The 288,358-nt window shown below is 39.9% G+C and overlaps 1 protein-coding gene, 2 long non-coding RNA genes and 1 gene segment (V, D, J or C); 3 read left to right on the forward strand and 1 right to left on the reverse strand.

Annotated features, from left to right (window-relative positions):
- Positions 1–23,817: 23,817 nt before the first annotated feature.
- LOC111756565 (immunoglobulin kappa variable 2-29-like) lies at positions 23,818–184,797 on the reverse strand. The segment is given in 4 exon segments: positions 23,818–24,351; positions 28,410–28,447; positions 184,033–184,342; positions 184,734–184,797. Coding segments are annotated over 4 exon segments (720 nt in total).
- LOC134471326 (uncharacterized) lies at positions 44,775–68,782 on the forward strand. 2 transcript variants are annotated; one of them, XR_010040713.1, is made up of 2 exons: positions 44,775–49,213; positions 62,646–68,782. It is a non-coding gene; the product is annotated as an uncharacterized LOC134471326 (long non-coding RNA). The 2 variants fall into 2 exon arrangements; XR_010040712.1 differs by lacking the exon at positions 44,775–49,213 and adding an exon at positions 52,872–58,291.
- LOC111756544 (small ubiquitin-related modifier 3-like) lies at positions 137,237–137,557 on the forward strand (the record flags this gene model as incomplete). The annotated part of the gene is made up of 1 exon (XM_063230419.1): positions 137,237–137,557. A coding segment is annotated over one exon (321 nt), but the record flags the coding sequence as incomplete, so codon positions are not given.
- A 1,988-nt stretch (positions 184,798–186,785) lies between the features above and the next one.
- Positions 186,786–231,545, forward strand: LOC111756564 (uncharacterized). 4 transcript variants are annotated; one of them, XR_010040715.1, is made up of 5 exons: positions 186,786–190,444; positions 191,937–192,035; positions 193,810–193,948; positions 195,174–195,298; positions 196,877–203,764. It is a non-coding gene; the product is annotated as an uncharacterized LOC111756564 (long non-coding RNA). The 4 variants fall into 4 exon arrangements; XR_010040717.1 differs by lacking the exon at positions 196,877–203,764 and adding an exon at positions 229,868–231,545 and having other exon boundaries at positions 186,787–192,035; XR_010040716.1 differs by having other exon boundaries at positions 186,787–192,035; positions 195,849–203,764.
- Positions 231,546–288,358: the final 56,813 nt, after the last annotated feature.

The following is a 288,358-nucleotide window of genomic DNA, read 5'->3' on the forward strand; positions in this document are numbered from 1 at the left end:
TGGTTTTCCTGGTCAAATACTTACAGGCCCTCAGGAGGCCCAGGAAGTTGGTCTGGGAGCCAGGAGGCTCCGATAGGGGAGAATGGGTTAAACTCTAAGTGCTGAGTGTGGCAAAGCTGCAGTGGGGATTAGATATGGGAGGCAGCTGCAGCCAGGCAGGGAGAGCTGTGGGCGGCCACTAGGGCCCCACAGTGAGCGCTGCCAGCCTGTTGCTTGTGCAGAAACTCTGGGTAAGAACACTGGCCTGGGATCCAGCCAGGCCTTGCCACCCTCAAGCTTTGCTCTCCATGTCGGGGTGTGTGTGTGTGTGTGTGTGTGTGTGTGTGTGTGTGTGTGTGTGTACTGTTGGGAAATCAAGGGAAATTTCATGTACCTCTTTGTAGTTTGGCTATTGCAGACAGCCCTCTCCTGCACTTAGCTGAGTCTACTTTTATTTGTGTGGCCTTTTCCCCCACCATGAGTATAACATTCTGTACATCTGTGTGTTTTTTTGGCTTGGAAAATGAGTGAAAACCATGGAAAGGAAAAGATTGCTCTGTTGAGCAAAATTATTATTGTTTTTCAGCGTTCAGTTGACACCAACAAAACATAATTCTTAAGGCTAAAGAGAACCGTGAATGCAGTTTTAGCTGTGAAAAACAAACATGTTTCACCAAAGAGACCATTTAAGATGTGCAAAGCTGTCTCTGATAAATGTTACCTTGGGGTCATGATACTTGCAAATGGTGATGTTGGAAATTCTCAGGCACTTTGCAGAGCTGAGGATTGTACTTTCTGGACCGAGGTCCAAAGGACATCAGCTGCTTCCTCTTAAGAAGAGTTTTCTTAGGTTTGGGTTAGTGAATTCTTATTTTTACTGAGATATAATCTCCATACAGTAAAATGCATTATAATGCAGTTATTCCTAAACTAGGTTTCTGCTGTATCTGTTTTATAAGATATATGTGGACGTGAAATTTTATACTTATATTTAAAAGTTTTGAGGAGAAAGGGACATTTCTCTAAGAAGCCTTGTAGATTTTGTCTAAAATTGCATGAATGAAACAATTAATCATTAATTATAAATTCTGCCTATGAGCAAAAGATATTTTCTGTCCTTTTTATAGGAGACCTCCTAGATAATTTTTAATCTTGAGTTTGTATCTGAGTGTAAATGATGGTAATGAGATGATCTAAAATATTTATCCAAATACAAAGTTGCACTCTAGAGCTTATTTTTTTGAATAATTTTCTGTGATTACAATAATTACTAAGCTGGGCATGGTGGCATATGTCTGTAACACTGGCATTGGGGATGCTAAGACAGGAGGACCTCCAATTTGAGTCCAGCCTGGACTACATAGCAAGTTTAAGGCCAGCCTGGACAGTATAGTAAGACTGTTTTTAAAAAAAAACAAAAATGAAAACAAACAAACAGAAAAAACCCACCCCACAAACCCCAAGCCAATCTAGACCAAACTAAGCAAAAATAATTATTGCTTTTATAATTTATTTTTATAGGTAAGGATTATCCTAAACAAATTCTGAATATTTTGGTTTTGAAATGCTCAAGAGATATTTTGTTCTACAAGAAGAATTTATGCAACTTGTGTTCCTAAAACTCAGTTCTTTTTGTTTTATTTTTATTTATTTACTTTTGAGGCAGGATTTTACTATATAGTTCGAGATAGCTTTCAACTCACTATGTAGCCCAAGCTGGCCTTGAACTTGTGGTGATCCTCCTGCCTCAGCCTCTCAAGTCATGGGATTACATGGTTGTACCACCATGCCCGGCTTAAAACTCAATTCTTGTTATCCCTTTTCTAACATACCAGTTTTGGAGTTAAATATATTTACTAAACACTTTAGAGCTAAAATATTTTATTAAAAACTTCTTATCCTGGAGAATGTGGAATGGTAGAGAAAATACCTTCCCATGGTTACTCTTTTGTACTGTTGGGTGTTTTATCAAGCACATGTACTGCATTACCTTTGCAAAAATTAAATGGAGAAGTTTTCAGTAAGCAAGTCCGTGAAGTATTTGAATGTTTTTAGTTTTTTATTTAATTTATATGGGACTTTTTGGATACTCTCAAGAGCTGAATTAGACAAATGTAAGTGAAAAATTAGGTGATCTAATTGACTAACACATTATCCTCAGACATAGCCTTATTAATTTATGCTAGACAGTTCTCTAAGTGTATTTTCAGTTCTCAATCCAAAATGGTAAAATTACTTTAGTGCTTTATGTGTCACTTCACGATGAAAGGTGCTTTGTGATTCTGAGAAATATTTACTGTGCACGGTGACGTTTTACAGGCCTTTTCCCCACCGTTTACTCCACATGGTTAGGAAGCCAGGAGCTCCCGAGCGTCTGGTTAAGTACCAGTGTTCTATCCTAGGGACTGGAGCTTGGTTGCTGTGCTGTGAGATGAACTGCTAGGACCTGGCACTGGAGAGACAGACTTCAGCTTGAAAATGAGACAGGGATTCATGAATTCCTCCATGAAGTTGTTCGACCTCTTTACTTGTTCCTAAATATTCTTTACTGTAAAAATAATATTCTAACAGCAAACACACTGAAGGAAGAAAATTCACGGTTTTGTGCTCCTGTGCAATAAGACTGTGTTCTTTTTTTCAGTTGCTATTCCTAAGGAGTCTGACTGTAAGGCATAGAGAAGCCCACACCGCACAAAGGTCTCATTAACTTACAGCTTTCTTTGCTGTCGGCATATTCTGGAAGCTTCTTCTCACTTGACTGTGAGTTAGTCCAGTGAGCTGACTTCCCAGTATTTCCTAAACCATTTCTCCTGTTATTGATCATTTAGAGGTTTTTAGATGATTTAGTATTTTGGAGGTGCTGGGGGGATTGAATTCAGGGCCTGGAGCATGTTAGGTAATCATTGTGCCATACTGTATAACACCCTCAGCCCTCCAATATTTGATTTTTAGATTTCTCAAATCTTTAAATGTTAAGTTAAAGGGAATGGAATTTGATGTGACTGAATTGCTTTTCAAGCGATTATTCTGACTTCCAATGCCAATTAAATATTTTTTTCTAATGAAATATTTTACAAGCATTATTTTCCTGGTGTCTGAAGATTATTTTGTAGTTTATTTTTACATGTCTGTTTCTCTCCTCTCCAAAGGAGTGGGGTGGGGTGGGGTGGGGTGAGGGGAAGTGTCTGGGGGTGAAGGAGGACGTGGACATTTGCCCACGCGTGTTTGTGTTTACGTGAGATACTGGATTCTACAGATATTCTGCCACCGAGAAATGCAAAAATGATGGATTTGGTTTCACGTTTCAAATGCACAGTTCCTATCTGAAAGCTTGATTCTGTAAGTTTAGATCTAAACCTTGAACGGTAAAGTGGAAACTTTGAGTTTCTGTTTCTGTGCTGACAGGTGTCTCTGCAGAAGGGGGAGCTGAGGCAAATTGCTCCTGGTGTTCCAATTACACCACACGGTATGCAGCCTGCAGTCACTGAGGAGACACGGGAGAATTGTGCTGTGTCACTCTGCTGGCTGGAACAGGAAGGCCCGCCATGTTCCTTTCATGAAATGAATTCTGCCGCTAGGCCTGTGCACCTTTGATCAGAAGGCCACAAGCAATTAGACTGCAAAGAAGTTTCCTGAATATTGTTTGTTTGGCCATTACTCAGTGTGTATGAAAGGTAGGCAGGTGTTTTTAGCCCATTTTATATTAAGACTTATGTTAGATTGGGTAAATGACTCAGTCAAACCATATCATAGAGGCCGAACCAGAACCTCTATCTTTCTTCTTTCCTTCCTTTCTTCCTTTCTTCCTTCCTTCCTTTCTTCCTTCCTTCCTTCCTTCCTTCCTTCCTTCCTTCCTTCCTTCCTTCCTTCCTTTCTTCTTGAGACAGGGTCTTACTATGTAGTTCTGGCTGGCCTTAAATTCACTTTGTAGCCTAAACTGGCCTCAAACTTGCAGAAGTCCTCCTGCCTCAGCTTCTCACTTCGATTTTAGGTATGCACTGCCATACCCAGCTACAAGTCTACCTTCAATGCCAGTATAGTTTTTTGAAATTTTTTTTTTCCCGTGTTAGGCGACTTGAGTATTTTAAAACATGCCATCTGAGGATCTAAGGGTAGATCTTTCAGTATCCACAGTACAGATAAAGGGAAAAACAGATCAATTGTTTTGTCATTTCCATTCAGCGTTGACACTTGAGCTAAAATACTCACCTGGGTGTGGTGCGCATGCCTGAAATCCCAGCACTCAGGAGGGTGAGAAAGGATCACTACGAGTTCGAGGCCTGCCTGGGCCACATGGTAAATTCAAGGCCAGTTAGAGGTATATCGCAAAACTCTGTCTCAAAACACCAAATAAAGAAAAAAAAAAAGATACTCCAAGATTTCTAGCCTCACTGTGTTTCCTTCCAAGCACATTATTGAGGTAATCTGGATCACCTCCCAGCATTCTCTTGGCTTACCTAGGTGCAAGTCAGCATCTGTGCAGCTGAGCAGGAGTTTCAGGCTGTAAGTTCCTGAGACAGCCTGAGCTGCGCCCGGTGGGCCTGTCTATCTTTGTTATTTTAATTTCTCTTTGGCCATTCATCTTCCTTAGGGCAGTGATTCTTTAAATGTTTTTTTCATCTGCTGAACCTTAAAATGTCTGCTCCAAAAGGAAGACTACACAGCCTCTTTCCACATTACAGATAGCAAATCATGCTCCAAGATGGGGCCTTCAAAATTCTTCGTATTGCCATATAGAGATCATAGTGTTTTCCACGTGGAATGGGCTTTCTCAGTCACCCAGTACCAGCCCCTCATGTTATACTATAGACAGGGAAGCTAAGGCCCAGGAAGTTGCCCGTGATTACCAAGGGGATTGTACAGGAGAGACACCGGTCCATCTACCTGACTGCATTATCCAACATTTGTTCCTGTTATACAGACAAGGAGCAGAGCTGTGACAGAAAAAAAAAAAAATCCTCTGCTTCAGAAATAAATATAACCACAGGAACCCTTACAAGTTTGGAGTCTCTTGTAGTTTATACACTCTTCAACCCAGAAATATGGATGTGTGTAAAATAAGATGTATTCAATGTCTTATGAAATAGAGAATTAATTCTTTGACATTTTTGCTCCTTTATAAAACTACAAGTTTTGTGTATGTGTGTGTGTGTGTGTGTGTGTGTGTAAGAGAGACAGAGACAGAGAAAAGAAAGAGAGAGATTTTGATGTGATTTCTGAATTATCAAAGGAAGAAAATTATTAAGGAAAGGGAATTGTTGCTAAGTAAATTGTTTTACTTTGGTCATGGCCTTTATAAATCTATTCAGTGTATGCGGCTTTTGTGTCTTTTCACAGTATCTCACCCTATACTGTATGGTGTAATTTTTTAAGCACCTGTTTAAAATTTTCCCCCTTTTCTAGTTTTACTTGGCCCAAACTTACTCCCACAGAGACTTTTATCCTAACTTTAATAAATGTGAAAATTTGCCACCCTTAAAAAATTCTATTCAATTTATCTAAACTGGAACAATGTATTTCTTGGTAGATAACATGGAACTTTCTGAGGTTACATAGTAAATTTTGGTAATTTCTCTAGTCCTGAATTGAGGTGGTTTGTTAAAAAGTAGTGTTTGGATTTTCTCTGATGGGACCTTTTGTTACTTGGTTAGCCTGGCTAGTTTCTCCCTTTGTAAAGTTTAGGACTTGTTTTTGGTGATCTCAGCTTTGATACTTTGTGTTCATGCTGCTGTTTCAGGTTCAGATTTTGGAATTCCCCATCTTCCAGTTGTTTGAGGTCCCATCAACATTATTGTAGCACAGAGTGTGGGGACCCTCAGGGTTCTGGATAAAGCACTTCATGCCGCCATCTTGATGTCCCGTTTGCACTGACCCAGCAATCTTCCTTGGAGAAGCTGATTAGCAGCACTTAAAGCTTGAACCAGACTTGGTGTGTGTGCTTAGGACTACAGAGTGTACTAGATGATTGAATTCAATATCTGGGAAAATTATTTCCATGAAAGTTGAACTTTAAGAGATTGATATTTATTAAAATATATTAATTCCCTATGAAAAAGATATTATTAATTTACACAGGAGTTTGAGACCCAAGATTTAATAATAATAATAACAATAACAACAGCAACAACAACAAAAGATTTTAAATGGTAAGAGTTGATAGATCAGGGAGGACTAATGAGATGATTTAAACTAAAATTTACAAAATCCTTCAAATTACAGTGGCAGATTCTTGGAAGGAGGAGGATGCTACACAGATTCCTTAAGTCTTTGATGGCACTGACGATGAGATTTATTGCACACAGAATAAGGAAGCATCTTATTTGAGCTTTGGAGATTGTCTAGCAATGTTCATATGTAGGTTGATAAAAATAACAGAGACAGGAACCTTTCCCTAGGTTCTGTCCTAGGTGTTGTCATCATCCTACTAACCACCTCCTGTTGTTACTCTGTTACTGTGTTAAGAGGTTATCGATGAAGAAACTGAGGCTTAGGGAGTGTTAGTAATTTGCTCAAGGCCAGCCCACCAAGTTGTGGCAGAACCAGGTTCCCAGTCCGGTCTGCTTATTGCTACAGCTTGTAATCTTTCCATTGCACTTTGTCATTACACCGAAGAAGCTATGATTGACACCTTCTTTTGCTTTCCTTAACAATTTATCCCAATAACTAAACATTTCCTTCTTCTGGCCAATGCTGAGTGGGTCCCTCCTTGTAAGCTGTGGCTGGGCCGCAGCTCTTCTACCTGCTGAATCTGCACACAATGGGACTACGCATGAGCCAGGGTAGTAAACATTCCCTAACTCTGACTTTGCCTTCCCCTTCCCTTTGAGGCTGTGGGAACAGTGTCTGGAGTAAATGAATTGGGAATCTCAGTAGGGAAGGCTCCCTGACCCCATGGGGGTGCACATTAGAAACATTTGACTTCTCTATTGTCCCTAAGCAACCTGTGAGCTGGACCTGTACAGCAGCCCCATAGTGAGAGAAGTCTGTTTTCATTTCTTCTTTTGCCAAGCCCATCTGCACAGAGCAGGTGCAGGGCTGGGCTCTTAAAATAGAAGCCTTTGTTCCGTGTGATGTGGCACTATGGAAACCCCCTTTTTTCTTCACCTCATGTTCAGATTAATGAAATAATTATGATATGTCCCCTCATCGTGGCATTTTCCTGACTCTGGTGGGAACTTTCATTATGGTTGACCTTGCTAGTTTCTCCCTTTGTAAAGTTTAGGACTTGTTTTTGGTGGTCTCAGCTTTGATACTCTGAGTTCATGCTGATGTTTCAGGTTCAGATTTCGGAATTCCCTATCTTCATGCTATTTGAGGTCCCATCAACATTATTGTAGCACAGAGTGTGGGGACCCTCATGGTTCTGGATAAAGCACTTCATGCCACCATCTTGATGTCCCATTTGCTCTGACCCAGCAATCTTCCTTGGAGAAGCTGATTAGCAGCACTTAAAGCTTGAATCAGACTTGATGTGTGTGCTTAGGACCATAGAGTGTACTAGACAATTGAATTCAATATCTGGGAAAATTATTTCCATGAATGTTGAACTTTAAGAGATTGATATTTATTAAAATGTATTAATTCCCCATGAAAAAGGTATTATTATTAATTCACACAGGAGTTTGACACCCAACATTTAATAATAATAATAACAACAGCAACAACAATAGCAACTTCTGCATGGGGTTGTTGTGGGAATTAAATATGTCTGAAATATATTAAGCATAGGGAAAATGTTCACTTAGGGTCAAATAATAAATTCCATTTTATCTGATCATGGACACTGGGCAGTAGGCAAATCTTCACAAAGATAGTCTTGGAGTCTGTTTTCAGGGACAGTTGAGTGGCAGCATAGCTGATTGTCCTAACAAAAAGTCAAGACCGAGAGTTGGAGGTTCCAAGAATGGAAAAAAGACTAAATAAATGGTGTACTGTTTGTAATAGAAAAGGCTGTATACTATCCCAAACAACCAATATGATACCTAAGTAGAAAAAAAAATACTGTGAAATAACAGTAGGTAAAAAGAGTTGAATACAAATTGTAATACTGTGATTTATCCTCTGGCTAATATACACATAAATACAGAAAAGACCCTGAAGTGAGAAAACAATAGATGCTAAGGTTATGGATTTATGGATGAATTTCAAAAACACTGTGTTTATTAGGCTTTCATTTTAATAATTACAGTGGGAATTGAATAATATACCAGTGCCCAGGTGAAGAAGGCTTCCACCTTCTCTGGGGTAGAACTTCCTCCATGGTATTTACTGTGATCTCTGCATCGAGTGGGTGTTTTTTCTTTCTTTCTTTTTTTTAAAAGAGAAAAAGAAAACAAATCCAGTAGGTGACCGTCTTCTCTGCTCCATTTCTGTTTGCCAGGGTCTTCCAGCTTCTTTTTTTAAATTTTATTTAAAAGGAAAAAGAGAAAAAACAAAACAAAACAAAGTGGTGTAAGGGTACAAGTAATACAGAACTACAAAAAAAAAAAAAAAACAGTAAGAAATCACCAGTTAATAGATTACACATTATCATCTTAGAGATAGTTGCTCGTCACAGTATCAAAGCATACAAAGTGAACATTCAAACAGAGAGACTGCAAACAGTTGTGTTCAATGATCCAACCAAAAATAATATGGTCAGCTATTTAACACCCCTAAACACACTTACAGTTGTATCCTTTAGAGCACTTTTTTTCCCTCTTTTTTACAACAAAATTTACATATTTTGGGTTTTATTACTCCTTAGTTCTTATTACCTTTTTTTTTGGAAGAGAATAAAGTCAAATATGGCAAAACAAAGCTGTCAGTCAAAACCAAGGATAGACATAGTACATGATGTAAAAACAGAGTACAAGGTTATCAACAATGGTTACCATAATGCCTCTTGTTTCCTTAAAAGGGTCTTCCTTCTTTAGTTCCCAACAGCCTGGTATTGAATCCACAGGAAGAGAGAGGCCTCAGGAATCCTGAAAATTGACCGTACAAACTCCCGTTACTTCTTTAGAAAATGTCCATTTTTCCCAAGTGGTGCAAATCCTTCAAAAACAAAGCAGTACAGTTGACTGTCAACTCAGTAAATAGATGATTCAAGAGTGGATTTACATTTTACTTTTATAGATGGAGGCTTCATATTCAAAAGAATTCCTTATGAGCCTCCCATAAGCATTTGACTTCTGAGGAGCATGCTGGTTCCATGAAGTGACTTCTCTCTGTAGGCAAAAATGAGTATTTCTCTAGGTGGACCTTCCATTGTTTCACTGTGGGAAAGACCTGAGGAGGCCTTTAGTGGTCTTCCAGCTGTCATTTAGATTCTCAGGTCACATCAACTCAACCCCATGCAAGCCAATATGATGAAAACAGTTCCACTGAATGGGTCCAATGAGTGTATGGGCTTTGGTGCTAGTGAGTCTAATGGACAAATCATTCCTACTTGAATGAGATGTCAGTAAATCAGGATGGGTCCTTTGGTCTTTGATGCCACCATAGGGAGGCCTGGCCTCTTTCTTGTGCCATATGCCTCAAGGTCTTCTGGTCTCAATTTGAGAGAATGACTCTCTTGAGAATGGAAAGAAGGGAAAATGGACAGAGAGCCTGAGACCTGCTTCTGGTCTTGTTTCAGCTTCAACTACAGAGTCACGTAAGTGGATCAGCTGTGTCCAGGCTCAGCGTCCTTATGTTTTAAAATAAGGAGAGTCGCCTGGCTTTTCTGGCCACTTCTCTCTGGTTTATCTTCAGGTCCCTCATCCAGTTTCTCTATTATTTCTAATCTAGCTCCAATTGCCTTATTTCTTTTAGTTAGTTCTTCCTAGGGCTTACTGCTAATTGGTACTATAGTATATTTTTTCTTTTTAATACTCTTCCATTTTTTTGCAGGACTTTGCTTCACAGAAACTCCTCACGTAGAGGTGCTGTGACATCCATGTGCTTGTATATCTTCATTACAACCTGCACTCTTGGAGTTCTTGTCAAAATAACATGTTTCTCAGAGTCTTATCTTTTTGTTTTAGATGCTCTATTGTACCCATAAAAGAGTTATATATTAAGAGTAAAGTTTTAAATAAATCCTGGAATTTTTAGTAATCCATATATCTGTAAGGAATAAATTGGAAATGATTTCACAAAAGGTTTAAGACATGAAAAAGGTTTTTTGAGGGTAAGGGGGTGAGGAGCAGGATCTCACTTTATATTGCACAAGCTGGCCTTGAACTGGTAGTGATCCTTTCGCCTCAGCCTCCTGAGTACTGGAATTACAGGTGTGTACCCTCACTCCAAACCAAAAAGGTTTTCTTTTAAAAAAAAAGATTTATTCTTATAGCTAAATGAAGTTGTTGAGAAATTTGAACACACACATACATATGTACACATACACCATACACACATACACATATTCTTCTTTATTTGTGAAACTGCAGGAATTCTAAATCACTCAAGGTGATTAAGCAGTTCTTTCCTGGACAACTCAGTGACCTCTTCCCTTCGCTCAAATCACTCTACAAAAGTGGGCATGCTCTCCTGACGTGAGCTGTAAGTGCCTGCTGCATGCATGGCAATGGTGGAAGTGGCCATAGCGCTGGGTGGAGGGTAGCAGCGGTGCAAGTGGGCTAGGTTATCTAGGATCCTGGGAAGTGAGAACCTATTTCAAGCTCCAGAAGGTGCAAGCTCATGTCTTTAACTGCAATGCTCTTTGGAGCTCAAGACAACACAGAACATGGGTGCTGTGTAAGCAGCTAGGAGAATAGCCAATGAGTCCCTGAGGTCCCAGCCTGAGAGTGACTGCAGGGGAAGCAGAGCTTTTCTGGGAGGTTCCCACCTTCATCTCCAGTGGTGTTATTCCAGGCCGCTGGCTGTGTGGAAGAAAAGGGTTTGACCTCAGAGGGCAGGTTTCTGAGAGGTAACTTTGCCACTTGGGGAAGTACCTCCATCCCTCTGGTGTTGCTTCTTCATTTGTAAATTGAAGGTAATAATGTCACACTCTGTGAGTCAACATATCAAGAAAAACAAACAAATCCACCCACATGCTGAGAAAAACAACCCCTCAGCCTTCTACACACACCGTAAACAATTCATTTGCTTACCCACTGGCTTATTTATTTAATGTATCCTTGGATGATCAAAGTGCTATGCTTTGTGTTCAGCTGTGATATTACAAATAAGGTGCAAAAATTCTACTCCAGCTTTTTAGTAAGTGGTGCGTGAATCATAAATTGAAGCTCAGAAATAAAGAATAATCTCTATGGATTTTCTTTGCTGCAATTGTGTTCTTAAAATGCTTTGGTGCACAGTTTCCAAGAAAACCAATGCCAGTTTCTAGATAATGAATAAGTGGCTGTGTCTCTTAAGAGCTTATATATAAGTTAGAAATACTCAAAACTTAACACAAATCAAACCCATCAATGGTGGATGTTATGCAATAACTATGAGGATGTGGGGAATTGAAGACAGGGTAAACTCAGAGTGAAGTTGGGATATTTTCATTATTCACAGATGATCTCATTGGGAAATGGAATTCCCTTTGGTCAGATGGAAATAGAAGCAAACTTTTTTATTTGTGTTTCAGTATTTGGGGATACATCATGCACCATAACATGAATCTGAAACTTACCTCAAGCAGGCCTAGAGAAAATAAGATTTAGAAACTCATTTAATGTCACTTGTCAACTCCCACTGCAGAATATAATACTGGAAAGAAGAACCTTCCTTTGTCTTACATTAATAGTTAGGGATTGCTATATTTGGAACAGCAATGTGTATTAGAAAACCGAGTTGAAGTTGCTAATGGGCTAGTTGCAAGGATGAGACAGTTTACACAGAGGCATGTACCTGTGTGTGTGTGTGTGTGTGTGTGTGTGTGTGTGTGTGTTTGTGCATGCCTCTATGCACATGTATGTGTTTGCATTGAATGAGATGTTGTAAGTGTTGGACTATGTCATTTTTCACATACTGACTTCCATTTTGAGAACTTTGATTTTTAAAAGATCAGTTCCCCACATCCTCATATTCACTGCATACCATCCACCCATCCTTTTAAGGTTGGAAATGCTTGAGGGCACAGAGGTGGAGGAAAGAGCCCAAAGACGTGCTAAGGTAAGGGCTTGAGCACCAGACCTTGCTAGCCCTTTACTGGAGTAGCTCTTGTCACTATTGTAACCCAAGGAAAACTGTCAATCTCTGAACGGGCTGCTCTTTGTGGAAAGTTTAAAGTTGTGTTGTTGTGAAGTAAACCCCTGATGCAATGAGTGGCAGACCAGCCGATGAGTGTCTCAATGCACCACCGTTCTCAGAAGCCCACAGTTTAGGACAAGGTATGCACCTTCTCGACCTCTAGCATGTCAAGTGCCCCGCTGTTGAGCTGCTATACATTCTACCCACCGCCATTCCATTGCTCTCACACTGCAATGTTTAGCTAACTTCTCCCCACCTAACTTGGGAGCACTTTGAAATTCAGATCTGTGTCTTGTCCATTATCATCTGCAGAACAAATACACCAGGCATGCAGAGAGGCTAATAATTGTCCCTGTAGTGACTGAAGGTGGGCATTCGTTCTTCAACGCACACCAAAGTGTCTCTATAGTTGTTTGTTGTGGAAGGGCAGTCAGATTGCACCACAGTATAATCCTTAATGGTCATTAATGATCCACAGTTGGGTTAATGACTATGTGGATGGTTCTATATATCCATGGAAAGGGTGTATGGTAAAAGAGAGTGTTTCTGGGTGTCATGGGTGCTAGGAAATTTGCTGAATTATATTCTGAAATGAGGGCTTAGTTTATCCTGTCCTTTCCAGTCTCTCACCCTTGAGATGGCCAAACTGATCAACAAAAACTATGTCTTGCTGCTCTCAGGTCCTTCCAGGGCCTCTCTGGGCCTCCCAAAACACTTATTTGCTCACAACTTCTTTTTCATATGATTCAAGTCTGTGTGAGCCAGGTTAGCACATCAGACCTTTTCAAGGACCTGGACTATTCCAGGATGACCTTTTCCAGCTGGGAGAGCTCTAGGATTGCAGGTGGGGCATTGGGTTTAGATGGAATGATAGCAAAGATGTAAGGGTTGGGGTTATTTCCACCCTAAGCCTGCTGGACACAGCTGGGCAGGTGCTGCGGGGTCTCAGGTGCCCAGAGCTTTGGGAACTTCCGAAAGGGTGTGAGCGCACCACCCAGCCTGTTGCAGGAGGATGGGAGTGAAAGCAACAGATGTGCTCAAGGTTCTGTTTTCAGTTCCCTAAAGGGTCTTCTCCTTGACCAAAGCAGTGTGACCGTTGCTATGGCAGTTACTATCTTGGTCTTTGGGACTCGCCCCATAGGTAGCATTACTTTTTTTTTTAACCTTCTCAGGCCAGTCACCATGAAACTTGGTAATCATCAGTTTGGGGTGGGGATGGTTGTGGACATGGTTATGGCCTGAGTGCTGTGATGAGATGCTGGATGATGTTGGCTTGCCAAGAGGGACCTTTGGCTAAGGAGTTATTTTTTCAAGCTAGACTAATATTCCTGATTGTCTTAGGTTTGGCTAACTCTCCATTTTTGTGGTGATGCATGGATTCCTGCCCAGAGATGTCTACAAATCATTCCTTGTTGCAACTAGTGAACACATAATAAGTAGAAATAATACTGGTCTCAAATCTCTGATATGTCTCTAGATGATAAGATCGTAGTATGATTCATTCTCTCCTTTTGCTTTTCCTTACTGGTTAAGTGACACACTTTGATTTCTGAGTCCTCCTTGATTCTAAGATGTGCTGATCTTTTGCCCCTGAGACTGGCATCTGTGACTAGCAGTGATGGAAAGACTGACACTATATTTCAGAGTTAGGGCTCTTGAACACACTAGTTGAGTTTGAATCCTGATTTTGAGACATGTTGATAATGTGACATTGCACATGACATTCTGTCTAAATCTTGGCATCCTTAGCTTATCTATAAAAAGAGGTAATACAAGCTAATCTGGGGTGGAGGGCTGCTGCAAGATTCTATGACATGGTGCTTATCAGTATTGAAACACTACATCTATTGCTATTATAGAATAAATCCTGATTACAAGCTGGCATTGTCCCAAGCCACTAGGAATATCACAAGAGGTCTTCTCTGGGCTTATTTTTTTCCTCACATTTATCATTAAATTTTTATTGCTGTGTCATAGATTGAGGGCTCTTTCTCATTTTTTTCTTAAACACATAGTGAAACAAAAGCTTTTGTATTTTCAGCTTTTCTCTATCTTTCCCTCCTTCTCCCTCTCCCTTTCTCTCCTCCTCTTCTCCCCTACCCCTCCATCTTCTTCTTCTTCTTCTTCTTCTTCCTCCTCCTCCTTTTCCTCTTTTTCTTTTTCTTCTTCTTCTTCTTCTTCTTCTTCTTCTTCTTCTTCTTCTTCTTCTTCTTCTTCTTCTTCTTCTTCTTCTTCTTCTTCTTCTGGTGCTGGGAATTAATTGAGCATGGCCATCACAATAGACTAGACAAGTGTTTTACCATTAAGTTATATCCACAGGTCTTTTTATTTTGGCACAAGTGTCAGTAAGTTGCCCATTCTAGCCTTGAACTCTCAATCTTCCTGCCTTAGCTTCTTGAGTAGCTGGGATTACAGGTGTGTACCACCATGTCCAGCTATGATCCCACCTCTTATTGCTAAGCTCTGTAATGCTAAGCACACTATAAAAACTTCCTTAGCCTTCATATTTCATCTATGCAGTAAGGGTACTAAAAAAGACCTCAGTGTATGAGATGAGAATCAAAGGCAGTCACACAGGGGACGTGCTAGTGAATGTCACCCTCTCTTCTCTTCTCTCTTCCCCATTCCATTGACCCCTCTTCTCTGTCATTTCTTTTTTTCCCACTATGTGGAGGACCTTGTAGCCTTAGGAATACAACAGATTCTAGTCAAGATTGGGAGATGGAATATCTCATAAAAATTCCCAGCCACATAGTAGGAGTCATGAGGGCTGCACATCCCTGAAAAGAGCTTGGGAGGTAGATGAAGTAAGAAGGGTAAGAGGAACTGGAGAGAAAAGCAGGAGGAAGGAGGCGGATAGGGAGAGAGAAGGGAGGACATCTGCAAATGGCAAGAGGACTAGGAAAAAGGACAGAGAGGTGGCCGGTGTGGGGAGAAATTAGAAAAACAAGTCTTCTTGTGGGGATGTGTTTGGAGGATCTTATAAGAAACAGGCAGCCAGTGGAGCCAAAGAGAAACCACCTGGAACATGGTAAGGAGATTCTTTTGTGAGATCTTTCTTCTTCCCCATCTTCTCTTAGCATCATTCTGCCTAGTCTTTATTTGTTTAAACCAATCTACAGACCTTCCAAATGTCTACGTTTACAAAATCAAAGTCCACATGTTCATTCGTGAAGCCGTGAACAGTTTGCAGCACAGCTGTAAGCATCTATGCCCCTGTGCCCGGGACACTCCCTTCTCTTCTGTCATCATGGTGAAGTGTCCTTGTCTAGCAAAGGGCAACACCTGAACCTGTGCCTTCCTCCATGCCCAGGGACAGCGCTCTAGCAATTTTCTTTTCTTTCTCCTGCATTCTCCCTTTTTACTGGATTATTCTCATCAGCATCCAAAAATACTGTCTTTTCTCTCAGCTTAAAATATACTTTCCATAGACCCAGTTATTGACACCCTCTGACATTCCTCTATACTTTTCCAGATGAAAGAACTCTTCATCCACACCATCTCCAATTTGTTTGTGCCCATTTTCTTTTAAACACTCTCATCAGATTTTTGCCTCTGCCATTCTACAAAACAGCTCTCATCTAGTTCATTAATAATCACTCCATTGCTTAGTCCAGTGGTCCACTTTCATTTCTTTTCTTGGCTGATCTGTTGCCATCAGCTGACAATGGAACAATTGTCCTCTTTGCAATATTTCTTCTCTTGGAGTCCCAGGGCAACATCAGTCTCTTTGTTCTCTGCCTGATCCTTTCCAGACTCTTCATCTTTCCCACTCATTGATATCAGTGTCTCCCAGCTCAATGCTTGCATTTCTCCATCTGTGCATCCTTGCTAGGGTCTCTTTCCCAGTCTGATGGCTTTTAACCCCGTCTGTATGGTGATGACATTTTTGTATACAACACTCACCCCTCTCCTGAATTTTAGACTTTGTATATCCAACTGGTCACCTGACCCATTCACTTGGTTTTCTATCAGGAATCTCAGACTCAGTGTGCTCAAGACAGAGTTCTTGAAGCTGAGTTAATCATGACAGCATGCACTGGCCTGAGGATAGTCAGGTAGCTCAGTGGAATGATGCAGTGGGCTTAGATATGTCAGTAGAACTTATAATGCCAATATGTTTTCTACGAAAGTGCCAAAGCAAAATGATGATGGAAAAGAACATCTTTGGAACAAATGGTGTTAGAGCAGCTGCATATCCATACAGAAAAGAAAGAACCTTAATTCTTCACTCATACTATTCACAAAAATCCTGGACTTTTCATCCAAACCCATGCCTTCCACAGGCTTTTTCACTGAAGTGAAAGAAATTTGATCCTTCTAATTCCTCAAGCCAAAAACCTTGGGTTGGTGCTTGAATTCTTTCTCTCTTTCCTCATGTTCACCCTGTAGTGGGTCATAGCCGGCTGACTTTCATAGCGGTGTCATCTATTGCTTGGAGCCCTCTCCTATTTACTCCTGAACATTTATTTTTATCAAAGAATCCAGAGAAGCTTGTTCTACATAAGTGAGGTAAGACTATATTACTCAAAACTACCAACCCTCATCTCATTCAGAGTCAAAAGAAATTCTTTGTGTGACCCTATTTGACCTGCCCCTCATCCCTGCAGCAAGGAGTTGTGAACACTGGATGCAGATCCACCTTTATAAGTTTGCTCTACCTCAGCATCCAAGACACCATCCATCTAAGACAGTGCCTGAAACATTTTGGACATCCAGTCAACACTGACCAAATGACAGAATGCATTGGAATTCAGGTTCCTAGATTAGTGGTCATGATGGTTCCCATTTCCTGATGCCAATCATGGATCTAATGTTATTGTTTTATGAGACTGTTTTACTTTCTTTATGTATCACTTGACTATTTAATTAGATTGTAAGAGCATTAATGGCAGGAACTGTGATCCCGTCTCACACTGCTTTATATTTCCACTATCACTCACGTGTGTGGGGCACATTGCAATGCTTTACCTTCTTCCCGTTTCCTACATCATAGTTCATGTTATGTAAATATGTGTTTATAAATATATAAGGCCTACTTCCTTCTATCTGTATAAAATACTTCATATCTTATAAAAATTTGAGTCCAAGTGTATTTATGTTCCTCTGCGATTATGTAACTAAGACTGCCATTGTCCTAATTGATGTCTCCACACTCATAAGCAAAAGGAGCGAGGTCATTTATGGAGACAGAGCGGTAACAAGGGTTAGCTGAACTGTCAGGTTACACAAGCTTCACCTTTTGGAGCTGGATAGTCTGATACAAGGGTCCCTCTGCCTGTTTCTCATCTGCACAATGAAGGCAGTGGCACTAGAACAAGTCCTCTCATGAATATTTATTCTAATCCCTGCTCAAGTGCTGGGTGTGAATTCAGGGAAAATTTTCCTTATTTCTCCATAGCATGTTGTCTAACTTAAAGAGTGTGAGACAGTAATCATTCCAAAAGAAAAAAGGCAGGTCTATGCCCATGGCACAGAGTTGGATATCGATTATAAAGCAGTAAAAATATCTTGACAGATGACATAGAGTTCACCACACAGTATGAAAATTTACAGATTCCTGAGGGTGGGCAACAGGGTTAGAAAAACAGTTAATGTTAATGTCACAAAACTGAGGCAGTTCAACTGCTCTCCTCCTCTTGCCACTCCCCTTGGTCACCCACATATCGCCAGGTAACTCCAGGCACATGATTTCCCCTCTCTGTCAGTAAGACCCAGAGTGGCATTTGCGACCTTGAAGTCCTCTTCTAGCTCTAATATCTAGACTTCAGAGTAAGATCCTCTGGCTTCCAGCGAGCTGTAGCTTTCCATTTACTCTCTGACAAGTCCTTGGGCAAGTCAGTAAGCTGAAGATATTCATTTGGAGAAGATGAAAGGAAGGGGACAGGATGATGGAAGCTGAGAAGTGAGAGGAGATAGAAGAGGGAAAAGGGGAAACAATGGACAACTGATGGAGTATAGGAAATGACACAAGAAAGGAAGGAGGAAGCCACAGAGGTGTTCATTTGTTTGACTTTATATTGTGCACTGGGCACTGAGAACTGCAAGCCCTAACGTTTCAGTTTTTTTTGGTCTAACAACTCTCTTAGCTCTGTCTTGCAACTGACTTCAAGAGAGCCCATGTCACATCAGGCCTTTTCATCTTCCCGTATCAGGGGGCAGTTGAGCCAGTGCCTGTGTTGGGGAAGGAGGAAGAGGCTTTTATGCAAGTTAGCAAGGGAGACCCAAACATTCTTATCATGCTGTTGGTTGGAATGGCTGTGGAAAGACCTAAGGCAAAGTCACTAGGATACAGGCCAGAGACTGTGCACTCTCCCATCACAGGCTGTGCACAAGGTGGTCACCACCAGGAGTCAAGCAAACTTTTATCCTGAGCCTGGAGAGAAGTGGAGAGTAAATGTTGGCCACCCTTCCCACAGCATTTGTGACTTTGTGTCGAGGACCTGGCCAAGACCCCCAATCTTCCAAATGAGTGTACAGAGAAGACTTAAATAAATAAGACAAGGGCTATGATTTTAGGGCTTCAGGAGGATCAAAACCCTCTAGCAGAGTTCAAGACTCTGGGGTCTGAGGCAAAGAGCTTCTCTGGGCAGCTCATATTTATCAGGTTTTTCAAACAAAGAGAGAGGATACTGAGGAAAGTGTGGGAACTGAGCAGGACCTTGGGAGTCACTTCAAAGACTTCTCCAACTAGTGAATTATGCCAATTTAAGAGAACCGTCTTATCTCTGTGATGACATCTATGGTGAGAGTGAGACAGCGGAGTGAGAGACCCACAGCTGCGGTCTCTATCTACTTAATTGGGGTTGGAGTTAAGTGTCTTCTGCTGTGTCCTCATCTTGCCCTTTGAGGTATCTCTGGCCTCACAGGCCACTACAGGCCTCAGCCAGGACCTGTGATTCATAGAAGTTCACTTACTATGTATGAATCAGCTCCCATTGCCAGGCAAGGGGCCGAGGCCTAGGACAGACTCACAGATAAACGTAGAAAGCCACTTAACTTTAAATCCTGCTCAGAGCCACTTTGTAGTGGTTGCCATTAAGTTTGCACATCAGAATAACAAAATACTTGATTTTTGTGCCTCAGTTTAACTCATCTTTTTAAAATTTTTTTTTCTTTTCAGGGAAATCAATGTACTAAAAATTTATCATCTCAACCTCATAATTTTCTTTTTCTATTATATCCTCATCCACATACATCAGGTTTTTCATCTTAAAGGAAAGAGTATTTTATTAGATGGTTGTGAGAAATAAATTGAAATATGAGGTGATTAAAATATACAGTGATTTTAAATTTTAAAAATGTATTACAATAATACATATTGCCATTAATCATCTTAAAATATTTCCCTTCATTTCAAACATAGTTATCCTATCACTATTGCCACTTCCTGAACCAGTTCTGAAGCCTTCTTCATGGCTCTACAGGGTGCAATCAAAAATGAAATGAGTGCCAGGTGTGGTGCTGCATACCTGTAATCCCAGCATGAAGGAGGCTGAGGCTGGAGGATTTCTGAGAGTTTGAGCCCATCCTGGGTTACATTGTGAGTTCAAAGTCAGCCAGCATTGCATAGTAAACCATGTCTTTAAAAAAATCAATGCAATGAATGCTGCTGCCAAGGGTCACCCCACAGAAAGGCAGCCTCTTAATCATAACTCTGTGTCCTCATCCACTTTATTCACCAGACCTGGCACTGTCCAACTTCTAGCTCTTCCCCACAGTCAAAATGACCATGAAAGCTGAGCCAGTTCAGGATGTTAAGGTGACCGTGATATCACAATTAAATATATTCACAAGGGAGGATTCCCAGAACTGCTTCAGAAAACTGTAAGAACAATGGGATAAATGTGTTAGAAATGAGAAGTATTTTGAGGGTTATTCATGGCAATATGTCTTCTACTGTAAACTTTTTTTAAATTTATACACCTAGCTTGCTGTATCTTTACAATGTTTTTGGTCTCTCCTCTTTGTCTGTTTTTCTGTTGAATTTCTTCTCTTTTCCTTTTCTTTCTGTTTCATCTCTTTCCTCATTCCTGTCTTAAATCTACCACAGGACTTACAGGTTTGGAACTAAAGTTAGCACACTGAGGATCAGTGGAAGTAGTGTATTCATTCAATATCCGCCCCTCACTGAACTTAGAATAGGAACCCACGGCACATCTTTGCATTTGTTCTTCTTTATAATTTGATTTCTTTAACCCATCAAATTATTGCCATCATTATCTGCACCTTACAGGTGAAAAAGTGAGGCCTACACAGGTTCAGGGACTTGCTCACTGCCCCCACGGGACCCAACATGCTCTCCACGGCAGGTGAGGGCTTTCTGATTCCATGGTTCATGTTTAGAGTCAAGGAGTGGCTGCTTCTCAAGAGATGCAGCCTGGACCTCTTGCCCAGTTGTGTTTAATTCATGTTGACCTGAACTTTCTGGATTTGAAAACCTTGCAGAGCTGCGGAGTGGCCAGCCGTCTCAGAGGGGATGAAAGCTATGAGGCCCACGCATCGGTGGAGAAGGAAGTGCTGTTTCCTGCAGTCTGCCTTGTATTAATTTCTGCCTTAACACAATACCACAAATTGGGGCTTCCAACAGCAGAAGTTTGTTCTGTCATAGCACTGGAGAGAAGGTGATACCAGAGTTGAAATCAAAGTATGACAGGTGTGTTTTCTTCTCTGGAGGCTCTAAGGGATAAGCCATGGCACATCTTTCCCCAGCTTCTGGTGGCTCCAACAAGTCCCTAGCGTTCACTGGCTGTCATCTGTGTCACTCCAGTCACTACATTCAAGGACACATGACCTCGTATCTCCAATCTCCTTCCTCACATGAGAAAACCAGACATTGGATTTAGCAGTCACCCTAATCCAATGTGACCTCACCTTCCTTTTCAACTTTGAGTTTTGGAGTATTATAATCTTAGATGCATGGAAAACTGCAAAAGTGGAACATAGAACAGAGAGGTATGGTGTGACCTCCACCCAGTTTCTCCTAAATTGAGACCCTAATGTTGGTACAATATGTGTGTATAGTCTACATCATTTTTATCACATATTTAGATGCATGCGATTAAGATACAGAATTATTCCACGACTTCAAAGGTCTCCCATGAGCTCATTTATAGTCATATTCACTCTCCTTTCTCCACTATTCCCACCCCTGGGGACCAGTAATCTGTCTTCGCTCTCTATAATTTTCATTTCAAAATATCCATAGAAGCAAGCACAGGGTGTATGATCCTGCGAGGTTGGATTTTTTCACTGAGTACAATACCCAAGACAATTATCTGAAAGGTTGCATGAATCCTTACTTCATTCTTGAATACTGCTTCACAGATTCCATGTTATGCACATATCACAAATTTGTTTGACCAGCTACGTATGGAGGGACATGTTCTTGTCTCCTTTCTTTTTAGCTATGAAAATAGAGCTGCTGAAACAATCATGTATAGGTTTTTGTATGGACATAAATTTTCATTTGTTGGGGCTACATGGCTACAAGTGCAGTTTCTAGGACTTTTGGCAGATATATTTTAATTTTTCTAGCAATAAACCATGTATTCTCAAGAGCTGTATTATCATTTCACATTCCCACCATCAAGGCACGAGCAATCCAATTTCACTGCCTCCTTCCCAGCACTTCAGTATGATCCCACTTTGACTTAATTAAACCCACAAAGACCCATTTTCTACATAAGGTCATATTTTTGGAGAACCTGGAGTTAGGAGCTGAACATGTCCTTTTGAAAGACACTGTTCAACCTTTGCTTGGGCCCTAGTGGATCTAGCTTCAGAGTCTCACTTCGCAAGAGGCTTGCTTCAGATTTATAGCCAGATTGGAGATGCCTTTGGCGTTCCATTTGGCACGCAAAGATGGGTGAACAAGTTCATCTCATTTGAAGGGACATTACTGAGACTTTGTAAACTCTTCAGACTTCCAAAGTTTTGATAATAACAAATATTCCTGAGATTCAGGAAGGCAGCCTGCCTCCCTATCCAGTTTTTCAGTGAATTTCCCCCTCAGTGCTCCAGTACTGACAAAACAAAAAAGAAAAGAGTAGGAAAACTGGATTATAAATTAACAAGGGGAGTTGTTTCTGCATGTCCTTCAGAGTATAGGCTGAGAAAGGTGTGTGGTAAGTGTGTGTTGGGTGCATGAGTGGAACAGGCCACCCCAGGGGCCCACACAGAAGAGAGGAGGAGACTTGGTGTTAAACATGCCTCACCCCAATTCCCAAATATTATCTGTCACACAGTGGTTTCCACTGCCTGGACAAGGTTACTTCTGTCCTTTTTCTCTTTGCTGAAGGGATGCTCCATTCTATTTTTATATATGTGCCTAACTAGGAGGATGGAGAAGGAGACCCCAGGGAGGCAGCAGGCTTTCTGATCCTCATTTTGTGCTGCACCTGGAGCTTTAGAAGGCAGAACGTATAAGGCTCAAAGTGGAGGTTGGGTCCGGGGGACCCACTTATCAGTCACCTGGCCTTGACCTTTGACTCTTTCTTCTCTATAAACTGGGTATAACACACTTTTATATGAACTCATTTGGAAGTAGTATAAGACACATACAGACATGTACAGAAAAGTGCACAGATGCTAATTGTACAACTGAAGTTGTTTTCGCAGAGTGACATGTCCCTCACCGAAGGACAGTGTTATCAAAACACGAGATGCCCTGTCTGGTCCCCTCCCAGGGCTAACTCACCCCATCATCCCCACCATACCTCACCTCCTTCCCTATCTCTGATTTTACTTTTGCCTTCTGTTTAACTTTATATGAATGAAAACATAAGAATTTTTCTTTTGTGTGTTTCTTTGCTTATGTTTATGGGAGTCACTTCTGCCATTAGAGGTACTTGTAGTTTGTAATTCTCCTTGCTAAAAAGTAGCTCAGTTGTAAATATACCATAATTTAAAGACCTCTCCTGCTATTAATAAACACTTTGGTATTTCCAGTTTTCAGCTTTATAAGTGAACACTCTTGAACATTATTGCATATTTTTTCTTTTGAGAACAGGGACACTTAGTCACTTAGGAGTGGGGTTTATGGGTGTAAAAAATGTACATCTTTTAGCTTTATAGCTTTTACTGCCCAACGTTTTAGTGAATATATTTAACCTTACAGTTTAGTGAGAATGAAAATAGATTGTAGAAAACACTTGGTATCATCTTTGTCAGATAAGAATCATTCCTCAATGCACGTTTAAAAATATAATGAAGGCACAATATTCCATCAGGTCCAGTACTGTGCTGGACTTAGACAATTCCCTATTGCATGTCCATGGATTGTTTTCATTGTTCTGTTATTGTATATCATATTGCAATGAGTGACTCTCCTAGCTGATTTCTTCTTTTGAAAAATTTGCTGTGTTAGGTTCTCAGGGTAGGCTGAATTGGATCAAAGGACATGTGACTGTCACTGTTAAAAACTGTGAAGTATCCTAAGGAAGGGAAAACAAGGAAGAAAGCCTTTCCTACTATGGCCCAGGGGAGGGATATGTCAGTAGGTGGCGGGTGGTGTCGAAGAGGAGTGTCTTGTGGCAGTAGGGTAGGGTAGAATGGAGAATGATTTCTATAAATAGTGCTGCATTTTAAGACAAATAAATGTATCTAATCCCTTAGATAAGAAATGAGGTAATAGTAAAAGCAATGCATAACCTTAAAAAATGAATCAGGAGAAGGTTCTCAGGTGCAAAGATTCACTTTATTGATTGTTTCCCCCAAGAATCAGCATGATTAAAGCCAAGGGGGAGGGGAGGGCGAGTGGAGAGCAGGCTGGAGGAGGACTGTGAGGGGTGGGTCTCTCTGGAAAAGGGCTGGGGATCTGAGGAGGAAGCTCCAGGCTGGGTGGGCCTGAGGGGCAGGCAGTGGTGCTGCTGTGGGACCTCTGGTTCTAGCACTCGCTCCTGTTGATGGTCTTGGCAGCGGGTGAGGTCAGGCCAGCGTGGGAGACCTCGCAGGTGTACCTCTCATGCTGATTGTACTCTGAAGCCGTCAGCGCCAGGGTGCTACTGAGGCTGTAGGTGTTGTCCTTGCTGTCCTGATCTGTGTAACTGTTCAGGATGCCTTGTGAGCGTTCAGAGCCATCCACCTTCCACTTGACGGTGATGTCTCTTGGATAGAAGCTATTAATGAAGCACACAACTGAGGCACTTCCAGCTGTCACCTCCTCAGATGATGGAGGGAAGAGGGAGATAGTTGGCTTCTGCACACTCCCTGAGGAAGGAAGCACAGGGGGTAGGTTGAAATAACCATGTAGGCATCCTCTTGGCTGGTTGGAGACAGACACACAGAACAGGACACTTATCATGCACAGCAGCACAGCAAGGCTAGGAAGCACATGGAGTTCTTTCCTAATTCCTCTCCCCCTAAAAGTTCTAAATTGTGCTTGTACTCTTTGTAGTCATTTTGAGACCTCCTGGCCTGCTTTTCTGAAGTCACTTTTCTTTCCCGCCATCTGTGATGGCTCACTGCTTCAGGCAAAGAAAACAGGCTCTCTAGAGCTTAGTCATCAACACAGGTCCTGACTCTTCTATACAAGAGAAGATAAGGCAGCAGAAGGTGGGGTATCCTTCCTATTCCTCCCCCAGTGTCTGTGCTGTAAAGTCAGGCTCCCCTGGGCTCCTCCTGGCATAGTGGGGACAGCTCCAATCTCTGCATCTGTGCCTGGTGGGCGTCAGCCCCTTTCTCTCTGGAGAGACAGACCTCTGGTCTCTAGGCCAGCAGCTCTCCTGCTGCTCATAAGGTCCTGAAAGCAAGTCTCAGCTCGGCCTGATTGCCTGTGACCACAGGGGGAAATTTTTAGCCAGGCCAGAAGGGTCAACTGTAACCTCAGCCACCTGTCTGGGGGGAACTGGCTAGCTTCACTTCTGACCTTGAGCAGCTGCCAGCTGGCCTCCTAGAAATTCCCCTCTGCGAGGAAGCAATCCCTCAGGTGGGAGAACAGTAATTAAAATAAAAAATCAAGCATCCTTTGTTGGGAGAAGTCAATAGTACACGAATAAGTTTTAAAAAATAAACCCAACCTCAGGCTTAAACTAGAAGCTCAACATAATATACTACATTTTTGTCTTTGACATTTTTGTTCTCTTTAAACCTGTGTCACCAATTTTTCCTAAATAATTATATAAATTAAGCATTACACTAAAATTATGTGAACTCTGGAAAAAAAGCAGAGAAAAACATTCTCTGAAGTTCCTCCTGTGTGGGCGAATTCTTGATAGCTTTGAATTTTCCATCTGGAAATTATGGAAATTATTTCAAGCTATCTCATTAGCTTTTAAGAGTTTAAGATTCTTTAAAGGAATTTTTAAAAGACCCTGAAATAGTTTTAAAGTAACATAAAACAGTTAAATAGTTCTAAAAATGGTTTCACAAGAATTTTAGAAGGTCCTAAAATAGTATTGGCAAGTTGTTTAGACCAAAATAATCCTTCTCAAGTATCAGTTTTGAAACCAAGGAGAGGTAAGAAACCTCCTACAACAGAAACAAATTATTAAGCTAGTTAAGATATATGCAGTTAAATAACAAGATTATACATTTTCTCATAGAATTAGAGTATTAAAAAATATATTTATATTGTTTTCATTAACCACATTTATATATGATTAGATATTCTTTAGAATTAAACATAATCCTTCCCAAACCATTAAATTTTTGAAGATTAAAAAACATGTTACTTTTTCTCAGTTACTATGCCATAGTGCTATTTGATATGAATTTCTAAATGGATTGACCAAAACCTGAGTGGCTGTTACTGGCATAAAATTCAATTTCTGCTGGTATAAATTTTATCTTAAAGAGTTAGAGATAGTACATTTCTTTCTTTTACTATCGAAATTTTATTATTTAGGTGAACTTGATAAAATGATGTTATGTCACTAAAATTAATTTTCTGTTATTTATCGTCCCTTATTGGAAATTTTCCTCAAAGGGTATAATAAAAATGTGAATTTGATTTCTGAAATCTTTAATAAATAAGTTTCGTCCTGGTTTTCCCCTGCTGGCACAGGGGCTGCCACGGGCCTATTCTCTTTGCGTTAGTGGCATTGTTTGTATCACTGTGTACGCGGACAGTCAGCCGCTGCACCGTTACGCAGGCTAAGGCGGGTTTGCCATGGCCTTTAGCGGCCAGGCGACTGTCACAGAGGCGCGGTGGCACTGCCAGCAGCGTCACTGAGTCATGGCAAAGACTGCCATGTGGTCAACGGACCGCGCTAGCGGTGCCGCAGCCTTCTTGGCGGTATAAAAAATCATAACTAATAACTGGGCTAAGTACAAGAACATCATCTTTAACATTCTTTCCTACAAGCCTGCAAGCCCTCTAAAAATATAACTATGTACTTTCTTTTATCAAAAACAAGTTTCTTGGAAATCAAGCTTTTCCTGTGAAAGACTTTACCTTATCGTAGAAATTAGATTTTTAAAAAGAACTTATCTATGAACACCCTATTCTTACAGAATCTCTCCTTTTGACCATTTATCACTCATTTTAGATTCTAAAAACGACATGGCCGCTGAGCATTAGTAAGCCATCTCTTTTATATGGCAAAGAGCTACACTTTTCTCACTTTTTACTGATTTTTTTTTAGAGCCTGCTGTTACTTTTAAACATTGTCTTATAAAATGACCAGGCAAAAGAGAAAACAGGCTAACAAACACATCTCTCAACTTTTCTGTATCATTTAAAATAAATGAAATCAACACATTTTTGGTAAAACTCAATAAAAATGAATTTACTTTTGTCTTTGCAGTTCCAAGTTCCCTTTTCTTCTACCCCATGTAGATATATTTTTCTAATCATTCAGTTTAACTCAGTTTAATCTTTTTGTCTCCAAATTCATTTTTGGGGCTGAGTCTAACTTTTGGCCTTGATAACAAACTGAAGTGCCTTTATTTACCCATCTCCATAAAACTTCTACTTAAGACTCTAAAAGTCAGTACGCCTGGCAATTTAGACCTAAATTTCAGAATACAACACAGAAAAGTTACCTACCTTTTGGCTCCAGCCTTGCCGTACTGCTGAAGGGGAGCCACAGTACCAACTGCCTTTCCCCTCAAAGCTCTTTTCCTTTGCTAATCTCACTTCACTGATAAACAGAGGAAATCTGGCAACTGAGATGCCCCCTTCTACTGACTGATACTTTTCTCTCCTTTGTGATGAGCAGATTCTTCAGCCCTTCTATCTATCTCATTTGATTTTTGGGAAAAAACCCCTTCTCTCCAGAATTGACCTTAACTCACACCCTAAACATAAAATCCTCCAAATTTTATAACTCCGTAAGAAAAAGGATGAAGAAAATGCACTTACGTTTGATTTCCAAGCGGGTCCCTCCTCCGAACGTGAGTCACAGTGATCCCTCTAACATTTGCCCCTCAACAAAAACCTTTCCTTGTGGCTGGTCAGGCCAGGCAGGTCAATTCAGATAAAAACAGCCATTTCTTTCCCAGGCTCCCCACACCTCTTATTCTCCTCACAAACTTAACACTCTTTTTGTTCAGATTTTAAACTGGTTATTTTCTGGCATTCTACTTATTGTTGGGTCACCAGGAATGGTTCATTTGACCAAAAATAACCACTAACTCACACAGATGGCTCAACAGGATTAAAAACTCACATAATTGAGTAAAAAGTGTACTTACGTTTGATTTCCAGCTTGGTCCCTCCGCCAAAAGTGAATCACAGTGATTCCTTCTAATGTCTCCCTTTACAAAAAACCTCCCTAGGATACCACAAGCCTCCTTCTCCAACTTAGTAATTTTGCTTTAAAAATCACAAGAACTGGCCACAGGTAGCCGCCTGTGGAGCCATTTCCCCCCTCCCAGTATCTAATCTGGGAATGAAATTTGTAATATCCCTGATATCAAACTAACATCAACCTAACCAGGAAACACAAAAAAGCAATGAAAATCAAATCAATCTGACAGAAACAGTAAAGAATCAGTTGGAAAAGATACTTACGTTTGATTTCCAGCTTGGTCCCTCCACCAAAAGTGTTTCACAGTGATTCCTTCTAATGTCTCCCTTTACAAAAAACCTCCCTAGGAGGCCACAAGCCTCCTTCTCCAACTTAGTAATTTTGCTTTAAAAATCACAAGAACTGGCCACAGGCAGCCTCCTGTGGAGCCATTTCCCCCCTCCCAGTATCTAATCTGGGAATGAAATATCCCTGATATCAAACTAACATCAACCTAACCAAGAAACACAAAAAAAGCAATGAAAATCAAATCAATCCGACAGAAACAGTAAAGAATCAGTTGGAAAAGATACTTACGTTTGATTTCCAGCTTGGTCCCTGCGCCGAACGTGTACACACAGTGGTTCCTCTTACCTCCCTCCCATACAAAAACTGACTTTCCCTTCCTACCACTGAACAAGGCTGTGCTTGCAGCCTGCCAGTGGGCTCCCAGGAAACTTTTCAAACTAGTACTTAGAAAAGTTATTTGCACTAAATGACTGAATCTTGCTCTTTATAGAAAACATTCACTCAATTCTCAAAGCTTGTTTACAGACCTCCTCTTTTCCTGTGCTACTGAGGATGTCAGAACCTGGTTTAAGAGTCACTTAAGAAATCTTTTCACAGACACAGAGACCATGAGACACAGACAAAGAAAGAAGAGTTAGGGTTCCACTTACGTTTGATTTCCAGCTTGGTCCCAGCGCCGAACGTCCACCACAGTGATAGCTCTGCATTAACAGGCTGTACAAAATCCCCTCTCACTGAGAGGAACAGATGCTTGGCTCAGCTGCTACAGCGTAACCCCTCTCTAGAACAGCTGTGGCAGGCTCCGGACGTCTCTGACAGTGACTGTTTGTTTGCTTAGATGAGATCTAAAATTCTATAAAACGATAGTTGGTACGGATGATGGTCCCTTTCTTCAGCAACCTACCACATCTAGACTGCTTGCTACTTATTCACTTAAACTTAGGTTGAATTTAAGTTATAAAGGCAACAAGGCAAATTTAAAAAAATATTTCTTTATTCTCTCTTAGGGTGAGGGGTACAGGACTTTCACATATGATAAACTTTATTCAGTTATGATTATGAAAGTCACTAGCTTCTCTCAGATAATGTCTTTCTTCTCCTATGTGATGAATTGTTTCAAAAGGGGCAGATTAAGTATATATCAAATCATCACTCATATCTTTGCAGTGGATTTTGCAGTTGAGTTATGGGTTACATGTGGAGCAAGAAGAAGAAAGACAGAGGATAAAAGTGGACTTTACTTGGAGGATTGGCCTATTGTCACAGGACAAGTAGCACTGAGGTCTCACTGAGCTGAACAGGGTATGCAGTGTCTTTGGAGATACCAAGGAATCATGGCGTGCCCTGGCCTGCCTATAGTAACTTCATCAGAGTACTGAAGATCTTGTTTTGCTGTGAGTCCAGCTTCACTGGTTCCCTCTTAACCTTCAGTTCCACCCCTTTCCACACACTTCCCACAGTTCTACCCTGGCCTCCAGCTTTAACAAAACATTTCTGTGCTTGGAAACATTTTTGTTCACCTGGGTTAAATTATAATCAGCTAACTGCGCTTCAAGTTACAACTCAAGAGAGATTTTCTCTAGATTGTCCTCAAGCAGGTGAGTTGACTTTGAAGAGTACAAAGACAAGGTCAGTCAGTCTAGAGCACTCAGTTGCTCTCACCTGTTGTCAGAGTGTGTCTTCCTTACTGGTCTGTAAGCTGTTTTCTATTTTGCCTTTTATTTGAGAGGTGCAATCTGGTATCTTCACTTGACAAATGTGCAATAGACATTTGCAGAATAAATGAAAAAATGAATAATTGAAAATCAAAATAGACCAGATATGATAAATTATAATAGACTAAAGATTAATAGTGACCATTACATGGTAAGTTTTACAAGAGAAATTATAAATGTAATTATAAAGATTCAGAGTAGGTATGCTTATTCTGTCCCTAGGAGCTTTGCTAGTTTGCTTGAATAGAAGAATGAGTGGTGGATATCACCCGAAGATGAGGAAAAAAAGGAGGTAGGATGAGATAGAAGAGAGAAATTGGCAAGTGGAAATTAAATGTGCAAAATAACTGATGAAGCCCACAGTCGACATGGATCCTAAAAATTATTTTTCTCTTCAGAGATGTAAGCAATATCAATCATAAAAGTTGACATTTACTGAGCACTTACAAAATGCCAGATATTATATAGATTACCACGTTTAATCATTGCCAAGAGTCTGTGAATTAGAAACTAATATTTTCCTCTACTGTGTAATGAGAAAACTTGTGTGCACAGAGTTAAGATAACTGACTTATGACAATAAATGGCAGAGCTGGGATCTGAACTCAGAGCTCATGTATTTAGCAGGACGTCAGATTAGACATTGGGACTAAAGTCCCTTATCCTTGAGTTAAGAGAACACTGGGTGGGGAAATGCTCCTTACAGCATCCTGGAGTTGGAGATGAGTGTGTAAATGTGCCCAGATGTATGTATAAGGGTTCTGTTTAAAGTTCTGTTTAAAAAGTAAAAAATGTGAAAATAAAAAATGTTTATCAGTAGGAGTTTGGGTATGTGATATTTTGATAAAGCTTTATAATGACGCACAGAGCAGTCGAGGAGAAGTAGGTTTCTGCACAGTGACAGGAAAGAGTGAAAATGTAGGTCACTGAGCAGAATATCAAGTGTAATATCATGATCCAATTGAGATCAATTATATGTATATATAAATACAGACTCTTAAAACCTACTTAAACTGTGCTTAGCAATTATTTCCTAGGATTTCAGAGAATCAACAACACTTCCTCTTTCTATTGTGTGTTTAGTGTAGATTATTTGATTTTTAAAAATCATATGGATCCATTCATTTTAGGGTTTTCAGAAAAAATGTGTACTATTGAAAAACAATAAATTCCACCATTGATAACATTCACAATATCCACTTGCAATGTATAAATATAACTTTAAAATGAAACACACACATTTATGACAAGTCTTTTTATAAACTTTTTTTTCATCAAACAGAATGCAACAAAAGTAAGAAGATCTCTGGTTCTGTGTAGGAGGTAACCTTTTACACCTGGGGCTGGAGCATGTGTGTGGGAAAGGTGAGCTGGCTGTGGGAGGGACAAGTGAGTAAACTGGAGTTCTGAAATGAACAATCCAAGCAGATGACAATTGTAGAGCAGTCTTAGGCTGCACACAGTAATGACCGATAGGAATGGGGTTGTGATGCTGTACCATAAAATGGATTGCTGAGAACTGGTTGAAATCCTTAAGTTATTCCAGTCCCAGGAAGGCAAAAGATGTCTCAGAAGTATTTGTAAAGCTCTGCTAGGGTCAATGATTGCATAAAATGTTCACGATGGACATTGATAAGATTGGTTTTTCATGTTATTATTGGTTCAAAGTGTCAACAAGACAGTCTCGGGGGTTCTTAGATTCAATTCATGAGAAGATGGACTAAACTTGTGGGGAGCATCCCAAAAAACTCATCCCTGAAGTGGCTTCCAATCTGAACCGTCCTCCCTGCCCCCGTCAGGTTCTCAGAATAAATTCTACACTGCTTGTGGAGGGGGAGAGAAAGCCTAAGCACACATCTAAATCATACTGAGCACAGTATGATTAGCAGTGTTCCTCAGTGTTCCTCTAACAGTTCCAGAAACACTATTTTGACTTTTATTTGCCATAATTAGTCACCCTTTTTAAAGGTGAGGGGGGTGAGTTTGCTCTCATAGTAGTAACATACCAGGAATCACCCATTCCAGAAACAAAAGAGCACAATTTTGTTTTCTGCATGATATGAGGGATGGCGTCTTCCCTACCTGGCTTGGAAGGCTTTGTGTCCGATATCCATCTTGAAGTTGTAGTCTAATACTCTCTTTCCAGCCTGCCAGTCAAGGGGAGTCCAAAGTGACTCTGCTTCAGCTGAGCTTCTTGGACTGTGACATTGTCATTTCTACTGTATCTCATCTGATATTTCACGAGGACAGGAGAAAACTGTAGTCCACATCCAGCAATGCTGAGAATCAGGTCAGCTATCATTCTTCCAGATGGAGTGTCATAAAGCAGTATCTCTCCTGGGTCCCCAAGGAGTAAGGCTGGCCCCATTGCTCAGGAAGATAAAAGAGATCAGTTGAGAAAGAGCCGGTTCTTTACGTGCTCATGACTGTCTCCACTTATCCTTGAAGAAAAGTGTGCTAGTAGAAGCAAAGCCCTTTTTCAGCCATGTGCAAATGCATGTGCCATAAACATGGCTTGAGATTCTGTCCCACTCTGAAAGAAGCAGGTGCTCTGTGTTAAAGCTGCAGATATTTTTCTGCTTCCTTGAAAGAAGGAGACAACAGCCATTGAGTCAGTGTTGACTACACTTGAAGATTTACATACTTGGTGCTGTGGTTTCTGGCTCATGAGAGACCAGTGAAGCCCTTCAAGCTCTGCTGTTGAGCTCCTGCCCTCCTCCATTTTCCTGTGACATATTGTGTTGTTACTGCCATCCTAGTTTTGCTCCCTGGTTGATGTGAGGTGGAGTATATGTCTTAGATAGACTCATTGGATAGAATATTGGATGGGACTGTGGTGGGCAAGGTAGTCTGGCTTGGGGGTGCTATGTGTGAGCCCACGAAACCATTGTATTGGCAGTGTTGCAGTTTGTTTTATTACTATTTGCATTGCTATGGGTTGTTCTTTTTTGGTAAGACTAGCTAAGGATTTGTTTATTCTTTTGAATAGCTAGCTTTTTCTTTTTCTTTTTCTTTTTTTTTCTTTCTCTCTTTCTTCTTCTTCTTTTGTTTTTTGGTCTTTTTGAGACAGGGTCTTGCTATGCAGTTCAGGCTGGCCTTGGTCTCACTTTGTAACCCACGCTGATATCGAACTTGCAATGATCCACCTGCCTCAGCCTCCTGAGTGTCGGGATTACAGGAATGCACCACTATACCTGGCCAAATAACCAGCTTTTTGATTCGTTGATATTGGTATTGTTTTTTAGTCTCAATTTCATTAATGTCTGCTCTGACATTGTTAATCTACATCCTTGTACAGTATTAGCTTTAAATTTGGATTGTTATTGTTTTTCTAAGACCTGGAAGTACATTAGTAAATTATTTACTTCAGCTCTCTCTCTCTTTCACTCTCTCTCTCTTAATGTGGACATTCACAGTTATAAACTTCCTTCTTAGGACTGCTTTCATTGTGTCTCATAGGTTTTGGTATCTTGTACTGGTATTATTGTTGGGTTCTAGAAACTGTCTAATTTCTTTCTTGATTTCTTCTATGACTCATTGATCATTCAAGAATATATTATATAATTTCCATGTGTTTGCATAATTTTCATAGTTTTTTTGTCATTGACTTCTAGTTTCATTGCACTATGATTTGATAGTATGCGTGGGATAATTTTGATTCTTTTTACATTTATTTAAGCATGTCACATGGGCTAGTAGCTGGTTTCTTTTGGAGAAAGTCCTATGTGCTGCTGAGCAGAATGTATGTTTTGCTATTGTTGGATAGAACACTCGGTAGATACCTATTGAGTGCATTTGTTCAAAGAATGGCTCAACAGTATTTTTTGTTGACTTTTTATCTAGTTAATTTGTCTATTTGTAGTACTGTGATATCCTGATCTTGTACTATAACTGTGTTGATGCTAATTTGATCTTTTGTGTTCAGTAGTGTTTGTTTTATGAAGTCGGGAGTACCAGTATTTAGTGCATAAATATTAATAATTGTTATCTTTTTGTTGAATTATTCCTTTATCAGTATTGTTGTGGTTGATTTAAATATCCCCCCAAAGCCTCATTCAGTCATGGAGGTGACTGAATCTAGCTTTGTGATTGGTTCATTGTCTAGCACTGGGATTGGTTGTGTGAGTGTTTCACCTGCCCAGGGATGGAGGCAGTGTAAAGTCAAGAAGAAGGTGGGTCCCTCTCTTTTGCTTTTGCTTGCAGCCCTGAACTGCCACCTGCTATGCCACCCTGCTGCTTGGAGCCAGCAAAGTATGGCCCGAAACCTCCAATCTGTAAGAAATAAACCTTTCTTCCCTAACTTTGGGCATCAGGTATTTTGTCTCAACAACGAGTAAAAAGTAACCAAGACAAATATGTTGGGACTTTCTTTGTCTCTTTTGATAAGTTTTAGTTTGACATCTACTTTGTTTGAAAATATGATAGCTACTCCTACTTTTTTGGGGTGTCTTGTTGCATGGAATACATTTTTCTATCATTTGATATTTAATTTATGAGTTTCTTTCTGGATTAAATGTGTTTCTTGTGTATATCATATAATTCTTTTTTTCTTTTTATCTAACCTGTCAGTTTGGGTCTTGGGTATAGGTAATTGACACCATTCAGAGTGAGAATTATTACAGAATGAGAGTTATTACAGGATTATTACGTATTCCTGTCATGGCATAGTTTTCCTGCTGCCTGCTTTCTGCCTAGATGCTTACCTTACTTGGTATATTAATTTCATTAGACTTTTCTGCATTGTTGGCTTCATTGTCTCCTTCCAAGAGGAAGCTTTTGCAATGCTGCTTTGGTGGTCATAAATTTTTTAAGGTGCTCCATCAATTTTGAAAAGTAGTTGGCTGGATATATTAGTTTGGGTTGGAAGTTCTTTTCTTTTAGGGCTTGAAACAGTTCACTCCAAGTTCTACTGTTGTTTAGGATTTGTGTTGAGAAGTCTGTAGTAATTCTGGTGGGTTCACCCTTATAAGTGATTTGTTGCTTTTCTCTAACAGCTTTTCAGCTCTATTCTTGTAGGCAGAGCTTGAGATTCTGGCTATTATGTGCCATGGAGAAGTTCTTTTCTGATCACAACTATGTTGGAATTCTATATGACTCACATATCTATATTTTAAATTCTTTTACATATTTGACAAATTTTCTGATAATAATTTCTGTCAACAGATTTTTTATGCCATTCATGCTATCTTCTGATTTGTCATTCATTCCAGATCATCACCGATTACTCTTTGCATCATGTAGCAGCTGTTAAAACCATTTTTCACATTCTCATGTTGTTTTAAGGTGTCTCTGAGTATATGGTCACATGCATCAGCTCTGTCTTTGCATTCTGATACTGTCCTCATGTTGGTTATTTCTCCTGATCCAAATACTAACAGACCTGACCCTGCTTAGCTTCTGAGATCAGACAAGATCAGGTGCATTCAGGGTAGCACGAGTGTGGGTTATTTCTGCTGCCTATAATTTCAACAGAATTTTTTATTTGCTGATTTTCTCTTTGGTACCATTTCATGGACTCTCAATTGTTTGCTAAACAAGTAATTTACCTTTTGGATCATTTTTCTTAGTTTGCAACTTTTTGGAGGCACTTTTTGCAAGCTCACTGGTCATTTTATTAAATCCACTGTCTGTTTAACTACATTCTCCTTGAGCTCACCCCAAGAGTGATCAGGTTACTTTTGCTCTTATTTTATCATTTCATGTAATTCAGCTGCTTGGCTTATCATGTCCTCCCCATTTGATGTCCTATGGATCAGCTTCAGAGGAGCTGAAGGTTTTTGGTTATTAGGGGAAAAAGTCATGTTGTCAAAATCAGTAACAAGGAGGAGAGTGAATCAGTGGAGAAGTTAAGTGAAAGTTTTGTCCAATGATGTCAAGTTTGTTTACAACTGCTAAGCTAATTAATGCAATTAGCAGGCTGTGTGATGTTGTGTTAGTTCATATTATTGATTTGTTAGATAATCAGGTGGTAGGGATAAGTATGATTGTAGGAATAAAAATTTTTAACATTGTAGTAAGTTTAAGTTTTGTGCATAATCAATTCCATAAGTATTTGGAATTATGACTAATAGTGAAAGCCCTAGCAGAAAATACTAATATGATAATGGGAATAGCGAAAGATATTAAATAGTGGAAACATAATAGTGTTGATGTTATATGAGATAAATATATTATTGTGCCTAGAAATGATACAGTATAAGCTATAATTAGGTTGAAGTGAATTGATGACATCTTGGTAATTATGTATTAAAGCATAGTCTAATGAGTTGAAATCATTTGTTTTTGTAGTTAAACTAATTACTATATTTGGGCCACTCTGAGCCTTTTTGGGTCCACTCATAAGCTAGTCCTAGTGTTAGGATTAGTATTAATATTAGTGTGACTAATAATATGAGGTTAAGGTTGTTGATTTGGGATGCTCATGGTAATGGAAGTAAAAGGGCAATTTCTAAGTCAAACAATTAGTAATAGCAATTAGGAAGAATTTTATTGAAAATGGTAGGTGTGCAGATTCTGTTGCATCAAACCTGCATTCATAGAGACTGTTTTTTCCTGTATTGGTGTTAATTTGGGTAAGTCAGAATGCAATTGTGACTAATAGAAGGGTTAGGGAGTAGTTGATTAATAGGGAGATTAACAGGGAGATTATAATGTTTATTGCTTTCTCTGAGGTATGTTCTGAGGCCTACTGATTGGAAGTCAGCAATCGTTGGTCACATTAAGAAAGCATGAACCTCATTAGTAAATGGAAACATAGTCATACCACATCAACAGAGTGTCAGTATCAGGCAGCTGCTTCAAAGCCAAAATGGTGTTTTGATGTAAACTGATAATGTAATTGACAAAAAAGACATACAGTTAAGAATATAGATCCAATAATTACATGTAAACTGTAGAATTCTATGGCAGCGATAAAGGTGGATCCATAGACTCCATCAGATAGAAAATGAGGTTTCATAATATTCTGAGGCTTGAAGGAGGGTAAAATAGATGCTGAAAATAATTGTAATGGTTAAGGCTTGAATTATTTATTTTCAATTGCTTTCTATTAGGCTGTGGTATGATCAAGTGATAGATATACCTGATGCTAGGAGGACTGATGTATTAAGGAGGGGCACTTCTATGGGGTTTAGGGGTTTAGTACCTGTGGGTTGTTAGAACCCACCTAGTTCTGGGGTTGGGGCCAGGCTGGAGTGGTAAAATGCTCAGAAGAAACCTGAGAAGAAAAATACTTCAGAGATAATAGACTATTCCGTATCCCAATCCCTTTTGTACAATTGTTGTATGGTGATCTTGGTATGTTCCTTCTTGTACAATGTCTCGTCACCATTGATATATAGTGAGAGCACTGGCTAGGAAACAGTATCAATAGTGTTTTGGAATTAAAGTGAAATCATATAATCAAGCCCGAGGTTAATAAAAGAGCGGATAGTGCTCCCGTGAGTGGTCAGGGGCTTGGGTTGACTATGTAATAGGCATGTGTTTGGTGGGTCATTAGGACTTGTCATGTAGATGTAGGCTTACTAATAATGTAAATACATGGGCTTGGATTATTGCTACGGCAAATTCTAGGGTTGTTTATAGCAGCAGGATAATAAATGTAACTAAAGCTGTTAAAGGGCTGATTGAGGCTAGTGTTAATGTAGCTCCTTCAATCAGATGTATGAGTAGGTGTCAAGCAGTAATGTTGGCGGTTAATCGAACTGGTAGGGCTATTGGTTGAATGAGTAGGCTAATTGTTTCAATTACTACAAGTATTGGTATAAGTAGGATTGGTGTTCCTAGAGGGAGAAAGCATGCCCATGATGAACCCCAAAATTACTGTTGCTGCTCATAGTGGAATAGCCATGCCTTGGTTTATTGATAATTGTGTTGTAGGGGTAAAGGAGTGGGGTAGGAAGCCTAGAGATTAGTAGATTAGTAGAACCAATAAATAGAATAAGAGAAATTAGTATTAATGATCAAGTCCATCCTTTGATATTATGTATTATCATAATTTGTTTTAAAATTAATTTAACTACTCATTGTTGAATTGTAATAAAATGATTATTGATTAGGCAATTAGGGGAAGGAAATAGAACGATTGGAAATATAATGATAATAATAGGCATTCCTGTTAGCGTAGGTGTAATGAAAGAGGCAAGCAGATTTTCCTTCATTTGTTTTCTCAAGGTCATTTCTATTTTGTATTTTCCAGATAGATTTCTTAGGCTCTGAGTAAAATAAGTGAGGTAAAATTTTTAGTTGGAAAAGTAGGAATAAGGAAATAATTATTGACAGAGTAATTATAAATCATGTGGATGTATCTAGTTGTGGCATTTCATTATGGAGGAAACATTCCTCTGATCTTTAACTTAAAAGGTTAATGCTGGAAATAGCTTCATAATGCTGTAGTATTGAACATGATCAGTTTTCAAATTCTTTTAGTGGCACTATTTCAAGGAGATGGGTATAAAACTGTGATTTGAGCCATAGATCTCTGAACATTGGCCATGGTACAGCTCTGGGTGTGATGATGTTAGAGTTGCCTGGTTAAGATGCCCTGGAATTGTGTCTGTTTTTAGTCCCAGGGTACTGCTCATGGATGGAGCACATCTTCTGATGTGATTAATGTGCAGATTGGTATTTCTATGGGAAGAACATCTCAATTGTCTACTTCAAGCAGTCAAAGCTCTCCGGGCTTTAGGTAGATTGTAGGTACTATATAAGAATCAAAATTGAGTTCTTTGTAATCTGTGTACTCATAGCTTCAATATCATTGATGTCCTGCTGTTTTGATGGTAAGTGATGGGCTATTAATTTTGTCTATTATATACAAGATTCAAAGAGAAAGGAGAACAATAAGGATAAGAATAATGGCGGGCAAAATAGTTCAGATTGTCTCAATTTTTTGGGCATCTATAGTACTTCTATGGGTAAGTTTTGTAGTGAGTATGAGGGAGATAAGATATAGAATTAGCGTGCTGATTAGGAATACAATTATTAGTGTGTGATCATGAAAATGTAGTAGCTCTTCTATAATAGGGGAAGCAGCATCTTGGCAACCTAATTCATGTGACAGGCCATAAAGATATACAGGGCTTTAATCAATAATTTAACTTTGACAAAGATTGTAATATTTTTACTAATATCTTTCTAATTAAGAAAGTCATAGGGGTTATGGGGCTGGCTTGAAACCAGCTTTAGGAGGTTCAATTCCTTCCTTTCTTGTCCCTAAGACTTAATATATGTAGGCTCCTCAAATGTGTGATATGGTGGGGGGCAGCCGTGGAGTCATTCTAGGTTTACTGGGGTTAATTCAATATCTATGACTTCTCATTTTGATGCAAATGCTTCTCAAACTATGAAAATTATTACTATTACAGCTGTTAGGGAGATAAAAGAGCCTATGAAACAGTATTTCACAGTGTGCATGCATCTGGGTAATCAGAATATCGGTGAGGCATACTGGAAAGGCCTAAGAAATGTTGAGGGAAAAAGGTTAGGTTTACCCCTATGAATATTATGAAAAAATGAATTTTTGCCCATGTACAGTTTAGAGTGTAGACTGAAAATAGTGAGAATCAATGAGTAAATCCTCCTATAATTGCGAATACAGCTCCTATGGACAGGACGTGGTGGAAATGTGTGACTACGTAGTAGGTGTCATGTAAGACAGTAAGAAATTAGCTAGTACAATACCCGTCAACCCCCCAACAGGAAATAGGAAAATAAACCGTAAGGCCCATAGTATTGCTGGAGATAATTTAATGTTCCCTCCATGCAGTGTTGCTAATCAGCTGAATACTTTTACCCCTTTAGGGGTTTCAATAATCATTGTAGCAGATGTAAAGTATGCTCATGTGTCTACGTCTATACCAACAGTAAATATGTGATGAGCTCATACAATAAACCCTAAAACCCAGTAGATATATAGCTCATACTATGTCTATATAGCCAAAGGTTTTTTTTTTTTTTAACCAGAATAATATGGAAGGATGTGTGAGATCATACCAAAACCTGGTAAAATAAGAATATAGACTTCAGGATACCCGAAGAATCAGAATAAGTGTTGGTATAGGATGGGGTCTCCTCCTCCAGCAGGGTCAAAAAAGGTTGTATTTAAGTTTCCGTCTGTAAGTAGTATTGTAATGCCCGCAGCTAGTACAGGTAGGGATAGGAGTAGGAGGATGGCAGTAATTGAAACAGATCAAATGAATAAGGGGGTTTGATATTGCGTTATTGCAGGGGTTTTTATGTTAATGATTATTGTAATGAAATTAATTGCTCCTAAAATTGAGGATACTCCTGCTAAGTGAAATGAAAAAATGTTTAAGTGAAAGTGAAAGTGAATGTAAGTCTATGGAGTTTAAGTGAAAAAATGGTTAAGTCTATGGAGGCTCCAGCATGTGCTAGGTTGCCTGCTAGGGGAGAATATACTGTTCATCATCCCTGCTCTGGCTTCAACCCCTGATGATGAGAGTAAGAGGAGAAATGATGGAAGCAGAAGTCAGAAACTTATGCTGTTTATTCGAGGGAAGGCTGTGTCTGGGGCACTAATTATTAATGGAACTAGTCAGTTCCCAAATCCTCCAGTTATAATGAGTGTAACTATAAAGAAGATTATTACGAAGGCATGGGAAGTAACAATGACGTTGTAGATTTGGTCATGTCCTAGTAATGTTCCTGGTTGGCCTAGTTCTGCTCGAATTAGTAGGCTGAGGGCAGTTTCTACTATTCCAGCTTAGGCACCAAATAGAAGGTATAGTGTGCAGATATCTTTGTGATTTGTAGAGAATAGTCAGTGATTAATTAACATAAGTAGGTAAAATGGCTGAGTAGACATTAGACTATAAATCTAATCACAGAGGTTTAGCCCTCTTTTTGCCATTAGGTCTGAGATGATTATTCATATTGAATTGCAGATTCAAAGGAGCAGCTTTAATACTGCCGGGGCTTCTCCTATCCCCACCCTCCCTTTTTTTTAAAGGGCAGGAGAAGTAGATTGAAGCCAGTTGATTAGGGTATTTAGCTGTTAACTAAAGTTTTGTGGGGTTAGGGCCCATCAATCTAGTTAGGGCTTAGCTTAATTAAAGTGTCTGATTTGCATTCAGTCAATGCAAGATGAAAGCTTGCAGTCTTTATACAGGAGATAAATAATGTTTGATATTTACTTAAACCTTTGAAGGCTCTTGGTCTGTTTAACCTAATCCTCTAGCGTAGAATATTGGTTATGGTATGAGGGGTAGGAGGAAAATGGACAGAGTGGTGATGGTAGGTAGAAGTAAAGCTTGCCTTGTAGTTTGGAAGTGTCATTTGTTTTTTATGTTGCTTTTTGAAGAAAATAAGGTTAGGGATGTGGAGTAGACTAGTCATATGCAGAAGTAAAGGTTGAGCAGGGCTATGATCACTATTAGGGTAGGTATAATGACATTATTTTTTTTACTATTTCTTGGATGATTAACCATTTAGGGGTAAATTCGGGTAAAGGAGGTGTCTTAGTTACTTTTTACTTGTTGCTGAGACAAAATACTTGAAGCCCAAAGTTGGGAAAGGAAAGGTTTATTTCTTACAGTTTTTGGAGGTTTCAGTCTATACTCAGTTGGCTCCAGGGCATGGCTGGGCCGCAGTTCATGGCGGCTGCAAACAACATACAGGGACAGGCAAAGAGCAAGACACACCTTCCTCCTGCCATTACATCACATCCTGGCTCCACTCCTATGTGGGTGGAGCACTGACATCATCAATCCAAGCACTAGACAATGAACCAATCACAAATACACAATGCAAACTCATGAGGCCTGGGGGACACAGACATGAACCATGACAGGGGGTAAGCCACCTAGGGACAGCAGAGTAATTATTAGAGTAGTTATCAGTGGAAAGATGTTTCAGGTGTGGCTTACAGTAGATGTGGTTATACTGTTATACATGAGGAATATAGAGAATATGGAGGCTGTGAGGAGGATGTAAATAATGTACTTCAGTAATATAATTGATGGGTTATAAATTAGAATAGCTGCTACTCAGTCTATGTGGGCAATTGATGAGTATGATTTTTCATAGTTGTGTTTGGTTTAACCCCCCTCATTTATCCAGTAAAATGGATATAAAACAGAAGTAAGGATTAAGGGTTGATTGATTAGGGGGAATGATTGAAAGAGGATAGCTAGAGGGGCAATTTTTTGTCATGTTAACAAAATAAGTTCTGGTAGTATGGGCTGCCTTGGGAGATTTCAGATACTCAGAAGTGGGAAGGTGTTAAGCCTAGTTTTATCATTAGGGATAGGGTTAACAGAAGTGAGGTTACTTGATTTTGGTGGTGAAAAATGGTTCACTGTCTTGAATATGCTATGGTTAGAATGACTGAAAATAGGATTATTGATGTTGATGCTTGGGTAAGGAAATATTTGGTTGCAGCTTCTGTGGATTGGGGGTTTGGTTTGGTTATTATAATTGGGATTATAGATAGTATGCTTCTTTCTAGGCCAATTCATATAAGTAGTCAGTGTGAGCTGAGTAGGGTGATTAGGGTGCCTATAATGAGTTGTATAAATGATAGGGATTGATAAAAAGTTGATTAGTATGGGAAGGGTATAAACCTACATTTTCGGGGAATGGGCCCAATAACTTATTTAGCTGACCTTACTGTTAGAATGTAGTGTAATGGTAGCACAGAGAAATTTGAGTTCTTTAGAGTAGGTTTGAGTCCTAGGATTCTAGATATAATGGAATTTAAACCCCTATAGTTTACTCTATCAAAGTAACTCTTCTGTCAAACATATTTCTAGGTCATTTCGAGTGGGATGCCTGGTGATAAGATTGGCAGGGAGATATGCCATATGCATAGGGTTAGTGTGAGAGGGAGGACATTTTTTCATAGCAGGTGTATAAGTTGATCATATCAAAAGAGAGGGTATGAGGCTCGAATCCATAAGAATAAGACCATTAGGCCAAGGGTTTTTAGTATAAAGTTTGTTGTATAAATCTCAGGGGAGCTAATTACTGGTTCAGTATTAAAGAAGATAATAGTTGAGAGAGCATTTATTATAATGATATTTATACATTTTGCTATGAAGAGTAGAGCAAAGGGGCCTGCAGCATATTCTACATTGAATCCTGATACCAATTCTGATTCACTTTCTGTTATATCAAATGGTGCTCGATTTGTTTCTACTAGGGTTGAGATAAATCATATTATTGCTAGAGGTCATGTGCAGAGAAATAGGTATTTTTTTTTTTTTTTTTTAGTTTCTGTTAGGTTGGCTAGTGAGAATGATCTGTTTAGGAGTAGAACTGAGAGGAAAATAATTGCTAGGGTGACCTCATAGGAGATGGTTTGGGCCACTGCTCAGAGTGCCCCGATTAATGCATAATTGGAATTGGATGCTCATCCTGATCATAAGGTAGCATGTACGGTGAGGTTTGATGTTGCGAGAACAAATAGTACTCCTAGATTTATGTTGATTAGTGGAAAGGTATAGGGATTGGGATTCATATTGAAAGGGCTAGTGTGAGGGCTAAGGTTGGGGCTAGGATAAAGAGAAATACTGAGAAAGTGGATGGGCGAAGAGGTTCTTTAGTAAACAGTTTTAGGGCATCTGTGATTCATTGTAGAATCCCATAAGGGCCTACAATGTTTGGTCCTTTGTGTAGTTGCCTACAGCCAAGAATTTTTCATTCTGTTAAAGTGAGGAATGCTATGGCTAGAAGAACTGGGATAATTAATAGAAAGAAATTGATTATGAACATAAGTGTTAAGGAGAGGAGTTGAACCTCTGAGTGTAAAGTTTTAAGTTTTATGCAATTGCCGGACTCTGCCACCTTAACAACCCTTTCCTTGGGTTTTGAGTTAAGATAATAACAAGATTTATATGATATTGTCTTTTGATTATCAGGGCATGACTGATTTATTGGCCCTACTTCTCTTGTCCTTTTGTACTGGGAGAGGTCATTAATAGATAGAAACCGACCTGGATTACTTGGATTACTCCGGTCTGAACTCACCTCACGTAAGACTGTTAATCATTGAACAAACAAACCTTTAATGGCGGCTGCAACATTAGGATGCCCTGATCCAACATCGAGGTCGTAAACCCTATCGTTGATATGGACTCTAAAATAGGATTGAGTTGTTATCCCTAGGGTAACTTGGTTTGTTGATCAAAGGTTTTTGGGTCAAATGGTGATAGGAACTTTGACTTGTAATGTTTAGGTTAATATCATTCGGAGGTTTTGTTATTCTGCGAGATCACCCCCAACCAAAATTATTAATTTAGGTCTATGTGTTTTGTGCCCTTGTGGGCTTGAGATGGGCAGAGTAAATAAATAAATTAAAGCTCCATAGGGTCTTCTCATCTTATTAAATTATCCCTGCCTCTTCACAGGAAAGTCAGTTTCACTGACATAAAGCAAGAGACAGTTAAATCCTCATCTAGCTGTTCATACCAGTCCTTATTTAAAGAACAATGATATGATACCTTTGCACGGTCAGGATACCGAGGCTGTTGAACTGATGTCACTGGGCAGACAGTGCCTCTCATACTGGGAACGCTAGAGGTGATGTTTTTGGTAAATAGGCGGGATTTGTGTTTGCAGAGTTCCGTTTTGCTTTTTTTTGTCTTTCCTGAATAGCACGCCTGTGTTGGGTTAAATATCGGTTTAATAAGAGTATTAATAAAGAGTCTTATCTTATTAAATTGTTAATAATCAAATGCATATTTGCTTTAAGCTCGTGCAAGGAGAATAACTTCTTGTTACTAATATTAACATTATTTCTTCTGTATAGCTATAGACTAATCCAATTGTTAATCAGGGGTTTATTTAATTTTATTGGGATTGGGGACTATTTAATTTGTTGAGCTAGAATGCTTTCTTAATTGATGGCTGCTTTTAGGCCAACTATGGTAGTTATGTTTATTTACCCACTGTTGAAGGTTGTTCCCTTGTTTTAAAGAACTGTCCCTCTTTAAAATAAGTTTTAAGTTTTCATTAGATTTGAGAGTATTTTAGGAAAACTTAAAGTTGAACTAAAATTCTTATTTGGATAACCAGCTATCACCAAACTCGGTTGGCTTTTCACCTCTACTTCAAAATATTTTTTGTTACATAGCCGAGTTTGCTCTGCTAGGTGTTTGGAAGTAGCTTGTTTGGTTTCAGGGTGGTTGACTTCAGTTCACTTTGCCAAACTGATTCTGGTAAACTCATTATACAAAAGGTAGTAGGGATAATCTATGATTTTTTTTATTGTTTATTTTTATTTTTCATCTATACTTTTTTTTTGTCTTTTTTGAGGTGGAGTCTCACTATGCAGTTCAGGCTGGACTTGAGCTCACTTTGTAGCCCAGGCTGGTCTCGAACTTGCAATGATCCTCCCACCTCAGCCTCCTGAGTGCTGGGATCACAGGGGTGAGGCACCATGCCTGGCTATCTCCTATACTTTTTAAGGTAAATGTTTTGTTTTATAACTTATATGGTAGTTGTGATCAGCAGGTTTTGGGCTAGAATGGGTTCGAAGTGGTCACTGATAGTTGAAATCTTCTGGGTGTAGGCCGGGTGCTTTGTTTTAAGCTACACTTTGTTTCCAAGCACACTTTCCAGTATGCTTACCTTGTTACAACTTATTTCCTCTTATATGTATTAATTTTGGGGTTTAAAATTTTTTGGATGCTTGAGGAGGGTGACGGAAGGTATATACGTGCTTCATGGCCTAGTTCAATCAAGCTCCCCATTCTTGATTTACTGCTAAATCCTCCTTAGATGCATTTGTTATTCTTTAGTAGGGAAATGTGGCCCATTTCTTTCCACTTCATTGGCTACACCTTGACCTAACGTTTTTATGTAGCATACTTATGATTACTCTGCTTCCATGATTGGGTTTGCTGAAGATGGCAATATACAGGCTGTATCATCAAGAAGTGTTGAGGTGTATCAGAGTTCATTGATTATAGAACAGGTCCTCTAGGTGGAGCACCGCCAAGTCCTTTGAGTTTTAAGCTATTGCTAGTAGTTCTCAGGTGAAAATTCTTGTTACATAAATTTTTATGTTTATGGCTAAGCATAGTGGGGTATCTAATCCCAGTTTGGGTCTTAGCTTTCATGTATTCAGATATATTAAGATTACTTTCGTTTCTGGTTTATATTTTATCTGGAGTGTTTTACGACTTAGATAAAATTTAGTCTTATTTTTTAATATTTCTTTTTTTTGAATTTTTTAAAATTTTATTTAAGGAGGGAAAAAAAAGCAGAGAAAGGGTACAAGTTATACATATTTACAGAAAAAAATAAACAGTAGGAAATCACTAGTTAATGGATTACATATTATCATCCTAGAAATAATTGTTCAAGTCACAAAATTAAAGCTTGTAAAGTGGACATTCGAACAGTGAGACTGCAAACAGTTCCGTTCAATGATCCAATAAAACTCAGTGATATCATTTTCTATCTTATACACTTAAATATACATGCAGTTATATCGTTTAGAGCAATTTCTTTTCCTCTCTTAATATTTCTAAAACACTTTTTACGCCGGGAGTTTATTAGTTTGGGTTAATTGTATGACCGTGGTGGCTGGCATGAAAGTCACTTAGTCAGACTTTCATTTATTGCTTAATTTATATTACTACTGTCTCCCTGGGGGTGTGGCAAAGTAAGGTGTTATGAGCTACTTTGTAGTGTGCTTGATACTTGCTCCTTTTAGCCTTAATGTGGTTTAGGAGGGCATTCTCACCGGTGTGATGATTCTTGCATGTGTAACTCTGCAAACAACTAAGAAAAAAGCTAGGACCAAATCTGTTGTTCATGGAGGCAGAAGCTCACCTAGGCATTTTCAGTGCCTTGCTTTGTATATAAACTACATCACCTTTACGGATAAAGCATAATATTAAACATTACATAGTTCGTAGAATGGGTGCCTTCTTTGTACTTCCACCCTATGAATGTGATGGGTTTTGTATTTTAACAGTACAGTGGGAAGAGGTTATTATACTATTTAGATGTAGATTAGTTCTTGTTTTGGGGGTTTGGCAAGAGTGAGTATATATTGTATGGCGCGTAGTCTGTAAAGGAGATAGTATTTTAACGAGGGGTAGGGGGGTTTGTTAATAGGTACTTGTTGCTATAAATCACACATATGCACACACACGTATGCACATGTAAACATACACGTGTACGTACATGTGTATATACATATGTACATACACACGTATGCACACACAGTACACTCATAGATTATATCCTCCAACCATTAAAAGAAATTTCACTGATCTCTTTTTGTGTGGAACAAGGATACTTCATTCATAAGTCCAGCTACAATTGAATTGAATGGAGCCATGCCTTCGACGGCGATGGTGAGTCACAACATCGCCGAAAATAAAAAGATACCAAATGCATGAAATTGTAGTTATGTTGATCATGGGCCAGTCTGGTCATTGGTCCATCGAGATGTCTCATTTAAGGGGACCGAATGAGCGGTTTTAGGGTTATGGCCCTGAAGTAAGAACCAGATGTCTTTTAAAGATCATTGTTAGAAACCCCCACGTGTTATGGGCCCCGGGCGAGCAGAGGGATCCCTGTCTGGTGGGTTGCTGGTTTCATGGAGGAGGTTGATTAGGAGGAAGAGGATAGTCATATTGATGAGGATGAATATGACTTAATGGGGTATGTCTAATGATGGGCTAAATGTCTTATGTAAGATAGAATCATGGTATTTTGGTAATGAATGGACGTGTTGTTACAGGTTTTATAGGAATATGGTTATTAATGGTTTATGTACATCTATAGTTTAATATAATTGCTTGATATCCATAGGGACAATAGTTTAACGTTGATTATACATATAATGGTTCATGTCTTATCCTACATGTTATGTACTGGTACATTTACTTAATGGGATGTGCATTAGTGCACGAAGTATAAAGCATGGGGCGAGAGTATGTGAGTGTCCGTAGGCGATAACACCGTATGAATAGGTGTCTATGTTATTAAGGAATAGTTTAATAAGAATTTCAGTTTTGGGTACTGGTGGTGTGGCTTTTTTTTTTCTTGAGTTAGTGTCCTGGGGAAAGATTTGTTTCCATTTTCGGTTTTTAAAACCAGAGTAATTGTTTATAATACCAGGACTCTTCACTTTAGGATTTTGTTCTCTATTATACTTATTAGTGGAAAAAGGACTAGAATGATGAGGAAGTAGGTGATGGATGCTAGCTGACCAATGGTGATGTAGGGACATTCAACTGGTTGTCCTCCAATTCATGTGAAATGAGTAGATTGGCTACTAGTAGTAGTCGAAGGAGGCATTGGCTGAGGGGGCAGAATGTTATGCTGCATTGCTTTGATAGGTGTAGCATTGGAATAAGGCTAAGATTAGGATAGAGAATACAAGGGCTAGAACTCCTCCTAGTTTGTTGGGAATGGAGCAGGGAATTGCATATTCGAATGGGAAATATCACACTGGTTTGATATCTGGGGGTGTGTTTAGGGGACTAGCAGGGGTATAGTTGTCTGGGTCTCCCAGGAGACCGGCTGTAAAGAGGACCAGGGATAAGAGTATATAAGAATCCTGTGATATCTTTGATTGTGTAGCAAGGGTGAAATGGGATTTTATCGCAGTCAGAATTGAGTCCCGAGGGGTTGTTTGATCCTGTTTCGTGAAGGAATAGTAGGTATACTATAGCTAGGGCTGCGATGATAAAGGGTAGGAGAAAGTGAAGGCAAAGAATCCTGTCAGGGGAGCTTTAACTACTGAGAATCTGCCTGAGAGTTTTTGGAGGCATTTTTTGCCTTGTTTTTTTGTCTTTCTAGTGTATGTGTATGTGTGTGTCTGAGTGTGTGTTCTGAAGGTTGTGGGTCAATTATAATATTGGGAAAACTTTATTATTAGTTTGGGGATCTTTTTTAGTTGGTGTCAGTTTTTTAGTGATGCAAGCCGAGCCTGGCTAATTATGGATTTTTACCTCTGATGCAAGATCAAATCAGCTGTTAATTTGGGAGGAGAAGGTGCATTGTAATTTGTATAGCACCCAGTTCTCTGGAAATAAATCACAGCATTGTTGATGACAGAAAGACAAACCAGGTATTTGTATACAACAAATACCAATTAGTAGCAACAAATATGCTCTCCTGGCAATAACAACTGTCATGGTTTATGTTGGTGGCCCCCAGCCCTCATGCCTTTGCATTATGCTTTTGTGATTGGTTCATTGTCTAGCGCTTGGATTGGGGGAGTGAGTGCTACACTGGCCTAGGGGTGGAGCCAGGATGTGATGTTATGGCAGGAAGAAGGTATGTCTCTCTCTCTTGCCGGTTTCTGCCTTGCTGTTTGCAGCCGCCATGAACTGCCGCCTGCCATGCCATCCTGTCCTGGAGCCAACTGAGAATGGACTGAAACCTCCAAAAACTGTAAGAAATAAACCTTTCCTTTTCCAACTTTGGGCATCAGGTATTTTGTCTCAGCAATTAGTAAAAAGTAACTAAGACAACAACAAAATCATCAACAATGATAAAGTCAAAAACAAATTGGATACTGAGACACATAAAAACTAATAAAAGCTACCATTATATTAGATTTAATAATAGATTTGTAATTATAGTATAGACATAAAGAAAAGCAAATATTGACTTACAGTAACTATGTAACCAATTGTACTACTATTACGAATAGAAAATAATTCACAGAGTCAACTAAATAACTAAAGATTAATAAAGCTTAATTGTAATGCTAGTAAAGATGGAAGGGTGGGAAAGAGGAAATAAAGTAAAATTTGAAGGATAGAGAAAAGAAAAATAATAAGGGGAGAGAAAAATGAGATAAAAGATTCTATTAAGGAGTAAAACAAAATATAATTAGATAAACGTAGATAAACAAACAAGAAAAAAGAAAAAAGACGAAAATAATAAATAGAAAAAAGGAAAAAAACCCTTGACTCTTCAAAAAAAAAAATCAAAAAACAAAACAAACAACCCTCCAAAGATAATAATAATAAAATAAATGAGTCTACCCTGAAAAAATCATCTGTGTTTTTGAATAGTGGTTTCTTTCCAGGGTCTGCAGTATTGGAATCCACCTGATATGAAAGAGAGATAGTGAGCCGCTGCTAAGACTTATGCTGTTTCCACACTGAGGTTTTGGTGTGTGAATGCTCAGTCCTGCCCTGCCTTTCCTGCTGGGTGTGGCTGGTCAGAGGTGTCTATCCTATCTATTTTAGCACCTCCCACTTTTCCTGTCCCTTTGTGTACTTCAAGTCTTGGCTTTCTCTGCCTAGCTTTAAGGTTCTTGGGTTTGTGAGGTGCTCCCCCTGCTGCTAAAACTCCTCTATACATTCTAGGTTGTGGACTGTCCAATCTGAGGTATAGTCTTCATTATGTTGGCAGATGAGGAAAACAAACATCAGGGAGCTCTTTGTAGGATTTAGGCAATGAGGTATCAGGGGAAGAATGTCAGTCCACTGGATTTAAGTCAACACTTTTGGACCCAGCCCCTTCTGAATGCCACATATGACCTGTGTGATTTCTCAGCTTAGAGACTGGGTCCTTCTGTTCTTCATGGCCTGAGTTTAAATTTCTCAGGGAGTCTCAGTCTAGTCCAGGTCTTCTGCATGACTGTCATTTGTGGGTACTTCCCACTGAGTCACTGTGGTAGGATGATAGGGACGATATAAGGACCTCCACATAATCCAAATAATAAAGGGGAAATATTGTAATTCTCAATATACTAGATATTCAATATGCTGAGTTCATGTTCACCAAAACTGAAGAATTAATTCTAAGGAACAGTGATGGTTGTGAGTAGGAAGTATTTTTAGAGGGAAAGGTACTTTCTGTTTAAGAGACAAAGGGTATCCTGAGTGAGTGGCTGGGGACCCCACTTCTCAAGAAAATTTTATAGAGCAAAATCATAGGGTGAGTACAAAATCATGAGGTGGGATAAAACTATAGTCAACCAATAAGGTTACAAGTATAGTTGCTAGGTAATATTGATCTAATGGGGAATCAAGTGTACATAGGATGAACAAGGACTTTTTCTGGAAGGGATGGGCCAGGGAAGTTTTGGTTCCTCATCCACAATGATTGATGTTTATTTAGGATATTAATCATAGTTACTCATTTCCCGGGGAAGTTGTAGGTATAGTTATTGTCTTTATCCCCAGGCCTGACCTTTAATGAAGGCAGCTCCAGCCACAGTTGTAATGTGTTCTCACCTTCTGCACTGACTTCACTGAGGACTTAGCCTTTTCTGCCTGCCTATAATATTTCTAACAAACTTAGCTCTATAATACCAGGAACCCCGAAGTGCATTTATTTTGCAGTTGTGCTGTAGCTCAGTCTTAAACAATTAATTCCTCCCTAAAATGGCTCCTGATAAAACACTCTCCAATATGGCAGGTACTACACTGGATTTCTTCTCCAACACCTTCTGTTCTGCCATAGGGAAGGAGCCATTTTTGGACTGAAGTTCCACATTGTTTTTTTGCAGTTTACAATCACTGTGGGCTTTTCTTGGAGTTAGCACTTCTAGCTCCATCTGTTGTTTCTCCTTAGAGCTGAAGAACCTCTCTGTGCTTACTTTCTATTAATGGAAACAGGTTTCCCTCATTGGGAGCAGTCTGGTTTCCAGACTGCTTTGCTTTTTCTCTGTATTCTGCTTCATTTCTCCAGCTTCTCTGTAGTTTCAAGCTTTTCCCTCAGCTCCCTCCTAAACCTCAGAGATCTACTCTTTTCTTTATCACGTTGTTTTCCAGGCATCTGGACACAGGTTCCCAGACAGGCTGTATTTTGCTGCTGGTCTTTAATCTACTATTTTTTTTTGTCTTTTTCCTTTTTATCGATACTGGGGATTGAACTCATGACTGCCTGCTTGCCAGGCAGGCATTATGCCGCTGAGCTAAATCCCCAGCCCCTAATCTACTGTTTTTAACGTCTTGGAACAAAATATTTTGTTGCTTAGAGAAAGGTGCTGCGTGAAGAAATACAGTAGTTCAGGATCACCTGAAGGCAACTGCCATTTCCAGAGAAACTCTCTGCAGAGGTGCATGTGCAGGGGTGTGTGTGTGTGTGTGTGTGTGTGTGTGTGTGTGTGTGTGTGTGTGTTGGAGCATGTTACTTCCTTGCTGCTACTTCCCTACCCTGCCCTCTAGTGGCCAGTGGCTGAGCTCTGGTTGCTAAATTACTTTTTTTTTTTTTTTTTTTTTTTTTTTTAAAGATAGTAAAATTCAAAAACACAAGACAGAACAAAGTCAATCAAGACAATGCAGCAAAATTGGTACAGTACTTCAGGGCAGGATCCCAGGGAAACAGTAATAGCTACTGTAATATATCTTGTTATCTTCCTTAATAGTTCTCCATTCAATCAGGTATAGCAAAATTGAACCCAAAATAGAGCACTATAAAACCAATCAAAACAGAATATTGAATAAAGCAAAAATAATTAATCAGAACAAAGCAAAACAGTGAAAACAATATTGGACTTCAAAGAAAAGATAGAAGGGAATCCCCCATATTTGCTATATTGCATATTGTCATCCTTCCAAGAGACGCTCAGACTGCTGGCCCCAGGCCTTCAAAATCAACCAAACAATATAAGCATTTAGTTGCTTTGTGTACCTTAGTTGCTATCAACTCAGGCAGCAGAACCATCTTGCTTATGGGGTAGGGGTGGAGGATAAAAAGTGTTTGATTCTCAGCCCCTCACAGGTAGGCTCATAGGTGGTGCTGACTTTTCTTTCCCTGGAACTTGCATGGCTTGTGAAGCTAACCAGGAAGGCTGCCTGGCTGAATTCTTGGTTGGTACCCCAAGTCCTAGCAGGGCTGGTTCTCAGGAGATGCTGACTTTTTATTTTTTCTTAAAAAAAAAGTTACCTTTCCTAGAGAGTGCAGTTCTGCCTTTTATAGTCAGGTCCCAAGTTCGTGCACACTAAACATAAGACGCCTTGCACTTTTATTATATGAGTAATAATATGTATACCTTTATGAAAAATCCTAACTAATCAATTTCCTCACTGATTAACCGAACTGTTTTTTTTTTTTTTTTTTTTTTTTTTTTTTTTTTTTTTGAGGCAGGATTCAGCCTGCTCTTGAACTTGCTACGTAGCCTAGGCTGGCTCCAAACTTGAGATCTACCTACTTCAACCTCCTGAGTGCTAGGATTGTTTGAGTCACTAAGTCCAGTATATTTTTGAAACTTTAACAAACATTTAAGGAGACTTTGCTTCCTGAAAGAGGAGGAAGTTTTTCATGCTTTTTCCATTAGGAAACATTGTATGTAAAACAAATACAGGAGGCCTCTGAAAGTTGGTAGGCAAAGGGGCCAGTTAGGACTCTGGGTAGGACACACTAGGAAAGTCTCTCTCTCTCTCTCTCTCTCTCTCTCTCTCTCTCTCTCTCTCTCTCTCTCTCTCTCTCTCTCTCTCTCTCTCTCTCTCTCTCTTTTTTTGTTTGCTCGAGGAATTGGTAAGTTTAGAAACACAGGCATAACAAATAAATGAATAAACAAAGTTGTGTCTTTGTAGTCTTTCTAATCATGGCCCAGGAAAGAGGAAGCCCAGTAGAACAGAAAACTTTTAAATAACTGTTCTACTTCAGTCAAACACACTGGACTTCTACCTCTGTGTGTTCCTCTCAGAGACCTGTGGGGTGCCTAGATTTTGCTCCTCCCTGAAGAGCTCATCACTGCTGCTGGGTGGCACAGGGAGGGTGAGGAGGGAGGCTGGGATTCCTCTCTTGCCTGGAAGGAAGGCTTTTGCTCTCCCTGCCATGTCAGCATGGACAATGTGGGTGGCCTGGGCTTGTACCCCAACCCTGTGGTATTAAGATGCCTCTCTCTCTTGCTGTGGGTGTGGTGAGAAGGCCTAAGGGAGGTCAGGACCCCTCCCTGTCCACCAGTTATGAGTGAATGGGAGCCATATGGGAAGTGGCAGAACATGCTTGCTTCTCCCACCTCGGAGCCATGGGCAGAAGCCTAGTAGGATCTGGAATTCCCACCTTCATCCAGCAGTAATGAGAAGCCTCTCCATATCTAGGAAGCCATGTTGAGTATTTGGCTTTCTAGCGCTACTTGGGAAAAGTTAGAAGTCCCCAAACTCCTGCCAGAGTCGTATAAGAGGAAACCTGCTAACACAGGGTTAAATAAATTCATCACCTTGTAATATCCCAAACATCAAGGCAAGACAGGCAGCAGTGCTGTAGTACATCCCCAAGGCTGCAGCATGATGGCTGCCCTATATCTACTGGCCAGTATGCAGTGGACAACTCCAAGCTGTCCATGGACCTGGAGTATGAACTCTGTCTCCTTACTCAGCCTCAGGCAGGCTCAGGTCCAGGAATGAGTGGGCCACTAAGTGATTCTAGGGCTCCCATGACATTGAGCCCTACATGCCCACCATCAAGAAACCCTGTGACTCCTTTGGTGGCTGTGATGCCATGTTCTCAGGTTCAGAGGAAGATACCATTGTGCCCCCAGCTGGCAAAGGTCCTGTTGTGGCCAGATGCTCCCCTGTCCCTGAGGCTGGGGCTGCACTGAGAACAAGGTCCCTGGGGAGCCATTCTCTAGGAAGGTTCCAGAAGCTGAGGAGGGTTCCCTGAGGGAATTTAAAGAGATATCTGTGCAGTATGACATAGGAGACTTTGGGCAGTGCTGGAAGAGACTGGACATGGCACCCTCGGCCAAGGCTGGCTCCCCAGCTAGGGCCTCGCACGATGCAGGTGGTTCAAGGAGGACAACCCAAGAAGAAGAATGTATTCCACTCACTTCCAGTCACAAGGACAAGTCCTGGAAGGAAACAAGTTGGAGAACTGGGGCTGATGTAGGGCTGGAATTGATCTGGGTCATGTAAGAGAAGCTGGCAACCCAGCAGCCCACAGCACAAGGAGAGTCTGTGCAGGACCAAGAAAAATCTGTCTTCAGCCACCTAGTGGCTAACTCAGGGAAACAGAGGATTGCCCACAGCTAGAGAAACTTGCTTCTGCCATGTGCCCAACCTTCACCTAGCCACAGCCCCACAAGTGCCAAGAGTACCTTCTTGGCCAGCAGCTGCCAAGCATCCCATGGACCCAAACCCAGAAGCCAATGCTGAGACCTGCACACCATCGGAGATGGCATCCAAGACCACCATCACCTAAGTGCGTGGCACAGTGCAGCTACAGGGTTTAAAGAAACCCATTATTACAAAAGAGTTTGGGGGGCAAAGTCCCCACTGTTACTCACCAGTGCTGTTTTACCCTGTTCATTGAGTGGCCTCTGGTTCTGGCCAGCCAACCAGGAGGTCATCCAGAAGGTGCCAAATGAGAAGGTAGCCTGCTACCACAGCCCCAGCAAGAACATCTATCTGGATGTAACTATGAACACATGAAGCTGGAGGATCTCATCTCTAGTGCTGTATTCAGCCTCAGCAGACCCAATGGTAGGAGGACTGGGTCCTAGATGGGTGCTGCGGGCAAGACGGCATCAAGACCCACTTGATCAGCTGGCCCAGCAGCCGCCAGGTGGCAGAGCAGAAGGGGGCCACCCTACACAGCAACCTCAGGGACACCTGCTTAGCCAGAAGCAACTCAGGAAGGACAGCCACCCCTTCTCCTATCCTGAGAGGCCAGATGGTACTGTCACTCACATCTGAAAAGAGCCCCAAAGACCCCTCCTGTAGAATCTGCTGCCACAACATGTGCAGGATAGGCAGAGGGCTTCATGAGGATCTTTGAGAAGGAACTTGGGGTCCTCACAGGGATCTATGCCCCTGTACTCACACAGGGATCTATGACCTCAACTGAGAGATGTGTTATATTACAGAGCTAGCTTGTGTTATGGTGAACATGGAAAGACATACAAGTGATATATGGCACCTTTGTCAAGCCTGGGAATGAGACTGTGGACTATAACACCAGGTTCTCCAGGATGGTGGAAGATGACCTCGTGGACATGAGCTTCATATTGCAGGATGTGCAGCCCATCCTGCTGAATATGGTAAGGGCCAAAATTGCTTTTATCAGGCATAACTTGGAGAGACCTACTGGCTTTGAGTGTCATCCATAGCACACGGTGGACATGGCTGTGCTGTTCCTATACCACCTAGGCCATCCCTGCAGGTACTCTTTCTGAAACTTCATACCTGACTGCCACAGACAGGATATTTGGATGAGTGCTTTTGCAGTGAAGATGTCAGCACCTGTATGTACCTGGTAATCTGGAATATCCAGGAGGATGCCAAGACTAAGTCATGATATGCTCTGCCCAGGCTACTTGCAAAACAGGGCAATAACTCTGAAAGCTAATCCTGTGCACTTAGGGAAACAAAGCACAGGTGGGCCAGACCCTGAGGCCAGCCTGAATCTCACCCCTGCTGTGACCCTCCCTCTTTCCCCCTTTTCCAGCCTCTGCTTCCCTGTCTATGTGTGGGGCAGTGTTGTGTCTTGGTCTTGTTTGAGACAGGGGCTGTATTTTTCTTTCATATTGTTATTTTTTATTGTTATTGCTTTTTATTTAAATCTGTTGGCTTGTTCAGTTACCATCTCTGCCCAAGAAGCACAACTCTGGCACTGTTTTCCTCCTTGGGAACCAGCGTGGGTGTGAGCCAGTTTCAAGCAGAGGCTACAGTGACCAAGCCCTGAGAGATGCCCCTCAAGCTTCTTCTCCCAGGTTCTCAAGAAGCCCTTCAGCATCTCCTTCTGGCCATCTTACACATGATTCAGCAGCAGATTTTGCAGGAGGCATTCTCTGGCCTCACAGGTTGCCTCAGAATGGCAACTTCCAAAGTTACCTCTCTAGTTCACCCTGACTTCTTATGTGATTTCCAAGAAGCAGCCAGCCCTGGCTGAGGGTGTTGCCTTTTGTAGGCCCCCTTGGCTTATGGTCTCTGGGACAGTCTTTTCACCAGAGCCACCCCTCTACCCCCATTCCAGAGGTTCTATGTAGGTCCCTCTCATCCACTGCCCCTGGGAAGGGATACATTAAATGTTTATATGGATGAGAGAGAGAGAGAGAGAGAGAGAGAGAGAGAGAGAGAGAGAGAGAGAGTAAAAAAGAAAGCTTTAGTGTGCCCTGCTCATTCAGGGACACAGAGGAAAATGTGTTTCCCTGAGTTTAGTCATCTATTAATGCAGAGGGCACTGCAGCCAAGATCCAAGGGGACCTGCTACTGAGCAGGCTAACACAAGACCTTAGCATCATCTAGATGGTGCTGGTTTTAAAGGCATGTAGAGTTTAGAAGTTAAGAGGTTGTGGAGTTTTCTACTCATATTTCACAAGGCTTGGGAGGCCAGGCAATGTGTCCCTAAGAGAGCAGTGACTAAAGTTTTGAGGGTAAAGTTGAGAGTTCAGTGGAGACTCCAGGCAGCTAGAGAAACCAGGAATGTGGAATATCTGCTGAGAAAAAAACACAGGCAGTGAGCGGAGCCACCCCAAGAAATAGGCCACAAAAGATGCAACTGTCAGTGCTGTAAGTGCAGGGCTGCCCAAGCCCCTGGGGGAGCACATTTCACCTGCAACTTGCCTGGGTGCTGGACATGGAACCACAGGGCCTAATGTTTTCCCTGTGAGGTTTCAGTCTTACTTTGGTTCTATTCCCCTATTCTCCCTTTCAGAATGGGAATGTTTACCCTGTGCCATTGTATGTTGGCAGTGTTTAACTTTCTTTCTGAGTTTTGCAGGGGCTCACAGCTGTGCATTAGCTTGGAGACTCAGAGGAGACTTTGGACTTAGACTTTTCAGCAGTGCTGGGACCCTTAGGACTGGTGACTTTTAGAAATGGACTAACTGCATTTTCACAATGAGATGAACATGACTTTGGGGGTCCAGGTAAAGAATGTTATGGTTTAGATCTAGAGTGTCCCCCATAAGATTCAGGTGTTCAGAGAAAGGGCTTTTGGAAGGTGATTCAGTCACAGAAGTGCTATTCTCATTGGTGGATTAATCTGTGAATGAGTTCAAAGTTAACTGTGCTATTAGAGTTAGGGACTGGTAGTAAGAGGCAGGTCAGTAGGGGTCTGGGCATGGTGGGTTTATCTGTCTCCCTGGCTCCTCTCTTTGTTCTTTGCTTCCTGGCTGCTATGAGATAAATGCCCTTCCTCCACCATGGCCCTCTGCCATATTGTTCCTGCCGTGGAGCTAATTGACAAAGGACTGAAACTATGAACCAAATAAGCTTCTCCTCTTTTAAATTATTAGCTTTGGGTATTGTCTTAACCCCCAGAAAAGTAATTTAGGGAATTAATGGTAATGTAATTTTGCTGTAATTAATGTTTGAGAATTTAAACATTTACTAGAGTTTTTGATCATGGTTGGTAAATCAACATTTCTGGAATACACCGACAACAAACACCTGTGAAATATATACCGAGACTGTATTTTACTTGGCACCACAACAAACCTCAGCAAGTTTCAGAGGATCAAAACGAGGTACAGTGTATTCTCTGACCACCTGGAGCCAGACTGTATATCCAAAACAGAAACAATTTTAAAAATTTCAAGCCTCTTCAAATTTCAAATCTAAGGTAAGTTTGGAATAAATGAAAAACTGTATACTGAATGGAATAAAGTAAAAAATACAGACTACCACAGCTAATGCCCAGAGATAGAAATAAAAACTTATGTCCACACAAAACATGTACACAATAATTTATAATAGTTTTGTTTGTATTAACAAAGAAGTGGAAGCAGTAAAAATGCCCTACAATGGATAGATGGTAGACACAATTGTGGTATTCAAGCCATGGAATGTCAATCAGGATTGAAAAATAATGAACTGTTTGTTGATACTCACAACTTTGCTATGACAAGGTACAACATTATAAAGTCAATAAAATTACACAGAAGTATAGCCAGAAATTTTGTGTTGAGAGGACCAGAGAAATGGGTGTGTCTGTAACTCCTAGTTTGTTTCTCTTGTTCACTGAATTGGGCTCACACAGTTAACAGCAATGTAAGAATACACATTCCAGCTAAACTGTCCATCAGTGTCCATTATTGGATGTGCCTTATGTATAGACTCACCAGTGTCTCTTTACTGTATACAGAATATAAAGAGAACTTCATTTAAGGGTGCATGCACTTTAAAATTTATAAATTGGACTCAAATTGGTGTACCAGTTTAAATTCCCACATACTCAGAGGTGTGTCCTTTATGGAGTTTTCTTTCTGTATGTCCTCTCCAAATATTTTTGAGCCTTGCCATTTTTTTTTGCCAGTGAAGTGAATAATACATTATATTTCACTTCTGGTTTAAAATGCCTTTTTGCATTTCCTGATCACTAATTCCTATTGACATTGAGGCCTCATCTGTAGAGAATTACCTGTGTTACAGATGGGTATTGTGTCTTGAGATGTCCTAGGTCCCTCAAGACACAATACCCAATACCCAAAATTCTAAGGATTAAAGGTTTGTTTTAATTTGCAGTTTGTAGAGGTTTCAGCCCATAGTTGGCTGAGTTAGGGCCAGGGAAGCATGTAGAGGAGGAACGGCTTATGGCATGGTGGTGAAAAGAGAAAGTGGAATGGATAGGGAAGAGATAACCCTTGTAGACCAAGCCCTAGGCGATCACCTCTTCAGTGATGACCTTTCAGAAGAGTTCATCTATAACCTTGTCAGTGAGGAATCCATCGACGAGTATCATGCTCCTGTTGTTCAGTCATCTCCCCACAACCCCATCTATGAGCACGTGGGTCTTTGTCCTTTGCTCTCAGTGACCCCAGACAGGTCAAAAGCGATCTGGGAAGGTTTTCAGACAGTCTTGATGAGTATGTTGAGGTTTTTTAGAGACTTGCTCAGATCTATGAACTGGACTTGAAATATACAATGTGGCCTTTAGGTCAAACATTGACTTCTAGTGAGAAATAAGTGGCATTACAGGCTGCTATTCCATTTGGAGATGAATATCATCTAGTTCATTTTAAAAGTCCAGAAGGGAGACAAGGGGACAGCCAATCCCTACTGGAGTTCAGGTATTCCCGATACAAAATTTTCACAGGTGTAAAAGTTTTTTCCCCTTCTGATCCTTATTAAAATTGATTTGTGTTAACTGATGACCTATAAGAAAATTTCTGACTAGTCTATTTATAGTTACAAACCTAAAAATTGTATAAGTTATTGTGATTGAACATGGCGAAATACATCTGAGCATGTACTCTGATTTAAATGTAATTGTTGTAGTCAGAGGTTGTGAGGGGAACAATTAGAATCAGGACACAGAATTTATAATATTGTTTTATGATGCTCACCCAGAGTTAAACACAAAAGAGTTCAGGAAATCTGTACACAACACTAAAGACATAGAATATTCAGTCAATGGCCTGGATCCCACAGCAGTGTCCTGCATGAGTCCAGATGAAAGCCTAGAGCCCATGACAGTGCCTCCCATGAGTCCAACTGGAGGTTTGGAGCCCACGAGAAGGACTCATGCCAGTCTGTTTTATGGATCTGTGCTGAGAAGGCCCAAAGGTCAGCAGTGGAAGCTAGAAAGCCTATGCCAGTGGTGTGAAGGAGCTGTGCTGGTAGGTTGAGGGTTCTATACTGGAACCAAGAAATCACGCTCAAAACAAGGACCAGGGCTTCCCTGAAAAGCAGCACAGCCATCCTCAGTGATATGGTGGTCCCAAGCTCTTCCAATGATAAGAACAGTTGAGTATATGCCAGAAAGCTGACGTGATGAGTTTGTCCTGGAGATTAAACAGCACAAGTCTTCCCCTCTGGGGAAGTGATGCTTGATATAAGGACCCGAACTCCCCCAAAGTGAACCACAGCCACTCTCATCAACAAGGTCCCGAGCTCCTCCAATGACAGTGGTCGAACTCACACTGGGGAAGCCAGTCATGATGAGCTTCCCCAGGAGGACCCAGAATGCCTTTCCTTTCTTTTTCTCCACATTTCTATTTATGCTGGCAGCTTTCCTCAGGTGGGCCATCTATACTTAGCACCATGCCGATTTAATTCAGCTGGTATTAAGTTGACCACCAGTTTTTAATTCATAACAGTAATCATCTTGTGTATGCTTGCCCATCTGTCTCTTTAATGTGTGTTGATAACTGCTTAAAACAACTGCACTTGCTTCATTTAAGAAAAAAAATTTGAGCTAAAAATTTTTTATTTTTGGTTCTTTTTGAGATTTCCATGGAAAGAAAGTTGACTTTTAGATAGCCAAATTTACCTAAAACACTAACATATGAGAACTGATAGTCTCAAGGCTAACACAAGACCTACAAATGAGAGACTTAAAGTCTGATAACATGAGAGTCCTATATGATTGGGTTACTGTATGTTTCTGTATGTCAATTTTAAGGTATATGTTCCATTTTGGTTGATATATAGATAAATAGATACTCATGATATGCCCAAATACCTTTGTTCACAGGGTTAACAGTGAGTTAATGAGATAAAAATAAAGATGTCTTTAAAGTTGGTAACATATTTCCATTCAGCTTGTTAGTTAACCAAGATGGTATCAAAAGATTGGTTTCGTAAATGCAGTGTGTGTAGTTTGTCTATATTAACTGAAGAGTTTTTCCTTGGTTAAAGATAATATGCATAGTTTAAAGTGTTTAAATGTTATGATTTGGTTCTCATGAGTCATCAAAGCAATTGTTAAGATGTATTTAATTTGGTTATAATTAAAAGGTTAAGCTTTCTATGTCTAAAAGCAATAAGGTTTTCTTATTATATTGAAATGCTCTTGGATAAATTTATAAACTACATTTAAAGCAAAAGTTTCTATATTTTATTTAGCTAAGTTTCTAGTATTCTCATTGTTAGGCTTTTGATTACTAAAAAGTGAGCTTTAAGAGTTAAAGAGTCTTTAAATGTTGACTTACTGTTTTCAATAATCAGTTTATGATTGGTTCAATAAATAATTATCTTAGTTCATGACATAACATATATTTGGACACACATATAAGTGTATTCATCTAAATCAAGGGTATGCTGTAAGCTAAGCTTTAAAGTTCAGTTTATAGAGTAAAGACTGTGTAAATCTGATACATATGAATTGACTAATAAGTGCTACATTATACAGTGTATGTTTAGCCCTTAAACATATAAAATGATCAAAATTTGACATCTCTTTAAATTTGGTTCTGACATTTAAACTTAATTTACATCTATTGGTTCTGATTAGACAAGCATTTTGTTATTGAATAAGTGAGACATGATTGTGTATCAGGTAATAAGCCTACTTTTGATCATGTACACTGTTTCCTAAACTTATCAGAGCTGAGATGATGTTGCTAATTTTTGTTCATAAAGTATTGTTAACCTTGTGGTATACTAAGTGACACATTTGTGTTTCTGAAGCATATAAGCCTTCAGAGATGTAAAACTGAAAATACCATTGAATGACTTCCAGGTTAAGATGTTTATGGTGGTAAACTTTTCGGGCTCAAACATCTGGCATTGCTTTATTTATGTTCCAGCCATTTGTGACAAAAACTACATGCTGATCCAACATGGGATAGCCATCCATCTGATGTGGCTACACTTTCAAGCTTTTACATGTGTGATTATTATGTAATTGTGTTATAAAAAGTACCCTAAACACTGTGCAGTCCAGACAATGTCATTCTAATGATAAGAGATTAGACAGAATAACTTGTGAAGTACATTTATAAACATGTACATTCTACTTACACATTATTCTGACAATAAAAGATAGTTAAAAGATAACAAATTAAGTAAAAGTTTCTTTATGTCATTTAGTATCTTATACTTGGGTGAAGATAATTGACTAAAAGGGTATTCTATACTAACATGGACATTTAAATGTGCTTCAGGAATAGTAATGTCATTGTAATTGTCATGCTAAAATCCTATGTAGCCTTTGATCTCAATTTTTTTCTGTAAAATTTTGTAACATTCTGCAGAGATTCAACTTCTAAAAGAATGATGATTGATAAAGACATAAGAGTTCATCAGTCGAGATGCTAGAATTTAACACTATGGAGAAAACCAGATGAAAGGAGAGGGATTATCATGACTCAGGAAGAAAATAAAGAAAAAAAAAAGAAAAATATGGACAGAAGGCTGGAGCCAGACACACTCTTACTGGAGCTGGTCCCACACTGTCCCGGGCACCTTGGAGTCCGATGACTTGTGGTTATGCTGAAGTCCGGGGTTGGTGAGCCCAAGGACCTCAGTTGGAGAACATGTCACAACAGAGAATGGAGCCAGTGTGGAGATCTGCATGACTAGCCTGCAGTGAGTGCTTGGAACTTGGTCCTTCCACAGGAGGGGGTGATCAGATGGGTGACATATTAGAATCACACAGGATGAGCCTGAACCTGGAACCATAGTGACTTCAGTTGGCTGCTCCTGGAGCAGATTGGTGGGAACACCTTAGACTGGTTCATGTCCCTGAATGGGAAGAAGCCAGGGACGAAGTTGCCCCTGAAACTGTCCTGAACCAGTTCCGTCTGCATGGCACACACTAACATGATGAAGACCCTCAGTGCTTGTCTGGTTTGGAGGGGAGGGGCCAGCCTGTACCACTCCTGCTTATACCTCAGTGATCAACAACAAACTGCAGAGGGCAGCAATCCCTAGCCAGCATGCTTCAGAGCAATCATAACCAATACAGAAAGGGACCTCCACTATACACTTTTCTGGAAGAAACCAGAAACATGACAAGAGAAAGAAACAAAAACAATCCTCCAGCCACCAACCCATGGAATTTAGGTCCAGGAGAGGTAAACACAGAAGAGATTGAGGCCAGCAAATGTGCAATATTGGAAACAGCATCAGCTTACATAAAGAAATATCTTTGTGATATTATAGAAGCACTCAAAACAGAAATACTAATACAAGTAAAGCAAGATATAAGAAGATTAATAAAAGAACTGCTAAGCACCTCTCAAGAAGACACAGATGGAAGAATAGTGGAACACAGACAAAGGAGAGACACCTTTAATGAAGAATATAAAAAAATCTAGAATACATGAAACAGATTCAAAAAGATTACCAGGATATTAAAAACTTCATGAAAGCTGGCAAAATTGCTTGAAAGAAACTAAAGGTAGACTACCATACTTTGAAGACAATGTGTGATCTCAAAAGGAAAGATCTCTTAAAAATTAACAAGGAACCAGGAAGTAACAATACAAAGGCTAGAAGATGACAAAAGTATCTATAACTTTAAGAATGAAAAATGTGAGTGAAGAATCAGGGGTAAGTACAAATGAAATACAAAGGCTATTTGTATTTTCCTTAACTATTTACAGAAATAGTTAAGGAAAACTTCCCAAGCATAAGAAAAGGAAATGATATTCAGATATATGAGGCATACAGAACTCCAGCCAGCTGCAACCAAAACAGACCTACACCCAGACAAATAATAATCAAGATCCCAGAAATTCATCACAAGAACAGAATATTAAAAACTGTCAGAGAAAAAAAAAAACAGATAACCTATAAAGGAAAACCAATCAAAATCACAACAGACTTTTGATCAAACCATCAAATCAAGAAGAGATTGGATTCTGGGAAAACATGGCGGACAGATAGCAGCAGCTACGGAGGCTCTCTGAAACACCCACCTTAGAATTCAGGAATGGTGCAGAGTAAGGAATCATAAGCAAGTGGAGATATGCCCTGCTGACTCAAGAATGAACTGGGCTGAGAGAAACCAACTGGGAATGCAGTCCTGGTGCGATAACAGGAACAGATAAAGCCTCAGCGTGAAAGCTGGAGCCCGCACCATTGGAAGCCGCAATTTGGGTTTCCCACCGCAAGGCGGCTGCGTCTACATCAGCTCAGCAGGGAGAGAGACACGCGGAAGCTCTGAGAATGGGAATCGGCGAACGGAGTTGAAAACAGGACGGGCGGGGAGCTGTGCATTGACTTGCGGTGAGGTGAGTGAGAGATACTGACACTCTTCCACAGTTTAGGAGACTCCAGCGGAGGACATTCTGGGACTGGGCAAACTTGTGGGAGTGGGGCACTACAGCGACTTCAGCCACATATCCCCCTCTCAAGTGGGATTAGTGAGAAGTGCCTAGCCTACGTGACGCTGCTGGCTGAGACCCAGTAGGCTAGCACAGCCCAGATCCCAGTGCCTGAGGGTGACCTGGAGGGGCGGGCCCCGTGTAGGCTGCCTGGTCTGCAACTTCCTGGTGTTGCTGCAGTGGGTGGGAACACTTAGCTGGCACAATTCGATCTGGCTGTGGCTGACAGGGAGGGAAGCTGGGCCTCCTATATATGCTTGCATATATAAGGAACAAAGAATATGGGAAGAGGGAGCAACAAGAAAAGCCCTTCAGCCCCCAATCCTGAGAAACAGGCAATAGCAGACATCGCACCAATAGACATAAAGCGCCATCTAGAGAGCCTCATAGATGAGTTCAGGAATGAAGTTATTAATGACCTGAAGCTAGAAATAAGCAGAATAGTTAGAGAAATGCTAAGCACCACCCAAGAAAAAACAGATAGTGGAATGGAAGAACAGAAAAAGAGGGGAGAATTGTTTGATGGAGAAAATAGAGAAAGCATAGAATACGTGAAGCAGGTTCAAAGAGACTACCAGGAGACTAAAAACTCCATTGAAAACTGGCATAACAGCTTGAAAGAAACAAAGGACAGACTATCTGAACTGGAGGGCAGATTTGTAATATGGGAGAATGAAATGAAAAACTTCTTAAAAGTAACAAAGAAACAAACAGCAATAATACAAAGACTAGAAGATGATAAGAGGATCCATAACTTAAGAATTAAGAACATACCAGAAGAGGCAGGGACACAAACCAAATGAACTACAAAAGCTACTCATAGAAATAATCCAGGAGAATTTTCCTAATTTAGCAAAAGGTAAAGATACTCAGTTGTATGAAGCATACAGGAACCCAGTCATCTACAACCCAAACAGAGCAACACCCAGGCACATAATAATTAAAATTCCAGAAATTCAATAAAAGAACAGAATATTAAAAGCTGCCAGAGACAAGAAACAGACCACTTACAAGGGAACACCCATCAGAATTACAGCAGATTTCTCTGCACAAACCATCAAATCACGAAAAGCGTGGGGGGAAATAATTCAAGCTTTGAAAGATAATAATCTCCAGCCAAGATTGATATATCTTGCACAACTATCCCTGGAAATTGATGGAAAAACAAGGTGCTTCCAGGATAAAGAGGAACTAGGGGAATATGCAACCACCAATTCAACTCTACAGAGAGTACTACAGGATATTCTAAAAAAGAAAAATATGAAGAATCCAGAAATAGTGGCAGAGAGGCCACAATGAATGGAGCAGAAAACAAAATGAAGAAGACAAACTGAGAACTAATGACAGAAAAAGAGCTCAACAGAAATGAGGCAGAGAAGATTGGATGATAGGAACAGCTATTTTGGAGAAAATGACATCTTAATAGGTAATACTGATTTAGTATCATCTTGTTTTGAAGTCTCATCAAGCTTTTGTTCTTCTGTCTCCATTGGTCTAAACAGGTTGTACCTTATTGGATTTTATTATGTATGATAGTATAAACAAAAACTTTTATAGACAAGGAGATTATACAGAAACCATTGTTTATTTTCTGTTAGTTGATTCTAAATACCCTGTAATACTGTCATTCTCTTAAACGGTTTTACATTGTTTTGATATATTTGATGCTACAGTATACGAAGTTATACTCAAAGGTTTCAAGGAAAGAGACAACATGGTAACTACTTTTATGTCGGGATTATCTTGTGGTGAAACACTATTTTGCTTAAATGGTTATGTTTTGATCTGCGCTGTTTTGCTCTTATGCCCTCTTTTATCTCAATCTCCACTTTATTATTTACTTTTTTATTTTTATCCTTTTAATTAAGGGAAAAATAAATAAAAAATAGCAGGATATATTATAGTAACCCACTTTGACTTTCCAATATCTTGATTCAAAGCCCTGTATTGCTCTCACCATCTTGTTTTGACTGATGTCCCTCTATTCTGTTTTGCTTGATAGTACCAGGTTCAAAAGTTTAGGCAACAGCTGTGAAGATAGTGGGATTCATTATGACGCCCATTCTGGTTGACTATTATCTACTTTTGAAGATCTATAATGTCTCCAATGTTTTGGTTTTGTCGGTTTTGTTCTTTACTGTTTTGTTCAATTTTATTATAACTGATTATATAGGCAATTCTATTAGAGATAGTGGGAGGCATTAGGGTAACCATTACTGATCACCTTGTATTATGATTTTACATTATCTATTATGTCCACCCTTTTGATTTGACTGACTGTGTTCTGTTACGTCACATTTGGTTCTACCCTCTTCCAAAAAAGTAATAAGAACTGTGGGAGCAACAAAACCCAAAATGTGTAATTGTCATTGTATAAAGGAGAGGAAAACAAAGTGCTCTAAATGATATAACTGCATGAATATTTAAGTGTATAAGATAAATAATGATATCACTGAGTTTTGTTGGATCATTGAACAGAACTGTTTGAAGTCTCACTGTTGGAATGTCCACTTTACAAGCTTTAATTTTGTGACTTGAACAATTATTTCTAAGATGATAATATGTAATCCATTAACTTGTGATTTCCTACTGTTTATTTTTTTCTGTAAATCTGTATAACTTGTACCCTTTCTCTGCTTTTTTTTCTCCTTAAATAAAATTTAAAAAAAAGAAGAGATTGGAATGAAGTATTCCAAGCCCTGAAAGAAAATAACCACCAGCCCAGGTTGATGTACCCTACAAAACTATCTCTCAAAATTAATGGGGAAACAAGATGCTTCCATGACAAAGAGGAACAAGGGGAGTTTGTGACCACCAATCCAACCCTACAAAAAATGCTGAAGGACATTTTAGAGAGAGGTAAAAAAAAAACACACCAAGGTTTCAGGAACAGTGGCAGAGAGGCCTTAATGAATGGGCCAGACAGTGGATTGAAGGGGAAAAGTTGACAACCAATAGCAGAAAAATAGCATAGTGCCGACGAGGCAGAGAAGGTTGGCTATAATCTGTAACACAGATGGCCTTGATACACTAACAAAAAGAAACACAGGCAGAATAGATCAGGGGATAGGGTCCATCAAGATGCTCTGTATAGGAAATACAATCAACCTGAAAGAGGGTTTATGGTCTAAAAGTCAAAGATGAGAAAATAATGCTCTATGTGACAGGGAACCAGAGAGAAATAGGGGCAGCTTGCCCAGCAGCTACAGATAGGTTGGAAAGACATGACCTTTTTGTGCAGTGGAGTGCTACTCAGCTTTAAGGAAGGAAAACCTTGAGGCTGTTGCTCAGGAATAAAAAGGTTCAGAACTACTTAGGTACATGGTGGGTTGCCCCACCAATCTAAAAATTAAAGAAGTTAGTGGGACCCAAAATGTACAATGTACCCTGTGAAAGTGAAAGGGGAGGAACTGTCTAAAAAAGGAAGGCAGAGGCCATTGTTAATATTGTATCAGGATTTAAACCCACGTTATTCTCATCACTCTGTTTAATTTGATTATTTTCTGTTCTAGTCTGTCCACTTGTACTAGATCTGAGGGTATAAACAGCTATTCCAAAAATAGCAGGATATACTACGGTAACCATCCGTAGTTTCCTATTAACTTAATCTGAAGTCCTGTATTACTTACACTGTCTTATTATTACTGACCTTATTTGAATCTTGTTTGTTAGATCACTGTCTTGCCTTGACTGATTTAATTCAAACTTGTTATGCTTGATAATATCAGATCTGAGAGTATAAGCAACTACTCTGAAGATGACAAGAGTCACTAGGATGCCCATTCTGGCTTAACTATTACCTGCTTTTGAAGTCCTGTAATGTATCCAATGTTTTGTTTTTATTGAGATTGTTATGTACTGCTATGTTCAATTTTACTGTGCCTGATGATAGAGACAATTCTATAGAAGATAACAAGAGACATCATAGTAACCATTGTAGATCATCTTATATTTGATTTTAATCTTGTGTTATGTCCATCCTTTTGTTTTGAATGACCCTGTTTCATGTTCTTTGTCATTTGGTTTTGTTCTTTTTAAAATAAAATACATTAAGAAAAGTTCATCAGCCATGCTATGTAGTTCACAGTGCTCGGTATTTAAATAAAACCAAAGTTAAACCTACTACTTCTATTATAATTCTGATGGAACCAATCTCATCTTCTGGGTTTTCAACCACTGAGGTTGGGAGACCAAAACTATAATGATAACTGGGTTAAGAATGAAACTAGTATTTTGGCCCCAGTTGTCTAAGATCAACAGGGACCCAGGACATGAAGAAACTTTTTCTACAGGATCCTACAACTTTGGTGAGTCACTCAACCTCATGAGTAGGGACATTGGTGGCCTCCAGAGGACAGGAGGCAACCCATGCACAGTGTGCCAAAAAGGAGGGTGACCAAAGAGAGATGTCCATGCTTCTTCGGAAAGCCCCTTGACTTGTCTAGGCAACTGACACTGACAGAGGAGTTCAGAGACTCCATGAATTAGTCCAAAAGTAACAGCTGAGGAAAATTAACTGATCTTGATAAGATAACAAGAGGTTAATTTTGTTTGACAAAAGTCTCACTTTAAGTTGGTCTTAAACACCCAGAAAATCATAACCAAGAAGTGTGTAAATGTAATACTATAGTAATGAAGGATAGATACAGAAAAGGGACTCCAATAACTGACCCCTGCTAGCAGCTTTCAGCTACACCTGTAGCTGACCACGTTATAGTTTAATGAGGCTAGAAAGCAACCATCATACTTCTAGAAGCTCAACAAGTGTCTTTAAATTCCTTTGAATTCCTTAAATGTCCTTTGAAACAATCTCTTGCAGCTAAAACTGGAGCAACTTGTGACAAAAGAAAAATTAGATTTATAGATAACTTTGATCAGTGGAGAGGTCTAGCTGATTACAGACATTATTCCAACCCCTTGGGAGCAGTGTATAGACATGGCTCTTTTCCTCAGTTTGCCTTTCCATTCTAGTGCTTATGATTTGACTGTATGTACTTTAATATTTTGGGGAAATTAGTTTATTTTTGCTTAGAGGCTGCCAAACTCCAAGTGATTGTACAAATGGAACCAGTGACAAATGTGCCAGACTCCATATACTGGGATCCACTAGATCAACACTGTAAAAAGTTCTTAACTTCTAAGCTGCAATATGACTTCTGTCCAAGGACCCTTAGAACTCTCTGGAGAAGGCCATGATTGTCTCTCTTACACTGACTTATCTTAGCTTGAAGCAGCTAGACTGAAATTTCACCAATTCTTCCTTAACTATTATAGGGATAGCTCTCCAGAGTGGGTAATGTTACAGGCAGCTAAGTTAGGAATTAATTGAGAGTCAGAGTAGGCCCTTGTAGGAATCAGTGTAGAAGCTAAGAACACATAGCAACTGTGGCTGGAGCTGCATCTGTTGAAGGCCAGGGATCAAGATAAAGATGCAGTGACCAAGCTACATACCTCCCTCAGGGATAAACAATAACTTGAGATGCGATTTTTTTATCATCTGATCTAGTGAAGTCTTGGTAGACATCAGTCACCCAGGTGGGTGACCAAAGCGTCTTGACCCAGTGCATGGATCACTGTCCTATTAGATCAATATTAGTTAAGTGGTTATATATACTTATAGTCCTATAGGTTGATTGTAGTTTGGCCTACATTGTACCCACAATGTGACTTTGCTATATAAATTACCCTTGACAAAGGGCCTCAGGGGTAACCCACGTCCAGGCCCCCTCCTGTCTCCCAGGAGCTATCTCCCAGTAAACTTTGCTACTCTTCATTTCCTTTATCTTTTGGAATTCATTCTTTGATTTCAGGGGATGTGAAATCAGCATGTCTGACATCTAGTAGGTCAGGAGTTGTATTTTTGCAGGATTTAAGAGATAGGAGAGACAAATGGGGAAAAACAAGAGGACTTTATTTTTAGGTGTACACTGGCTCAGCTGAGAAATCCAGAATGGTTGAGCAAAGGACAAAGGACAGGTTTCAGTTTTTATAAATTTGGTCAAGGGGTTGGTCTTCGGCATGGAACTTGTGGGCAGGTAGAGGAATAAGGCAGTTTTGTGAAGGTGTGACAGTTTTGTATCTTGGTGGCCCTGCTGGGACATAACAGGATGTTGCAGGAACAGGAAGTTATAAAATTTAACTTACGGGGACAAAAGTTACAGCTTCAATATTATTCTTATATCCATACTACTGATAAATTTAGGTATAATTAGGATACTTTTAGAATTTGAATGATAGGGGTTGTGGGCTGGATATCTCTCTAAACGGTTCCCTTGTATGAAAGGTTTGGTAGTTGGTGGACATTTGGGAGTGATTTGGAGAATTCTGAAATATTGTCAGACCTCAGGCTGGCCGTGTCCTTAAGGCAGACTCATGTGGGATTCTGAAGACCAGGAAAACACCTGAGCTATGAGGGGAAAGTTTGAGGTAGGACATGAGATCTCCAGGGAAAGAGTTTTAACAGATGAAGGCAGTCTGGAGCCCAGAACTAACCCAGTGTATAAAGGCTCAGCTACCAAGACAAATGGAACCAAGAAATTGAGGATGTTCCAGGGCCAAGGCAGTATTTTAAGAATGGCTTCTTAGGGATTCTGGAAGAACATGGCAGATAGATAGCAGCAGCCTCTGAGGCTCTCGTAGAAACTGCACTTGAAATCTAGGAATGGTGCTGGACAGGTGGTCCCAAGCAAGGGGGAATATTCTTTGCCGACCCAGGAACGAACTAAGTTAAGAGAAACCATCTGGAAACGCAATCCTGGTGAGACAGCAGGCACAGATAAGGTCTCAGCATGGAAGCTGGATCCACGCCACTGGAAACTGTGATTTGAATTATCTGCAGCCACTGTTGCATCCCGGTCAGCACAGCAGGGAGAGAGGCGCAAAAGCTCAGAGAGTGGGAAGCGTTGAAAGGAGTTGGGAGCAGGACTGGCTGGGTGGCCTGCATGGACCTGCGGTGAGTGAGCGAATCGGTACCCTTACATAGGGAAGGAGGCTTCAGCAGAGGACATACTCAGACCGGGCAGACTTCCCGGAACGAGAAGCTGCAGTGACTTCTGTCACATATTCCCCTTTCAAGTGGGATAGGTGGGGAGTGCCTGGCCTGTGAGACGCCACTGGCTGAGACCCAATAGGCTGGGACCCAACTCAGGTCCCAGCGCCTGAAGATGCACCCTAGAGGTGAAGCCTTCGGTAGGTTGACCTGGAGGGGCGGGCCCAGCATAGGCTGCCCAGGTCTGTGTCTCCCTAGTACATTGCAGTGGGCGGGAACACCTAGCTGGCGCAATTCAAACAGACTGTGGCCAACAGGGAAGGAAGCTGGGCCTCCTATACACACTTAAATATAAGGAACAAAGAATATGGAAAGAGGGAGCAACAAGAAAGGGTCCTCGGACCCCAATCCTGAGAAACACGCAATAGCAGACACGGCACCAGTAGATATAAAGCGCTATCTCGAGAGCCTCATAGATGAGTTCAGGAATGAAGTTATCAATGACCTGAAGCAAGACATAAGCAAAATAGTTAGAGAAATGCTAAGCACTGCCCAAGAAAAAACAGATGGTGGAATGAAAGAACAGAAAAAAAGGGGAGAATTGTTTGATGGAGAAGATAGAGAAAACATAGAATACATGAAGCAGGTTCAAAGAGATTACCAGGAAACTAAAAACTCTATCGAAAACTGGCATAACAGCTTGAAAGAAACTAAGGACAGATTATCTGAACTGGAGGGCAGATTTGTAATATGGGAGCATGAAATGAAAAACTTCTTTAAAATAACAAAAAAACAAACAGCAACAATACAAAAACTAGAAGATGATAAGAGGATCTATAACTTAAGAATTAAGAACATAAGAGAAGAAGTGGGGACACAAACAAATGGACTACAAAAGCTATTCACGGAAATAATCCAAGAGATTTGGCAAATGGTAAAGATACTCAGATACATGAGGCATACAGGACACCAGCCACCTACAACCCAAACAGAGCTACACCCAGGCATATAATAATCAAAATTCCAGAAATCCAATATAAGAACAGAATATTAAAAGCCATCAGAGACAAGAAACAGATCACTTACAAAGGAACACACATCAGAATTACAGCAGACTTCTCGGCACAAACCATCAAATCACGAAGAGTGTGGGGGGAAATAATTCAAGCTTTGAAAGATAATAACCTCCAGCCAAGATTGATATATCCTGCACAACTGTCCCTAGCAATTGATGGAAAAACAAGATGCTTCCAGGATAAACAGGAACTAGGGGAACTTGTAACCACTAATTCAACTCTACAGAGAATACTGCAGGATAGTCTAAAAAAAGAAAATACCAAGATTCCAGAAATAATGGCAGAGAGGCCACAATGAATGGAGCAGAAAATGAAATGAAGAATGACAGACAACAAATGACAGAAAAAGAGCTCAACAGAAATGAGGCAGAGAAGATCGGAAGGTAGGAACAGCAATTTTGGAGAAAACAAGACATCATAATAGCTAGTACTGATTTAGTATCATCTTGTTTTGAAGTCCTATCAAATGTGTATTCTTTAGTCTCCATTGGTCTTATAAGGTTGTATCTTATTGGATTTTATTATATATGATAATATAAGCAAAAACTTTTATAGACAAGGAGTTTATATAGAAACCATTGTTCATTTTCTGTCAATTGGTTCTAAATACTCTGTAATAATGTCATTCTCTTGAATGGTTTTATAGTGTCTTGATATGTTTGGTGCTACAGTATAAAAAGTTATACTCAAAGATTTCAAGGAAAGAGACACTATGGTAATTATTTTTATGTCAGGATATCTTGTGGTGAAACACTGTTTTGCTTAAATGGTTATGATTTGACCTGCGCTGTTCTGTTGTTATGCCCTCTTTTATCTCAATCCCCCCCTTTTTAATTATTTACTTTTTTCTTTTTCTTTTTTTAATTAAGAGAAAAATAAATAAAAAATAGCAGGATACATTATAGTAACCTACTTTGATTTCCTATTAACTTGATTTGAAATCCTGTATTGCCCTCACCATCTTGTTTTGACTGATTTTCCTCTATTCTGCTTTGCTTGATAGTACCAAGATCGAAAGTATAGGCATAACTGTGAAGACAATAAGAATCATTATGACGCCCATTCCGATTGACTATTATTTTCTTTTAAAATCCTGTAATGTCTCCAATGCTTTGGTTTTATTCTTTCCTGTTTAGTTCAATTTTATTATAACTGCCAATTCTTCTTAAAATAGCAAGAGACAGTATGATAACCATTGTTGATCACCTTATATTTTGTTTTTACAGTGTCTATTATGTCCATCCTTTTGATTTGACTGACTCTGTTCTGATATGTCGCATTTGGTTTTACTCTCTTCAAAAAAAGTAATAAGAACTGTGGGAGTAATAAAACCCAAAATGTGTAATTGTTATTCTACAAAAAAGAAAAGAAAAGAAAAGAAAGTGCTCTAAAGGTTATAACTGCATATATGTTTAAGTGTATAAGATAGATAACCATATTACTGAGTGTTTTTTGGATCATTGAACAAAACTGTTTTCACTCTCACTGTTTGAAAGTCTTCTTTATGTGCTTCAATTTTGTAACTTGAACAACTATTTCTAAGATGAGAATATGTAATTATTAGGTAGTGATTTCTTACTGTTTGTTTTTTAAATTTTATACTACTTGTACCTTTTTTCTGTTTTTTTCCTTTTTCTCCTTAAATAAATAAAAAAAAGAATGGCTTCTTAGTGTTCAGATGTAGACTTAAAATACTAAATGAAAAGGAAATATTCTTTTAGGACTGATTTTTTAAAAATGAAATGACCCAAACATTGTTTCACACATAGCATCACAGCTCACCCTGGTCAGGCGGGAGATTTGGAAGGTTGGTTTACTCAGAAGTGGGCATTTTCTGCCTTCTGCTGGTCAAACTCATGTACTGCAAGTTTCAAGAAAAGATTATTCATTAGTCTTGCTCTTTTATTTTTTTAATGTTCATTGCAACTAATCATCTCACTAATGATTACCATCAAAATTGTCTCTAGGTATTTTGCTATTAGCAGATCTTTCAATATATCTTGAAATCTTTTGCCTCCCACTTGTGGCCTTGTTCAATGTCTGCATTACAATATCTCAGAGTTTTAAACAGCAAGTATTGACTTTATCTGCCCCATTCTTTCCTTTTCTTTCTTTCTTTCTTTCTTTCTTTTTTTTTTTTTTTTTTTTTTTTTGGTGCTGGGGATTGAACTCATGACCTCACAGTATCCAGGTAGGTGCTTATGGCGCTGAGCTAAATCCCTGGCTCTCCTGCCCTATTATTTTCAATTTATGAATTGGAACATTGTTGTGAGAGGCCATTTGCTTAGTTCATCGCGCTTCATTCTCAGCTATCTTGGCATCATTTGAATCTACCTTACCACACCGTACTCAACCAAGTACAACACAAAGCCATCCTTCATGGTACAGTAACTGTAGTGTACACTGTTTTACTCTCATGATCTTGCATTGCAGGCTTATAGTACTGCTCTCAACTTGCCCCCCAATTGCATCTAGTGGGAGCATCAAAGCAAAATACAGAATTGAGTAATTTTGCAAATACCGTGTTTCCACAATATCAAACAGTCCTTGCTAACATTTGTTTGTTCACATGGTAGATTTGTTTTACTTAAAATTTTGGTTTTTTAAAATGAGGTGGTCTTTGTAATACTTTTGGATTTTTAAACATTGCTTTTAAAATTATTCATATGAATGAGCAAATTGTGGGCAACTCCTTAAATTTTACCCCTAAGCCAAACATTTCATTCAGCTCACCCTGGTCTGGCCTAAGTACCATGGACACAGAGGGCAGGAATTATTTTTACATATCTGAGATTTTCTTATTCGTGGTAAAGAGGAGACTGACTCTGTGAACAGTAAAATCCATATGTGAGGATACTTCCAGTTAGGGGGAAGCTTTTCATCTTTAAACTCCTCCCCCTCCAAGCCTCAGATTCCTGATGGGAAAGAACACCTGAGTCTCAGGCCATGGCCAGGGTCATCATGCAAAGGAACTCAAGCTTGATTAGCTAGGGTGATGGTCCTGTGGCAGAGTAATGAGTCTTGAGAACTTGAAGCAGAGAAGAACTCAGTAAATTCCAGAAAGAGGCCCATGGTGTGGATGGAGGGGAGGAGAGGAGGCCAGTAAGGAACACAGATAGTGGGAAAGAGAGCGGATCTCACTGAATCCACTTGGAGAGCTCAAGTAAATCCCAATTCTGGGGCTGCAGGGGGAGCTCAGTGGTATAGTTTCACTAGCAAGCAAGGGTGCTGGGTTCAATCCTGAACACAGCAATTAAAAAACAAAGAAGAAGAAAAGAACACTCCTTTTTCATCCCAACCAGACCAGTCTCTTCTGACCCTCTGGACATGGACTCAGACATCTCTACTAGAGTCCAAACACAGCAGCCAAGGATGGGTGAGCAGGAAGAAGGGATGCAAATTCAACAGTCTACGCAGGTTTATTGCTACACCTGCGAAGGCCCTCTCTGTGGGAGCAGAACAGAGAAGCTGTCTCTTCCAGGTTGAGGCTTTTTTTACAGTGTTTTTTGGTGGGCTTCTGAGAAAGTGGATCAGTGAAATGGTGGCTTGTGGCTTGCGGAGGTATCTTGTGTGACATACTCATATGCACTCTGTGACCTGCTCTTGTCCTCGGGCCACTGCTTGTTACCTGCTGACGTCTTCCATGACCTATTGACACATCTCTGGGGACTGCTCACGGCCTATGTAAAATGAAGGCTATATTTCCCTATAATGACAAGTGGGCTCATTCGAACTGGCCATGTCCTCCTGGGCTGTGTCCATGGGAACCATACAAGGAGACCTGAGAACCAGGACAGCAAATTTCCAAGGAAAATGAAAACCTTTGAATTGCTAAAATAGGGGATTGACTTGAGTTTCTTTTGTTTATTTTTTGATGGGGGAGAAGAGGGAGTTTGTTTTATTTTTCCGAGATTTTGGTTTGTTGTGGATTATTCAGGCTACTGTGCGAATAGAACACAGAAAGGAACATAGAAAAGCCATTGTTCATCAGAAGCTCGTGTGTAAATTTGCTTCCTGTATACCTGGATGTAACCAGAAAAAAACTTGTATATATTAAGAATATATATCACACCTAGGTTTTGCTAAGTAATTAATATATGAATTTTATTAACTCATTGCAGCAACTTTATAAGAGAGACATTTCTACATGCAGAATGAAGAATCAGAGGCTTGGGAAAAATTAGCTAATTTACCTAGTGCAGAGTCAGCGTTGCAGTCCCTTCTCTGAGCTGATCTTTCATGAAGCCCACAATCCCTTTACAATCCTTCCTTTACAAGGAAGAAACGAGGATGGCTAAGTTTTTTTCGTTGCAAATGAGATTTTCAGCTTTTGCTGGACTCCAGTCAGCTCTCACATAATATCAGGACTTCCATAAGCACCCAAGGCTAAGGTGAGGCAGCAAATCTGTCTTTTTTGTTTTGTTTTTGAGACAGGGTCTCTCTCTGCAGTTCAGGCTGGACTTGAACTCACTTTGCAGACCAGGCTGGCCTCGAATTTGCAGAGATCCTTCTACCTTAGCCTCCCAACTACTGGGATTACAGGTGTGTACCACCTTACCTAGCAAGACAGCAAATCTGGAGGCAAAACTAAACCCTATTTGGCCACTGGGTGGATTGTTCATTTGTACTCAGGTCACACACCAACCTCGTCATTAAATGCTATGTACACACAGTCAGCAGTTATACAAGAGAGAGTCATATGAATTCTTTTTGTATTTTCTATGGAATTATTATTTATAATATTACCCAACTCACTATACAGTTCTTTCAGATAGCAATTGTTCTCAGCTTTTGCATTTGGAAAATTATTAACCACTATTAGCTATTACATTGGCCATGATTAAAAGGTCAAGTTCTCTATGTGTAAAACAATGAAGTTTTCTTAAAATATTAAAATGCTTGTGGTTAAACATACAAAACTCAATTTAAGAACAAGATTCATACACTGTTTTTAGCTTTTATGTTTTTCCGTAGTTAAATTTTCAGTTATTAAAAGTGAGTTTTGAAAGTTATATCAGGGGGCTGGGGATTTAGCTCAGTGGCATAAGCACCTGCCTTGCAAGCAGGCAGTTATGAGTTTGATCCCTGGTACCGGTTTAAAAAAAAAAAAAAAGAAAGAAAGAAAGTTAAATCCAAGTTGGCTTATAAAAACATTTTCTTTTTAAATTTTTTAAAGAGAACAAAACAAAACAAAACAAAAAACAGAATAAAGGAAACCAGAACAGAGCAATGCAAGTAACACATTACTTCACAAGACAACAGTACATCAACAGTGGCTACTATAATGTCTCTTTTCTTTGAAATAGTTGACCATACCTTCATGCACAATAATATCAAACATAACAAAATAATATAAAACAATCAAAAGAATGAAAAGCATTACAGGACTTCAAAACAAGATGATAGGAAATCAGCAGTGGCTACCATAAAGTCTTGTTTTCTTCAAAATAACTGTTCATACCATCACACATAATAAAATCAAACAAAACAAAACAGAATAAAACCAAATAAACAAACAAATGAAACCATTGTAAGACTTCAAAATAATGTAATAGGAAACCAATCATGATCACCATAATACATCCCATTATGTTCAAAGTAGCTGCCTATATCATCAGACAAAGTAAAATCTAACAAAACAAGACACAACAAAGCCAAACCTAAACAATACGAGAGTTCAAGCCAAGACAATAAGAAATTAACAGTACTTACCACCTTTCCCTCCCAGATGTTTCCTCCCCTATCACTCTTACAATAACTATTTTGCTTTTAGATTCCATTAACTCCTTCTGTTTCTAATATCAGGGTTCACACGAATGAGCTCAAACTGTTTCGCCCATGAACATCATCTCCAGTTGCATCCATTTATCTACAAAAGTCTCAAGATTATTCTGCTTTATAGCTGGGTAGCTTTCCACTGCATGAAAATATCTTTCTTATGCATTCTGTGGTTGATGGGCAAGTTACTCTTGCTTTTTTTCCTGGTCTCCTGTCACATGGAACAATTGTTTTCTCTTTTTTGATTTTCAGTCTATGAATTTTCTTTCCAGTTAAATGTGTTTCCTGTATACAGTGTATCAATGGATCTTGTTACTTGATCCACTCTCCCTGTGTTACTTTTTATTGGTGAGCTGATGCCATCTCCATTAACGGTTACAATCAGCATACACTGGTTTGTCTATGCCATGCTACCCTCCTGTTGTTGGCCCTCCACTTTTCCCCTCCATTCAAGTGCCTGTCTTGTTTGGCGATCCTCCTCAGCTGCTGTTCCTGGAACAATGGTCACCTTTATCTCTATAGAATATCCTTTAGCATTCTCTGTAGGGTTGGTTTGATAGTCATGAATTCCTTCAGTTGTGCTTTATCATGGAAGTACCTCATTTTTCCATCAATTTTGAAAGACAGTTTTGCAGAATAGATCAGTCTGGGTTGGAATTTGTTTTCTTTCAGGGTTTGAAACACTTCAAACTCTTCTTGACTTGATGGTTTGTGTTGGTAAGTTTGCTGTGATTCTGATTGGTTTTCTTTTATAAGCGACCTGTCTCTTTTCTCTAACAGCTTTTAATATTTTATTCTTGTGGTGCTGAATTTCTGGGATCTTGATTATTATATGTCTGGATGTAGATTTACTTTGGTTATGGCTAGTTAGAGTCCTATATGCCTCAATTACTGCATGCCCGATCCATTTCCCATGTTTGGAAAGTTTTCTTCTTTTACTTCTGTGAATATCTTTCTATTTTCATATATATAGTGCTATAATGTCATGTTTAGGGGAGGGATGTACACACTGCCATGCCACACCATAGGTCTGCTGGAACATACAGCTACTGGGGTCTTGCTGGGATTGCAAACTGTCCCTTTGTGATGGACAAGTGTGGAGGGAGTCCTATACAAAGATAATTTAAGATTGGCTCCCTCTCCCATCATTGACCTGGAACTGTGGCAACTTGTGGAAGCGAGTCTCAGGCTGGCTCCTGCTTCCTCTGTTGATGGGAGTCAGGGACTGGAAACCCATGGGAACATCAGCAGCACAGTAGGAACCTGGCTGGTGCTCACGTGATGGATAAGATGGGGCTAGTGGTGCTGAAAAGTTTAAGGCAATAGCAACAATGTGAGCCAGCAAGTGGTAAGTTGGATGAACCAGCCTTGTGCTTGGGACAAAGACACACAGAAGTGGATGGGCAGGGCCACCCCCTTTTCTTTTCTTTCATTTACTTTCTTTTCCTTCCCTTCTTTAATTTTTTTCTTTTTTCTTCTTTTACTTTTTTCTTTTTTAGTTTTCTGTGGCTGGGGAAATCTCCAGCCACAGAAAACTAATTCTATCCCCCAAATCCAGAAACAGAGATCAGACCCACACCCAGCAGAAATTCACCTGCAATCTTGGCTACAGTACACATTCTGGGGTCAGGTTCGGACCGACCACAGAACTAGAGGAATCTCACGATTTTTATTTTTCTTTGTCAGATGAGTTTTCTTTTAGTATTCAGCTGGGTTAGTGGTTTTTATTTCTTTCTTGTTTTATTATTTTTTATTTTCTGTTGCTTTTTTTGTCCTTTCATTTCTTTTTTCCTCTCTGTTCTGTTTTGTTTTTCTTTCTATACATTTGTTGTTTTTTTCTGTGTGTGTGGCTATTTTTGTTTCCTGTTTTTCTTTTCCCTTTTTCTCTTTTTCTTTCTCTTTTCTACCTTCTTGTCTCTCTTGTTCACAATTTAGCTCTCTAAACTTACTTTTTGTTTTGTTCTACTCAACCTCTTCCTCTTTTTCATCAACTATCTCACTTGATTTTATAATACTTTCATGTGAGTAAACATTGTCTTTTTTCTATCTGATTCACTTTAGTACTCGTAGGCTTTCTTTTCCAACTTTTTCCTCTTACGTCCTACAATTACCCCAAACTTGGATGATCGTACTGTGCCCTCAAGCCTTGCTCCTACTATATTTAACCTCGTTTACCTCTCCATTCTACCTCCTATCCCTCTTAACCACTCCCTCCCCCACAATGGGGTAAAATCACTCTACTGAGGGGGAAAATGTTGCAGACACATTACTGGCATAAGTTGGGTTGTAGTATAAAATTGTAGAACTTGGTCCTATGGTTAAAGGTACCAATAGTTACCACAGTTGTCAGTAGCCAGGCTGTACTTGAGTCTGTTGTCATTTCTAACTGTACTACTTTTGCCAGGATGTCATACCCGTTATAATCACTTTTTCTCCCCTATATGACAAAACCATGTATGACTGTGGAGGTCATAACCAACACTATAGTCCAGTATCAGAGGAATGAGCCTTGAGTCAAATAGATGGCAACTCCACATTCTTAATACATTGGGAAGGTGAGTTCTTGGGATAGACATAGAGACCAAGAGCCACCTACATCTAGAAGACATTCTTGGGAACAGACATCTCCTAGGAAACCCTCAACACCAGGGATAAAGCCATCTAACATAAAAATATACAAGCATCAATAAAGAAAACAAAATAAAACAAAAAATAGAAGATAGAAAATGACAAGAGGAAGAAGCAAAATAACCTCAAAACACCCAGCCTACCCGGGACAAACCCAGAGCACAAAGAGATGGAGGAAATCAGAACCTGACCACTGGAACTTTCTGAAATAATAGCACTAGAAGTGAAAAATCAAGTGAAAGAGGAAGACATATCATAATATCTAAGGTGTAAAAAGAAATTATGATCAAAATGAAAGACATTAAAGCAGACACAGATTTAAAAAAACAGAAGCTTAGGAAAATGATGGAAACCATGAATGTCCAACATAAGGAAGAAATAGACTCAATGAAACAGATACAAACAGAAATCCAAGAGATTAAAAACTTCATTGAAAATATATGCAAAAGGGCTGGGGATTTAGCTCAGTGGCTCAAGTGCTTGCCTGCTAAGCACAAGTCCATGAGTTTGATCCCTGGTACTAATAAAAAGAAACACCCAGTCTACCCAAAAGATTGAATGAAGGTAAATCAAATGAAGAAGTTAAATTATGATTATTTACAGATGACATGTACTATACAGAGAATACCCCAAAAACTCAACCAAAAGGCTTATAGATTTAATTAATTAATTAATTAATTGATTAGGTACCCGGGATCAAACTCATGGCTTTGTGCTTGCCAAACAGGCACTTACACCACAAAGCTAAATCCCTGACCCCCAAGACTTATAGATTTAATAACCTAATTCAATAGTGTAACCAAATACAGTCAATACTCAAAAATCAATGGCATTATTGTACACCACAGGAACTCATGGAGAGAGAAATTAGAGAAAGCACACCCTTTATGGTAGCATCCAAAAAATGAAATATTTAGGAATCAACTAACAAAAGAAGAAAAAGATCAATACATTGAAAACTACAGTACTCTGAATGAGGAGATAAAAGAGGATATCAGAAAATGGAAATATATCCCTGGCTCATGGATAGGAAGGACCAACATAGTGAAAATGGCCCTACTCCCAAAGCTGTTAAACAGATTTATTGAAAACCCAATCAAAATATCATTAGCATACCTCACAGATCTAGAGAAAACATTCCTAAAATTCATTTGGAAACGGGAGACCTAGATTAGCAAAGGCAATCCTGGGAAACATAAGCAAGGCAGGAAGCATCACAATCCCTGACCTGAAATTCTACTATAAAGCTACTGTGATAAAATCAACATGATGTTGGCAAAAAAAAAAAAAAAAAAAAAAAAAAAAAAAAAAAAAAAAAAACCAGACTTGAGGATCAGTGAAACAGATTAGAAGATGCAGACACAACTCCAAACATACTTAGCTGCCTTATATTTGACAAAGAAGCCAAATATGTTCAATAGAAGAAAGATAGCCTCTTTAAATGGTGCTGGAAAAACTGGCTCTCTCCATGCTAAAGATTAAAACTAGACCCATGTCTATAATCACAGAGTAAAGTCAAAATGGATCCAAGATCTTAATATTAAAATAGAAACACTAAATTTACTGGAAGAGAAAATAGGCAGAAATCTTGGTAACATAGGTGTTGGCAGAGAGTTCATGAATATAACCCAGACTTTATGGGAAATACTACAAAGAATCAACAAATGGGATCTCACCTTATTAAAAAGCTTTTGCACAGCAAGAGAAACCACCAACAGAGTGAAGAAACAACCCACAACATGGGAGAAAATGTTTGCCAGCTGTACCTCAGATAAAGGATTACGATTGAGAACATATAAAGAAGTCAAAAACTCAGTTTTCCCAGATTTAAAGATGCAATCCAAAAATGAGCATCTGAGATGAGTGCACACTTCTCAGATGAAGAAATACAAACAGCAAATAAATATGTGAAAAAATGGTCAACACCACTGGTCATTCGAGAGATGCAAATTAAAGTGACACTGAGATTTCACTTCACTACAGAAATAATGGTTATTATCAAGAAATCAAGCAATAACAAACACTGGTGGGGCTGTGTGGAAAAAGAACTCTCCTCTATTGTTCGTAGGAGTGTAGACTAATACAACCATTGTGGAAATCAGCATGGAGATTCCTCAAAAAATTAGGATTGTAGTTCCATTTGACTTAGCTGTTCCCCTTTTTGGTATCTTCCCAAAAGAATTAAAAACATCACATTACAGCTATATGCTTGCACTTATGTTTATAGCATCACAATTTGTAATTACTATATCATGGAAAAAGCCCTAATTCACTTCAACTGAGAAATGGATAAAAAAGATGTTATTTTTAATATACTAGAGTACTACTGAGCCAGAAATAAGGATAAACTGGGGACTTCTATAGGTAAATGGTTGCAACTGGAGACCATATTCATAAGTGAAATAAATCAGACCCATATATATGTATTGTTTTACAGTATATGACCCATATATACTGTATTGTATCACTAGTGTGAGAATCTGTGTAAATAAGATACAAAATGTTAAACAGATACTGTGGACTGGGAAAAACATTTAGAAGAAAAGACAAACTGTGTTGGGGGAAAGAAGAAAGAAAGAAAGGGAAATTTATATATATATATATATATATATATATATATATATATATATATACACACAAGACAGTTAAGATACTTATATAGCTAGTTGCTCTTAATTCATTGAAAAGAAAGGTTTGTGTAATATTGTTTGGACAAGATATCATGCCTATATCTGATACTCTGAATAGCTACCACAAAGATACTGATACACAATAATGTATTAATTATTATAACTTTCCTACGAACCTATTTTTTTGTCTTTTTGAGATAGGGTCTTACTATGCAATTCAGACTGGCTTTGAGCTCACTTTGTAGCTCAGGCTGGTCTCGAACTCACAATGATCCTCCTGCCTCAGCCTCCTGAGTGCTGGGATTATAGGCATGCACCATCATGCCTGTTTTGAAACTGTTTTATTATTATTAGTTTTTTCTGCTTAAAACAAAAAAAGAACTTGTTAGAAACTGACTTGGGCACATTAGTGAGCTTTCATATTCTTGACCTTAGAAGTTAGGAAGTTTCTGAAACCACAGACAGCTTGGCTGTGTATATATTTTTTAATTAATTAATTAATTAATTGGTACTGGAAAACAAACTCATATGACCTCACACTTGCCAGGCAGGCGCTGGGCTACTGAGCTATATTCCCAGTCCTTTGGCTGTGAATATTAAAATTTGAATGAGATTTTAAGAATTTAAGATCCTTTATACATGTTTTTACTTAAAGAGAAAAAAACCCAGAACAAAGCAGTAAAAGGGTACAAGTGATACAGAATTTCAAGAAAAAAAATATACAGTAAGAAATCACTAGTTAATAGATTGCATATTGTCATCTTAGAAACAGTTGTCCAAACTACAAAATTAAAGCATACAAAGTGGACATTCATACAGTGAGATTGCAGACAGTTCTGTTCAATGATCCAATGAAAACTCAGTAATATGGTTTTCTATCCTACACACTTAAATATACATGCAGTTATATCCTTTAGATCACTTTCTTTTCCTCTCTTTTTTACCATAACAATTATACTTTCTGGGTTATATTACTCCTACAGTTCTGATAACTTTTTTTGAAGAGGAAAAAAAAAAACAACCAAATGTGACAAAGCAAAACAGAATCAGAACAGAAGGATGGACATAGTACATGATGCAAAAACAGAATACCAGGCGATCAACAGTGGTTACCATTATGTCACTTGCTATCTTAAAAAGAGTTGCCTATGTCATCAGATATAATAGAATTGAACAAAACAGTACAGAACAAGACTAATAAAACCCACATTGGAGACCTTACAGGACTTCAAAAGAAGATAATACTCAAACCATAATGGGCATCATAGTAAATATTATTGCCTTCAAAGTGGTTGCCTATACCCTCAAACTTGATACTATCAAACAAAACAGAATAGAGTAAAATGAGTCAGAACAAGATGGGGAGAGCAATACAGGGTTCAAATAACGTTAACAGGAAAACAAAAAAGTTACTATAATATATCCTGCTATTTTTTAATTTAGTTTTCCCTTAATTAAAAAAAAAGAAAAAATAAATTAATTAAAAAAAAGGAAAAAAGTGGGAGATTGAGATAAAAGAGGACATAGCAGCAGAATAACACAGGTCAGAACCAAACAATTTAAGCATCATTGTGTTTCACCACCAGATCACCTGACATAATAGTAGTCACCATAGTGTCTCTTTCCTTGAAATATTTGAGTATAACTTTGTATACTGTGGCTTCAAACATATCAAGACAGTGTGAAGCCAGAATGAAAGTATTACAGGGTATTTAGGACTAGCTAACAGAAAATGAACAACAGTTTCTATAATATTATCTCTTTGCCTATAAAAAATTTTGTTTATACTATCACATATAGTAAAATATAATAAGATACAACATGTTAAAACCAATGGAAACAGACGGACAACAGCTTGATGGGACTTCAAAACAAGATGATATTAAATCAGCACTAGCTATTATGATATCTTGTTTTCTTGAAAATAGCTATTTGTACTATCACAGACAATAAAATCGAACAACCCAGATTAAAACCATTCCAATTAATGAGTGAAAACATTATATAGCTTCAAACCAATATGATTGGGAATCATGATTACCACATACTTTTTTGTATTCTTATCATTTCTTACACTAGGGAAACTATTTGTATTTATACATGTGAGTTTGATTTATTTCACTTATGATTATGGTCTCAAGCTGCGTCCATTTATTTATAAATATCTTAATGTGGTCATTCTTTACAGCTGAGTAGTACTCCATTGTATAAAAGTACCACAACTTTTTTTATCCATTCCTCAGTTAATGGACACTTAGGTTGTTTCCAAGATCTGGCAATTACAAATTGTGCTGCTATAAACATGTGTGTACATATACTACTGTGGTATGATGCTTTCAGTTCTTCTGGGAATATGCCTAGAAGTGGAATAGCTGGGTCAAATGGGGCTTCCAATCCCAGCTTTCTGAGAAATCTCCAGACTGAACTCCACAATGGTGCACCAGTCTACACTCCCACCAACAGTGCAGGAGTGTTCCTTTTCCCCCACAGCCTCTCCAGCATTTGTTGTTGGTGGTTTTCTTGATCTTGACCATTCTTTCAGAAGTGAGATGAAATCTCAGTGTGATTTTAATTTGCATTTCTCTAATGACTAATGATGATGAACATTTTTTCATGTATTTATTTGCCATTTGTATTTCTTCATCTGAGAATTGTGTATTCATCTCAGATGCCCATTTTTGGATTGGGTCTTTGAATTTTGGGGGTCTGATTTTTTTTAATTCTTTATATATTTTAGACAAAAGTCCTTTGTCTGAGGGACAGTTCACTAAGATTTTTTCCCAGTTTGTGGGTTTTCTTTTCACTATGCTGGAGATTTCTTTTGACATTCAGAAACTTTTTAATAAGATGTGGTCCCAGTTATTGACTCTGGGAAATATTTCCTGTGAGGTTTGAGTCCTGTTCATGAATTCTCTACCTACTCCTATGTCTTCAAGGTTTTTACCCAATTTGTCTTCCAATAGATTTAGTATTTCTGTTTTAATATTTAGATATTTGATCCATTTAGATTTCATTTTAGTACATGGTGATAGGCATGGGTCTAGTTTTAGTTTTTGGCAAATGGAGAGCCAGTTTTTCCAACACCATTTATTAAAGAGACTGTCGTTCTTCCAGTGAACATGTTTGGCCCCTTTATCAAAGATAATGTGGTTGAGTGTGTTTGCAGTTGTGGTTGTATCTTCTAATCTATTCCACTGATCTTTGGCTCTGTTTTGGTTCCATTACCATGTTGATTTTACTACAGCTGCTTTGTAGTATAACTTCAAGTCAGGGATTGTGATGCCTCCTGCCTTGCCTTTGCTGCTTAGAACTGTCCTTGCTATTCTAGGTCTCTTCTCGCTCCCGATGAATTTTAGGAGTGATTTCTCTAGATCTATGAGGTATGTTCATGGTATTTTGTTCAGAATTGCATTGAATCTGTATAACAGTTTTGGGAGAATGGCCATTTTCACAATATTTATTCTTCCTATCCATGATCAAGGGATGTCCTTCCATTTTCTGAGATCATCTTCAATTTCTTTTTCAGTGTATTATAATTTTCCTTGTATAGGTCTTTCACTTCTTTCGTGAGAGTAATTCCTAAATATTTCATTTTTTTGGTTGGTAGTGTGAAGGGTGTGGCTTCTGTTATTTTTCTCTCTGTGATTTTGTTGCTACTGTATAGGAAAGCTATTGATTTTGTATCCAGCCCCATTGCTGAATTTATTTATTATATCTAGGAGTCTTTCAATGGAGTTTTGTGGGTCTTCTATGTAGAGTATTATGTCATCTGCAAATAATGATAATTTAACTTCTTCTTTTCATATCTTTATGCCTTTTATTTCTCTCTCTTGTCTAATTGCTCTGGCTAGTATTTCCAGTACTATGTTAAATAGGAGTGGTGATAAGGGACATCCTTGTCTTGTGCCTGACTTTAAAGTAAAGGCCTTCAATTTTTGGCCATTTGGTATGATACTGGCTGTTGGTTTGTCATAGACAGCCTTTATTATATTGAAGTAAAGACCATCTATTCCAACTTTCTGCAAGGCTCTTATCATAAATGAATATTGGACCTTATCAAAAGCTTTTTGTGCATGATCATGTGATTCTTACTTTTGCCTCTATTGATATGGTGGATTATATTTATTGATTTATGTATGTTGAACCATCCCTGCATGCCTGGGATGAATCCCACTTGGTCATGGTGTATGAGCTTCTTGATGATTTTCTGAATCCTGTTTGCCAATATTTTATTGAGGACTTTTGCATCTGTGTTCATTAGGGAGATTAGTCTGTAGTTCTCTTTTTCAGTTGGGTCCTCTAAGGTTTTGGTACTAGAGTAATATTTGCTTCTAGGAACAATTTAGGAAGGATTGCTTCCCTTTCAATTGCATTGAAGAGTTTGAGGAGTGTTGGCATTAGAATTCTGCAGTGAATCCATCTGGCCCTGGGCTCTTCTTTGTAGGTAAGGACTTAATTACATTTTCAATTTCATTAATAGAAATTGGGTTATCCAGAAGTTTTACATCTTCTTGACCTAGCTTTGGTCTTCATATGCTTCTAGGAATCTGTCTATTTCTTCTGTGTTATCAAACTTTTGAGAGTAGAGGTTTTTGAAATAGGTGTTGATGATCTTCTGTATTTCTATAGGGTCTGTAGTGATTTCGCCTTTTTCATTCCTTATTGCATGAATTTGAGCTTTTTCTTCCCTTTTTAAAATAAGGTTGGCTAGGGGCATATCAATTTTATTTATTCTTTCAAAGAACCAACTCTTTGATTCATTGATTTTTTGGATTGTTTTCTTAGTCTCCATTGCATTGATTTCTGCTCTGATTTTTATAATTTCCTCTCTTCTTTTGGCTTTGGGCTTGACTTGCTCTTCTTTTTCTAGATGTTTGAGGTGTACCATCAGGTTATTTATTTGTATTTGTTTTGTTTTCCTGATGTGGGAACTCAGTGCAATAAATTTTCCCCTGAGGACAGCTTTCATTGCATTCCACAGAGTCCGATAAGTTGTATTGGTGTTTTCATTTGTTTGTAGGTATTGTTTAATTTCTTCTTTAATTTCCTCTGTACCCACTGATTACTCAAGAGTGTGTTATTCAGTTTCCATGTGTCTGTGGGATTTTTGCAGTATCTTTTAGCATTAATTTCTAATTTCATAGTGCTATGATCTGATAACCTGCAAGGGATAATTTCAACTCTTTTGCATTTATTTAAATATGTTCTGTGAGTTAATATATGGTCTATTTTAGAGAATGACCCATGTACTGCTGAGAAGAATGTGTATTCTGTTGTTGTTGGGTGGAACATTCTGTATATGTCTATCAATTCCATTTGTTCACAGGTGTGATTCAGTTGTTTTATTTCTTTGCTGATTTTCTGTCTGGTTGATCTGTCCATTGGTGTCAATGATATGTTAAGATCTGTTATAATTGTATTACTGCTAATTTGGTTTTTCATTTCTGTTAACACTTGTTTTATATAACTGGATGCTCTGGAATTTGGTCCATATATATTTAAGATAGTTATCTCTTCCTCTTGAAGTTTTCCCCTAACCAGTATGTAGTGACCTTCTTATCTCTTCTGATCATTATTGGTTTGAAGTTCACATTGTCTGCAGACAGAATAGCTACCCCCGCTTTTTTTGTTGTTGTTGTTCCTGTTGCATGAAGTATTGTTTTCCATCCTTTGACTTTCAGTCTGTGAGCATCCTTTTGGGTTTGATGGGTTTCTCGTAGATAGCATATGGTTGGATTTTGTTTTTTGATCCATTCTGCCAGTCTGTTTCTTTTAATCAGTGCATTGAGACCATTTACATTAATGGTTATAACTGTTATATATTGGTTTATTGTTGACATGTTATCTTTCTGCTGTTGCATCTTTAACTTTCTGTTCTGTTTAATTGTCTGCTTTGCTTAGTGTTTTTTTCCTAAGTGTATCTAAACTGTCTTTCAGTATTCTTTGCAGGGTTGGCTTGGTGATCATGAAGTTCTTCAGCTGTTGTTTGTCATGGAAGTATCTTATTTCTCCATTGATTTTGAAGGACAGTTTTGCAGGGTACATCAGTCTAGGTTGGTTATTTTCCTTTAGGATCTAAAATACTTCACTCCATCCTCTTCTTGACTTTACTGTTTATGCTGAGAAGTCTGCTGTGATTCTGATAGGTTTTCCTTTATAGGTGATCTGTCTTTTCTCTCTGACAGCTTTTAATATTCTATTCTTTTGTTCGATTTCTGGAATGGTGATTTTTATATGTCTGGGTGTAGTTTTATTTTGGTTATGGCTATTTGGAGTTCTATATGCTTCATTGATCTTGATATCAGTTTCCAATTCCATGTTTGGGAAATTTTCAGCTGTTGCTTCTCTAAATATCCTCTTGACATCCTTTATGATGTCCTCTTCTTTTTCATTTATCCCTATCAACCTTATGTTGTTTTTATTTGCATCATCTTGCAGGTTTTGAATTGTTATTTCCTGATTTCTTGTTATTTTTAAAAGATCTTTCCTTTCCTGTTCACTGGCTGCGATATTGTCTTTGAGGTCTGAAATTCTGACTTCACATTCATTGAGGTGGGTTTTATAACTTTCAGTGATTTCCTGTATATCTCTTTGCATCTGCTTTATATATTCTTTTTGTTTCTTATATTGTTCATCCAGGGATTCTATCTTTTTGTTTAGTTCCTCCAATTTTTTAACTGTGTCTTCTATAGATATGTTCAGCATCTCCTTCATTTCTTTTATCATTTCTTCTTTTACCTGAGAGATTATTTCTAGTTTGAATTCCTTTAAGGCTTCCTGGAATTGCTTCTTTATTTTGGTTACTATTATTTCAGGTATTTCAGGCATATGGCGTGTATTTTCTTCTATTTATATGGCTCCTAGGCTTTCTTGTGATGGGCTGAATATTTGAGATTGCATTTTGTTCTTTCATTTTGTCACTTTCCTATATTTCCATGCTTCAAGTGTTGTTCCAAAGCTTCCCCTGGGCTTGTTGGAAATTGTCTCTAATGTTCTGGACTCCTGGGACTCTTCTGGTAGTGTTGCTCCCTCCTTGGGCAGAGAAGCCCCTGGATTAAAAGAAGATTGCCAGGCTCCTCTCAGGTAGACCTAAAGCCTCCTCAAGCTACACAGCTCCCCACTCTGGCAGCAAAGCTCCCCTGAGGGAAAGAAGGCCACCTGATGTGGTCCGAATCTTGCTAAGCACAATCTAGTGTGGCTGCAAGCCCAGCAGGCCCCCCAACCCCCTAAAGCAAGGATCTCATACTCTCCCAGGGATTGGGTGTTGTGTAACCATCCAGCTCCTTGGATGGCAAAGCTCCCCAGGCTGATAGAGGGTTCCCCTATGGCCTAGGTAGGCCTCAAACCTCCTCAGCAGGGCTGCTCCCTCCTCCAGGCAGTGGCAGTAGTGCTGGTGCTCTCCAGGCCAAAAGAAGGTTGCAGGCAAGGTTGGAGCAGTTTCCCGCAGCTTGGCCCAGTTCCCCCCTTCAGGTAGGGCAGCTGCCATGTGCCCTCCTGGTGAGAGAGGGCGGTCAGCAAGGCCAGAACAGGGTCCCCCGGCTTGGCCCAGCTCACTCCTCCCGGCAGGCAGCTGCTGTGTGCCCTTCAGGGGAGAGAGGGCGGTGGGCAAGCCCTTTATACATTTGTAATAGGTAAAAAATCAACCAATTTGCAAATCTTTTTAAAAATCTTCAACCATGTACCAAGTTTTTGATAAAAAATTTATAGAGTAGTTTAAGTTGCATTCTATAAACAATGTGACTTTTTGCACAGTTATATTGAAACAAAATTTTAAAAAGGGAAAAACTATCATAGCACATTACCTACTAAAATATAATTAAGATCATGTTAATGAAATAAAAGATTAAAACACATTTCATCCATATATGTGGCTTGATAATGAAGTTTCCAGGACAGATGAACAATTTGCATTGGATGTAAAAAATATAGCAAAGTCAGTTTTATATAGTTACGCAATTATATGTTAATTTTTTAGTTTCTTGAACTTTCTGCATAATGTCAAGTTTATGATTTATTTCTTTGATGTGTTTTCACAACTCCTAAATCTAAAGTCTGGCTAGAGCCCTTTGCTCTCTGTTATTTTCATTGTTTCCGTCTATCCTTAAATTATCTGCTTTTGAAGACTCTTTGAGTTGGCTGTGGACCATTCTGTGCGGCCTTCAAAAATTATTTGTAAGGTTTCTTGAGGTTAACATTGTCCTACTCCGGAGAGGTTCTCATTTGGGCACCTCATCAATAAGGCTATCCTTAACGCCTTTCAAGGTTGGTAGTTCTAAAGCTCTCTGAAGCAGGCATTTTGGAATAAATGTCTTTGGTATTGTTGGTCAGTAGCCATTACTCTCAAATTCATTCCCAATTTCCTTAGTGCTGCAACCTATGTGGCTCAAGGTTCTTGGGGTGAAGAACTGCAAGAGGATGAGAAAATAAAGAAGAGACAAAGCTGGGGTCAGGTGGAGCCCTTATCCCCCTGATGGGAGGAAAGGAACTGGCCCCTCATTGCAGGGGGTTTATTCACACCTTTTAGCAACTGAATGTCACATATCCTGTTGTCCTAGCACTGTTCAGATTGTCTTGGGACCAGGTGTTCTCTGGGCTGACTTCTTCATGTACTTTGCCCCAGGTGCTCTTTGATCTTAGGATGGCCATGTCCCAGCCCTGCACATGGGATCAATTTCCAGCTTCAATGGCTCCCCATACTTAAAAGTTTTTTTTTTATCAGTTTCTTGTAGATGTGGAAAGAAGAGTTTCTAGTATTTCTTTGTTTTTTTATTTTGTTTAGTTAGTTTTTTCCTTGCCCCCAGCTGAAATAGGGTCCGCCAATGTTCTGCACAGAGCAAGTTCTGGTTCTGTCTTCTGTCTTTCTGGCCAGGCAAAGGGTGGGATCTGAGGCTCAAGTGTTTGCTGTGTTATTTAACAGCTTCAAGAACAGAAGTGGTGTAGAAACTTAGAAAAATAACATGTTCTGTTGGTATTGTCCCATTTCCTCTGCTTCTTGCAAATCTCTCCCTCTCTTCTTTTTTTCCCTTTGTATTTGTTATTCTGTTAAGATTCTTTTTTCAATATTGTTTTCCCTGGATGTTGTACAGTTTCACCAGGCTTGTTGATTGATGTAGCTCAGCTAGCATTTCTTTAAATGTAAACTCATTTAGATACACATTTGCTTTATAACCAATGCCCTTCTGTACATCATCTAATGGTTTATCATTTGTGAGTTTTAATTTGACCTCAGAGCTTCTAAAGTAACTTCAGTATCTTTTTTTCCTTATAAGCACGTGGTCTGTAATGATGTTGTTGGTGCTGGATTTCTATCAAGTGCTTTCCCAATTTAGTGCTCATGCTGTTAGCTTCCCTATTTGCTGGTTCCTTTGCATAGGACCCTCCAGGTGCAGTCCACCTGCCCTAATTCTATAAATGAGGCTTTGCCACGACAACTGAGCTGCAGTAGGCAGGGAGAGGTAGCGAGATGGCATCATAGACCTAGGTCCTCATCACTTGTTGTTCTTGGTGTCTGGTGAGACACAAGTGGTGCATTGCTTACAGAGTTGAACCACGAACTTTAAGGTGCAGTGAGTAATAATTATGTTCTCTATGAATCCTGTTGTGTGCTGATGGCATAGCATTAGAGAGATCATTACCTCCTTTCAAGGTTTATATGATTAAGTATTTGTGTGTGTGTTCATACATTCTCTCATTTGTGGGGACACTGTGGCCCAGTCTTTAGGCTCCCTGGCCATACCTGCTGGAGAGAGGATCATCATCATCTCCATGTCCAGCCACACTCTTTTATGGAGCAATGGAAATAAGAGCTACATAGCCTGGTAAGAGCAGAAACAGGGTCAGCTCCAAACGGCTCACCTCTTGGGCATCTAACCAGGCATCTGGGGTCACTTAATGATTCTGGGTATTGGGCCTGGGTCAGCCTTTACTCTCACCATGAGCCACCTCCAGGCTGAAGATGTTGCAGATTATTGGTCTCAGCAGTATGGACCATCCTCCTACCATGACCCAGCTAGGAGCACGAAACTCCTCTAAGCCTCACATCAGCTGGCTGCTGGCCAGGTAGCCCTGGACTTAAGCACTCAGCCTATTGAGACTTACCAACCAACATGAGGAGGAATGGGGGTTGAGGTACATCCTTAATCCTGGAAGTGTTAGGTCTGTACTTCTTATTTGCCTGCAAAAAGCTTAGAAAGAAAGATTGTTGTGGAGAATCTAACTCCATACATCTTTGTAAGTAACAGTGGCAAACATCTTAGGCACAAATCCCATGTTCAGTTGCTATTAAAATGCTGGGAGAAATTTTCTGAGAATTTTTCTGCTCCCATTGCCCGGTAGCTATATTTCTGCATATCACCGAAAGACACTTTTAACTTCTCAGGTCATGCCCAGTATGTGAGGTAAACTCACAATTTCTACGCTCACTTTTGCTTGCCACATTGATCAAAAACACATGACATGACTGAAGTTTTCTTTTGGCCAGGATCTTTACTCATCATGGTGTCAGTATGCACCTTCATGATGCACCACTTCCCCATGACCCATGAAGTGGCACCTGGCCCAGCTCACAAGCTCAGAAGTGATCTCTTCAACTCTGCCCTTATGAGATGGGAAGAGCTCTCCAGGAGTGACAGGCAAGCCAAGAGGACAATGCATGGTCACCTTATCTCCACTGGATTGTGACATAGTTAGAGGGAAGGGCAAGATAAAGTACCAACCATACAAGCTGTTTCTGCATTATTAATCATTTTAGGCTAAATTTCTTTTTGTGTGTTTCATTTGACTTTATTAAGTTTCATAAAAGGAGAGAAGTTTCAAGACCTCAAAGGAATCTGTAAAAGTCAGTCACATCTTTTTGCTTTGCATCAGTGTCCTCAGCAGAGCACAGGTCCTTGCTGCTCTGCGGTCTTCCTCACTCTCAGTCCTGGGCAGAGACCTCAGCTGCAACTTGTTCTGATTCTTCAATCTTTGCTTCTCACACACAGCAGGCTGCGCTGTGCTGCTCCCCAGACATCAGTACAGGAGGGAAGCTGAGCCTCCCCAGGCAGGGAGGTTTGTGTTTGGGGCTGTAGCATTGTGGGAGCAGCATGTGTACCTCAATAACAGAAATAAACTCCAGTGTCCTCAGCCTCCAGTCTGCTGATTGTGAGTGTGAAATCTGTTCCTGACCCACTGTGACAGAACCTGTCTGAGATGCCTGAAAACCAATTGGAAACCCCATAAATCATGCCCCTTGGAGCCTGGCCTGGCTTGTACACAACCCAACTCAAATAGGTGTTTCCATCACTATGCAGGAGGCTCAACTGGCCCTGCAGGAGATGGAGGTCGGCTTTCCAGGGGTGACGGACAGAGCGAGTGGGGTCTGTGTCATCACAACATCTCCCATGGATCCCAAAATGATGAAGGAGAACTGCAAGATCACATACAAAGATCATGAGCCATTTTTATTGTTTTCCCTTTTTCATATCTATCAGTCTAAATTATTTTTGTCATTCTGATTTGTGTACAAAAGCATTCAGTTTGAAGAACGGGTCCCTAAACTAGCAGCCACAAGGGAGCCCATGGGGTTCACCTGCACCATCTTTGTCTTTTTTGTGTAAAATCATCAGCTTGGACAGAGGTCCTAGTTCCCTAGGAATTCTCCTCACTCTGAAGGCCAGATCCTCCCTTCTTCATGTTTCAAACTAGGCCACTATGTTCTAAGTACTTCTGGGCATCAGCGGGCATGCAGAGCCTACTGTTCACTCCATCTCCCACTAACCTTCTTGTGTCCTTACCAGGCAGGCAGAGCATCAGCAGCCCCACGAGCTGAGCAGGGAGCCTCATGTTGAGAAGCTGGACTGCGGAGTCCTGATCACTCAAGGTGAGGTGACAGGGGAGCTCTTATCTCAGACTGGTATGAGCAGTTTCTCTCTGAGGAACAAGATGCAAATTCCCTGGTGGGTGCAGTGGTGTGGAACAAGTGAAGGGTGTGGCAGAGCCTCTCCTGTGAGCTGGGTGATAGAAACTCTCCTCTGTGTTTGGAGGGAACCGATAGAATTAAAATCCCCGCTGCCTGTAGCCGTGGGCTCGAGGACCCCATTGTGAAAGTCTATACGTGCAAGAGGAACATGAGTCCCATGTCCCTGTCGCTCAAGGCAGGGCCCGGACACTGGGACATGTGCATGTGTGTTCAGATCAGTCTCCGGTGATATATAATTGCACACTGTCATCCCCAAATCATTCACCCAAAGTGCAATACATCTGCTCAGAATTGTCCGAAAACCTATCCTGCTTGGCCTCTGCCCTAGCTCTGAAGGAAAATGCACCCTAAAAACAGTGATATTCAGAGATTTCCTCCATAGCAGCATGGAGTGGGGCTGGTGAAGACTCTGGCCACTGCTGTTTCCATGTAAACCTTAAGGGTATAAGAAGCGTGTTAGAAATAGTTTTTCTTTCCTGACTCTAAAGATTAATCTTGCTAAAACACTCAAGTTGCAAGAAGTTGTGTGTTTCTTTTGAATGAATACCCTATAATGTGGATATCAAGTGGTAATGTTGTAAAAGTAATTTCTTATATAATGAATATAAAATTCTTGGGATGTATGCTTTAAAAATTTGTGAATGATGTATTATATTTATGGCCATAAAGATTTGTTTATCAAATTATATACATTTATCAATTATAACTTACAATTATATACATATATCAATATATGTATCCATGCATAACTGTGTAAATGTCTATATAGATATGCATACAGATCAGATCAATAAAGATCTGCCTTAAAGGAAAAATTCTCCTGGTGTCTTGCATAGAATGAAGGAGGTATAATTTTATACTACTTTTTAAAATGATTATAAAAATATCCTTGCCATGTTTTTTATTGTCCTAGGCATTGTGTAGCTACAGTGCTTAGTTTATTTTTATTTTCAAGTGCATTTTATTTCAAGGAAAAACAAGAAGAAAACACTAAAACAAGATTTCAAAATACATCAATCAGGTGGCAGCAATGATATATACATTACACACTGTCATCCCCAAATCATTCACCAAAAGTGCAATACATCTGCTTACAATTGTCCGAACAATACCAGCACAAAATTTTCTCTTCATTAAACTCAGAAATCAGTAATATAACTATCTTAACTATTTTTTAATATACATATATGTATACATATACATATGTTGTTACTTTCAGCTTCTCAAACTGAGATAATATGCTGTTTACACATGCTTGTCTGATTTATTTCACTAATGAGTATGGTCTTAAGTTGCATCCATTTACCTATAAAAGTCCCCAGTTTATCCTTCTTTATGGCTGAGTAGTACTCTATTGTGTAAAAATACCACATCTTTTTTTATCCATTCCTCAGCCAATGGTCATTAAGTTGTTTCCAAGATCTGGATATCATAAATTGTGCTGCTGTAAACATGGATGCACATGTGTCACTGTGGTATGATGTTTTTAATTCTTTTGGGAAGATACTCAGAAGGAGATTAGTTGGGTTGAAAGGCACCTGTAGTCCTAGTTTTTTGAGGAATCTCCACACTAATTTCCACAGTCGTTACACCAGTCTGCATTCCCACCAACAATGGAGAAGGGTTCCTTTTTCCCCAAAGTCCCTCCAGAATTTGTTATTGGTTGATTTCTGGATGATAGTCATTGTTTCTGGAGTGAGGTGGAATTTCAGTGTTGTTTTCATTGGCATCTCTCAAATGACCAGTGATGTTGAACATTTTTTCTTATATTATTTACTGTTTGCATCTGAGAAGTGTGCATTCATCTCAGATGCCCATGTTTGCTTTGGGTCTTTAAATCTGGGAGGACTTATATTTTTGAGTTCTTTATATGTTCTTGATAGTAATCCTTTGTCTGAGGTACAGCTGGCAAATATTTTTCTTCCACATTGTGCATTGTCTCTTTACTCTGTTGGTGGTTTCTCTTGCTGTATAAGCTTTTCAGTGGGGTAAGATCCTAGTTGTTGGTTCTTTGTGATAGTTCTTGGGCAATCGGGGTTTTGTTCATAAAATCTTTGCGTACACCAATGTCTTCAAGAATTTTACCTACTCTATCTCACAGCAGATTTAATATTTCTGTTTTAATAGTTCCTTTTTTGGGATGCTTTTGTGAAAGGTATTGTTTCTCTAATATCTCTCTTAGTGAGTTTGTTATTTGTGTTAAAGAAGGTATTGATTTTTGAGTGTAGACTTAGTATCTAGTTAATGAATTTGGTTATTAAATCTAGAAGTATTTTGGTGAAGTTTCAGGGAACTTCGATATAGATTATCATGTCCTCCAACAATAATGATAATTTAATTTCTTCCTTTCCTCTTACTATTATTCATTTTGTTTCTCTTGTCTAATTGCTCTGGCTAGAAAGTCCAGAACTGTAGTGAATAACGGTGGTGATAGTGGATGTCTGTGTTATTCTTGATTTCGGAGTGACAGCTTTCATTTTTCATGCATTCAGTGTGATGTTTGCTCATGATTTATTTTAGATAATTTTAATAGATTGAGATAAACACAATCTATTCCAGTTTTCTGTAGGTTTTTAAAATGAATGGGTGTTGGATTTTGCCAAATGCTTTTTCTGCATCATGATGATCATGGTTTTTGCCCTTAGCTCTGTTGTTAATATGGTACACTACATTTATGGATTTTCATGTTGTATCCCTGTATCTCTGGGATGAACCCTACTTGGCCATAGTGTATAATATGTTGGATGACTAGCTATTTTCCATTTACCAGTATTGTACTGAGAATTTTTGCATCTGTGTTCATTAAGGAGATTGGCCTGTACCTCACTTTCTTGGCTGGTTCCTCCTCTGGTTTTGCTATGAGGGTAATGCTTGCTTTCATGAATGAACTAAGGAGCATTATTTCTGTTTCAATTTCATTGAAGAGATTGACAAGTAATAGCATCAAGTGTTCTCTAAATTTCTTATAGAATTCACCAGTTAAGATATCAGGGCTTGGGCTTTTATTTATTTAGGTAGAAATAATACATATGTTCAGAGAAAAAAATAAACAGTAAGAAATCGCTAGTTGATGTTTACATATTGTCGTTTTACAAATAGTTGTTAAAAATACAAAAATAGAACATGTAAAGTGGGAATTCAAACAGTGAGACTGCAAACAGTTCTGTTCAACTGTCCAATAAAAACTTAGTAAGATGGCTGTCAATCCTATACACTTAAACATACATGCAGTTATCCATATCCTCATTTATGTTTAGATTAAACAAACTAAAGCAGGTTAAAATCATTCTGAACAAAGAATAATAGTATTTCTGGATTTCACATCATGACACTCCATGATCAGCACTGAGTACTATAGTGTCTTTTTTTTGAAATTTAGAGAAAGACTAAACAAAACAGAAAATGGGTAGAAATAATACATAATTTCAAAGAAAAAAATAAACAGTAAGAAATCACCTGTTGATGATTACAGATTATCTTCTTACAAATAGTTATTCAAGATCCTAAAGTGGAGCATATAAAGTGGGGATTCACCCAGTGAGATGGCAACCAGTTCTGTTCAACTATCCAACAAAAACTTAGAAATATGGTTATCAATCCTATACACTTAAACATACATGCAGTTATCGATCTTTTCAATTATGTTGAGATTGAACAAACCCAAGCAGGCTAATATCACTCTGAACAAAGAATAATACTATTGCTGGTTCTCGCATTATGACACTCCAGTATCAGCACTGGGTATTTTAGTGACTCGTTTTCTTCAAAGTATCTGTTCATTTAATCATGTGTCATAAGATCAGTTCTCATAAACTGTTTATAGATTCTACACATGCATGAGTCTTAACATGTATTTCTATCTTTTCTATATTAGAGAGAGAAACAAAACAAAGCAAGACAAAACAAAACATATTCCTATAAATGCATGAAACAAAAAAAAAAAAAGAACCATATAAGACCCTTGTACAAAGAGTTCTACCATGGTTCCTGTGTTGTCTTTTGTTATCTCCAATAGAATTGGCTATATCATCAGACACAGTATTATTGAATATATCAGTACATAACAGTATTAATAAAAATACAACTTTGAATATAGTATATAGAAACTTGAAAAACTGGCAGTTATCAAACCAGAATGTGTATCGTAGAGTCTTGTCATCTTCAGTGTAGTTGCCTATACTCTCAGACTTGATACTATCAATCATATCAGTTTTGAATAAAATCTTCTCTGCCTCATTTCTGTTATGCTCCTTTTTTTGTCATCAGTTGTCTGCTTATCTTCTTTATTCTGTTTTCTGCCCCATGCATTGAGGCCTCTCTGCCACTGTTCCTGAAATCCTAGCACTTTTCTCTCTCTAGAATGCCCTGCGGTATTCTCTGTAGAGTTGGATTGGTGATTGCGAATTTCCCAAGTTCCTCTTTGTCTTGGAAGAATCTTGTTTCTCCATTAATTTCTAGAGACAGTTTAGCAGTGTATATCAATCTGGGATGGAGGTTATTTTCTTTCAGGACTTGGAATATTTCACTCCAGGCTCTTCTTGACTTGATGGTTTGTGTCGAGACGTCTGCCGTTATTCTGATGGGCCTTCCTTTATAGGTTATCTGTTTCTTATCTCGAATAGCTTTTAATATTCTGTTCTTATATTGAATTTCTGGGATCTTGATTATTATATGCCTGGGTGTAGCTCTGTTTTGGGTGTAGTTGGCTGGAGTTCTGTATGCCTCATATATCAGAATATCATTTCCTTTTCCTATGTTTGGGAAGATTTCCTTAATTATTTCTGTGAATAGCCTCTGTAGTTCCTTTGTTTGTACCCCTGCTTCTCCATTCACATTCTTTATTCTCAAGTTATAGATCCTCTTGTCACCTTCTAGCCTATTGTTACTGCTTGCTTCCTTGTTATTTTTAAAAAGTCTTCCCTTTCCTAATGCCACATTGCAAAATTGTCCTCCAGTTTGGATAATCTATTCTTAGTTTCTTTCAAGCTGATTTGCCATCTTCCCATAGAATTTTTAATTTCCTGGTAATCTCTTTGAGTCTGCTTCATGTATTCTATATTTTCTTTATCAAATGGTTCTCTCCTTTGTTTGAGTTCCTCCCTTCTTCCATCTGTGTTTGCTTGAGGGGTGCTTAGTATCTCTTTTATTAATCTTCTTATATCTTGCTTTATTTGGCTAAATAATTCACTTTTGAACTTGTCTATGAGGTCCCGAATATATCTTTTTGTCCACTGACGCCATGTCTGATATTGCATGTTTGCTGTTCTCATTCTCCTTTGTATTTACCTGTATTCTCGGAGTTGGGACCTGGGGACTTTTTGTTGTTGCTTCCTCTGCCCATCTTTCTTGCTTCTTCCAGGAGACCCCAGTTTCTTTCCTTATTGGTTACAATTCTTGTGAAGTGTGCTTGCTAGATGACCCTTCCCACTGCCGTGTGCTAGTGAGTTCCAGACAGGGACAGCATATACTGGCCTCTCCCCTCTGGGTCAGTCAAGCTGCTGTGGCCTGCACTGTATTACTGTGCACTGCCTCCCCTCCAGGTCAGTCAAGCTGCTGTAGCCTGCACTGTATTACTTTGTGCTGCCTCCGCCTAGGTCAGTCAAGCTGCTGTGGCCTGAACTGCATATTACTTTGTGCCACCTCCCCTCTGGGTCAGTCAAACTTCTGAGGCTTCACTGGGTTAGTGTGGTTAGTGTGCGTTACTGCTGTAGGGACTTGATTTTGGATAACCTATTGGGTCTTAGCCAGGTGCTATGAACCCAGGCCTAGTTCACTCCACCAATTCCCTTTGGGAAGGGAAGACCGGACTGAAGTCACTCCTGCCCTTGTACTTGCCAGTCCTGCCTGGTCCCAGAATGTTATCTGCCAGAGTCCCCCTTTCTGTGGAATGGCTCCACTCCTGTCACTCACCACAGGTCGATGCAGGCACCCCACCAACTCAGCTCTTCGTTTAGCTCACCGACCCCCAAACTTGATGTAACTGCACCTCCAGTGAGTCGAAGCGCGGGACCTTGGGTGGCTCAGCAAGTCATGGCGGGACCTTGAATGGTCTGCAAGTTGCCTGCTGTGGCAGGAACGCTGAACCTTTAATATTATTATTGGAACGCTGTTCCAATAATAGCACTGGGACTGTATGTTTGGTTGGTTCTTCTCACCTTAATTTCTCCTTGGGACGAGAGAATTCATCTCTGTTTGGGGCTCCCCACTCTGTATTATGTTGAATTCTAAGTTGACTATCTCAGGGAGCCTCTGTAGCCAGTTGTTACCTATCCGCCATCTTTGCTCCTCCTTGGGCTTTCCTTTATTGGTAGGTTTTTAATTATATCTTCAATTTCATTCATTGATATTTTTTCATAGAGAATTTTATATTTTCTTTTAAAAATTTTTTATATTTTCTTGATTCATCTTTCATAATTCATGTGTATCATTCATATTCATATGTGGAAGTATATCCTTTTTTGCATTTTCTATCTTAATGGGCATAGAAGTTTTTGAATAGGTACAGATGGTCATCTGGGTTTCTTTTCATTCTTGTTTGGATGGATTTGAAACTTTTATTTATTTTTAAATAAAGTTGGCTAGAGATTTGTTCATTTTATTTAATCATTCAGAAAACCAACTCTGTGGTTCGTTTCTTTGTATTGTTCATTTCCTTGTATTATATTGTTTAATGATTGTTGCATTAATTTATGCTCTGATTTGCATTTTCCTCCCTCATATGAACTTTGGGCTTGATCTGACCTTCTTTTTCTAGAAGGATGAAGTTCAACAGTAAGTTTTTTGTTTGAGTTTGCTAAGTTTTCTTGATATGGGTTTTTAGCATTCTGTATTTTCTCATAGAACTACTTTCATTTTTAAAAAGTTCGTTGAATACAAAATGGTACTAAAACTTGGTGCTGTGTTTTACAGTTCTCTCCTAAAGAGCAAATCACTAATTTTAATCAAAATACTTTGAGAACCCTGCCCCTCAAATGAATCCTACCATGCATTTCATGTGTTCTCCCAGTAAAGAAACTTAACTCAGGGGAAAGTAATATGATATATTTGTTTTCTGCCAATGCATTCAAAATTGTTGTTATATTTTGGGCTTCCGAGTATAGTACATAAACTGGGAGGCAAAAGTATAGATGATAAGGTTTGGAAAGAAACAAGTACAGTGAAGACATTTTACTTAAAAGGCAACTTTATTTTCTCATATTTTAAATAGTAAGAAAAATCATATACATTCGGTTCACAGGGAACAAAGGAATGTTTTTACCAGTTTAGTTGACAAGCAATTGCATCATGATGATTTAAGTCAAATCATAAACAACTCTGTCAACAGCAACAAAACACTCAGTATTCTCTATTATGGACTGTCAGAATCAAGTATTATATCTAAATATATGACAAAAAGATATTAAATTTAGCCTCCAAAAATTGTGAAATGGCTCATTGAATCTAGATTGGTAACAAGCTTTTGTGTGCTTTAAATGGCAACATAAGCAGAACGCACAATTGGAAAATGAGGATCAGACCAATTCTTCACCATCGAAAGAGGATTGATACCCTCAGAACCTGCAAGATCACATGCATCACTCTTCCTCACAATGTCTTTGCCATTTGTAGTGAGCTGGACAGGTCCATTAGTAAACTGAGGGTCAATGTTATCCAGTGATAAAGTTGGTTTAAAACAAGGTGCGAGCTGCTTTTGCTCCATCACGTCCCAGTCACCATCCTGAAAGAATGGATGGTCCCAAATGCCTGAAAATCCTGTTGGAGCATGACAACCCAGTCATTCCCCTGGGTCCTAGTCCAGAAAACTCTGCAGGAGACTTGTGCAGACAGACAATGAAGGCAGACAATGAAGTGTGTGAACTTTTCTTTCAGCAATGAGTTGCAGGAGATAAGTGACTGACTTGTAATCAGGGCTGTCAGAGTTCTGCACAATATGAAATAGAGACTCTTCCATCATCTTATTGAATGTCTTTCGAGAGTTCACCAGTGCACTCTGAACACATAATCTTCTTCTCTCATAATGTCAGGCATGAGGTAAGTAGCCATGCCATGCAGAGTGTTGGTCACATCTCCTGGCCCCTGCGCAAAAGTTTGCCTTTCTGTTTGTTTACAGTGAAATTTGATCCTCTCTTTTCTGAGAACGTTTATTGCAAAAATTCAATCTGTTTTTTTGTAGTTGAACAAAGAATAGTTCTGCATGGCTTCTCGTGTTATGGATTAAGGGCTGGGGGTCAACTTAATGCCAGCTGCATTACATTAGCATGGTTGTGAGCTTAGATGTCCTACCTGAGGAAAGTTTCCAGCATAAATAGAGATGTGGAGAAGAAGAAGCTATTTCTTTGAAGCTTTGCATTGAGGTGTTGAGGTGTTACGTGTTCTCCTAAGAGTTGCTGTTTGAGCCTTTGGTTCTCCTGGAGAAGCTCTGGTCCTCACATGGAGCATTGCTTCCTGGCTCCAGAAGGGAAGACCTGTGTTGTTTGGTTTCCAGGATGAACTCCCCACACTGGCTTCCTGGCATGTATTCAGCTGTGCTTGTTGTCAGAGAAGCTTGGGGCCTCCATGTTGCTGAGGATGTCTGTGGTGCTTTTCAGGACAGCCCTGGTCTTTGGTATGAGTATGACTTCTCGGCTCCAGCATAGAACTTTCAACGCACCAGCACAGGTCCTTCACCCTGCTGGCATAGACTTTCTGGCTTCCATCACTGACCTTTGGGCCTTCCCAGCATGTATCCATAAAAGAGACTGGCGTGAGTCATCCTTGTGGGATCTAGACCTCCATTTGGATTGGTGGGAGGCATTGTCATGAGCTGTGGGTTTTCATCTGGACTCATGTGAGACATTGCTGTGGGATTTAGTCCCTTGACTAAATATTCTATGTCTTTGGTGTTGTGGATGGATTTCCTGCATTTTCTTGTGTTAACTCCCAGTGACCACCATAAATAACATTATGAACTCCATGTCCTCATTCTAATTGTTCTCTGCATAACCCCTGACTACAACGTGTCCCTATTATTCTTAGCAAATTAAAGTCCTGAAGATCTAACCTAGCTGACGCTTTCCCCTTTCCCCGGTATTCTTTACCTCCTGGTCTTCAGCAGCTTGTTCTACACTGTGCTGACATGAGGGACAGATGGGTTTCCTGTCTGCGCAGGATCCAGAGCCCTGTATGGTTCCATCAACAGCATCACCAGTTCCAGTGGCAAAGATTGCTGCCCTCTTTTAAGAGTGACAAGTGTGTGACACTTCTTATGCACTGTTTAAAGTCCATGTACTTGCATACCTGGCATGCAGTCCCCCTAGACAGTCTGTTCAGAGGGCACAGTGACTTGCCTGCTGAAATTTCTGGCTGGAAACTTAGGCCACTGGCATGAGAAAACTTTCTCCAGAGGCTGCAGCTCTGCAGGGTGGGATGCATCTTCTAGATGAGCTGTTTTAGGGTGTTCTGATGCACGAGGCAATGACCTGGATTAATCTCCACCTCCACCTCAAACACAGCTTCTACTTCCAGCTGAGCTTACACATGGTTCCCTTGCTCCTCGGTTCATTGTGTGGTGAAAAGCTGTTTATTATCCAAAACCCACACATGTTGAACTTCAACACAGAGCCCCTCACAGGAAGTGAAAGTCCCTGAACTCAGTCTTGTGATGGCTCTGCCTATCATCAGGGCCTGTTGCATGGAGGTGTGATTTATGAAGGTGCTCAGGAGGAAGGGACCATAGTAGGGTTTGCAGCCCAAGAAACCTGGCACAAATGGCTTGGGAAGCAAATGTGGCCTGATTGCCTGCACTGACCACATTGGAGTTTGGCACAGCTCCCTACAAAGTGGTTTCCATTAGTGACTGGGTCAGGATAAAAGGACCCTAGGTTCCTCATTGTTTCTCAGGGCCTGATGACTGTGACTTCATGGAACAGCTTGGGCTTCTTTGATTTTCTAGGGTTTTTGTGCTGGCTCTGGGGAGACCTGTCCAGAGCTAGTGGGAGTCTCTCGGCCTGGTGAAACCTCCTCTGGGATCTTTCGCTTTGTGGTGCTGTTGTTATTTGGTCTTTGGGAGACTTCACAGGGATATACTAGATTTTCGTCATCAGTCATGGTCACTCCTGGAGACACATTCCCTTGCATGTCCTGGAGGGTTGAGTTACCCTTGCATGGTAGCTTGTGGCATCTGGATGGAGCAAACTGTCACCTCAGGCTTTTACATAGTTCCCCTTCCTGGGGTCCTGAGGCCACGGCCTCATTATTTGGTGAAGCAGCTCATTCTGCTCACTACTGAGCATCTCTGGCCAAGTGGGCTCAGGAGCTTCTTGTGACTACATTGTGATGCCTGGTATTGAGTGATCCAAGTTCTGTTTGATTGGGTTCTAAGTGAAGTCCTGTCTTAAGTTTCCATGCCCTGACCCCTCACTCCAGTCTCACCTCTCCCATGGTCCATCTTTGTCTTCATACTAAATAAATATACTTGACACCAAGGTTCAGTATCCATTATAGTGACACACTGTATTTCTGAAAATAAGACCTAACTGCAATGAGCTAAAGGGATCCTGCCCAAGCTGATTATTACCATGGTGATGGCCGGTGTCAGACAGAAGTTGATGCCTCACAGTTTTGAGGCTGATTGCTGTTCTATAATGGCAAATGAAGCAGCAATAGGCAGATTGGGAATGTCAGCTTGTGTGTGTGTGTGTGTGTGTGTGTGTGTGTGTGTGTGCGCGTGTGTGTGTGCGTGTGCGTGTGTGTGTGTGTGTGTGTGTGTGTATTCTGCTTAGTTCCAATTTTCAGCAAGAGGTAGAGAGAGTCAGGACAGCATGTGATGACTGTAGGGCAGATATTATTTGAAATGTCTGGAAGCCATAAGATCAAGGATGATAAAGAACACACATCAATACACTTGAAACCTTCCTGTGACCACTTGGAATCCCTTCCTGTCTGCTTCTCCTTATCAACCGATGTGCTTTGTGTTCCATGTGGTTATTTGTAATGTTTAGATGTCAGGAAGGTGTAACCATTCTACACAGAATCATTTCTTTGTTGCAAGAGTGAATCCAGTCAGGGTAACCATGTCATGTCCATGATAGGGAAGGGACACAAAGTGGCGCCTCAACCCTCACCATGTGAGAGAGTGGACCTGTGCTGCCATCAGGAATGTGTAACTTGAAACTCCCAGCTGAACTGAGTCCTTGTGGCTCTGAGTGTGGCAGACCCACCTGAGGATTGCTGTCAGTAGAATCAAAGGAGAACTGGAGGGGAGGATGGTGCTGTTGATTCTCCTGGAGAAGCTTCTCATGCTGCATTTCCTGATATGAACTCAACTGTCCTCTTTGTCAGAGGAACTCCTGTCCTCTCTGTCACTGAGGACAGCTGAGGTTCTTTTCAAGGGAACTTGTTCCTTCTCCTCACCTGTGCAGAGCTCTTACCCAGCTGGTACTGATCATTCACCTTCCAGGAAAGTCTTTCTTGTTTCCTCCACTGACCTTTGGGCCATTGAGTACAGATTCTTGATGCAGACTTACATGGGGTATTGTCATGTCCTCAAAGCATTACCTGTACATGTGGGGGACACTGTCATGAGCTCTAGGTGTGTAACTGGACTGGTGGAGAATATTGCTGTGAAATCCAGACCTTAGCTGGGTTTTCTGCATGTGTAGTGTGTGGATGGAACACCCGCATAATTTTGTATTTGACTCTTTGGGTGAATATTATAAATGAACCCTATAAATTATGTATAATACCAACTTGTCTATGTAAAAACCTAAAGCAAGCTGATTCAGTATCACATGCCTGCACTTCCATTTGAGTTTGTGGCCAACTTGGAGAAATTAGGAAGATTATCTTAAAAACTATTGGAAAACATTGAGGCTGTCAATCATGGTGAGTACATTTCCCTGAGCTTACCAGAGGGTCTGGATTCCATGCCCACTACCACCAAAATATTTGTCAAGCCACATCTCTCACCATGGTCACTCAGCTGGCAGATTACTAGCCTCACAGTGTAATAATATGGGCATCATCAGACACTTCATCAACATTTTGATATTTTTCAGTCACTTAATTGAATCCAAAAACCCTTTGAATCCATTTTAATGAAAGCCAAACACCTGACATCATAAATGCCATTTAAATTCAGTTAAGCTCTTCCACTCTAAAATGATCAAGTTTACAATGAAGGTTCATCTATAATTGTCTTGCTTTTTTAATAAAAATGAAAATTATTTTACAAAGTTAAAATGTGAAGTACAAATTTCTTTTGGAATTTTCTACTGATGCACATTATGATAACTACCACCTCCATCCAAAGATTTTAGTACTCAAAATGAAAATTCTAGTTGTTTACACAACATTTTTTTTGTAATTCATTGCTTTAGTTGGTTTTTCCAAATCCCTATTCTGCTTAGAGCGTGTTGCTCTGTGTATTTTTTACTGTTTTCATTCATACTTGAATTAAGGATTTTTTGGTTCTTTGTTGATACAAAGTTTTGCTGTGCAGTTCAAGTCGGCCTGGAGCTCACTTTGTAGCCCAGGCTGACTTAGAACTTGCAGTGACCCTACTGCCTCAGCCTCTCTAATGCTCTTTTATATGCAATTGACACCATGTCTGGCTCAGTTTTTGAATATATAAAATTTCTGACTTTGTGGTCTTTGGCCCTTAAAGTACTATTTGAAACTATTTACATTGTGAGTTACTACTTAAAGATACTGGCGAGTACCTATCATTGCATCCTTTTTGTGTTACTGATTTATTTTTTTCATTTTGATTAACTTCTCAGTATTTTTATAGCTGGTTTGCTGGTGAAGAATTCCCTAAATGATTTTTGTCATGGAATTTCTTTATTTCTTCCTAAATTTGGAAATTTTGGTGGAATATTATAATGTGAATTGAAATTGTTTTTGAGTGCGATGACTCCTCCAAGGACTCCTTGCCTTCAAACTCCTGTTAAGAAATCTTCTGTTGTGTTTGGCTTGTCTTTGGACACTGCTTAATATTTCTCTCTAATAACTTTAGTGTTCTTTCTTGTTCTGATTTTCTTTGATTTTTCTATAATGTTTTGTGGAGAGATTGTTTTGTGGATCTATCTCCTTGGGCTTTTAAATGCCTCATTATTTGGATGTTCATTTCAATGGCTAGATTTGAAAATTTTCTGCAATAATTTTGGGTAATAGTGTATTTAGAACTTTACTTTGTTTCTCTTGCCTTTCCTTGACTTGTATACTGCTCATGTTGTGTCTTTAGGGTCACTGATGAACTCAAAGATCAATATTTCATGATTTCTTTTGTTACAAGGAGAATCCCTGAGTCATCTACTCCACCCTTCTTGTCCTGTAGTTCTGGTATTTTCTCTTCTGATTGGCCATGTGTTCTGGCATGGTGCTCAGCTGTGCTTTTCAATTCCAGAAACTGTGCTTTCTTCATTTTTATAACCATCAGTTATTCCCTAGGTCGTTCATTTATATCCTGAATTGTGTTGTGGCGTTCAGCCAGCTGTCTGTGTCTTTTTGAAGGCTGCTGGACATCTTATTAATTAAAATGTTCAGCTTCTTTGCCTCCTCTTTGAGCTCAGTGAACATGGTATGCATTTTCTTCTTTGACCTCTTCAAACATTTAACCATTTTGTTTCTGAGTTGTTTTCAGCTCACTCTTTCCACTGTTATTAACTGCCAGATAGCTTTTGGGGAGTTATACGCTTTTGAGGCATCTTATTGACTTATTTTTCTTAAAGTCTGTGTTTTTGGTCTCAGTGTTGTAAATCAGTTGGGCTAGAAACTTCTACTCCTAGGCATAACTAACACTGAAATGTAAAGAGAGGACAGTTTCTGGTAATATCTCCTTGAAAAGATCATTAAAGAGTTTGAGAAGCAGTGGCATTAGGTCTTCTCTACGTTTCTTACAGAATTCAGCTGTGAACCATCAGGGCTTGGAGTTTTGTTTGTTTGTAGGTCTTTAATGACATCTTCAATTATATCAACTGAAATTGGTTTATTGTAATTTTTATATCTTGTTGATTCAGGTTTGGTAATAGATATATTTTAAGACATCTGTGTATTTCTACTCCATTTTTCATCTTACTGGGGAGTAAGCTGTTGAAGTAGATGTTGGTAATCTTTCAGCCTTCTGTAGGATCTGTTGCCATTTCACCACTTTGGTTCCTAACAGCATGGATCTGAATCTTTCCTTTCATTCCTTTGATTGCACTGGCTATGGAATTTTCCACCCTATTTCATCTTTCAGAGAGCCAGTTTTTCATTCACTAATTCTTTTATTGTTTTCTTAGTCTCCATTGCATTAATTTCTCTTCTGATTTATAATTTCCTCCTTCATATGATCTTTAAGCCTGATGCGCTGTTCTTTTTCCATAAACTTGAGGTTCAGCATTATGTTGTCTGTTTGAGCTTGCTCTGTTTTCCTGATGTGGGTTTTCACTGCTATAAATTTTCCTCTTAAGACTGCTCTCCCTGTGTCCTATAAGTTCTGATAAGTTGTATAACCATTATCATTTAATTGTAGAAACTAATTTCCTTTTTAGTTCCATCTTTGACTCACTGGTTGTTCAGGGTGATGTCATTTAATTTCCATGTGTGTATGAAGTTCTTGAGATTTCTTTTTTTTCTTTTGTACCTGGAACTGAACTCAGGACCTTGTATTTGCCAGGGAGGTTCTTATGCTCCTGAGCTATATCCCTGACTCAATTGTTTTGGTTTCTTTTGCCATTGATATTCAATTTCATTGCTCTGTGATCTGATAATATCCATGGGATAATTTCAGTTTGTTTACAAATATGTAAATTTGTTGTATGAGAAGTATGTTTTCCATTTTAGAGATGCTGGAAAAAAGTGATGCTGTAAGGTGGAACACCCTGTGTACATTTTCTGTGTTTATTTGTTCATGATTTGGTTCAGTTCTAATATTTATTTTTTGATTGTTTGTCTAGTTGATCTGTCTATTTGTGTCAGTGGCTTATTGAGCTCTCCTAAGTAACTATGTTAGTGTTTATGTGATTTTTCAGGTTCTTTATTATTTGTTATCTACAATTGGCTGCAGTGGTGTTTTTTGCATATATTTTGTGCTTCTTATGCTTTCCTGTTGAATTATTCCATTTCCAAGGATGTAGGGACCTTATTTGTCTCTCTGAATTGGTCTTGGCTTGAAATCCACTTTGTCTGCAAGACACAATAGCTATGCATGGTTTTTCAGGTTCCTGTCGCATGGAGCACTGGTTTCCGCCCTTTGACTCTCGGTCTATGAGTTTCTATTGGAATTAAATATATTTCTTGTGTGCATCATATTGTTGTTTCTTACTTCATGACCCATTGTGCCGATGTGTTTCCTTTGACTGGTGAACTGAGATGAAGGCCACTGATGGTTATAATGGGTGTGTATTAACTTGTCCTTGCCATGTTATTTTCCAATGTTGGTTCTCTTAATCCCCTGAATTTTTCTACTTGCGCTGCCTGGCAGATTCATTCTGTTTGATTTGACAGAGTTGTAGTTTTTATTTATTCTTTCTAGACTGTCCTTCAGAACATCCAGAGTTCTAACTCTGTGATCATGTATTTCATCAGTTGTTCTTTGTCAAGGAAGTATCTTATTTCCCCATTAATTTTGAAAGATAGTTTTGTAGAGACTATTAGCTTGGAATGAAAATTTTTTGGGGTGAGCTGCTTGATGTCCTTCACTCCAAGGTGCCCTAGATTTGAGGATTTGTGTCGAGAAGTCTGTTGTGATTATGATGGGTTTCGTTTATAGGTACTTTTTCCTTTTCCCTGGTAGCTTTTAATATTTTATTCTTGAATTGAATTTCTTGAATCCTGACCCTCTTGTGCCTTGCTATAGATTTGTTGGTCATAACTAATTAGAGTTCTACATGGCTGACTCATAGATATGCCATATTCTTTTTCCTTGGCAGGACAGTTTTCTGTCATGGTGTCTCTGAGCAGTAATTTTTTTATTTGTGCTATCTCCTGCTTTTCCCACTAACTGTAATCATTCTTATTTTGTTCTTCTTCACTTGATTCAGCAGCATCTGGATGGACATGCTGTTCCTTGCTATTTTACAGAAATCTGTCTTTTCATGATTACTAACCACAAGCCTGTCTTCTATATTTGACACTCTGTTCTCACATTGGCTTATTCTGCTGCTTATACTTTCAATGGCAGTTTCAATCTCCTGAATATCTCCTTGAATCTCTTTTACGAATTCCATTATATATCTATGTTGGTCTTTATGGCTTCTCTCATTTTCCTATGTTCCTCTATTTTAAATCTGTATGTGCTGTGGGGTAACTAGGGATGTTTTTCATTATGGTCACTATATGTTGGTTATCTGTGAATTTATTTCTGATTTGATTTGATCTAGATTCTGGTTGATTTGCTTCGTTGTTACCACTTCAGACAGTCAAGAGAGGTGGCTTTTGCATGGTCCCACCCCATTTCCCCCTTGGCTTGCCTTTGTTTCACTGATTATCTGGAGTTGCACCTTGTGGAATTGTCTTCTCACTGTCTATTTTTATTTTTCTCAGCTTAATTCTTGGGTTGATGCTTATAAATCACCTATGGTGGATATCCTGACTGCTATTATTTAGAACCCTTAGGAAATGACTACTCAGAAGTGTCTTCTAGGTGTAGACAGCTTTTGCATTGTGAGTGTGTTGTAAGATCCTGCCTATTCAATTAATGGGGTTAGTAGTTTCTGCCTATTTAACCCATTTCCTGGTCCCTTGACACTGGTCCACAATGTTTTCAGTGCCCCTTATGCAATCTCAGTCCTGGTTTTCCAGGGAGAACAGCTGGTTAACACAATTATGTCACCTTGGCTAAAGTGGTATATTCACAATTTACAGTAGTGTCAGACAAAGTCTAGAAAAATGTCAACTTGAGGTAACCGCAAACTTGACACCTTTACTTGTGTGAGCTTGATTTTTGGCTATATTACAAAATCTTAAACGAATAGAAAAATGTATGCAGTGTATAAACTCTAAATATATTAATGTAAATTTCAGAGGAGAAAATGTAAGAGCAGTTAGTAGAAAAAATAGAGAAACAGATGGAAAGGAAGAGAGTAGAAGCAGGGCTGGTAGACAAAGGAGAATCTCTCCAATTTTCAGAATGTGGTGCAAAAGATAGGAAGGAAAGAGCAGAAATTAGAGAATGAAAAGAACAGAACCTCCACCCAAAGAAAACTGGAAACCATGTTTACATTCATATAAAAAATCAAAAAATAAAGGAAAAAAAAGTCATGGTAGATAGAGAGATGAAAACTCTAACCCCAGTTGCGTCTCTGCTGTCACTAGTAGAGAATATGTAGAGACAGAGTCCAGATCCATGTTGATTTATCCCAGCAAGCCAGCAGTCACTTTATGCTGAGGTGGTGTATAGCCTCAATGAGCCTCAACTTTATTTTCCCTGAAGCTCAGACTGATTTCTGACCTTGGGGCTGATACCAGACTTGTTCAGCCTGCAGCAGTCGGTAACATTTCTGTTGGCTTGAAATTAGGTGGGAGCCAGTACATGGAGGCAGCAGTTTTTCTCAGTCAGGAGCTCAGTTGCCTCCTCTCCAAAATGGCTCCTTCCCAAACACAGATGACCGAATCTGTACCACTCACCAGGCAGTGCAATCCACAGTCTACTGCACTTTTGTGTGTCTCTGAAGGTCTCTGGGGTTGCCACCAATCACCCTGTATTTTCATGTTAGAAGTTTTACTTCCCCAGGGTGAGTCCTGACACAGTGACAAGGCACTGCCCATCACTCCCAGTCTCCTCTTTATGAGCTCTGTAAAATCATCCCTGTGCTTTGAGCTCCTGATCCCTGGGCCAGATTAGTGTGTGGGTCACGCAGCATTTATCTTAATGCAAAATTGAAGGAAGGGTGCCAGTTTTCCTTGGATCGTCTGACTAGCATCTTGATTGAAGAATAAATAATAACAAAATTAATATAACAACTTCAATATAAAAAAACAGATTTCACACAAGAGAGCAACGTTTCAGATAAAGTAAAATATTGATTTTTTAAATTTCAGTATAATTTGCTTAGTAACTGCAGTTATAGCTATTTTACACTGTGGCTATGTAGTATTTGAGGAACGATCTGATTGTGTGTGTTTGTGTATGAGTTTCTCTCTCTGGGTGTGTGCTTGTGTGTGTTTTGTCAGCAGTTGTATTCAGAGGTCAGAATATTCAGTGACAGCAGAATCCCAGGCCTATAATGTCAGAGCACAGACAGCAGAGCTTCGGTGCGTGTGCTCTAATAGTCTGAGGATGAAGTGGGTAGGAGGTGCCATTCAAATGATGGGAAGAGCCCTGGGGATCCAGCGCAATGAAGAAAGCAAATGGTCTTGCACACTATGTTCCTTCTGAGGCTGTTTCCGACAGATGAAATAGGAATAACTGTACACTCGAGTCATCCAGTGACTCAGAGGTCCAATGTTGTGAGATAATCAATCTCTTCTGTAGTCTGGTAACAGGATGGTGAATAAAATATTTCAGTATGTTTGAAAGAAGAAATCTGAGAAAAGATCTTCCTAGGAATTTGCAGTGCATGAGAATGACCAGGAGGGGGCAGCACACGCACATTTCTTTGTAAAGTGAAAAGCTTCCACTTGCCTGGGAAAAAATCTGATCCCAAGGAAGAAAGAGGAACAGCTGGGGCTCTATAGTAGTTTACACTGGTGCCCTACAGTATTTGCACAAGTGTTTGCTTTGGGGGGCGGGTACAGAAATTAAACTCAAGACCTTGAACCCCCGCTCTCATGCACCTTTCTTGTAGATTTTTTTTAACCTTACATAACATGTAACCATTGCTTTATAAAAGTTATTTTAAGAATCTTCCAACTACATGAGGAAAATCTCTGATTCTGGGGGGAGAAAAGCATCAACGAGTGCTCCATTGTATTTATATCACCTCTCATCAATATTTGCACAACTAGGATGTGAACTTGCACATTATATTCTAAGGAAACAATGCTACACACGAGGCGTCGGCCTCTTCACAGCTTCAGTGCTCTGGGATACTGCAAAGGGATCTGCGCTTTTTAAAGCAGAGTGCAGGGGAGCAGAAACAGGCCCCCTGCAAGCCAGTGTCCTTGAATTTCTGTTTGTTGTTCAGATCCTGCTACAGTTCCTGTTACTTCAGTTTCTTAGAAAAGGCAGGTCACTGTGAGGCATAGCTGGTCACTGGGATACATATTGCAAGAACCAAGCAAAGACAGCCATGTGCTCTACCTCTGTATTTCCCCTTGGTAACCTCATAAAAATCTTTCTCCCTAAGCCTTTGTGGCTGACATTGTTACAAGGATTGACTCCTTGTCATTGACAATAAGTGCAAATAAATCTGCATCTGAATCTTGTGTGTTCATTTGGTTTTTCTATTTGCCATAGCAACAGCTTGGTAGAAACAAATTGAAGAGACTATAAAGAGGAATGTTAACAATTTTATGGGAAACTTGTCCTTCAAGAGCTGACTAACAGGTGGCAGCAAAGAGCTATGTGTTTTAAAAATAATTTGGGAAATCTTGCCATTCCCAGAAAGAGTTGTGATTTTCTAAGTGACACAATGGTTCGGCCATTTATAACAACCTGCGCTGAAGGACATTTCTAAATTCAATCAACACTTTAATCATACATTTGTGAAAGAAAAAGAGATTCTTAAAACACTATCTTGACTCTAGGGTCTCAATTTCTCACCCTTCCTATGTGTCTCCCTGTCTCAGTCTCACTCTGTCTCTCTGCTTCTGTCCCTGTCTCTGTCCATTTTCCCCCCTCTCTCTCTCCTTCCCACAGGTGACTCCTACTCCACAGCCTTCAATGTGGGTTTCTCCTTGTGTTCTGACTTTTGAGAATTGGTCTGCCTTTTAAGGACCAGTCTGCCCTCATCTACTTCCCCTCATTTCCTGGTGACCTCACCTCTGTCACTATACTTGCATCTCCAGTTCACATCACTTCCCAGAGCTCCAGAATCCCACGTATGCAAGTGTTGAGTGGAGGTCTGGGGCCGTCTCAGTATTGGAAACGTGTTACACTGCAAGGCCTTACTTCCCCTTGTCTCCCAGTGTTGCTTTTTCTGCCTTCCCATCGAAGGAGGCTTCATAGCAAGTTATAAGGCAGTGTTTGATTTTATTTTTCTGTGTCAGTTCATGTCCAGGATGACATCAAATCTATTTCTTGTTACTTTAAAATATTACCAGAATGTGCCCATGTTTCAAAAAATCTAGTAAGGACGGGGAAATAAAATCACATGATGACTCGGAATATGGCATTAGAGGAACTTTTTAGTGTCTACTTTGTAAGCTGTCTGGAAGACCATGAGGAGCAAACAGGCGTCAACACTTCCTAGTATCAGTCTTCATTTGTCTCATGTTAAATATAAGTTTGAGGATAGCAGTTGTCTTGGAGGACTTTCACAGAAAGGAAGAAGTGGAGCCTATTGAGATTTACCAGGCTTCATGAGGATGAGGGGAGGTGTGAGGTACCTGCCTTTATCCTGGAAGTATTAGTTCTCCATGTTTTGTTTGCCTATAAAAATGTTGGAAACAAAGATCCTTGTGGAGATTAAAATTGCACATGTGTTGGTGATGGGGAACAGAGGCCAAAATTGACCATAAAATGCAAGACAAATTGCTATTAATTTCTGTGAGAAATTTTCTGAGGATTTGTTTGACCACCGATTGGTAGCTGTATTCCTGGATATCACGAAATAAGGATCCTTCATCCCCAGGTTACGATGAGGCAGAATCACAATTTAGTTGCTCAAGTTTGTCATGCTACATTGATGAGAGAGATGTCACAGGACTGCCGTTTCTTCAGGCCAGGATCTTTACTCACCATGGACTCGTAAGACCAAGAGCCATGAATGAGCATCACTTCCCAGTGATCCATAGAGTCATACAATATCTATCATTGCAATAACGGAAGTGATCCCTTTAATTCTGTCATCCTGAAATGGGCACAGTATCCTGGGAATCCCAGATTGGCTGAAGGGACAGTGCATGGTGATTGTATTCCACTGGATTATCACATGATACGAGAAAGTGCAAGAGAAATTACCTACCTTAGAATCTATTTCTACCTTGTTATTATTTTTAGCTAAATTCATGGCTAATTCGGTTTAGTTTTTTTTTTTTTTTTTCAGTTTCATAGAACACCGAATGTTTAAGCCACTAAAATCCTCTGGAATTTAGCTCCATCCTTCTCTCTGTGTGTCAGGGCCCTCAGCAGAGCACAGGTGCTGGCTGCTCTGCTGTTTTCCTCACTCTCAGGCCCAGCCAGAGGCATCAGCTGCAACTTGCTGTTCTGATTCTTCAACCTCTTCCTCTCACACAGAGCAGGCTGTGCTGTTCTTCTCCCCAGACAGCAGTGCAGGAGGGCAGCTGGGCCTCCCCAGGCAGGGAGGTTTGTGTTCAGGGCTGTAGCACAGTGCGAGGAGCATGTGTACCTTGATAACAGTAATAAATTCCAGAATCCTCTGGTTCCACTTTGCTGATTTTGAGTGTGAAATCTGTCCCTGACCCACTGCCACTGAATCTCTCTGGAGTCCCAGATTCCCGATTGGAAACCCAATAAATCATTCCTCGTGGAGCCTGGCCTGGTTTGTGGACAACCCAATGCAAATAGGTGTTTCCATCACTCTGCAGGAGGCTCTGACTGGACTTGCAGGAGATGGAGGCCGGCTCTCCAGGTGTGATAGACAGAGAGAGTGGGGTCTGGGACAACAAAACATCTCCCGTGGATCCTAAAATTATAAAGGAGAAATGAAACATCACATACAAACATGATGCATTTTATTCTTTTCTCTCTTTTGTAAATATCAAGCTTAATTTTTTGTATTTTAATATACAATGAACATTTCAATTTTGTGATAACTCCAAGATCTAATAACAAGAATCCCTCTAGAATTCATCTCCTTATCCATATCTTTCTTTGTGATTATATTTATCAGTTGACTATTCCTGATGCTTTAGAAATTTTCTTAATTCCCTTATGGAAATTCTCACAGCCCTGCTTCAAGTCCGCGTTGCACATCTCGTGTATGAACAGAACTCACCCAGGGAGCGGTGGGATCCAGAAATTCACCCTCTCGTGCCCTGCCCCTCCACATCTCCCGGTATCCTTACCAGTGACCCAGAGCAGTAGCAGCCCCAGGAGCTGAAGTGGTAGCTTCATTTTAAGAAACTGAACTGAAGAGTCCTGATCAGTCAAGGCACAGCTAGAGCCAGCTTTTATCTGAGACTTGCCTGTGTGGGTCCTCCCTGGGTCAAAATGCAAATTCCCTGGTGGGTGCAGTGGTGCAGAAAGAGTGCAGAGCATGGGGGGAGGCTTCTCATGTGAGCCCAGTGGTATAAAATGCCCTCTGTATGTGGAGGAAACAATAGAGCTACAGTCCATGCTGTGTGCAGCAGTGGGTACCAGGATCCCTCGGAAAATCTGCATCTGCAGCAAGGACACAGTGCTCAGGGCTCTGTCCACCCAGACAGTACTGCAGACCCCAGGATATGAGGGGTTTACAGATCAGTCTCTGGGAAGGATAGTCTCATGCTCCTTACCCTCCTTGAAGGGAAAGAAGCAATTCTTTCTTCATAAAAACTCATTTTTAGATTTTCTATGATTAATATCAAGTAGCAGAGCTATGAAGCCCTTCTAGCCAGGTAAATGCTCATCATCTGGAAAAAAGATGTGAAACAATCTTTGTCTTCACCTAGAAATTAAATAGCATAAGAGCACTAAATCGAACAGAATGTGTACGGAGAAAAAATATCTGTCTTCCAGTTAGCAACCAGTAACTCTGTTGAAGGCAAGACTAATAGGAAAAAAAATATGCCTTACATAGTGCACATAAAATTCTTCATAAGTAGATTTGGAAATTAGTAAATATCTAGTCATGTTTCTTTCTGTGTGTATATATATATATATATATATATATATATATATTATGATATCTATCTATCTGTCTAATTTATTAAATCTTCTTTTTTAAATTTTATTTAAAGAAAGACTAAACAAAACAGAAAATAGGTAGAAATAATACATACGTTCAGAGGAAAAAATAAACAGCAAGAAATTACTTTTTGATGTTTACATATTGTCATGTTACAAATAGTTGTTCAAGATACAAAAATGGAACATGTAAAGTGGGAATTCAAATAGCGATACTGAAAACAGTTCTGTTCAATGTCCAACAAGAGCTTAGTAACATGGTGGTCAGTCCTATACACTTAAACATACATGCAGTTATCCATATCTTCATTTATGCTTAGAGTAAACAAAATAAAGCAGGTTAATGCCATTCTGAATAAAGAATAATAGTTTGCTGGATTTCACATCATGATACTCCGTGACCAGCACGGTTCTCTAGTGTCTTTTTTAAAATTTAATTTAAAGAAAGACTAAACAAAACAGAAAATGGGTGAAAATAATGTATAATTTCATAGAAAAAATAAAAGAGTAAGAAATCACTAGTTGATGATTATAGATTGTGCCTTACAAATACTTCTTTAAGATACTAAAGTAGAGCATATAAAGCGGGAATTCAAACAGTGAGATTGAAGCATTTCTGTTCAACTATCAAACAAAAACTTAGAAACATGTTTAATTAGTCATATACACTCACATGCAGTTAGACATATCTTCAATTATGTTGAGATTGAATAAAACCAAACAGGCTAATATCACTCTGAACAAAAGATAATATTATTGCTGAGTCTCGCATTATGACACTCCAGGATCAGCACTGAGAAATTTTGTGTCTCTTTTTCTTCAAAATATCTGTTCATTTCATCATGTGTCATAAGATCAGTTCACATAAACTGTTTATAGATTCTACACATCCATGAGTCTTAACATGTATTTCTATCTTTTCTATATTAGAGGGAGAAACAAAACAAAGCAATTCAAAACATACATATTCCTATAAACACATGAAATGAAAAAAACATATAAGACCATTGTACAAAGAGTTCTACCATGGTTCCTGTGTTGCCTCTTGCTGTCTCCAATAGAGTTGGCTATATCATTAGACATAGTATAATTGTATGTATCAGTACATAACAGTGTTAGTAAAAACATAACTTTGTATATAGTATAGAACTTCAAAAAGTGGCATTTATCAATCCAGAATGCGTATCGTAGAGTCTTGTCATCTTCAGTGTAGTTGCTTAGACTCCCAGAGTTGATATTATCAATCATATCAGCTTTGAATAAAATCTTCTCTGCCTCATTTCTGTTATGCTCTTTTTTTGCCATCAGTTGTCTGCTTATCTTCTTCCTTTTGTTTTCTGCTCCATTCATTGAGGCCTCTCTTCCATTATTCCTGGAATCCTAGTACTTTTCTCTCTCTGTAGAATGCCCTTCACTATTCTCTATAGAGTTGGATTGGTGTTTGTGAATTTCCCGAGTTTCTCTTTGTCTGGGAAGCATCGTGTTTCTCCATTAATTTCTAGAGACAGTTTAGAAGGATGTATCAATCTGGGATGGAGGTTATTTTCTTTCAGGACTTGGAATATTTTGCTCCATGCTCTCCTTAACTTGATGTTTCATGTCAAGAAGTCTGCCATTGTTCTGATGGGCCTTCCTTTATACGTTATCTGTTTCTTGTCTCTAACAGCTTTTAATATTCTGTTCTTATATTGAATTTCTGGGATCTTGATTATTATATGCCTGGGTCTAGCTCTGTTTTGGGTGTAGTTGGCTGGAGTTCTGTATGCCTCATATATAAGAATATCATTTCATTTTCCTGTGTTTGGGAAGTTTTCCTGAATTATTTCTGTGAATAGCCTCTGTAGTTCCTTTGTTTGTACCCCTGCTTCTTCATTCACATTCTTTATTCTCAAGTTATAGATCCTCTTGTCACCTTCTAGCCTATTGTTACTGCTTGCTTCCTTGTTATTTTTAAAAAGTCTTCCCTTTTCTAATGCCACATTGCAAAATTGTCCTCCAGTTTGGATAATCTATTCTTACTTTCTTTCAAGCTGATTTTCCATCTTTACATGGAGTTTTTAATTTCCTGGTAATCTCTTTGAATCTGCTTCATGTATTCTATATTTTCATCATGAAATGGTTCTCTCCTTTGTTTGAGTTCCTCCCTTCTTCCATCTGTGTCTGCTTGAGGGGTGCTTAGTATCTCTTTTATTAATCTTCTTATATCTTGCTTTATTTGGCTAAATAATTCACTTTTGAACTTGTCTATGAGGTCCCGAATATATCTTTTTGTCCACTGCTGCCATGTCTGATATTGCATGTTTGCTGTTCTCATTCTCCTTTGTATTTACCTGTCCTGGGTCAATGTTCTCAGGATTGGGCCCTGGGGACTTTTTGTTGTTGCTTCCTCTGCCCATCTTTCTTGCTTCTTCCAGGAGGCCTCAGTTTCTTTCCTTATTGGTTACAATTCTTGTGAAGTGTGCTTGCTAGATGACCCTTCCCACTGCTGTGTGCTAGTGAGTTCCAGACAAGGACAGCATATACTGGCCCCTCCCCTCTGGATCAGTCAAGCTGCTGTGGCCTGCACTGTATTACTGTGCACTGCCTCCCCTGTGGGTCAGTCAAACTTCTGAGGCCTCACTGGGTTAGTGTGGTTAGTGTGCGCCACCACTGTAGGGACTTGATTTTGGATAACCTATTGGGTCTTAGCCAGGTGCTATGACCAAGGCCTAGTTCAGTCCACCAATTCCCTTTGGGAAGGGAACACCTGACTGAAGTCACTGCTGCCCCTTGTACTTGCCAGTCCTGCCCAGTCCCAGAATGTTATCTGCCGGAGCCCCCCTTTCTGTGGAATGGCTCCACTCCTGTCACTCACCACAGGTCGATGCAGGCACCCCACCAACTCAGTTCTTTGTTTGGCTCACCGACCCCAAACTCAATGTAACTGCACCTCCAGTGAGTTGAAGCGCGGGACTTTGGATGGCTCAGCAAGTCACAGCGGGACCTTGGATGGTCTGCAAGTTGCTTGCTGTGGCGGGAACGCTGAACCTTTAGCTGTTCCAATAATAGCACTGGGACTGTATTTTGGTTGGTTCTTCTCACCTTAATTTCTTCTTGGGATGAGAGAATTCATCTCTGTTTGGGGCTCCCCACTCTGTATTATGTTGAATTCTAAGTTGACTATCTCAGGGAGCCTCTGTAGCCAGCTGTTATCTATCCACCATCTTTGCTCCTCCCTGGGCTTTCCTTTATTGATAGGTTTTTAATTATATCTTCAATTTCATTGATTGATATTTTTTCATAGAGAATTTTATATTTTCTTTTAAAATTTTTTTATATTTTCTTGATTCATCTTTCATAATTCATGTGTATCATTCATATTCATATGTGGAAGTATATCCTTTTTTTGCATTTTCTATCTTAATGGGCATAGAAGTTTTTGAATAGGTACAGATGGTCATCTGGGTTTCTTTTCATTCTTGTTTGGATGGATTTGAAACTTTTATTTATTTTTAAATAAAGTTGGCTAGAGATTTGTTCATTTTATTTAATCATTCAGAAAACCAACTCTGTGGTTCGTTTCTTTGTATTGTTCATTTACTTGTATTGTATTGTTTAATGATTATTGCATTAATTTATGCTCTTTTGCATTTTCCTCCCTCATATGAACTTTGGGCTTGATCTGACCTTCTTTTTCTAGAAGGATGAAGTTCAACAGTAAGTTTTTTGTTTGAGTTTGCTGTTTTCTTGATATGGGTTTTTAGCATTCTGTATTTTCTCATAGAAATACTTTCATTGTGTCCCAAGGCTGCAGTGTGTTATGTTGGCATTAATATTTTATTATAGAAACTGTCTTAATTTTCTTTAATTTTATCTGTGACCATTGGTTGTTCAGGAGGGTATGATTTAATTTCGATGTGATTATGAAGATCTTGTCATCTCCTTTGTCACTGATTTCCAGTTTCATTGCACCATGGTCTGAGAATAGACATGGGATAAAGTTTCAGTTTCGTTTACTTATGCATTAGCTGAGTATGTTTGTTATTTGGGAGAACATCCCATGTGCAGCTAAGAAGAACATGTCTTCAGATGCCACGAGGTGAAATACTCTGTAGGCATGAGCTTTTTCCATTTATTGAAACGTTTGGTTCAATTGTAATATTTTGTTGGTGATTTTTTTGTCTAGTTGATCTATTTGTGACATTGGGGTACTGAGATAGATATTAAGACCGCAATATATCTTATTAGTGCTTTCTTGTTTGTTAATATTTGTTTGGATGCACTGGTGTTTGTTGAATATTTATTTATGATTGTTATCTTCTGCTCTTTGATTGTTCCCTTTGAAAGATGTAGTGACCTTTGTCTCTCGTAATAATTGATCTTGGGTTCAAATCCACTTTGTCTGGAAATAGAAGCACTAATCCTGGTTTTTGCCACATGTCTGTCACATGAAGTATTTTATTACATCCTTTAATTCTCAGTATCTGAGCTTTTTTGGGATGAAATGTGGTTTTTTTGGTATACATCACATTTTTGGTTCTTGTGTCTTGATCTATCCTGCAAATCTATTTCTTTTGATTGGTGAATTGAGACCATTGCCACTGATGGCTAAAACTGATCTGTATTAACTTATTCTGCTCATGTTATTTTTCTTTGGCTCCCCCCTCTGTTTAATTGCTTTCCCTGCCTGTAGAGTTTTTCTAATGTGTTTCATGGAGTTGTAGTTATTGTTATGCTTCAAGAATGTCCTTCAGAACATTTTGGAGTGCTGGTTTGGTGCTCATGAATTTCCTCAGATGTTCTTTGTCATGAATGTATCTTATTTCTCAATCAAATTTGAAAGAAAATTTGTAGAGTATATCCATCTTGGTCAAATGTTGGTTTCTTTTTCTTTTTTTCTTTAGGGCTTTTCATACTTCACTCCAAGCTGTCTTTGATTTGAGGGTGTGTGTTGAGAAGTCAACTGTGATTCTAATTGGTTTTTCTATAGGTAAGTTGTTTATTTTTGTAACAGCTTCTAATATCATGTTTTTGAGTTGGATTTCTAGAATCTTGACTCTTACATGCCTTGAGGTAGGATTTTTTGATCGTGGGTAATTTAGTTCTATGTGGCTCATCTGTCAGCATGTCAGTTTCTTTTTGCTTGGCAGAGAAATTTTTTGTTGTGATATCTGAGATGAGGTTTTTTAAAAAATGTCATTTGTGCTATCTCCTGGTTTTTCAGTATGTCCAATTAATCAGATATTATTCTTCTTTGCACCATCTAGCAGTTGCTGGATTGCTTTCTCATGGCCCTTTGTTATTTTATTTTATTTTTTGGCTACTTGCAATTTTAAAGAAATCTTTCTTTTCATGATTGCTGGCCCCAAGCCTGTCTTGTATATCTGAGATTCTCTCTTCACATTACTTATCCTGCTTCAGGTAATTTCAGTGGAACTTTTATTCTCCTGGATATCTGCCTGACTCTGTTTTATGGATTCCATTTCTTTCCTATGTTGGGCATTCATGTTTACATCACTGTACTAAGCTTCTTTATTGTTTTTATGGGTATTTGCTATGCAGTAACTAAGGATATCGCACATTGTGGTCACTGTCTCTTAGTTGTCTAAGAAATTATTTCTGGTTTGATTTTTTTCTAGTTCCTCCTCCATTTGCTTTGTTGTTACCACTTAATAGAGTCCAAGTCGGGGGCTTTTAGATTGTCCCACGTTGTTGCCCCTGAATTTGCTTTTGTTAAACTGGATGTGTGGGGTTGCATTGTGTTTAAGTGTCTTCTTTTCTGTTTTTTAAAAATTGAATTTCTCCTCTGCCTGCTGAGCACTACTCCCAGAAGGCCCTTATCTCTGCGTGCCCGGCATGGGCTAAGAGTACCAGGAGATCTGTCTCTGCCTGCCCCTTCTTCCATGTGCTCAGTGCGGGTCAAGGGAGACAGAGAGATTCAACTCTGCCTGCTGTGCACTGCCACCAAAATGCCATGTCCTGCACGTGGCCAGTGTGGGCAGAGAGAACCAGCAGATCTGCCTTCACCTTCAGGGAGCTGCCACCAGAAGGCTCCTTCCTGCAGGCAGCCAGCAGGAGCAGGGACACATAGCCAGGTAAGCCCTGGGCATCTACAGGCCACCACTGGAGGCCCTTGGTTTCCTCAGGCAGCCATCATCACTAGCAGAATCAGACTGACACACCCCTGTGTGTCTGCCACCATTGTGGGAGTCCCAGTGTAGACTCACAGGCTGAGAGAAGCAACTCCACCTCCATAAATCCCTCATCAGCAGCAAAGCCACAGTGTAGCTGCGTAGGTCTAGAGAAGCCTGCTACATGCCCTGCAACATCCTGTAAATTTGGAATTAGAGGAACCCAGGTGCCTGTCCCATCCGCCTACACTGCCTAGGGACAGCCAACACAGGAAGTGCCTGAGGCCCCATAACCAGCTTGTTGGGAAGAACCCAGGAGAATGTCAAGATGAAAGAGTAATAAGCAAACTCAGACCTCTAGCCCACACACAATAAGTCTGGGAGATATAGTGATGAAAGAAAATGGAAGTCACACAAATGAAATCTCTGAGAGGATAGAAACTGAAGTAAGGAAACAACTTTATGAGATTGTAAAAGCAGTCAAATTAGAAATAATGTCCCAGGTAAAAGAAGAAATCACAGCTTACAGAAAGAAAGTCTAAAGAATACACAGACAAAAAAAGGAGCATAGGAAAATGATGGAAACCTTGAATGAATGTGGAAAGGAACTACAATGCATGAAACAGATTAAAAAAGAGATGCAGGAAATAAAAAATTCAATCACAAGTTGGAAAAACCACTTGAAGGAGACTTTTAAACCTTGAAGACAGGATTGCAGTTAGTGATTGTGAAAGGAAAGATCACTTAAGAATAAATGGAATCAGGAAATAACAACCCAATGGTTACAAGATGATGCAAAGAAGCATAACTTAAGAGTGATAGGTGTAGGTGATGAAACAGGGGTCAACACAAAGGAAATTAAAAGTATATTCACAGAAGTAACAGCAGAAAACTTCCCAAATATGGGAAATGGATCTGGCATGCAGATAAGGGAGGCATATAGGACTCCAATTAGCCATAACCAAAGTAAATCTATACCCACACATATAATAATCAAGATTCCAGAAATTCAGCACAAGAAGAGAAGAATTAAAAATAAAAAAATAGAAAAATAGAATTAAAAGCTGTTAGAGAAAAGAGACAGTTCACTTATAAAGGAAAAGCAATCAGAATCACAGCAGACTTGTCAACACAAACCATCAAGTCAAGAAGAGTTTGGAGTGAAGTGTTTCAAACTCTGAAAGAAAATAACTTCCAACCCACATTGATCTATCCAGCAAAACTATCTTTCAAAATAAGATACTTCCATGATAAAGAACAACTGAAGGAATTCATGACTGCCAAATCAACCCTAAAGGGAGTGCTAAAGAGTATTCTAGAGAGAGAGAAAAATGACCATGGTTCCAGGAACAGCAGCAGAGGAGGATTGCCATACAAGACAAGCAACTAAATGAAGGGGATAAGTGGAGGGCCAACTACAGGGGGATTGCGTGGCAGAGACAAACCAGTGTATGCTGGTTATGACTGTTAATGTAAATAGTCTTAGGTTCTGTTCTTTCATTTCTTCCTTCTTCATCATCTGGAAAAAAGATGTGAAACAATCTTTGTTTCACAGGGAGAGTGCATCAAGAAACAAGATCCACTGATATACACTGTACACAAGAAACACATTTAACTGGATAGGAAATTCATAAACTGAAAATCAAAGCAGAGAAAACAATTGTTTCTTTTTTTTTTTTTATTTAAGAGGAAAAAGAGAAAAACACAAAACAAACCAAAGCGGCGTAAGGGTACACGCAATACAGAACTACAAAACAAAACAAAACAAAACAAAACAAAACAAAAAACCATAACAGTAAGAAATTACCTGCTAGTAGATTGCACACTATTTTCTTGAAAATAGTTCCTCAAATCACAGTATCAAAGAACACAAGGTGGACATTCAAACAGGGAGACTGCAAGCAGCTGTGTTCAATGTTCCAAAAACATTGATAAAGTCAGCTATTTAACACCCCCAAACACACTTGCTGTTATATCCGTTAGAGCTCCTTTTCTTTTTTTTTTTTCCCTCTCTTTTTTACAACAAAATTTACACATCTTGGATTTTATTACTCCTTAGTGCTTATTACTTTCTTTGGGGGGGGGGGAAGAATACAGTCAAATATGGCAAAACAAAGCTGTCAGTCAATACCAAGGATAGACGTAGCACATGGTGTAGAACAGAGTACAAGTTTATCAACAATGGTTATCAACGTTGTCCCTTGTTTCCTTAAAAAGAATTGTCTATCTTATTAGATATTATAAAGTTGGACAAAACAGTAGAGAACAAGACCAATAAAACTTAGGCGTTGTAAACATTACAGGACTTCCAAAGAAGACAATAGTCAAACCAGAATGGGTATCTTAGTGAATCTTATTGTCTTCAAAGTAGTTGCCTATGTCTTCAAACTTGATACTATCATATAGAATGGAACAGAGTCTAATCAGTCAAAACAAGATCGTGGGAGTACTACAGGACTTCAAAACAAGTTAATAGGAAATCGAAAAGAGTTACTATTTATATATCCTAATTTTTTTGAATTTTTTCTTTAATTAAGACAAACATAAGAAATGACTAAATAATTTTTTTTGAAACAATAAGGGGGAGATTGAGATAAAACAGGACATAACAATATAACAATAGAGGTCACAACATGACTGTTTCAATAACCTAGTACTTCACCACCTTATAACCTGACTTAATAGTAGTTACCATAGTGTCTTTTTCCTTGAAATATTTGGGTAAAACTTCATATACTCTAGCTTCAAATATTTTCATATCAAGAAGCCCAGAATAAAGCCTTTCTAATTAATGAGTGAAAACTTTATAAGGCTTCAAGGCCACCTAATGGGGAATCATGATTACCACATATTTTTATATATTTGAATCATTACTTACATTAGGGAAACTATTCGGTATTCACACATGCGAGATTGATTTATTTCACTTATGAGTATGGTCTCAAGCTGTGCCCATTTATTGATAAATATCTCAATGTGATCCTTCTTTATAGCTGAATAATACTCCATTGTATAGAAATACCACAACTTTTTTATCCATTCCTCAGTTGATGGGCACTTGGGTTGTTTCCAAGATCTGGTGATTACAAATTGTGCTGCTATAAACATAGGTGCACATATATCACTGTGGTATGATGCTTTCAGTTCTTCTGGGAATATGCCTAGAAGTGGAATAGCTGGAATAAATGGGATTTCCAGTCCCAACTTTTTGAGAAATCTCCAGACAGATCTCCACAAAGGCTGTACCAGTCTACACTCCCACCAGCAGTGCAGGAGAGTTCCTTTTTCCCCACAGCCTCTCCAGCATTTGTTGTCGGTTTTCTTGATCCTGGCCATTCTTTCAGGAGTGAGATGGTATCTCAGTGTGGTTTTAATTTGCATTTCTCTAATGACCAATGATGATGAGCATTTTTTCATGTATTTATTTGCCATTTGCATTTCTTCATCTGAGAATTGCATATTCATCTCAGATGCCCATTTTTGGATTGGATCTTTGAATTTCGGAGGTCTGAGTTTCTTTAATTCTTTATATGTTTTAGACAAGAGGCCCTTGTCTGAGAGAGAGTTCACTAAAATCTTTTCCCAGTTTGTGGGTTTTCTTTTCACTATGCTGGAGATTTCTTTTGACATGCAGAAACTTTTTAATAAGAAGTGGTCCCAGTTATTGATTCTGGGAAGTATTTCCCATGCGGTTTGAGTCCTGTTCATGAATTCTTTACCTACTCCTATGTCTCCAAGGTTTCTACCTATTTTGTCTTCCAATAGATTTAGTGTTTCTGTTTTAATATTCAGATCTTTGACCCATTTAGATTTTAATTTAGTACATGGTGATAGACATGGGTCTAGCTTTAGTTTTCGGCAAATGGAGAGCCAGTTTTTCCAGCACCATTTATTAAAGAGACTGTCGTTCTTCCAGTGAACCTGCTTGGCTCCTTTATCAAAAATAAGGTGGTTGAGTGTGTTCGTAGTTGTGGTTGTATCTTCTAATCTATTCCACTGATCTTCAGCTCTGTTTTGATTCCAATACCATGTTGATTTTACTACTGTTGCTTTGTAGTATAACTTCAAGTCAGGGATTGTGATGCCTCCTGCTTTGTCTTTGCTGCTTAGAATTGCCTTTGCGATTCTAGGTCTCTTCTGGTTCCAGATGAAATTTAGGAGTGATTTCTCTAGATCTATAAGGTATGTTGATGGTATTTCTATTGGGATTGCATTGAATCTGTATAACAGTTTTGGGAGAATGGCCATTTTCACAATGTTTGTTCTTCCTATCCATGAGCAAGGGATGTCTTTCCATTTTCTGAGATCATCTTCAATTTCCTTTTTCAGTGTATTATAATTTTCACTGTATAAGTCTTTCACTTCTTTCGTAAGAGTAATTCCTAAATATTTCACTTTTTTGCTTGCTAATGTGAATAGTCCAGTTTCTCTTATTTCCCTCTCTGTAATTTTGTTGTTCGTGTATAGGAATGCTATTGATTTCTGAGTATTGATTTTGTATCCAGCCACATTACTGAATTTATTTATTGTATCTAAGAGTATTTCAATGGAGTTTAGGGGGTCTTCTATGTAGAGTATCATGTCATCTGCAAACAATGATAATTTAACTTCTTCTTTTCCTATCTTTACCCCTTTTATTTCTCTTTCTTGCCTAATTGCTCTGGCTAGTACTTCCAGTACTATATTAAATAGGAGTGGTGATAAAGGACATCCTTGTCTTGTACCCGATTTTAAAGTAAAGGCTTTCAATTTTTGGCCATTTAGTATGATGCTGGCTGTTGGTTTGTCATAAATGGCCTTTATTATATTGAGGTAAAGACCATTTATTCCAATTTTCTGTAAAGTTCTTATCATGAATAAGTGTTGGACCTTATCGAAGGCTTTTTCTGCATCTATAGAGATGATCATGTGATTCTTATTTTTGGCTTTATTGATATGGTGGATTACATTTATTGATTTGCGTATGTTGAACCATCCTTGCATTCCTGGGATGAATCCCACCTGGTCATGGTGTATAATCTTCTTGATGATTTGCTGGATCCTATTTGCCAATATTTTATTGAGGATTTTTGCATCTGTGTTCATTAGGGAGATCGGTCTATAGTTCTCTTTTATAGTTGGGTCTTTCTCAGGTTTTGGTACTAGAGTAATATTTGCTTCCAGGAATGACTTAGGAAGGATTGCTTCCCTTTCAATTTCATTGAATAGTTTGAGGAGTGTCGGCATTAGGTCTTCTTTATATTTCTTGTAGAATTCTGCAGTGAATCCATCTGGGCCTGGGCTCTTCTTGGTGGGCAAGGACCCAATTACATTCTCAATTTCATTAGCAGAGATTGGGTTATTCAACAGTTTTATATCCTCTTGATCTAGCTTTGGTACTTCATATGCTTCTAAGAATCTATTTCTTCTGTGTTATCAAACTTTTGAGAGTAGAGGTTTTCGAAATAGGTGTTGATGATCCTCTGTATTTCTATTGGGTCTGTAGTGATTTCTCCTTTTTCATTTCTTATTGCATGAATTTGAGCTTTTTCTTTCCTTTTTTTAATAAGGTTGGCTAGGGGCTTATCGATTTTATTTATTCTTTCAAAGAACCAACTCTTTGATTCGTTGATTCTTTGGATTGTTTTCTTAGTCTCTATTGCATTGATTTCTGCTCTGATTCTTATAATTTCCTCTCTTCTTTTGGCTTTGGGCTTGACTTGCTCTTCTTTTTCTAGCTGTTTGAGGTGTAGCATCAAGTTATTTACTTGTATTCGTTCTGTTTTCCTGATGTGGGAACTCAGTGCAATAAATTTTCCTCTCAGAACGGCTTTCATTGCATCCCACAGATTCCGGTAAGTTGTATCTGCATTTTCATTTTCTTTTAGGTCTTGTTTAATTTCTTCTTTAATTTCTTCTGTGACCCACTGATTACTCAAGAGTGTGTTATTTAGTTTCCATGTGTTTGCGGAATTTTTGCAGTATCCTTTGTCATTAATTTCTAATTTCAGAGCGCTATGATCCGATAATATGCAAGGGATGATTTCAACTCTTTTGCATTTGCTTAAATATGTTCTGTGAGCTAATATATGGTCTATTTTAGAAAATGATCCATGTACTGCTGAGAAGAATGTGTGTTCTGATGTTGTTGGGTGGAACATTCTGTATATGTCTATCAAACCCATTTGTTCACAGGTGTGATTCAGTTCTGTTATTTCTTTGCTCATTTTCTGTCTGGTTGATCTGTCCCTTGGTGTCAGTGGTGTATTAAGGTCTCCTGTTACAATTGTGTTACAGATAATTTGAGTTTTCATTTCTGTTAATAATTGTTTTATATAACTGGGTGCTCTGGAGTTTGGTGTGTATATATTTAAGATAGTTATCTCTTCCTCTTGGAGTTTTCCCCTTACGAGTATGTAGTGACCTTCTTTGTCCTTTATGGTCATTGTTGGTTTAAAGTTCACGTTGTCTGCAAACAGAATGGCTACTCCTGCCTTTTTTTCGATTCCTGCTGCATGAAGAATTGTTTTCCATCCTTTGACTTTCAGTCTGTGAGTATCTTTCTGGGTTAGATGGGTTTCCTGTAAATAGCATATGGTTGGATTTTGTTTCTTGATCCATTCTGCTAGTCTGTTTCTTTTGATTGGTGCATTGAGACCATTTACATTAATGGTTATTACTGTTAAATGCTGGTTAATTGTAGGAATGTTATCTCTCTGCTGTTGCATCTTTATCTTTCGGTTCTGTTTAATTATTTGCTTTGCTTAGTGGTTTTTTCCTTTGTGTATCTAAACTGTCTTTCAATATTTTTTGCAGGGTTGGTTTGGTGTTCATGAAGTTCTTCAGCTGTTCTTTGTCATGGAAGTATCGTATTGCACCATCTATTTTGAATGATAGTTTTGCAGGATATATCAGTCTTGGTTGGAAATCATTTTGCTTTAGGATCTGGAATACTTCACTCCATGCTCTTCTTGACTTTATTGTTTGTGCTGAGAAGTCTGCTGTGATTCTGATAGGTTTTCCTTTATAAGTGATTTGTCTTTTCTCTCTGACAGCTTTTAATAATCTATTCTTGTGTTGGATTTCTGGGATGGTGACTATTATATGTCTGGGTGTAGTTTTATTTTGGTTATGACTGTTTGGAGTTCTATATGCTTCACTGATCCTGATGTCAGTTTCTGATCTCATGCTTGGGAAATTTTCAGCTATTACTTCTCTAAATATCCTCCTGACATCCTTCATGTTGTCTTCCTCTCTTTCATTAATCCCTATCATTCTTATGTTATTCTTCTTTGCATCGTCTTGCAGTTGTTGAATTGTTGTTTCCTGGTTCCTTGTTATTTTCAAAAGATCTTTCCTTTCCTGTTCACTAGCTGCAATCCTGTCTTCAAGGTCTGAAATTCTATCTTCACTTTCATTAAGGCGGTTTTTACAACTTTCAGTGGAGTTTTTTATTTCCTGTATATCTCTGTGCATCTGCATTATGTATTCTGTTTGTTTCTTATATTGCTCGTCTAGGGATTCTATCTTTTTGTTTAGTTCCTCCAATTTTTTATCTGTGTTTTCTTTAGATATATTTAGAATCTCTTTCATTTCTTTTATCATTTCTTCTTTTATCTGGGAGATTATTTCGAGTTTGAATTTCTTTAAAGCTTCCTGGAGTTCCTTGTCAATTTCAGTGGCTATTGTGTCCGATATATGAGGTGGATGGGATATATTTTCTTCTATATACATCGCTCCTAGGGTTTCTTGAGATGGGCTGGAGGTTTGAGGTTGTAATTTGGTCTTTCGTTTTGTCATTTTCCTATATTTCTGTGTTTCAAGTGTTACTTGAAAGCTTCCTCAGGATCTGTTGAAAATCCCCTTCTATGTTTGGAGCTACTGGGACTCTGGCGCCACGCTACTCCAAGCCATTAGGCCTACAGAACCAGTGGCCCTCCTCTGCCTGCTCAGAACTCCGCAGTTCCAGACAAGCTGGGCCTCAGGGACACTGTGCGCCCACCTGCCCCTTGGAAGCTCCACAGTTCTTCAATCGCAGCCGGGTTAGGGTACTCACCACAGGCCGCAGTGCTTCAGGAACCTGTGGACCCTCCCTGGTTGCAGAGATATCCGCAGTCCTCCAGACACGCAGAGAGGCCAGTGAGGGCACCCCAGATCTGCCCAGCTCCTCCTCTGCAGACCTGTGGCCAGGCGCGGCAGCTAAACAGGCTGGGCTAGGCTGGTAGTGTGGGCCAGCCCACGTATTGGGAGCTCAGCAGGTCTCCAAATGAAGCCGGGAATGGGGAGGCTGATGTGGATGCCTTAAACCCACCTCTCTCCTTCACTGCACCTGGAAGCCTGAGGGAACTCCAGCAGTCTGGGCGCAGAAATCCAGAGTCCTCCAGACACGCAGAGAGGCCAGGGAGGGCACCCCAGATCTGCCCAGCTCCTCCTCTGCAGACCTGTGGCCAGGCGCGGCAGCTAAACAGGCTGGGCTAGGCTGGTAGTGTGGGCCAGCCCGCCTATCAGGAGCTCAGCAGGTCTCCAAATGAAGCCGGGAATGGGGAGGCTGATGTGGGAGCCTTAAACCCACCTCTCTCCTTCACTGCACCTGGAAGCCTGAGGGAACTCCAGCAGTCTGGGCGCAGAAATCCAGAGTCCTCCAGACACGCAGAGAGGCCAGTGAGGGCACCCCAGATCTGCCCAGCTCCTCCTCTGCAGACCTGTGGCCAGGCGCGGCAGCTAAACAGGCTGGGCTAGGCTGGTAGTGTGGGCCAGGCCACCTATCGGACGCTCAGCAGGTCTCCAAATGAAGCCGGGAATGGGGAGGCTGATGTGGAAGCCTTAAACCCACCTCTCTCCTTCACTGCACCTGGAAGCCTGAGGGAACTCCAGCAGTCTGGGCGCAGAAATCCAGAGTCCTCCAGACACGCAGAGAGGCCAGTGAGGGCACCCCAGATCTGCTACTCAAAATATTCTTTCAGTATCCTCTAGACTGTGGCTGGAACCGAGGAATAGGTGGCCCTTGCATTCCTTGTGATTGTTCATCCATTGTGGGAAGCAACAGAAACTTTAAAACTCAGGAAGTTGTGAGTGTTCCGTTCTCCCGCCCTCGGGAGACTCGAAGCGAGCAGGGAGCTCGGCCCGGCGCCGCCGCGGAAAGGCCCACTGGGCCGGGGACCAAAAACAATTGTTTCATGTTGCGAGTGTCTAGTGCACTCTGAACCCCGGGAAGAGGCACACACACACCAAGTCGGGACACGGGGGGTGCAGCGCGCAGAAAAGAAGCAGCAGAGAGAAACAGCAATTGCAACTGCACACCAAGTCTTTATTCCAGGGCTCTTATATAGTAAACCAGGTCAACTCACAGAGCACAGGCAATTATCTTGAAAAAACATTCTTTGTAACAAGATTTGTGACCAACTACAATGTTTCTCTCTAAGTTAAACAAACAAAAACAGTTCTTCTAGCCACACTAACCCAGGAGGAATCCCATTAGCCCAAAAATGCTTTTAATTATGTTTGTTCTTTCTAGCCACCTGAAGGTCGGCCACCTCCTCATGACTCTGCAAACAAAGCCTAGTACAGTATGGGCTCAGAGGGGGAAACATGTTCCCTCACTGGGGTCGGGCCTTCCCGTCCCGTCTCTGTCCTGCATATACCAGGGGCTATTGTTTATTGCAAGTCACGAGGGGGCCAGAGCCTCAAAGTAACTCTTCATCCTCCACAGTTTCATGTGACAGGAGACAAAAAAAATCAAGAGTAACTTGCCCATCAGCCACAGAATGGATAAGAAATATATGGTATTTTCATGCTGTGGAAAGCTACCCAGCTATAAAGTAGAATAATCTAAGGCTCTGTAGGTAAATGGACACCAACTGGAGCTCATGTTCATGGCGCTAACAGTTTGAACTCATACATGTGAACCCTAGCATTAGAAACAGAAGGAGGTAATGGGATCCAAAAGCAAAATATTTAATGTAAGAGCAAAGGGGAGGGAATACCTGGGAGGGAAAGGTGGAAACTACTAACAGTTTCTTATTGTCTTATCTTGGACTCTTGCATTGTTTACACAATTTCATTAGGTTTGGCTTTGTTGTGTCTTGTGCTGTCAGGTGGTAAGAGCAGCTATTTTGAATATAATGATATGGTAATCACGGTTTCCTATTATGTTGCTTTGAAGTCTAATAATACTTACATTCATTAGTTTGATTGGTTTTATTGTTTGTTTGATTTTATTATGTGTAATGGTATAAATAGCTATTTTGAAGAAAACAAGACATTATGGTAGCCATTGCTGATTTACTGTCATCTTCCTTTGAAGTCCTACCATTCTTTTGTTATTTTGTTTTGATTGGTTCTATTCTATTGTGTTTTATTTGATTTTATTATGTGTTATATTATGGACAACTTTTTGAAGAAAATGAGTTATTATAGTAGCCATTGTTCATTTTATGTTATTTGGTTTTGAAGTTCTATAATGCTTTCATTCTTTTGAATGGTTTGAAACTATATTGTTATGTTTGATATTAATGTGTGTGAAGCTATGCTCAATTAAGTCAAAGAAAAGAGACATTATGGAAGCTACTGTTGATGTCTGGTTGTCTGGTTGTGAAGCACTGTGTGCTTTACACTGTTCTGTTCTGATTTGCTTTGTACTATTCTGTTTTATTTTATTCTCTTTAAAATAAAAAAATAAAAATCAAATTCCTGCCTTTAGGCTTTTACATTCCCTGTGATTGGTAGCTTTATTGCTATTATTTAGAACTACTGGGAAAAGGCTGTTTTCAGAGGTGTTTTCTAGCTGTAAGTGGCTTTTCATTTTGAGTCTGTTGCAAGATCCTATCTCTTCAATCTGTTGGGGATACGTATTTGGCCCAGCCCCTGCTTCTTTGACAATGGCCATAGAGGTTTCAATGACTGGTAGCAGCCTCAGTGTTGGTGTATTAGGAAAGAACAGCTGGTTAGCACATTTCTATCACCTGGACTAAAGTGGTACAGTCAGAAAAAACAATAGCCTAGAAAATGATAAACTGTAGAAACTTTATTTGTCACCTTGAAACATATGACATAGCCTTGTAGTTATATAACAAAACGTGAAATAAACTAGAAATTAGTATGTAGTAAATAAGCTCTCAATATGCCCATTTTACCTTCAGGAGAGCAAATTTAAAAGAGGTTAGTGGGAAAAATGGAGAAATGTATTAAAGAGAATCAATTACAAGCAAGGTGGGAAGATGAAGCAGTGCGATGCACACTGAGAAAGTAGTGCAAAAGACAGGAATGAAAGAGAGAAGGAAGAAATGAAAGAACAGAACAGAACAACCATAAGGAATCCAGAAACCAGGTTTACATTCATAGAAGAACAAGACTGAGCAGTGAAGAGGAAAAAAAGAAGTAAAGAAAGAGAGAAAAGAAATGTCCCCTTCAAGGTGTGTCTCTGCTTTCACCGGTAGAAGTTGTGTTGCAACAGAGTCCAGATTCACACTGATTTATCCCAGCAGGCCAACACTAGCTTTATGGTGGAGTAGTGAATAGTCTCAGTGAGCCTACATCCCTATTTCCCCTGAACCTAAGGCTTGTATCTGGCCATGAGGGTAGAACCAGACCTGTTCAGGCTGCAGCAGTCAGTGCACCTTCTGTGGGCTTGGACTCAGGTAGGAGCCAGCAGATGGGGACAGCAGTTGTTCTGAGTTCAGGGCTCAGTTTGCTACCATCCAAAATGGCTCCTGGTGCAATCGCCCTCTCCTGCAGATGGACAAATCCACACAACTCACCAGTCAGTGCAGTCTCTGGCATCCACTGAACTTCTGTGTCTCTCTGTGAAGGCCTCTGAGGTTACAGAAAGTTCTTGTGTGTTTGGAGGTCAAACTGCTGTTCCCAAGCAGTGAGTCCTGACACACGGAGAAAGTGCTGTCTGCCATCTCCCAGCATCCTCTTTGTGAGCTCGGTAAAGTAATACCTGCCTTTTGATGCCCTGATCCACAGGCCAGAGTAGTGTGAGGCTCATCCATATTAGTTGTTGTATGAAATTTAAAGAGGGGTGTAAATATTCCTTAAAACACGTGCTTAGTATCTTGATAGAATAACTAAAAATTTCAAAACTAATGCAAAAGTAACTCCAATATGAAACAGGTTACAATTTCAGTAAAAGAAGATAAATGTTTTGGGTAAAAATCTGAGTTCTGGTGGGAATAGATGACATTTATCTTAATCTGGTAAAAGCCATCTATTACTAACCACAGCCAGCATCATAATAAAAACTGAAAGCTTTCACTCTAAAATCTATAACAAGGCAAGGATGCCATGATCACCACTGCTATTTCAAAATAGTTCTGGAAACAGAGCAATTTGATAAGAGAGAGAAATAAAGATAAAACGTGCCCTGTGAGCAGTTGTGGCAGGAGAGTGGCTGGGCCCAGAATGTGACTCACCGCTCAGCACTGCACTTCTGTGGCCAGGGTGCAGCCCTGTGAGAAGAGAAGCCTAAGGTGGGCGTGAAGACCAAGAATGACCACATCAACCTGAAGGTAGCAGGGCAGGATGGCTTGGTGGTGTATTTCAAGATCAAGAGGCACACCCCACTGAGCCAGCTGATGAAGGCCCACCGTGAGTGGCAGGGCTTGTCTAGGAGACAGATTAGATTCGGGTTTGGTGGGCAGCCCATTAATGAAACAGATGCTGTAGCGCAGCTGGAGATGGAGGATGAACACCCCTTTGAAATGTTCCAGCAACAGAATAGAGATGCAGCCTCCAGAGGGACCATCCTGTACCTTGCATTCACTGTGGCATGGTGAGCGCATGACTAAGGTGATCATGGAGTCTGCGGAAGCCCAGGACAGTCACTGAACCACCCTCCTCTGTGGGGTGCACTTCCACAAAACTGCATCCAGAGAGAAGTGTCTGCAGCTTAAATTGTGCCAGTCAGATTGTTTTCTGATTAGCTAAAATGAGTTGTGAGGTTTCTTCATTTTTTCTTTTCTCTCCCCTTCCAAACATTTGCCCCAGTACCTCTTTAACATCAGCTCCGTCTGTGGCCAGGTTCTTAGCCCCAAAGTTGAGATGGCTCCTTGTAATCATGTATACAGCTCACGTTCTCCCAGTTGCCACGCTGTGGTACAAGGTGAGAGGGATTTGACTTACTTTCTGTTGTAGGCAGAGGTTACTGCAGTGCCAAGTCTTGCAGATCTAGGCTTTGTAAGCATGTGATAAAGTTGAAGGGAGAAACTGGACTGGTCCTTGAAAGGTGAACAAAAGCACAGGGAGTCTTTCAGTAATGTGTGCCTGGGTCTCGTTGCCCTTGATCGTGTTCTCTGGGGGCCTGAAGCTCAGGACACTGTTCCTCTGGTAAGTACCTGGTGGTGGATACTTGTGCAAAGATTGGCACAATCAAAACTAGCTTTTCCCCTTTCTGTAATATAGGACAACGTAATTACCGCATTTCTCAGTTGGTAATTATATTATGGCCTCTGACTTCTGTTTGCCTCTGATGAATGACTTTGGTCTCCTTATAAAACATGATTGAGTCTCCTGAATTTGCAGTTACATTACTGTGTAAAAGAGCTACTTCAAAGTGTGGTCACAGAAGAAACCCATGGAAAGGTGACTTTGTGCTTTTCTTATGGATTTGTGCTCTGCTGCTTGATTGTATTAGCATGGTAACTCCAGTTCTGTGACACAGCTTGGGCTCCGTGCCAATTATAATCTTTATAGTTTTGCCTCGTGTCCTTCTCTATGGATCTGTTGCTGCTAGACAGCCATTCTCTGACTTTCACAGTCATCTGACAATGACCTGCCATCTCTTGCTTGCTTGAAATCCTACAAAAATGTTCCTTCCTTTATTTTACTTTACTGGCTTGGGGTAGGATGTTCATTAGCTGTACTGTTTATTCACCAATTTGCACATTATTTGTTGTCCTTTACTACAGTCAATAGTAAATGTAGTTTGTTGAAAAAGAGATAGAGAAATAGATGGAATAAGGATAGAAAAAGGAGAATTTAAATTATCATTATTCACAGCTGACATGATACTCCATGTAAAAGACTCCAAAAAATTTACCAAAAGATTTTTAGATTTAATAACCAAATTCAGTTGTATAGCCCAATACAAAATCAACACTGAAAACTCAATTGTATTCCTGTACACAAGCAACAAGCTTACTGAGAAAGAATTTAGGAAGAGCACACTCTTCACAATAGCATCCAAAAAAAATGAAGTACTTAAGTACCCTTACACTGCTTTGTTTTGTTTTGTGTTTTTCTTTTTCCTCTTAAATAAAATTTAAAAAAAAGAATAAATCTAACAAAGGAAGTAAAATATCTACGTTTTTAAAATTACAGTTTGAAAATTAAAATTTCCTGAGAAAGAAGTTTGAAGAGGACATCAATAAATGGAAAGATATCCCTTGCTCATTGACAGAAGAATTAACATAGTGAAAATTGCCGTACTTCCAAAACTATTATACAGACTTAATGCAATCCTGATCAAAACATCATTAGAGAACCTTACAAAACTAGAGGCCACATTCTTAAAATTTATTTGGAAACACAAAAGACCTAGAATTGCAAAAGTAATTCTTGACAACAGAAGAAAAGCAGGAGCAATCAAAATTCCTGAGTTGATATTATACTACAAAGTTACTGTTATAAAATCAACATGGCACTGGGAAAAAAACAGATCTAGATCAGTAGAACAGAGTAGAAGATGTAGACACAATTACAAAGACACTCAGCCACCTTATCCTTGAATAAGAGGCCAAACATATTCACTGGAACAAAGATAGCCTCTTTACTAAATGGTTCTGGAAAAAAAATGACTCTACATGCTAAAGCGTAAAACTAGACCCGTATCTATCATGTTGCACTAAACTAAAATTGAAAGAGATAAAAAATCTAAATATTAAAACAGAAACACTAAATCTGCTGGAAGACAAAGTAGGCAGAAATCTTAAAGATGTAGGTGTAGGCAGAGAGTTCATGAAGAAAACCCAAACTGCATGGGAAACACTTCAAATCATCAATGCCTGGGATCTCATCTCACTACAAAGCTTTTGCACATCAAAGGAAATCACCAACAGAGTGAAAAATCAACCAACAGAGTAGAAAACAATTGTAGCCAATTGTTCCTCAGACAAGGACTTCTCCCTAGAATATATAAAGAGCTAAAAAAAAAAAAAAAGCAGACCTTGTAAATTTTAAGACGCAATCTCAAAATGTGCATCTGAGATGAATGTGCACTTCTCAGATGAAGAAATACAAATGGTAAACAATTAAATGTAAATATATGAACAAATGTTCAGATCATTGGTTATTAGAGAACTGCAAACTCATAAGTGAAATAAATCAGAGTGACATTGTGTAAACATTGTGTTGCTTCCATGGTGTGAAAAACTGTAAGAGTAAATAAGGTGTAGAATGTGTGATAGATACTGTGAAATAGGAAGAAAGTGTTCAAAAGGAAAAAGAAACTAGGAGGGGGGAGAGGAGGTGGGACAGAGGGTAAAAGGAAAACAAACCCCAAGTCAGTTATACTATTAGTGTGTCTTAGTTCACTGAAAAGGAAGCTTTGTGTTAGTATTGATTGGAGAACTTTTCATGCCCATATCTTGTCCTCTGAGAAACTACTTTAAAGATAACAACATTCACTGTACTAACTATTGCTATTCTCCAATTATTTTGTTATGAAATTTTGTTTTAACCTTTTTTTTCCATTTAAAGAACAAAATTTAAAAATCTGAGTTTTGCTAGTAACCCTCCTTACTAGCAAAACGTTGATCTTTAGCTGGTTGATAGTGTGGCTATGCAATATTTGAAGGGGTCTTTGTTTCTGTGTATTTGTGTGTGTGTGTGTGTGTGTGTGTGTGTGTGTGCTCGCGGGCACGCGTGTTGTTTCGTCAGCAGTTGTATTCAGCGGTCAGGCTGAGAGCAGAATCCCAGACTGTGATGTGAGGGACAGACAGACAGCAGAGCTGCTGGAATGGACAGGATGGCCTGGTTGCTCTAACTGACTGAGGATGAGGTGGGTCAGAGGGGCCGTTCAAATGACGGGGAGAGGGCTGGGGATTTAACTCAGCGGCTCAAGAGTTTGCTTGGTAATGGCAAGGTCATGCGTTCCATCCCCAGTAACCCCCCCTTCAAATGATGAGAAAAGCACTGCAAATCGAGCTCCATGAAGAAAGCAAATGGTCTTGCAGCACCGTGTTCCTTATGAGGCTGTTTCCAGCAGGGAAAAAGGATTAACGGTACATGCTAAGCATCAAGCTGCCCAGATGTTCAATACTCCGAGGTACTGGGTGCACTTCCGTGGTCGTTGAATTAGATTAGATAACTAGGTAATAGGATGCTGTTTAAAATATGCCAATGGTTTTTTAAAGAAGCGTGAGAAAACCATCTTCTTAGCAATTTGCAGTGCATGAGGATGACCAGTAGGTGTTAGCACGTACCCACTTCTTTATAAATTTACCTAAAAATCTTCCGCCTGCCTGGTGAAATCTCTGATCTTGGGGAGAAAAGCGTCAGTCAAGGCTCTGTAGTATTCTATACTAGCGCTCTGTAGCATTTGAACAGCCGTTTAAGTTTGTGCATTTGTTTGTATAGATTTTTTTCCAACTGTAAGTGGACTGTTGGGCAGGTTGAGAACAGAATAATTAGTTTGTGATGTCAGAGTAGAAGACAGGAAAGTTGCTACAAGGTGCAGAATGGCTTGCGTGCTGTAACTCCTTGAGGATGGGGCTGGGGGAGAGGATGGGTCAGCTCACAGGACAAACACTGGAAATCATGCTTGGTGAATAAGAGAATGACCTTGTGCAGCACGTTCCGAGGAAATGATGGTCCACGCGAGGCTCTTCACAGCTGCAGTGCTCTGAGATGCCGCAAAGGAGCCTGCACTTGTTAAACCAGATCACAGCCTGGTACAAAAACTCTTTCTAGATAATTGAAAGGGGAAGGTTGAGAGCAATTTTCCTTCGAAGTTGCCCTGCACAGGACTGACCAACAGGGGGCAGCAAGTGGCTGTCTCTTTAGAAAGTGATCTTGAACACTTGCCCCTGCCCAGGGTGAGCTGGGGTCTTGTAAGAGACACAAAGTTTGGGCCACTTATAACAACCTGTCCTAAAGGACATTTTGGTGTTCATTTGGCACTTTAATTTTACATTTGTGAAAGAAAAAGAGATTGTTGGCTCTAGGCTCTCCTTTTCTCCCCCTTTCTCTGTGTGTTTCTCCTTGTCTCTCTATTTTCCTTGTTCTCTCTTTCCTTCCCTCTCTCTCTCTAGCTATGACTGACCTCTACTCCACAGGCTCCAGTTCTGTTTTCTCCTTGTGACTTGACCTATGAAAACTGAATTACGCGGTGGGGACCAGTCTGGCCTCATCTACTTACCTTCATCTCCTGGTGACCTCACCTCTATGTCTATGTTTGCATCTCTAGTTCACTTCACTTCCCAGAGCTCCAGAATCCCACACATACAAGTACCTGAGGGACAGTTGTTGGCTGGAGATCTGGTGCCATCTCAAAATTGGAAATATGTCCTACTCACATCCTTATTTCCATCTGCCTTCAGAGTTTGCTCTCTTTGCCTTCCCATCTGAGGACACATCATTGCAAATTCTCTGGTGGCTCATTTCCAACCACAAGGCAGTATTTGTTTTTTTTTTTTTTTTCTGTCTCACCTCATATCTAATATGTCAGCAAACATATGTGTTCTAAGTTTAAACATGACCAGAGCCTTCCCACATTTCAAAGCAGCCGCTGCCAGGTCTGCCAGACGAAAGTAAGCACACGCTCCCTTGGATAATGGTGTTAGAGGAGCTTTTTAATGTTCATTTTCAAAGCTATCTGAAAGGCCAAGAATAGCAAACAGGTATCAACTGTCCCTATTATCAGAATTTTCGTTTCTCTCACCCTCCAGTTACCTTTGAGGACAGCAGTGGTCTTGGAGGATTTGCACAAAGAGAAAGAAAGTGAGCCTGTTGACACTTACCAACCATCATGAGAATGAGTGGAGCTGTGAGGTGCCTCCCTTACTGCTGGAAGTATTGGGCACTGAAACCCTGTTTGCCTGTGAACATTTTGGAAGGAAAGGTCCTTATGGAGACTGAAACTACATACGTCTTCATGAGTAGCAATGGAGAACAGAGGCAAAAATTGCCCACAGAATATATATTGTATTGCTGCTAACTGCTGTGCGATATTTTCTGAGAATTTGTTTGCCTGCTTTGTGCGGTAGCTGTATTCCTGGATTTCACCGAATGAGGATCCTTCAACCTCTCTCAGATCATCCCCAGTATACGAGAATGCAGAATCACAACTTGGATGCTCAACTTTGCCATGCTACATTCATCAGAAAGACGTGACATGACTGACATTTCTTTTGGCCATCACAGACTCGGTAAGACTAAGAGCTCTGTGAGAGGCACCAGGGCTCTATGATCCATGCAGTTGTCCCAAGCCCCAAAGTGCAAGCCCAGCAATAATCTCTGCAACTCTGCCCTTGTGAGATGGGGCGGCTCCTCAGGACTGAAAGACAGGCTGCAAGGACAACTCAGGTCACCATATGCCTGCCATAGGAGTCAGCTGCATCCTTCTCCCTCTGTGTCAGAGCCCTCAGCAGAGCACAGGTCCTGGGTGCTCTGCTGTTTTCCTCACTCTCAGGCCCAGCCAGAGGCATCAGCTCCAACTTGCTGTTCTGATTCTTCAACCTCTTCCTCTCACACAGAGCAGGCTGTGCTGTTCTTCTCCCCAGACAGCAGTGCAGGAGGGCAGCTGGGCCTCCCAGGCAGGGAGGTTTCTGTTCGGGGCTGTACCACTGTGTGAGGAGCATGTGTACCTTGGCAACAGTAATAAACCCCAGCATCCTCAGCCTCCACTCTGCTGATTTTGAGTGTGAAATCTGTTCCTGACCCACTGCCACTGAACCTCTCTGGGGTCCAAGAGTATTTATTGGAAACCAGATAAATCATTCCTCGTGGAGCCTGGCCTGGCTTGTGCACCACCCAATGCAAATAGGTTTTTCCATTACTATGAAGGAGGCTCTGACTGGCCCTGCAGGAGATGGAGGCCGGCTCTCCAGGGGAGACGGACAGAGAGAGTGGGGTCTGGGTCATCACAACATCTCCCGTGGATCCTAAAATGATGAAGGAGAAGTGCAAAGTGACACACAAACATCATGAGACATTTGCATATTTTTCTCTTTTTGGAATATTGAGCTAAATTACTTTTGTAATTTTAATTTACAATGAAAAATTTTCAATTTTGAGATGGCTCTCAAGCTTTTTAATCACAAGGATCCCTCTAGAATTCATCTGAGCAGCCCTCTGTTTCTTTGTGACAATCTTCATGAGAGGCCAGATCCTGAGTCCTTTAGGAATTTTCTTTACCCACTGATCTAAACTCACACACCCATGCTTCAAGTCAGGGATGCACACCTCACATATGGACAGAAGTCAGCCAAGCAACGGTGGGACTCTGGAACTCCCCCTCTTACCCCCTGCCCCTCCTCGTCTCCTTGTGTCCTTACCAGTGATCCAGAGCAGTAGCAGCCCCAGGAGCTGAAGAAGGAGCCTCATTTCCAGAAACTGAACTGAAGAGTCCTGAGTAGTCAGGGCCAAGTTCGAGCCACCTTTTAAGAGACTTGCTTGGGTAGGTCCTCCCTGGGGACAAAATGCAAATTCCCTGGTGGGTGCAGTGGCGCAGAAAGAATGAAGAGCATGGTGGAAGGCTTCTCATGTGAGCCCAGTGGTATAAAATGTCCTCTGTATGTGGAGGAAACAAGAGTTAAATCCATGCTGTGTGCAGCAGTGGGTACAAGGATCCTTAGGAAAATCTGCTTCTGCAGCAGGGACACAGTGCTCAGGGCTCTGCCGATCCCAGACAGGACTGCAGTCCCCAGGGTACGGGGATGTGTGCAGATCAGTCTCTGGGAGGGGAAGGCTCATGCTTCTTAGCCTCCTGGAAGAGGAAGAAGCAATTCTCACTTCATGAGACCTTGTCTTTAGCATTTTCTATCCTGAGGAGCATGTAGCAGAGCTGTGAACTCTCATCATTTTAGAAACAAGATGAGAAATATTCTTTTCCTTGACCTAGTAATTAAACAACATAAGAGCACTAAAATCCAGAGAATATGGCTGAATTTATTTTTATTATTTATTTATTTATTTATTTTGGTATTGGGTATTGAACTCATGACCTCATGTTTGCCAGGCAGGCACTTAATGCTGCTGAGCTAAATTCCCAGCCCTGTCCACAAAATATGGTACACAGAATAGAAATTATCTTCTAGGTAGAGACCAAGTTACTCTGTTGAAGGGAAAAAGTAAAGGAAAATTTATGCTTCATATGGTAGAAATGAAAGTTTTGTAAGTAGATCTTGAAATTGGTGAATATCTGTCCATGTGTATGTCCTTGTAAATATATGTATCAGGATATATATCTTTCCTCAAGGAAGGTTTTGAAAAATCTGATATATAGCCACACACATATACACCAAATTTTTCAAAACTTTACTTGAGGAAAGATTTCTTTTGATGTTATACAAATGAATGAGGGATAATTTTATGCTACTGTTTTCTGAATGATCATAAAACACCCTTCTTACATCCTCCCTTTGTTACAGTAGAAATTGGGCCGCCATGGTCCATAGTTTAAAGCCAAAGTCTAAGTACTGGATTGTCACTATTGAGTTGGTGTTTTCTCAGGGTGGTAATTTGAACCAGGGTAATTTTACCAAAGGCTGACATGGTCCTAGAGGTTACCTGGCATGGTCACTGTGAAAAGGGGGTCAGTTTGAGACTCCTCTAAAGTTGTGAGAGAGTAAAGCCATGCTGTCCTTAGTCCATAAGTTCCTGTTATTGTTTATGACAGCCCAAAGCTGCAGTGTGCCTCTCACATATTTGGGAAAGAATTTTTGTGGTAAAATTAGTAAATAAGGATTCTGTAATTTGTGCTTTTATTGTAAATAAAAGACTCTGGATGTCCTTATCATCCTCCCTGTGTGTGTGTGTGTGTGTGTGTGTGTATGTGTTGGGGCTTAACCCCAGGACATTCACACTGAGTGACATTACATTGATTAAATAGTAATAAAACAAAAATTGAGTTGTGAATAATGTTTGTGGCTTGATTAAAAGATACTTTGATAGATTTACAGAGTGAATATAATGTACTGAGATGTCAATTTTATAGAGCTGATTAATGTTTTTTCCTGTAGTTTCCTCCATTTTTTAAATAATATCAAGTGTATAGTTCATTTCCTGAAAATCCTCTCATAAGCACCAGATCAGAAGGATGGGAAGAGCCCGTAGTGCTCTGATATTTTCATCGGTACATAGTTTATGTATTTGACTTTTAATACTGTGAGTCTCTGACTTTGTAGTCTCTGGCCCTTTCAACAGTGCTCCTGAGCATTGGAGCACTTTCCTGTTTGTGTCCTCCTCCAGACAGGTCCTCATCTGGGCACCTCCTCCACAAGGCTGTCTGCACCCAACTGCAGGCTTGGAAGGTCCGAATCTCTCTGAAGCAGACATTATTGGAGTACAAATCTTTGGCAGTATTGGTTTGTGACCACTGCTTTCCAGGACATCTTGCTTTTACTCTCCTCATGTCCCAGTGTACTTAGAGCCCTCTTTTCCCTTCACAGCAGCTGTGGGAAGGGGACTTTCTATCGCCCCTGTGCTGTGCACTTCACTCACAGAGAGCCTGTGAGCCGCCTTAGTTTAGGGTCCCAGTAGTTCATGCAGAGGGACTTCTGGCCCAGGCTTCTGCTTCGTGGCCCATGCCCAGGGTGGCGACCAGAGCTCTTGTTTGCTGAGCTGTTCAGTACTTTCCGGATGAACGTGACAGCAGCTCAGGCAGGTTTGGTGACACATAGTAAATAAATGGGTCCCAATTTTTTCCCGTTCTTTTATCTTTCCTCCTCTTCTCTCATCACTCTCCTGCGTCTTCCTCCCTGCTTTCTGTCTTTGCTGGTCCTCCCCTTCCCTTTTCTTAGTTCTCTCTTTGAGTGGTTTCTCTGCCCCTTTTATTACCTCATGACTGTTGTTGATGTGAGGTAGCCAGCATGTCACTCTGTAAGCCCCAGCCCGCTTCGATATATTTTTTATTTGAAGCTAAAGCTCCCTGCATCACATGTAGTAGCTGTAACTGGAGAGTTTCTAAGTTGACCTGCAGGCTGCATCCGCATCTTGGGGCTCCTGCAAGGAACCCCTCACTTGTGGTTTCCACATCTGGGAGGCCCCTCACATTCCTCCTCTGTGCCCCTGTTCCTCCATCTCAACTGATGGCAACATTTCACCTCTGAACTTTCTTCAGAGTTGTGATCATCTGTGCAGCCTCCCTGTCTGCTCTCCTGATGTCAGCGCTGTGTAACCTCAGTCTACACTGCTGATGGATGTGACTCTGTAACTTTCTCATCTCCCAGTTTCAGTTAATGAATAGAAAGCTATAGGGGTAGGGGAAACTTTGTGCCCCTATGGAAAGAATTTTCTACCTAATCTTATTTATATATTCATTTTAAAGTGGAATCTAGGCTGAGAATTTAGCTCAGTGGTGTAAATGCCTGCTTGGCAAATGTGAGGCTGTGAGTTGGATACCCGGCACCAAAAAGCAACAACAACAACAAAAAAAAAACAAACAAACAAAAAAAAACCCAAAAAAACAAAACAAAAGTGGAATTCAATGCCTACTTTGCATCATAAATACACAACAGTGAAGAATAGTTTCCCATGCCATCTTCCTAATTTTCTTGTTCTGCCAGTGTATACTAGAAACACACAGAGGTGTTCAGTGTTGCCCACGTAAGAGCACAAGGTGATGTGAGCTTTGCCGTGCACTGTAAATGTTTAGAGAGGATTCACAAAGATCTTTGTAATTCCAGTGTCTCTAGAATTTGATCAATAGAATTTGCCAATGTAGATTCTGAAAAAAGGGAAAAACCTCACTTTTCTTTAAAATTGGGTCACAGTTGCCTAGGTTAGATGTGTCTCATTAAAATAATCATGAATACTGGGCATCAGGAGTATGTAAAACATGGTTTCATGGTGCAGGCAGCAGCGTGGGTCAGGTCTGTGCCTGGTGAGGGAAGGTTGCCCTCAGTGTGGCACTTGGGATGTTTCAAGGACACGGACTGTGCTGTCACCTGAGTATGGCTGTGTAGACATAGCCATGCATTTGTCAAAGAAAGAAATGATAAAGGAAAATGTGCCTCCATTGTGAGCAGTATTTGCCCGAGGTTACCTCCCCTGAAAAGAAAATAAATTTTCACTTGACATTTGTCCTTTTGTGATATCTCTGACCATCTTGGAACTAATGAAAGCAAAATCATATGTCAGGTAGCATAATTCTCATGTAGGGGAAAATTCAAATTCTCATTGTGGCTGAGGGCTTTCCTCACACAAAAGTTAGAGTTAATTTCGATCTCGGGATGTTACATGGGATCAGTGTTTAAGGAACTGGACGAAAATTAAAAAAATTGTTTTATGGAAAATACAGAAATACCTGTGACACTTTCTAGTATCAATGGTGGCCATGCACGGACAGCACCTGAGGGCAAAGCTCACACATAGCCTGGGTGTCTTTTGGACAACAAATTTAGTGGACACAGGGGCAGTGGCTTTGATGACTTCACAGTGTCACAGGCTGGGCTTGGGCTCACTGCTCATATGCACCCTGATGCTCTTTCACAGCAGACTAGGGTGCTCTACTGCATCCCACAGGCTCCTGCTCCATCTGTGACTGGAAACTTACCTGGCCTCCTGTCAGCTCCATGGTGGCGACCTGGGGCCTGCACATTTCTCCCCTGGTGTGGGAGGTATGTGATGGTGGGACGCCAGCGTGCGCGCGCGCGGGGGGGTGGTGGTGGTGGTGGTGGTGGTGATCAGGTCAGAGAGTGAGATAGAATCTTGAATTTGCATTTAGTGAATTATATGCATTTTAGGTAAATTCAGTAATTTTTTCCTATGCCAAAGATTTTGCAACTGAAAGTTAAAGCATGTGTAGCAATTTACTATAAATTGGGGAGTAAATAAAGTAGCATTTGAGATCCTGAGCATAGAATCTAGGAATGTACCAAGTTCTTAGTAATTTCTTGTATCTTGTTCAGATTCAGTTTAATAAGGGTAACAATAACAGTCACCACCAAAAAGAAGCACTAAAAGGTAAAAGCAAATAAAATTAATTCCTTGCTTATACTCTTCAAAGTTTTCTAGCCTTGGAAAAGCAGTCCTGTTGGCCCTTAGGCTGCCATCTGTGTGGCCTTCTTGGTGTGTGGCTGTGACTCAGGCTCCTTGCCTACTTGTCCCCTGTAACATTTTTCTTAGGGTTACTGCTGGTTTCCATTATTCTGTTGTCACTCATTTTAATTTTATGTGTTATATACCCCATGACATACATTGCTATTTTTTGAGCAGATAGTCAGTGAACAATTAAAGAGGTTTGAATAATAAGGAAATTTTAATGCATTTATCCTTGCAGCTACCATGGTAGATGTGACTTAAAAGTTTTGGCCCTTGTTTTCTCTGTGCCTGCAGAACAGGCACCAGCGTTCCCTGTAATGTGGAAGCACCGCTGGGGCTCCTTTATGTCTTACACACACCCCACATTTCCTTCTAACGTCTCATTTTTCTGCGCAGACTCTTAGACTGGATGTGGTTTCTCAGTATTTCTAATCTTTTGTTTCTTCTCCTTCTTCCTCCCCTGCCCTTCCCTCCCCACCCCTTTCTCCCTCACTGAGTGCTTCTTTCACATGTGCTCTCCCAGCCCATCCTTCCCTCATGTGTCTCTCTGTCTCTGTGTTTATCCTTTTCCAGTGTGTGCTGTTACTGCACGGGGATGGTGGGCTGCTCTTCACAGTGAAGATTCCAGTCTCGCGTTCATTAAATTATCCATGTCTTTGGAGCTCTTAATACATGGAACAAACTAAGGTGAGACCAGTGAGGCATTTTCCTTGGGTACAAAACTGAAGAAAGTGCCCACATCTCTGTCACTGTATGATTAACTTTAATGCAATCAAAGTTGTGCAAAGACCACCTCATAGGAAAAAATCAAAATTGTAGGTGAAAACATGATCTTCCTTATGAACAAATAAATGTCATAGGGATGGTGGCATTATGATGTTGTGAAGGTTATTTGGTTTGTGATTTTGATTGTGTTTTTGCCACCAGGACCTGGGTTGATAGCAGCATTACAAGTGTGTCCTGAAAGATCATTACAGCCCAAGACACTTGATTTCTGTAATGTGGAGAATGGCTTGTGTGCTGTGCTTGGTTGGGGCAGGGGTGTGTACAAAGGTTAATTCTAATGACTGCAACAGCATTGGATCACATTAGGAGGATGACGGAAATGATGTTTCACAAGTGTTTTGTGTGAGCCCTTTTGCAGTATAAAATGAAAACAATGGACACATTAAATTCTGAGAGCTTCCTGAGATATCTGTGTCAGTTCTGCTGGTGTTGAATTAGGTCACAATGTTGTAAGCAAAATATTGCAATAGTTTGAAAGAGGCTGAACAATGTTGCTGGGCACTTGCAGTGCATGAAGCTGACCACAAGAGGGCAGCACATGCCCACTTCTGTAGGTGAAGGCTTCAGGATCCTCCTGCGCAGGGGACTGTGATCCCACAAATGAAAGGATCCACAAGGGGAAATTTCCTTAGAGTGTAATATAGGTTAAGTTTACATTTGAAAACCGAAATATTGATCTATGAATGTTAGTTTGACTCTGGGGCACGAATCTCTCTCTCTCTCTTTCCTTTTATTTTTATCATACTAACAAATCCTTCTCTGCCTCCAACATGGATTTCTCTTCATCTCTTTGCTTTGCACAATGTGTTGCCTTTCAGGTCTCAATCTACTTTCATCTGTTTCCGCTGGCTTTGTCCTTCAGAATTGTTCCTCATAGCTTAGTGCAAGTCCCTGATCCCCAAATCCCTCCTGTGTCTCTGGGTTAGGACACCATCTGCTGGAGTCATGGGACATCTCAAAATTCTAACCTGCTCCCTTCCATGTGCTCAGTCCTCCCGCCACCCCTTGCTGCTTCCCTTAGCTACCCTGGACTCACAACATATGCTGTCAAATTCTCCAGTTGCACAGATTCAAACTGTGGAACACTTATTGTGATTTTTTTTTTACCTTTTTCTTACACAACACATCCAGAAAGACAAGGAAGTTCATTTGTTTTGCCTTTAACATTCAGTCACCATCTGCCTACTTTTCACACCAGCATCTGTTGGGTCAAGGATCTGCACAAAGTAGACCTCAGAGTACAGTGTTTTTCTCTCTCTCTCTCTTCCGTGACACAGCTCCTTGCTGCTCTGCTGTTTTCCTCCCTCTCTGTCCCAGGAACAGACCTCAGCTGCAACTTGTTGTTCTGATTCTTCAGCCTCTTCCTCTCACAGAGAGCAGGCTGTGCTGTGCTGCTCCCCTGACAGCAGTGCAGAAGGGCAGCTGGGCCTTCCCAGGGAGGGAGGTTTGTGTTAGAGGCTGTAGAACTATGGGTGGAGCATGTGTTTCTTGCCAACAGTAATAAACTCCCATGTCCTCAGCCTCCACCCTGCTGATTGTGAGTGTGAAATCTGTCCCTGACCCGCTGCCACTGAACCTGTCTGAGATACCAGAATATCAGGTGGAAACCTCATAAATCACACCCCTTGGAGCCTGGCCTGGCTTGTGCACCATCCAATGCAATAGGTGTCTCCATCACTATGAAGGAGGCTCTGACTGGCCCTGCAGGAGATGGAGGCTCGCTCTCCAGGGGAGACTGACAGAGAGAGTAGGGTTGGGGTCATCACAACATCTCCAGTAGATCCGAAAATGATGAAAGAGAAGTGCAATGTCAGGAGCCAACATCATGAGCCTTTTTGTTAGATTTCTGTATTTTCTCTTTATTAAGTGAAATTAACATTTTTATCTTAATCTACAATGAAAAATTTTCAAATTTGAGGTTGTGTCCAAGATTCCTAATCACAAGGATCCCTCTAGAATTCATCTGAGCATCCCTGTCTTTCTTTATGGCATTCTTCATCAGAGGCCAGGTTCTCAGTCATCTGGGAATTTTCTTTACTCCCTGATATAACCTCACACACCCATGCTTCAAGTCAGGGCTGCACATCTCACATATGGACAGAAGTCAGCCCTGCAGCAGTGGAATCCAGAAACTCATCTTGACAACCCATCCCCCTCCTCATCTCCCTGTGTCCTTACCAGTGATCCAGAGCAGTAGCAGCCCCAGGAATTGAAGAAGGGGCCTCATTTTGAGAAATTGAACTGAAGAGTCCTGATCAGTCAAGGCCAAGTTAGAGCCAGCTTTTATTTGAGACTTGCTTGGGAAGTTCCTTCCTGAGGACAAAATGCAAATTCCCTAGTGGTGCAGTGGTGCAGAAAGAGTGAAGAGCATGGTGGGAGGCCTCTCATGTGAGCCCAGTGGTATAAAATATCCTCTGCATTTGGCTGAAACAATAGAGCTACAGTCCATGCTGTGTGCCGCAGGGGGTACAAGGATCCCTCTGAAAATCTGCATCTGCAGCAGGGGCACAGTGTTCAGGGCTCTGTCCATCCCAGACAGGACTGCAGTCCCCAGGATATGGGTGTTTGTGCAGATCAGTCTCTGGGAGAGAGGGCTCATGCCTCTTAGCCTCATGGAAGTCAATGAAGCAATTCTCATCTCATGAGAACACATTTTTAGTCCTTTCTACTGTTAACAGCGTGTAACAGAGTTGGTAAGCCCTTTTGATGTCACTATTTGAACTCTCATCATCTTAGAAACAAGTACTAGATATAAGCTTTTCTTTGACCTAGAAATTAAATGACATAGGAGCATCAAAATCAAGTCATGATACAGGGAAAAATAGTTGTCTTCTGGTTGGAGATCAGTAGCTGTTGAAAGTAAGAAGTAAAAAAAAAATAAACCTTATATATAGTGTGTGAAATTCTTTGTCACTAGAATTTGAAATTTGTAAATACCTGGTCAAGCTTGTTCTCTTGTAGATATGTATATCCTGATGCAAACACACACACACAAAAATCCCCCCACACACATACACACACATCCTCCAGTTGTATTTCTTAGGCAAAAAATTCTCTTGGTTTTATACAAAATGAATGAGAAACAAGTGATGCTACTTTTTTCTGAATGATCACAATGCAACATTTTCATAGCTACTCTTTGTTTTAATAGATATTGGGCACCCACGGTCCATAATTTAAAGAGATATTCTAAATATCAGAATGGCGTGATTGAATCCAGTGTATTAACATCTCAGGGCAGTTTGAACCAGTGGCTGACATGGTCCTGGAGTTTATCAAGATGGTCACTGTTGAAAGGCATTTAACTTGAAACTTCCTCCAAAGCTTTTAGAGAGTAAATCCAAGCTGTCTTTCATGTAATTTTTTATGGCAGCTCAAGAGCTGCAGAGTGCCTCTCACACATTTGGGAAAGTGTGTTTGTAAAAAATTAAGTAAAGGAGGATTCTGTAATGTGTGCTTTTGTCCATAAAATGCTCTCTGGATGTACTTGTCACCTTCTATGCATGTGTGGTGTGGGTGGGTGGGTGTTAAACCTAGAGTCTTCACAATGAGCTGCATCACGAGTCCTGTGTATTTCTCTAATTTAGAGACTGGGTCTCATAGTGGTGTTCAGTTGCCCAGTTTCTGCTCCACCTGTGCATCCTCCTGCCTCAGCCTCAGTGTGCGGGGTTGACAGTCATTCACTATCTGACTTGGGTGGCTTTGTCTTCTGAATGTGTGGGTTCTCTCCAAACAGTCTGAGAAGTTGAACCCTTCACTTGTTGGACTTGTCTGGACTCCGAAGACCTTGTTCCTCATCTGTCTCACATGAATCAGTAGTAAATGAAATGAAAGAAAATAAATTTCAGCTCATTGCGGCAGTCAGATAACAAAGTTCTAAAGTTTAACACAGATGGAGAGGAGACCACGAGTTGTTAGCATTGGACTGAGACACATTGAGTTGTTGTACTAAAATGTTAAAAAACTAAAATAGTTAGTTAAAAGATAGTTATTAGCAGTATTGTCATTCTATGCTGTGCTTGGTACCCTAGTAACTACTAAGCAACAACCACATAGTTATAGATTAACTGACCAGGTTGTCATGCTCTTCAGTATGCGTCATTACCTTAGTAACCTGTTTGTTGTGTCAACCTTTGTTCCCTTTGTAAGAGACAAATGATGCTGTGTCAACCACTCTTCCCTTTATGAGAGACAAATGTTCCTGGATTGACAGACCAAGGGCTACGAATTAGCTACCCACCCCCTGTAAAATGCCTCTGAGCTCCCAAGCAAAGGGGAACAAAGGCCCAGCTTGTTTCTGTTTCTCATCACTATGTATTTAATGATCAATAATGTAATCATAAATGAACTATAAAATGAACTATAAAAATGTGTCAAAATTCTAACTCAGTTGCACAGCTTTGCAAACTCCATCTGCATTGTGCTGCAGGGTACCAGCTTAAATAAAGCACTCTTTTACAGATGTCTTGCCCCCCTCATTGTGATTAATATATTGGGGGCCTTGTTTTGGGATACAAGAGTCAGCTTTCCTATTCTTGTCCTTGTAAATCAGGACATTTTAAAAACCACACACAGTTTGGCTGTGTTATGTTGAAGTATCCCAGCATCTTAGGTGAGACTCACATCAGAGTATAAGAATTTATGGTAATATTTCTTAACTAAGATAATAATCATAGCAATAAACTCCTGAAAGCAAAAGTAAAGGTGGCATCATTTTGATTAAATCAAATAATAAAGCACAAATTGAATTGTGAGTGGGTTTGTGCTTGATTATAAAGATGACTTGAATGATTTACAGTGTGTTTAAAAATTACTGAGATGTCAATTTTACACAGCTGATTAGTTTTATTTTTCCTTTAGTTTCCTTCATTTTTCAAATAATAACAAGTTTATAATTGATTTCTTCAGTATCTTCTCCTAAGTACCAAATCAGAAGTATGGGAAATGTCCTTTTCTGTCTGATATTTTCATTGATACTTAATTTATCTATTTGAATTTTAGTACCTAGAATCTCACTTTGTAATCAATGGCCCTTTACATGGCAGCTGTGAGCATTCTGGAGGATTTTGCATGGTTGTGTCCCCCTCCAGATAGGTTTTCAGGTGGGTGCCTCCTCAAGAAGGCTTTCTGAGCCACTTTCAAGGTTGAAAACTCCCAATCCTTCTGAAGCAGACTTTGTTGAAATACAGATATATTGGCCGTATTGATCTACACCCATTACTTCCAAGAAATCTTATTTGTTTTTAATCTCGTCTTTTCCCAGTGTACTTAGATCTCTCTTTTCAGTTCACAGCATCTGTGGGAAGGGTAATTTCTACTGTCCCTTTGCTGTTCACTTCACTCAGAGAGAGCCTTTCTGAGCCAGCTTAGTTTAGGGCGCCCAGGAGGCCATGCAGAGTGAGTTCTGGCCCAGGCTGCTGCTGCAGAGCCCACCATGCCCAGGTGGAGACCGGAGCTCCGGTTTGCTGCGCTCCTCAGTACTTTCCAGATGAAGGTGACAGCAGCTCAGGCAGGTTCAGTGACAAACAATAAAAACTGGGTCCCAAATTTGTCCCTTTCTTGTGTCTTTTCCCTCTTCTCTCCTGCCTCTTCCTCCCTGCTTTCTTTCTTTGCTTATCCTCTCATTCTCTTTTGTTGGTTCTCTCTTTTGTTTGTTTTCTGAGCACTGTTGGAGTGGAGTGCCAGTCATCTTGAGAAAGTCTCAATACTTGGCAGTGAAATATTGTGAGGTACCAGAAAGCAGAGTGGACCCTAAGCGCTCAGTGCTGCAGCGCCTGGTGGGAGGTGGCCACATGAGACACTTGAGGAGAGGGAAAAGGTCATCCTCATGCTTTCTCAGAGCTGAAGCAGTTAGCCACTCCCTTTGTGGAGGACACTGCTCTGTGTGGAGACCAGTGAACCCATCACATGTGGCTGGCTCAGGGGCCTGGTTCTGACTTATGGGAGAGTAAGACCAAGTGGAAGATTGTTCATTTCCTCTGCTGCCCCTTTCGGTGTAGGAGTCAGTGGTGAGTTTGTTTCCTCTACTTTGTGACACATTTGCAGATGTGCCCTGAGGTGCATTTTGGCTCCATCTCTGAGAGCACAGAATGGAAAATTTTGCATGGCTCTGCACCTACCTGGCCAACAGGCTGCAAAGCTAGTGCACGGCAGCAACTCCATGTGCACACATGCACACACACACACACACACACACACACACACACACAAACATCCTTTCCTGGCCCTGACCAGGGGCTAACACAGCAGAGCTCACCTGTCAACAGAATCATCTGCTATTGAGGGAAATACACCTGTCCTGAGCAGGGATTTACCACTGTCCTCACATACGTACTAATTCAATATTAGAAAACCCAGAAATAAATTTCTCTCATCTAATAGTCTCACCAAGAGTATTTTAGAGCTTGTTTCATTTGCTCTGCCCTGCTTTGTGATTTTCTTTTTTTAAATAAAGGATTTTTTTAAAGAGAAAAAAGCAAAACAAAAAAGGATAGAAGTAATACAGAATTTCAAAAAAACAGATTGTAAGAAATCACTAGTTGATAGATTACATATTGTCAACTTAGAAGTCGCTGTTCAAGTTACAAAATTAAAGCATACGATGTGGACATTTAAACAGTGAGACTGCAAACAGTTCTGATTAATGATCCAACAAAAACTTAGTAATATGGTTCTGTTTTATACACTTAAACATACATGTGGTTATACCCTTTAGAGCACTTTCTTTTCCTCTCTCTTTTATAATAACAATTACACATTTTAGGTTTTATTACTCCTACAGTTCTTATTACTTTGAAGAGAATAAAATCAAATGTGACAGAGCAAAATGGAGTTAGTTAAAACAAGAATAGACATAGTATATGATGTAAAAACAAAATACAAGGTGATCAACAAGGGCTCCTATAATGCCTCTTGCTATCTTCAAAAAATTGCTCATATCTTAAAGAGGATAAGAATAAACATCACAAAGCAGAACAAAACAAATGTTAAGGAAACAATTTTAAGGAGCACGGATTTCAAAGCAAGTCCACTGGAGATCTTCACTGTCTTATTGTCTCTAGTTTTCTTCCAAATAGTTATCACATCTTCACATGCACTGAATACATCCTGAACATCATAGAACTAATCTAATCATAACTGGATGCTGAAGGCTTTTTAAGTTTTCAAGACCTGACAATGGGGAAGTCAATAGTGACTGCCATAATGTCCCTCATTCTCTTCAAAGCAGCTGGCTTTATCGTTACATATGCTTAAATTGAACATAAGAGCCTAGACTAATATCACTCTGAACAGTGAATAATAGTTTTGCTAGATTTTATATCATGATGTTAAAGAATTAGCACCTATTTTTTTAGTGTCTCTTCTTCTTTAGAGTATCTGTTCGTTACATCGTGCATTATATAATCTGTCCCTGTAAACTGTTTAGAAATTCTCCCCATGTGTGAATCTCTACATGTATATCTATCCTTTCTGCATTATAGGGAAAACAGCTCATAACAAGACAAAAACAAATCCTTAGAAAAATATGAAATGAAAAAGACATATAAAACCACAATATTAGGTGATCTACAGTAGTTGCTATGCTTTCTATTGTTATTTTAAAAGAGTTTTGTCCACATCATCAGACATATAATAATTGAACATAGCATTACATAGCTATTTTAATAAAAACACAACTTTGGATACATTGTAGGACTTCAAAAGCAGTTAATAATCAAGCCGCAATGTGTACATTATTACATCTTGTCATCTTCAGAGTGGTTGCCTCTACTCTTAGCCTTGATATTATCAAGCATACCAAATTTGAATAAAATCAGTCAGGGCAAAACAGCAGTTTAACAAACCAGCTTCACATAAGATCAGACATAGTAAGGCAATGCAATACAAGGCTTCACTTTAAGTTAATAGGAAATTAAGGATAGTTACCAGGGTATAACCTGCTATTTTGGGGATAGCTATCTATGCCCTCAAATCTAGTATGAGTAGACTGACCTGAACAAAATAAAGTCAAACTAAGCAGAGCTATAAGATTACTGTCGCTTTTAAATCCTGATACACTATTAGTAATGTCCTCTGCCTTCTTTTTTTAGGCAATTCCTCACCTTTCCCTTTCTCAGGATGCTTTGTATATTTTGGGTCCCACTAACTCCTTTAGTTTTTAACTTAAGGGGGCAACCTGTTATCTGAGTGAAGCTGAACCTTTTTAATCCCTGAGCTTGATCTCGAGCTGTATTCCTTTACTTACTAAAGCCACGAGGTTTTCCTTCCTTCTAGCTTTGTAGTTCTACGTTGCACAAAAGTGTCATAACTTTCCAACCTATCTGTGGCTGCTGGACGAGTTGTCCCTATTTCTCTCTGGTTCTCTGTCACTTAGGTCTTTGACTTTCAGTTTATTAACTTCTTTCAGGTTGAATATATTTCCTATTCAGAGCATCTTGATGGATCCTGCTCCTAACACACTCTTCCTGTGTTTCTTTTTGTTAGTGTATCTAGGCTATGTTAAAAACTATAGCCCACCTCCTCTGCCTCAACTCTGCTATTCTATTTTTCTGCTATTATTTGTCCATTTTCTCCTTCATTCCACTGTCCTCCTTGTTCACTGAGGCCTCTCTGACACTGTTGCTGGAATCCTGGTATCTTTTCCTCTCTCTCTCTAGAATATCCTTCAGTGTTTTCTGTAGGGTTGGGTTGGTGGGCATGAACTCCCGGAGTTTCTCTTTGTCTTGGAAAAATCTTGTTTCTCCATTAATTTTGAGAGAGAGATTTCCAGGGTACATTAATCTTGGTTGGAGGTTATTTTCTTTCAGGGCTTGGACTATTTACCCCTAGGCTCTTCTTGATTTAATAGTTTGAGTTGATAAGTCTGTCATTATTTTGATGATTTGCCCTTTTTTGGCGATCTGCTTCTTTTCTCTGGCCACTTTTAATATTCTGTTCTTGTGGTAGATTTCTGGAATCTTGATTATTATTGAGTGGGTGTCAATCTCTGCTTTGGTTGTAGCTGGAAGGAGCTGTGTATGCCTCTTTTATCTAGATATCATTTCTTTTTCCTATGCTTGGGAAGTTTTGCTAAATTATTTCTGTGAATAGTCTTTGTAATTCATTTGTGGTTACTCCTGCTTCTTCAGTTATGCTTTTTATTCTTTTTTTTAAAATTTTTTATTTAAAGAAAAGGAAACAAAAGAATACATGGAGATTTTAAAAAAGGGTAGAAATGATACAAACTTACAAAAAAACAAATGGTAAGAAATTGCTGGTTGATAAGTTACACATTGTCATCTTAGAAGTAGCTGTTCATGTTATGGAATTAAAGCATTTAGAATGACATTCATAAAGTGACACTACAAACCCTTCTGCTCTATGATCGAACAAGAGCTCAGTAACATGGTTATCAGTCCTACACATTTGTTTTACTTCTCAAAGAGGGTAAGATTAAACATATCAAAACAGAACATAGCAGTTAAAAAAACAATTTAAAGAAATACAGATTTCATAGGAAGCCCACTGGAGATCTTGATTGTCTATCTAACTGTCTCTAGTTTTTTACAAATAGTTGTCCCCATCTTCATCCACCTTATATACTTAGTGTATATTATAGAACTAATCAAATCATTGAAGACTTTTTAGGTCCTCAAGTACCAAATTAGGGAAGACAATAGTAACTACCAACTCATCTCTCCTTCTCTTTGTGATAGCTGTCCCCATCTCTACATATGCTGAAATTGAACTCAAGAAACCAGTCCAATGTCATTCTAATCAGCAAACATTAGTATTGCTAGAATTTCTATCATAATGCTACTAAATTAGCCTCGGGTTTCTTAGTGTCTCTTCCTCAGAGTATCTGTTCATTACATCTTACATTATATAATCTGTTCCCATAAATAATTAAAAAGAAAAAAAGAACCCATGTGTGAATTTCTACATATATATCTATCCTCTCTGTGTTATAGGGAATACCAAGTCATAGCAAGACAGCAAAACAATTTCCTAGAAAAACATGCAATGGATAAAACATTTAAGACCACAATATAGATGATCTTCCATAGTTACTATGTTTCCTCTTGTTATTTTCAATAGATTTGACCACCACACTGGCTTATTATAGTTAAATATAGTATCACCTATTTTTATAAAAACTTAACTTTGGCAGCATTGTAGGGTTTGGAAGCTGTTACTAATTAATACCAGTATGGATATTCTTTACAACTTGTCATCCTCAGAGTAGTTGCCTCTACTTTTAGGGTTGATACTGACAAGCATACCAATTTCAAATAAAATCAGCCATGGCCAACCCATAGTCTTACGATTCAGATTCAATTAAGATCAGTCATAGTAAGACAATGTAAGTATTATAGGATTTCAGTTTAAGTTAATAGGAAAGTAAGGATAGTTACCATGGTATAGTCTGCTATTTTTGGGTCAAGATGTCTGTGTCCTCAAATCTAACATGAGCGGACAGACCAGAACAAATTTAATTCAATCTAAATATGGCACTAGGGCCACTGTGTCTTTTAAATCATTATACACCATTAGCAATGACCTCTGCTTTTTTTTTAAAAAATATAGTTTCAGAGCTGTCTATACTAAAGACTAGCTTACCGTCCCTGCCTCATGTCTGCTACTCCACTTTTCTGCTATAATTTGTCCACCTTATTCCCTCATTCCATTGTCTGCCCCGTTCACTGAGGCCTCTCTGCCACTGTTGCTGGAATCCTGGTATCTCTTCCTCTCTTTCTCTGTAATGTCCTTCAGCGCTCTCTGTAGGGTTGGATTGGTGGCCACGAACTCCCACAGTTCCTCCTTGTCTTGAAAGTATCTTATTTCTTCATTAATTTTTAGAGAGAGTTTTGATGGATATATGAACTTTGGTTGCATATTTTTTTCTTTCAGAACTTGGAATATTTCTCCCCACTCCCTTCTTGACTTAAGAGTTTGTGTTGATAAGTCTGCTGTTATTTTGATAGATTTCCCGTTATAGGTAACCTGCATCTTTTCTCTGGCTGCTTTTAATATTCTGTTTTTTTGGTGGATTTCTGGGATCTTGATTATTATATGTCTAGGCGTAGATCTGTTTTGGTTGTAGGTAGCTGGTGTTCTGTATGCTTCTTTTATCTGGATATCATTTCTTTTTGCTATACATGGGAAATTTTGCTTTAATATCTCTGTGAATATTTTTTGTATTTCATTTTTGGATGTTCCTGCTTCCTCACTCACATTCTTTATTCTTAGGTTATATATCTTTTTGTCATCTTCCAGTTTTAGAATTGCTTCTTTCTGGTTCCTTGTTATTTTTAAGAGGCTTTTTCTTTCACGTTCATATGTCCTAAATCTCTCTTCAAGTTTCAGAAGGCTGTCTTTAGTTTCTGTCAAGGCATTTTGCCAATGTTCAATGGAGTTTTTAGTTTCCTGATATTCTCTTTGGATCTGTTTCATGTATTCTAGGTTATGCTTAAATTCTTCTTCAGATGCTTCTCTTTCTTTTCTGATTTCCTCAGTTCTTCCATCTGTGTTCTCTTGGGCGGGGCTTGTCATTTCTTTAATTAATCTCTTTATATCTTGCCTCACTTGGATCAGGAGTACAGCTTTAAATTCCTCTATGAGATCATGTAGGTACTTTTTAATTTCGGCTGATGCTGTGTCGAGTAGTGGATGGTTACTGTGCTTGTTCTCTTCAGTGTTTAGTTCTCCTGGGCTTATTTTCTCCTGTTGGGCAGCTGGAGATTTTTTTTTATTTTTATCTCTTGTCATGTTTCTGGTTTCTTTCAGACTGTCCTGGAGTTCTCTGGCCCTCTCCAAATTGCTTAGGGCCTTTCAGAAGCGTGCTGGCTTGAGTTTTTGCTGTCCTCCCCAACTTACTGTTATCTGGGGTAGACTGGGATGCAGGGGCAGTACAGGCTAGACTCTAGCCTCTGTGCCAGTTAGTTCCTAAATTAGGCTGTACTTTCTGGTTGTCACTGAGTTGTGACTATTTTGTATCCACTCATTGGGCCCCAAGCAGAGGCTTGGTTTAGCCCCAGTAGCTCCTGCCGGTTCTCTTTGTACCAGAAGCAGCTGACTAATGTCACTATGGCACAGGGTCCTGCCCAAATCTCAGCTGTTCTCTTCCAGACCTCTCTGTGTCAGGAGCACCAGCACAGCAGAACTGCCCAAACTCTCCCACCAGTTCTCTGTATGAGGCTGAAGCCAACACGTACTCAGGCTCTGCCCAATTCCAAGATGTCTTCCACCAGCCCTCCCTACAGGGGGACTCAGTGATGCCACTGAGCTGTAGGTTCTGCCCAACTGTAAAATGGCTGCCACCAGACTCTGTGTTATTGATGTCCCCGTGGTGGCGGGCACTGTCCTGTTCCAAGATGTTCTCTGGCCAACCCTGGCAGACGCAGGGTCTCCAGTACTCACCAGGGTCCACGCCGCCCACCTTTCCCACGTTCCCGGCACAGCGCGGATCGGTCAGAGATCCGCGCAGCGTGCACTCCCGGTACAGCACAGAACGGTCAGAAATCTGCGCAGCGCCTGGTACAGTGTGGAGTGGTCAGAAATCCGCGCTGCGTGCATTCCTGGTACAGGGTGGAACGGTCAGGAATCTGCGCTGCGTGCACTCCCGGCTCAGTGGGGAACTGTCGGAAACCCGCGTGGCGTGCACTCCCGGTACGGTGTGGAAGGGTCAGAAACCCGCGCGGCGTGCCCTCCCAGCACAGTGTGGAGCAGCGTTTGGCTTTGGAGCTCGAGAGTCTTTCACAATCTCCTCTGGTGTAGCTGGGCAGTCAAAAGCCAACACAGCTATTCCTGTTGCGTCCATGGGTTAAACTGTTGATTTAAAGGCACGGGATTTGCATCTTCCCGTTTTCAGCCTTCACAGTCTCAGCACGACTTTAAATCCTCCAGCTGCACTGTCTTGGTTAATAAGAATCGTTATCCATTTGTCTGGCCCTCTCCATGTTGTGATATTCTAGCTTTTAATATGATTTCTCCGGAGAGACTCTCCGCCCGATCCTCTAGTTAGCCGCCATTTTCCCGCTTTTTATTCTTAAGTTATAGATTTTCTTGTCATCTTCTAGCCTTTGAATTGTTATTTCTTGGTTCCTTGTTATTTTTAATAGGTCTTTTCTTTCATGATCACATGTTGTAAATCTGCCTTCAAGTTTCAAAAGGCTAACTTTTGTTTCTGTCAAGGCATTTTGCCAGCTTTCAGCGGAGTTTTTAGTTTCCTGGAAGTCTCTTTGGATCTGTTTCATGTTTTCTAGGTTTTGTTTATTTCTTCATCAAAGGTTTCTCTTCCTTTTCTGGGATCTGCCCTTCTTCTGTGTTTTTTTGAGAGGTGCTTAGCATTTCTTTAATTAACTTTTTATTTCTTGTCTCACTTGGGTTAGAGTTTTATTTTTAAATTCATTTATGAAATTATGAATGTATTTCTTTATGTCTGCTGATGTTGTGGCTAACATTACATGATCGCCGGAATGGTTCTCTTCTGTATTTACCTTTCCTGGGCTTATTTTCCTAGGGTCAGTGGCTGGAGGTTTTGTCTTATTTTTTGCTCTTGTCATGTTTCTGGTTTCTTTCAGACAGGTGCGTGGAAGAGGTGTCAGGCCATCTCTGTATTACTTACAGTTTTTCTAAAGCATGCTGGCTGGGGGCTTGTTGCTATCTCCAGTTTGCTGATATCTGAGGTGGTGTGCAGGGATGCTGCAGGTTGGCTCCTCCCTTCTGAGGCAGTCAACCTGCAAGTGCCTTCAGCACTTTACACTGTGCCATGGCAGATATCACAGGGTTGGAACAATTTTGTCCTTGGCTTTGGCTCCCGACCAGTGGCACGGTTCAGCCCAAGCTTTTCCTACCAATCCTGTCTGGGCCAGGCGTGGTTGACTGACGCCACTGCAGTGTTGGGCTCTGCCCTACTCTAATATGTCTTTCAGTCAGCCTCTCCTGCAGCAGGACCCAATTTCCAGCACTCACCAAGAGCCAATAAAGCTCTCTGTCTTGGCTCCACTCCACATTTTGGCCCACTCCACCAAGGGCCCGGGGACTCATCAACTGCCGCTATTGACTACTATGGCTTCAGTGTGCCCTTAAATCATCTGACTCCACAGCATGCCCAGCATAGCCTGGAAGGGGTCTCAGTGAGCCTGTTGGGCCTCAGCGCTTCACCTGCGTTTTTTCTTCCTCTTCCAAATTTTATTTTTCTTTCAGTTTCCTCCTAGGTTAGTAAGAATCATGCCTCAATCATCTGGCCCTCTCCATGTTGTCATATTCTAGTATCTGGGCTGTTTTCCCTGTAGAGGTTCCTTATCCAGCTTCCTAGCAAGCCACCATTTCTTTTCCGCCCTGAGATGGTGACTCCTGACTTCTCCTGTTTTGTGATTTTCTTTACTTTGTTAATTTTATTTACTTATTATTAAGCTCTTCTTTATTAATTTGTGTCTTTCTAGCTCACTGTGTTATTTTGACCCTTCTTCTATTTTTATAGTTGATATGTTTGTTAAATTTAATTGGTTTTTACTGTATTTCTGTAATTTTGTGAGTACAAATAAAAAAAGGGCTTAACACAGGTATAAATTCTCTGTCAAACTGCTGTTAATCAGTGGGAGAAATTCCCTGAGAATTCTCTTGCCCCGTTGCATCTTGTTATATTAGTGCATTCTGTGGCATTCCTGTGACAAATGAGTTCTTGTTTCTGTATTCAAGTCACTCCAGGATTCTGATGAGAGCAGATTCATAAATTGAATGCTCAGCTGTGCCCCTGGTTTGATGTAGTATATGTGATAAAACCTAGTGCATCCATGGCCAAGATCAATGCTAATCATGGCTTTAGCCCTCCACGAGGAACCCTTTCCCCATGTTGCAATTGAATCAGGCCCATACTTGAAGGTCCAGAAGGGAACTGTTTACCTCTGTGATACTGCCTGAGGTGTAAGCTGGTCTCCCAGTCTGTCACTAGACCAAATGCATGTTACCTACCACCTCATTCCCTAGGGATCCTTACATAATAAGAGATAAAAGGCAGATTGAGTACAAATGTTATACACCAATTTCATCTTATTAACTATCTCGAGTTTACATCCAAATTCAGAAAAGAACTTGAAGTGCTCAAGGAACCTGTGGAAGTCAGCCACACCCTCTTTCTCTTATGTGTGTGAATCTATGCCAGAACACAGGTCCTCATGCTCCTTGGTTTTTCTCTACTTAGTCCTGTGCAGAAGCCTCCTATGCACTCTAGATTGAGGCCTTCAACCAATTTCTCTCCCATGTACTAAGAAACTCTGCCATCTGAGCCTCACAGGCAGGGAGGCTTTTTCTCAAGGCTGCATCACTGTGGGAGGACATCATGTACCTTAATAACAGTAATAAACTCCAGGATCCTCAACATCCACCTTGCTGACTGTGAGTGTGAAATCTGTTTCTGATTCACTGCTGCTGAACCTTTCTGGGATCCAAGAGTGCTTTTTGGAAACCTGAAAATTAATGTCCTGTGAAGCCTGGCCTGGCTTGTGTACCATCCACCTCCCATAGGTTTTCCCATCACTATGCCGATGCTCTGACTGGATGTGCCGAAGATGAAGGCTGGCTCTCCAGGTATGATGGACAGAGAGAGTTGTGTCTGAGTAAGCTGAATATCTCTTGTGGACCCTAAATCATTAGAGAGTAAGGCAAGGTCATGTACAGGCATCATGATTAATTTTCATATTTTCTTCTTTATTTAATATTTCAAGCTAAATTATATTTGTGGCTTTCATAAGTAAGAAAAATGTTCACTTATAATACAGTACTGAGGATTAGAAGCCTTCTTGAGAATTCATGTGCATCATCCTTGTCTTTGTGACATCATCCCCTCACCATAGCTCCCAGCTCCAGTGGAAACTTCCTCACTCACACAGACCTCAAGCTCTTGTACTCATCCAATGAAACAAGGCTGCAGCCTCTCATGTGGAGAAAACAACACATAAACAGTGGGATCCCATCCCGCTCACTTGCTCTCCACCCTCATCTCCCTCCATCCTTACAGGGATGCAGAGCATTAGTAGCCCAGGAACTGAGCAGGGAGCCTTGTTTTGTGAAGCTGAAGTAACGGTTCAGATGCAAGGCAAGTTGAGCTTTTATCTGGGACTTGCAGGGAAGGGCCTCCCAGGGGACTCTACAAATGCCCTGGTGGGCACAGAGGAGGGCAGGATGGGAGGCCTCTCCTATGAATACAGTTGTTTCAAATCTCCATATTTGGGGGAAAAGCAAAAGAGAAAAAATCCACGTGGTGTCCAGCACCCGAGAAAGGATCTTATTGCTAAAGGCTTTTTCTGTATTGGAACGTGGGCACAGTGCTCTTCAACAGTAAGGAAACCACACCCACCTCAAGTTACTCCTCAGCCTGGAGAGGGCTTCTGGAAAATGTCATTTCCAAGTGAACTACTGAGACATTAGTCTTCACTTGCCCAGTGGTTACACACCATAGGGCACTGCTGTAAACAGAATTTGCCAGGAAGATTAAAAAAATTACCTGTTTCATGAAGAGAACTAAGTGTCCTGTGGAAGGCATGTGGAGAAGGGGAAAATGATTGTGTCTTAGGTAATAGATATGCAATTCCAGGGAAGTAGTTTAATTGCTGAATAGCCTTTTCTACTTATCTCCATAAATATTACTATGAGTCTGAACAAATATTAACATGTAAATGGGTATACTGTAAATATATATATATAGAAATATATCTCTAATTATGTGTTTATATATTAATGTGTATCTATTTGTATACACACGTGAATGAATATCTATAAGTGTATATACATGGCTGTATATAAATGCATATATGTACATAATCACTAGGTTAATGAAAGGTGTTCTAAGGGGAGTAATTCCTTTGAAATTTTTTACTTTTGGGGCTTTTGAGGCAGGTTCTCACTTTGTAGTTCAAGCTGGCCTTGAGTTCACTGTGTAGCCCAGACTAGGGCTAAGCAGGTCAGCTACTCATCCTGGTTCCATCAGATACTGCTCACTGGCTCGACAGGCACCTGAGAATCTGGGGTCTCTCACCAGTTGAGTGGCCGTGGGTCTGGAAAAGATTTCACTGTTACCATCAGCAGCTTCTTTGCTGAAGACATGGCACATAAGGTCTGTCCACAGAGTTGTCATTCTCCCTGTGTGATTTATCCTGGAGCACAAACTCATTTTAGTGTCTGTCCTGCTGTTTGCTGGCCATGTGGCATGGGAGTTCCCCTCTCTCCATCCCCCCAAAGACTATGTCCCATTCCTCCTAATAAGAAAGGTGACAGCATTCTGCAGAAAATTAAATGTATTGGTGTTATTTACATCCTTTATTATGGAAGAGTCTTGCAGGAAAATCAGTAAGTGCTTTCACATTGGATTTCTATTTCTACAGTAAGATTTTGTATGAAATCATGTCTTGAACATACAAAAGTCATCATTTTACAGTTTGAGAGGTCAGAAGTCCAACTCAGTACTCAGGGTGATAGAGCCAGGATGCTGTCAGGATACATTCACTCTGGAGTTTCTAGGAGGGAATCTGTCCTTCTTCAACTCCTAGAGGCTTCCTGAGCCTGTGTCCCTCATCTTCCCATCTCCAGCTGTTCATATCTTGGCCCCTCTCCAGGACACACCTCTTGGAGGTCATTAAGAAGAGGCTCTGAGCAGGATTTAAAATTAACCAGTTTAGTTCCTATGTTTATCTGTGAGTCTGTCCTGGGCCTCTGCCCCTGGCCTGGTAATGGAAGCTCATTCATAGTAAGGGAACCTCTATGAATCACTGTTCCTGGCTGAGTCCTGTAGTGGTCGATGAAGCCAGACATACCTCATAGGGCACGATAGGGCCACAACTGTGGACACTTGGCTGAAACATCAATGAAGTAAATAGTGACTGCAGCTGCAGGAATTACTCCTACTGCCTCACTTTTAGCATGTCTTCATGATAGGACTGTTCTACTGAATTGACTTGATTCATTTCTTGGAGATAGATGTCCTTGAAGTGACTCCCAAGGTCCTGCTCATTGCCTGCACTTTCCTCAGTTTCCCTGCCCTTTGTTGTTGGAACTAATAGATAAAAGTGGGCAGTCTAGAGAAGTCTTTGTCTTAGCTCTTGAAGTCTGGAGCTCAGCTAAAGCATTTGACCCTCCTGGAGCTCTAAAATCACAGCACTTGTCTCATCTTATTTAAACCTCCACTGTACACTTGTTTAGGAGATCTGGGACTAGGTCAGGACCTGATAACCTGTGTGTGTGCAGCCTCCCTGTGTGCTTTCCAAACATCAGAACTGAGGAACCTCAGTCCACAGGATAAAGGGTGTGATTTCATGTTGCAGAGATTATGCCTTGCAGTCTTTCAGCCTCAGTTAATTAAAACAATTCTGCTTTTGAGGAAGGAAAGCTTTGTTCCCCTATGGAAATAATGTGCTAACATTTTTTTCCATTCACGCATCCATTTTCAATTGGAAATCAGCATCTATTCTTCTTGACAGACAGTGAAGAAGACTGGGAATTTTAAAGTTATTTTTGTATGAAGTGGCCTTTTTTGCTTTCTTAGTGTGTACCAGGAAAACAGAGATACTGAGTGGTACCAGGTAGAGCACAGGATGATATGGGCGGTGCCATGTAAAGATATAATGGGATGCACCAAGCTGAGAGCCTCACCTACAGCTGTGCTATCTATATAATTACAACAACAGAAATAACTGATGTACATTCTACAAAATGAAAAAAAAAACATTTTCACTAGAACAACACAGTAATTTAAATAATCTGTGTGTCTACATTGAGGGAAAGCTCTCTCTGAGCATCTAGACATCTAGAGCATTTCTGCAGGGTGTAGGCAGCAGTGAGTCTCAGGTGAGTTTTTGGTGAGTGAACAGAGTGCACCCGGGAAAGACATTGGGTGCTGGTCCTGCCTTACAGCTGGAATATGTTTTCAGACTCACAGTTAGACATGTGTCAAAATCAATAGAAATAAATCCTGGAAATGTGGCTTTTCATAAATGTAAAATTTATTCCTATCAACATGTCCTAAAAGGAAAACGTTCTGTGATTGTGGCTGTGCTGTAGCATTGAGCCTTATGGAAGCCCCTACAAGGAAAATAATGTACTGAATTACACAATTCTCACCTGCTGGAAAATTCCTGTTTTTTCTCTTTGGCTAACAGTTTTTCTCTCCAGGAATTTCATGGGAGCTGTTAAGTACTGAGTTGGGTAATATTTTCATTAAAAATTCAAAGAGGATTAATGTGATCCTTTCTTGTACAGGTGGTAACACTGTATAGACAGCATTAAATGGAGATGCTGGAGCTTGCCCAGGGCCTCAGGTGCACAATCTACCCAGTGGCCTCAGCAGGTGGATTCCTGACAGATGGTTTTGAGCATGTCACCCTAGTTGCTGCCTCAACTTAGTTGTGCAGCTCTGAGGGTCCTAATGCTGTCTGAGAGCTATGTAGAGTAATTCGAGGCCTGACATCTTCAATTGCAACCAGAAAACTTCCAATCCTGTTAAGGCTGGATGGAGTCATTCTCTGGCCAGAGGTTTTCTTCCCTGTGAAGTGGAGATCACTTCAGACCCAGGATGAGATCCTCAGCTCTTCATCTTAACCATTCTGTGTAATCCAGTGTATTTTTCCCAGTGTTGTGATTTTCATTTGAATGTAGGAATGATCCATCTGTCAACATAAATGTGAAATAATAATAAAAATCCTTTATTCCAAAACAAAGAGAAATGCACATCAAGTCAAATCTCTGCTTAAATTTTTCAGTGATTTTCTTTGTCCTGACTTATTGTCATGGTCCCCAGGCCCCATGGTTGGTAGCCATCCTTGGCTGCTCTGTTTTGAATCTGGTGAACTCTGAACACCCCTCTTGTTCCCTTCAATGTCCACAGATTCAGAGGAGTCTGGTCTGGTGATGGATGAAGATGGGAGCTTTCATCTATCTGTTTTCTTGTGCATGTTTAAGACTGACCCCAGCACCTCCACATCGTAGTGAAGCACTCTGCTACTGAGCTGTACCTACAGTCCCAGATTAGGGATTTTTCTCATTTCTACAAGCTGATCAATGTGATCCGCCCTGCCTCCTGTCTAACCGTGTGCCTACCAGGCCTCCTTTTTCCCCTAGGGCCTGTTCTCTGGGTTCTGCTTTTTGACCCTGAGTTTCCTGAATTTTTCTCCTGCTCATGGCCTCATGACTCATGACTTTGTTTCCAGGTGCCATTGCCCTTGCTAATCAGGCTTGAGTTCATTCCCCACTGTGGCTGTGACCCTGGTGATAGCCTGGATGGCCTTTTCACTCTAGAAAGCTGGACTTGAATAGGAGGACTTTAACCATGGTAGTCTTTCATCACTGTGACTGGAAGCCCTGCGTTTTTACACATGGATCACATTGTTCTCAGGGCCGGGCCGTTCTTCACAGTGAAATTGCTAGTCTCATGTTCATAAAATCCTCCATGTCCTTGGAGCCCCTGATACTTGGGATAGACTAGGGTGAGGCCAATGAGGAATTTGCTTTGGGTGCAGAATTGAATTAAGTTCCCACATCTTCGTCACTTGTATGATTAAATTTTAGTGCAATCCAAAATTGTGCAAAAGGCATCTCGCAGGAAGAAGAAAAATCAGAATTGTTGGTTAAAACAAGATCTTCCTTGTGAACAAGTAAGTGTCAATGAGGACTGTGTGATACTGTGGAAATATGATATTGGTAAGGTTATTTAATTCATTATTTTGGTATGTTTCTGCCACCAGTTGTGATCAGTGATTGGGTTGATAGCAGCATTGCAAGTGTGTATTGCAAGACCATTAGAGACCAAGACACTTGATTTCTGTAATGTGGAGAATGAGGCTTGTGTGCTGTGCTTGTCTGGAATAGGGATGTGTGCAAGGGTTAATTCTAATGACTGCAAGAGAAGTGGATCGCTTTAGGAGGAGAACAGAAATGATTATTCACAGGTGTTCTTTATGAGCCAATTTCCAATAAATAAACTGAAAATAATGAACACATTAAATGTCTAGAGCTTCCGGAGATATCTGTGACTGTTCTGCTGATGTTGTATTAGGTCACGATGTTGTAAGCAAATGGTTGCAATAAATAATTTGAAAGAGGCTGGACAGTGTTGCTGCATGACTGTGACCAGAAGAGGGCAGCACATGCACACTTCTGTAGGTGAAGCCTTCAGGGTCCTGTCCAACCCCCACAAAGTGGCTGTCATCCCACAACTGAAACAGTTTGTCCCCTTTTATAGCAATGATCCCCAAGGGGAAATTTCCTTTGAGTGTAACATACATTATGTTTACATTTAAAAAAATCGTTCTATTTTTTTTTTAATTTAAGGAGAAAAAGAAAAAAACAGAAAAAGGGTACAAGTAATACAAAATTTAAAAAATAAACAGTAAGAAATCACTGTTAATAGATTACATATTCTCATCTTAGAAATAGTTGTTCAAGTTACAAAACTGAAGCATATAAAGTGGACTTTGAAACAGTGAGAGTGCAAACAGTTTTGTGCAATGATCCAAAAAAAACCTCAGTAATATGGTTATCTATCTTATACACTTAAATATATATGCAGTCATAAACTTTAGAGCACTTTATTTTCTTTTCTTTTGTACAATGACAATTAAACATTTTGGGTTTTATTACTCCCACAGTTCTTATTACTTTTTTTTGAAGAGAGTAAAACCAAATGCGACATACCAGAACAGAGTCAGCCAAATCAAAAGGGGGGACATAATAGATAATGTAAAAACAAAATAGAAGGTGATCAACACTGGTTACCATAATGCCTCTTGCTATTTTAAGAAGAATTGCCAGTTATAATAAAATTAAACAAAACAGTAAAGAATAAAACCAAAGCATTGGAGACATAACTTTAAAAGAAGATAATAGTCAACCGGAATGGGTTTCATAATGAATCTTATTGTCTTCACAGTTTTGCCTATACTTTTGAACTTGGTACTATCAAGCAAAGCAGAATAGGGGAATTTCAGTCAAAACAAGATCGTGAGGGCAATACAGGATTTCAAATCAAGTTAATCAGAAATCCAAGTGGGTTACTATAATGTATCCTGCTATTTTTCATTTATTCTTCCCTTAATTAAAAAGATAAAAAGATAAAAGTAAATAGTTAACAAAAAGGGATTGAGATAAAAGGGCATAACAACAGAACAGCGCAGGTCAAAACATAACCATTTAAGCAAAATATTGTTTCACCACAAGATATCCTGCCATAAAAATAGTTACTATGGTATTTCTTTCCTTGAAATCTTTGAGTATAACTTCGTATACTGTAGCACCAAACATATCAAGACACTATAAAATCATTCAAGAGTATGACATCATTACAGGGCATTTAAAACCAATTAACAGAGAATGAACAATGGTTTCTGTATAATCTCCTTGTCTATAAAAGTGAAAAATCGTTCTATTAATGTTGTCTCTGGGGCATGAATCTCTCTCAGTTCCTTTTTAAAGTCTGAGTAGCCAGTCCTTGTTGGCCTGCCCTGTGGATTTCTCTTCATCTCTTTGCTTTGCACATTGTGTTATCTCGGCGTCCCAGTCTGTGTTCATCTGTTTACACTCTCCTTGTTCTTTGTAGTCGCTCTGGGTAGCAAAGAGCAGTTCCCTGATCCCCAGAATCCCTCCTGTGCCTCTGGGTTAGGAAAGCGTGAGCCTGTGGCTGGCAACTCCTCAGGATTTTAAGCTGCTCCCTTCTAAGTGCTCAGGCCCCACTGCCTCTCCTTGCTGCTTCCCTTCAGCTCCTGAACTCACAACAGATAGTTTCAAATTCTCCAGTTTCTCAGGTTCAGCCTGAGTGGAACAGTTGCCCTGAATTTCACCTTGTTCTCATAGAACACATCCAGAAAGACAAAGATGTTTACTTGTTTTGCCTTTAAAATTCAGTCACCGTCTGCCTACTTTTCACTGCAGCATCTGCTGGGTCAAGGGTGTGCACAAGGAAGACCTCAGAGTGGAGAGTGTTCATCTCTTTCTCTTCCATGACACAGGGCCTTGTTGCTCTGCTGTCTTACTCACTCTTGGTCCCAAGCAGAGGCCTCAGCTGCAACTTTTTGTTCTGATTCTTCAACCTCTTCCTCTCACACAGAGCAGGCTGTGCTGTGCTGCTCCCCAGCAGCAGTGCAGGAGGGCAGCTGGGCCTCCCCAGGCAGGGAGGCTTGTGTTTGAGGCTGTAGCAGTGTGGAAGGAGCATGTGCACCTTGATAACAGTAATAAACTCCAGCTTCCTCAGCCTCGACTCTGCTGATTTGGAGTGTGAAATCTCTCCCTGAGCCACTGCCACTGACCCTGTCTGGGGTCCAGGAGATCTTTTTGGAAAGCAGATAAATCACACCCCTTGGAGCCTGGCCTGGCTTGTGCACAACCCAGTGCAAATAGGTTTTTCCATCACTAGCCAGGAGACTCTGACTGACCCTACAGGAGATGGAGGCCGGCTCTCCAGTGGCGACAGACAGAGAGAGTGGGGTCTGTGTCATCACTATGTCTCCCGTGGATCCTAAAATGATGAAGGAGAAGTGCAATATCATGAACCAACAACATACGCCATTGTGATAGATTTCTGTGTTTTTTCATTATGAAGTATCAAATTATTCTTTATTTCAATGCACAATGCAAGATTTCCAAATTTGAGTTTCTGTTCAAGGTTTCTAATTACAAGGATCCCTCTAGAATTCATCTCAGCACCCCTCTCTTCCTTTGTGATGTTCTTCATGAGAAGCCAGTCCTTCTTTCCTCAGGAATTTTCTTCACTCACTGAGCTAACCTCACACACCCATGTTTCAATTTGATGCTGAATATCTCATGTACAAACAGATCTGATCAGGTGGTAGTGGGACCCCGAATGTCACCCTCTTGTCCTGTGCCCCACATCATCTCCCTGTGTCCTTACCAGTGATCTAGAGCAGTAGCAGCTCCAGGAGCTGAAGAGGGAGCCTCATTTCGAGAAATAGAATTGAAGAGTTCTGATCAGGCCAGGCCAAGTTAGAGATAGCTTTTATCTGAGACTTGCTTGGGAAGGTCCTCCCTGGGGACAAAATGCAAATTCCCTGGTGGGTGAGGTGGTGTACAATAGTGAAGAGCTTGGTGGAAGGCTTTTCATGTGGGCTCAGTGGTATAAAATGTCCTCTACATTTGGAGGAAAACAATAGATATACCGTTCATGATGTGTGCAGCAGTGAGTACAAGGATCCCTCTGAAAAGCTGCATCTCCAGGAGGGACACAGTGCTCAGGGCCCTGCCCATCCCAGACAGGACTTCAGTCCCCAGCATACAGGAGGGTGTGAAGATCAGTCTCTGGGTAGGGAAGGCTCATCCTGGAGCTTCTTAGGCTCCAGGAAGAGAAAGAAGCAATTCTCACTTCATGAGGACTCTTTTTTTTTTTTTTTTAGCATTTTCTAACATTAACATGGTGTGGCAAAACTGAAAAGCTCTTTTATTGAAACTAGATAAATTTTCATCATCTTAGATACTAGTATTAAAAATAATCTTTTCAATGAGCTAGAAACTAAGTGACATATGAGCACTAAAATCAAAAGAATATGTTACAGTGAAAAATATCTTTCTTCGAGATGGAGACCAGTAACTCTGTGGAAGTCAAGAGGTTAAAAAAAATAGGCCTTACATGGTGGATGTGCAATTCCTTGTGAATATATTTTGTAATTAGTAAATGTCTGTTCAAGCCTGTTCTGTTGTGGATATGTATATCCTGAAATATATGTATATACACACAAACATGCACCAACACCAGTGTTTTTTAGGCAAAGATTTCTCTTGGTTTTATAAAAAATGAATGAGAAATATTTAATACTTCTTTTTTCTGAATGATGATAAAGCAACCTTTTCATATTTATTGTTGTTTTTTTTAATAGATGTTGAGTAGCCATGGTCCATAGTTTAAAGAGGCATTTTCAATATCAGAATGTCAGCACTGAATCCAATGTTTTAATGCCTCAGGGTAATTTTTTTTTTTTGTCTTTTTCTTTTTTATCGGTACCGGGGATCGAACTCACGACTGTCTGCTTGCAAGGCAGACGCTTATGCCGCTGAGCTAAATCCCCAGCCCCTGCCTCAGGGTAATTTGATCCAATGGCTACCATGGTCCTGGAGTTTATGTGAGATGGGAGAGATTAAAGCCATGCAGTCCTTAGTTTATAAGTTCACGTTATTTTTTTTATGACAGCCCAAAGCTGCAGTATGTCTGTCACACATTTGCAAAAGAACTTTTGGGGTAAAATAAGTAAGATTCTATAGTGTGTGCTTTTATTGTTAATAAGAGACTGTGTCAATGTGCTAATCACCCTCTACGTTGTGTGAGTGTATGGGTGTGTTGGGGCTTTATCCTAGTAGTTTCATTAAACCTAGGAGATCACTAGTCCTTTGTATTTCTCTCATTTTGACACTGGATCTCACTATGTTGTTCAGTTGCCCAGTTTCTGCTCCACCTGTGCACCCTCCTGCCTCAGCCTCACTGTGATGGGTTGACTGTTGTTCATTATCTGTCTTGGGTGACTTTGTCTTCTGAATGTGTGGGCTCCTTCCATGAAGTCTGGGAAGTAGAAACGTTCACTTGTTGGACCTGTCTGGACTCTTAAGGCCCTGTTCCTCATCTGTCTCACCAGGATCAGTAGTAAGTGAAATGAAATAAAATAAATTTCATCTCATTGGAACAGCCACATGACAAAGTTCTAAATCTTGACACACATGAGCAGGAGACCAAGAGTTGTTAGCGTCAGACTTGTACACATTGTTTCGGTTTTCATATTCTTGTCCTTAGAAAGAAGGAAGCTTTAAAAACCTCATGCAGTTTGGCTGTGTTGTGCAATTGTGAGCCAGCATCTTAGATGAGACTCACCTCAGAGTATAAGAATTTATTTTAATATTTCATAATTAAAAATATAATTGTAAGAATAATCTTCTGAAAGCAAAATTAAGGGTGATATTGCATTGATTAATAAACAAATTGAGTTGTGAATATTTGTGGCTTGACTATAAGGATGATTTAAGTGATTTACAGTTTGTATAAAATGTATTTAGATGTCAATTTTATAATGCTTACTTTTATTTTTCCATTTAGTTTTCTTCACTTTTTATTATTTGTAATTTATTTCTTCACTATCTTCTCATGAGTACCAAATCAGAAGTATGGGAAGAGCCCTTTCCAGTATGATATTTTCAGTGGTAGTTATTTTATGTACCTGAATTTCAGTACCTAGAATGTCTGACCTTGTGATCTATGGCTCTTTATTGCAGCTGTGAGGATTCTTGATGATTTTGCATGGCTGTATTCTCCTCTAGACAGTGTTTCATTTAGGCACTTCCTTAACCCTTTTCAAGGTTAAAAATTCCCAATCCTTCTGAAGCAGACATTTTTGACATACAGATATTTGGTCATATTAGTCTGCACACATTATTGTCAAGGAAATCTTGTCTTTTTTTTTAATCTCCTTATTTCCCAGTGTACGTAGAGCCCTCTTTAACTTCACAGCAGCTGTGGGAAGGGTCATTTCTACTGTCCCTTTGCTGTTCTCTTCACTCACAGAAAGCCCTTGTGAACCTGCTTAGTTTAGGACCCCAGAGTCTGCACAGAGTGAGTTCTGGCCCAGGATTCTGGTGCATGGCCATGTCTAGGGCGGGGACTGGAGCTCCTGTTTGCTGTGCTCGTCAGTACTTTCTGGATGAAAGTGACAGCAGCTCAGGCAGGTTTGGTACACATAATAAAAAAAAGGGTCCCAAATTTGTCCCTTCCTATTGTGTTTCCTCTTCTCTTCTGTCTCCTCTCCTGCCTCTTCCTCCCGTGCTCTTTCTTCACTTGTCCTCCCACTCTCTTTTGTTAGTTCTCTCTTTGGTGTGTTTTCTCCACCCTGTTTTATTATTTCACAAGGATTGTGGCTCTGAGGTGGCCAGGGTGTAACCTCAGCCCCTTTAGATGTATTTTTGACTTGCGGTTAAAGCTCTCTGCATCACATCTTTAAGCTGTAACTGCAGAGTTCCTAAGTTGTCTTTAGAGCTTCTAGTTTGTCCTCTATGTTTGTTTTTGTCACACAAATACGTTTTCTGTGATGATGTTTGACTCTGTTTGTATCAGCCACTTTCCCAACACACTGCACATGTTGAAGGAGAAATCAGTTACTCTTCCGAATTTGAAATTCAGGGAAGAAATTTATTCTGCAAGTGAGTGTTTCTGTAGGTCATGTGAATTGCTGAGTGGAAATTCATTGTAACCCTCGTAATATCCAGGAGTGATGTAACCTGAGCCATCTTAGGAAAGTTCTAATACTTGGCAATGAACTATTGTGGGCATCAGAAAGCCGAGTGGACCCTAAGCTCCCTGTCCTGCAGTGCCTGGTGGGAGGTGGCCACATGAGACACTTGTGGAGAGGGGAAAGATCATCCTCATGCTTTCTCAGAGTTGAAGCAATTAGTAAGTCTGCTTGTGGAGCACCCTGCCCTGTGTGGAGACCAGTGGACCCATGACATGTGGCTGGCTGAGGGGACTGATTCTGATTAGTGCAAGAGTAAGACCCAGTGGCAGATTGTTCATTTCCTCCGCTGCCCCTTTCAGTGTAGGAGTCAGTGGTGAGTTTGCTTCCCCTACTTTGTGACACATTTGCAGATGTGCCCTGTGACGTACCTTGGCTCCACCCTTGAAAGCACAGAGTGGAGACTTTTCCACAGAGTGTGCACCTACCTGGCCAGCAGTCTGCAAAGCTAGGTGTGGAGACAGCAGCTCCATGCTTAAGCAAGCACAGACACACACAGACACACACAGACATACACACCCTTTCCTGTTCCTGCCCAGGGGCTAACACACAGCAGAGCTCACCTGTCAGCAGAATCAGCTGTTGGGGAGGAAAATGCACCTGTCCTGCACTGGATTTACCACTTTCCTCATGGAAGTACAATTCAACTTTAGAAAACCAAGAAAATACTTCTCTCATCTAAAATTCTCAGCAAGAGTATTTTAGAGTTTATTTCATTTGCTCCGCCTTGTTTTGTGTTTTCCTTTACCTTATCAATTTTATGTACTTACATTTAATGTGATTTAATTTTGATCTGTTTTTCTTTTCTTTTCTTTTTTTTTTTTAATTTAAGAGGAAAAAGAGAAAAACACAAAACAAACCAAAGCGGCGTAAGGGTACACGCAATACAGAACTACAAAACAAAACAAAACAAAACAAAACAAAACAAAACAAAACAAAAAAACATAACAGTAAGAAATTACCTGCTAGTAGATTACACACTATCTTCTTGAAAATAGTTCCTCAAATCACAGTATCAAAGAACACAAGGTGGACATTCAAACAGGGAGACTGCAAACAGCTGTGTTCAATGTTCCAAAAACATTGATAAAGTCAGCTATTTAACACCCCCAAACACACTTGCTGTTATATCCGTTAGAGCTCTTTTTCTTTTTTTTTTCCCTCTCTTTTTTACAACAAAATTTACACATCTTGGATTTTATTACTCCTTAGTGCTTATTACTTTCTTTGGGGGGGGGGAGAATACAGTCAAATATGGCAAAACAAAGCTGTCAGTCAATACCAAGGATAGACATAGCACATGGTGTAGAACAGAGTACAAGTTTATCAACAATGGTTATCAACGTTGTCCCTTGTTTCCTTAAAAAGAATTGTCTATCTTATTAGATATTACAAAGTTGGACAAAACAGTAGAGAACAAGACCAATAAAACTTAGGCATTGTAAACATTACAGGACTTCCAAAGAAGACAATAGTCAAACCAGAATGGGTATCTTAGTGAATCTTATTGTCTTCAAAGTAGTTGCCTATGTCTTCAAACTTGATACTATCATATAGAATGGAACAGAGTCTAATCAGTCAAAACAAGATCATGGGAGTACTACAGAACTTCAAAACAAGTTAATAGGAAATCGAAAAGAGTTACTATTTATATATCCTAATTTTTTTGAATTTTTTCTTTAATTAAGACAAACATAAGAAATGACTAAATAATTTTTTTTGAAACAATAAGGGGGAGATTGAGATAAAACAGGACATAACAATATAACAATAGAGGTCACAGCATGACTGTTTCAACAACCTAGTACTTCACCACCTTATAACCTGACTTAATAGTAGTTACCATAGTGTCTTTTTCCTTGAAATATTTGGATAAAACTTCATATACTCTAGCTTCAAATATTTTCATATCAAGAAGCCCAGAATAAAGCCTTTCTAATTAATGAGTGAAAACTTTATAAGGCTTCAAGGCCACCTAATGGGGAATCATGATTACCACATATTTTTATATATTTGAATCATTATTTACATTAGGGAAACTATTCGGTATTCACACATGCGAGATTGATTTATTTCACTTATGAGTATGGTCTCAAGCTGCGCCCATTTATTGATAAATATCTCAATGTGATCCTTCTTTATAGCTGAATAATACTCCATTGTATAGAAATACCACAACTTTTTTATCCATTCCTCAGTTGATGGGCACTTGGGTTGTTTCCAAGATCTGGCGATTACAAATTGTGCTGCTATAAACATAGGTGCACATATATCACTGTGGTATGATGCTTTCAGTTCTTCTGGGAATATGCCTAGAAGTGGAATAGCTGGAATAAATGGGATTTCCAGTCCCAACTTTTTGAGAAATCTCCAGACAGATCTCCACAAAGGCTGTACCAGTCTACACTCCCACCAGCAGTGCAGGAGAGTTCCTTTTTCCCCACAGCCTCTCCAGCATTTGTTGTCGGTTTTCTTGATCCTGGCCATTCTTTCAGGAGTGAGATGGTATCTCAGTGTGGTTTTAATTTGCATTTCTCTAATGACCAATGATGATGAGCATTTTTTCATGTATTTATTTGCCATTTGCATTCTTCATCTGAGAATTGCATATTCATCTCAGATGCCCATTTTTGGATTGGATCTTTGAATTTCGGAGGTCTGAGTTTCTTTAATTCTTTATATGTTTTAGACAAGAGGCCCTTGTCTGAGAGAGAGTTCACTAAAATCTTTTCCCAGTTTGTGGGTTTTCTTTTCACTATGCTGGAGATTTCTTTTGACATGCAGAAACTTTTTAATAAGAAGTGGTCCCAGTTATTGATTCTGGGAAGTATTTCCCGTGCGGTTTGAGTCCTGTTCATGAATTCTTTACCTACTCCTATGTCTCCAAGGTTTCTACCTATTTTGTCTTCCAATAGATTTAGTGTTTCTGTTTTAATATTCAGATCTTTGACCCATTTAGATTTTAATTTAGTACATGGTGATAGACATGGGTCTAGCTTTAGTTTTCGGCAAATGGAGAGCCAGTTTTTCCAGCACCATTTATTAAAGAGACTGTCGTTCTTCCAGTGAACCTGCTTGGCTCCCTTATCAAAAATAAGGTGGTTGAGTGTGTTCGTAGTTGTGGTTATATCTTCTAATCTATTCCACTGATCTTCAGCTCTGTTTTGATTCCAATACCATGTTGATTTTACTACTGTTGCTTTGTAGTATAACTTCAAGTCAGGGATTGTGATGCCTCCTGCTTTGTCTTTGCTGCTTAGAATTGCCTTTGCGATTCTAGGTCTCTTCTGGTTCCAGATGAAATTTAGGAGTGATTTCTCTAGATCTATAAGGTATGTTGATGGTATTTCTATTGGGATTGCATTGAATCTGTATAACAGTTTTGGGAGAATGGCCATTTTCACAATGTTTGTTCTTCCTATCCATGAGCAAGGGATGTCTTTCCATTTTCTGAGATCATCTTCAATTTCCTTTTTCAGTGTATTATAATTTTCACTGTATAAGTCTTTTACTTCTTTCGTAAGAGTAATTCCTAAATATTTCATTTTTTTGCTTGCTAATGTGAATAGTCCAGTTTCTCTTATTTCCCTCTCTGTAATTTTGTTGTTCGTGTATAGGAATGCTATTGATTTCTGAGTATTGATTTTGTATCCAGCCACATTACTGAATTTATTTATTGTATCTAAGAGTATTTCAATGGAGTTTAGGGGGTCTTCTATGTAGAGTATCATGTCATCTGCAAACAATGATAATTTAACTTCTTCTTTTCCTATCTTTACCCCTTTTATTTTTCTCTCTTGCCTAATTGCTCTGGCTAGTACTTCCAGTACTATATTAAATAGGAGTGGTGATAAAGGACATCCTTGTTTTGTACCCAATTTTAAAGTAAAGGCTTTCAATTTTTGGCCATTTAGTATGATGCTGGCTGTTGGTTTGTCATAAATGGCCTTTATTATATTGAGGTAAAGACCATTTATTCCAATTTTCTGTAAAGTTCTTATCATAAATAAGTGTTGGACCTTATCAAAGGCTTTTTCTGCATCTATAGAGATGATCATGTGATTCTTATTTTTGGCTTTATTGATATGATGGATTACATTTATTGATTTGCGTATGTTGAACCATCCTTGCATTCCTGGGATGAATCCCACTTGGTCATGGTGTATAATCTTCTTGATGATTTGCTGGATCCTATTTGCCAATATTTTATTGAGGATTTTTGCATCTGTGTTCATTAGGGAGATCGGTCTATAGTTCTCTTTTATAGTTGGGTCTTTCTCAGGTTTTGGTACTAGAGTAATATTTGCTTCCAGGAATGACTTAGGAAGGATTGCTTCCCTTTCAATTTCATTGAATAGTTTGAGGAGTGTCGGCATTAGGTCTTCTTTATATTTCTTGTAGAATTCTGCAGTGAATCCATCTGGGCCTGGGCTCTTCTTGGTGGGCAAGGACCCAATTACATTCTCAATTTCATTAGCAGAGATTGGGTTATTCAACAGTTTTATATCCTCTTGATCTAGCTTTGGTACTTCATATGCTTCTAAGAATCTGTCTATTTCTTCTGTGTTATCAAACTTTTGAGAGTAGAGGTTTTCGAAATAGGTGTTGATGATCCTCTGTATTTCTATTGGGTCTGTAGTGATTTCTCCTTTTTCATTTCTTATTGCATGAATTTGAGCTTTTTCTTTCCTTTTTTTAATAAGGTTGGCTAGGGGCTTATCGATTTTATTTATTCTTTCAAAGAACCAACTCTTTGATTCGTTGATTCTTTGGATTGTTTTCTTAGTCTCTATTGCATTGATTTCTGCTCTGATTTGTATAATTTCCTCTCTTCTGTTGGCTTTGGGCTTGACTTGCTCTTCTTTTTCTAGCTGTTTGAGGTGTAGCATCAAGTTATTTATTTGTATTCGTTCTGTTTTCCTGATGTGGGAACTCAGTGCAATAAATTTTCCTCTCAGAACGGCTTTCATTGCATCCCACAGATTCCGGTAAGTTGTATCTGCATTTTCATTTTCTTTTAGGTATTGTTTAATTTCTTCTTTAATTTCTTCTGTGACCCACTGATTACTCAAGAGTGTGTTATTTAGTTTCCATGTGTTTGTGGAATTTTTGCAGTATCCTTTGTCATTAATTTCTAATTTCAGAGCGCTATGATCCGATAATATGCAAGGGATGATTTCAACTCTTTTGCATTTGCTTAAATATGTTCTGTGAGCTAATATATGGTCTATTTTAGAAAATGATCCATGTACTGCTGAGAAGAATGTGTATTCTGATGTTGTTGGGTGGAACATTCTGTATATGTCTATCAAACCCATTTGTTCGCAGGTGTGATTCAGTTCTGTTATTTCTTTGCTCATTTTCTGTCTGGTTGATCTGTCCCTTGGTGTCAGTGGTGTATTAAGGTCTCCTGTTACAATTGTGTTACTGATAATTTGAGTTTTCATTTCTGTTAATAATTGTTTTATATAACTGGGTGCTCTGGAGTTTGGTGCGTATATATTTAAGATAGTTATCTCTTCCTCTTGGAGTTTTCCCCTTACGAGTATGTAGTGACCTTCTTTGTCCTTTATGGTCATTGTTGGTTTAAAGTTCACGTTGTCTGCAAACAGAATGGCTACTCCTGCCTTTTTTTGGATTCCTGCTGCATGAAGAATTGTTTTCCATCCTTTGACTTTCAGTCTCTGTTTTTCTTTTCTATTTGTATGACTCATTTTCTTATTTGTTTCATTATGCCATTTATTTTATCTTTTCCCCAGTCCTTTTTTAAGCTTATTATACTATCAAATTCATCTTTATTAATGTGTGTTTCTTGTTCACTCTGCATTATTTTGACCCTTCTATTTTTATGGTTGATACATTTGTTAAATTTAATTTGTTTTTAGCATATTTCTATGTCTTGCTGAGTACTGATGGAAAGACAAGGCTTACCACAACCATAAATTCCCTGTCTAACTGCTTTGGACCAGTGAGAGAAATTCTCTGAGAATTCTCTTGTTATATTAGTGTATTCTGTTCCTGTGACAAACGAGGCTCCTTTCCTGTTTTCAAGTCACTCCTGGAATCTGATAAAATAAGATTCATAAATTGGGTGCTCAGCTGTGCCCACTGGATTGACGTGGAACATGTGATAGAACCTAGTGCATCTGTGGCCAGGATCATTTCTAATGTTCCTCAAGGGAAATTTCCTTTGAGTGTAATACAGGTTAAGTTTACATTTGAAAACTGAAAAATTGTTCTATTAATGTTATTTTGTCTCTGGGGCATGAACCTCCCTCAGTTCCTCTTTAAAATCCGAGTAGCCAGTCCTTCTTGGCCTGCCCTGTGGATTTCTCTTCATCTCTTTGCTTTGCACCCTGTGTTACCTCAGGGTCCCAGGCTGTGTTCATCTGTTTACACTCTCCTTGTTCTTTGTAGTTGTTCTGGGTAGCTCAGAGCAGTTCCCTGATCCCCAGAATCCCTCCTGTGCCTCTGGGTTAGGAAAGTGTGAGCGTGTGGCTGGCAGCTCCTCAGGATTTTAAGCTGCTCCCTTCCAAGTGCTCAGGCCCCACTGCCTCTTCTTGCTGCTTCCCTTCAGCTCCCCTTGTCTCTCAACAGATGGTTTCAAATTCTCCAGTTGCTCAGGTTCAACCACTGGAACAGTTGCCCTGAATTTCACCTTGTTCTCATACAGCACATCCAGAAAGACAAAGAAGTTTAAGTGTTTTGCCTTTAAAGTACAGTCATCATCTGCCTCCTTTTCACTGCAGCATCTGGTGGGTCAAGGGTGTGCACAAGGAAGACCTCAGAGTGCACAGTTTCCTTCTCTCTCTCTTCCATGACACAGGGCCTTGCTGCTCTGCTGTCTTCCTCACTCTCAGTCCTGGACAGAGGCCTCAGCTGCCTCTTGCTGCTCTGCTTCTTCAGCCTCTTCCTCTCAAAGGGAGCAGGCTGTGCTGTGCTGTTACCTAGCAGCAGTGCAGAAGGGCAGCTGGGTCTCCCCTGCCAGGGAGGTTTGTGTTCGGGGCTGTAGCACTGTGGGAGGAGCATGTGTACCTTGGTAACAGTAATAAACTCCAGCGTCTTCAGCCTCCAGCCTGCTGATTTTGAGAGTGAAATCTGTCCCTGACCCACTGCCACTGAACCTGTCAGGGACCCAGGATTCCCGATTGGAAACCTGATAAATCATGAGCCGAGGAGCCTGGCCTGGCTTCTGCACAAGCCAACTCAAGTAAGTTTTTCCATTACTATGCAGGAGGCTCTGACTGGCCCTGCAGGAGATGGAGGCTGGCTCTCCAGGGGCGATGGACAGAGAGCGTGCGGTCTGGGTCATCACAACATCTCCCGTGGATCCTAAAAAGATAAAGGAGAAATTTGAGATCACTTGCAAGTATCTTGAGCCATTTTCACTGTTTTCCCTTTTTTCTATATAGCAGTCTAAATTATTTTTGTCATTCTGATTTGTGTACAAAAGCATTCTACTTGAAGAATGGGGCCCTAGACTAGCAGTCCCAAGGGAACTCATAGAGTTCTCCTGCAGCATCTCTGTGTTTTTTGTGTAAAATCATCAGCTAAGTACAGAGGTCCTCGTTCCCTAGGAATTCTCCTCACCCTGCAGACCAGATCCTCCCCTCTTCATGCTGCAAACCAGGCCATGTCACTATGTTCTAAACACATCTGGGCAACAAGGGTATCCAGAGCCCACCTCTTGCCCCATCTCTCCCTAAGCTCCAGGTGTCCTTACCAGGCAGGCAGAGCATCAGCAGCCCCAGGAGCTGAGCAGGGAGCCTCATGTTGAGAAGCTGGACTCAAGAGTCCTGATTCCCCAGGGCGAGGTTGCAGAGAAGCTCTTATCTCAGACTGGCATGGGCAGTTCCCCTCGGAGGAGCAAGATGCAAATGCCCTGATGGGTGCAGTGGTGTGGAAAGAGTGAAGAGGCAGGCGGGGGCCTCTCCTGGGAGCTGGTGATAGAAACTCTCCTCTGTGTTTGAAGGGAACCCATACATAGAAAGTCCCTGCTGTCTGTAGTAGTGGGCATGAGGACTGCAGGGTGAAAGTCTGCACCTGTGACAGGAGCATGAGCACCATGTTGAATACGGAGGCTAAACAGGATAAAAACAGTCATGTTGAAAGAATTTACACGTTGTTTTCTGACATATACCTAATAGCCTCTATAAATCAAGTGGAAATTTTGAAGAAATTATGCCTTCTGTATTGAATATAAAATTCTTCTTTATTGTGTTTTAAAAATTTTTGAATGATCTGTTGTGTTTATCTCCATTGAGATTTATTTGTGAAATTATTTACATTTAGTATAAAATTTAATACATGTATTTGTTTCTCAAATATGAATCTGTATACAAATGTGTGGATGTGTCTATGCCACACACACACATAAGATTAATAAAAATACTTCTTAAGGCAAAAATTCCCCTGAAGTCCTGTGTGGATGGAGGAGGTATAACTTCATAGCTGTCTTTCTAAGTGGTCATAAAAGTCCTTGTCGTCATGTGTTTTATTGTCCTAGGGCTGTGAAGCCGCAGTGCTTGTGTGAAAAGGAGCCCGTGTGTGAGGACATCAGGGCGACCCCAGGCTTCTTCCTGTCTCTGTGCAGTGTGAGTTAGTGAGCAGCTCAGGCCAGGATGATCCTGGGAGCGGTGCTGGGTCTGATCTGCTGCGGGATTTCAATTTCAGATTTCTTCCTCCAAGCCGGGAGATAAGCCTGGTGTTGAAGACCTGAAGTTCGTGGTATTTTTAAAATGACAGTCAGAGAATTCTGGCTCATGCCCTCAGAAGTGTGGAAACTTATTGGAAAAATAGATATTTCTTCTTGTTTGCTCTCATTTAAAATACAATGCTCAAAACGTTTCTCCTGCCCTTCTCCTCCATCTCCTTCTTTGCCTTTTCCACTCCTGCCCTTGGGTTGAACCCATAATCTTCTCACTAATCTGTATCACAGCGTCTTTGTCTATTATTTTTTTGTCTTATGAGACAGAGTAATCTTAAGTCACTAATTTTGTCAGTTTAGGCCAACACTTGCCATCCTCTTGCCTCAGGCTCCCTGAATGCTGGGATGACAGGCTGTGTCATCCTGCTTGTGTCTTTGTCTTCTGAGTGTTTACATTCTCTGTAAACACTTGGAAAGGTTGGTGTGACTTTGTGTTTGACATTTCTAGGTTCTGTTTTGTTGTTTTTGAAATGTTATGCGTTTTGATTAGTACATGTTTGCAATACATAATGATTGCATTTATTGTGTGGGGTAGATACATGTACATGGCATACCTTAGTGTATTTCCCTTCGCCTCACTTTTAGATTCTATTCTTTATCTATCTAGCCTGAATTAACAGCAGTGAGTAACATGACAGAAAAAAAGGGTTGAGTTCATGGGAACAGGCACAGAGCAGGGTTTTAAAGTTTCACAAAAATATAGAGAAGATATGAGAAATTGATGGAAAATAATGGGCACGTTGATTCAGCTTTCATATTATTGTCCTTGGAAATTCAGCAGTCCATTAGCCCATGTACAATTTGGGTGTGTTACAGTAGGGTACGGCAGCAATGTTAGATCAAATTTGAATCAGATTTTAAGAATTTGTAGTACATCTAGTGAATGATATAAAAGGGGAGTTCGTATTAATGAAATCAATACTCTGTTGTCAAAAATGTGCTAATGCTTTAAAATTTCAAGATGAGTTATAAATTTATATTGCTTATAAAGTACCATGAAATATAAATTTAATTTGTTGATTAATGATTTTTTGTTAGTTTCACTTTTCTACATAATACACTTTGATTTCTTCAATATGGTTTCCAACTCCAATTCTGGTGCAGACCATTTGCTTTGTGTAATTTCTACTCTTTTCATTTATACTTAAAATATTGATTTTTTGTCATCTTTTTGATCATGCAATTTATGCTGGTCTTGAATTTACTTTGTAGCCCAGGCTGTCCTTGAACATGCAGCAATCCTCCTGCCTTAGCTTCCTGAGTCCTGGGGTACAGCGACTTGGCACCATGCCTCACTGAATTATTTTTGAACTGCTATAGAATCTCTGACTGTGTGGTCTCTGATCCTTACAATGTTATTTGTAAATGTTTTTACATTGTGAGTTATTGGTGAAAGATATTGACTAATTCCTCTCATTGCTTTATTTTTGTTCTTGATTTCTGTATTTTTTCCTTTTGATGAACTTCTTTTTACAGTGCTGGTATGGTGGTCCTGAATTTCTTAAAGGGCTATTTGTCATGAAACTTCTTAATGTTTTCCTCAATTTGGAAAGGTATGTTTGTACAATATTATAATGTACAGTGAAGATTTTCTTTTGGACTTGATGAATTCCTACTAGTCCACCTGTCTAAAACCAAAGTCCATGTTGCATGCTTGTGATTTGATTTATGTTCCAACTTTCATAAAATGCCAGGAATTTGCGAGGCACACAAGGAGCCTGTGAAGTCACCCTCATTCTCCTCCCCTGTGTATTCAGGCTTCACTGGAGCACAGGTCCTTGTTACTCATGACCTCTTCCCACTCAGTCTTCTCTACTGACTCTGTAGACTCTGGGTCATCTGATTTGTTGCCGTGTTTGTCTTGTGAAGGTCATTACAATGGAGAAGGTTATTAATGAATTGTGCTTGGTAGGCAGCTGAGGTTCCCAAGGGATACAGACCTTAGTCACAATTTGCTCCTCTCAAGGCATCATCGTCTTTGTCTTCCACAACCTCAAGCAACTGGCTGTGCTTTTCCCCAGGCAAGTAGCACATGAGGGCAGCAGTCCACCCCAAGCAGGGAGGTTTATGTTGAGATTCTAACAGTGCGGGAAGAGCTTGTGGACCTTCATGCAGTAATAAATTCCAACATCCTCAGCTTCCACCCTGCTGATTTTGAGTGGGAAATGTATGCCTGACTCACTGCCACTGGATATTTTGAGACATAAAGGTGTTTCTTAAAATGTTATAAATCATACGCGATGGAGGGCACCCTGGCATCTGTATAAGTGAATTGAGGAGATGTTTGCCTCCTAGATCAGGAGGCTTTGATTTGATCTGCAGGAGATGGAGGCTGAGTCTCCAGTGGTGATGGACAGACAGAGTAGATTCTGGCTCATCTCAACAACTCAGTGTATCCCAAAATAATGAAGAAGGAGGATCAGTACATTTTTATGATTTTCTATTTTTATAAGTTGCAAACTGCATTTTTAATTTTGATGTATAAAGAAAACTATTCAAATTTTAAAAGTTAGGTAAATTTTGGTGCATTTTAAGTATACATGGTGATGCAACTTCATAGGGAACTGGCTCCAGTACATGATATAGGTTGATTCCTTTATCTCCATTCCTCTCTACTCTCCTCAGTCCTTGATCCCCTCCTTATTTACAAAACCTTTGTTTCCATTTTTCCTTCTTTTATCATTTTTTCTTCTGTCTTTCCGTACCCTAGTTCCCTTTCCCATTTGAACATTTTCTTACTATTTCACATCTGTTATGCCTTTTGATACTCACTCTTTTAAGCTCTCACAGTGGAGAAACAATGTGGTATGTACACTTGTGATGAGCATTTGTGTTGCTTCTAAGACTTGGTTAATACGAACCAGGCTGCTCTTCACAGTGAAGGTGCCAGTCTCATATTTGTAAAACCTTCCATGTCCTTGGAGCCCCTGGTACCTGGGACAGACTAGGATGAGGCCAGTGAGTCATTTGCCTTGGGTGCAAAAATGAAGAAATTGCCCACATCTGTGTCACTTGTATGATTAACTTCAAAGCATCTAAAGTTGTGCAAAGACCATCTAATAGTAAAAAAAAAATCAGAATTGTGGTGGAAACAAGATCTTGTGAACAAATAAAAATGGGGATTGTGGCAATATATGATATTGCTAGGCCTATTTGGTTGGTGATTTTGGTCGTGTTTCTGCCACGAGTTGCGAGCAGTGGCTGGGTTGAAAGTGGCATTGCAAGTGTCTATTGCAAGGTTATTAGACTCGAAGACACTTGATGTCTGTAACATGGAGAATGGCTTGTGTGCTGTTCTTGGCTGGGACAAGGGTGTGTGCCGGGTTTAATTCTAAAGACTGCAAGAGCCCTGGATCATGTTAGGAGGACGATGGAAATGATGTTTCACCAGTGTTCTATATGAGCCAGTTTTCAATAAATAAAATGAAAATAACAGACACACTAAATTCATGGAGCTTCCCGAGATATCTGTGGCAGTTCTGCTGGAGTTGAATTAGGTCACACTGTTGTAAGCAAAATATTGCAAAAAACAGTGTCACTGGGCACTTGCAGGGCATAAAGCTGACCAGAAGAGGGTAGCACATACACACTTCTGTAGGTGAAGCCTTCAGTTTGTTCCTTCTGCTCAAGGTGCTCTGATCCCACAAGTGAAACTTTTTGGTTGGTTTTATAGCAAGGATCCCCAAGGGAAATGTCCTTTGCATGTAATACAGATAAAGTTTACTGTTGAAAACAAAAGTCGTTTTATTAATGTTATTTTGTCTCTGGTCCATGAATTTCTCTCAGTTTCACTCATTCTTTCTTGCCATTTTTATCTTAGTAGCCAGTCCTTCTTGGCCTCCCTCGTGGATTTCTCTTCATATCATTGCTTTCCACACTGTGTTGCCTTCAGGGTCCCAGTCTGCTTTCATCTGTTTCTGCTCGTCTGTCCTTCTGAGTTCCTCCTCACGTCTCAGCACAGGTCCCTGATCTCCAGAATCCCTCCTGTGTCTCTGGGTTAGGACATCACCAGCTGGAGTCATGGGACATCTCGAAATTCTCTCCTGCTCCCTCCCATGTCCTCAGTCCCCCGCCACTCCTTGCTGCTTCCCTTCCACACCCCTGATCTCACAATACATGGTTTCAAATTCAACAGTTGCAGAAACTCAAACCTGTAGAACAGTTATCATGTTTTTTTTTAATATTTTCACACACAAAACATTCAGAAGGAGAAGAAAGTTCATTATTTTGCCTTTACAATACAGTAACCATCTGCTTACTTTTCACTACAGCCTCTGTTGGGTCAAGGGTGTGTACAAGGAAGACCTCAGCGTAGAGAGTTTTCTTCTCTCTCTTCCATGACACAGCTCCTTGCTGCTCTGCTCTTTTCCTCATGTTCCCTGGCAGAGGCCTCAGCTGCAGCTTTTTGTTCTGATTCTTCAACCTCTTCCTCTCACAGAGAGCAGGCTGTGCTGTGCTGCTCCCCAGACAGCAGTGCAGGAGGGCAGCTGGGCCTCCCCAGGCAGGGAGGTTTGTGTTCGGGACTGTAGAACTGTGAGAGGAAGATGTGTACCTTGAAACTGTAATAAACTCCAGCATCTTCGGCCTCCAGCCTGCTGATTGTGAGTGTGAAATCTGCCCTCACCCACTGCCACTGAACCTGTCAGAGAGATGCCAGAATATTGGTTGGAACCCTCATAAATCACACCCCTTGGAGCCTGGCCTGGCTTGTGCACAACCCAATACAGGTAAGTGTCTCCATCACAATGCAGGAGGCTGTGACTGGACCTGCAGGAGATGGAAGGAGTCTCTCCAGTGGCGACAGACAGAGAGAGTGGGGTCTGGGTCATCAGAACATCTTCCATGGATCCTAAAATGATGAAGGAGAAGTGAAATATCAGGAACCAACATCATGAGCCTTTTTGATAAATTCTGTGTTTTGTCACTGTTAAGTGAAATTAATATTTTTACATTAATGTACAGTAAAGAGTTTTCAAATTTGATATTGCATCCAAGAATTCTAATCAAAGAATCCCTCTAGAATTCATCTGAGCATCCCTGTTTTTCTTTGTGAAATTTTCATCAGAGGACGTGTCCTTAGTTCTTTGGGGACTTTCTTGACTCCCTGATCTAACATCACACACCCATGCTTCAAGTCAGGGCTGCACATTTCACATATGGACAGAAGTCAGCCAGGTGGCAATGGGACTCACCTTTTGACCCAGTGCCCCTCCTCATCTCCCTGTGTCCTTACCAGTGATCCAGACCAGTAGCGGCCACATCGGCTGAATATGGAGCCTCATTTTGTGAAATTTAACTTAAGAGTCCTGATCAGTCAAGGCAAAGTTACAGCCAGCTTTTATCTGAGACTTGCTTGGGAAGTTCCTCCATGGGGACAATATGCAAATTCCCTGGTGGGTGAAGAGGTGCAGAAGGAGTGCAGAGCATGGTGGGAGGCTTCTCATGTGGGCCCAGTGGTATCAAGTGTCCTCTGTGTCGGGGGAATCAATGGAGCTACAGTCCATGCTGTGTGCAGCAGTAGGTACCAGGATCCCTTGGAAAATCAGCATCTGCAGCAGGGGCACCGTGCTCAGGGCTGTGCCCACCCCAGACAGGACTGCAGTCCCCAGGATACAGGGGTGTGCAGATCAGTCTCTGGGAGGGGAAGGCTCATTCCTCTTAGAAAGAAGCAATTCTCACCTCATGAGAACTCATTTTTAGTCCTTTCTACTGTTAGCAGCGTGTAGCAGAGCTGTTAACTCTTCTCATGTGACTCGCTGAACTCTCATCATCTTAGAAACAAATATTAGATATAATCTTCCTTGACCTGGAAATGAAATGACATAGGGCAGCAAACTGAAAAGAATATGATACAGAGAAAAGTATCTGTCTTTTCGTTGGAGATCAGTAACTCTGTTGAAGGCAAGAAGTAAAAGAAAACTAAATATGCCTTATATAGACGATGTGAAATTCTTTGCATTTAGATTTTGAAACTGGTAAATACCTGGTCACGACTGTTCTTTTGTAGATATGTATATCCTTATACACACACACACACACACACACACACACACACACACACACAAAATCACACACACAATCACATAACCCAGATAATAAAATAACCTTTTCATAGCTATCCTTTGTTTTAATAGATGTTAGGCAACTTTCGTCCATAATTTAAAGAGACATTCTCAATGTCAGAATGTCATGATTGAATCCAGTGTTTTAACCTTTCAGGATGATTTGAATCAATGACTGGCATGGTCCTGGAGTTTATCTGAGATGGTCACTGTGGAAAGGGCATCAGTTGGAAACTTCCTCCAAAGCTGTGAGAGGGTAAAGCCATGCTGTCTTTAGTCTATAAGTTCGTGTTATTTGTTATGACAACCCAAGAGGTGCAGGGCACCTCTCACATATTTTGGAAAGTGTGTTAGTGCCAAAATGAGCAAAGGAGGATTCTGTAATGTGTGATTTTTTGTACATGATACACTCTCTGTATGTGCTTATCACCCTCTGTGTGTGTGTGTGTGTGTGTGTGTGTGTGTGTGTGTTCAGGGTTAAACCTGGGACTTTCACACTGAGCTACATCAGTCTTTTCTATTTCTTAGATTTTGAGACTGGGTCTCACTGTGTTTTTCAGTTTCCCAGCTGTGGTTCCATCTCTCTATATTCCTGCTTCAGCCATCTGTGTGCTGGGATTCCAGGTGTGCACCATCTGTCTTAGGTGACTTACCTTGTGAGTGTGTGTGTTCTTTCTAAATAGGGGAAGAGGTTGGAAAGTTCATTTATTGGACCTGTCTGGACTTGTAAGGCCATTTCATCATCTTTCTCACATGAATGAGAAGTAGCAGGTGAAAAGGAAGAAAATAAATTTCAGCTCACCGGAGCAGTCTCAAGGCAAAGTTGTGAAGTTTAACAAAGATGCAGAGGAGACCACAGTTGTTAGCATCAGATTTGGATGCAGTGAGTCAGCTTTCATATTCTTGTCCTTGGAAGTTAGGACATTTTAAGGACCACATGCAGTTTGGCTGTGTTATATTAAAGTATCCCAGCATCTTAGGTGAGACTTACATCAGAGTATAAGAATTTATTTTAATATTTTATATCTAAGAACATAATTATACTAATAATCTTCTGAAAGCAACATTAAAGGTGATAATACATTAGTTCATGTATTTGTTTTCTAATATTATGAGTCTCTGACTTCGTTGTCTATGGCTCTTTCAACAGTGTTCCTGAGCATTCTTGAGCACTTTCTTGCTTGTGTCAGCCTCCAGACAGGTCTTCATCAGGGCACCTCCTCCACAAGGCTACCTGGAACCAGCTTCAGGGTTGGAAGCTCCCAATCTGTCTGAAGCAGACATTTCTGGAGTATAAATCTTTCCTGGTATTGAATATGCCCTAGGGCCTCAGGCATCTTTGATGACAAATAATAAAAATGGGTGGCAAATCTGTCCCTTTCCTGTCTCTTTCCTCTTCTCTCTCATCACTCTCCTGTGTCTTCCTGTCTGCTTTCTGTCTTTGCTGGGCCTCCCCTTCCCTTTTGTTAGTTCTCTCTTTTGTGTGGTTTCTTGGCCCCTTTTATTACCTGGTGACTATTGTTAATCTGAGGAAGCCTGGTGTCACTCTGTAAGACCCACGAACTTTAAATGTATTATTTATTTGAAGCTAAAACTCCCCGCATCACATCTAGTGGCTGTATCTGGGGAGTTTCTAAATTGATCTTTAGGCTGCTTCCTCATCTTGAGACTCCTGCGAGGAAACCCTCACCTGTGGTTTCTGCACCCTGGAGGGCCCTCTCATTCCTCCTCTGTGCCCATTGTTCCTCAGTCTTCACTGATGGCAACATTTCATCTCTCGGAACTTTGTTCAGAGTCGTGACCATTTGTGCACCCTCCTGTCTGCTCTCCTAATGTCGGCACTGTGTAACCTCAGTCAGCACTGCTGATGGATGTGACTCTGCACCCCACATCTTGCTTCTGATCTCCCAGTCTCAGTTAATGAATAGAAAGTGATATGAACAGGGGAAACATTTTGCCCTGGTAGAAAGAATTTTCTACCTAATCCGCTTCATATATGCATTTTAATTTGAAATTCAATGCTTTTTTAGGGGCATAAATATACAACAGGGAAGAAGAGTCTCCCAGCCACACATCATTGTGAAAAACACGGAAGCATCTTAAGGCGCTGTGTATGAGTCATCTCTTCCGAACTTGCTTGTTCTGCCAGTGTGTACTAGAAACACACAGGTGTGTTCAGTGTTGCCCACATAAGAGCAGAGAGTGATGGGAGCTTTGTCATGCAATGTAAATGTTAGGAGTGGATCCGCCAAGATCTTTGTGATTCTGGTATCTCTAGATATCGTGAATAGAATTTGCAAATGTAGATTCTAACAAAATGGAAAATCTCACTTTTCTCTAAAACTGAGTAACAATTTGCCGAGATTACATATTTCTCATTAAAGGGAACGTGAATACTGGGCATCAGGAATATGTAAAACATGCCTTCATGGTACAGGCAACAGCTGTAGTTGTAGTGTGTTCCTGGTGAGGGGAGGTTGCCCTCAGTATGGCACCTGGGAAATTCTGAGGGCATGGACAGTGCCATCACCTGAGTATGGCTGTGGAAACATAGCAGTGCAGTTGTCAAAGAAAATATACCTTAATTCTAAGCAAAATTTACTGAACCTAAACTCCTCTGGAAAAAAAATAATTTTACACTGGGACCTTTGTAGTTTTGTGGTATCTATGACCATCTTGGAAATAATGAAAACAAAATCATGCGTTAGGTAGCACAATTCTTATGTGGGTGAAAATTTTTCTAACACAAAATTAGAAGCTAATTTCTATCTTAGAACTTTACACAGAAACTATGTTTAAGGAACTAAGTGAAAATTTAAAGAATTATTTTACAAAAAGATTTGTGACACTTTCTAATACAAATGGTGGCTGTGCATGGACATCACCTGAGTACAAGACTCACACACGGACTCAGGGTCAGTTGGGCAATTGATGTACTGGACCTGCGAGGTGGTGGCTTTGATGACATCACAGGGGCACAGGCTGGGCTCAAGCTCATTGTTCACACTCACCCTGATGCTGTTTCAGAGCAGACGGGGGTCAAAGCACTGCATCCCACACCCTCCTCTTCCATCTGCAGCTGGAAACTTACCCAACCTGTCAGCTCCATGGTGTTGACCTGGGGCCTGCACATTTCTTCCCTGATGTCAGAGGTGTGTTAATGTGGGTGGGAGATAAGACCAGAGAGGAAGATAGACTATTGAATTTGCATTTGGTGAATTATACGTGATGTTAGGTAAATTAATTTTTCCTGTGCCAAATATTTCTCAAGTGGAAATTACAGCATGTCTGAAAATTTCCTGTGAGAAGTAAATAAATTAGCACATGAAAGTTGCTGAGCATAGAATCTAGGAATGTGCCATGTTCTCAATGAGTTCTTATTCTCCTTGTTCAGGTTCAGTTTAACAGGAACCAGAGCGCTGGCTGATGAGGAGCAGGAACAACAGCAGCAACCACAGGCACCACCAGAGAGAACACCATGGGAAAGACACGGAAAACCAGTACTCTGCTGGTACTGTTGTAAGTTTTCTGTTGCTTTGGAAATGCATCATAGGTGGACTTTAAGCCACCATCTGTGGTCCCCATGTGTGACCTTCTTGGTGGGTGGCTGTGACTGGAGGTTCCTTACCTATTTGTCCCCTTTAACATTCTCCTTAGAGAGACTGCAGATGAAGGAGTTTTCACGATGCTGTTGTCACTCATTTTAATTTTATTGTTATAAACTCCATGACATACACTGCTGTTTATTCAGCAGATAGTAAACAATAAAAGATACTGAATCATAAGGAATTTTTATACATTTATACTTGCAGCTACCATGGTAGATGTGACTTAAAAATTTTGGCCCTCATTTTCTCTGTTTCTGGATAATGTGCACCAGCATTTCCTATACTGTGGAAGCACTGCTAGGGATCGTTTATGTCTTACACACCCCACATTTCCTTCTAATGTCTCATTTTTCTGAGCAGACTTTTAGATTGAAGGTTGTTTCTCAGTAGTTTTAATCTTTTGTTTCTTCTCCTTCTTCCTCCCCTGCCCTTCCCTCCCCACCCCTTTCTCCCTCACTTAGTGCTTCTTTCACATGTGCTCTCCCCAGCCCATCCTTCCCTCATGTGTCTTTCTGTCTCTGTATTTATCCCTTTCAAGTGTGCGCTGTTATTTCCCAGGGTTGGATGGGCTGCTGTTCATAGTGAAGATGCCAATATCTTGTGAATAAAATCCTCCATGTCCTTGGATTCCCTGGTTCCTGGGACAGACTATGGTGAGGCCAGTGAGGCATTTGCCTAGGGTCCAAAACTGAAAAACTGTGCACATCTCTGTTACTTGTATAACAAATGTTAATGCATCCAAAGATGTGCAAAGGAATTGCACTTTCTAGGAAAAAATCAGAATTGTAGGTGAAAACAAGACCTTCCTTGTGAACATATAAATTTCACTAGGGATTGTGACAATATGATTTTGTAAGTGTACTTGGTTTGTGATTTGGATTGTGTTTCTGCCACCAGTTGGTATCAGTGGCTGGGTTGATAGGAGCATTACAAGTGTGTTCTGCAAGATCATTAGAGCCTAGGACACTTGATTTCTGTAGCATAGAGAATTGTTTCTGTGCTGTGCATGCTGTGCTTGGTTGGGGCAGGGGTGTGTGCCAGGGTTAATCCTAAGGACTGCATGATCACTGGATCACTTTAGGAGGACTACAGAAATGATTATTCATGAGTGTTGTGCATGATCCAGTTTCCAATAATAAAATGAAAAAAAATGAAAACATTAAAAGCCTAAAGTTTCCTGAGATATCTGCGGCAATTCTGCTGATGTTGAATTAGGTCTGTCCTAGTCAGGGGTTGTACACAGAGAACAATTTATATCAGGACATGGAGTTTTTATTATTTTTATAACGGTCACCGGAAGTTAACACAGGAGAATGCAGGAAATCTATCCACAACACCAACAATACAGATTATTTAGTCAAGAGTCTAAATCCCATGGCAATGTCCCACATGAGTCCAGATAAAAACCCAGAGCTCAGAACAACGCCTCCCCGAGTCCAACTGCAAGTCCAGAGCCCACAAGAGGGACTCGCACCAGTCTCTTTTACAGATTCGTGCCGCGAAAACCCAAGGGTCAGCGGTGGAAGCCAGAAAGTCTATACCAGCAGGATGAAGGAGCTGTGCTAGTGGGATGAGGGTTCTACACTGGAGCCGAGAAGTCACACTCACATCAAAGAGCAGGGCTGTCCTGAAAGGCACCCCAGGTGTCCTTAGCGACACGGAGGCCCCGAGCTCCTCCAACGACAAGCACAGTCAGGTATGTGCCAAGAAGCAGCGTGACGAGTTCATCCTGGAGAACATGTCTTCCACCCTGGAGCCAGGAATCAATGCTCGATATGAAGACCAAAGCTTCTCCAGGAGAACCAACAGCTCAGACAGCAACTCATAGGAGAACCCAGAATGTCTCCTTAATGCCTCAATCCCTCCCAACACCTCTCTTCTTCTCCACCTATTTATCCTGGCAACACTCTTCAGGTGGAGAATCTTCTCTCACTGCATGCTGATGTAATCCAGCTGGCGTTAAGTTGAGCACCAGTTTTCAAACCATAAGAAGGTCACAGTGTTGTAAGCAAAATATTGTAATAAATAGTTTGAAAGAGGCTGAACAATGTTGCTAGGCACTTGCAGTGTAAGAAGGTGACCAAAAAAGGGAAGCACATGCACACTTCTGTAGCTGAAACCTTCAGTATCTTCCTGCTCAAGGTCCTGTGATCCCACAAATGAAAGGATCCCCAAGGGGAAATTGCATTTGAATGTAACATAGGTTAAGTTTACATTTGAAAACCGAAATATCATTCTACTAATGGTATTTTGACTCTGGGACATGAATCTCTCTTAGTTTCACTCTTTCTTTCTTTCTTTCTTTTTATTTTTATCATAGTAGCCAGTGCTTCTGTGCCTCCCATTGGATTTCTCTTCATCTCTTTGCTTTCCACACCGTGTTACCTTCGGGGTCTCATCTGCTTCCATCTGTTTCTGCTCACTTTCTCCTTTGGAATTGTTCTTCATAACTCAGTGCAGGTCTTGGATCTCCAGAATCCCTCCTGTGCCTCTGGGTTAGGTCATGACCAGCTGGAGTCATGGGACATCTCAAAATTCTAACCTGTTCCCTTCCATGTCCTCAGTCCCCAGGCCACTTGTTGCTGCTTCCCTTCAACTCCCCTGGTCTCACTACATATGTTTTCAAATTTTCTAGTTGCACAGATTCAAACTTTTGGAACACTTATTGTGATTTTTTTTTTACCATTTTCTTACACAGCACATCCAGAAATACAATGAAGTTCATTTGTTTTGTCTTTAAAATACAGTCACCTTCTGCCTACTTTTCGCTACACCATGTGTTGGGTCAAGAGTGTGCACAAGGAGGACCTCAGAGTGGAGAGATTTCTTCTCTCTTTCTCTTCCATGACACAGGTCCTTGCTACTCTGCTATCTTTCTCACTTTCTGTCCCAGGCAGAGGCCTCAGTTGCAACTTGTTGTTCTGGTTGTTCAGCCTCTTCCTCTCACACCTCAGGATGTTCTGTGGTACTCCCAAGACCACAGTGCAGGAGGGCAGCTGGGCCTCCCCTGGCAGGGAAGTTTGTATTTAGGCTTGCATCACTGTGAGAGGCACATGTGTACCTTGATAACTGTAATTAAGTCCAACATCTTCAGGCTGCACCTTGCTGATTTTGAGTTTAAAATCTGTCCCTGAACTACTGCCACTGAACCTCTCTGAGATACCAGAATATTGGTTGGAAGCCTCATAAATCACACCTCTTGGAGCCTGGTCTGGCTTTTGCACAACCCAATGCAAATAAGTGTCTCCATCACTATGCAGAAGGCCCTGACCGGCCCTGCAGGAGATGGAGGTCGTTTCTTCAGTGGTGACTGACAGAGAGAGTGAGGTCTGGGACATCCCAACATCTCCCATGGGTTGTAAAATGGTTAAAGAGAATTGCAATGTCAGGAAACAACATCATGAGCCTTTTTCATAGATTTCTATGTTTTCTCATTATGAAGTGAAATTAATATTTTTATCTTAATCTACAATGAAAAATTTTCAAATTAGAGATTGTGTCCAAGATTTCTAATCCCAAGGATCCCTCTAGAATTCATCTGAGCCAGCCTGTCTTTCTTTGTGGCAATCTTCATCAGAGGCCAGTTCCTCAGACCTTTGGGAATTTTCTTGACTCCCTGATCTAACCTCACTCACCCATGCTTTAAGTTAGGGTGGCACATCTCACATATGGACAGAAGTCAGCTCAGCAGCAGTGGGATGCAGAAACTCACCTTGACAACCAATCCCCCTCCTCACCTCCGTGTGTCCTCACCAGTGATCCAGAGCAGTAGCAGCCCAGGGGCTGACGAGGGAGTCTCATTTTGAGAAATTAAACTGCCGAGTTCTGATCAGTCAAGGCCAAGTTAGAGCCAGCTTTCATCTGAGACTTGCTTGGAAAAGCTTCCCTGGGGACAAAATGCAAATCCCCTGATGGGTGCAGTGGTGCAGAAAGAGTGCAGAGCATGGAGGGAGGCTTCTCATGTGAGCCCAGTGGTATAAAATGTCCTCTGCATTTGGAAGAAACAATTGAGTTACAGTCCATGCTGTGTGCAGCAGTGGGCACAAGGATGCCTTGGAAAATTTGCATCTGCAGCAGGGACACAGTGCTTAGGGCTCTGCCCACCCCAGAAAGTTCTGCAGTCCCCAGGATACAAGGATGTGTGCAGATCAGTCTCTGGGAGGGAATGCTCATGCCTCTTAGCCTCCTGCAAGAGGAGGAAGCAATTCTCCCTTCATGAGAACACATTTTTATTCCTTTCTACTGTTAACAGCACGTAACAGAGCTGGTAAGCCCTTTTGACATCACTGTTTGAACTCTCATCATCCCAGAAACAGGTACTAGATATAACCTTTTCTTTGACCTAGAAATTAAATGTCATAGGAGCATCAAAACCAAATCATGATACAGAGAAAAATATTTGTCTTCTGGTTGGAGATCAGTAACTGTTGAAGGTAAGAAGTAAAAGAAAAAAAAATAAACTATATATATATATATATTTCGATAAATTACTTGTTATTAGATTTTGAAATTGGTAAATACCTGGCAAGCCTGTTCTCTTTTAGATATTTGTATCCTGATACACACACACACACATCCCCCAGTTTTAATTCTTACGCAAAAAAATCTCTTGGTTTTACATAAATGAATGAGACACAATTGATGCTACTTTTTTCTGAATGATCATAATGCAACATTTTCATAGCTACTCTGTTTTAACAGACATTGGGTAACCATGGTCCATAATTTAAAGAGGTATTCTAAATATCAGAATGGCATGATTGAATCCAATGTTCTAACATCTCAGGGCAATTTGACCAATAGTGACATGATCCTAGAGTTTATAAAAATGGTCACAGTGGAAGGTGATTTAACTTGTTTTTTTTAAGTTAAAAAAATAAAGAATATTAAGATAAAAGATGGCATAACAACACAAGTCAGAACAGAACAATTTAAGCAACATAGTGTTTCACCTCAAGATAACCCAGTATAACAGTAGGTACCATAGTGTCCACTTCCTTGAAATATTTGTGTATACCTTCATATACTATAGCAGCAAACATAACAAGACAGTGTAAAACCATTTAAGAGGATGAAAGTATTACAGGGTATTTAAAGCCAACTAACGAATAATGAACAATGGTTTCTATATTACCTACTTGTCTATAAAAAGCTTTGTGTATACTATCACATATACTAAAATCCAGTAAGATACAACATGATAAAACCGATGGAGACAGGAGAGCAAAAGCTTGATGGGACTTCAAAACAAGCTGATATTACATCAGCACTAGCTAATTTAATGTCTTGTTTTCTTCAAAATAGCTGTTCATACTATCACAGACAATAAAATCAAACACCCCAGAATAAAACCATTCCAATTAATGAATGAAAACATTATAAGGCTTCAAAATATAATGGGGAATCATGATTACCACATACTTTTATGTGTTCTTACTATTTCTTACACTAGGTAAATATTCGGTATTTATACATGTGAGTTTGATTTATTTTGCTTATGAGTATGTTCTAAAGCTGTGTCCATTTATTTACAAATACCTTACTGTGATCATTCTTTATAGTTGAGTCTCCATTGTATAAAAATACCACAACTTTTATCCATTCCTCAGTTGATGGACACTTAGGTTGTTTCCAAGATCTGGCTATTACAAACTGTGCTGCTATGAATCTGGGTGCACATATATCACTGTGATATGAAGTCTTCAGTTCTTCAGGGAATTAGCCTAGAAGTGAAATAGCTGGAACAAATGGGACCTCCAATCCCAGCTTTCTGAGAAATCTCCAAACTGACCTCCAAAATGGTTGCAACAGTCTACATTCCCACCAACAGTGCAGGAGAGTTCCTTTTTCCCCACAGCCTCTTCAGCATTTGTTGTTGGTAGTTTTCTTGCTCCTGGCCATTCTATCTGGAGTGAGATGGAATCTCAGTGCGGTTTTAATTTGCATTCCTCTAATAAGTCGTGCTGATGAACATTTTTCATGTATTAATTTGCCATTTGTATTTCTTCATCTGAGAATTGTGTTTTCATCTCAGATGCCCATTATTGGATTGGATCCTTGAATTTTGGGGTCTGATTTTTTTTTTAATTTCTTATATGTTTTAGACAGAAGTCCTTTGTCTGAGGCACAGTATGATAAGTTTTTTTTTCCCAGTTTGTAGGTTTTCGTTTCACTATGCTAGAGATTTATTTTGATGTGCAGAAACTTTTAATAAGACATGAGCCCAGTTGTGATTCTGGGAAGTATTTCCCATGCATTTTGATTCCTGTTCATGAATTCTCTACCTACCCCTATGTCTTCAATGTTTTTACCCACTTTGTTTTCCAATATACTTAGTGTTTCTGTTTTAATATTCATATCTTTGATCCATTTGAATTTTAATTTTATACATGGTGATAGGCATGGGTCTAGTTTTGGTTTTTGGCATATGGAGAGTCAGTTATTTCAGCACCATTTATTAAAGAGACTGTCTTTATTCCAGTGAACATGTTTGGCCCCTTTATCAAAGATAAGGTGGTTGAGTATCTTTGTAGCTGTGGTTGTACCTTCTAATCTATTCCACTGATCTTTAGATTGATTTTTATTGCAGTACCAGGTTGATTTTACTACAGTTGATTTGTAGTATAACTTCAAGTCAGGGATTGTGATGCCTTCTGCCTTGTCTTTGTGGCTTAGAACTGTCCTTGCTCTTCTAGGTCTCTCCTCACTCCAGATGAAAGTTAGGAGTGATTTCTCGAAATCTATGAGGTATATTGATGGTATTTTTATCAGGATTCAGTGAATCTGTATAACAGCTTTGGGAGAATGGCCATTTTCACAATATTTATTCTTCCTATCCATGAGCAAGGGATGTCTTTCCACTTTCTGAGATCCTCTTCATTTTATCTTTTTCAGTTTATTATAATTTTTCCTATGTAGATCTTTCACATCTTTTGTGAAAATAATTCCTAAATATTTCATTTCTTTGGTTGCTAATGTGAAGGGTGTGGCTTCTCTTATTTCTCTCTGTGTGATTTTGTTGTTAGTGTATGGAAATGCTATTGATTTTTGAGTATTGATTTTGTATCCAGCTGCATTTCTAAATTTACCTACTATATCTAGAAATCTTTCAATGGGGTTTTTCATTGGGGTCTTCTATGTAGAGATGCATGTCATCTGCAAAGAATGATACTTTAACTTCTTCTAGGGTTTTAAGTTTTAACTTCCTCAAAAGCTATGAGAGAGTAAATCCAAGCTGTCATTCATCTATAAGGTTATGTAATTTTTTATGACAGCTCTAGAGTTGCTGCATGCCTCTCACACATTTGGGAAAGTGCATTTGTGAAAAGTTACGTAAAGGAGGATTCTGTAATGTGTGCTCTAATTGTCCATAAAATATTCTCTGGATGTGCTTATCCCCCTCTATGTGTGATGGGTGGGTTTTGGCTGTTAAACCTAGAACATTCACACTGAACTACATCATGCATCCTTTGTATCTCTTTGATTCTGAGACTGGGTCTTATATCAGTGTTCAGCTGCCAAGTTTCTGCTCCACTGTTCATTCTCCTGCCTCAACCTCAGTGTGCTGGGCTGACAGTCATTCACTATCTCGTGTGACTTTGTTTTCTGAATGTGTGGGTTCTCTCCAAATAGTCCGAGAGGTTGAAACATTCACTTGTTGGACCTGTGTCATCTCTTAAGGCCTTGATCCTCATCTGTGTCACATGAATAAGTAATAAATGAAATGAAATAAAATAAATTTAGCTCATTGAGGCCATCAGATATCAAAGTTCTAAAGTTTAACACAGATGTAGAGGAGACCACGAGTTGTTAGCATCAGACATTTAGTACACATTGAGCTGTTGTACTAAATTTTTAAAAAACTAAAATAGTTAGTTAAAAGATAGTTACTAGCAAAAATATTTAGTTAAAAGGATAGTTATTAGCAGAATTGTCTTTCTGTTCTGTGCTCATTACCCTAGTAACTACGAAGCACCAACCATTTCGTTATAGATTGACTGCCTGCGATGTTCATATTGTGTCATTTAGTATGTCATTTAGTAACCTGTTTGCTTTGTCAACCTTTGTTCCCTTTGCCAGAAACAAATTATGCTGTGTCAACCATTGTTCCCTTTATGAGAGACAAATGTTCCTGGAATTGGCAGACCAAGGACTATGAATTGACTAACCACCCCCTGTGAAATGCCTGTGACCTCATGCAAAGGGCAACAAAGGCTCACCTTGGTTCTGTTTCTTATCGCTATGTACTTAATGATCAATGAGCTAATCATAAATGAACTATAAAAATCTGTCAAAATTCTAGCGCAGGTGCACAGCTTTGCAAACTCCATCTGCACTGTGCTACTGAGTACCAGCTTAAATAAAGTGTTCTTTTACAGATGTCTTGACCCTCCTTTGTGATTAATATCTTGGGAGCCTTGTTTTAGGGTACAACAGCGTCAGCTTTCATATTCTTGTCCTTGTAAATCAGGACATTTAATAAACCACATGAAGTTGGGCTGTGCTATATTGAAGCATCCCAGCATCGTGGTGAGAGTCACATCAGAGTACAAGAATTTATGGTAATATTTCATAACTAAGACAATAATCATAGCAATAAACTCCTGAAAACAAAAGTAAAGGGGACATCATATTGATTAAATCAAATAATAAATCACAAATTGAATTGTGAATAGTATTTTTCATGATTATAAAGATGATTTGAATGATTTACACTGGGTATAAAAAGGATGGAGATGTTCATTTTACACAGCTGATTAGTTTTATTTTTTCCTTTAGTTTCCTTCATTTTCCAAATAATAACAAGTTTATGATTGATTTCCTCAGTATCTTCCCCTAAGTACCAAATCAGAAGTATGGGAAATGTCCTTTTCCATCTGATATTTTCACTGATACTGAGTTTATCTATTTGAATTTTAGTACCTTGAATCTCTGACTTTGTAATCTACGGCACTTTACATAGCATTTGTGAGCATTCTTGAGGATTTGGCATAGTTGTGTCCTCCTACTGACAGAGTTTCAGGTGGGCACCTCCTCAAGAAGGCTGTGTTTATCCACTTTCAAGACTGAAAACTCCCAATCCTTCTGAAGCAGACTTTGTCGAAATACAGATATATTGGCCATATTGATCTACACTTATTACTTCCAAGAAATCTTATTTGTTTTTAATCTCATCATTTCCCAATGTACTTAGAGCTCTCTTTTTACTGCATAGAAGTTGTGGGAAGGATAATTTCTACTGTCCCTTTGATGTTCACTTCACTCTGAGAGAGCCCTTCTTAGCCAGCTTAGTTTAGCATGCCCAAGAGCCCATGCAGAGTGAGTTGTGGCCCAGGCGGCTGCTGCAGAACTCTTGCCCCGGGTGGAGAATGGAGCTCTGGTTTGCTGCGCTCTTCAGTACTTTCCAGATGAATGTGACAGCAGCTCAGGCAGGTTCAGTGACAAACAACAAAAATTGTGTACCAAATCTGTCCCTTACTTGTGTCTTTTCTCTCCCATCTTCTGCCTCTTCCTCCCTGATTTCTTTGTTTGCTCTTCCTTCATTCCATTTTGTTGGTTCTCTCTTTTGTTTGTTTTCTCCACCCTGTTTCAGTGGAACATGAGCCATCTGGAGAAAGTCCCAATAATTGGCAGCGAACCACTGTGGGGCTTCAGAAAACAGTGGACCCTAAGTGCTCAGTGCTGCAGCGCCTGGTGGGAGGTGGCCACATGAGACGCTTGTGGAGAGGGGAAAGGTCATCCTCGTGCTTTCTCAGAGCTGAAGCAGTTAGCCACTTTGCTTGAGGAGGACACTGCCCTGTGTGGAGACCAGTGGACCCATCACATGTGGCTGGTTGAGGGGCCTGGTTCTGATTATTGTGAGAGTAAGACTGAATAGTAGTTTGTTTCAGTGTAGAAGTCAGTGGTGCATTTGCTTCCTCTGCTTTGTGACACATTTGCAGATGTGCCCTGAGGTACACCTTGGCTCCATCCCTGAGAGTACAGGATGGAGAATTTTGCATGGCTGTGCGCCTACCTGGCCAGCAGGCTGCAAAGCTACATGCATGGCAGCAACTCCATGTGCATGCAGACACACACACACACACACACACACACACACACACACACACACAATCCTTTCCTGGCCTTGCCCAGGGGCAAAGACACAGTAGAGCTCACCTATCAACAGAATCATCTGTTGGTGCGAGAAATACATCTGTCCTAAGCAGGGATTTACCACTGTCCTCACATAAGTTCTAATTCAATATTAGAAAGCCCAGAAAAAATATTTCTTTCATCTAATAGTCTCATCAAGAGAATTTTAGAACTTGATTCATTTGCTCTGCCTTATTATTTTCTTTACTTTGTTTATTTTATTTACTTATATTTAATACGATCTAATATTTTTATCTCTTGTTTTCCATTTCTATTACACATTTTCTTTCTTTTATTGTATTTTTTTATTTTTTATGTGTCCATGCTAAGCTTATTATATTATTAAGCTCTTATTTATTAACTTGTGTCTTTCTTTTTTTAAATTTTATTTAAAGAGTAAAAGAAAAAAAGCAGAGAAAGGGTACAACTTATAAAGATTTACAGAAAAAAATAAACAGTAGGAAATCACAAGTTAATGCATTACATATTGTCATCTTAGAAATAATTGTTCAAGTTACAAAATTAAAGCTTATAAAGTGGACATTCCAACAGTGAGACTGCAAACAGTTCTGTTCAATGATCCAACAAAACTCAGTAATATCATTATCTATCTTATACACTTAAATATACATGCAGTTATATTGTTTAGAGCACTTTCTTTTTCTCTCTTTTGTACAATGACAATTACACATTTTGGGTTTTGTTGGTCCCACAGTTCTTATTACTTTTTTGGAAGAGAGTAGAACCAAATGTGACATAACAGAACAAAGTCAGTCAAATCAAAAGGGTGGACATAATAGATAATGTAAAACCATAATACAAGGTGATCAACAATGGTTACCATAATGCCTCCTGCTATCTCTAATAGAATTGCCTATATCATCAGTTATAATAAAATTGAACAAAACAGTAAAGAACAAAACCAAAACATTGGAGACATTTTGGTCTTCAAAAGTAGATAATAGTCGACCAGAATGGGCATCATAATGAATCCCACTATCTTCACAGCTGTTGCCTAAACTTTCAAACCTGGTACTATCAAGCAAAACAGAATAGAGGAACATCAGTCAAAACAAGATGGTGAGAGCAATACAGGGCTTTAAATCAAGATAATGGAAAGTCAAAGTGGGTTACTATAATATATCCTGCTATTTTTTAATTTATTTTTCCCTTAATTAAAAGGATAAAAATAAAAAAGTAAATAATAAAGTGGAGATTCAGATAAAAGAGGGCATAACAGCAAAACAGCGCAGATCAAAGCATAACCATTTAAGCAAAATAGTGTTTCACCACAAGATAATCCCGTCATAAAAGTAGTTACCATATTGTGTCTTTCCTTGAAATCTTTGAGTATAACTTCATATACTGTAGCATCAAATATATCAAAACAATGTAAAACCATTTAAGAGAATGACAGTATTACAGGGTATTTAGAATCAACTAACAGAAAATGAACAATGGTTTCTGTATAATCTCCTTATGTATAAAAGTTTTTGCCTATACTATCATATATAATAAAATCCAGTAAGATACAACCTGTTTAGACCAATGGAGACAGAAGAACAAAAGCTTGATGAGACTTCAAAACAAGATGATACTAAATCAGTATTACGTATTAAGACCTCATTTTCTCCAAAATAACTGTTCCTATCATCCAATCTTCTCTGCCTCATTTCTGTTGAGCTCTTTTTCTGTCATTAGTTCTCAGTTTGTCTTCTTCATTTTGTTTTCTGCTCCATTCATTGTAGCCTCTCTGCCACTATTTCTGGATTCTTCGTATTTTTCTTTTTTAGAATATCCTGCAATATTCTCTGTAGAGTTGAATTGGTGGTTGCATATTCCCCTAGTTCCTCTTTATCCTGGAAGCACCTTGTTTTTCCATCAATTTCCAGGGATAGTTGTGCAGGATATATCAATCTTGCCTGGAGACTATTATCTTTCAAAGCTTGAATTATTTCCTCCAACGCTCTTCGTGATTTGATGGTTTGTGCCGAGAAGTCTGCTGTAATTCTGATGGGTGTTCCCTTGTTAGTGATCTGTTTCTTTTCTCTGACTGCTTTTAATATTCTGTTCTTGTATTGGATTTCTGGAATTTTAATTATTATATGCCTGGGTGTTGCTCTGTTTGGGTTGTAGGTCCTGTATGGCTGGGATCCTGTATGCTTCATACAACTGAGTATCTTTAACTTTTGCTAAATGAGGAAAATTCTCCTGGATTATTACTATGAGTAGCTTTTGTAGTTCATTTGTTTGTGTCCCTACTTCTTCTTTTATGTTCTTAATTATTAAGTTATAGATCTTCTTATCATCTTCTAGACTTTGTATTATTGCTGTTTGCTTCTTTGTTATTTTTAAGAAGTTTTTCATTTCATGCTCCCATATTACAAATCTGCCCTCCAGTTCAGAAAATCTGTCCTTCGTTTCTTTCAAGCTGTTATGCCAGTTGTTGATAGAGTTTTTAGTTTCCTGGTAATCTCTTTGAACCTGCTTCATGTATTCTATGCTTTCTCTATTTTCTCCATCAAACAATTCTCCCCTCTTTTTCTGTTCTTCCATTCCACCATCTGTTTTTTCTTGGGTGATGCTTAGCACTTCTCTATTCCGCTTATGTCTAGCTTCAGGTCATTAATAACTTCATTCCTGAAGTTGTCTATGAGGCTCTGGAGATAGCGCTTTATATCTATGGGTGCTGTGTCTGCTATTGCCTCTTTGTTAGGATTGGGGGCCCAGGAGCCTTTCTTGTTGCTGCCTCTTCCCATATTCTTTGTTCCTTATATATGCAAGCGTATATAGGAGGCCCAGCTTCCTTCCCTGTCGGCCACAGTCTGATTGAATTGTGCCGGCTAGGTGTTCCTGCCCATCACAGCACACTAAGAAGTTGCAGACCAGGCAGCCTATGCGGGGCCTGCCCCTCCAGGTCAACCTATTGAAGGCTTCACTGCTAGTGTGCACCTCCAAGCACTGGGAGCTGGGTTGTGCTAGCCTACTGAGTCTCAGCCAGCAGCATCACCTAGGCTAGGCACTGCTCACCAATCCCACTTGAGAGGGGGATACATGACTGAAGTCACTGCAGCGCCCTGTTCCCACAAGTCTGCCCGGTCCCAGAATGTCCTCTGTTGGAGTCTGCTAGACCGTGGAAGAATCCCAGTTTCTCTCACTGACCGCAGGTCAATACACAGCTCCCCACCCGTCCTGCTTTCAACTCTGTTCACCAATTCTGTTCTCAGAGCTTTCGCATGTCTCTCTCCTTGCCAAGCTGATGTAGACGCAGTGGTGGTGGCGGGAAACCCAAAACGTGGCTTCCATTGGTGTGGGCTCCAGCTTCCCCACTGAGGTTTTTCTGTTCCTGTTATAGCACCAGGATTTTATTGCCAGTTGGTTTCTCTCAGCCCAGTTTGTTCTTGGGTCAGCAGGGCGTATCTCCTCTTGCTTATGATTCCTTACTCCACACCATTCCTGAATTCTAAGCTGGGTCTTTCAGAGAGCCTCCGTAGCTGCTGCTATCTGTCTGCCATGTTCTCTGAAGTTGCCAACTTGTGTCTTTCTAGTTCACTGTATTATTTTGACCTTTCTTCTAGTTGATAATTTTGTTACATTTAATTGGTTTTTATTGTATTTCCATAACTTGGTGATAACCAATGGAAAAATAGGACTTAACACAGGTGTAAATTCCCTGTGGAACTGCTGTTGATCAGTGGGCAGAATTCCCTGAAAATTCTCTTGCCCCTTTCTATCTTGTTATATTAGTGCATTCTGTGGCATTCCTGTGACAAATGAGGGCTTGTTTCTTGTATTCAAGTCACGCCTGGAATCTGATGAGATTAGATTCATAAATTGGGTGCTCAGCTGTGCCCACTGGATGGACGTGGAATATGTGATAGAGCCTAGTGCATCTGAGGCTGGGATAATTACTAATCATGGCTTTAGCTCTGAATGAGGCACCCTTTCCCCATATGACTGGAATCCCTGAGTTTTACACTTGGATCACCTTATTCTCAGGGCCAGGCTGCTCTTCACAGGAAGATGCCAGTCTCACTTTCTAAAATCCTCCATGTCCTTGGAGCCCCTGATACCTGGGACAGACTAGGGTTAGGCCAATGAGGCATTTCATTTGGGTGCAAAATTGAATTAAGTGCCCACATCTCTGTCACATGTATGAATAAATTTTAGTGCAATTCAAAATTGTGCAAAAGGCATCTTGCAGGAAAAAAATCAGAACCCCTGGTTAAAACAAGATCTTCTTTGTGAACAAATAAGTGTCCATAAGGATCATGTGATATTATGGCCATATGATATTGATAAGGTTATTTAATTCCCGATTTTGGTTGTGTTTCTGTCACTAGTTGCGATCAGTTGCTGGGTGGATAGAACCATTGCAAATGGATTTTGAAAGACAGACCCCAAGACACTTGATTTCTGTAATGTGAATGGCTTTTGCGCTGTGCCCATCTTGGACAGGGCTGTGTGCAAGGGTTAATTCTGATGACTGCAAGAGAAGTGGATCACATAAGAAGAGAATGGAAATGATTATTCATGAGTGTTATATATGAGTCAGTTTCCAATAAATAAAATGAAAATAATGAACACATGAAATGCCTAGGGCTTCCTGAGATATCTGTGACGGTTCTGCTGATGTTGAATTAGGTCACAGTGTTGTAAACAAAATGTTGCAATAAATACTTTGAAAGTCTGAACCGTGTTGCTGGGCACTTGCAGTGCATGACTGTGACCAGAAGAGGGGAGCACATGCACACTTCTGAAGGTGAAGCCTTCATTTTCCTCCCCCTGCTCAATGGGCTGTAATCCCACAAATGAACTGCTTGTCCCCTTTTATAGCAATGATCCCCAACGGAAATTTCTTTTAAGTGTAACATAGGTTAAGTTTACATTTGAAAACTGAAAAAATCATTCTATTAATGTTATTTTGTCTCTGGGGCATGAATCTCTCTCAGTTCCTTTTTAAAATCTGAGTAGCCAGTCCTTGTTGGCCTGCCATGTGAATTTCTATTCATCTCTTTGCTTTGCACACTGTGTTACCTCGGGGTCCCAGTCTGTTCATCTGCTTACACTCTCCTTGTTCTATGGAGTTGTTCTGGGTAGCTCAGAGCAGTTCCCTGATCCCCAGAATCCCTCCTGTGCCTCTGGGTTAGGAAAGTATGAGCCTGTGGCTGGCAACTCCTCAGGATTTTAAGCTGCTCCCTTTCAAGTGCTCAGGCCCCACTGCCTCTCCTTGCTGCTTCCCTTCAACTCCTGGTCTCACAACAGATGGTTTCAAATTCTCCTGTTTCTCAGGTTTAACCAGTGGAACAGTCGCCCTGAATTTCACCTTGTTCTCATAGAACACATCCAGAAAGACAAAGAAGTTTCAGTGTTTTGCCTTTAAAATACAATCACTATCTGCCTACTTTTCACTACAGCATCTGGTGTCAAGTTTGTGCAGAAGAAAGACTTAGGAGCGGAGAGTTTTCTTCTCTTTCTCTTCCCTGACACAGGGCCTTGTTGCTCTGCTGTCTTCCTCATTCTTGGTCCCAAGCAGAGGCATCAGCTCCAACTTGCTGTTCTGATTCTTCAACCTCTTCCTCTCACACAGAGCAGGCTGTGCTGTGCTGCTCCCCAGGGGCAGTGCAGAAGGGCAGCTGGGCCTCCCCAGGCAGGGAGGTTTGTGTTCGGGGCTGTAGCACTGTGGGAGGAGCATCTGTACCTTGGTAACAGTAATAAACTCCAGCATCCTCAGCCTCCACCCTGCTGATTATCAGTGTGAAATCTGTCCCTGAGCCACCGCCACTGAACCTGTCTGGGGTCCAGGAGAACTTTTTGTAAACCAGATAAATCACACCCCTTGGAACCTGATCTGGTTTGTGCACCAACCAGTAAAAATTGGTGTCTCCATCATTAGCCGGGAGTCTCTGACTGGTCCTGCAGGAGATAACGGCCGGCTCTCCAGGGGTGACAGACAGAGAGAGTGGGGTCTGGGTCATCACTATGTCTCCTGTGGATCCTAAAATGATGAAGGAGAAGTGCAATGTCCGGAACCAACATCATGAGCCATTTTCATAGATTTCTGTGTATTTTCATTATTAAATATCAAATTATTTTCCTTATTTCAATGTACAATGAAAGATTTTCATATTTGAGTTTGAGTCCATTTTCATATTTGAGGTTTCTAATTACAAGGAACCCTCTAGAATTCATCTCAGCACCCCTTCTATTTCCTTGTGGTGTTCTTATGAGAAGCCAAGTCCTTTTTTCTTCAGGAATTTTCTTCACTCACTGAGCTAACCTCACACACCCATGCTTCAAATCAGGGCTGAATATCTCATGTACAAATAGAACTGATCTTGTGATAGTGGGACCCTAAGTGTTAACCTCTCATCTTGTGTCCCACCTCATCCCCCTCTGTCCTTACCAGGGATCCAGAGCAGTGTCAGTCCCAGGAGCTGAAGAGGGAGCCTCATTTCGAGAAACTGAACTGATCAATCCTGATCATTGAAGGCAACGTTAGAGCCAGCTTTTATCTGAGACTTGCTTGTGAAGGTCCTCCCTGGGGACAAAATGCAAATTCCCTGGTGGGTGCAGTGGTGCAGAAAGAGTGAAGAGCATGGGGGGAGGCTTCTCATGTGGGCCCATAAAATATCCTCTGCATTTGGAGGAAAACAACAGAGCTACAGTCCATGCTGTGTGCAGCAGTGAGTACAAGGATCCCTCAGAAAATCTGATTCTGCAGGCAGGGACACAGTGCTAAGGACTGTGCCCATCCCAGGCAGGACTGCAGTGCCCAGGATAGGAGGGTGTGCAGATCAGTCTCTGGGAGGGGAAGGTTCCTGCTTCTTTGCTTCCTGGAAGAGAAAGAAGCAATTTTCACTTCATGAAAACTCATTATTTTAGGGTGGTTTTTTTTTTTTTTGCATTAACAGGATGTGGAAGAGGTGAGAAGCCCTTTTGTTGTAACTAGGTAAACTTTCATCAACTTAGAAACCAGTATTAGAAATAATATTTTCAATAAGCTAGAAATTTAGTGACATAAGAGCACTAAAATAAAAAGAATATGTTACAGAGAAAAATATATGTCTTCAAGATGGAAACCAGTAACTCTGTGGAGGGTAAGAAGTAAAACAAAAATAAGCCTTATAGAGTGGATGTGCAATTCCTTGTAAATAGATTTGGTAATTGGTACATATCTGTTCAAGCCTGCTGTCTTGTAGATATGTGTATCCCGAAATATATGTATATATGCATACCTATATGTATATAGAAATATATATATATATATATATATATATATATATATATATATACACACACACACACACACACACACACTCACCAGTTTTATTTTTTAGGCAAAGATATCTCTTGGTTTTATCCAAAATGAATGACAAATATTTCATAAGTCTTTTTTTCTGCGCGATCATAAAGCAATCTTTTCATATCTATTATTTATTTTAATAGATGTTGAGCAGCCCGTGTCCATAGTTTAAAGACATGTTCTCAATATCAGAATGTCAACAGTGAATCCAATGTTTTAATGCCTCAGGGTAATTTGAAACAATGGCTGCCACGGTCCTGGAGTTTGTCTGAGATGGGAGCGAGTAAAGCCATGCTGTCCTTCATCTATAAGTTCCTGTTACTTTTTATGGCAGCAAAAGGGCTGCAGTACACCTCTCACATATTTGGGAAAGAATGTTTGTGGTAAAATAAGTAAATAGTATTCTTTATGTGTGCTTTTATTGTAAGTTAGAGACTCTGTATATGTGCTAATTACTCACTACTCTGTGTGTGTGTGTTTGTTGGGACTTAAACCTAGGAGACTCATTAAACCTAGGAGATCACCAGTCCTTTGTATTTCTCTGATTCTGAGACTGGGTCTCACTGTGTTTTTCAGCTGCCCAGTTTCTATTCCACCCGGCCATCCTCCTGCCTCAGCCTCAGGGTGCTGGGCTGAATGTTGTTCACTGTCTGTCTTGGGTGACTTTGTCTTCTGAATGTGTGGGCTCTTTCCAACAGTCTCATAATTTGAAAAGTTTACTTGTTGGATCTGTCTGGATTCTTAAGGCCCTATTTTTCATCTGTCTCACATGAATCAGTAGAAAATGAAATGAAATAAAATAAATTTCAGCTCATTGGAACAGTCACATAACAAAGTTCTAAATCTTGACACACATGGGCAGGAGACCACAAGTCGGTAGCATCAGATGCGGACACACTGAGTCAGCTTTCGTATTCTTATCCTTGGAAATTAGCAAGTTTTAAAAACTACACACCACATGCAGTTTGGCTGTGTTGAACTGAAGTGTTCCAACACCATAGATGAAGCTGACATCAGAGATAAGAATTTATTTTAATATTTTATTCCTGAGAAAATAATTGTTGCAATAATCTCTTGATAGCAAGATAAAAGTTGATATTACATTGATTAAATCAAATAATAAAATACAAATTTAGTTTTCAATAATATTTGTGCCTTAATTATAAAGATGATTTGAATGATTTAGAGTGTGTATAAAGTGTATTGAACAGATTAATGTGTTTTTGGGCACTTTCCTCCAGATTTCAAATAATTTCAAGTTTATAATTTATTCCCTCATTATCCTTTCATAAGAACTAAATCAGAAATATGAAAAGACCCCTTTCCTCTCTGATATTTTCATTGACATTTTTAGTACCAAGAGCATCTGAATTTGTAGTCTATGGACCTTAAGTATTACTCCTTAGCATTCCTGAGTACTTTCTTGGCTATGTTCCCCTCCAGAAAGGTTAGCATTGGATACCTCCTCCCCAAGGTTGTCTGTAAACAACTTCGAGCTTTGAAGTCCAGTGGCACCAGGTACAGCACCTGGTAATGAGGGTGGTGCCGTGTAAGTATATCATTGGATGCACCAAGATGAGAGCCTCACTTCCAAGTGAGATATCCACAGAATTCCGACAAGAGGAATAACTGGTGTATATTCTGAAAAATTAAAAAATGCATTTTCCCTAGAGCAAGACAGCCATTGAAATTGTTTATGATGTCCCCATTACAAGAAAGCTGTGTATGAGCATCTGAAACATCTAGAGCATTTATGCCAGGTGCAGGCAGCAGTGAGTCTCAGGTGTGTTTGTGGTTAGTGACAGAGTGTACCTGGGAATGTCTATGGGTGCTGAACCTGCCTCGTAGCCTCAATGTGTTTTTGAACACATAGTTATACATGAGACAAGAACAATAGTGTATCTTGAAAGTGAAGCTTTTCAAAAATGTAAAATTTATACTTAAAAAAATCCTAAAAGAAGGAAGTTCTGAGATTGTGGATGTGCTCTAGCACTGAGCTTCTTGGATTCCAATACAAAGTAAATGAGGTATTATGTTACACATTTCTCATCTGGGGGAAATTCCTGTTCTTATGTCTCTCTCACTGTTTCTCTAGCACAATTGCTGATGATCATTTCTCTCATGAGTAATTGTATGGAAGACATTAAATACTGAGTACTATTCTCAATTATAACATCATAGAAAACTGTAAGAGAAGACCCATATGATCTTCGCTTGTACAAATGGTGACAGGGCATGCACAGTATTAAATGGTGAGGCTGGAGTATGGGATAGGGCTTAGGTGCAATATCTACTCAGTGGCCACAGCAGTGGCCTCCTAGCAGTTAGCTTTGATGGTATCACTGGAGCTGCTGACTCACCTTAGCTTGCCATGGTCCTCATGCTGTTTGAGAGCTGAGGAGAGTCTTGTGCTAGCTGAGGTCTTCATTTGCAGCCAAAAAACAACCGCCCTGAGGAGTGAAGGCTGGATGGAATCATTCTCTGGCCAGAGATTTTCTTCCCTGTGCAAGAGGCGTGGAAATCACTTCAGACCCAGGATGAGATCCTCAGCTCTTTATCTTAGCCATTCTGTGTAAGTCAGGAAATTGTCACCTATGCTGTGATTTTTCACTTGAAGGTAGGAATGATCCATCTCTCATTTAAAACACAAAATACTAATGATAATATCTCCTTTCCCCAACAGACAAAAGGAAAAACCCATATGAAATAAACCCTCTACTTAAAGGATTGAAAAATTTCTCTTTGTTCTGAATTACAGTCTTGGTCCCTAGGCCCCCTGCTTGGTTAAAATCCTTGGCTGCTATGTTTGGAGTCTCATGCAGAACTCTTAAGACTCCTCATATGCAGATTCATGTCCACAGATTCAGGGGAGACTGGCTTGGCTATGGATGAACATTGGATCCTTTTCTTTCTTTCTTTCTTTCTTTCTTTCTTTCTTTCTTTCTTTCTTTCTTTCTTTCTCTTTCTTTCATTTTTTCTATAGTGAGGTGTTGGAGACAGACCTCAGGACTTGTGCATACTAGTGAAGCTCTGCCACAAGTTATACCTGCTGGTTGAAAGTGGGATTTTCCTGAGCTGCGTGTAGATAAGGTGTGATCTTCCCCGCTTGCTGTCTACAGTGTAACTCTTTATCTGATATGAATTCATGCATTTTCCGGTATAGGTTATTTTTAAGTAGGTGCGTTCAGTGAGTCAGTTGAGAGGAGAATAATAAGCTTGTGATATCATGTGCAAGCGAGGAGGGTTGCTGCAATATACAGAATGGCTTGTGTGCTGTAGTTGCCTCAGGATGAATGTAGGTGAGATGATGAGTTCAAATCAGGGGAAGAGCACTGGGAATCGAGCTCCATGAACTAAGCAAGTGACCTCGCACAATTTATTTTGAGGAAATAATGGTACACAGGAGGCATCAGTTTCATCACAACTTCAACTCTGAGGTTTACAAAGAGATCTACACCTGTTATAGCAAATCACAATGCAATAGAAAAAGCCCTGCAGTTCCACAGAAGTGTACTTGAGTTTCTTTTTGTGGCCCAGTTAGCAGTTCCTGTTACAGTTCCTGCTACTTCTGTTTCTGAGAACAGGCAGGTCAGTGTGATGCCCAGCTGGTCAGTATGACACATATTGTAAGAACCAATCAATGACAGCCACGTGCTCTACCTCTGTCCTTTTCTTTTTAACCCCACAAAAGTCTTTCTCCCTGAGCCTTTGGATCTCACATTTTTATAAGAATTGTTTTCTCTTTTTAAGGTAGCAAGAGGCATTATGATAACCATTGTTGATTATGTTATATTCTGTTTTTACATCATGTACTATGTCCATCCTTTGTTTTGACTGACTGCTTTGTTTGGTTACATTTGGTTTTATTCTCTTCCCAAACAAGTGATAAGAACTGTGGGAGTAATAAAACTCAAAATGTGTAAATGTTATGTAAAAAAGAGAGGAAAAGAAAATGCTCTAAAGGATGCAATTGCAAGTGTGTTTAGTTGTGTAAGATAAATGTCCATATTACTAAGTTTTTGTTGGATCATTGAACACAGCTGTTTGCAGTCTCACTGTTTGAATGTCCACTTTGTATCCTTAATTTTGTAACTTGATCAACTATTTCTCAGATGACAATATGTAATCTATTAATTAGTGATTACTTACTGATTATTTTTTGAAACTCTGTATTACTTGTAACCTTTTACTGTTTTATTTTAGTTTTTTTACTTTAAATAAAAAAGAATCAATTTCTTGTTTCTGCCTCAAAACACAAATAAATATGTCTCTGCGTGTTGTGAGTTGCTGCCGTGTTTGTATTTGCCATAGCAACAGCATTGTAGAAGAAAATGTTTCAAGATAATTGAAAGGGGAATGTTAGCAATTTTCCTGGGAACTTGCTTTTCACAGGACTGACAAACACGGGGCAGGATGAGGCCGTCTCTTAAAAAAATAATGTTTGAAATCTGGCCCCTTCCCCAAAAGAGCTGCGACTGCCTAAGAAACACAGTGTTTCAGCCGTTTATAACATCTAGCCCTGCAAGACATTTTGATGTTCATTCAACAGTTTAATTTTAAATTTGAGAAAGAAAATCATTTTTAAAACTTCATCTTGACTCTATAGGATCTCCTTTTTCTCCCTTTCTCGGTGTGTCTCTCTGTGTCTCTCTGTCTCTGTGTCTCTTCCTCCCTCTCTCCCTCTCCCTCTTCTTCTCTGTGTCTCCTCCTCACAGGTGACTCTTCTGTCACAGACCCCAGTGCTAGTTTTCCCTGTGTTTAGACTTCTGTGGGTTGGTAGGGACCAGTCTGTCCTCATCAGCTTACACTCATTTCCTGCTGTTGTACACTGTGCCTTTGTAGTATTTGAGGAATCATTTGTGTGTGTGTGTGTGTGTGTGTGTGTGTGTGTGTGTGTGTGTGTGTTGGCAGTAGTGCTCTATTTACCTGAGGATTAGGTGGGTAAGAGGTGCCGTTCAGATGATGGAAAGAGCACTAAGAATCTAGCTCGATAAAGAAAGCAAATGGACTTGAACCACCATGTTCCTTCTCAAGCTGTTTCCAACAGAGAAAATAGGAATAACGGTACACGAGAGTCATCAAATGGTCCAGCGATTCAGTGCTGTGAGATATTCAGTCTGTTCTGTAGTCTTTAAAATGGATAACAGGATGGTGAATCAAATATTTCTGTATGTCTGAAAGAAGAAATCCGAGAAAAGATCTTCCTAAGAATTTGCAGTGCATGAGAATGACCAGGAAGGGGCAGCACGTGCGCATTTCTTTGTAACTTTATGTTAAAAATCTTCCACCTTCCTGGGGAAAATCTCTGATCGTAAGGAAGAAAAAGCTACAGTCGGGCTCTGTAGTAGTTTATATTGGTGCCTCACAGTATTTGAACAAGTGTTTGCTTCCATGTATTTGGGGGCGGGCACAGGAATTAAACTCAGGACCTTGGACCTGCTCCAGAGGCGAGGTACCTCTGAGTTGTAGCCCCGCCCTCATGCGTTTTCCTGTGTAGTTTTTTTTAGCTTGCATAACCCTTGCCCATTGCTTTATAAAAGTTATCTGAAAAATCTTTCAACTTCATGGGTAAAATCTCAAATTCTGGGGGAGAAGGAGCGTCAGTGGGTGATCTATTATAATTATATCACCTCATTAATATTTGTACAACTATGATGTGACCTTGCACATCATATTCTAAGGAAATAACAGCACAGGCGAGGCATCCGGCTCTTCACAGCTTCAGTACTCTGAGATATTGCAAAGAGATGTGCACTTGCTAAAGCACATCGCAGAGGAGCAGAAACACCCCCCCCCAAGCAAGCCAGTGTACTTGAGTTTCTGTTCCTAGCCCCGATTCTGCTATAGCTCCTGTTACTTCTGTTTCTTGGTAATGGCAGGTGACTGGAATGCATACCTGGTCACTGTGACACATGTTGTAAGAACCAATCACAGACAGCCACGTGCTCTAGCTCTGTACTTCCACATAGTAACACCATAAAAACCACTCTCCTTGAGACTTCCTGGCTGACATTGATATAAGTACTGATTCCTTGTCCTTGATCAGAAGAGTGAATAAATCTGCCTCTGAATCCTGTGTGTCCTTTTGGCTTTACTATTTGCCATAGCAACCGCATGGTAGAAAAAGTTTGATGGTACTTGAAAGGGGAAGGTTAAGAGCAATTTTCCATGGGACTTGCGCTTCATAGGACTGACCAACAGGTGGCAGCAAGGGGCTGTCTGTTTTAAAAATCATGTTGGAAATCTTGCCCTCCCTGGAAAGAGCTGCGATTTTCTAAGAGACACAATGGTTAGGTGGTTTCTAACAACCCGCCCTAAAAGTAATTTTAATGTTCATTCAACACCTTAATTTTACATTTGTGAAAGAAAAATAGATTCTTAAAGTATTGTCTTGACTCTAGGATTTCAATTTCTTACCCTTCCTGTGTCCCCGTCTGGGTCTCACTCTGTCTGTTTCTGTCCCTGTCTCTGTCCATTCCCCCCCCCTCTCCTTCCTACAGATGACTCCTACTCCACAGCCTCCATTGTGGGTTTCTCCTTGTGTCCTGACTTCTGAGAACTGGGCTGCCTTTTAGGGACCAGTCTGTCCTCATCTACTTGCCCCGGTTTCCTGGTGACCTCACCTCTATCCCTATATTTGCATCTCCAGTTCACATCACTTCCCAGAGCTCCAGAATCCCACATATGCAAGGGTTGACTGGACGTCTGGGGCCATCTCAGTATTGGAAATATGTTCCACTGCAAGTCCTTAGTTCCCCTTGTTTCCCAGTGTTGCTTTCTCGGCCTTCCTGTCTATGGAGGCTTCATTGTGAATTCTGTGTTGGCTCCTTTCCAAATATAAAGCAGTCTTTGATTTGCTTTTTCTGTTCCAATTCATGTCCAGGATGTCACCAACCTTGTTCTTTCTGTCTTTAAACCATGACTAAATCCTTCCCACCTTTCAAAACAGCTGCTTACAGGTCTACAAAACTTGATAATGGCATAAGAGGAACTTATTAATGTTCACTTACAAAGATATGTGAAAGGTCAAAAACAGCAAAGAGGTACCAGTTGTCCTTATTATCAGACTCTTCATTTCTCTCATCTTACATTTAAATTTGACATGGGGTTATAGTACAGAGGCACAAATGTTTGCCTCGCAACCATAAGGTCATGAGTTCAATTCCAGGTACCAAAAAAAAAAAAAAAAAAAAACATATTCAATAACAACAACGCTTTGAGGATAGCAGTGGGCTTTGAGGATTTTCACAAAAAGCAATAAATTAAGCCTATTGAGATTTACCACCCATCAAGAGATTGAGGGGAAGTGTGAGTTACCTGCCTTAATTCTGAAAGTGTCAGGTCTGGGTGTCTTGTTTTCCAAAAGAAACCTTGGAAAAAAGATCCTTGTGGAGACTAAAGCTGCATATGTGCTTGTGATGGAGAACAGATTCAAACATTGCCCATAAAACAGCAAGGATTTGTTTGCCCCTTGAAAGGTAGCTGTATTCCTGGATATCACCAAATAAGGATCTTCCAACTTCTCTGAGGTCATCCTCAGGTACCTCGAGGCAGAATCACAATTTGGATGCTCACCTTTGCTTTGCTACATTGACTAGACAGACATGACATGACTGAGGTTTCTTTAGGCCAGGACCTTTACTCACCATGGAGTCAGTAAGACCAAGAGCCCTGCGTGAGGCACCACTTCCGATGATCTGTGGAGTCACACAAAGCCCAACGTTGCAATACCAGAAGTGATCCCTTTAATTCTGCCCTCTGGAAATGGGCACAGCATCATAGGAGTACCAGCTTGGCTGAAAGGATGGTCCATGGTGACCATTTTCCACTGGATTAGCATGATGTGAGAAATTGCAAGAGAAATTTCCAACTGTGGAGGCCATTTCTAGCTTGTTGGTCATTTTAGCGAAATTCATGGTTCATTTGGTTTGTATTTTTTTCAGTTTCATAAAACAACAGAAGTTTTAAGGCACTAAAGAAGCTCTGGAGTTCAGCTCCATTCTCTCTCTGAGTCAGCTTCCTCACCAGAACGCAGATCCTGGCTGTAGTGTTGTCTTCCTCATTCTCTGGGCAGGGCAGAGACCTCAGTTACAACTTGTTGTTCTGCTTCTTCAGCCTCTTCCTCTCACAGAGAGCAGGCTGCGCTCTGCTGCTCCCCAGACAGCAGAGCAGGAGGGCAGCTGGGCTCCTCAGGCAGGGAGGTTTGTGTTCGGGGCTGTAGCACTGTGCGAGGTTCATGTGTACTTTGCACACAGTAATAAACTCCAGCGTACTCAGCCTCCACCTTGCTAATTTTGAGGACAAAATCTGTCCCTGACCCACTGCCACTGAATCTGTCTGAGATACCAGAATACCGGTATGAAACCAGGTAAATCACACCATGTGGAGCCTGGCCTGGCTTGTGCACAAACCAATGCAAATAGGTATTTCCATTACTATAGAGGAGGCTCTGGCTGGACCTGCAGGAGATAGAGGCCGGCTCTCCAGGGGTGATGGACAGAGAGAGTGGGGTCTGGGTCACCACAACATCTCCCGTGGATCCTAAAATGATGAAGAAGAAGGGCAAATCACATACAAACACCATGAGTCAATTACCTAGCTTTTGCTTTCTTGTAAGTATTGAGCTACATTATATTTGTAATTAATTTAAAAAGAAGATTTTTAAATTTTGAGATAATTGACAGGATATCTAGTCACATGATTCCCTCTAGAACTCATCTGAGCAGCCCTATCTTTCTTTATGGCAGTCTTCATGAGAGGACACCTCCTGAGTCCTTTGGGGATTTTCTTCACTTGCTGATCTAAACTCACACATCCATGCTTCAAGTCATGGATGCACATCTCAGTTATGTACAGAATTCAGCCAGGCAGCAGAGCGTCCCTTAAACTCACCCTCACTTCATGTTCCTCCTTATCCCCCTGTGTCCTTACCAGTGATACAGAAGAGTAGCAGCCCCAGGGGCTGAAGAGGGAGCCTCATTTTGAGAAACTGAACTGAAGAGTCCTGATCAGGCAAGGCCAAGTTAGTGTCAGATTTTATCTGAGACTTGCTTGGGAAGGTCCACCCTGGAGACAAAATGCAAATTCCCTGGTGGGTGCAGTGGTGCAGAAGGAGTGAAGAGCATGATGGGAGGTTTCCCTTGTGTGCCTAGTGGTATAAAATATCCTCTTTGTTGGGTGTTTAGCACAGTGTCGTAAGTGTCTGCCTAGTGAGCATGCAGATGTGAGTTCCATCCCAGGTCCCAAACAAAACTAAACAATCCAAAATCTGTTCTAAAATGTCCTCTGAATGGGGAGGAAAACAATAGAGCTACAATTTATGCTGTGTGCAGCAGTGAGTGCAAGGATCCCTGGGAAAATGTGTGTCTGCAACACAGACACACTGCTCAGGGCTCTGCCCATCCAGACAGGACTGCAGTCCCAGGATACAGGGTATGTGCAAGTCTCTGGGATGGGAAGTGTCATGGCTCTTAGCCTCCTGGAGGAGAAAGATGCAATTCTCTCTTCATGAGAACTCGTCTTTAGCATTTTCTACCTGAGGAGCAGGTAGCAGAGATGAGGAGCCATTTTGTTGTAACCAGTTAACTTTCATAATCTTACAAACAAGTATTAGAAATAGTCTTGAAGCTTACCTAACAATTAAATGACACCAGAGCAGTAAAATCAAAAGCGATGATACACATACATGTAGCTGTCTTCAACTTGGAAATCAGTAACTCTTTTGAAGGCAAGAGGAAAGGACAAAAAAATAGAACTTACATAGTGGATGTAAAATTCCTGTGAATAGATTTTGAAATCAGTAAATATCTGGTCAAGACTGCTCTCTTGTAGATATGTATATCTACACACACACACACACACACACACACACACACCAGATTTATCAAAATCTTTGTTAGGGTACTGTTTCTCTTGCTTTTATCCAAAATGAATGAGGAATAATTTATGCTACTCTCTTGTTAAATATTCCTAAAGCATCCTTCTCATATCTACATTTTTTAAAAATAGATATTGGGCAGCCATGGTCCATGGTTTAAAGAGCCATTCTCAATAACAATGTCACGATTGAATCCAGTGTTTTAATGTCTCAGGGCAATTTGAAGCAAAAGCTGACATAGTCCTGGATGTTTTCTGAGTTGGTCACTGTGGAAAGGGGGTGAGTTTGAGACTTCTTCCAAAGCTGTGAGAGAGTAAAGCCATGCTGTCATTAGTCTGTAAGTTTGTTTTTGTGTGTGGCAGCCCAACAGCTGCAATGTGCCTCTCACACATTTGGGAAAGTGTGTTTGTGGTAAAAGAAGTAAATAAGGATTCTGTAGTGTGCAATTTTATTGTAAATAAGGACTCTGGATGTTCTTATCACTGTGTGTGTGTGTGTGTATGTGTGTGTGTGTGTGTGTGTGTGTGTGTGTGTGTGTGTGTGTGTTGGGGCTTAAATCGAGGAAGCTCACACTGAGCTACATAACCAGTCCTTTGTATTTCTCTGACTCTGAGACTAGGTTTCATTGTGTTGTTCAACTGCCCAGTTTCTGTCCTGTCCTTCCTGGGCCTCAGCCTCAGTGTGCTGGGCTGACAGTCATTCACTATCTGTCTTGGGTGACTTTGTCTTCTGAATGTGTGGGCTTTTTCCAAACAGTCTGAGAAATTGGAAAGTTCACTTGTTGGACTGATCTGGTATCTTAAGCCCCCATTCCTCATTTGTATCACAAGAATCATTAGTAAATGAAATTAAAGAAAATAAATTTCATCTCATTGGAGCAGTCACAATACCAAGTTCTAAAGCTTAATGCATATGCGGAGGAGACCACAAGTGGTTAACTTCAGACTTGGACACACTAAGTCAGCTTTCACATTCTTTTCCCTGGAAATAGGCAAGTTTTAAAAATTACACACCACTTGAAGTTTGGCTGTGTTCTATGGAAGTGTTCCAATGCCTCATATGAAACTACAAAAGAGTATAAGATTTTATTTTAATATTTCATACCTAAGAAAATAACGAGCAATAGTCTGTTGACAGCAAAATAACAGATAATATTACATTGATTAAATAAAAATAAAACACCAATTGATTGTGAATAATACGTGTGGCTGGATTATAAGGATGATTTGAATGATTTACAATGTGTATAAAATGTATTGAGCTGATTAATTTTTTTCCTGTAGTTTCCTTCTCTTTTTATGTAATATCAGGTTTATAATTTATTTCCTTGCTATCCTCTCAGAAGTCCCAAATCAGAAGTACGGAAAGAGCCTTTTTCTGTCTGATATTTTCATTGGTATTTAGTTTATCTATTCTATTTTTAATACCTAGAGGGTCTGACTTTGTGGTCCTTAAATAGGATTCGTGAACATTTCTGTGTAATTTCCTGGCTATGCCCCCCTCCAGACAGGTTGTCATTTGGGCACCTTTGCCCCAAGGCTATGTGCAAACAAGTTCGAGCTTTGAATTTGAGTGGTACCAGAATGATGGAGTCATTCTCAGGCCCACTGTTTTTTTTTTTTTTTCCATGTGGAGGAGGTGTGGTGATCACTTCAGACACATGGTGAGATCCTCAGCTCATCATCTTAGCCATCCTGTGTAAGTCACTGATTTTCCCCAATGACGTGATTTTTTATTTGAAGTTAGATATGATCCAACTCTCATGTAAAACACAGAATAATAATGATAAAAACTCTTTTTGCCCCAAAACAAAAGAAAAAATCTCATATCAAATTAACTCTCTGCCTAAAGTATTCAGCGATCTCTTAGCCCTGATTTACTGTCATGGTCCCTATCCCCATGCTTGGCTGCCATTCTTGGATTCTGGGGCAGGACTCTGAAAACTCCTCATGTCGTGATGATCCATGCACACAGATTCAGGGGACACTGGTCTGGCTATGGATCTACATTAGATTCTCTCTGTCTCTCTCTGTCTCTCTCTGTCTCTCTCTCTCTCTCTCTCTCTCTCTCTCTCCCTCTCCCTTTCTTTTGTTCTTTTTTCTTACCTAGCTTCTTTTGTTTTATTGTGGTGTGTTTGAGACAGACCTCAGGACCTCTGCACTGCATTGCTAGTTAATCACTTCTGTGAATTACACCTACAGCCTGTAATTGGGATTTTCCTGAGCTGCAAGTAGATCCAGTGTGTTCTTCCCTGCCTGCTTTCTACTGTCTGACAGTATATCTTTTTTGATTTCATGCATGTTCTGGTATTGCTTTTTTAATGGGGTGTGGCCAGTGGGCTGATGAGAGGAGAATAATAAGCTTGTGATATCAGGTACGAGAAGAGAGTTGTTGCAGTGTACAGAATGGCTTGCGTGCTATAGATGCCTGAAGATGGGGGTAGGAAAGAGTATGGATTCAAATCAGGGGAAGAACACTGGGAATCAAGTTCGATGAACTAAGCAAGTGATCCTGCAAAACTTATTCTGCGGAAATAATGATACACCCGTGGTATGTGATTCTTCACTGCTTCAGTGCTGTGAGATACTGCAAAGAGATCTGCACTTTTTAAAGCAGATCAAAGTGTAGCAGAAAAAGCCCACACTCCCACAGCTTGAGTTTCTGTTTGTTGCCCAGATAGCAGTGCCTGCTACAGTTCCTGCTACTTTTGTTTCTCAGAATAGGCAGGTCACTGTGATGCCCAGGTGGTCAGTATGACACATATTGAGGGACCAATCAAAGACAGCCAAGTGCCCTACCTCTGTACTTCCCCTTTGTAACCTCACAAAAGCCTCTCTCCCTGAGCCTTTGGATCTCACATTTTTATAAGAACTGATTTCTTGTCACTGTCCCAAAACACAAACAAATCTATCTCTGGATCTTGTGTGTTGCTGCCGTGTTTGAGTTTGCTATAGCAACAGCATGGTAGAAGAAAATGTTTCAAGGTAATTGAAAGGGGAATGTTAGCAATTTTCCTTGCCCTTCACAGGACTGACAAACACATGGCAGGATGGGGTCAGCTCTTATAAAAGTAATGTTTGAAATCTGGCCCCTTCCTCAAAAGAGCTGTGACCGCCTAAAAGACACAATGTTTTGGCCATTTACAATATCTTGTCCTAGAAGATATTTTGATGTTCATTCAGCAGTTTAATTATACATTTGAGAAAGAGAATCATTTTTAAAACTTTGTCTTAGCTCTATAGGATCTCCTTTTTTTTTTTTTTTCCTTTTCTTGGTGCGTCTCTCTGTGTGTCTCTGTCTCTGTTTCTCTTTCCCCCTCCCTCCCTCTCCCTCTTTCTCTCTGAAAAGAAGTGGCCCTGTAGAATTTTCTGGAAAAGAAGAAATGGAGGCTAATGATACTTACGAAGATGGGTGGTGTTGTGAGATGAATGCCTTAATTTTGACAGAAATTAGTCTGCATGTCTTGTTTGCTTGTAAAACGTACGGAAAGAAAGATCCTTGTGGAGAATAAAGCTGCATATGTCTTTGTGAGTGGTACTGAAGAATGGAAGCAAAAATGGCCCCCCCAAAAAAAAAAAACCCTTGTGTACTTGCTGCTAAGTGTTATGAAGCATTTTCTGACAAGTTGTTTGCCATCATCGCATGATAGCTTTATTTCCGGGTATCACCAAATGAAGATCCTTCAGCTTCTCTCAAGTCATCCGCAGTATATGATGAGGCAGAATCACAATTTGGCTGCTCACATATGCTGTGCTACATTGATGAGAGAGATGTGACAGGACTGAAGTTTGTTTTGTCCAGGAGCTTTAATCTTCATGGAGGCAGTAAGACCAAGAGATCTGCATGATGCATCACTTCCAGATGATCCACGAGTCTCAGGACAGGGGGATGGCTGTGCAGGAGTGACAGGCAGGCTGAGAGGACAATGCATACTCATGATATCCCCAAGGGAGTCTTCTCCATCCTTCTACCTCTGTGCCAGACACTCAGCAGAGCACACATCCCAGCTGCTCTGTTGTTTCCTTCACTCTTACTACTGGACAGAGGCCTCAGCTGCAACTTGTTCTTCAACCCCTCTCTCTCACACAGCGCGGTCTGTGCTGTGCTGCTCCCCAGAGAGCAGTGCAGGAGGGCAGCTGGGCATCTCTTGGCTGGGAGGTTTTTGTTTAGGGCTGTGTCACTGTGGTAGGATATTTTGTATCTTGTAAACAATAATAAACTCCTGTGTCCTCAGCCTCCACCTTGCTGATTTTGAGTGTGAAATCTGTCCCTGAGGCACTGCCACTGAACCTGTTTGAGATGCCAGAAAACCAGTTGGAAACTTTATAAATCATGCCCTGAGGAGCCTGGCCTGGCTTGTGCAACACCTAGCTCAAATAGGTGTTTCCATCACTATGCAGGAGGCTCTCACTGGACCTGCAGGAGATGGAGGCTGCTCTCCCGAGGAGATGGAGAGAGATTGTGGGGTCTGTGTCATCACAACATCTCCTGTGGATCCTAAAATGGTGAAAGTATTGTCATATATATATATTTTTTTTTTTAAATTTTTTTCCTAATCACAAGAATCACAAGAATCCCTCTAGAATTGGTATGAGCAACCCTCTCTTTCTTTTTTGGAAGTCTTCCTGATAGGTCAGGTCCTGAGTCCTTTAAGAATTTTCTTCACTCTGGTCTAACCTCACACTCCCATGGTTCAAGTGAGGGCTGCACATCTCAGGTGTGGACAGAAATCATTTGAGTGGCAGTGGGACCCCGAGGCTCTCCCTCTCACCTCATGCCCCTCCTGATATCCCTGTGTCCTTACCAGTGATCCAGAGCAGTAGCAGCCCCAGGAGCTGGAAAGCAAGCCTCATTTCATGAAACTGAATTGAAGAGTCCTGATCAGTTAAGGCAAAGCTAGAGCCAGCTTATATATGAAACTTTCTTGGGAAGGTCCTCCCTGGGGACAAAATGCAAATTCCATGGTGGGTGCAGTGGTGTAGAAAGAGAGAACAGCATGGTGGGAGGCTTCTCATGTGAGCCCAGTGGTATAAAATATCTCTGCATTGGGAGGAAAACGATAGAGCTACAGTCCATGCTGTGTCCGAGTCTCCATCAGGTACAGAATATTCAGGGCTGTGCCCATCCCAGACAGGACTGAAGTCCCCAAGATATGGGGGCGTGTGCAGATCAGTCTCTGGGAGGGGAAGGCTCCTGCTTCTTAGCCTTGGGAACAAAGAAATTCTCACTTCATGAGAACTCATCTTAATATTTTTTTAAATGTAAGATCTTCTGATAGGAGCAGGTAAACTCTCATCATCTTATATTTGTAAGTATTAGAAAAATATTTTATATGATCTAGAAATTAAATGATATAAAAGCACCAAAGTTAAAAGAAGTATGATACAGAGTAAAATATTTATCTTCAAGTTGTAAATTTGCTTTTCCATGGAACACAAAAGGGAAAAGGAAAAAAATATATGCCCTACATAGTGGATGTGAATTTGCTTGTGAATAGGTTTTGAAATTTGTAAATTTCTAAGGATGCCTGTTTCCTTGTAGAAATGTATACACACAGATGCCCACAAACACACACATTCCGGATTTATCAAAACCTTTCTTGAAGGAAGATTTCTCTTGATTTTAACATACAATGAAAAATTGTACTACTGTTCAGAATGATCATAAAATATCGTTCTCATATCTACTGTTCCTTTTAATAAATATTACACAGCTATAGCCCATAGTTTAAAGCAATATTCTAAACGTCAGAATGTCACCATTGAATCAAGGTTTTTACCATCTCAGAGTAATTTGAGCCAGTGACTGACATGGCCCTGGAGGGTATCTGAGGTGGTCACTGTGGAAAGGGGTCAGTTTGAGAGTCCCATCAAAGCTGTGAGAGAGTAAAGCCACGCTGTCACTGGTCTGTAGGTGAGATGATGGGTTCAATGAGGGGAAGAGCACTGGAAATCAAGCTCTATGAACTGAGCAAGTGACCTTGCATAATTTATTATGAGGAAATAATAGTACATGGGAGGCACCAGGTTCTTCATCATCAGTTTCGACTCTGAGGTTTTACAAAGACATCTGCATCTGGTCATTTTTTCTTTTACTCAGGAGATTATTTCTCCTTTAAATTCCTTTAAAGCTTCCCGGAGTTGCTTCTTTACTTAAGTTGCTATTATTTCAGCTATTTCAGGTGTATGGCATATATTTTCTTCTGTGTACATTGCTCCTAGGGTTTCTTGGGATGGGCTGGATTTTTCGGATTGTATTTTGGTCTTTTGTTTTGTCATTTTCCTATATTTCTGTGTTTCAAGTGCTATAGCAAGGCTTCCCCAGGGCCTGTAGGAAATCCTCTTCTATTCCCTCAGCTCCTGGGCCTTTGGCCACCCAGGTCCCCAGATTGAGAAAGGGTCACTGGGGGCGGGGCAGGTCAGCTCAAGATGCACTGAGCTGGTCCAGTGCCACAGGAAGCAGTAAAGTTCCCTGTCCGGGGCCAAGCTAGGATCCCAAACTAGCTGGGCTCAGGGGATGGTGTGGGCACACTCACCCCAGGCTGCCCAGCCTCTGGAATTGTTGGGGCTGGCAGGCCCAGAACTCCAGAGTCCTGCTCCTGTTCTTGAACTTGGATGGGGAACCCAGCCCAAAAGCCGCCTTTCTAGTTGTTGGGCAATTCCCCTTCCCTGACGCCTCAGGACTGCAGCTGGAATACACCTCAATGATGCACTTTTAAAGAAAGAAGTGATCATTGAAAAAACATCAAGGGAAGGCAAGAAAAACAAAAAATAGAAAACATACCAACTGAATAGTGAAAATGGAAGCAGAACCCACCAGAAAGTACGTGTTCAGCAAACGTATTTATAAGTGAGCATGTTACAGGAGCCTTCAACTAGAAAGATCTCAATAACTAATATCATGATTCAGACATTTATTTAAGTTCTCCTTAATTTAGAGAAAAGATATAAGCATAACTGACATCCTCTTAGTGAACTAGGTAGAAAGAGAAAACTCAAAGAAATGCAGTTTTCCTTTACATTTAAGGCTTATATCACTCTTTGGGAGCTGAAAAGGAATCTTCCCTGCTTTCATTTAATACTTACATCGTTAGCCCTCATCTATAGTTTCCAGTGCAGGTTTGAACTCCTGTTTTGACTTCTGCATTTTGGGTTACATTGCAGGACCCAGGCTGTCTTCTTCTGTGAACATTCATTGCCTGATGAGACTGCAGCTAAGACTGAATCCCTGACCTCCAGAATCTCACATTTCATCTGTCCCTAGAACACTGAAGATTGGAAGACTGATGGCATCTTGAAATTCTGAAGTTCCACTCCTCATGCCTATTGCCACTCCATGTACATTTATTAATCTCCTGTGGAGTTTATCAGTCAGTTCCACCTGGCAATACAGCACACAGGTGCAAGATAATGACAAAGAGAGAAAATCCTACAGTTCAGGAGCTCTGGGAACCAATGTTATTCATGGAACTAGAGGCCATGAATTCCAAAAGTTCATGGCTTTTATCAGTATCAATCAGAGATGTGGGTCGGGGTCATGGCTGAGCGTTTAGAAAGAGACACTTTGCAGGCATTGGCTGTACCAGCCACAGAGGCTCTCCAATTAGACAGTATATTTGATGCTTGCAAAGCTGGAACCTTTCCTTCTTGGATGGTGTAATTCTTCCTTAGTCCCAATGCTTCTGCTGAGATACTGTCTTATGTGTTAGCCCTGGAATTGCAGAGGCCACTCCTGGAGCCCCCATCCCAGGTCAACACTGTGGGTAATGATTACCTGGCCTTGATCTCATTCTTCTAGCTGGATAAGGAAACCACCAGCTCCATATAACCAGCTCAGCATTCCTCAATGAATAGAGTTGAAGGACAGGCAAAGGGGCTTGTTTATCTAGAGAGCACAGCTTGGCAGTTTCCCATAGACATCAACACAAATTCTCTTGTGACTCATTCAAGTACATGACACTTATCCTCCTTTTACTTTTCTCTCTCATCTCACATTCAATATGTCTGTAAAGCTTATTTGCTCTAATTTTAAAATATGACCAGAATCTGTCCACCTTTCAATACATCTACTGATGGGTCAAAGCTCTGACATGTGAGCACATTCAGATATGGATAAAAGTATCAGAGGAGGTGAATGGGACTTTTTAATATTACTTTGGAAGTAGGGCCCAAAGGCCAACTTTTAGAACAGATATTATTGTCCCATTATCAAACTCTTCATTTTTGAAAGGCCACACCAGGAAACAAGCACCATCTGAGAACCAGTGCCTTGCAGGCTGCCACTGGTCTGTGGACAGTCAGTCCTCAGCCCCTTCCAGCTTGCAGGATGACAAACAAGAAGTATCAGTGCACCCCCCACAATTTCCCCAACCCAGAAACACAGGCTGTCATGATAGCTATCAATGTGAAATGCAATTGGATGCCTGTGGTGCTTTGATGTTTCACTGATATTGCAGATATAGGGCCAGTGGTCTGATCGTAGGTTCAGAGGATAGCTGTACACAAGGTGACACCTAGAGAGGATCTCCTTCTGAGGGTTCCATCCATTGTTGATTCTCTATGGTCTAGTTTTTAAAGTCATATATTATTTCCATTCTTTTGTTGGGTTAGGTTTTATTCTCTCTCTCTCTCTTTTTTTTTTTTTTTTGATTATGTTAAGTCGGATGACAAGAGCAGCCGTTTCAAAGACAGCAGTACGTATTATGGTAGCAATTTTGGATTTACTATTGGCTTGTTTTGAATTTCTTTATTGTATTTATTGTTTTGTTTTTATTGTTTGTATTTTACTCTGTTCTGTTTGATTTTTACTATGTCCAAAGATCTCTTCAGCTATTTTGAAGACAACAAAAGGCATTCAGTTAATTATTGCTGATTTTGTAACGTATTAAAATGTTGTATCACTTACACTGGTTCATTTTTATTGGTTTTGTTCTGTTTTATTCTCTTTAAAAATAATTTAAAAACAAACTTGTCACTTTCTCTCAGTCTACTTTTAATTTTGGGGAGAGCAGATATCTTGAGGGATTTTAACAATAAGGAAGATACTGGGGCCTAGAGATTTATCAAGTGTCACAAGGATAGGTTGTGTTGATGACTGTTTAATCCTAGAAGTAGTAGGATGCAACTTCCTGTTAGCTTGTAAAAATCTTAGAAAGAAAGAACCTTGTAGTGACTAAACTCTTCTGTGTCTTAGTGAGTAATAATGCACAACAAAGGAACAAACATTTATAAATTCCATTTCCCATTGTTATGAAATGCTGTGAGAAATTTTCTCACAGGACTCATTTGCTCCTATCCCATGGTTGCTATATGCCTGCATATCACCAAATAAACACCCTCCAACTTCTCTGGTTAGATCCAGTGCACAATGATGCAGAGCCCCACTTTGGATGTCCACCTTTCCCTTGCTGCATTGATCAGAAAGATGTGGTGTCACCCAAATTGTATTTTTGAGCTGAAAACTTTATTAATCATGGAGTCTGTAAGAACTGAGAGCCCGGCATCATGATCCATGTACGGCCAATGGGACCACACTTGGTAGCCCAGATGTGATCTGTCCCCTCTGGCCTTGTGAGCTGGGAGCAGCTCTCCAGGAGTGACGGGCATCCTGAGAAGACAATGTATGGCTGTTAATTCCCTCCTGGGTAACATGATAAGAGGGTAGTGAAAGGGGGCTGGGGATTTAGCTCAGTGGCATAAGTGCCTGCTTGCAAGCAGTCAGTCATGAGTTTGATCCCCGGTACCAATAAAAATGAAAAAGACAAAAAAAAAAAAAAAAAAAAAAAAAAAGAGAGAGAGAAAGGGCAGTGAAAGATAAAGTACTAACCTTTTAAGCCATTTCCATTTTATTAATAATTTTTGGCTAAATTCATGTTTATGTGTTTCTTTTGGTTTTATTAATTTTCACAAAGGAACAGAATTTTAAAGGCCTAAAGAAACTGTAGTGCTCAGTTGCATCCTTCTCCCTCTGTGTCAGATCCCTCAGCAAAGAACATATTCTTGTTACACTGTTGTCTTCCTCAATCTTCCTCCAGGGCAGAGGCCTCAGCTGCAACTTGTTGTTCTGATTCTTCAGCCCCTTCCTCTCACACAGAGAAGTCTGTGCTGTGCTGCTCCCCAGACAGCAGGGCAGGAGGGCAGCTGGGCCTCCCCAGGCAGGGAGGTTTGTGTTTGGGGCTGTTGCACTGTCGGAGGAGTATACATACCTTGCCAACAATAGTAAACTCCAGCATCCTCAGCCTCCACCCTGCTGATTTTGAGAGTGAAATATGTCTCTGACAAACTGCCACTGAACCTGTCAGAGACTCAAGAGTCTTGATTGGAAACCTGATAAATCATTTCCTGTGGAACCTGACCTGGCTTGTGCACAAGCCAATACAAATAGGTTTTTCCATCACTAGCCAGGAGACTGACTGGATGTACAAGAGATGGAGGCTGACTCTCCAAGTGAGATGGACAGAGAGAGTGGAGTCTGGGTCATCACCTCTCCTGTGGATTCTAAAATGATGAAGAAGTCAAGGCCACATGCAAACATCTTGAGCCATTTCAATTGTTTACACTTTTTCATATACATCCGTCTAAATGATTTTTGCCATTTTGATGTGCACACAAAATATTCAGTTTGAAGAACAGGCCCCTAAACTAGCAGCCACAAGGAAACCCACAGCATTTCCCTGCAAAATTTCTGTCATTTTTCTGCAAAATCATCATCAGAGGATATAGGTCCTTGTTCCCACTGGCATCCTCGTCCTGCAGACCCACGCCTCCATGATGCATGATGAAGAAGTCCATGATGCAGGTCAAACTTGCCATTGTCACTGTGTTCCGAGAACACCTGGGCAGCATGGGGCATCCAGAGTCCACCTGTCACCCCATCTCCCCCTAGGCTCCCCATGTCCTTACCAGGCAGGTAGAGCATGAGCAGACCCAGGAGCTGAACTTGGTGCCTCATTTTGAGAAGTTGGAGTGAGGAGTCCTGATTACCCAGAGTGAGGTGACGAGGGAGCTCTTATCTCAGACTTGCATGGGCAGTTCCTCTTTGAGGAGCAAGATGCAAATTCCCTGGTGGGTGCAGTGGTGAAGGGCATAGCACTAGCCCTGTCTTTTGAACAGAATGATGGAAAATATTCTCTGTGTTTGGATGGAATTGGTAGAGATACATTCCTTGCTTTGTGCAGCTGTGGGCATGAGGTCCATAGCATGTAATTCTGCACCTCCCACAGTAGCCCAAATACCCCAACGCAGCACCTGGCCCTAGGACACATGCACGTGTGTTCAAATCAGGGTCCAGGAGGGAAAGCTTACCCCGCTCAGCATCTGCCCTAGCTCTGAAGGAAAATGCACCTTACAGTGATTTTCAGAGATTCCCACCACAGCAACATGGTTGGAGGCTGTAAAGACTCCGGCCACTGCTGTTCCCTTACAAACTCTGTGAGGACTAAAATCATGTTAGAAATAGTTATTCCTGAATTTGGTGGCTAAACTCAAGAAAAGCACTCATGTTGAAAGAAATTATCTGTTTCTTTCTGAAGAATAGGTTACAACTTTATGAATATTAAATGGAAATTTTTTTAAAAATATGCCTTCTATCATGAATGTATAATTCTTAAGTATATTTTAAAAATTTGTGAATATTCTGTCACCTTTATCTCCATTAATATTTATCAAATTATATTCATTGAAGTATAAACTCTAATATATATTTACTTATAAAATTATATATCCTTATATAAATGTCAGGTGTGTATATATTCACATCAGATTAATAAAAATGTTTCTTAATATAAAAATCCCTGCTCAGGATGGAGGAGGTATAATTTTATAGCTGGTTTTATTTCCAGGTGGGCTCTGGATGCCCCATGATGCCCAGATATGCTCGGAACACAGTGAGAATGGCAGGTTTGGCCTGCATTATGGACTTCTTCAGAGGTGTGGGTCTACAGGGTGAGGATTCCAGTGGGAACAAGGACCTATATCCTCTGATGATGATTTTGCAGAAAAATGACAGAAATTGTACAGGGAAACACTATTCATTTTCTAAGGGCCATAAAGTCCTTGTCATCAGTGTGTTTTATTTTCCTAGGCACTGTGTAGCCTCAGTGTTAAAAGGAGCCCATCTGAGGACATCAGGGTGACCCCAGGCTTCTTCCTGTCTCTGTGCAGTGTGAATGAGTGAGCAGCTTAGGCCAGGATGATCCTGGGAGTGGTGCAGGGTCCGATCTGCTGCGGGAGTTTAATTTCAGATTCCTTCCTCCAAGCCAGGGAGATGAATCCTTGTGTTGAAAGACTGAAGTCCATGGTATTTGCTTTTTAATGACAGTCCAAGAAATCTGGCACATCTTCTCAGAGCTCCTGTCTACTCTCTTTATAAATAAATACTCCAGTATGTCTACTTTCCCTTCTCTCCTACCTTCTTTGTATTTTCTTTCCCTGTTTGCCTGAAGTTAAAATCATAGCCTTCATGCTAAGCTATATCCTCAGCCTCTTTTATCCTTATTTTTTGTATTTTGATGCAGCATCTCCTTAAGTCACTAAGTTAGTCAGTTTAGGCTTGCACTTGACATCCTCCTGCCTCAGCCTTCCAGAAACCTGGGATTACAGTTATGTGCCATCTGGCTTAGATGTCTCTGTCTTCTGAGTGCTTATATCTCTGTAAGCACTTTGAAAAGTTGGTATGATGGCTTGCTTGGATTTTCTGGACCTTGGTGTAGTTCTTTTTAAAATTTCATACTTTTTTATTAGTGCATGCTTGCAGTACATAATGATTGCATTCATAGTGGAGAATGGGTCCATGTTCAGGACATATCTTAATTCCTAGTTCTCCTCCATCTCACTTGTAAATTACTAAGGGTCTATTTTTTTGTGTGTCTAACACGAGTTACCAGTAACTAACATAAAGGACAGTAAGCTGCAGGTCACTAGAACAGGCACAGAGCAAAGTTCTAAAATCTCACAGAGGTGTAGAGTGGATACAAAAGCCTGCTGCAAAACAACTTGGGCAGATTTAGTCGTTTTTAATGTTCTTGCCACTGGAAATTGAAGAGTTCCCAAATCTGTGTACAGTTTGACTGTTTATTTTTAAGTTTTGTTTTAATCACAGTAAAATTTAACATAACAAAACATCATAAGAAAACCATGTATGAGACACAGATTTCAAAGCAAGACAACCAAAGTCTCCACTGTTTATTATATTGTCTCTTGTTTTCTTCCAAATAGTTTTCCATACCTTCACATACAATGAATTCATAAAAGAAAAAATAGTATAAAATTAATCAGAGTAGGATGACGAATGCATTTTAGGTCTTCAAGAGCAAACAATAGGGAAGTCCACAATGCCTGCCATAGTGTCTCTCATTCCCTTCTAAATAGCTGTCCATACCTTTATGTATGTTGAAATTAAAGAAAACAAAACAGACTAAAATTGATCTGAACAAAGAATAATAATATCGCTGGATTTCACATCATGATGCTACAGGATCAGCACTGGGTACCTTAGTGTCTCTTTTTCTTCAAAGTAGCTGTTCCATTCATTGTGCATTATATAATACATTCTTATAAACTGTTTCGAAGTTCTATGCATGCATGAGTCTCTACATGTATATCTATTTTTTCTGTATTGGAGGGAAAACAAAACAAAAGAAGACAAAACAAAACAAATTCCTAGAAAAACACTGAACGAAAAAGAAATATAAACAACAATAGCAATGAGCCCAGAACACTGACAGTACAGGCCTTCAAATAAAGGTGGTATGAGTGTGGCTATGGTTATTATTTTACATAACAATCTTTATGAGTTCCTCAGATCACCATACAATAACATGCAAAATTATTCCAATCCTAGGAATGCTAACTATTTTGTTTCAAGAACTTATAGAATTTGTAGCACAATTATCTTAGCTATCCTCAGTGTGTTTATAAAATTTTAGGTGTTTTTTCCTTTCCTTTCCTTTATTTTTCATTTTTCCATGAGATACTATTTTTCCCTTTTAAGCAGATTCTTGTCCTTTCACTGTGCTTATTATTTTTTGTATCTTATGTGCTCTTATCATTTCTTACACTTTGGAAACTAAATGTTATTTATACATGCGAGTTTGATTTATTTCACTTATGAGTGAAATAAATGGGCTAAAGTTGCATCCATTTTCTCCATGTGAACATTCTTTGTAGCAGAGTAGTACTCCATTGCATAATACCACAACATTTTTATCCATTCCTCAGTTGATGGGCATTTAGGCTGTTTCCAAGATGTGGCTATTACAAATTGTGCTGCTATAAACATGGGTGCCCCTATATCACTGTGGTATGATATTTTCAGTTCTTCTGGGAATATGGCGAGAAGTGGAATAGCTAGGTCAAATGGGATTTCCAATTCCAGATTTTTGAGGAATCTCCAGACTGACCTCCACAGTGGTTGCACCAGTCTACACTCCCTCCAACAGTGCAGGAGAGTTCCTTTTTCCCCACAGCCTCTGTAACATTTGCTGTTTGTAGTATTTTTATACTGGTCATTTTTTTTTCTGGAGTGAGAGGTAACCTCAGTGCTGTTTTAATTTGCATTTCTGTAATGACCAATAATGCTGAAAATTTTTAATGTGTTTATTTAACATTTGTATTTCTTCATCTGAGAACTTTGCATTCATCTCAGATGCCCATTTGTTGGATGGCTCTTTGAGTTTTGGGGATCTGAAGTATTTTAATTCTTTATATGTTCTGGACATAGATTCTTTGCCTGAGGGATCATTCACTAAGATTTTTTCCCAATTTTTGAATTTTCTTTTCACTATGCAGGAGATTTCTTTTGACATGCAAAAACTTTTTAATAGGATATGAACCCAGTTGTTGATTCTGTATATTTCCCATGCAGTTTGATCTTTGTTCATTAATTCTCTACCTACCCCTACATCTTTAAGATTTCTACCTACTTTGTCTTGCAACAAATTTAGGGTTTCTGCTTTAATATTTAGATCTTCGATCCATTTAGACTTTAGTTTAGTACATGGTGATAGGCATGAGTCTAGTTTTAGTTTTCAGCATATGAAGAGCCAGTTTTTCCAGCACCATTTATTGAAGAGACTATCTTTCTTCCAGTGAATGTGTTTGGCCACTTTATGCAAGATAAGTTGGCTGAGTGTGTTTGTGGTTGTGGTTGTATCTTCTAATCTATTCTATTGGTCTTCAGGTCTGTTTTTAATCCAGTACCATGCTGATTTTATAACAGTAGTTTTGTAGCATAACTTCAGGTCAGGGATTGTGATGTTTCTGCTTTTCCTTTGTTGATTAGAATTGCCTTTGAGAGGCCAGGGATTTAGCTCAGCAGCATAAATGCATCCCTGTCAAGCAAGAGTTCATGAGTTCGATCCCCGGTACCACACACACACACACACACACATAAATTGTGTTTGCTTCTCTAGGTCTCTTCTGGTTCCAGATGAATTTCAGCATTGGTTTCTCTAGATCTGTGAGGTATCCTAGTGGCATTTTAATTGGGATTGCAATAAGTCTGTATAACTGTGGGAAACCCTGCAATTGGCCGTCATTTTATTTTAATAAGACAACAGGCATCTTAATGTTAAGTTTCTATTTGGTAGTTAAGTTTCCATCTCACCTCACCTACCCTGTCACATGTTCCTGTGGTTCGGCCCATACAATGATTATGCTAATTAGCCTGCCTTATGGACCCACTCATGGGAGATTCGAAATACCCTATAGCCTCAAGTCTTGCTAGAACTTCCTGCTGTTACTAAGTTACCTGCTGATGTGTCAGAACCTATCCCTTTCCCCAATAACCTATATATTCATTACTCTTTCTTTGAATAAATGAGACTTGATCAGAGCACTGTCTTTTCTCCATTCTTTGTGTCTCTTGTCTCTTGCAATCCCCACTCCCCCTCTAGGCTCTCCATTGACTTACCCGCGGGTCAGGACATATAACAATTTGGGGAGAACGGCAACTATCACAATGTTTGTTCTTCCTATCCATGAACAAGGGATGTCTTTGTATTTTGTGAGGTTCTCTTTGATTTCTTTTTCAGAGTATTGTAATTTTACCTGAATAGATCATTTGTTTCTTTTGTTAGTTTAATTTTAAGTGTTTCATTTTCTTGGATGCTACTGTAAATGATGTGGATTCTCTTATTTCTCTCTCAGTGGCTTTGCTGTTAGTGTATAGGAATGCTATTGATTTTTGAGTACTGACTAAGTATCCAGCTACATTACTGAATTTATTTATTATTCCTAGTAATCTTTTATAGGAGCTTTGGGGGTCTTCTATGTAGAATATCAAGTGATCTGCAAATAATGATAATTTAACTTCTTCTTTTCCTATCTGTAATCCTTTTATTTCTCTTTTGTCCAATTGCTCTGGCAAGTAATTCTAGCATCATATTGGATAGGAGTGGTGATAATGGACATTCCTGTCTTGTTCCTGATTTTACAGTAAAGGCTTTCAGTTTTTTCCCTTTAATATGATGCTGGCTGTTGGTTTGTCATAAATGGCTTGTATCATATTGAGGTGAAGACCGTCTATTACAATTCTCTGTAAGGTTTTTATCATAAATAAATAAATTTTGGACCCTATCAAGAGCTTTTTCTGTATCTATAGAAATGATCATGTGTTTTTATTTTTGGCTGTATTGATATGGTGGATTACATTTATTGATTTGCATATGTTGAACCAATCTTGCATTCCTGGCATGAATTCCACATGATCCTGGTGTCTAATCTTCTTGATGATTTGCTGCATTCTGTTTGCCAAAATTTTACTGAGAATTTTTGCATCTATGCTCCTTATGGAGGTGGCCTGTAGTTCTTCTCTTTTTTAAGTTGGATCTTTCTTGTGTTTTGGTATTAGAGTAATGTTTGCTTCCAGGAATGAGTTAGGTGACTTATCTCCCTTTCAGTTTCATTGAAGAGTTTGAGGAGGGTCAGCATTAAATCTTCTTGAATTTCTTGTAGAATTCCATAGTAAACCCATCTGGGCCTGGGCCTTTCTTTGTAGGTAAAGATTCAATTACATTTTCAATTTCATTAATTGAAATTGGTTTATTCAGGAGTTTTGCATCTTCACACTCACTTTGATAATTCATGTTTCTAGGAATCTGTCCTTTTCTTCTGTGTTATCAAGCCTATGAGAGTACAGGTTTTTGAAATAGGTATTGATGATCTTCTGCCTTTCCATAGGGTCTGTAGGGATTTCACCCTTTTCATTCTTATTGCATGAATTTCAGGTTTTTCTTTTCTTTTTTAAATAAGGTCAGTTAGAGGCCTGTCAATTTTATTTATTCTTTCAAAAAACCAACTCTTTGATTCATTGATTTTTGTGTTGTTCTCTTAGTCTCTTCTGTATTGTTTTCTGTTCTGACCTTTATAATCTCCTCCCTTCTTTTGGTTTTGGGCTTGACTTGATCTTCTCTTTCTAGATATTTGAGGTGTATCATCAGGTTCTTTATTTGTGATCATTCTGTTTTCCAGACATGAGAGTTCACCGCAATAAATTTTCCTCTGAGGACTTCTTACATTGCATCCCACAGGTTCCAGTAAGATGTATTTGTATTTTTGATTGCCTGTAAATATGATTTAATCTCTTCTTTAATTTCCTCTGTGACCCACTGATTGCTCAGTACTGTATTATACAATTTCTATGTGTTTGTGGGGTTTTTGTAGTTTCTCTTGTCACTAATTTCTAGTTGGTTTTGGGCTTGACTTGGTCCTGTCATCTGAAAACATGTATGGGATAATTTCAATTCTTTTGTATTTACTTGAGCATGTTGTGTGGGCTAGTAGATGGTCTATATTAAAGAATGTTTCATGTGCTGCTGAGAAGAATGTATATTCTAATGTTGTTGGGTGGAACACTCTGTTTACACCTACTAAGTCCTTTCGTTCACAAGTGTGATTCAGTTCTGTTATTTCTTTGCTGATTTTCTATCCAGTTGACCTGTCTCTCTGTGTAAATGGTGTGTTAAGGTCTACTGTTATATTTGTTACTGTTTATTCAAATATTTCATTTTTGTTAATATTTCTTTTGTGTACCTGTGTGCTTCCAAATTTGGTGCATAGATATGTAAGATTGTTATCTCTTTCTCTTGAAGTTTTCCCTAACTAGCTGTTGTACTCTAAGAAAGTAGCTGCATCATTTTGTGTATTATAGCAAACCTGTACCGTGGCTTACTAAATGTGTTTTTTTTTATCCTTTTTCCCTAACTGATATGTTAAGTGACCTAATTGATATATTGAGCAATACTCTCCTCTGTAAAGAATTGCAAGAATTTCACTTAATTGAGATGTTAACCAGAGCGGCCCTCTACAAACAAGAAGAGTGGTGCTAAAACAACCTAACAAGGGTTGTTAATCACTGTTAGGCGCCTCTATTCTTCGCTAAAGAGCTAAAGAAGACTAGAAGGCCCACTAATTTACACATTGTTTGAAGTAACTTGTTTATATGCAGGGAGATTTGCCTATGAGTTTAACCTTTTTACCTAACCTTAGTTAATTTTCCCACAAGATAGATACCCCGTCGTTTTCCTGTTCTGTAGCGTGCCTTATTGCCTCCCCCCCCACACACATCTATCTCTGCCATAAAGAATTTGGGTTTCTGGTGACCTCTCCCCGACCCGGTGATGATCTGTCATAAAATGAGCCTGCCCCAATTTTAAGAACTGCTTAGCTTAAAAGAAATTACCGGGTAATACTATGGCCCAAACCCCGATCGGTGCTTTTCTTTTGTTCTGTATGTATCAAATGAGTTAGATATCAGATCTTTGTAAAACTTAACTTCCAGCGTCTCATAACTTGTGACCCCTTCACACTCACTAGCGAAGACAAGCTGTCCTGGGATAATTAACTCTCCACTTTCTTCTCCAAATATTGCTGCAGACGTGCCACTCTGAGATAATGTCAGTCTACAGGATGGGAGTAATTTGAGGAACACCAGGAACTCCCGAGATTGTCAGAGCTAAGTGGACAGCAATACAGTTTCCAGATGCAGGTCAACAGGTTTAATTGCCTTGCAGGTTTCCCCCCACTTTCCCTTACTTTTAAAAACCCCTTTCTCCAGTCTTGGGCGCACAGTCTTTGGGTTGATCCAGGAGAGACTGTGCCACCAGGACTGGCTCAATAAAGCCTTTGCTAACTAAATTTTTGGACTCTTGTTTCCTTGAATTTTATACTGGGGCCCGAGTTATAACACTAGTATGTAGTGGCCTTTTTATCACTCTGGATCATTCTTGGTTTGAAGTTCACACTGTCTGTACACTGAATAGCTAAACCTGTTTTTTTGGTGAATCCTGTTGCACAGAATATTGTTTTCAATCCTTTGACTTTCAATCTAAGAGTTTTCTTTTGGGTTTGATGGGTTTCCTGTATATAGCATATGGTTGAATGTTATTTCTTGATCCATTTTGCTGGTCTGTTTCTTGTGATTGGTGAATTGAGGCCATTGGTATTAATGGTTATAACTGATGTATATTGATTTACTTTTGATGTTATCTTTCTGTTTGCCTTTCCATTCTGTCTAACTGTTTGCCTTAGTGTGCTTTTCCTATGCCTATCTACAATGTCTTTCAGTACTATTTGCAGGGTTGATGTGGTGGTCATGAAGTTGTTCAGCTGTTTTTTGTCATGGAAATATCTTATTTCTTCATCCATTTTGAAGGATAGTTTTGCTGGGTACAAAAGTCTGTGTTGGAAGTCATTTTCCCTTAGTATCTTAAATACTGCATGCTCTTCTTGACTTCACTGTGTTGAGAAGTCTGTGGTGATTCTGATAGGCTTTGCTTTATAGGTGGTCTGTCTCTTCTCTCTAGCAGCTTTTAATATTTTGTTCCCATGTTGCATTTCAGTGATGTTGATTACTACATGTCTGGGTGTAATTTCCCCTTGGTTATGGTTATTTAGAGTTTTATATGTTTCATTGATCTGTATGTCAATTTCCATTCTTATGTTTGGGAAATTTTCATCTATTACTTCTGTAAATAGCCTCTTTCCATGGTTTATGTTGGTGGCCACAGGACCCCTGCATTTTCATTATGCACATTTGATTGGTTCACTGTATAGTTCTTGGATTGATGGTGTCAGTGCTACACCCACATAGGAGTGGAGCCAGCATGTAATGTAATGGCAGGAAGCAGGTGTGTCTCACTCTCTTGCCAGTTTCTACCTTGCTGTTTGCAACTTCCATGAATTGTGACCCTACCATGCCACCCTGCCTTGGAGCTAACTGAGTATAGACTGAAATCTCAAGAAATCTGTAAGAAATAAACCTTTCCTTTCCCAATTTTGAGTTATCAGGTATTTTGTCTCAGTGACAAGTAAAAAGTAACTAACGCAGAATTTGGTACAGAGGAGTGAGGTTGTTGCTGTGACTATACCTTACCATGTTTTTTCGAGAGGCTTTGGAAATGGCTTGTGGGCAGAGTTTGGAATGATTAGGACATGTTGGCTGGATGTGTAGAGCTGGAGCAACTTAGGTTATTCTGTAGAGGAGATTCTGATCAGAGCTCAGGAGACCAGAAGACTGATAGAAAAGCCGGATGGTAAAGACCAGGCTTGGGTGGTTTCTGCTGGGAAGAAGGACTGCATTGGTGGTTAGACTCCCCATGTTGTGTGTTATGGCATGGCAGAAATTTTGTCTGCATTTTTCTCATGTCCAGAGTTTTTGTCTGAGACTGAAACTAAGGGCAATGAACTGATTGACTTAGTCTGGCACAGGAAATTTCAAGGCAGTCTAATGTTGAGGCCGTGGCATGGCTATTGTTGGAGGCTTTTAGCCAGCTTTATTTTGCAAATCAAGAGCAAAGAGCCTACAGGGATAATTTACAACACTGTGAGTTTGGCCAGAATGAAAACTCCAGTAAAGCTGTGGATTGTAAAGACAGAGTTGAGATTTTGATTGCTGAGCACGGAATTCTAGGACTTAATGTTTGCTCTGCTGGATGTTGGACTTGCTTTGTTTCCAATGTTTTATATTCCCCTGTTTGTAACATTTGGAATGGTAATGTTTATCTTGTGCCTTTTCATTTCAAAAGTGTTCATCCTTGTTTCATTTGTGCAGGGGGTTACAGTTAAGAGTTAGCCATAGATCTTGGAGGAGACTTGGGACTTGAACTTTTAAGCAATGCTAAAACTGTTAGGAATTTGGAAATTCTTGGAGAGAGGCTAGATGTCTTTTGTATAAAAGATGTACATAAGTCCTGGTGGCCAGGAGTGGAATGTCACAGTTTATGTCTGTGGCCTCACACCTCATGCAATTGCATTATGCATTTGTGATTGGTTTATTGTATAGTGATTGGATTGATGGTGTCAGTGCTACACCTACATAGGGATGGAGCCAGCAAGTAATGTAATGGCAGGAAGAATGTGTGTGTCTCTCTCTCTCTCTTGCCAGTTTCTGCCTTGCTGTTTGCAGCTGCCATGAACTGTTGCCCCACCATGCCTCTCTGACTTGGAGCCAACTGAGTATTGACTGAAACCTCTAAAAAATGTAAGAAATAAACCTTTCCTTTCCCAGCTTTGTACATCAAGTGTCTTACCACAGTGACAAGTAAAAAGTAACTAAGACACCTCTTGATATCACTTGTATTGTCATCTTCCTTTGCATTTATACCTATCAAACATATGTTGTTTTTCTTTGCATCATCTTGCAGTTGTTGAATTATTTCCTGCTTCCTTGTTATTTTTAATAGATCTTTCCTTTCCTGTTCACTAGCTGCAGTCTGAAAATCTATCTTTACTTTTGTTGAGGCAGCTTTGCCAGCTTTTGATGGAATTTTTGATTTCCTGTATATCTCTTTGAATTTGCTTCATGCATTGTTTGTTGCTTATATTGTTCATTCAGATTTTCCATCTTTTTCCATTGTTACTATAGTTTTTAACTGTGTGTTTTTAGATGTGCTTAGCATATCTTTCATTACATTTATCAGTTATTCATTTACTTGAGAGACTATTTCTGATTTGAGTTCTTTTATAGCTTTCTGGGGCTGTTTCTTTATTTCAGTTGTTATCATTTCAGGAATTTCAGGTGCATGTCTTATATTTTCTCCTGTATCCATGTCTCCTATGCTTGCTCTGGTTGGGTTGGAAGTTTCAGATAGCATTTTGCTTTTTTTTTTCCTATAATTCTGATTTTTGAGTGATGTTTTCATGTTTCCACTATGCAGTGGGGATCATCTACCCAATTTTCATTCCCACAGAAGACTGCAGGTAACTGCTAGCTGCTTGAAGTTTGCTGGATGTAACCAGATAAGCCAACAAGGGACAACCTGTCCATCCTCTGGTGATTTCAGATGCAGGGCATGGTCTCACTGCCGGGGAGTTATATGTTCCAAGGTTTCTCTGTGTTCTGGGTTTCAAGCCACATTCAGGGCCTGGACTGGATTCTAGGTCCTGCTAGCTGCTTGGAGTTCATTGGGTGTGGCGTTTCACTGTTATGGTATGGTATTTCAGCAGTTTTGGATTAAACTTTCATGATTTTTAGAATTTGTGGCCCAATATCAATTTAAAGCACAATAAAAGGGAAGACCATGTTAATGAACATGTGTTCGTGCAACATTTTCAACATCAGTTGAACAGCTTATATTGCATGCAAAATATGTTGTGATAACAGTTTTATTTTTTGTCCTGAGAATCAAACTGAGGTCCTTGCTCTTGTAAGGCAGGCACTGTGCCACTTGGTGTATCTATGGCCCAAGATGTGCATTTCATGGGGTTTATTAATAAAGTTAAAGAAGTTTATTTTCTGCATTTTTTTACCAAAAAAATTTTGGTGAATGATTTAAATCCTTTGTTTACATGTTTTAACAAGAAAAAGAAGATACAGAAATAGACATTACATTGGGATGACCAAGGCAGTATTCCATATAACAAAAATCATAACAAAACAAATCTATAAAGTAAGTATACCATCACTGAACAAGGTAGGTTAAATTTCATACAAGTTGCATTTACATGAAATGGTCTGAGTACAGGATTTTGCAAAGTAAATCACTGCCTAGAACATGAAAATGCCAACCATTATGGCTGTAAACTGCCTTATTTCCTTTTGAGAGAAAATCTTAATAGCATGGAAAGAACTGTCTTGAGACTTAAGGACTAAACCTTGAACACAATAAAGAACTTATTTATAATGCAATTCTGTGCAAAATACACACAGTAATCTTGCTACCTAAACATTTTAAAAGCACAAGGGTATCCAGATTGAAAGTTAAAACCTTATGAAAGCAAAATGTTCCTTGTTTGTATATCGTTGTGAGAAGACTGATAAGATTTTGGGTGAGGGAACAAGGAAGACATATGACATATTTATTCATTTAAAATTTGTTCAAAAAATTCTCATAAAGTTGTGTATTGCTGCTTATACCATCTTAAAATTGTGTGCCATGGATCTGCTGTCAAGTATTTCACTAGGGACAAAAGAATTACCTGAAGGAAATGTTTCTCAAAATGAAGGTCAAAGGCTCAAAAAATTCTCGTGTAGGATGAGTAATAAACATTTTAAACCGGCTCCCCATGTGACTATTATAGATTCTGAGAAGCCCTCTAGGAAAAAGAACCATTAAAGCAAGATAACAAGCAAATTACTTGCATGGCAGAATTCTTTACAAGTGCATGTTGTGAATAATGCTTTTTGTTTTAAAACACATTTCATTCATGGATGGGAACATGTATATCTTACAAATGGTGATGTGACTGTATCTCAATATTTTCCTTTAGTATTTTCATGACTTTCAAATGTAGCTATTGGAAGGATAGGCAATGTATGACTCTAAGCTTTGGAAAGTAATATTTCCAATAAATGAAGCCTCCATCAAAGATAAAAATATATTTTATTTAATGCCTACAATGTTAAAATCTTCTAGACTGAAACTTGATAGAATACTTAAAACTGAATTGTCCTAAGATTGTACCATACTAACTTGTTTAGAGGATAATAGTTAATATTAAAGTTCATTGCATAGAATATGATATGAAATTCAATGCTATGTCTGACAACTCTCTCCTAAAATGTGAGCTCTGATTTTAATAAAATTGACTTAAAGAATTCTTCTCATAACATGTATCCTACCATGTATTTCATTTGTTATCCTAGTAAAAAAAAAACTTAACAAGGGAATAGACAATAATATATGTGTTTTTTGCAAATGTATTCAAAATTGTTGTTACTTTGAGATTTTCCTGAAGACTACATAAGCTGGTAGCCAAAGTACAGTTAAAACTTTGGAAAGAAAGAAGTGTAGGAAAGACCGTCTATTGAAAATTCAAGTTATCTTCCCATATCATAGAAAACAAGAAAAATCATACACATTCTTTGCACATTGAACAAATGGAATGTGTTCACAAGTTTTGTTAACAAGCAGTTGCATCATTGTTAAGCCAAATCATAAACAACTCTATCAACAACAACAAAATACACAGCATTTTCTATTATAGATTGTAGACTAACAGAATCAAGTGTTACATCTAAATATATGTACAAAAAAGCCATTAAAATTAGCCACCAAACAATTGTGAAATGGCTCACTGAATCCATATTGGTAACAAGCTTTTCTGCGCATTAAATTGCAACATAAGCATAATGCACAGTTGGAAAATGGGATCACACTCATTCTTTTTCACCATCGATAGACGACTGATATACTCAAAACCTGAAAACTCACATGCATCGCTCTTGCTCACAATGTCCTTGTCATCTGGAATGAGCTGGACAGGTCCATTAGTAAACTGAAGGTCAAAGTTGCCCAAACTGATTTCTTAGAAAGATTTGGTTTAAAGGGAAGCACCAGGTGCTTTTGCTCCATCATGTCCCAGTCATCATCCTGAAAGAATGGATGGTCCTCCCACGCTCTTCGTGATTTGATGGTTTCAAGCTTTGAAAGATAATAATTTCCAGCCAAGATTGAGATATCCTGCACAACTGTCCCTGGAAATTGATGGAAAAACAAGGTGCTTCCAGGATAAAGGGGAACTGGGGGAATTTGCAACCACCAACTCAACTCTACAGAGAGTATTGCAGGATATTCAAAAAAAAAATACAAAGAATCCAGAAATAGTGGCGGGGAGGCCACAATGAATGGAGCAGAGAACAAAATGAAGAAGACAAACTGACAGCTAATGACAGAAAAAGAGCTCAACAGAAATGAGGCAGAGATTGGATGATAGGAACAGCTATTTTGGAGAAAATGATGTCTTAATAGGTAATACTGATTTAGTATCATCTTGTTTTGAAGTCTCATCAAGCTTTTGTTCTTCTGTCTCCATTGTTCTAAACAGGTTGTACTTTATTGGATTTTATTATATACGATAGTATAAACAAAAACTTTTGAAGACAAGGAGATTATACAGAAACCATTGTTAATTTTCTGTTAGTTGATTCTAAATACCCTGTAATGCTGTCATTCTCTTAAATGGTTTTACATTGTTTTGATATATTTAATGCTACAGTATATGAAGTTGTACTCAAGGATTTCAAGGAAAGAGACAATATGGTAACTACTTTTATGTCAGGATTATCTTGTGGTGAAACACTATTCTGCTTAACTGGTTATGTTTTGATCTGCGCTGATTTGCTGTTATACCCTCTTTTATCTCAATCTCCATTTTATTATTTAGTTTTTTATCATTTTAATTAAGGGAAAAATAAATTTAAAAATAGCAGGATATATTATAGTAACCCACTTTGACTTTCCATTATCGTGATTTAAAGCCCTGTACTACTCTCACCATCTTGTTTTTGACTGATGTTCCCCTATTCTGTTTTGCTGGATAGTACCAGGTTCGAAAGTTTAGGCAACAGCTGTGAAGATAGTGAGATTCATTATGACGCCCATTCTCGTTGACTTTTATCTACTTTTGAAGACCTGCAATGTCTCCAATGTTTTGGTTTTGTCGGTTTTGTTCTTTACTGTTTTGTTCAATTTTATTATAACTGATGATATAGGCAATTCTATTAGAGATAGCGGGAGGCATTATGATAACCATTGTTGATCACCTTGTATTATGTTTTTACATTATCTATTATGTCCACCCTTTTGACTTGACCGACTCTGTTCTGTTATGCCACATTTGGTTTTACTCTCTTCCAAAAAAGTAATAAGAATCGTGGGAGCAATAAAACCCAAAATGTGTAATAGTCATTGTACAAAAGAGAGGAAAAAAAAGTGCTCTAAATGATATAACTGCATGTATATTTAAGTGTATAAGATAGAAAATGATATCACTGAGTTTTATTGGATCATTGAACAGAACTGTTTGCAGTATCATTGTTGGAATGTCCACTTTACAAGCTTTAATTTTGTGACTTGAACAATTATTTCTAAGATGACAATATGTAATCCATTAACTAGTGATTTCCTAAGGTTAATTTTTTTCTGTAAATCTGTATAACTTGTACCCTTTCTCTACTTTTTTTTCCTCCTTAAATAAAATTTTAAAAAAAGAAAAAAAAAAGAATGGATGGTCCTGAATGTCCGTGGTAAACCCTGTCTTAGGATCCAACTGAGTCGTTCCCTTGGGTCCTTGTCCAGAAAACTCTGCAGGACACTTGTGGTCTACAGACAGACCATGTGGTATGTGAACTTTTCTTTCCACAATGAGTTGTAGGAGATAAGTGATTGAATGTTGGTCAGGGATGTCAGAGTTCTCTGCAATATGAAATGGAGGTTCTCCCACCATCATCTCAAATATTAGCACCCGGAGAATCCACCAGTCCACACTGAAACTATAATCTTCTCCTCTTATAATTTCAGTAATTAGCAGTGCCTTCACAGAAAGTGCTGGTTGGTCACATCCCCTGGCCCTAGTCCTTCCTTACATGTGCAGTAGTCAGTGAGTTAATGTGCTCTTCTTCTGAGTCCAGTGATAAATTGTCCAGTTTCAGGTTTCTGTAAAGGATCCCTCGATGGTGAAGAGAGTTGAAAGCCAAGTTGACCTCTGCAGAGTAAATTCTGGCCTATGGCTCAGGGAGGATTCTTTGTGGCTCTATGTGAAACCCTAGGTCTCCTCTGCTGACATGGTCCACAAGGAAAATCTGTTTGCTTTCTATCTGAAAGCAAGAATACACTCTAGAAGAAAAGGATAGTTCCATGCATGCTCCAAAACATACCTCGCAGTCTTTGCCTGATGAAAATTCATGCATTCTTTTGTACAAGTTTCATTGCAAAAATTTGATGTGCTTTTTGTAGTGTAACTAATAATACTTTCCCCTAACTTCCTCTCCATATCACAGGGAGCAAATTGAAGTCCTGAAACCTAACCTAGGTGATACCTTGTGCCTTTCCCTGGTCTTCAACAGCTTGTTCCACACTGTGGTGATGTGAAGGACCAAAGGGGTTGCCTGTCTGTGCAGGGTCCAGAGCTGCATGTCATTCCATAATTGGCATCATGGGAACTGGTGGCAAAGAATGATGCCCACATTCAAGGTTAACAAGTGTGTGTGCCACTTATGATGCATGAAGAGTTTACAGTCAAGAGTTTCCCTGGCGTTCAAGTCCCCTACATGGTCTGTGCCAGTGTCAGTGTGACTGCATCTGGCTTGAAACCTATGGCCATTGGCTCAAGAAAACTTTCTCCAGAGTCCCAGGCTCTGTGGGGGATGGACACATCTTCTGGATGAGACATTTTAGTATGTTCTGATGTCCAAGGCAATGCACGGATTAACACTTTGTAAATATTCTTCAGGTCACACAGCCCAAAGTCTTCTTCTAGTTCCAACTGAGGAGACCCAGTAATGCTCCTCCTTCCTCCTCTGTGAATTCTGTGATGAACAGCTGTTTATTGTTCAAAACCCACACATCTCATACTGTATCATGGAGCCCCACAAAGGAGAAGGAAGTCCCCAAATATGGTCTTGTGATGGCTCTTCCCATATTCAGGGCCTGCCATGTGAAGGTGTGGGTGGTGGAAGTGCTCAGAGAGGACCACTATGGTCATAGGTTTCTCTATCCAGCCAACCTGGCACCAAGGGCTCATGAAGCTCATGTGGCCTGACTGGCTGCACTGACCACAGTGCCTGGAGTTCAGCACAGCTTTTTATGAAATGGTTTCCACTGGTGCCTGGGTCAGCATGGAAGGACATTAGGTTCCTCTTTGTTTTCCATGGCCTGGGGGCTGTGACTTCATGCTCCCAGCATGGCCTTCTTTGGTTTTCTAGGGTTTTTGTGGCCAGTTCTGGCAGATCTGTCCAGAGCTACTGGGAGTCTCCTGGCCTAGTGAAATCTCCTCTGGGGTCCATTGCTGTGTTGTCCCATAGGTATTTGGGCTTTGGGAGACTTCACATGGGTTTGTCGGATTTTCTTCATCAAACGTGGTCACTGTTAAGGACACCTTCCCTCCCTAGGGAGTCATTTAAGGTCAAATCACCCTTGCATGGTGGCCTGTGGCATCTCGATGGAGTGAACCATCTCCACAGGCTTTCACATAGACGTTCCCTATCTGGAGTTCTGAGGTCACAGGCTATGTGGGGAAGCAGCTCAGTGTGCTCCTTGTTGAGTATCTCTGGCCAAGTGAGCTCAGCAGGCTGCTGTCACTACATTGTGATGCCTAGTAACAGGGGATCCAAGTTCTGTTTGGCTGGGTTGCCAAGGGAGTGAGGTCTTTTGTTAGGATTCCATACCCTAGGCCCGCTAGCCAGTCTCCCCTCCTGCATGGCCCATTCTTTCTCTTAATACTAAATTAATCTGGCTGGTTACTTATTTTATTGTTCTTTATCTAAGATTGTAAGAATCTTTTTATCCATCAATCAGGTAAGACAGCAATAGGCAGATTTAGACTATCAAATCTTTTCCTGTTTAGATCTGATTTTCAGGAAAACATAGTTGAATGAGTCAGGACAGCATGTGGTGACTGTATGGCAGACATCCTCTGTAATGCATAGAAAACATCACCCCAGTGGTCATAAGGAAAACACATGTACAGCATTTGAAATTTTCCTGTAACCACTTGGAATTCCTTCCTCTCCTCTCTCCCAAACAACCCATGTACTTCTGGTGCCATGTGGTTATTTGTATTATCTAATTGTAAAGAAGACACAAGCATTTTGTACATAGTGTTTTCCTTGTTTGAAGAGCAAATCCAATCAGTGTAACCATGATAATGATAGGGAACTGACACAAAGCATTGCCTCAACCCCTCACCAAGAGAGAGCAGACCTGTGTTGACTCATAAATGGGCAGCTTGAAACTCCCAGCCAAACTGAGTCAGCGTGGCTGTGGGTGTGGCAGACCCACCTGAGGATTGTTGCCCACAGCATCAAAGGAGAACTGGAGGGGAAGGTGGTGCTGCTGATTCTCCTGGAGAAGCTTTTCACACTGGCTTTCCTGATATGAACTCACCGATCCTCATCATCAGAGCACTGGAGCCAGGAAGCCATGATGAAGGGAAGGACCAAGTTCCCTCTGAAAGAACCTCAGCCATCCTCAGTGACAGGAAGGACAGGATCTCCTCTAATGATGTCTATGTAAGGACCGAAAGCCAGATGGGTAGAGGGGCACATGTCTCTAATTCCAATTTGAATTTGTGGTCAACTTGGAAAAATTAGCAAGGTCCTCTTTAAAAAGATTGAAAAGCAGTGGGGCTCTAGGTCACTATGAGCAGGCTTCCCTTCCCTTAGATGCTCTGGATTCCATGTCCAGTGCCACCAAATAAAGAAAACAAGGTATAAAGACATATCTTTTCCGATGGTTACTCATTTGGCAGAAAATTAACCTCACAGTGCAATAACATGAGTGTCCTCAGACACTTCAAATAGCAAGTAGGTTCATTTCAGCAATGCTTTGCTTTTTCACCCACTTAGTTGGATCAAAGGGAAACTTTCGAATCCATTCTAATAAAAGCAGAGCACATGACCGATGCCACATTCAGTTAACAAGTTCCACTCTGAAGTGGTCAGTTTTACAATGGTGATGCACTTTTAATGACTTAGTTTTTTGTTTTTTTGTTTTTTTAAGTAAACTAATTTTCAAAGTTTTTTTTTTTTCCTTTTCTGTTTTTATCGGTACTAGGGATCAAACTCACTACCGCACACTTGCAAGGCAGGCGCTTATGTCACTGAGCTAAATCCCCAGCCCCCTAATTTGCTAAGTTAAAAGGAAAGGTACAAATGTCTTCTGGAATTTCCTGAGGGTACACATTATATTAACTGTCACTTGTGTCCAAGTGTTTGATCAATTAAAATGAAGGCTGTAGCAGTGTTCACAGTTTCTTAATAATTCTTCAATATGTTTTTTGCACCTAAAAAGTCCACATTGTATGTAGAGCCTGTCAAATGTGTACTTTTTACTGTTTTCATTCATATATGAATTATCAATTTTTTGGGTCTGTTTCGATATAGGGTATTGCTTAGCAGTTCATGCTGGCCTTGAACACACTCTGTTTCCCAGGCTTCCATGATTTTGCAATGATCTGCCTGCCTCAGCCTCCCCAGCACTGTTTTCATGTGAAAGTCACTGCACCTGTCTCTGCTTTTGAATCTCTAGAGTTTCTGACTTTGTGGTCTATGATCCTTACAGAATCATTTGTAAAGCTATTTATATTGTGAGTTATTACTGAAAGACACTGTCTCATTCTCACCATTCTATTCTTTTTTGTTACTGACTTCTTTATTTTTTTTTTCTTTTGATTAACTTCTCAGTGTTTCTAAAGCTGGTTTGCTGGTCATGAATTTCTTAAATGACTCTATATCATAGAAATTCTTTATTTCTTCCTAAATTTGGAAATATATTTTGGTAGGTAATTATTATGTGCATTGATTTTTTTTTAACTTGGTACTCTCCTCCAAGCTCCCTTGTTCCCAAATTTGTGTTAAGAAATCTGCTGATATTTGGATAAGTTTGTCTTTAGAAGTTATTTGATATTTTTCTCTAGTGGAAGTTAGTGTTGTTTCTTCGATCTGATATCTTGGATTTTTCTATAATGTGTTGTGGAGAGATTCTTTTCTGGTTGTAGCTACTTGGAGCTTTAAATGCCTCATTATTTGGATGTTCTTTTCAGTATCTAGATTTGAAAGTGTTGTGTAGTGGGAATAACAGATTTAGAACTTATCTTGTTTCTCCAGCCTTTCATTGACCTCTGTAATGCTTAGATTATGTCTTCTGAGCCATCTATGTGGGGAGGGTTGCAGCTCTAATTTTGCTCCCTCATTGAAGTTGTTTAGACTATTCTGGGACTTTTATTTTTACAGAAATGTAAGAATCAAAATATTAACCTATGTGAAAAATGATGCTGACAGTTTGTTAAGGGGTTGTGTTTTTTGATCTTTTTATATTCTTCTACTGGTTTTTGTTTCATTCTGTATTTTATTTTTAATAAAAATTAACAGTAATCTATCACTCTCGGATCAACTTCTCATGACTTCTTCTATTTCATGGAGCATATCTGCACCATGTGCTACCGCATTCTTGTCCTGAATTTCTGATGTTTTCTCTTCCAGTTGCTGGTGTCTGCTGGTATGGTGCTCAGCTGTGCTTTTCCCTTCCAGGAATTGTGCTTTCTTCTTTCTTATAACCATCAGTTAGTTCTTCCCTAGGTCCCTCATTCACATCCTGCATTGTCTGAGGTATACAGTCAGTGCTTGTGTCTTCTTGTTGGTTGTCTTATTAATTAAAATGTTTAGCTTGTTTGCCTTCTCTTTGAGCTCTGAACATGATGTGCATGTTCTTCTTTGATGTCTTCAAACATTTAACCATTTGTTTTCTGAGTTCTTTTCTGGGCACTTTCTTTACTTTATTGACTGCCAGATAGCTACTGTGGAACTATTAAATTTTGAGGCATGTTATTAGCTTGTTTTTTTTTTTATTGCTCTGTTTTTATGCTCAATGTTGTAGGACAGTTGGACTAGAAATTTTTGCTAATAGTTACAACAAATACTGAGCAACAAAGAGAGGAGAGGTTCTGGTAATATCTAGCTGCAATGAACATTATAGAGTTTAAGAAGTAGTGGCATTAAGTTTTGTCAAAATTTCTTATAGAATTGAACCCTGGGGTTTTTTGTGTGTTTATATCTTTGATTACATCTTGAATTTCATTGACTGAAATTGGTTTATTTAGAATTTTTATATCTTCTTGATCCTGCTTTGGTAACTCTTTTTTATTTTTATTTTTATTTTTTTATTGGTACAGGGGATGCAACTCACAACTGCCTGCTTGCAAGGCAGGTGCTTATGCTGCTGAGCTAAATCCCCAGACCCTTTGCTTTGGTACCTCTGACGTATCAAAAATTTTGTGTATTTCTACTCCATTTGTCTCTTATTGGCATGCAAATTGTTGAAGCAGATATAGATAACTTTTAAATTTCTGTGGGATCTGTTGCAGTTTCACCATTTTGATTCCTAATTGCATGGGTGTTAGTCTTTTGATTCCTTCCTTTTTTTTTTCTTTTTTTTTTTTTTTTTTTGGATTAGTCTAGCTAGGGTTTTGTTTCCATCCTATTTAATCTTTCAAAGAAGGAACTGTTGCATTCATTGATATCTTGCTTTGATTTCTTAGTTTCCATTGCATTAATTTCTGTCATGATATGTAATTTTCTTTTCATATGATCTTAGGCTTGACCTGCTCTTCTTTTTCTATAACTTTGAGGTTCAACAGTAAGTTGTTTATTTGAGCTTGCTCTGTTTATTGATATGTATATTTGCTGCTATATGTTTCCTTTATAGGATGCTTTCATCATGTCCCACAAGTTCCAGTACGGTGTACTACTATTATCTTTTAAGTCTAGAAATTGTCTAATTTCTTTGTTAATTTCATGTGTGACCCTTTGGTTGTTCAGGATGGTGTTATTTAATTTCCATATGTTTATGAAGTTCTTGTGATTTCTTTCTTTCTTTCTTTCTTTCTTTCTTTCTTTCTTTCTTTCTTTCTTTCTCGATATCTGGAATGGCATTCCCTACTTTGCACTGGCCGGGCAGGCACTTATGCCTCTAAGCTATACCTGTGAGCTAATTCTTTGGTTTCTTTTGCCATTGATTTCAAATTTCATTATTACATGATCTGATAATATGCATGGGATAATTTCAGTTCAGTTACCTACACTTTAGATTGTTCTATGAGAAGTATAATTTCTATTTTAGAGAACATCCCAGAGAAAGTGTCAGAGGGGCTCTGTTGTACATGTGGAACTCATTAGTATTTGTGCAACTCTTTGAATTTATGATAGAGATTAGTTTTATTACTAGGTGTGGCCATCAGATCAGTTGAGAAGAGAGTAATAAGCCTGTGATATCAGGTACAGAGAGGAGAGTTGCTGCAAGGCACAGAATGGCTTGTGACCTGTAGTTGCCTGAGGATGTGGGTAGGCAAGAGAATGGGTTCAAATCAGGGGAAGAACACTGGGAATCAAACCTGCTGAACTAAGCAAATGAGCTTGAACATCATATTCTGAGGAAATAATGGTACATGTGCAGTATCAGATTCTTCACAGCTTTAATACTCTGAGAGATTGCAAGGATATCTGCACTTATTAAAGCAGATCACAGGGCAGCAGAAACAGCCCTGCACTCCCTGCCAGGGTACCTGAGTTACTGTTTGTTGCCCAGATAGCAGTTCCTGTCAGTTTCTGTTACTTCTGCTTCTTACAAAAGATGGTCACTGTGATACACAACTGGTGACTTTGATACATATTGCAAGAACCAATGAGAGACAGCCAAGTGCTCTACCTGTGTACTTCCCTTTTGCAATATATAAAATCCTCTCTCCCTGAGTCTTTGTATTCTGACATTCTTACAAGGATTGATTCTTGTCACTTCCCAACACTATAAATAAATCAGCCTCCTAATCCTGTGTGTCATTTTGGTTTTTCTGTTTGCCATTGCAACAGCATGGTAGAAAAAAATATTTGAAGATACCTGAAAGGGGAATGTTAGCAATTTTCAGGGAAACTTGCCCTTCAAGTACTGACCAATAGGTGGAAGCAAAGGGCCGTCTCTTTTAAAGGTAACCTTTCAAATCTTGTCCCTGTCCAGAAAGAGCTGTGATCCAAAAGGCACAATGTTTGAGCTATTTATAACAACCTGCCCTAAGGACATTCCTACATTCTTTCAACACTTTATTTTACATTTGTGAAACTTAAAAGGTCTCTTAAAACTCCGTTTTGATTCTAAAACCTCCTTTTCTTTTTTTCCCCTCATCTCTCTGTCTCTCTGCTTTTGTCTCTGTATCTGTGTCTGTTTCTCTCTCTTTTTCTCTGTCTCTGTCCTTCCCACAGGTAATTGCTATTCAACAGCCTCCCTTGTGGGTGTCTCTTTGTGTCCTGACTGCTGAGAACTGGGTTGCCTGGTAGGGACCAATCTGCTCTCACCTACTTACTTTCATTTCCTGGTGCCTTCAACTCTATTCTTATATTTGCATCTCAAGCACAATCACGTCCCAGAGCTCCAAAATCTCACATATGCAGGTTCCGTGGGACAGCTGTTGAGTGGAGGTCTGGGGCCATCTCAGTATTGAAAATATGTTCCATTGCAAGATCTTATTTCCCCTTGTTTCCCAGTGTTGCTTTTTCTGTCTTCCCATCTAAGGAAGCTTCATAGAAAATTCTGTGGTGGCTCCTTTCCAAATATAAGGCAGGGTTTGATTTTGTTTTTCTGTCTCAGCTCATGTCCAGAATGTCAGCAAATATATTTTTTGTCACTTTAAAATATGGCCAGGATGTGCCCACCTTTCAAAAAGCTCTATTCAGGACTGGGAAATAAAATGACATGATGACTTGGAATATGACATTAGAGGAACTTTTTAATGTCTACTTTGTAAGCTGTCTGGAAGGCCATGAAGAGCAAATGGGCATCAAACTGCATATTATCAGAGTCTTCATTTGTCTCATGTTAAACCTAAGTTTGAGGATAGCAGTGGTCTTGGAGGACTTTCACAAAAAGGAAGAAATGGAGCCTTTTGAGATTTACCAGCCATCATGAGGATGAGCAGACGTGTGAGTTACCAGCCTTAAGTCTAGAAGTATTAGTTCTCCATGTTTTGTTTGCCTGTAAAATGCTTGGAAACAAAGATCTTTGTGGAGACTAAAACCCATATATCTTTGTCAGTAGCAATAGAGAACAGGGGCAAAAATGTCCCATAAAATGCAAATTGAATTTCTGCTAACAGCTGTGAGACATTTTCTGAGAATTTGTTTGCCCTCTTTGTATTGTAGCTGTATTCCTGAATATCACCAACTGTGGAATCCTCCAACTTCTCTCAGGTCATTCCCAGTATGTGAACAGCCAGGAACATGATTTGGATGCCATGCTACACTGATGAGAGAGATGTGACAGGACTGAAGTTTCTTCAGGCCAAGATCTTTCCTCACCCAAGGAGTCAGTAAGACTAAGAACACTGCAAGATGCACCACTTCGTGAATGTCCATGGAGTCTCAGGAACGCAACATTGTGAGCATAGCAAAGATCTCTACAAATTTGACCTTTTCAGATAGAGGCAGCTCTCCAGGAGTGACACACAGGCTGAGAGGAAAATGCTTGTTCACTGTATCCAAACTGGACTGTGATATTTTAACATGGAAGTGCAAATCCAATATGCCTTTTCTTAGTTATTACTCATTTTAGGCTAAACTCATTGTGAGATTGATTTGGTTTCATTCGGTTTCATCAGGTAACAGAGCTTTTAAAGCTCAAAGGAACCCTTCATAGCCAGTTTCAACCTTCTGTCTCTGTGTCAGAGTCCTCAGCAGAACACAGTCTCTGTTCCTTTGCTTTCTTCCTCATTCAGAGTCCCAGGCAGAGGCCTCAGCTACAACTTGTTGTTCTGATTCTTCAGCCTCTTCCTCTCACACAGAGCAGTCTGTGATGTGCTGCTCCCCAGACAGCAGTGCAGGAGGGCAGCTGGGCCTCCTCAGGCAGAAAGGGTTGTGTTCAGGGCTGTAGCACTGGGGCAGGATCATGTGTACCTTGCACACTGTAATAAACTCCAGTGCCCTTAGCCTCCACCCTGCTGATTTTGAGAATGAAATCTGTCCATGACCCACTGCCACTGAACCTGTCAGAAACCCAAAATTCCTGATCGGAAACCTGATAAATCATTCTTGGTGGATCCTGTCCTGGTTTGTGCACCACCCAGTGCAAATAGGTGTTTCCATTGCTGTGAAGGAGACTCTGACTGGCCCTGCAGGAGATGGAGGCTGGCTCTCCAGGGATGACAGAGAGGGATAGTAGGGTTTGGGTCAATGCAACATCTCCAGAGGATCCTAAAATGAAGAAAGAAAAGTAAGTGCAACTTCAGATACAAACATCATCATGCATTTTTTCCCTTTTCTCTTTTTTGTAAATGTCAAGCTTAACTATTATGTTATTTTAATATAAAGGGAACTAATATTAATTTTGAAATAACTCACAAGATCTAATCACAAGGATTCCTCTCGAATTCATCTCCCTACCCATATCTTTCTTTGTGTCACTCTTCATGAGAGGCCTACTCCTGAGGCTTTAGAAATTTTCTTAATTCCCTCATAGAAATACACACATCCATGCTTCACGTCAGGGCTGCACATCTCAGGTATGTACAGAACTCATCGAGGCAGCAGTTTGACCCAGAAATTCACCCCTTCCTCCCATACCCTTCCTCATCTCCCTGTGTCCTTACCAGTGATCCAGAGCAGTAGCACCTCCAGAAGAGGGAGCCTCATTTTGAGAAATTGAACTGAGATTTCTAATCAGTCAAGGCCAAGTTAGAACCAGAATTTATCTGAGACTTGCTTGGGAAGGTCTTTCCTGGGGAGAAAATGCAAATTCCCTGGTGGGTACAGTGGTGCAGAAAGAGTAAAGCACATGGTTTGAGGTTTCACATGTGAGCCAAGTATAATAAAATACCTTCTGCATTTAGAGTAAACAATGCAGCTAAAATACACGCTGGGTGCAGTAGTGGGTACAGGGATCCCTAGGAAAATCCTCACCTCCAGCAGGGACACAGTGCTCAGGGCTCTGCCCATTCCAGACAGAACTGCAGGCCCTATGATATGGGAGTGTGTGCAGATCAGTCTCTGGGAGGGGAAAAGTCTTGTGCTTCTAGGCTTCCCTGGAAGGAAAGGAAGTGATTTTCACTTGTTGAGAATGCATTTTTAGTATTTTCTATCATTAACAGCCTGTAGCAGAGGTGTGAAGCCCTTCTGACTAGGTGAAATCTCATCATCTAGAAAGAAGATGAGAAACAATATTTTCCTTTATCTAGAAATTAAACAGCATAAGAGCACTAAAGTCAACACAATACGATACAGAGAAAAAGTAACTGTCTTCTAGCTGGAGGGAGTAACTCTTTTGAAGGCAAGACTAAAAGGAAAAAAATATGCCTTATATAATTCACATGAAATTATTTGTAAATAGACTTAGAAATTGGTAAATATGTAGTCATGTCTCTCCCTGTAGATATGTATAATATGATATCTATCTATCTATCTGGTTTATTAAAACCTTTCTTAAGAAAAAGATTTCTCTTGATTTTATGCAAAGTGAATGAGGAATAACATTACGCTACTCTTTCCTGAGTGATCATAAATCATCCTTCTCAATTCTACTCATAACAAATACTGAGTAGCCATGGTCTGTAGTTTAAAGAGACATTCTCAATATCAGAATGTCACTATTGAATCTGATTTTTTAATGTCTCAATGTTATTTGAATCAATGTCTGAAACTTTCTGGACCTTATCTAAAATGGTCACTGTGGAAAGAAGGTCAATTTCAGACTTTCTCCAAAGCCCTGAGAGAATGAAGCCATGTTGTTTTCAGTCTGTAAGGACACCATATGTTTCATGACAGTCCAAGAGCTGCAGTGTACCCTTACACATTTGAGAAAGTGGGTTCATGGAAAAATAAGAAATAAGGAATTTGTAATGTGTGCTTTTATTGTAAATAAAAGACTCTCTGGATGTGCTCATCATCGTGTGTGTGTGTGTGTGTGAGCGCGCGTTGTGGCTTAAACCTGGGACATTCACAACTAGCTACAACAACAGTCCTTTGCATTTTGAAGCAGGGTATCATTGTGTTGTTCACTTGTCCAGCTTCATCTCCAGCTGTCTATTTTCCTGCCTCAGCCACCACTGTGCTGCGGTTACAGGTGTGCACCATGTTTCTTGGTTGATTTTATCTTCTGATTGTGTGTTATTTCTGAATACTTCAAGAGGCTGAAAAGTTCACTTATTGAACCTGTTGGAATCTTAAGTTTCCCTATTTGTCTCACAGGAATCAGTGGTAAATGAAATGGAAGAAAATAAACTTCATCTCAAAATCTTGTGTATTTGGGGGAAAAGCAGTAGAAAAAAAGTCCATGTGGCATCCATCCGCGGGAGGAAGGATCCCATTGTGCAAGACTGAGTCTCTATTGGACACCGTGCAAAGTTCTCTCCCCAATAAGATAGATCGCTCCCTCCTCACCATTACTGCTCATCGGAGGAGCTTTCTGCTAGTGACACCTTGGTGCTAGGAAACGATTTTCGCAGCTGTCATTTCCAGGTGAGCTACTGTGTGTTAGAAACCATGTGAGCCAGTCTTCCCGGCTCAGTGATTAATCTCCATAAGGACACTGCTGTCAAAAAGATGTGAAGGAAGATAAAAAATGTTCTTATTTTAGGTGGAGACCTGGGTGAGCTGTTGAAGTCAAGTAGAGAAGCAGAAAATATTGTACGTTAGGTAATGAGCCGCAATTCCTGGGCAGAGGTGAATATATTGTCCTGGTATCTCCACATGGACATGTTAACTATACGAGTCTGAATATATGTTAACATGTAAATGTGTATATTTTAAATATTTATTTATAGAAATGTATCTATATATGAGTATTTACATATTAGTGTGTACCAATTTATCTACACACATGAGTGAATATACATCTGTAAATGTATACACAGAGCTATATATATAAATCCATATATGTACATACTCAATTATTAGGTTAGTTAAAATTGTTCTTAGTGCAGTGATTCCTTTGAAACCTTTTTTGCTTTTTGGGCTTTTGAGGCAGGAACTCAGTTCAGGCTTCCCTAAGATCACTGTGTAGCCCAGGCTAGGGTTAAGCAGGTCAGCTACTAATCCTGGTTCCATCAGAAACTGCTCGCTCACTGCACACACACCTGAGAGTCCCAGGTCTCTCACCAGTTCAGTGGCCTTTGGTCTGGAAAAGGTTTCAATGTTACCATCAGCAGCTTGTAAGCTGAAGACACAGTACATAATGACTGTCAGCAGTGTTGTAGTCATTCTCTCCATGTGATTCATACTGGAGCAAAAACTCATTTTAGTGTCTGTCCTGCTGTTTGCTGTCCATGTGACAAGGGGGTTCCACTCTCCATCTGCCTAAAGACTACGTCTCATTCTTCTGTATAAGAAATATGACAGGGTCAGTAGAAAATTAAAAGGATTGGTGTGCCTTTAAACTTTTAGTATAGAAGAGTAACAGGAAAACTCAGGAAAGACTTTCACATTAGTTTTCTATGTTTACAATTCAGTTTTACATGAATTTATGTCTTGAACATGCCAAAGTCATCATGTTACAGTTCCGCAGGTCAGAAGTCCAACTCAGTACTCAGTGTGACAGTGAGGTTGCTATCAGGATGCCTTTGGTCTGGAAGATCTAGAAGTGAATCTGTCCCTTTCCTACTCCTAGAGGTGTCTGGGAGCCTTTGTCCCTCATCTTTCTGTCTCCCAGCAGTTCATCTCTTGCCCCCGTCCAAGTCACACCTGTGGGTGCCACCTGTGTGCTTTTCAGGTGTCAACACTGAGAAACTGCAGTCCACAGGAATGAAGGATGTTATTTTGTGCCCCAGACAATTTAACTTTCAGTCTTTCCACCTCAGTTAATTCAAATAATTCTGTTTCTGAAGAGGGAAATCTTCCAATGTGCTAACCAATTCCATTCATGATTCCATTTTCAACTAGAAATAAGCCTTGACTGTTCTCTGAAGCATAGAGACAATGCAGCTGAGTGTCACGGACCACTTATAATTGTTGAAGTTCTGCACTGGATCTTCAAGTTGTCTCTGTGTGAAGTAGCCTTTCTTTATTTAGTTGGTCTCCAGGTGTTCACTGAGATGACAGATGTGCTCAGTGGTACCAGGTGAAGCACATGGTGATGTGGGTGGTGCCATGCACAGATGTAATGGGTGCACCAAGATGAGAGCTTCACCTACACATGAGAAACCCACAGATCTACAACAGGAATAACTGATGTATACTCCAAAAAGGTAAGAAAAAATTTTCATAGAGAAATTCAAAATTTGTGATGTCCTCATCACAGGGAAGCTGAAGATGAGCATGTGAAACATCTAGAGCATTTATGCAGGGCGCAGGCAGCAGTGAGTCTCAGGTGAGTTTGTGGTGAGTGAACAGAGTGCACCCGGGAATGTTTATGGGTAGTGGATCTGCTTTACAGACCAAATGGGGTTTGAAAACAGAGTTATACATATACCAAAATCAATAGAAATATATATTGAAAAAAATTTTCATAAATGTAAAATTTAGTGCTATAAAACTATTCTAAAAAGAGAAAAGTTCTGTGATTGTGGATGTGCTCTAGCATTGAGTTTCTCAGACTCTAATTCAAAGAAAATAAGGTATTATGTCACACATTTCTCACCTTGGGAAAATTCCTGTTCTCATGTCTGGCTAACTTTTCTAGTACACATATTGAAGGCCATTTCTCTCTTGGGGAATTGTATGGAAACTGTTAAGAACTATTGAGTAGTATTCTCAATTATACCCATTTAAAATGGAAATAGAGGATCCATATGATATTTTCTTGTACAAATAGTGACAGTGCATACATACTATTAAGTGGTGAGGCTGGAGTATGGCTGATGCTTAGGTGCAAAATCTACTCAGTGGCCACAGAGCATATGTTCCCAGCACTTAGCCTTGGAGATGTCCCTGGAGTTGTGGACTCCCTTAGCCTTGGGTGATGTGAAGGTCCTGATGCTGTCTGAGAGGTGAGTAGAGTCTTGCAAGAGTTGAGGGCTTCATTTGCTGCCAGAAATCTTACTCATCCTGATTAGTGAAGGCTGGATGCCCTCATTCTCTGGCCAGAGGCTTTCTTCCCTGTGGAGAAGGTGTGAGGATCACTTCAGACTCAGGGTGAGATCCTCAGATCTTCATATCAGCCATTCCGTGTAAGTCAGAGAATTGTCCCCAGTGCTGTGATTTTTCATTTCAAGGTAGGACTGCTGCATTTTTCATGTCAATCACAGAATAATAATGATAAGAATTCTTCTCCCCTAAAAAGAAAAGAAAACAGCCACATCAAATAAACTCTCTGATTAAAGTATTCAGCAATATCTCTTTGTCCTGACTTACTGTCATGGTCCTTAGTCTTATGCTTGGTTGCCAAGCTTGGCTGCTGTGTTTGGTGTCTGGTGCAGGACTCTGAAAACTCCTCATGTTCAGACCCATGTCCACAGATTCAGGGGAGACTAGTCTGGCCATGGCTGAAGATTCTTTCTTTTCTTTCTTTCTTTCTTTCTTTCTTTCTTTCTTTCTTTCTTTCTTTCTTTCCTTCTCTATTCTTTCCTCCTTTCTTTTGTTTTATTGCAAAGTATTCGAGACAGACCTCAGGAACTCTGCATGCTAGTGAGGCACCGCTATGAGTTACCCCTGCAGCCTGAAATTTGGATTTTCCTGGCCTCTGCAAGGAGATCCAGTGTGATCTGCCCCGCCTGCTCTCTACTTTCTAACCATGTATATTAGCCAACTGCCTTATTTCTCTGTACCTGTTTCCTGGGCCTGCTTTTTGGCACATGGGTTGTTGAATTCTTCCCCTCCTCATGGCCTCATGACTCCTCATCTCCTTGTCAGGCACTGTCACCCCTGCTAATCAGGCTTGAGTTCATTCCCCAGGGCCTCTGGCCCTGATGCCAGCCTGGTGGCTTTTTCACTCAGAAACCTGGTGCCTAGAAGTAGAGGACTTTAATCATGTGAACATTTCATTACCAGTTGTGACAGGAACCATGTATCATTTTATTCATGGATCATTCTTTTCTCAGGTCTGGTCTCCTTTTCACAGTGAAAACATTAGTCTCATACTTCTAAAATTATCCCCATCCTTGAATTCTCTGATTTTGGGACAGACCTAGTGTGAGGCAAGTGAGCCATTTGCCTTCTTGCAAAATTTAAGAAAGTGCACAAATCTCAGGCATTTGTGTGAATATCTTTTAGTGCAATCCAAAGTTGTGCAAAGCCTACCTCATAAGGAAAATTCACAATTGTAAGTCAAAATAAGATCTACAAGTTGAAAAATAAGTGTCACTATGAACTGCTTTATATTGTGGCATATCATATTTGTGAGCTTATTTCATTTAAGTTCTTGAACTTCAGCCACGAGTTGCTATCAGGGACTGGTTTGAGAGCAGCATTGCAAAATGATTAGAGCACAAGACACTGGAGCTTCTTTAACTTGGAGAATGTCTTGGGTGCTGTACTGGGATGGGACAGGGGTGGGTGTGAGAGTGGATTCCAAAGTCTACAACAGCACTGGGTCAGGGAAAGTGGACGATGGAAAAAAAATGTTGAACAAAAAATGTTTCCTATGCGTCTACATTCAGTATGAAGAATGATAATAATGGGCAGATTAAATGTCTGGAGCTTCCTGAAATCTCTGTGGAAGTTCTGTAGTCACTGAACGAAATCACAGCTGTGTTGCAAGTGTGTAAGGAAAATATGGCAGGAAGTAGTATTTTGAAAGAGGATGACAATTTGGCTTGGGACCCGCACTGCATGGAGATGACCAGCAGAGGGCAGAGTGCGCACACGTCTTGGAAAGCAACCTTGTGTCTCCCACCTGCTTGGGGAGAGTCACCCACAGGTGAGGCTGCATTTGGACCATTCTGTAACAATGATCCGCAAAGGGAAATTTCCTTTCAGTTTAATATTGTTTAAGTTTACATTGGTAAACTGAAAAATCGTTCTTAAAATGTTATTTGTCTTTGTCATTAAGGTTAGTGTTAGTGTTAGCGTGCAGGTTGGACATCTGATGGCATCTGAAAAGTGTATTATGTTCCAGTCCTCACTCTCCATGCTGACTTTCCCTTCCTTCCCATCTAAAGGCATCAATGCAAATTACCTTGTGGTTCAGGTTGAAATATATGTCTCTCATCCTTGATTTAACATTTTCTCTCATATCTCACATTAGTATGTCAGTAAAGTTCATTTGCTATGCGTTTAAAATATGACCAGAACCTGTACACCGTTCACCACATCCACTGCTCAGTCATAATCCCAGAAATGTGAGTTCATAGCCACTTGGATAGAAGCATCAGAGGAGGCTTTCGGGACTTTTCTATATTTACTTTGTGAACTTAGGCAAAAGACCAAGAATTGTGTATTAGATATCAATTGTCCCTTTACTAAACTCATCATTTTTCTGTTGCCCTGCATTTAACTTTGTTTTTATGTATTTTCAGAGTAATTTTTATAGAGACTAATGATTTACCCAGTGTCATGAGGATAGGGTGGAGGAATAAGGTGCACCTGTTAATCCTAGAAGCAGTAGGCTGAAACTTACTGTTTGGCTGCAAATAGCCTTAAATAGCAACACTTGTGGGGACAAAAGCCTCTTGTATCTTAGTGGATAATCATGGAGAATAGAGGCTCAAATTGGCCATAGATCCCATCTGCAATTGTTGTCAAGTGCTGTGTGAAATTTTCTGAGAATCCATCCACCCACTTCCCATAGCAGGTGCATTCCCGGATCTCACCAAATGCAGAGCCTTCGGATTCCCTCAGGTCATCACCAGTGTAGTGAAGCAGAATCTCATTTCAGATGCTCACCTTGGCCTTGCTGCACTGATGAGCAGGGTGCGACATCAACAGAGTTTCTTTAAGCTGAGATCTTTGTTAATCCTGGAGTCTGTGAAGACTGAGAGCCCTGCATCATGATCCATGCAAAGGCCCCAGGACCAACCTTGGAAGCCCAGAAGTGATCATTCCCCTCTGCACTGTGAGCTGTGAGCAGCTCTCAAGCAGTGACAGGCAGGCTGAGGACAACACATGTCTACTAATTCCCTCCTCGGTGACAAATAAGAGGGCAGTGAAAGATAAAGTACCACTCATATGAGCCAATTCTATTTTATTAATCATTTTAGGCTTAGTTTATGTTTGTGTGTTTGTTTTGCTTTTATTCACTTTCTTAAGGAACAAAAATTTCAAGGGCAAAGAACCCGGGGAGTGAGCTGGCTGCATCATCCTCCCTCTGGGTCAGAGCCCGAAGCACAGCACAAGTTCTGGCTGGTTTTCTGTTTTCCTCACTTTCAGTCCCGGGCAGAGACCTCAGCTGCAAGTTGTTGTTCTGATTCTTCAACCTCTTCCTCCCTCACAGAGCAGTCTGTACTGTGCTGTTCCCCAGACAGCAGTGCAGGAGGGCAGCTGGGCCTCCCCAGGCAGGGAGTTTGTGTTCGGGGCTGTAGCACTGTGGGAGGAACATGTGTACCTTGCTGACAGTAATAAACTCCAGCATTCTCAGCCTCCACCCTGCTGATTTTGAGTGTGAAATCTGTCCATGACCCACTGCCACTGAACCTGTCAGAGACCCAAGAGTCTCTTTTGGAAACCTCATAAATGATGAGCCTTGGAACCTGGCCTGGCTTCTGCACAAGCCAATTAAAATACGTTAATCCATTACTATACAGGAGGCTCTGACTGGACCTGCAGGAGATAGTGGCCGGCTCTCCAGGGGTGACGGACAAAGAGTGTGGGGTCTGGGTCATCAGAACATCTCCCGAGGATCCTAAAGTGATGAAGGAGAAGTGCAATATCATAAACAAATATCTTGAGCCATGTTCATTGTTTTCGTTTTTTCATATCTATCATTATGAATTATTTTTGTCATTCTGATTTGTGTACAAAAGCATTCAGTTTGAAGAATGGGGCCCTAGAATAGCAGCCACAAAGGATCCCATAGAGTTCTCCTGCAGCATCTCTCTTTTTTGTGTAAAATCATCAGCAGAGGATAGAGGTTCTTGTTCCCTAGGAATCCTCCTCACTCCGCAGACCAGATCCTCCCCTCTTTATGCTGCAAACCAGGTCATGTCACTATGTTCTAAGCACATCTGGGCAACAAGTGTATCCAGAGCCCACCTCTCACTCCATTGCTCCCTAACCTCCAGGTGTCCTTACAAGGCAGGCAGAGCATCAGCAGCCCCAGGAACTGAGCAGGGAGCCTCATGTTGAGAAGGTGGACTCAGAGTCCTCATTCCCCAGGGCGAGGTGACAGCGGAGCTCTTATCTCAGGCTGGCCCAGGCAGTTCCACTTTGAGGAGCAAGATGCAAATGCCCTGGTGGGTGCAGTGATGTGGAAAGAGTGAAGGGGCAGGCGGGGACCTCTCCTGTGAGCTGTGGTAGAAACTGTCCTGTGTTTGGAGGAAACCTGTAGAGATAAAGTCCCTGCTGTCTGCAGTAGTCGGCATGAGGACTGCCATGTGAAAGTCTGCACCTGTGACAGGAGCGTGAGCACCATGTTCCTGTCACCCAAGGCAGCACCCAGATCCTGGGAGATGCACATGTATGATCAGATCATGGTCTAGGAGGAAAAGCCCATGGTGCTTAGCCTCCACCCTAGTTTCAAAGGAATCCACACCTTACAGTGATCTTCAGAGATTTCCACCAGAGCAGGGTGGAGTGGGGCTGTAAAGACTCAAGCCACTGCTGTCTCCATGTAAACTCTGTGAGGATGATAAGTATGTCAGGAATATTCTTTCCTGTATTTGGTGGCTAAACTGGATAAAAACAATCATTTAGAAAGAATTCATATGTTGTTTTCTGACATATGCCTAATAACCTTGTGCAAATCAAGTGGAAATTTTGAAGAAATTATGCCTTCTATGTTGAATATAAAATTCTTGTGAAGTATGTTTTAAAAATTTGTGAATAATCTGTTGTATTTATTTCCATTGAGATTTTTTTGTCAAATTATTTACATTTCAGTATAAAATCTAATACATGTGCTTGTTTTATCAAATATGTATCCATATACAAAGGTGTGGATGTGTCTATGCCACACACACATACACACACACACACACACACACACACACACACACACCAGATTAATAAAAATATTTCTTAAAGCAAAAATTCCCCTGAAGTCCTGTGTGGATGGAGGAGGCATAATTTTATAGCTGTGTTTCTAAGTGGTCATTAAGTCCTTGTCATCATGTGTTTTATTGTCCTAGCACTGTGCACCTGCAGTGCTTGTGTGAAAAGGAGCCCACGTGTGAGGACATCAGAGCGAACCCAGGTTTCTTCCTGTCTCTGCGCAGTGTGAATGAGTGAGCAGCTCAGGCCAGGATGATCCTGGGAGCAGTGCTGGGTCAGACCTGCTGCAGATTTTCAATTTCAGACTCCTTCCTCCAAACCGGGGAGATGAAGCCTGGTGCTGAAAGCCTGAAGGCCATGGCATTTTTAAAATGACAGTTATGCCCTCAGAATTGTGGAAACTAGATATTTCCTCATGCTTGCTCTCATTTTAAATGCAGAGCTCCAAATGTTTCCCCTGCTTTTCTCCTCCATCTTCTCCTTTGTGTTTTTACTCTCTGTCCTTGGGATTGAACCCATAGTCTTTACACTAAGCTGTATCCCAGCGCCTTTGAATATTATTTTTTATCTTATGAGACAGAGTAACCTTAAGTCACTAAGATTGTCAGTTTAGGATGGCACTTGCTGTCCTCTTGCCTTAGGCTCCCTGAATGCTATGATGACAGACTTCTGCAACCTGGCTTGTGTCTTTGTCTTCTGAGTGTTTACATTCTCTGTAAATACTCGGAAATGTTGGTGTGATTTCATGCTTGACATTTCTAGGCTCTGTTTTGTTCTTTGTGAAATGTTACACAATGTTACACTAGCATGTTTGCAATGTATAATGATCACATTTATTGTGTGTGGTAGGTACATGTACATGGCATACCTTAGTGTATTTCTCCTTCTCCTCATTTTTAGATTCTGTGCTTCATCTGTCTAACCTGAGTTAAGAGCGACCAGTAACATGAAAGATAAAAAGGTTTGAATTTATGGGAACAGACACAGAGCAGGGTTTTAAAGTTTCAAAAAAATGTAGAGAAATTATGAGAAGTTGATGGAAAATAATGGGCACATTGATTCAGCTTTCAAATTCTTGTCCTTGGAAATTCAATAGTCCTTGAGCCCGGCTCAAGGGTGTGCAATCTGGGTGTGTTACTGTAGGCTGTGGCAGCAATCTTAGACCAAATTTGAATCGGATTCTAGAATTTGTAGTACATTATCTAGCTAAGTGAAATAAATGGGAGCTCATATTAATGAAATCAATACTCATGTTTTCAATAATATTACTGTGCTAACGCTAAATTTTCAAGATGAGTTGTAAATTTACACTGTTTATAAAATACCACGAAATATCAATATTATTGTTGATTAATAGTTTTTTTGTTAGTTTCACTTTTCTATATAATACTCTTTGATTTCTTCAATATGTTTTTCCATTTCCAATTCTGGTTCAGACCTTTTGCTCTGTGTAATTTCTAATTTTTACTTATAATTGAATTATTTTGTGTGTGTGTTTTAGAGATAGGGTTTCATTGTGCAATTTATGCTGGTCTTGTATTCACTTTGTAGCCCCGGCTTGCCTCAAACATGCAGCAATCCTCCTGCCTCAGCTTCCTGAGTACTGGGCTACAGGGATGCACAAACGAGCCAGGTTGAATTATTTTTGAACTGCTAGAATCTCTGAAAGTGTGGTCTATGATCCTTAAATTGTTATTTGTAAAAGCTTTTACATTGTGAGTTATTGATGAAAAATAATGAGTAATTCCTGTCATTGCATTATTTTTCTGTTTCTCATTTTTGTATTTCCTTTTGATGAACTTCTCACTTTTTGTAGTGCTGGTTTCATGGTCATGAATTTCTTTAACGGCACTTTGTCATGAAATTTCTTTATTTGTTCTAAATTTGGAAAGATATGTTTGTACAATATTATAATGCACAGTGAAATATTTGATGCATTCCTCCTAGTTTGCCTGTCTAAAACTGAAGTCCAATTTGCATTCTTGTGATTGATTTATTGTCCAGCTTTCATAAAATGCCAGGAATTTGCGAGGCACACAAGGAACCTGCGAAGTCACCCTCATTCTCCCCTATTTATTCAGGCTTCACTGGAGCACAGGTCCTTGTTATTCATGGCCTCTTCCTGCTTAGTCTTCTCTATTGACACTGTAGACTCTGGGTCATCTGTTCTTCTGCCGTGTTTGTCTTTCAAGGTCATTACAATCGATAAGGTTATTAATGAATTGTGTTTGGTAGGCAGCTGAGGTACCTCGGAGATACAGACCTTAGTCACAATTTGCTTCTTTCGGGCCATCACCGTCTTTGTTTTCCACAACCTCAAACAACTGGCTGTGCTGTTCCCCAGGCAAGTAGCACAGCAGGGCAGCGGTCCACCCCAATCAGGGAGGTTTATGTTGAGAATCTAACAGTGCGGGAAGAGCTTGTGGACCTTGCATGCAGTAATGAATTCCAGCATCCTCAGCTTCCACCCTGCTGATTTTGAGTGGGAAATGTGTGCCTGACACACTGCCACTGGATATTTTGAGACATAAATGTGCTTCTTAAAAGTGTTATAAATCATACGTTATGAAGGGTGCCCTGGCTTCTGTATAAGTGAATTGAATAGATGTTTCCATCATGGTAGAGGAGGCTCCAACTTGGCCTGCAGGAGATGGAGGCCGAGTCTCCAGTTGTGATGGACAGTGAGTAGGTTGTGAGTCATGTCAATAACACAGTGTATCCCAAAGTAATGAAGCAGCATCAATTCATTTTTATTGTTTTCTCTTTCTTGTAAGTTTTAAGCTACATTATTTTTTATTTTGATATATAAAGAAAACTATTCCAATTTTATAAGTTAATTAAATTTATTGGTGAATTTTAAGTACACATGCTGATCACAGTCTTCATCGGGAATTGGTTCCATACATGATATAAGTTGAATCTTTTATCTCCATTCCTCTCTACTCTCCTCAATCCTTGATCCCCTCCTTACTTACAAAAGCTTTGTTTCCATTTTTCCTTCTTTTATCATTTTTATTCTATCCTTCCCTTTTTAATTCCCCTTCCCATTTGAACATTTTCTTACTATTTCATATGTATTATATTTTTTGTTACTCACTTACTCTTTGGCGCTTTCATGGTAGAGAGACAAGGTGGTATGTACCCTTGTGTGTTCAATTTATTTCACTGAATAGGATGGTCTCAGTGTGCACTCATGTAGATAGAAATGTCTCAAGCTTTGTCTTCTTTATGGCAGAGCAGCAGTGCACTATATAAACCCCCACATCTCCTTTACCCATTCATCAGTAGATGAGCATTTGTGTTGCTTCCAAGTCTTGAGTAATATGAAGCGTGCTTCTTTAAACATGGGTGTGCATGTCTTACTATGGTATGATTACTTGAATTCTTTTGAGAAGATATGAAGACGGAATAAAGCTAGGTGGAATGGATCCTCTTGTCCTAGTTTTTTGCGAAATCTTTACACTGTTTTCCACAGTGCTTGTGTTAGTTCACAGCCCATCAACAGTGGAGAAATCTTGTTTTTATCCCACAGCCCCACCAGCATTTGTTTTGGGCTCATTTTTGATGATACTCTTCCTTTCTGCAGTGTATGGAATCTAAACATTGTTTTAATCTCTTGAATCACCAGAGACATTGAATAATTTTTCATATGTCTATTTGCCAATTGTCCTTCTTCAACTGAGAAATATCTATTCATTTCAGATGCCCACTTTTGGATTGGGCATCTTTACATTTGGGCATGTAATTTATTAAATATCTCCTTATATATTCTACAAAATAGTCCTTTTCTAAGAAATGGATGGTAATTTTTTTCCACTGTGTGGGTTGTCTCTTCATTCTGTGGGTGGTTTTTCTTGCTGTGCAAATGCTTTTTTAATAAAATGAAATTCCAGTTGTTGATTCTTTGTGGTATTCCTATGTTACTGGGACCTTGTTCGTAAAGTCTTTGCCTATATCTGTCTTCAAGTGTTTCACATATTCTATCTTCCTGAAGAGTTAGTGTTTCTGTTTTAATATTTAGATCTTTCATTCCTTTCAATTTTAGTGTAGTGCATGGAGATAGACACTGATCTAGTTTAAGTCATCTGCATGTGGAAAGCTGTTTTTTCAGGCATCTTTTATTAGTGTCTTTCTTCTGGTGAACCACTTTGGTGGCATTTTCAAAGATAATGTGGCTGACAGTGTTCAGAGTTGTTTCTGCATCTTCTGTTCTGTTTCATTTATCCTTAGCTCCTTTTTTTCTATCACCATGCTGTTTTGATCAAGTAGCTTTTAGCATAATTTCAATCAGGGATTTTGATGACTCCTGGATGCCTTTCTTGCTCATTTTTTTTTTAAAATTTTGCTGTTTTAGGTCTCTTCTGACTCCAGATGAATTTTAGGAGTGTTCTCTAATATTGTGAGACATGTTGTTGGAAATTTGATTGGCATTTCACCTATGTACGTATTACATTTGAGAATATCGTTTTTTCACTATATCGGTTTTTCCTACCTAAGACAATGTTTCTCCATTTTTTGGTATCTACTTCAATTTCCTTTTCCAAAGTATTGTGATTTTGAATGTTAATGTCTTTTACTCCCTTCTTTAGAAGGGTCCCTATGTATTTCCTTTTTATGGATGCTCTTGTGAAAGGTGTTGTTTCTCTAATTTCTTTCTGAGTGAGTGTGTTATTCTTGTATAGGAAGGCTATTGATTTTTGAGTGTTGACTTTGCATTCAGCTAGGCTACTGTAGTTGGTTATTAAGCCTAGAAGGCTTTGGGTGGTGCTTTAGTAGTCTTCCAGGTAGAGTATCATGTCATGTTTGAGTAATGACAATTTAACTTCTTTCTTTCCTATTGTTATTCCTTTTCTTTATTTCTCCTGTTGAATTGTTCTGCCTAAAGTTTCCAGAACTATATAGAATAGGAGTGGTGATAGTGGACATCTGTGACTTGTTAATGATTTTAGAGAGAAAGCTTTCAAGTTTCATTGATTCAGTGTGATGTTGGCTATTGGTTTGTCACAGAATTTTTTATTAGATTGAGATAAAGATTATCCCAATTTTCTGTAGTGTTTTTATCATGAATGGTTATTAGACCTTGCCAAATGCTTTTGTTGCATCTATTGAGATGATTGTATGGATTTTATCCTTGGTTCTGTTAATATGGCATAACACATTTATGGAGTTGTGTATGTTGAAACACCCCTGCTTCCCTTGGATGAATCCTACTTGGTCACATTGCATAGTCTTGGTGACTTACTGCATTCTGTTCACTATTATCTTACTGAAGATGTTTGCATCTATGTGCATTAGGGAGATTGACCTGTATGTAGCTCATTTTCTTGGAGGACCTTCTTGCATTTGGTATCAGGGCAATGCTTGCTTCCAGGAATGAATTTGGGATTTTGTTTCCCTTTCAATTTCATTAAGGGTTTTAAGAAGTTGTGGTATTAGGCCTTCTCTAAATTTCTTATAGAATTCTGTAGCAGACCATTAGGGCCTGGGCGTTTCTTTGTTGGTAGGTATCTAATGTCTTCAATTTAATTGGATGCTATTGGTTTATTTATAATTTTTAAATCTTCTTTCAGCTTTGGAAATTCATATATATCAAGGAATATGTCCATTTCTTCTGCAGTTTCCATTTTACTGGTGTATAATTTCTTGAAATTGATAAACAAAATCTAGGTTTCTATGGGGACTGTTGTGATTCCACCCTTTCATTTCTAATTGTCTTGATTTGAATCTTTCTTTAATTTTGTGGTAAATTTGGCTGGGTATTTGTCCATCTTATTTAATCTTTTAATGAACCAACTCTTCCATTCATTGGTTCTTTGCATTGCTTTGTTAGTCTCTGTTGCATTAACTTCTGCTCTATGGTATAATTTACTGCTTCATATTAGCTTGGGTGTAGACCCACTCTGCTTTTCCCAGAACCTTCAGGTTTAACATTAAGTTATTTATTTGACCTTGCTATGTTTTCTTGACAAAAGCTTTTGGTGTTACAAATTTCTCTCATAGAACTGTTTTCGTAGTGTCTCACAAGTTTCAGTATGTTTGATTGACATTATTACTGTGTTGTAAAAACATATGACTTTTCTTTAATCTTATCAGTTACCCATTGTTGTTCAGGAAGGTATTATTTAATTTTCAGATGTGTATAAATTCTTTGATTTCTTTGGCCATTGATTTTCAATTTGATTGAACTATGTTCTGACAATATACAAGGAGTAATTTCAGATCCTTTTTATTTACTTAAGCACCTGTTTTGAATGAGTGTGTTTTCTATTTGAGGGAACAACCTGTATGCACCTGAGAAGAATATGCATTCTGATGTTGTGGGTTGGAACTTTCTGTAGACATCTAGTATGTCTTCAGAAGATTGTTTCTGGTCTAATATTTCATTGTTGATTGTCTAGTTGTTCTGTTTTTTGTAACAATGGAGTGTTGATTCCCTATGAGACTGTGATAATGCTTTTATATTTTTCCTGTCTGCTAATATTTGTTTTATATAGTTAGAGGCACTAATGTTTATTGAATCCATATTTATGATTGTTATTTTTCCCTCTTGGATTATTCCATTAGAAGTATGTAATGACTTTTTTGTGTGTGTGTCTCTTAATTTTTAGTAGATCTGGCTTGAAATTCACTTTATGAATAGAATAGCTACCCCTGCTTCCCCGGGCCCCAAGGTTCATGCTGTATGGAGTACTGCTTTCTGTCTTTTGTCTCTCAGTTCATGAATTTCTTTTGGAATTAAATGTGTTTCATGTATGCAACATATTGATGGATTTTGCTTCTTGATCCATTTTGCCAGTGTTAGGTATCATTGGTGAATTGAGATTATTACCATTGAGGATTATAAGTGGTATATATAAATTCATCCTGGTGATGTTATTTTCCAGATGTTGGCTCTCTTTTTCTCCACTTTGTTTTATTACATGCCCTGCCCAGTAGATTCATTCTGTTGTTGATCATGGAATTGTAGTTCCTATTATCTGTTTTCTAGAATGTCTTTAGGAACATTTTGGAGTGCTAGTTAGGTGCTCATGAATTTCGTCAGGGGTTCTTTTTCAAGGAAGTATCTTATTTCTCCATCAATATTGAAAGATAGTTTTCTAGGGGATATCAATGTAGGCTGAAGGGTTTATTTTTATTTTATTTTTTCTTTCTTTTCTTTTTTTTTTTTAAGTTTTTTGAGGGAGTTTGAAATACATCACTCCAAACTTTCCTTGACTTGAGGGTTTGTGTTGAGAAGTTAGCTATGATTGTGATAGGCTTTCATTCATAGGTCATTTGATTCTTTTGTCTATCAGCTTACAATTTTCTGTTCTTGAGTGGAATTTCTGGAATCTTGATGCTTCTATGTCTGGGTATGATTTTATTATTTTTTATTCATTGTAGTTGAAACTCCATGTGGATCACTTACAGGAATGTCAAATTCTTTCTCCTTGGCAGGGAATTGTTTTGGCATGATGTATAAGAGCAGTTTTTTTCACATGTATGCTGGCTACTGCTTTTTTTTTAACTGACTCCAATCATTCTTATGTTATCCTTTTCTGCTTCATGTAGCAGATGCTAAATGTACTTCTTGTGCTCCCTAGATATTTTTAAGAAATATTTTTTCATCTTCACTAACCACTATCCTGTTTTCTATATGTGAGATTCTGTCCTCATATTGTTTTATTCTGCTGTTAATATTTTTAGTGGAATCTTTAATGTCCTGGCTATCTCATTGAATCTGTTTTTGTATTCCTGTTCTTTCCAATATTGGCCATTCATGGCATCCATCAATTTCCTATGCTCTTCTCTTTTTTCATCTATATCTGCTCTAGAATACTAAGGGTGTCTTTATATTATGGTCACCATCACTTAGTTATTAAGAAATTATATCTGAATTGACTTTTGTCTAAATCTTTGTTGATTTGTTTTATTGTTTGCACTTCAGAGATTCTACATAGGTGGCTGTTTGCCCAACCTCATTACGCCTGTTGGTGAACTGGATGTGTGGGGTTGCATCCTGATGAACTACCTTTTCATTTTTTATGTTTTTTTTTTTTAGTTTAATTATGGGACTGATGCTTGCAAATTGCTTGTGGTGGGTATCATGACTGCTATTATTTAAAACTGGTAGGAAATGGCTACTTCTGAGAAGTGTCTTCCATATTTAGCTAGCTTTTGGATTTTGTGTGCATTGCAAGATTATACCTCTTCAGTTTATTGAGGATGAAAAGTTTCTGCCTACTTGATCCAGGACCTGGTTCTTCCAAAGTGACCCAGTGTATTACATGACCTTTAGCAATCTCAGTCTTGGTATAACAGGGAGAACATCTCATTAGCAGAACTATGTCACCTTGGCTAAGGTGCTATATTTGTCAATAACAATAACAATGATATCAAAAAAGCCTAGAAAATGACAAAATGTGGTATGCAGTAATTTGCCACCTTTAATTGTCTGAACTAGATTTTTGGTTATATAACAAAATCTAAAATGAACCAGATATTTATATGAAGAAAAAGTCTTCAGTGTACCAATTTTACCATCAGGTGAGAAAATTTAGCTGTGATAGGCTAGGGAGAATAGATAAACAGAACAAAAGAAAGGGATTAGATGCAAAACTGCAAGACAAAGGAGTATCATCCAATGTTTATGAAAGTGGTGCAAACTATAGGAGGGAAAGAGAGAAGGAAGAAAGAAAAGAAAGAGCAGAATGGAACCATCAACCCAGCAGAGCTAGAAACCATGTTTACATTCATATAAGGACAATTTCAAACAATAAAGAAAAAAGAACAAGTCAAGAAGAGAATAAAAGACAACTGTCCACTTCAAGATGTGTCTCTGTTATCATTGGTACACAAAATGTGCAGATAGAATCCAGATCCATGCTGACTTATGCTAGGAAGCCAGCAATAGCTTTACAGTAGGGTTGTGATTAGTCTAGGGGAACCTCAACTTTATTCTACATGAAGACCAGGCTGGTTCCTGGCCATAAGGTTGGAACTTGAGCTGGTCAGCATCCAGCAGTCATCACACCTTCGACAGGTTTGAAATCATGTGTGAGCCACTAGGTGGATCTAGTGGTTATTCTGAGTTAAGAACTTGGTAGTTCCCTCTCCAAAACAGCTGCTGGACAATAATGCTGTTCTGCAGATTGCTAAATCCACATACTCCTATCTATGGCAATTCACAGCATCTACTGTACCCCTAAGTCTCTCCATAAAGCCCTCAGGGATTGCCAGCATTTGCCGTGTGTTCCAAGCTTTGAAATGCCCCTTCCATGCAGTGAGTCCTGATACTGAGAGAAGGCACCATCCATTACCTTCCAGTCTCTTCTTAATAAGCTTTGTACAATCAGCCCTGCCCTTTGATCCTCTGGTCCAAGCATCAGAGACAGGGCCACGCTGAATTTGTCTTAATGCAAAATTTAAGAAGTGCTGTTTTTATCCCTTAGAACAGCTGCCTAGTATCTTGATAGAATAATACAAAAATATAAAAATTAATGCAGAAAAAGCATCAATGGGAAAAAAGCTATATTATAAGTAAAAGAAATTCATTGTTTTGGGTAAAGCAAAACATTGATTTTCTTTTAGTTAAAACCTAATTTTAGGTCGTAACTCTGGATACTAACAAAACATTGATGTGTAGCTATTTTACCTTGTAGGGTGTAGTATTTGAACAATGATTTGATTTTAGTTATTTGTGCATGTGTGTGCATGTGCCTGTGTGTGTGAGTGTGTGTTGTTTAGTCAGCAGTTGTATTGAGAGTCAGGTTGAGAGCAGAAACCCAGCCTGTGATGTGACAGAAAGCAGAGCTTCTGTAGTGGACAGGATGGTTGCTCTAATTTTCTCGGGATGAGGTGGGTCAGAGGTGCCATTCAAATGATGGGAAGAGCAATGGGAATTGAGCTTGATGAAGAAATCAAATGGTCTTACATCACCATGTTCCTTATGAGCCAGTTTCCATTAGGGAAAAAGGAATAATGATATATGCGAGGCATCAAGTTGTCAGACATTCAATATTCTGAGGTATTGGTACTTCCATAGTAATTAAACTATATAGTAGGATGGTGGATAAAATATTTCAGTGTGTTTGATAGAAGAAATCTCAGAACCACTCTTCCTAGGTACTTGCAGTGAATAAGAATAACCCCTAGGAGAAGCACCTGTTGACTTCTTTGTGAAAGTTCTCTTAAAAATCTCCCACCTACCTGAGGGAAACTTTGGATCATGAGGATGAAACAGTGACAGTGGGAGCTCCATAGTATTTTACATTGGTGCTCTACTGTGGTTGAATAATGGTGGGTTTTGTGAATTTTAAGTGAGGTGAATGGTTTTGGGAACTGAACTCACCACTTTGTGCATGCCAGGTAGGTTCAGAGCCTCTGAACTGTATTGCCAGCCCTTGTCCATTTTCTCCTGTCAATTATTTTATTTATTTTTGCTGGTTGTGGTCAGTGGGAAGGTTGAGAACAGAATACTAACCTTGTGATATCATAGTACAAGACAGGAGAGGTACAAAATCCCCTGTGTGCTGTAATTGCTTGAGGATGGGGGAAGGTGATAGGTTGATTTCAGATTACAGGACCAACACTGGGCCCAAGCTTGGTGAACTCAGAGAATGACCTTGTACAACCTGTTCTAAAAAAAAAAAAAAAATAACGGTACACAAAGGCACCAGGCTCTTCACAGCTGTGGCACTGTGAGATATTGCAAAGGAATCTTCACTTCTTAAACCAGATCACAACATGATAGAAAAAATATTTCAAGGCAGTTGAAAGTGGAAGGGTAAGATCAATTTTCCTTTGAAGTTGGCTTGCATAGGAGTGATAAACAAGGGCAGCAAGTGGCCATCTCTTTAGAAAAGTGAGCCTAGAATTCCTGCCCCTGCCCAGGTTGGGCTGTGGACTTGCAAGAGACATTATGTTTGCTGTTTATCACAACCTGCCCTAAAGGACATTTTGGAGTTCATTCAGAACTTTGGCTTGTTTTTATGAAAGGAAAAGAGATTCTTAAAACATTGTCTTGATACTAAGACCTCCTTTTCTGTCCCTTTCTCTTCTTTTCTCTGTGTCTCTCTATCTTTGAGAATAGTAGAGATCTTGGAGGATTTTCTCAAGCAGGAAGAAATCGAGCATATTGAGATTTACTAGTGATTACAAGTATGGGTTGAGGTGTGCCCCTTAATTCAGAAAGTAGTAGGTGTAGATGTTCTGTTTGACTGTAAAAAGTCTGGAAAGAAAATGCTTGTGGAGACTAAAACCTCCTATTTCTTTCTGACAGTGGAGAACAGAGGTCATAACTGCCCACAAAATCCTCGTCCTATTGCTGCTCAGTGATGTGATACATATCTGAATATCTATTTGCTCTCTTTCTATGGAGCTGTATTCCTGCAGAAAGCTCTTCATTTGGGCACCTCCTCCACAAGGTTATCTGCAACCAAATTCAGGGTTGGAAGGTCCCAGTCTCTCTGAAGCAGATATTTAAGGAGGATAAATTGTTGGTGGAGTTGAATATAATCTAGGAGCTCAGGCAGGATTGAGGCCAAACAATAAAAAATGGGTCCAAAATTTGTTGCTTTTTGTTTTTTCATCTTCTTTACTGTACCATTCCCTGCCTCTTCCTCTTTGATTACTTTCTTTGCTTGTCTTCTCATTCCCTTTAATATGTTCTCTCTTTTGTGTGGTTTCTCCACCTCCTTTTATTACCTCAGGGGTATTGTTGATCTGAGGTACCCAGGGTGTTACTCTGTAAGACCCAACACCTTTAAGTATATTTTTTATTTGAAGATAAAGCTCTCTTCATCGCATATAGTGGCCATAATTGGAGTTTCTAAGTTGACCTTCAGGCTGCATCCCCATCTTGTGACTCCTGCAAGAAATCCCTCACCTGTGGCGTATACATCCTTGAGGACCCTGACATTCCTTCTCTGTGCCCTTCTTTCTTCCATCTACACTGAAGGCTATATTTCACCTCTCTGCACTTTCCTCAGTGTTGTGATCCTCTGTGCAGCCTCCCTCTCTGATCTCCTGATGTCAGCACTGTGTAACCTCAGTCTGCATTGCTGATGGATATGACTCTGTACCCCACATCTTCCTTCCTTCCTCCCAGTATCCATTCATGAATAGAAAGCTATATGGCAATGGGAAACTTGTGCATCTATGGGAAGAATTTTCTACCTAATCCTCTTCATATTTTCATTTTAAATTGAAATTTATTGCCTACTTTGGGGCATAAATATACAACAGTAAAGAAGAGTTCCCAATGCCCCATATCATTGTTTAAAACTGTGGAAGCATCTTAAGGCTCTAAGTAGGAGTCAGCCCTTCCTAACTTGTTTGTTCTGCCAGTGTATACTAGAAACACACAGATGGCTTTGATGTTGCCCACAAGAACACAGAGTGATGTGAGTTTTACCATGCATTGCAAATTTTTGGAGGTAATAAACAAAGATCTTTGTAATTCCGATAACTCAAGAACTTGATCAAAAGCATTTGCCAATGTAGATTCTGACAAAAGGAAATGTGAATACTGGAGTTCTAGAATATGCAAAACATGCTTTCATGGTGCAGGCAGCAGTGTGTTTTAGGTCTGTTCCTGGTGAGGGAAGGTTTCCTTCAGTGTGGAACCTTGGAAATTGCAAGGGCATGGACTGTGCCATCACTTGAGTATGGCTGTGGAGACATAGGTATGCATTTGTCAAAGAAAGACATGATAAAGGAAAATGTACATTCATTCTAGGCAAAATTTGCCCGAGCTAACCTCTCCTAAAAGGAAAATAAATTTGCATTCGACATATGTACTTCTGTGATTTCTCTGACCATCCTGGAACTAATGAAAGCAAAATCATACATTAGAGAACAATTCTCATGTAGGGGAAAATTGCAGCTCTCTCCGTGGCTCAAGGCTTTCCTAACACAAACATTAAAGCTAATTTCTATCTCAGCATGTTACACAGGAACCATGTTTAAAAAACTCTGTGAAAATGTATTAAACAATTGTTATGGAAAATAAAGAAAAACATATTTTCTAGCAAAATGGTGGCTGTTTAAGAGCACCACCAGAGTGCAAAGCTCACACACAGACTCAGTGTCAGTTGGATGACTGATTTAGTGGACTCAGATGTCACCTTGATGACTTCACACCGTCACAGGCTGGGCTTGGGCTCACTGCTCACTCACACCCTGATGCTGTTTCAGAGCAGGCTGGGATCGCGGTACTGCATCCCACATGCTCCTGCTCCATCTGCAGCTAGAAACTTACCTGGCCTGTCAGCTGCATGGTGGTGACCTCTGGCCTGCACATTTCTTCCCCAGTGTTGGAGTGTGTTACTGTTGGTGGGAGATCAGCTCAGAGAATAGAATAGAACCGTGAATCTTCATTTGGTGAATTATATGTGATGTTACATAAATTAATTTTTTCTATGCCAAAGATTTCTCAACCGGAAATTATAGCATGTCTACAAATAAAATTGCGCATGAGAGTTGCTGAGCACAGAATCTAGGAATGTGTCATGTTTTTAGTGAGTTCTTATTCTTCTTGTTCAGATTCACTATAACAGGAACCAGAGAGGTGGCTGATGAGGAGCAATGGAGCAGCCAACAGCAGCAGCAACCACAGTCACTGTAAGAGAGAACACCACAGAGAAAGGCAAGTAAAACCAGTTCTCTGCTGGTGCTGTTGTAAGTTTTCTGTTGCTTTGGAAAGGCATAATAGTTGGATCTTAAGCTGCCATCTATGGTCCCCCTGTGTGGCCTTCTTGGTGGGTGGCTGTGACTGGAGGCCCCTTACCTAGTTGTTCCCCTTAACATTCCTTTTAGAGTGACTGCAGGTGATGGAGAGTTTCCACTATTCTGTTGTCATTTGTTTTAATTTTATTTGTTATAATCCCCATGACATACAGTGCTGTTTTTTGAGCAGATAGTCAATGAATAATTAAAGAGACTGAAAACCAAGTAATTTTTAATACATTTATCCTTGCAGCTACCATGGATATTGTGACTTAAAAGTTTTGGCCCTCATTTTCCCCGTGCCTGGAGAATGTGCATCATCATTTTCTGTAATGCTAAAGTACTGCTGGGGCTCCTTTATGTCGTACACACACCTCACATTTCCTCTGAGCAGACTCTTAGATTGAACATTGTTTCTCAGTATTTTTAATCTTTTGTTTCTTCTCCTTCTTCTTCCACTAACCCTTTCCTCCCCACCCCTTTCTCCCTCACTTAGTGCTTCTTTCACCTGTGCTCTCCCCAGACCATTCTTCCCTCATGTGCCTTTCTGTCTCTGTTTATCCCTTTCAAGTGTGTGCTGTTACTGCACAGGGTTAGAAGGATACTCTTCACAGTGAAGATACCAGTCTCATGTGAAAAAAATGCTCCATGTACTTGGGGCCCCTGGTACCTGGGACAGTCTAGAATGACACCATTGAGGCATTTTCCTTTGGTGCAAAACTGAAGAAAGTGCCCTCATCTCTGTCATTTGTATGATAAACTTTAATGTAATCCAATGTTGGGCAAAGGCCACTTCATAGTAAAAAATAAGAATTGCAGATGAAAACAAGATCCTCCTTGTGAACATATAAATGGCAATAGGGATTGTGGCAATATGATATTGTTAATGTTATTTGGTTGTTGATTTTGGTTGTGTTTCTGCCACCAGTTGCAATCAGTGGCTGGGTTAAAACTAGCATTACAAGTGTGTACTGCAGTATCATTAGAGCTAAAGACACTTGATATCTGTAAGTGGAGAATGGCTGTGTGCTGTGCTTGGCTGGGTCAGGAATATGTGTGAGGATTAATTCTAATGACTTCAAGAGCTCTGGATCTTGTTAGGAGGATGATGGGAATTATGTTTTCCCAGGGTTCTGTATGAGCCAGTCTTCAATGAATAAAATGTAAATATCAGACACATTAAATGCCTAGAGCTTCCTGAGATACCTGTGGCAGTTCTGCTGATGTTGAATTAGGTCACGATGTTTTTTTTTTTTTATGTTCACGTATTGTTGTTTTACAAATAGTGGTTCAAGATACAAAAATGGAACATGTAAAGTGGGAATTCAAAGAGCGAGACTGCAAACATTACTGTTCAAGTGTCCAACAAAAACTTAGCAACATGATTGCCAATCCTATACACTTAAACATACATACATTTATCCATATCTTCAATTATGTTGAGATTGAATAAACTCAAGCAAGTTATTAGCACTCTGAACAAAGAATAATACTATTGCTCGGTTTCCCATTATGATACTCCAGGTTCAGCACTGGGTATTTTAGTGCCTCTTTTTCTTCAAAGTATGTGTTAATTTCATCATGAGTCATAAGATCAGTTCTCATAAACTGTTTATAGATTCTACCCATGCATGAGTCTTAACATGTATTTCTATCCTTTCTATATTAGAGTGAGAAACAAAACAAAGCAAGGCAAAACAAAACATATTCCTATAAACACATGAAATGAAATAAACATATAAGACCATTGTACAAAGAGTTCTACCATGGTTCCTGTGTTGTCTCTTATTATCTCCAGGAGAACTGGCTATATCATTAGACATAATAAATTGAATATATCAGTACTTAACAGTATTAATAAAAACAACTTTGTATATAGTATAGAACTTCAAAAACCAGCAGTTACCAAACCAGAATGTGTATTGGAGAGTCTTGTCATCTTCAGTGTAGTTGCCTATACTCTCAAGACTTGATACTATCAATCATATCAGTTTTCAATAAAATCTTCTCTGCCTCATTTCTGTTATGCATTTTTTTTGCCATCAGTTGACTGCTGTTCTTCTTCATTCTGTTTTCTACTCCATTCATTGAGGCCTCTCTGCCACTGTTCCTGGAATCCTTATAGTTTTCTCCCTCTATCTCTCTCTAGAATGCCCTACAGTATTGTCTGTAGAGTTGGATTGGTGGTTGTGAATTTATCAAGTTCCTCCTTGTCTTGGAAGCATCTTGTTTCTCCATTAATTTCTAGAGACAATTTTTCAGGGTATATCAATCTGAGATGGAGATTATAGTCTTTCAGGGCTTGGAATATTTCACTTCAGGCTCTTCTTGACATGACGGTTGGTGTCGAGAAGTGTGTTGTTATTCTGATGGGCCTTCCTTTATACGAGATCTGTTCCTTGTCTCTAACAGCTTTTAATATTCTGTTCATATATTGAATTTTGGGGATCTTGATTAATATATGCCTGTGTGTAGCTCTGTTTTGGTTGTAGGTGGCTGGAGTTCTGTATGCCTCATATATTAGAATATCATTTACTTTTCCTATGTTTGGGAAGTTTTCCTGAATTATTTCTGTGAATAACCTTTGTGGTTCCTTGTTTGTACTCTAGCTTCTTCACTCACATACTTTATTGTCAAGTTATAGATCCTTTTGTCATCTTCTAGCCTTCGCATTGTTACTGCTTGTTTCCTTGTTATTTTTAAAGAGTTTTCCCTTTCATACTCCCACATTGCAAAATTGTCCTCCATTTTGTATAATCTATCCTTAGTTTCTTTCAAGCTGATTTTCCATCTTTCCATAGAGTTTTTAATTTCCCGATGATCTCTTTGAATCGGCTTCATGTATTCTATTTTTTTTATATTCTTCATCAAATCGTTCTCTCATTTGTTTGAGTTCCTCCCTTCTTTCATCTGTGTCTGCCTGAGGGGTGCTTAGTACCTCTTTAATTAGTCTTCTTATATCTTACTTTATTTGGCTAAATATTTCACTTTTGAACTCATCTATGAGGTCCTGAATTTGTCTCTTTATGTCCACTGGCATGTGTCTGATATTGCACGTTTGCTGCTCTCATTCTCCTTTCTATTTACCTGTCCTGGGTCAATGTTCTCAGGGTTGGGACCTGGGGACTTTTTGTTGTTGCTTCCTCTTCTCATCTTTTGTTGATTCTTCCAGGAGGCCCCAGTTTCTTTCTTTGTTGGTTACAATTCTTCTGAAGGGTGCTGGCTAGATGACCCTTCCCACTAAGTCACAGTGTTTTAAGCAAAATATTACAATAAATAGTTCGAAAGAGGCTAAACAATGTTGCTGCTCAATTGCAGTGCATGAAGCTGACCTCAAGAGGGCAGCACATGCAGACTTCTGTAGGTGAAATCTTCAGTATCTTCCTGTTCAAGGGGCTGTGATCCCACAAATGAAAGGATCCCCAAGGGGAAATTGCCCTTGAGTGTAGTATAGGTTAAGTTTACATTTGAAAACCAAAATACCTTTCTATTAATGTTATTTTGACTCTTGGGCACAAATCTCTTTCAGTTTCATTTATTCATTCATTCTTTCTTTCATTCTTCCTTTTTATTTTTATCATAGTAGCCAATCCTTCTGTGCCGCCAACATGGATTTCTCTTCATCTCTTTGCTTTGCACACTGTGGTACCTTTGATGTCCCAGTCTGCTTTCATCTGTTACTGCTTGCCTTGTCTTTCAGAATTGTGCCTCATAGCTTAGTGCAGATCCCTGATCACCAGAATCTGTCCTGTGCCTCTGGGTTATGACAACACCAGCTAGAATCATGAGACATCTCAAAATTCTAACCTGTTCCCTTGCATGTCTTCAGTTCCCCTGCCTCTCCTTGCTGATTCCCTTCAACTCCCTTGGTCTTACAACATATGTTTTCAAATTCTCCAATTGCAGAGATTCAAACCTGTGGAACACTTATCATGACTTTTAACCTTTTTATTACACAACACATCCAGAAAGACAATGAAGTTCTTTTGTTTTGCCTTTAAAATACAGTCAGTATCTGCCTACTTTTCATTACAGCCTCTGTTGGGTCAAGGGTGTGCACAAGGAAGACCTCGCAGTGGAGAATTTTCTTCTCTCTCTCTTCCATGACACAGGTCCTTGCTGCTCTGCTGCCTTCCTCAGTCTCTCTCCCAGGCAAAGTCCTCAGATGAAACTTATTGTCCTGATTCATCAACCTCTTCCTTTCACACAGAACAGGATGTGCTGTGCTATTCCCCAGGCAGTGATGCAGGAGGGCAGCTGGGCCTCTCCAGGCAGAGAGGTTTGTGTTCAGGGCTGTAGCACTGTGGGAGGGTCATGTGTAGTTTGCACACAATAATAAACTCCAGCATCCTCAGCCTCCACCCTGCTGATTTTGAGTGTGAAATCTGTTCCTGACCCACTGCCAGTGAACCTCTCTGGGGTCCAAGAGTACTTGTCAGAAACCTCATAAATCACACCCCTTGGAGCCTGGCCAGGCTTGTGCACCAACCAGTGCAAATAGGTGTATCCATCACTATACAAGAGGCTCTGACTGGACCTGCAGGAGATGGAGGCTGGCTCTCCAGGGGAGACAGATAGCAAGAGTGGAGTCTGGGTCATCACTACATCTCCTGTGGATCCTAAAATGATGAAGGAGAAGTGCAATGTCAGGAGCTAACATCATAAGCCATTTTGATAGATTTCTGTATTTTGTCACTATCAAGTGAAATTAGTATCTTTAATGTAATGTACAATGAAGGATTTTCAAATTTGAGATTGCATCCAAGGTTTCTAATTATAAGAACCCCTCTAGAATTCATCTCTGCAACCCTCTCTTTCTTTGTTGTAATCTTCATCAAAGGGCAGTTATTGAGTGCCTCAGGAATTTTCTTCACTCATTGATATAACCTCCCATACCCACGCTTCAACTCAGGACTGCCACATCTCATGTATGGACAGGATTGATCAGGTGGAGTGGGTCCCTGACAGTCACCCTCTCAGACTGACCCCGCCTCATTTCCCAGTGTTCTTACCATTGATCCAGAGTAAGAGCAGCCCTAGGAGCTGAAGGGGGAGCCTCATTTCGAGAAACTGAACTGAAGAGTCCTGATCAGGCAAGGCCACCTTAGAACCAGCTTTTATCTGAGACTCAATTGGGAAGTTCCTCCCTCGGGAACCCAATGCAAATTCCCAGGTGGGTGCAGTGGTGCAGAAAGTGAAGAGCATGGTGGGTGGCTTCTCATGTGAACCCAGTGGTATAAAATATCTTCTGCATTTGGGGGAAAACAATGGAGCTACAATCCATTCTGTCTGCAGCAGTGGGTACAAAGATCTCCAGGAAAATCTGACTCTGCAGCACAGACACAGTGCTCATGACTCTGCCCATCCCAGACAGGACTTCAGTTCCCAGGATACAGGGGTTTGTGCAGATCAGTCTCTGGGAGGGGAATGCTCATGTTTCTTAGCCTTATGGAAAAGTAAGCAGCAATTGTAAGTTTATCAGAACTCATTTTTTTAGCATTTTCTAGCATTAACACCATTTAGAAGTGATGAGAAGACCTTTTTTTTAACCAGTCAACATTCATCATCTTAGAAGCAAGTATTAGAAATAATCTTTTCCTTGAAATAGGAATCAAATGACATAGGAGCACTAAAATCAAAAGTATATGATACAGAGAAAAACATCTGTATTCATTTGGAGACCTACTGGTCTTATATAATATGCTCTATCTTATGACCTACTCTGTCTTATATAATATGCTCTATCTTATACAATATGACTTATATAGGTGGATATGAAATTCCTTGTGACTAGATTTTCAAATTGGTCAATATCTGCTCAAGTTTGTCTTGCAGACACACACACACACACACAAACACACACAGACACACACAGACACACACAGCAGTTTTATTTTTTAGGCAAAGATTTCTCTTGGTTTTATACTAAAGGAGAAATAATTGATGCTAGTTTTTTCTGA

This window comes from Cavia porcellus, unplaced genomic scaffold (assembly GCF_034190915.1).
Source record: "Cavia porcellus strain 051 isolate PalLab524CR breed Dunkin Hartley unplaced genomic scaffold, mCavPor4.1 scaffold_18, whole genome shotgun sequence".
In the NCBI taxonomy this organism is placed as follows: domain Eukaryota; kingdom Metazoa; phylum Chordata; class Mammalia; order Rodentia; family Caviidae; genus Cavia; species Cavia porcellus.